At 42.6% G+C, this 252,318-nt stretch overlaps 1 protein-coding gene across 6 annotated transcripts; it reads right to left on the bottom strand.

The window, feature by feature from the left end:
- Positions 1-15,191: 15,191 nt before the first annotated feature.
- On the bottom strand, positions 15,192-248,248 carry ST7 (suppression of tumorigenicity 7). Of its 6 annotated transcripts, none has more exons than XM_073328160.1 (16): positions 248,062-248,152; positions 220,400-220,495; positions 121,955-122,037; positions 110,678-110,837; positions 102,549-102,603; positions 101,844-101,959; positions 100,441-100,516; positions 97,794-97,948; positions 92,445-92,542; positions 74,472-74,586; positions 62,471-62,543; positions 60,782-60,884; positions 44,690-44,840; positions 29,054-29,146; positions 25,924-26,063; positions 15,192-15,520 (listed from the first exon to the last, which is right to left on the bottom strand). In XM_073328160.1, the coding sequence occupies exons 3-16, from the start codon at positions 122,030-122,032 to the stop codon at positions 15,425-15,427; spliced, it is 1,509 nt and encodes a 502-aa protein (XP_073184261.1). In that variant the 5' UTR covers positions 122,033-122,037; positions 220,400-220,495; positions 248,062-248,152; the 3' UTR covers positions 15,192-15,424. The 6 variants fall into 6 exon arrangements, with proteins under 6 accessions (XP_073184261.1, XP_073184259.1, XP_073184262.1 ...); XM_073328158.2 differs by lacking the exon at positions 220,400-220,495 and adding an exon at positions 211,076-211,185 and having other exon boundaries at positions 248,062-248,077; XM_073328161.2 differs by lacking the exon at positions 220,400-220,495 and having other exon boundaries at positions 248,062-248,248.
- Positions 248,249-252,318: the final 4,070 nt, after the last annotated feature.

Genomic DNA, 252,318 nt, shown 5'->3' with positions numbered 1-252,318 from the left:
AAGGGATGTGAACAGGGATTGCCACCTCTCAGGTGGGTGTTCTAACCGCTGGGATATTGTGATGGGGGAGCAGAGTGGATCTTCCTTAATCTCACCTATTGACATTGTTACAATTTAATTAGGCCAGAGAAAGAAGGAGACTCACTCTATAGTCCAGTGGCTAGGGTATTCATCCGAGAGCTGGTAGATCCTTCTACAAATCCCTTCTCCTCATCATGCAGGGTGTGAACTTGAACTGTAGTCTCCTACATCCTGGGTGAATACCCTAACTCTGGGCTAAGGGAGGGTCTCCTTTCCCCTCTCAGTGTTTTGTGTGGAGTGAGGCAGCTTCTGAGCACGCCTGCCAAGTCAGGCCCTGAATGTGAGGTAGATGGAGGAGTACCTCTCCTCCCCTGGTTTGTGCATCACCCTAATGCAGAGGTGGGCAAACTATGGCCTGTGGGCCACATCCAGCCCGCAGGACCCTCCTGCCCGGCCCCTGAGCTCGTGGCCACGGAGGCTAGCCCCTGGCCCCTCCCCCGCAGCCTCAGCACACCACGCTGCCGGCGCAACACTCTGGGCGGCGGGCAGCACAGTTGCGGAGCCGCGGCCTGACCCGGTGCTCTGGGCAGCACGGCTGTAGTGCCGCCAGCCACCAGTGCTCCAGGAAGTGCAGTGAGGGGTCAAGGGCGGGTTGGATAGAGGGCAGGGGAGTTCGGGGGTGTGGATAGGGGTTGGGGTGGTCAGAGGGCAGGGAACAGGGGGGTTGGATGGGGCAGGGGTCCCGGCAGGCAGTCAGGAATGGGGGGGGGTTGGATGGGGCGGCAGGGGGCAGTCAGGGATGGGAGATCTGGGGGTGGTCAGGGGACAGGGAGCAGGGGGTGGTGGATGGGGCAGGAGTTCTGGGGGAGCCATCAGGGGGTGAGAAGCGTGGGTGGGGGTCAGATAGAAGGCGGGGGCCGGGCCACGCCTGTCTGTTTGGAGAGACACGGCCTCCCCAAACTGGCCCTCCGTACAATTTTGGAAACCTGATGTGAACCTCAGGCCAAAAAGTTTGCCCGCCCCTGCTCTAGGGCTTAGGTGGGATATGGGAGGTGTCTGGACACGTAGAGGGAGGTAGCAGAGCGCATGCCCAGAGGCAAAAACCTAAGTGCCTGAGGAATTTTTACGCTGAAAACATAGGTGCTGAGTGAGTTTAGGCACCTAGAGGGTTCGGCAGAAGACACGCAGAAGTTTTGTGGATTGCAATGGTGCCTTAAAAAATGGAATTTAAGTGCTTAAACCTGGGGGTTAGCTGCACAAGTATCTTTGTGGCTCCAGGCCATAGTGGTTTAAAACATTAATTTAATGAAGACTTTCAGCTTTTCTATGAGGTAGGTGAGTATTACAGTATCTTTTCAAAGATGGAGAAGCTGAAGCCCAGAGGGATTAAGTGACTAGGCCAAAGCCAAACAAGTCAGTGGCAGGGCCAAAACTAGAACTGAGGAGGCCTAATTTCCCGCTTCCCTTGTGGTGTGGCAGCACAAAGGGGGCATAAACAGCCCTATTGGAATGTGCCCATTGCAGGAGGGGTTCAGTCATAGAATCATAGAATATCAGAGTTGGAAGGGACCTCAGGAGGTCATCTAGTCCAACCCCCTGCTCAAAGCAGGACCAAGCCCCAACTAAATCATCCCAGCCAGGGCTTTGTCAAGCCTGACCTTAAAAACCTCAAAGGAAGGCGATTCTACCACCTCCCCAGGTAACACATTCCAGTGCTTCACCACTCTCCTAGTGAAAAAGTTTTTCCTAATATCCAACCTAAACCTCCCCCACTGAAACTTGAGACCATTACTCCTTGTTCTGTCATGTGATACCACTGAGAACAGTCTAGATCCATCCTCTTTGGAACCCCCTTTCAGTAGTTGAAAGCAGCTATCAAATCCCTCCTCATTCTTCTCTTCTGCAAACTAAACAATCCCAGTTCTCTCAGCCTCTCCTCATAAGTCATGTGTTCCAGTCCCCTAATCATTTTTGTTGCCCTCCGCTGGACGCTTTCCAATTTTTCCACATCCTTGTAGTGTGGGGCCCAAAACTGGACACAGTACTCCAGATGAGGCTTCACCAATGTCGAATAGAGGGGAATGATCATGTCCCTCGATCTGCTGGTAATCCCCCTACCTATACAGCCCAAAATGCCGTTAGCCTTCTTGGCAACAAGGGCACACTGTTGACTCATATCCAGCTTCTCGTCCACTGTAACCCGTAGATCCTTTTCTGCAGAACTGCTGCCGAGCCATTCGGTCCCTAGTCTGTAGCGGTGCATTGGATTCTTCTCTCCTAAGTGCAGGACTGTGCACTTGTCTTTGTTGAACCTCATCAGATTTCTTTTGGCCCAATCCTCTAATTTGTCTAGGTCCCTCTGTATCCTATCCCTACCCTCCAGCGTATCTACCACTCCTCCCAGTTTAGTGTCATCTGCAAACTTGCTGAGAGTGCAGTCCACGCCGTGCTCCAGATCATTAATGAAGATATTGAACAAACCGGCCCCAGGACCGACCCTTGGGGCACTCCACTTGATACCGGCTGCCAACTAGACATGGAGCCATTGATCACTACCTGATGATCTAGCCAGCTTTCTACCCTCCTTATAGTCCATTCTTCAGCCCATACTTCTTTAACTTGCTGGCAAGAATACTATGGGAGACCACATCAAAAACTTTGCTGAAGTCAAGGAACAACACGTCCACTGCTTTCCCCTCATCCGCAGAGCCAGTTATCTCGTCATAGAAGGCAATTAGATTAGTCAGGCATGACTTGCCCTTGGTGCATTTTCAGGGTATTTACATGAAAAACAGCTCACATTGAACTTCTTCTGGGAGTGGCATGTTTCTGTGTCTTCCTCCAGGAAAGAGCTCTTCACAGCATTTGCCCTTTTCGGTGGGGGAGGGGTACTGGTGACACAAACGTTGCTGAGCGAGGCACTTCATTGACAGCTGGTTGATTAGAAAAGCAATCGCGAGTTCAGACAGATGAGATATTTGGGTGACATCAGTTGTCTCCATTATGCCCTTCAAGATCAGTCAGCCTGAAGCAGTGCCCCAGGTGTGCAGACGCTGCACAGCAGCCACATTGTGCCACAAATATTAAATAAATAAATAAAAAAGCAGCATACGCATGTCATCTGCAGTTTTGGCTCTTTGGTTTGTTGCCTTGATGCATGGGGTTAAAGCAGAGGACAGGGATGAGCTGGACTCTGGATTTCAGCCATCTGAGGTAGGCCATCGTGAACAGAATTCAAGAGAGGGAAATGAAATCATCCCCGAGGGTATGGAACAGATTTAGCTTCATGTTTATTCATGAAGAAGAACCAGCTGTCCCAAGACAGACATTTTAATTTCTGAAAAATCTGCTAGAAAATATGTCAGCTTGTGCAAAAGGTTGTGCGGGTTTTATTTAGTTATTTAAAATATGCAGCCTATGCTCTGGGAAAAGTACCTATTCTTCTGAAGCATGGAATATCAGGTGCTGCTAGCCAACAGCTGTCTGAGACCCTTCTGGACATGCAAATATTTTGGAATTATTTTCTAAAAAACAAACACAACCTCGCCCCCCCCTCCCACCCACTAGAATAATTAGGGCATGGCTTTGTTTCATGAGAAGCCTCAATAAAGGGCATCAGTGTCTCTTAACTGGAGGGGAGGGGAAAAGAGCAGCCTTTAAAAAGGGACAGAGTTATTTTACATGGCAGTTAAATGATTGTACACTGCGCTATGTCCACGGTATTCCTGCTCCTTCCCTGAAAATGGCAGCAGCCATTTCAATAGCTCATTTCTGTCACTCAGAACATGCACTTCTTCTTCAATGCTTAGCCAGTCGGCCAGAGCAACTGTTCGCTATTTGGTCCATTCCTGTGCGGCCACAGGGGCTTGATGGTGCCAAGAGTCCAACATCAGAACAGATTTGATGCACCCGTGTAATAGAGGGGTCTGTCTCAGGGCCATCTCCAGCTCTCGGTTGACGGAATTTTATCCCGGCTGTTACAAGTCATCCGGAGAATGGCGTTCGCTGGCACATTTTGCGGCATTCTGGTGACATGTCCAAAAAGCATAATATGCCATCTGTGGACTATGTGTCCCGCAGTCTGTAAACCAGAGTGACCGTAAACCTCTCAGTTATGAATGAAGTGTTCCACTTTATGCCCAATATACAATGTTGGCAGTTTGTGTGGAAAGCCTCCAGCTTTGCCCAGTCCAAGTGGCATAATGTCTGTGTTTTGTATGGCAGTAAGGTGAGTATACAGCTCAAATAGATCTGAACTTGGCTGTCTTGCCGAGATTATGTTGATTCCATGTTCGTTGTAAATGACCCATGTCAGATGCAGCTATTCACTGGTTCATCTTTTTAGCCCTGCTGGCTGTCAAATGAAAAAAAAAAACCAGTCAACATGACAGTAGCGTCACCTGTAGTATCCCACCCCCCCACGCTCTCTCTCTCTCTCTCTCGCTCTCTCTCTCACAGATATATCTAAGCAGGTTTTCAGGGCCATTTAAAATAGCTCCCATTAAAAGTAACACCTCCTAAGGATGATGTCAGACGTTCCTGGTCACCCAGGCTCTGAGTGCTGCAACTCTCAGAAAGCCCTGATATGCTGCCCTTTAAGGAGAGGAAGTGTTTGTAAGGCGGTTCGGGCACAAGCATATTCGGTGGAACTTTCAGCATTTACAGAGAAACAGTTCTGGGCTTAGGTCAGGCGATCAGTCCCCACATCTCATACAGACTTCCTGGGTGATTTTCAGCAAATCCAGTTAACCCCCAGCTGTCTTGATTTTATACTCTGTATAAAGGGTTAACTACACTCTGCCTGTCTAAAGTCCTCCTGCAGTGTCAACTGGATAAAGTCTTTGTTCCGGTTTAAAACTGTTCTGCTGTGTTCTGTTAATCAGTAGCTACAGAAGGATAGAAATGTAGCGCTGGAAGGGCCCTCAGTGGTCATCCCCTCTGGCCCCCTTGCTGAGGCAGGATTACATCCCAGAGGGGGTTGCAATTGATGTTGATAAAGTGGTTCTCTTGTAGGGCGTGAAGCACTTTGGGATCCTACTAGATGAAAGCTGTTGTAAAGCATTATCACTGTTCATGAAAGTATATGGTTGTAATGGACTGAGTTGTTCTCTAGAAGTCACTGATGTAGAGGGACATCACAGGAAACACTATTCCTGGATTTCACTCGATAATTATTTATGGTCACGCAAACTAAGATTTTGCTAAAAAGAACAAAACCTCATTGAGGCCCATGGCTGAATTTTTTCCCCATGAACAACAGGTTAAGTTCCTTATAGGGGATATTACCCTCAGGCAGTAGGTGACGGTCACAGATGGAGACAGAAAAGCAGGCTTCATGGATGAGTCCAGTCCTATGTGTTTGTATATTTGTCTAGTTCAACTGATGGACTTGCATTCTGCTATAGTTCAGATCTGAAAAACGACAGTGTCGCATGGGCAGTGACCACAATCATTTGTTTTGGAAGCTGGTTTACGCCACCAGATTACATGCCTATTCCTTAACAATGGGTTCCTATGTGAGATCTTCCCACCTTTCACTGCTGCTTTATTAAAGAAATGAAACGAACTGTGTTTCAGGTTTTCTCCTCCACTGTTTTGGTTGTGTCCTTCTGTATTATGTTTGGTCCCCTTGGCAGGTGGCAAGCTGGAAGGAAATTGAGAGTTAAGTCTGCCACAGCATCAACTGCAGCACATATGCTCATCCATAGGGAAGCCTCACACTGCAATTCTGCCTTCACTGCAAATTTCCTTTCCTTGTCAGTTTTTATCAAAATGTTAAACTTTAAACACAGTGGTTGAGTTGTGTGGCTAACTCCTCCCATTGCCTTTGTAGCCCTCCCTGCAGTGTGTTCATTTTCTTAGGCTTCTGTAATGCTAGTGTAACGCCTACTACCATTGGTCCATTGCAACACCATAATGGCATCCCTGGTGGACCTTTGCACTGAAATCATTTCCCCCATCAGAACACACAGTGGAATAGGACAGAAATGAAATCCCTGGATATCTTAATTTCATAGTGGGCTTGACCCTACTCTCATTGAAGTTGATGGGAGCTTTGTCATTAACTTCAATGTGAGCAGAATCAGGCCCCATGTTATTACTAAGGGACAATATTCCAAACTGAAGGCAACGTTAGCAAAGGAAAAATATGTCTGCTTTTTGTTTATGCTATAGATGGCTAAAGAAGGCCTCAGTGTTTTTTCATTTTTATGCATCCGATGAAGTGAGCTGTAGCTCATGAAAGCTTATGCTCAAATAAATTGGTTAGTCTCTAAGGTGCCACTAGTACTCCTTTTCTTAAGGCCAAAAAAAGTGATTCCCCCCTCCCCGCCCCATCCTTAATAATCAGTTGTATTGAATAATAGAGCTGGGAAGTGATTTTTATGCACACTATTTAAAAAGCTGTGTGGATTGTTGTTTTTATTAATACCTCTTAACTCAAATGACCAACACCCCATTACAAGAAAAGAAGCCCTTATTAAAGGTATAAACACTCAATCCTTCAAGCAGAATTGTCAAAGCGCAATCTATATCTCTGGGTTCCTCAACACATTTGCAAGACCCAGATACTGTCAGATTGGACCATTCTGATCTTGTTAGGCAGTTTCTCCCACTTTATTTGTCATTTCAAAATGATGTTACATTTAATTTATAGTGAGTTAAAACAATAAAAAGCTGCTTTTGTTTAAGAGTAGAATACAATCCCATTAATGTTGTGTCTGAGAAAAAAGCACCCCTAAATATCTTGAGGAGACAAAAATATTAAGCCATAGGCATCTTATTCAATAAAAAACAATTCAGAGATGTTAACATCAGAAGCAGTTTCCTAATTTCCAGAATGAGCATCTCTGTGTTAAGCCAGGATGTCAGAAAAGCCTTCTATCGTCATAATCAAAGAACCTGGACTGCTTTTAATCTGAGTAAGCGTAACTTCACAAGAAAAACATCAGTGGCAGAAAAGACTAAAATGATAGTCTCAGCCCTAGACAAAAGAAACTCCTTTTATCACCTTGAGTAGCATTAGCAATGTTTAGCGGTATAATGAAATTAAATATTTTTTGGATAATGTCCATCACTCATTACTGGTTGTATGGGATGTGAATGTTAAAATATACTAGCAACAGAACCCTATAAAGACATTTTTTGGGTAACCTAAAATTTCTCAGCTGAAAGGGAAGCCTCAAATTCTTTTGAAGCATTTAAGGGTATGTTTACACTATGAAATTAGGTTGAATTTATAGAAGTCGGTTTTTTTAGAAATCATTTTTATATAGTCGATTGTGTGTGTCCCCACACAAAGTGCTCTAAATGCATTAACTCAGCGGAGTGCTTCCACAGGACCGAGGCTAGCGTCGACTTCTGGAGCGTTGCACTGTGGGTAGCTATCCCACAGTTCCCGCAGTCTCCGTCGCCCACTGGAATTCTGGGTTGAGATCCCAATGCCTAATGGGGCAAAAATATTGTCGTGGGTGGTTCTGGGTACATATTGTCAGGCCTTCCCTCTTTCCGTGAAAGCAACGGCAGACAATCGTTTTGCACCGTTTTTCCTGGGTTACCTGTGCAGACGCCATACCACGGCAAGCATGGAGCCCACTCAGCTCACTGTCACTGTACGTCTCCTGAGTGCTGGCAGATGTGGTACTGAATTGCTACACAGCAGCACCTCATTGCCTTGTGGCGGCAGACAGTGCAATAGTCATGATAACCATCGTCATCATGTCCTAGGTGCTCTTGGCCGCCTCAGTAAGGTCAGTCAGGAGCGCCTAGGCAGACATGGGCGCAGGGACTGAAATAGGAGTGACTCGACCAGGTCATTCTCTTTAGTCCTGCCGGCAGTTCTATTGCACCATCTTCTGGCGAGCAGGCAGGAGATGAGGATGGCTAGCAGTCCTACTGCACCGTCTGCTGCCAGCCAAAGATGTAAAAGATAGATGGAGTGGATCAAAACAAGAAATAGACCAGATTTGTTTTGTATTCATTTGCTCCCCCTCCCTTCCTCTGTGAAATCAACAGCCAACAATCGTTGCGGTGAGGTCTGTCAGGGGCACCTTGAAAAGTTTAATGGAGATTCAGTCCTGCCTGAAACACGAGACGGAGGGATAGCTCAGTGGGCTGAGCATTGGCCTGCTCAACCCAGCATTTTGAGTTCAATCCTTGAGGGGGGGCATTCTGTGTGACAGTTGTTTTTGTTTCTCCTTGATGTAAAGCCACTCCCTTTGTTGATTTTAATTCCCTGTAAGCCAACCCTGTAAACCATATCGTCAGTCGCCTCTCCCTCTGTCAGAGCAACAGCAGACAATCGTTCCGCACCTTTTTTCCATGCAGACACCATACCATGGCAAGCATGGAGCCCACTCAGATCACTTTGGCAATTTGGAGCACATTAAACACCATGTGCATTATCCAGCAGTATATGCAGCACCAGAACCTGCCAAAGTGAAACCAGGCGAGTAGGCGACGTCAGCGCGGTGACAAGAGTGATGAGGACACAGACTTCTCTCAAAGCACAGGCCCTGGCAATGTGGGCATCATGGTGCTAATGGGGCAGGTTCATGCTGTGGAATGCCGATTCTGGGCCCAGGAAACAAGCACAGAGTGGTGGGACCGCATAGTGTTGCAGGTCTGGGATGATTCCCAGTGGCTGCGAAAATTTCGCATGCATAAGGGCACTTTCATGGAACTTTGTGACTTGCTTTCGCCTGCCCTGAAGCACCAGAATACCAAGATGAGAACAGCCCTCACAGTTGAGAAGCAAGTGGCAATAGCCCTGTGGAAGCTTGCAACGCCAGACAGCTACCGGTCAGTCGGGAATCAATTTGGAGTGGGCAAATCTACTGTGGGGGCTGCTATGATGCAAGTAGCCAACGCAATCAAAGATATGCTGATATCAAGGGTAGTGAGTCTGGGAAATGTGCAGGTCATAGTGGATGGCTTTGCTGCAATGGGATTCCCTAACTGTGATGGGGCCATAGACAGAACCCATATCCTTATCTTGGCACCGGAGCACCAAGCCGGCTAGTACATAAACCGCAAGGGGTACTTTTCAATAGCGCTGCAAGCACTGGTGGATCACAAGGGATGTTTCACCAACATCAACGTGGGATGGCCGGGAAAGGTACATGAAACTCGCATCTTCAGGAGCTCTGGTCTGTTTCAAAAGCTGCAGGAAGGGACTTTCTTCACAGACCAGAAAATAACCGGTGGGGATGTTGAAATGCCTATAGTTATCTTTGGGGACCCAGCCTACCCCTTAATGCCATGGGTCATGAAGCCATACACAGGCACCCTGGACAGTAGTCAGGAGCTGTTCAGCTACAGGCTGAGCAAGTGCAGAATGGTGGTAGAATGTGCATTTGGATGTTTAAAAGTGTGCTGGTGCAGTTTACTGACTCGCTTAGACCTCAGCGAAAGCAATATTCTCATTGTTATTACTGTGTGCTGTGTGCTCCACAATATCCGTGAGAGTAAGGGGGAGACTTTTATGGCAGGGTGGGAGGTTGAGGCAAATTGCCTGGCCCCTGGTTATGTACAACCAGACACCAGGGCAGTTAGAAGAGCATAGGAGGGCGCAGTGCGCATCAGAGAAGCTTTGAAAACCAGTTTCATGACTGGACGGGCTACGGTGTGAAAGTTCTGTTTGTTTCTCCTTGATGAAACCTGCCCCCCGCTTGGTTCACTCTACTTCCCTGTAAGCTAACCACCCTCCCCTCCCCCTTTCAATCACCGCTTACAGAGCCAATAAAGTCATTGTTGCTTCACATTCATGCATTCTTTATTTATTCATTGCACAAATAGGGGGATAACTGCCAAGGTAGCCCGGGAGGGGTGGTGGAGGAGGGAAGAACTGGGTGGGGTGGAGGAGGGAAGGACAAGGCCACACAGCACTTTAAAACTTTAAAACTTATTGAATGCCAGCCTTCTGTTGCTTGGGCAAACCTCTGGGGTGGAGTGGCTGAGTGACCAGAGGCCCCCCCACTGTGTTCTTGGGCATCTGGGTGAGGAGGCTATGGAACTTGGGGTGGAGGGTGGTTGGTTACATCGGGGCTGTAGCAGCAGTCTGTGCTCCAGCTGCCTTTCCTGCAGCTCAACCATATGCTAGAGCATATTAGTTTGATCCTCCAGCAGTCTCAGCATTGAATCCAGCCTCCTCTCATCATAAAAAGGTACACTCACCAGAGGTTCCTTCTCCACCTGGCGGGTCCAGGAGGCAGGCTTGGGTGGGTTCGGGAGGTACTGGTTCCAGGTCCAGGGTGAGAAACAGTTCCTGGCTGTCGGGAAAACCGGTTTCTCCGCTTGCTTGCTGTGAGCTATCTACAACCTCATCATCCTCGTCCCCAAAACCTGCTTCCGTGTTGCCTCCCTCTCCATTGATGGAGTCAAAGCACATGGTTGGGGTAGTGGTGGCTGCACCCCCTAAAATGGCATGCAGCTCATCATAGAAGTGGCACGTTCGGGGCATTGACCCAGGGCGCTGTTTGCCTCTCTGGTTTTCTGGTAGGCTTGCCTCAGTTCCTTAAGTTTCACGCGGCACTTCTTCGGGTCCCTGTTATGGCCTCTGTCCTTCATGCCCTGGGAGATTTTGACAAATGTTTTGGCATTTTGAAAACTGGAACATAGTTCTGATAGCACAGATTCCTCTCCCCATACAGCGATCAGATCCCATACCTCCTGTTCAGTCCATGCTGGAGCTCTTTTGCAATTATGGAACTCCATCATGGTCATCTCTGCTGATGAGCTCTGCAGCTTGCCATGCTGGCCAAACAGGAAATGAAATTCAAAAGTTCGCGGGCCTTTTCCTGTCTACCTGGCCAGTGCATCTGAGCTGAGAGTGCTGTCCAGAGCGGTCACAATGGAGCACTCTGGGATAGCTCTCGGAGGCTAATACTGTCGAATTGCAGCCACACTACCCCAAATTCGACCCGGCAAGGCCGATTTCAGCGCTAATCCCCTTTTTGGGGGTGGAGTAAAGCAATTGATTTTAAGAGCCTGGTAAGCTGAAAAAAAGGGCTTCGTCATGTGGATGGGTGCAGGGTTAAATTCGACCTCAACTCCTAGTGTAGACCAGGGCTAAGACAAATATTTGTCTGAAAAGGCTAATAATTTACACTATAATTTGCTGTTTTATGGTGCATTTCATTGTAGTATCTTTGCACACTGCAAACATTTTGTGTCCATGTGTGTATTTATATATGCCTTTATGCTAATTATAATTTGGTGACCCGAAATATTGTCATTGTAACAGCTTTTCATTTCTTTGAAAGTTTGGCTATATTTAAATTTAGTCTGAGAGACTGTTGAGCTGGCTAGAGTAAATAATGCAAAGCCTACCCTGACCTTTACATTAAAGGGGCATTAAGATTGTGACATAATGCTGCTCCCCCAAACCAGAAAAACCAGAAAGGTAGCCTTCAGGTAGTCACACTTCGCCATCTTAGTTACAAATTACTTCCATTGAGAGGTATATCAAGCTGTGCTGTCTTAAAAAAAATTCCTTCCTTCAGCTGTCTCTGTGTGCGTTTGTGCATATAAACATATTTGTATGTATATATTGGTTACTGTAATTCTTCTAGTTTTCTTCATTTTTATTGGCTGGGTAGATTTGTTCATTCTTTTGTTAAGTGTGTGGGAGTATTTAGTGCACGGATGCCCTGGTGGCATTCACACAGATACCATGGCAGTCATCCATATTACACGTATGCTGCACAGTTTTGTGTCTTTAATTGTCTAAAGGATTGTCACAAAATTACAATGAAATATGCATTGGTAACAAGCAGATTGTAAATTAATAGGGAGGAAATGCCCAATTCATTCTGGACCTATTAATTGGATATTTATATTATGTAATACAATTTATTTTGCTAGAGCACATACTTAGCTGGCCCAGTGACAGAAGACAAACAGCCCTTAGCAAGTGTCCTAGAAGCTGCTTTTTAAAGTAAGTCAGTGATAAATTAAAACAAGAGAGCCCAATGGTGTGACCTCATAACAGCCATACTGGGGCAGACCAAAGGTCCATCTAGCCCAGTATCCTGTCTTCCGACAGTGGCCAATGCCAGGTGCCCCAGAGGGAATGAACAGAACATGTAATCATCATGTGATCAATCCCATATCCCATTCCCAGCTTCTGGCAAACAGAGGCTAGGGACACCATCCTGGCTAACAGCCATTGATGGACCTATCCTCCATGAACTTACCTAGTTCTTTTTTGAACCCTGTTATAGTCTTGGCCTTTACAACATCCTCTGGCAAAGAGTTCCACAGACTGACTACGTGTTGTATGAAAAAATACTTCCTTTTGTTTGTTTTAAACCTGCTGCCTACTACTTTCATTTGGTGAGCCCCCTAGATCTCGTGTTATGAGAAGGAGTAAATAACACTTCCTTATTTACTTTCTCCACAGGTCATGATTGTATAGCTCTCTATCATATCCCCCCTAGTTGTCTCTTTTTACAAGCTGAAAAGTCCCAGTTTTATTAATCTCTTCTCATATGGCAGCCAGTCCACACCCCTTAATCATTTTTGTTGCCCTTTTTTGAACCTTTTCCAATTCCAATATATCTTTTTTGAGACAGGCCAACCACATCTGCACAGTTTGCTTTAAGTGTAATGCTGGTGCTTCTTTTGAGTACCATGTTTGCGGTAAAGTGGGGGGGGGGGGAAGAAATAAGATTTAACTATGTTCATGTCTCCTGCTATTGGCTTCATCAGTTTGTCACCTTTTCTTTATCCCAACTACTACAGCGAGCGTTCTGTCTTCACGCATTGATTTCCTCCCTGGTAAATAGAACCTTTCTATAGTTAATCAGGGTCATTCAGCTGGGTGATATTTTTTGAAAAATTGTAACCTTTCGGTGCATGTTTGAATGTAGATAAATTTAATCAACATATAGCAGCAGCAATGTGCCACTTTAATCTTGGGGAAGATTTTGAGAAGCTAACAGCTACCCACCCACTGTACAATGACTCTCAAAGTATGTTCTGTGCTTCCCTGCCTCATGGAATTCAAGTGAAGGGTAGAAGATGATGGCAGCTGCGCTGCTTGGAAAAAAAAATCACTTTTATTATTCTAGGGCCCAAGGACAACTTATAGACCCTAATATAAAAAAAAGCAGTGTGAATCCTCTGCAATTCCCACTACATATAGGTTCAATAACCACACACACAAAGGGGTGATGTAAGCCCAGTAATTAAAAAAAAATGTCCAGAGACCATGCAGAGCTCTTGAACACTAGGACAGGTTCCTGCTCAAGATCGACTCATGATGGTATGTATTTAAAGTGAAAGTGTAACTGCAACATCATCAATTTCCTTGGACTTGCCCTGGTGTGTAACAAGCAGAAATAGATGGACTACCTTTGGGGTGGCTTATTAGAGGGGGAGATGTCTGCTTAATATTGTACTGCAATTGGAGTGGATTCATTTGAAAAAAGAAAAGAAATAAAACTCAGGAGCTTAACCATGACACTATCCAAAGACTGATGGGGGGAGGAAGGGGTGTTCAGTGTAATTGAGAGTTCATACCGAGTTTAGCATTATATACATAATCTGAAGGGGAAATGCTGTTGGGTCTTGACTTAGTGTGCTGCAGGCGTGGCTGGGGAGTGAATACGAAGGGTCTCTAACCCGCCCAGCGCATGCCTATGCAGGGACAATTTAGGATAAGTACCTAGCACTTCACTGAGCACAAGGCTAAGCTAAAACCCCAAGCAATCCTCCATAACCTAAGCTGTCTTGGAAGCATGGCCAGTTCCATGGGTCCCTGCATGTTGGCTGCTTTGGGTGGGGGGAGTACACTGCTCCTCTTTGGAGCAGTCGGAAGGCATGCTGCAGTGTGGAGCACTCCCCAAACAGGGTGGTTCAAAGATCCTCTGAGTGCTACCACATCATTCTTCCCTTCTGCTTCCCCCCACTCCCCATCCCCCATTTATATGGCCCAGTGCAGTAAGGACAGGATTTTACCATTACTGAGGCGGCCCAGGTAGGATGAGAGTGTTTTTCCTAAAATTTTAACTTGAGAATATTAAAACAGTAAAGCACAGAAGTGTAGATTCTTTAATAATCCTGTCATCAGGCCAAATCACAGTTACCTTCAGTTAACAGCTAATATGAGCAGTGGGAATTTGAGGAATCTAAATGTTGGTAACTATTAATGGCTGCATTTTGCTATATTGTTACCTTTCAATATCACACAGAGGTGTAGACAAGAAAAGTTGAGGTCTCAGGAACATGAAAGGTAGCGATGCATGTGTAGGGTTGCATATTTCATTTGCATTAGTTCATCTTAGCGTCAGGCTCTTGGTGAGGAAGCCCTAGAGTTTATACTGACCTGCTGTATTAGCAGGAGTGCTCTGTTGAAGATGGCTCATTACATTGTTACCAGAGTGAATGGGTTAAAATTTGAATTTGTCTAAATTTGTCAAAGCTCTTGGATAAGATATTAAAGATCTATGAACTGATGTAAAACTCCACCCCTTGACATTTACTAGATTAGTACATATGTTCATTTTTCCCAGCATAAAATGGTAGTTATTTTATAACATCTGTGTTTAACACTGTATAGAGATAAGACACAGGACTTTCTTTTCATGCTCGCATGGTGTTTTCAAGTACCAATAATGCAGTGAAAACACAGTACAAAACTCCCCAAAAGCATGTTGCTCCACAACAGAATGACTAACCATTACATGTATGTTTCTCACTGTCTTCCACCACTAATTGTGGAGTGCTCTCCTGCAGCCAGCTAATACATCAAAAAGATTTTGAAGGTGCTTGACTGTATGGACAGAAAACTAAAGCTGGAAAAGCCGCAGTAATGAAATCTGGAAATTGGGATTGAGTTTTCAGAGATGTGGACTAAGGGTGAAATCCAGTCCTGTGCACAGGGCCAGAAGAAGTCCAATGCACCATTTAAGCTCAATATTGAGAGCTTAAGAAGTAAGTGGTCCATAAGCATTGTGTGGGGTTTCTGCACATGAGTGAGTTTTGCCTTAATTAAACTCTATAGGAGAAGATAGTGATAGCATAGCTTTTAAAAAGTAACTAGTACTGTTTCATTATTTGAACAGAAAGTCAAGCTGTATTTGAGCTGAAATGGATGCGTCATGGATTTTCAGGGACATAAAGTACCTTCTGGTGTTCGAAGAAATCGAAAAATAACTCCTCTGCAATGCTGCAATACACAAAAGTTTATTTTTAAGATCTTTTTCTTTTCTGAAAGCAAAATATGATAAAACCTAACAGCAATGTATTTTGTACAACAGAAACAGTTTTTATATGAGAACAGACAATCCATGAAGAGTTTTTAAGTCTTAGAACTGTTTCCCTTTTTTATCATGCTTTCTTGTGGTCAACAAAAAGTTGTCACAGAAGACGTCATGGCAGTTAATCAGTGTGGCGTTTTCCCTCAGATCCTTGTCAGCTGGTGCCACAGACTGGAGGGCAGGATACTTTCTACTTTTTCCATCACAAAATTTAAAGGGGCGAAGAGAGTGCTGAGAAACTGCAAAGAAATCAGATAAACAGGTAGATCAAAATCGTGGAGACAACAGACTGTGACACAATGCTGTGCAGTTGAGGTGTTGTAGACCCTCCTCAAGAAATTCCTCTGGGTGACACTAATTGAATAATTTGTTTTTAAAGTCTTTAGGCCCAGTTTTGCCCTTAGATGCACATTGTCCATTTCTCAGTTTTGTAGTAAATAAAGCAAGTATTCCATTTTTCATAGATATTACTAACGAGTTAATGCACAATAAAGGCATAAATCTAGAATCTTAGATCCATGCCCGGATACAAGTCACTGTAGGCTTGATCCAAAACCCACTGAAGTAAAAAGGAATCTCTTGTATAAGGGCACAAACAGGCACTAACCACGGGAACACAATTTTGCCTTCAGAATTAGACCCATAATGGTTAAATATTATCAAAGCATATTCAGGCCCCCTTGACTCTCTGTTCTAGAATTTATCCTGACTTGATCTTTCCTTTAGAAACAAGAATGCAATAGTTTGAGAGACATATCTGCGAGCTTGTCTTCACGTACAGTGCTGTAGAAACACAGCAGCACTGGTGCAGCTGCACCCTGGGGGGCTGGAACAGGTTTTTTGGTGGAGGTGCTGATGATGGAAACCATGTATTTGATGTTATTACTACTCCAAACAAATGAGTGTAGCAGCACCCCTAGTTCCAACACCAAAGGCTGAGCCACTGTAGCTCTGTTGATGGGAGAAGATCTCCTGTCGACATAGCACTGTCTGCGGCGGAAAGGGGGGGGGGGGACGCTAGGTCGGTATAACCATGTCACTTAGGGTGTGGATTTCTCACACCCTTGAGCAACATAGTTATACCAATACAGGTCTGTAGTGTAGCCCTGGCCTGTATATTACTGCTATGAGAGGCTTACAAGGCCAGATCAGATGAATAGTTACCATTTTAACAGGGGTGGGTGGGCGGGGGGGAGGGTTGAGCATTTGAAAATAGAAGGAGATACCTTAAAACGGTCTGACTTTCAGAGGGTGCCATGTGAAACATTTTCTGAGAATTCAGCCCCACTGACGTGTCTCAAGTGGAGTACCTCAGAACTGAGGAATTCCATATCACGGGTCAATCTTGAAAATGTTACCCCATATACATTAATTGTGCTATGTATTTACTTCAGTCTGTATTATGTACAGATGCGATGGGCCCCCTGTAGGTGCCTGGAATAAAATAGACTATTATGGCATACTGTATTTGTGTGGCTATTACACATATGCAAAGTCAGCCATCACCAGATTAAGAACAATGCTGCTTCCAGACATATGCTGGTTGACATAATTCTGCCAAAGAATATAGTTCTTTTATGGTATCAATTAGCAAATACCTGCATGATGTGTTGTTGTAGCATGCTGGTCCCATGATATTAGAGAGACATGGTGGGTGACGTATTACCTCACCCAAATATCGGTAAGCAGTTTCATGTTTCAGAATGTGCCATGTGATGAGCACAGAATACACGAACTCTGACATGAGAAAGAACTGCAATCCAGGGGCTTTGCTTGGCTGTATTCTGCCATAGTCCCATCTCCCCTGATGAGAGCAGAACATATATGTTTGTATATGACATTCAAATGCCACTCTGTGGGTTTTGCTTTTCAAGAAATCAGATCAGTCTGAATGCTGCTGAATTGGAGGATGCTGCTGAAACCCAGGTTACATACAGTAAACTCAACTCAATTAAAGGCTACAGTACAGAATAAAAAATGTACAGGTCCAGTCTTTTGGTTGAGACATCTCTCTGTTTTGTTGTTTCCACTACTGTGTGATTTTTGCCTTGAAAATATTGTTGCTTCCAGAAATATGCTTGATATGTTTGATATCACTTGGCCAAAGATTAGAATCCCTTTAAGGTATCAGTCAGTAAAATAGAAGCAAGCAGTTTCATGTTTATCAGACAGTGTTTTGTGAAGAGTTTATTTTAACTGAAAACATATATGCTGTATATATTTTAACTGTATTAATAAATGTCATAAGTACTTGGTCTGCATCATATTTGAGGGGGTATCTTCTCAAAGATTCTCCTAGAAAAGACATTACCCAAGGAATAACTTGTGCATTATGAATGATATCAGTGACTAGTGACAAGACAGAGTCACAAACATGGCCCTTATCTCATTCCAAGGAAGCTAGGAGACTGTACCAGGCAGGTGTGCTTGTGAAGATCAAGCCAAGTTATATAGACCAGTACTGACCAAATGTGGTATCAAAGCTTTTGTCAGAGAGGTCACTGGAAATAGCCAAAATGCATTAGCACTTTATGGAGTGATTCTGTCCAGACTGTATTTCCTTTTTTGTGAACAACTATTTGAAGTAAATGAATATGCCCTCTCCCCGACCCCTCCTGGAAAATGCAAAATATCACTACAGTAAACTTCAAACTTTGCTTTTAATTTGCACCTGAAGCATCCTACGTAACTAGAGGAAAGTAAATGCTATAACTGCCGTAAATTAAATTTGATTACTTTTTTAAATCAATGAAATTAGTGGCATTAAATTTTTTGGGTTTTGGTATTTACAGTACTTTTGTTTCTGAAATAACTTTAGATGTATCCTGTAGCTGAAACTTAGCAATTTACCTGTATCTAGAAGTACACAGAGGTACTACTGTAGTGGAGAAAGTGTGTCAAGTGACAGAGATCTAGAAAATATAATATTTAAACATATGGGGTGAAATCCAGATCATACTGAATTCACTGGCAAAACTCCCATTGACTTCAATGGGGTCAGGATTTCACTCCTGGATTTGTGTTGTCCCACAAGGGACACTTGCCAAGAGACTTCTACCAGCTCACAGCAATCAGATTCATCAGTAAGAGCGAGGGTCCTAGAGCCTTCCTTCTGTAATACCCAATTCTTAATCCCAACTCCTGCTCCACTACAATGATCTCAACCCACGAGCCACAAAGAGTGAGTTTCCAAACTCAGGCCTCCCTACAGTATCCTGGAGGTCTAACCACTAACCTTCAGGGAAGTCTGCTAAGTGTGTTCAGTGTTTCTGATTGGTTCCTCTCCCTAGATGGAATAAAGAACCCAAATTCCAGCCACAAACACTGTAAAACATGCCAGCTCCTCTCACCTTACTGCATTCCATACATTTGGTGGAAGACCCAGTAGCCAATATTTAATCTGTTGAACTAGAGCTCAGTGTGCAGCCCTTGGAAAGCTTTTAGTGCTCATGTTCTCAACCATCACTAGCAGCTGTGCAATCTAATTTCATACCACACTGAGGTACCCTGGGGGTCTCCCGTCTGCATCCTTTACGTTGTTTATGCTTTTGACCTTTCCTGTTGACACTGACAGTTTCTCCCATATAGACAGCAAAAGAAACAGCACCAGCAATAAAAGAGCATAATTATTGATGTGAGATTGGCAGAAGCTGTTTTTATTTTTATGTTTTTGGAAAGAAACTCTGTCAACTTGAATATTTGACAGTGACTGACTTAGAAAGAATTCTGCCTTCTGACAGCACCCTTGAAACAGTATGGTCTGATTAAAAAAAATCCTAGGGAAAATGTTTATAAGGGCTTCTAGTCTGCTTCCCAGCTGACATTTATAAGAGCCTTTTCATCAACAAGAAACTGACTAATGACAGCTCTGGTCCTGTGATTAGACAGGCATGGATAGATCCTTGCAATCAGTGGAGCTCCAGGTAGATAAGAGGTCTTCTTGCTTGATGCGCCTCACTGATTATGTGGAAAAGAGAGAAACTGACCACGTGCAAAGTGATTTCAAACACACAAAGGATCTGAATAAAGAGAGAAAAATATTTTTTCTCCATCTTCCTTCTCTTTAATAACCTTCGGGGTAACTATTGTAGCCACAACATTTTCAGGCAGAGATGGGATTGTTCAGTTGATGGAGTCACTTTAACAAAGGCTGATTTCTCCAATTAACTGTCACTCTCATTTTCATCAAAGAAATATTTGTATGCCATCGAGTCATGCAAGCACCTGGCTTTTTTAATGACTGACTTACGGATTCTTTGTACCGTATGAAAAAGAAAACAAAAGAATAAAAAAGCATCTACATTACATGCTGACAAATTTATCCCAAGTGGTGCAATCAAAAAACATGTACTGCTTGCCTTCATCTCTTGAGTGCCCTCCCAAATTTTTTCATTAGAAGGGCTAGTGAAAATAATCAGAAAATTACTGCATTATTTCTTCCACTAGCAAGGCAGCCATTTGAACCAGTGCTCCTTTATATGGCATTTTAACTTTACTACCTGGCCCACTACCAGCTCTTTAAGGAAACTTCCTGCCTGTGTCTCAGAAGACTGCCAAAAATGCAGGCTAGAAATATGTTCTTCCATAACCAAGTGGAAATGCTAAAACATGTTGCTATTTGAAAGTTAACTATTCCTGATCTATGAAATCCATCATATTTAACAACTGGATTCTTCCCATGTGAGAAAAAGCCACCTCCCCCCAGCCAGGCAGAGAATCACAGAATTGGCTACTTGCATGTTGTGGGGATTTTCACCTTCTTCTGAATCATCAGGAAATGTTCATTGCCAAAAGCAGGTTAAGGGATTCGATGGATCAATGGTCTGGTGTGGCACGGCAAATCCTATGGTTGAGATTCTGTGCTGCACCTCTTAGAGGCACAGCTCAGGAGGAGAAGGGAGCTATAGTGACTTTAAGCCACCTTTGCACCCTTCCACTTCTGGGCAGCTCTGCAGCCCCTGGGGGAATACAGACAGCGCTGGGGGCCCATTTAACTTCTGGAAGCCTGCCCTGGCTGCTCTTAGGTTGCAGTATTGCACAGTCTTCTCAACTTTCTGTGCTGCAGCCCCATCTCCAACACACCCTTCCTCTTCCCAGCCCCACCCTGCTCCATGGGGCTCCTGAGAGGGTCCCTGGAAAGCAGTTTTCTGCACTGAGGGTGTTCTCCCTTGGCAGGATCCAGGGCTTTTAAGGCCCCTTTATGCCACTCTAGCTTGGTTCTCTCCCCTTATGTTCTTATGAAGACACCTTATATTGCAATTCCAGGAGCAGATTGATAGGAGAAGCAGCACTGCACTCCGTTTGTATTTCTAAACAGCTGGTTTGTGTTAATTATTTATGTCTGAGATTTTATAGATAGTTCTAGTGCCAATTTTAAAAAATCAAGATATCAGTGTCTCCCTGAAGTAGGGTGGAGTTAAACCCAAGCTCCGCGTTCTTCTCTTATCAATAGCTCACCCTGTTTAACAACAGCTTCCTCCTATTATAAGCAGTACACTTGTGTCTCTGCCCTGATCTGGACTCTAGAACTCCTGCTTCCACCAGGGAGTTCTTGTGGGCTGGCTTCCCAGTAATCTTAGCACATGCAGCTGGGAGTGACAGCTAGAGGGAGGGGCCATTCTAGCATAGCTGGCAGGTTATTTATTATGTGTGTTGTTATTAATAAAAATAATTTAGATAGCACCACAAATTTATATGATGCTCGCAAAAACAAATTAGGACATCAACCCTGCCCCTATAGAGCTTATACACCACAGCCTGATACCGAATCTTAGCACAGACCCTTACAGAGACCCAATGTGGTAAATAGAACTCCTCAAGAATTCTGTACGAGAGGATCCAGTCACAGGAGTGGGGCTTGAGACAGAAGAGACAAAAGGGAGAAACACACATACACCCCCCTCCCAAAATCACAATCACTCAGGAAAGGGAAAGTGAGGAGAGATTCTCTGCAAGCAGGGTGGAAAGATTCCTGGAAAAAGTGTGTGTTCGGGAAGTGGTAGAAGGAGGAGAGAGAAGGGGAATTGGCAGGCTGGGAGTGAGAAACTACCAAACACAGGGGAAAGCAGGAGAGAAGGTGTGAACTGAGAAGTGGGATACATAGTGAAGATAGCAGTAAAATTGAAGGGCTTTGTAGGAGTGTACGAAATGAGCAGAAGAGTCTAAGGGGGTGAGATGTGTGATGTAAAATGGTAAGATTGTTAGGGTGTTGATTGTGAAGACAAGGACTGTGTGTTTGATGCAGTAAGAGATGGGAGGCCAATGAAGGGGATTGGGAAGGGGAGGAGGGGGAGGAAAGTGACTTTCATTATAGGCTGGAAGCGGAGGAGTGAGAAAAGAGAAAACCTAAATAGAGAAGCTACAGAAATGTACCTCTGCCTGTCATACCATTATTATTACAAGCACTTATAAGCATCACTACAATGAGATCTGGACACTTTGACTATATTACAAAGCTTACTTAACCATGCAAGCTGCATAAAATCCAGCCCTCCAGAGGCACTAAGTGGATGTAGACATTTCATAGGGAGCTTCATACTCATTCCTTCTTAGGGATCCTCTAAAATCCTTACATTGCCTTGACACTGGGATCAAAGGTTCTGATAGGATCAGTTAAGAAACTGTAAAAACCCAGAGTCTGATTCAGCTTTTAATTTGTATCTTTTGGAGGGTTACTGTTTATGGACCACTTAGTTTGCCCTGTATTGGACTGATCAAGGATTCCTCTTGTATAAACTGTGATGTTTCATTGTTAAATAAGTTATTTTAGCCTTACAGTGGATTCATAGAGAGTTTAGGACCAATTAGATTTCAGCTTTGGCTGAAACCAGCAGTGTCTAGAATAATAAAACGTATTGCTTCAGGTAGTCCTCTGCCCCTTCTGTCCCACCTCAATTTCCTCTAGCTTTTCCCCCCTCAAGAACGCCTGATTCCTTTTCTCTACCCAGACAGGGGGGTTTGGGTTTTTTTAACCACCAAGACCTGCTGCAAGTTGATTCATGAGATGAAGCAGGTGTCTACACAAGGGACTCTCTCTCCCAAGCACTGTGAGGACGAATGAATAGTATTCACAGACTTGTATGAGCTTCAAAGTGTCAGTGGCTGTACTTGCAAGTTTCATAGATTCAGAGAATATAAGGCCAGAAGGGACTGTTAGATCACCTAGGATCTGGGAGAGAGCTCTCCCAGCGCTGTAATAAAACCACCTCCATGAAGGGAATTGCTCCCAGTGCTGTAACACTGTCTACACTGCCACTTTATAGCGCTGAAACTTGCAGCGCTCAGGGAGGCGTTTTTTCACACCCCTGAGCGAAGAAAGTTTCAGCACTATAAGTGGCAGCGTAGACAAGGCCTTAGGTTTCACATAGTTTGGCTACCCCACCTTTTTAGTTGACAACAAAAATGAGACATCTGAGTCTAAGCCCCTGGATCAGTCAATGGACAAAGGTCACACAGAGGCTGTCACCAGACTGGCCTGATTTTCACTCTGTCCATTCACAATTAAAAGCCAGCTGCTGCCTGTGTTTGTTTATTAAGACAGACACATAGCTAAATCCCTATGAATGTTGGTTAACATAGCAAACATGCCATGTAGCTTCAGAGATGTACACCGAGGTCAGTGACATGGCCTATTTCATACAGGGTTAATAACTTGGCATTGAGTTAGTTTTGTTTGTGTTCATTTATTGTGCTCCATTCTATTCTCAGATACAGGACGCAGTCACATATTGAGCCCTGAGGCTTCTATTCCATTAACATCAATGGAAGCTACATGCACCTATCACAGGAATAGATCCCCTTGGTTGCATTGTATTCCCAAAGTGACTTTGGTGTCCAAAACAAGAGCTATTTGAGGAAACAACTGCTAGTGTATCACAAATGTAAATATTAACACCCCACCCACCCAATTTGATTGCACCCATCACACAAAAAATGGCAAGTGAAGCCCATGAAAGTCCACAATCAGGTTTGTCTGATTCCAGCACCCCATTACCTGTAGCAGGCTCGTTGCCTGAGGTGCTCAGACAATTTCAACTCTCTGCTCTTAAATAAGTCATGAGGCTGACAACCAATGGGGTTGCACAGGGTACACGGAAGGGCAGAATTTGGCCCACTGACTGCTAATACCGGCATACTGCATATTGAATGAACAAAACAGACTGGAAGCAAAATCTGTGCTTCAGAGACATTGCTTTTTCTTTTTATTCTCTGAAGGAAGTTTCCTGGGAACACATCCCTTACTCATACACCTGACCAGCCTTAAAACTTCTTTGCTGTGATGCCTACAAAAATCTGGTTCTAGGCACTTTGGTGATACAAATAATAAACAACAATGATAACTGGTGTGTTTATACCACAGCCTATCATGCTGACCAATTCTGTCTCATTGTTTTCTTGTATTGTCTGTCTGTATCCATCTGTTGTCTCTTGTCTTATACTTAGAATAAACTCTTTGAGTCAGGGACCATCTTTTTGTTCTGTGTTTGTACAGCACTTAGCAGGATGAGGTCCTGTTCCATGTGCATAATAATAAATAAAATAATAATAATAACAACAATAATACATGCCATCCACTATATACCTATAGATATACTCAAGGCTAAATGCATAAAGGACTATTTCAAGCAAGTTATTGTATTTTTTCTGTTGACAGACATATTAGCTTTTATCCCAGCTGATCAAGTCATCTATCCTCTTTGCCTGCAGACACAGGAATTCTTAATGAAAGAGCCATTGCCATAACAGACACAAACTACTACTAGTGCTTTGGATTAAAGCACTGTCAAGGTTCCTTCCCCACTCTGAACTCTAGGGTACAGATGTGGGGACCTGCATGAAAACCTCCTAAGCTTACTTTTACCAGCTTAGGTTAAAACTTCCCCAAGGTACAAATTAATTTTACCCTTTGCCCTTGGATTTCCATTGCCACCACCAAACTTTATCTGGGTTTACTGGGAAACATAGTTTGGACACGTCTTTCCCCCCAAAATCCTCCCAACCCTTGCACCCCACTTTCTGGGGAAGGTTTGGTAAAAATCCTCACCAATTTGCATAGGTGACCACAGACCCAAACCCTTGGATCTTAGAACAATGAAAAAGCATTCAGTTTTCTTACAAGAAGACTTTTAATAGAAGTAAAGGAATCACCTCTGTAAAATCAGGATGGTAGATACCTTACAGGGTAATTAGATTCAAAACATAGAGAATCCCTCTAGGCAAAACCTTAAGTTACAAAAAAGACACACAGAAAGGAATAGTCATTCTATTCAGCACAGTTCTTTTCTCAGCCATTTAAAGAAATCATAATCTAACACATATCTAGCTAGATTACTTACTAAAAGTTCTAAGACTCCATTCCTGTCCTGTCCCTGGAAAAAGCAGCATACAGACAGACCCAGACCCCTTGTTTTTCTCCCTCCTCCCAGCTTTTGAAAGTATCTTGTCTCCTCATTGGTCATTTTGGTCAGGTGTCAGCGAGGTTACCTTTAGCTTCTTAACCCTTTACAGGTGAGAGGATTTTTCCTCTGGCCAGGAGGGATTTTAAAGGGGTTTACCCTTCCCTTTATATTTATGACAAGCACTGATATATTTGACCAGCCTGGCTGATGGAGTAGCTGGTTGACTCCAAAAGGGGTCCCTGGACAATCCTTCCTGGTCAGAAGGATATGAGGTCTTGAGAAAGGCACTAAAGAATGAGCCTTGGGGTACCTTGAAAGCTCCATCAAAGCCTCCTCCATCCCCGGAAAAAAACTAAATGAGTGCAGAGGAACTTTAGCATAATTTGGAAAATTACAAGAAGGCCAAAAGAGTATTTTGGACCCACTGAGCTCCACAATAAGAAGTACATTAAATAATAAATTATTGGTCTGGGTTCTCAGCATTTCTTGGAGGAGGAAGTAATGGTCTTGCTGGAACTTTGCTGGGAAGTGAATTTTCCCACATGCCCCCTGTGGCTGCGAAAATCAGAGTAGTGATGCTCTTAGACTTGGCAAGGAAAAAAGCAAGTTGGAGTACAACTTGTTTTCCCCATATTAACGCTCCGTGGCCAGAAAAGCAGAATTAGCAGGGTCCTCAGCAGATGCAGCTAACAGAGCTGGAATATGAGGTCTGGACACAAGCACTGAGGCTGTATCATTTGTTGCAGTTTCAGAAAAGGGACACTGCAATTTGCTTTGGTTAACATTGAACCACATTTTTCCTGGTACTACTTGGAGTTTGTGCCGTTCCTGTCTTGCACTGGGAAGTACCGTGTACGTATCACAATCTTGCACAGCCTTGCAGTTTATTTTTCTGAACAGGCTGGGGCTCTGCAATCTGTTATTAGTTTACTTTATTGGATTATCCATTAAAACGCAGATATCCCCCTCCTTTTTGGCAGAGTCGCAAGAAACCAAGACCAACAACAGAGTCATATAATCCAGAGAGGAAAGACTGGAGTGTATTTTACTGATTAGCTCCTTAAATGATTTCTAAATGTTCTCCTGTTCAGTGATAGACCTCTTGATGGTCCTTTTGTACTAACAAATATTCAGACACTTCATATCCAGCAATGTCTAGCTCAGCACCATTTTATTTGTGCATTTCCCTTTTTGTTTTGTGTTTGTATTTACCCAAAAACCAAGGCGTGTCAGTGAATACTCACAGCTTTTGCAAAGACCCCCATAAGCTCCGGGAACTGATGTGTCAGGAGGGCTAGCATGGCTGTGAAGGAACACAATCCAGCAGTGAAGAGTATAAAGAAAGGAAGCTCTTTCTTGGGATAAACTGAAACTTCATGAAATGCTGCAGAGGAAAGCAGAAAGGAAAAACATGGTGTAGGTAAAATACCTTCTCATCTGGGTTAAGCAGTTACATAGAAGCCACAAAGGTTCCAAGGTTTGGTTTAGTGGGAAGACGCATCTAAAGGTTCTGAATGCCAGAATCATTTGAGACGCCTCTTCCCATTTCCCTACCCTTTAACAGACTCTTCCTTCCACTATAATCCTCTGTGCCTTCCTTGACTCCTCCCAGCATAGCCTCCCTTCCATTCCATCTCACCACTAGCTGATTCCTTCAGCATCTTCATCACCATCATCAGCATCTTCATATATTAATAATACATTTATTTTTTTCGATGCTGATGTGCATTAACTAATGTAATTTATCCAAGCTAGGGAAACTTGCTGAAATAAAGGCAGGGAATGAAACCACTCTACAAACCACCATATGATGCGAGGAATAAAAAAATCCAACAATAATCAATACCAACTAATAGGGAAACAGAAAAGTCTCTGGCTTGGGCCTGAAGAGACTCACAATATGCTCTTGCGGGAAGAAGTATCCCAGAGCTGAGAGTGGGAACTTGCCTGGAGGAAAGTTTCGCTTAATCAAACCTTTTAAGATGGCTCAGCTTCAGGTTGGGAAATCTGGCCAGTTTGGCAAATGTTCTGGCCAGTTCTTGTTTTGTCGAACTGTGTCTCCCATTCCATCCCTACTTTTAAGTTCTAGTCAGGATCAGTGCTTGACTTTCAAATGACAATAGTTTTTCTCTTAAAAGGATACACTTCCAGCTGGTAGATCTAAAGTTCGACTTACCATACCAGCTTGTTTTTTAATTTTAAATGTCATGGTGGTATACATACATATCATACCATTCTTCTACTCTGCCTGCCTTCTCCATTTTTATGGGCAGGTATGGCTGAAGGTATGCAAGAATCCTGCTCAAAGCCTGCTTATTTTGCCCCTGCCGGGTCACAGGAACAGGGCAGTCAAGCAGCATGGTATAGAACTGCACAACATCCAGTTTGGACTGTTGCAGCTCTCATTTGATGGGCCCATAAGGCTTCTTTGAATAGTTAAAATAAAAATAACAATTTCAAGTGTGTTAGAGTTTGGGGCCTGCAAATCTTGTTCTCTTAAAAAAATCAGCATACGGTTTTCAGGCGAAACATGGTTAGATAATTTCATTTAAATCACATATGTAAGTATCAAATTGCAGATTAGAGTTGGGAAAATACAATTGCACAAGCATTCTAATGCAGGCTCCCACTTCTCTTGCCTTTGACTGAAATATCCAATCTGTTGTTTTAGTTCATTTAAAGCAAAAATTAGGTTTGGTTGATGTTTGTACTTAGCTGGGGTTAATCTTTTCAATCTCTCTTTCATTTGAAGCAAACTGAGCAAACTGTTCCTCATGCAAACCCCAGAGCTATGATAGCATTTCAGCAGAAACTCTCCCTTCAAATTACCTACCGAAAGTTACCTTTAAAATATAAGCAATTAAAGGTTTAGACAGGCATGTGGTGTAAAGGATCTCTACACAACCTGTGTCTCTCACAGTATGTGAAAACCTTCTCTTCTCAAACCCAAGAGATTTGACAGTACAAGGCATTTCTCACAATTATCAGAGCAAAACATTACGATCAATGTTCGGTATTAAAGGGTCCCTTGCTTCTAACATCTGACAACACCAATTAATTTTGCACCTAGAAGGGAGAACGCTTACTATTCTGTATCAATTTGTCATTCCCAAATTTCCCTGGCACTCCACCCTCCATTTAACAGTATCCCTTGGAGTAAAGCATTCTGAGAGTCCTAAGACGTATTGTTATAATTAGGGTGATTATAACGGGGTGGGGAGATAGAGCTGGTTGCCAAGAATTACGGTGTAATATCAGAGAGAATGTGTTATGAAAGAAGGGCCTGACAATGAGGGGACTCTTGCTATATTACTTCTACCTACAGTTTACCCAAACAGATTTATTAAGAATAGTTAAACATAACTTAGCCTGAACTGGAGTTGTTATAAAAGAAAGACCTATTCCAGGAGAGACACAAACACAAACGGAACACAAGCACATTTTCATTTATTTTTCAAAAAATAATTTAAATTTACTCCCTTTTTTGAGTCCTCCAGTGCATCTTATGTCTGCCTTTTGGAACCTGATCCTGCAAACATCTCCGCATGAGCACCTGTGCTTTCCAACCAAGTCCCATTGACTTCAATGGGAAAGAGTGTGGGAACGCAGTTCTGAGTGTGTGACATTTCCAGGACTGGCCAGTTAGGCCTGATACTGCAAAGAGTGACTCGTGTTTAACTTTGTGCTTGGCAAGCAGTCCCATTGACTTCGACTGTAAAACTCTCCAAGGGCAGGGGACTATCTTTATATCTGTATCTTGCACAGCATTTAGAACACGCTTGGTGCTTTACAAATTCATAATAATAAATGACTGGTGAAATTTCACATTAATATCTTGATAAGAATCACACACATCATTACATGAAGAAAACCCTCTTTGTGACTAGGCACCTCTTACAATAGCTCTCTTACAAGAGGTCACAATAACATAGTCCTTATGCAGGCTCAATCCTGCAGCGTTGGGAAGGCAAAACTACCTTGAATTTAGACAGTGGTTTCCTGCATTAGGACTATAGGGCAGGACAACTGTATTTTTAGTTTGATGGTATGATATCCTAGATAAAGGAACAAACATACCTTATCTGTCTTGGCAAGAAAGAAACAACAGATTTTTAAAAGTAGTACATCCCCAAGGTAATTGGACTTTTTTTTCTTTTTTGACATCAATACAGATACCTAAAACTTTATGAGCTGTAGCTATGAATTGCCATTTTAACAATCAAGTGAACTCTCAAGATTCACTGTCAGCCAATCATTCTAAGTCAGTGAACCCAACTTCATAGGTATCAGTGGAGGCCAGTATTGCAGAACGGTGATAAACAACCCTTTGGTGCCAAGAACCAGGGATAAAAAAGAGAAAAAGTTCAGACTTACATGGAAGTAGTTCTCTGTCTGCTGTTTCTGTACAGATGGGGTATGGGTAAAAAAGGTGTCCTTTTTCCAAAGGATAGGGGATCATTCTGAAAGCTGAAAAGGACAAAAATAACACATAGGACACTTTATTGTGAGTGCAGTATTTACACGACATATTCAGCAGGGTACCTTACATGTATTAACGATTTTGAAAAGCAAAAACGAACTAGGCACTAAATCCCAAATTTTCATACTTGGGTACCTACTATTGGACGCAAAATACTTATTTAACAGTCTAAATATGCATTTAGCCCTCAATCCAGCAAACACTTATCCACATACTTAATTTTTACTCACATCTATAGTCTTATTGGAGTCAGTGGGACCACTTTACAAGAGTCAAGTCAACTACGTAACTATCTGTTTGCAGGATCAGGGTGTCAGGTACCTAAATTTAGATATTTAAATTTGAAAACTTTGAATTAGCATTTTTAGAGTTTCCAAGACTTTTGAGATTCAGGGGGAAAAAAGAGTAGCTATGTACAGCAGCCCTACTTTCATTACAGAGAGAACCTCAAAACAGTGTTACCAGTTTGGGCCCAATACTTGCATTCTTCTGATCTCCCAAAACTTCCACTGACTTTAGTGGGAGTTTTGCGTGCAGGAAGAAAGCAGAATGGTACCCCAATTAATTACCCAGGGTGTACCTGCAACAAAACATGGAACAAACATTCTGCCAGTCAGGAGACATCTCCATGCTGTGCACATGATAATGTGGGTTGTGTTTGTTCATTTGGCAATCTCAGCTTAATAAAGAATTATTAAAACCAGGTTCCAGTAATGCATTATTTTTAAATGTAGCAGATCAAGCAAGGTTTCCAGCATGAGCACTGAAGTCACAGATTAAATAATACTTTATCTTTTGTATTTTTAAAAAATATATGTAACATTTAAATCTAAATTAATAACAGAGAGGGAGGCAAATTGATTGCTAAATCTGTATTCTGTTGATGTCATAGACCACCTGAGTTATACTCCTGTGGTTTATGGAACCATCAGGACCCTTGACTGAATTACAGTTTTGCAATCAATCCATCCTTTTCTATTATCCTATATGTTAGTTCCACTGTTAAGATGTCATCAACATGTTATTCTCACTATTCCTATGAACATCATTCACTGAAGCAATTTTTCCTCAACAGATGTCCTATAAGTACTATATGCTGTAGGTGCAGAACACACACACACACACACCCCCCAGTGCTCCATGATAGATCTCACACAGAGCAGTGAAGAACTGTATTAAGAATGAATGATTGCTATGTACCACAATATTTTCAGTTGTAAATACTACATTTAAAGTCATTGTAGTTACATCCTACACTGTATTTTCAGTGTATTTGTTTAAAATAGTAATAAACAAGAAAGAATGTTCTCAATGAAGAATGACAGTATTCCCCTGTAACCAGCTTTAGCGAACATATGGGTTTTATTCTAGTGTCTGAATATTACTGAAAAATAAAAACATTATGTATGTGATTCCAGCCTTTGGAATGCAGTCAATCTACACCACAGTTATATCGCTCAAAGGTAATAATGTCTTGCCAAAGAGCATATAAACCTCTCTAAACTCGAGGAGAGATCCTGTCCATTTACGGTTTGCTGAGGTAAAAAATGTTATCAATTTTCCTGAAGTAACAGAAATTTCTTAGAGATTAAAATATTAAAAACTCTTTGGTCCTTAGCTCTTTAGAAATGAAAGATTCATGCTGTTTCAATCAGTGATTTTAATATGAGGAAAGACTAGCGAGGCACTGCTGGAAAATATAAAAGATAGATCTCCCTGCAACCTACGTCAGACCCACTCTGAAAGAAACTAGAAACCTGTCTAAGCAGGACCAGCTTCTAGGAAAATGTTTAATGTGATTTACTTTAACAATTTATATTACAAGATCTCCTTCAGGAAGTAATGAACCGAAATTGAAACTACAATAACACTGTTTAAACAAAATTTACTTTGATTGATGGGTGGTTTTATCTCAAGACCTTTTTAAATATAAACCCATGTGAATGCTTTAATACATAGCAAGATATATAGTGCTTTTTCATCTTCCAGATGCTTTCAAGGGCTCTATATAGCACTGGTGAGGCCTCACACTTCAGGAAAGATGTGGACAAACTGGAGAGAGTCTGGAGAAGAACAATAAATGTGATAAAAGGTTTAGAAAATCTGAGCTATGAGGAAAGGTTAAAAAAACTGGGCCTGTTTAGTTTTGAGAAAAGAGACTGAGGGGAGACCTTATAACAGTCTTAAAATATATTAAGGGCTGTTATAAAAAGGACGGTGACCAATTGTCAAGGTGGGGAAAGACAATTCACCTCACAACAGATGTGACCAGAGGTCAGACCACGTCCACTGAAGGTAGGACAGAATAATAGGCTTAATCTGCAGCAAGGGAGATTTAGGTTAGATATTAAGAAAAACTTTCTAACTATAAGGGTAGTTAAGTTCTGGAAAAGGATTCCAAGGGAAATTGTGGAATCCCCATCATTGGAGGTTTCTAAGAACAGGTTAGAAAAGACGTGCCAGGGATGGTCTAGTTTACTTGGTCTTGCGTCAGTGCAGGGGGCTGGCCTAGGTGACCTCTCAAGGTCCCTTCGAGCCCTATATTTTTGTGATTCTATGAATTAATTAACTATACTTTCTATTTTAAGCCCAGAGTCCATGTGGTTTTTCCTGGGAGCAAGTAAAGGGTGTGTTAGTGTGTACATGAAATAACGCCTCATTGGACCAAATCCTGACCCTATGACTCTTTATTCCCATATGTGGGATCTCTGCACTAGCACAGCCAGTACTGAGGACAATCAGGCAATTTGGGCCATGGAATTGCTCTGCTGTTGGGACCTGAGCAGCAACTGAAGGGCGCAGGAATCTCAAACAAATACTTTAACACAGTCTCCTAACTAGCCTCTCACAAATTTTGCCCCTCTTTCCTCCCTGTGGAGATTAGAGTAGGCCTGCAGCTGTAGTAAATCTCACACTGCTGGCTTGGGGCACAGGAGATAGCGTTTGGGCCGGGTCTCAGGGGCTGTGCCAACCTCCCTTTCTTTCCACTGATTTGCTCAGTATGTCTTCCTGCTGGATATGACTGGAGCAGTAGCCTAGTTTTCTCCCCTCAGAGTTGACCCAACAGATGCACTTAGATACATAGTGTCAATGGTCTGACCACTGGTCACATGTCTGTTGTATGGTGAATTGACTTTCCCCACCGCGTCAAATGAGAAGCCTAATAAAACTGAACACCAGCTGCATATTAAACAAGAGGGAGTGTGGTGTAAGTAAGTATATGGTTCGATTCCTGCATGGGTGGGGGAGAGAGGGGCTTTCTCCCTGGAGGCATGACAAGCCATGGCCATGCCTTCTCTGTTCACTTTCTGGTCTGCACTGGCTAACTCTGGTCAGGGAGAAGAGATGGTTGCAGATGGCTCATCCTGCTGTAATTGTCCTCATGCTCATCCTTACACTACCAGCAGCCCCTCAGCCCGACTTTTTTCCTACAACATCCAGGTCTGAATAGACCTCGCATAGTTTAAGGGACAGGCCTTTAAGTCATAATGTGAATTGACACAGAAATTTAGAAACATCAGTGTATTACTGAGGCCAATGAGTGGCAGAAATAGAACAGCACTAAAGAGTTCAGGGCTCCCTGCTCTGCACTCATTCTATTAGGTGGCCATGCCACTACCAGCCGCCCCACATGGAACATTACAACACTCATAACTCGGTAAAGTGCTATAAACTTAATTGCGCTTTAAAAGTCCCTGCAGAATTAAATAAAAGCCCTTCACAGTGCCCCAACAACCTGAGTGCAAACCCAATATTCTAAGGCTTATACCAACCAAAGAAATCTAACTTAATATTCTATTACATAAATGTGAACAAACACCCAATGACCATTACTTCAGAGCTACTGAATGAATTTCCTTCCAACCTGGCTTGTTCATTAGATCTCAATTAGATCTACAAAATAACCAAGGCTGAACAAAATTCATACAGCTCATATTGAAGTATGTTTGCATACAATTTCTGATCACCCCATAAGGGGAATTGTTGATATTTATTTTACTACACACAGAACTCAGAAACGGCTGAACAGAGTTTGCTGAATCTTTTAAACAAGCTTATCTTTGAACTGAGACCAAATTTGGAGAATTGTTGGCCAAAAGGAATTAATTGGCCAACATTACCAGCATTGAAGGAAGGGGTTTATATAAGATAAACTGCATTTCAAAATGAACTATTGCAGTCTTTTTCACCCTCTCTAAAATGTAATATTTATATTCAGATTAGACTGGTAATACCATGTGTGCGTGGCAACTCCCCATCCCACTACTGTATTATCTAACCCTATCGGCCACAAAACAATTCAGGTAACACAGAGGTTAGCTAACAAACACAAAGTTGCAAGGCAAAGGATACCATTACATTTGGGAGAAGAAAATAAGTTGTTTTCACCTTCATAGTTACACTGGAGAATATGTGGTCAAATTTTAGGGACAGAGTCAGTAATGGGTCATACATCTTGGAAACCTTTGAAACTCAGACATATTTGTAATTAAGGGCTTTTCTGCATATAACATCTGGATCAAGCCAAACAAATCAACATCCCATATTGCATCATTTGGGCTTTTGAGTTTTATTGCAAATGGAAGTGCATTTTGATTGGAGGAAAACTGAAACAATGCCAGGAAATGACCAATATTCCAATGTGATTGTTGTTATTATTTTTAAAACTAACTCTTTTTCTGAATTGTGGAGTGCAGTTTGGTGTGTGGGGGGAAGCCCTACAATTATTTTGTGGTTAAAAATACCACAAATCCTCCTGACTGCTAGGCCAATGAGGTTTTCTAGACATGTTTCAGTTAGAGCTTGCCTTAGAAGGAACAATCTGCATTCCTCCCAGAAGCAAAATGCACCACAAAATAATTTACTTTAAGAAATGATAGTACCTAACTTTGTCCAAGTCCCACCCAGATAAAATTTAGTAATATGCATTTTTAGGCATCAACTTCCTACATTCAATCTGGTAAAGTGATAGCTGCTGGTAGTTTAAGTAACTTAATGGCATGGTAGGTTTCAGAGTAACAGCCGTGTTAGTCTGTATTAGCAACAAGAAAAGGAATACTTGTGGCACCTTAGAGACTAACCAATTTATTTGAGTATAAGCTTTCGTGAGCTACAGCTCTCAAATAAATTGGTTAGTCTCTAAGGTGCCACAAGTACTCGTTTTCTTTTTAATGGCATGCTATAATTTTAAGACATTATTGCTATGTCGATAGATATCAGTACAGAGAGCATCAGCAAGTGATCAAGTGCTGCACTCAATGTACTGTACCCTGCCAGGAAGAATTAGGACCCAGTTAAGTTTGTGTTCCTCTGCCATGGTTCATATGAGTTTAAATTTTGGTAGGACAGAGATGCCAAGGAAGCTGTTTGCATATCATAGAATACCAGGGTTGGAAGGGACCTCAGGAGGTCATCTAGTCCAATCCCCTGCTCAAAGTAGGACCAAACCCCAATTTTCACCCAAGATCCCTAAATGGCCCCCTCAAGGATTGAACTCCCAACCCTGAGTTTAGCAGGCCAATGCTCAAACCACTGAGCTATCCTTCCCCCCCATAAGGGACATGAAACAGACAGAATGACATAATACAATATAATCAAATGTATTGTTTCTTGACTTTAGCAAAGCTTTTGACACGGTCTCCCACAGTATTCTTGTCAGCAAGTTAAGGAAGTATGGGCTGGATGAATGCACTACAATGTGGGTAGAAAGCTGGCTAGATTGTCAGGCTCAACGGGCAGTGATCAATGGCTCCATATCTAGTTGGCAGCCGGTATCAAGTGGAGTACCCCAAGGGTCGGTCCTGGGGCCAGTTTTGTTCAATATCTTCATAAATGATCTGGAGGATGGTGTGGATTGCACTCTCAGCAAATTTGCGGATGATACTAAACTGGGAGGAGTGGTAGATACGCTGGAGGGGAGGGATAGGATACAGAAGGACCTAGACAAATTGGAGGATTGGGCCAAAAGAAATCTGATGAGGTTCAATAAGGATAAGTGCAGGGTCCTGCACTTAGGACGGAAGAACCCAATGCACAGCTACAGACTAGGGACCAAATGGCTAGGCAGCAGTTCTGCGGAAAAGGATCTAGGGGTGACAGTGGACGAGAAGCTGGATATGAGTCAGCAGTGTGCCCTTGTTGCCAAGAAGGCCAATGGCATTTTGGGCTGTATAAGTAGGGGCATAGCGAGCAGATCGAGGGACGTGATCGTTCCCCTCTATTCGACATTGGTGAGGCCTCATCTGGAGTACTGTGTCCAGTTTTGGGCCCCACACTTCAAGAAGGATGTGGATAAATTGGAGAGAGTCCAGCGAAGGGCAACAAAAATGATTAGGGGACTGGAACACATGAGTTATGAGGAGAGGCTGAGGGAGCTGGGATTGTTTAGCCTGCAAAAGAGAAGAATGAGGGGGGATTTGATAGCTGCTTTCAACTACCTGAAAGGGGGTTCCAAAGAGGATGGCTCTAGACTGTTCTCAATGGTAGCAGATGACAGAACGAGGAGTAATGGTCTCAAGTTGCAGTGGGGGAGGTTTAGATTGGATATTAGGAAAAACTTTTTCACTAAGAGGGTGGTGAAACACTGGAATGCGTTACCTAGGGAGGTGGTAGAATCTCCTTCCTTAGAGGTTTTTAAGGTCAGGCTTGACAAAGCCCTGGCTGGGATGATTTAACTGGGAATTGGTCCTGCTTTGAGCAGGGGGTTGGACTAGATGACCTTCTGGGGTCCCTTCCAACCCTGATATTCTATGATTCTATGATTCTATAATTTACAACACCTATAAAGAATATTAATTAGAGAAGAGATATGCAACTGAAAGATACTAATACTAAGCTCTTGACTCAGTTTTTACTTAGGCAAAATTCTATTAAAATAAATGGGAATCTGCCTGAGTGAGGAAGGAGTAAAAATTTGAATAAGGCCCTCAGGATTTGGCCCATTGTTTACATTTCTCTGAAATAGCTATGCAAAACGGATTACAGCTGTTTCTTTTAGAAGATGTTGGAAATGAGTGGCCATTATTTTTATTGACCCATGTGTAGGATAAAATACATTTTCAAGTAGCTGTGGAGGGAAGAAAAAGAGAAAACAGTCAAACTGTAGTAAAGAGATCCCATTGATACAAAGCAAAGAATGCTCCAATAGGAAGCTGAGCAAGAAATTACTATGAGCAATTATATGATCTTGTGGTAATGCCTTTCTGAACACAATTGCTATGAAATGGTGAGTGGAGGAGAAGAAACAAGACAGAATAGAAGAGGAAGAGACACCAGCAAAGGTGAGCCATTGGGAAGGAATAGGAGATGACAAAGGAAACAATGGAGGGGACTGAGCTGGGGATAAACAGTAAGTAGTGAGAGAACAAGTAGAATAGAGAAGAATGTTTGTGTGTGTGTGTATGTGACATGCGGGACAAACACAATGGAGCAAACCACATACAGCAAGGAAACTGACTTATTTATTGAGCAGCACCAGTTTGCAGGGAGCGTTACAATACATAGACAAAGATGCATCCCTTTCCCAAAGAGTTTACAATCTAGATTAGACAAAATTCAGGCCAATGGTTGATGAGAGGATGATTCACTTTAATTAAGGTTGTGTAAAACGTATTTCTTTGGTGGATTATCAGTGTGACAGGCATGGTGGGAAAGGTGTACTTTAAAGGTGAGGTTTGAATGAAGACATAATGGAGAGAGAAAAATAGGACAGAAAGAATGGAACATAGGGAGGCTGCGAAGATGAGAGAAAACAGAAAAGAGCAGAGCAGAAAAGAGGAAGCGAAAGGTGATTACAGAAAAAAAAGTCACGATAGACAATCTCACCAAAGGTCATCTAAATACCACTTTTTTTTTATTTCCTGGGGGTTCTTTTTCAAATGTACATGGTTATAAAGGTGAAAACACTTTACAAAATTAAAATTCAACACAGTTATTGAAACACACAAAATATTCCAAATGTATTATCACCAGGCTGGAAAGACTAGAGCTTACTGAATACAAAACATTATGTTGATTTATTTGGTTTAATCATGATAATACACTTTGTACTTTATAATGTCTTCAGTATCAGGCTCTCAAATATTAATGAACTAAGCTCCACAAGACACTCTGTGAAGAAAGAAAAAAACGGTTACTTACTTTCTCGTAACTGTTGTTCTTCGAGATGTGTTATTCACGTCCATTCCACATTAGGTGTGCGCGCGCCGCATGCATGAGTGTCGGAAACTTTTTCCCTTAGCGGCTCCCATCGGGCCCGAGTGGAGCCCACTGCGCCGTGCATATATACCCCCACTGGCCCGACCCCCTCCAGTTCCTTCTTGCCGACAGAGGGGTAAGAGAGTGGGTAGTGGAATGGACGTGAACAACACATCTCGAAGAACAACAGTTACGAGAAATTTCAGGTTTCAGAGGAACAGCCGTGTTAGTCTGTATTCGAAAAAAGAAAAGGAGTACTTGTGGCACCTTAGAGACTAACCAATTTATTTGAGCATGAGCTTTCGTGAGCTACAGCTCACTTCATCGGATGCATACCGTGGAAACTGCAGCAGACTTTATATATACACAGAGAATATGAAACAATACCTCCTCCCACCCCACTGTCCTGCTGGTAATAGCTTATCTAAAGTGATCATCAGGTGGAAATGATGGCCCACCTGATGATCACTTTAGATAAGCTATTACCAGCAGGACAGTGGGGTGGGAGGAGGTATTGTTTCATATTCTCTGTGTATATATAAAGTCTGCTGCAGTTTCCACGGTATGCATCCGATGAAGTGAGCTGTAGCTCACGAAAGCTCATGCTCAAATAAATTGGTTAGTCTCTAAGGTGCCACAAGTACTCCTTTTCTAGTTACGAGAAAGTAAGTAACCGGTTTTTCTTCTTTGAGTGCTTGTTCACATCCATTCCACATTAGGTGAATCACAAGCTCACCTCTGGATGAGGTTAGGAGTCACGGAACAACTGCTTGGAGGACCGTTCTGCCAACCGCCACGTCCTCTCTGGCCTGCTGGTTCACCGCATAGTGAGTCGTGAAGGTGTGCACCGAGGACCAGGTGACTGCTCTGCAGATCTCCTGGATTGGGACCTGTGCCAGGAACGCCGTGGAAGTTGCTTGCACCCTGGTCGAGTGGTCCATGACCGCCGGGGCTGGAACACCTGCGAGTTCATAGCAGGCCCGGATGCAGCTTGTAATCCCAGGCGAAATCTGCTGCACTGACACTGGGAGGCCTTTCATCCTCTCGGCTATGGCCACGAACAGCTGCGCAGATTTGCGGAAGGCCTTGGTGCGCTCCAAATAGAACGCCAGTGCTCGACGCACATCCCAGGGTGTGCAAGCTGCGGTGACTCGGTGGGGTTTTGGAAAGAACACTGGCAGACAAATGTCCTGGCCCAAATGGAATTGGGAGACCACCTTAGGGAGGAACTTGGGGTGCGGCCAGAGCTTCACCTTGTCCTTGTGAAATACTGTATATGGTGGCCCAGAGGTGAGGGCCCTCAGTTTGGACACCCTTCTGGCCGACGTAATGGCAACCAAAAATGCCAGCTTCCAGGAAAGGTGGAGGAGGGAACAGGAAGCAAGGGGCTCAAAGGGGGTCCCATGAGTTTAGAGAGGACCAGGTTAAGGTTCCATGGAGAGATTGGTGGGCGGGAGTATGGGAACACCCTCTCCAACCCTTTAAGGAACCATCCCACCATTGGTTGGGAAAACACCGAGCCTGCCGAGAACCCCGGATGGAAGGTGGAGATGGCCTCCAGGTGCACTCTGAGTAAGGATGGGGCTAGCCCTTGCTGCTTGAGGTGCAGGAGATACTCCAGGATGACCTGCACCGGGGCCTGGCACGGCCGCACCTGTCGGGGTTCACACCAACATAAGAACCTTTTCCACTTGGCCACATAAGCAACCCTGGTAGAGGGCTTCCTACTGCCAAGCAGAATCTGCTGCACTGGAAGGGAGAACTGGCTCTCCAGGGTGTTTAGCCACACAGCCTCCACGCCGTCAGGTGCAGTGACTGTAGGTCGGGGTGGAGAAGCCGCCTGCTGTCCGGTGTAATGAGGTCCTGGTGTAGGGGCAGGACTACTGGGGCCGCCACCGACAGCTCTAGGAGCGATGTGTACCAGTGCTGGTGGGCCCAGGCTGGGGCGATGAGGACATCGCCGCCCTGTCCCTGTGCACCTTGAGTAGGACCTTGTGCACCAAAGGGAGCGGGAGAAAGGCATACATCAAGCCCCCTCTCCACAGGGTCGCAAACATGTCTGCAAGTGAGCCTGGGCTGCGGCCCTGGAATGAGGAGAAACGTGGGCACTGGGCATTGGCACCTAGGGAAACCCCCATCTGCGGGGAGTGAAAGCACGACGTCCGCCCTGAGCGTCCACTCGTGCATATGGTATGACCTGCTGAGGGAGTCCGCCAGCTCGTTTCGTACCCCCGGGAGATAGGACGTCTCAAGGTGAATTGCATGGGCTATACAAAGGTCCCAGAGGACGAGAGCCTCGCGACAGAGTGGTGAGGAACGAGCCCCGCCCTGTTTGCTTATATAAAACATGGCAGTAGTGTTGTCTGTCAGAACTGTCACGCTGTGACCACTCAGAGGGGCGTGAAAGGTCTGGCAGGTGAGACGAACCGCCCTGAACTCCTTCACATTGATAAAGAGCAACCACTCTGCTCCGGACCACAACCCCTGCATCATGAGGTCCCCCAGGTGAGCCCCCCATCCGTGGTCTGACGCGTCTGTCACCAGCGTCAGGTCCGGTTGTGAGGCGGCAAAGGGGATGCCTTCGCAAACCACAGGCTGGGACTGACACCACAGCAGGGAGTCCAGCATGTCCCTTGGGGCTGTCACTACCAAGCCCAGGGGGTCCCTGCCTGGGCGGTACACCCGAGCGAGCCACGCCTGCAGAGTCCTGAGCCTCAGTCTGGCATGCCTGACCACGTGCATGCGTGCTGCCATGTGGCCCAGCAGCTGCAGGCAGCACCTAGCCGTTGTCATTGGAAACTGGTGCAGGGAGGCCACCGCTTGCTGGATAGCCCAGAATTGGGATACTGGAAGGCTTGTACCGCATCCAGGACCGCCCCTATGAATTCCACTCTCTGTGTGGGTACAAGTGTGGACTTGTGGACGTTGACCAGGAGCCCCAGCTCGCAGAACAATCTCAGGGCCACCTTCATATGGCCCTGCACTTCCGTCTTGGCCCACCAGGAGCCAGTCGTCGAGGTACGGGTACACTCGGATTCTCTGCCTCCGTAAGAAAGCCACCACCACCGCCATGCACTTCGTGAACACCCTTGGGGCCGCGGCTAGACCCAACGGAAGAACCGCAAACTGGTAATGTTCTCGGCCCACGGTGAAGCGCAGGAACCGCAGATGTGCTGGGTGGATGGCGATATGAAAGTACGCGTCCTTCATTTCAAGGGCGGCGTACCAGTCCCCCGGATCCAGGGAAGGGATGATAGTGCCCAGAGAGACCATGAGGAACTGGGCCTTGACCAGGAATTTGTTGAGCAAGCGCCGGTCTAGGATGGAGCGAAGGCCCCCTTTGAACTTGGGGATGAGGAAGTACCGGGAGTAGAACCTCTTTCCCCTTAGGCTGTGCGGCACCGCCTCTACCGCTCCCCGCCGTTAGCAGTGAGCGAACTTCCTTCTCTAAGAGATGCTCGTGAGAGGGGTCCCTGAAGAGGGATAGGGAGGGGGGTAGTACCCGTTCCACACCGTGCGTAAGACCCAACAGTCTGACGTAATGGTGGACCACACACGGGAGAAACGGGGCAGGTGGTTCAGGAAACAAAGGGATGGATACGGTGACTGGTCTAGTACTCTGTCCTCGAGCGCACCTTCAAAAGCCTGGCTTAGTGCCCGGCTGGGGTTTGTGTTGGCCTTGATTGTGGCCCGGCACATTATTGTTATTATTGTTGTTGCGCCGTCACCTGTTATCCCTGCCGTGCCTACGGTAAGGCTCATGCCTATGACGAGGCTGGTACTGGCATTGAGGGGGAGGCTGAGGCTTAAAGGGCTTCCTCTGGGTCGCCGGGGTGTGCATAGCTTGCAAATCCTTGAGGCTAGGCAGCCTCATGTCTGTCTGGTCCAAGAAGAGCCCGGACCGTTCGAACGGGAGGTCCTGGAGTGTATTCTGGACCTCGGATGGCAGGCCTGACTCCTGGAGCCATGCCGAGTGCTTCATGACCACTCCTGACATGACTGTTCTAGCCACCATGTCTGCTGAATCCAGGGAGGCCTGGAGAGAGGTCTTGGCTACTGCCTTGCCCTCGTTCACCAGGGCCGTGAACTCCTGTTGGGAACCTTGCGGGAGGTTGTCCTTAAACTTCCGCACCGCCTCCCAGGAGTTGAAATTGTGCCTGTTGAGGATGGCCTGCTGGTTCGCAATCCTCAACTGAAGGCCCCCAGATGAGTACACCTTTCTGCCAAAAAGGTCCAGACGTTTCGCCTCCTTAGCCTTAGGGGCCAGGGCCTGCTGTCCATGGCGCTCCCTTTCGTTTACTGCTGAGACCACTAGGGAGCCTGGACTCGGGTAGCAGAACAGGAACTCACAGCCCTTAGATGGGGCAAAGTATTTACGCTCCACTCCTTCAGCTGTTGGAGTGCTGGAGGCCGGGGTCTGCCATATAGTCTTATATAGTTGGACTGAATGGTTTTAACGAGCGGGAGCGCTATTCTGGATGGACCTTCGGGGCTCAAAATGTCCACCATGGGGTCCTCCTGCTCAACTGTTTGCTCGGCCTGCAACCCCAAGTTTTGAGTGACCCTGCACAGCAATTTCTGGTGGGCTCTATGGTCTATCAGCAGAGGGCCGGACACCTCTGTACCCGCCACCACCTCATCGGGGGAAGATGAGGAGGTTAGCTGCTGCTCGACCCCCTCTGGTTGGTCCTCCTACTCCCCATCTCCCGTGGGAGGGGCCTCCGGCTCAAGCCAGAGCGGGAGTCCATGGGATGGCACCGGGCTTGCTGCTGGTCTCTCTGGTCTATGCTGGGGGGATTCTGGAGGTGTGGATACTGTTGCCTCTGGCACCATCGGGCGTCGGTACGGGGACTGGGATCGCTGCACTGAGTAACTTGCCCTGGACAGGGCCCCTTGGCGCTCCTGATAGGCCCAGGGGGTCCAGAAGGGCCAATGGCCTGACGGCCCCCATTGGGGCCAGTGCAGGTAGCTATAGCGGCCGGAGTCGGAGCTGGACTGCGGCGACGCCAATCACAAAGGCCATGGTGGTGCCAACGATCTATGCCAGTGGGAGAACAAGCAGCTCCTGGCTGAGCAGGAGCAGTACCGGTATCCCAGGGACCGGGACTGAGATCTGGACCGGGACCAGGGTTCCCTGGACTGGGACCATCTGTGGGAGTCCTCTGGCGAGGGCCGTCTCAGCTCCTCTCAATGCCGGTCTCTGGGTGGTGCTGGAGAGCGGCATGCTCTTTCCGGTGCTTCTTCGCCTTGACCCACTGCTGGTGCTGCAACCTCCTTCTGGGCCGCTGGCAAGTGTGAGTCCGCAGAGTCGGAGCTCTACCGGGACCAACTCCGGGAGCGGTGCCGGGACGGTGTCCTCGAGCAGCACACTGTTGCCAGCTTACCCCTCGATGGCCCCCGAGGCATGGGTGCCGGAGGGTTCTCCCCATACGGGAGGGGGCTCACCACCGACAGCTCGATGAGGTCCTTTGCAGCCTCACAGGTGCCAGGCGTAGAGGGCTGATCAGTTATGCCCTCGAGCCCATCGTCCGCACTGAGCTCACTTAGGTCTGGGCCCGGTGGAGCTTGTGCTGCCGGGACCGCCCGTGTCAGCGCCGGTACCGGGACCTTCCCGCTTTTATCGGCGCTCGGGGCCTTGGGAGGGGCCGGCCTCCTGTGCGGGGAACGACCGCGCCTTCCTTTAGGCTGCGCCGGGGGCTGCACCGGGGAGGACGAGTGGTGCCGGGGCCTAGCCGGGCGCTCCGGGGCCAACAGTTTACGGTGCTTAGCCGATGCTGGTCTCTCGATGGCTCCGGGGCACTATGCACTGAGGAAGCCTGAGCCAGCGTCGGGCTCCGGGCCTGGAGGCTGCAATGCGGCCTCCATCAACAGCTGCTTTAGGTGAAAGTCTCTTTCTTTCCTTGTCCTTGGCTTGAACGCCTTGCAAATCCTACACCATTCAGTTTGATGTCTGTCCCCCAGGTAACATAGATACAAGTCGTGGAGGTCACTAACTGGCATAGGTTTGCGGCACATGGCGCAAGCCTTGAAGCTGTGGGCCTGAGGCATGCCCCGCGGCCCAGGGCAGGTGCTGGAGGCCTCCAAGCACCTAATGACTTAAGTGTCCACAATCTGTATGTAAACGAACTGATAACAGCTACTCTAAAGGCTAAGGGACTGCTCCTCCACGAGAGAGAGAGAGAGAGAGAGAGAGAGAGAGAGAGAGAGAGAGAGAGAGAGAGAGAGGGGTTGTTCCAATGCCTCCACGGACGGTAAGAAGGCACGGAGGGGGTCGGGCCGGTGGGGGTATATATGCACAGCACAGTGGCACCATTCGGGGGCCCCGCTGGCCGCCGCTAAGGGAAAAAGTTTCCGACGCTCGTGCGTGCGGCACGCGAGCGCCTAATGTGGGATGGACATGAACAAGCACTCGAAGAAGAATTATCATCCCCATTTGACAGATGAGAAAAATTAGCTACAGAAGAGAAGTGATTTTTCTCAGTGTCACACAGCAAGTAGAACCCAGATCTCCTGAGTCTTCGGTGCTGTGCTTTAAGCACAAGGCTTTGCTTTCTCCCCTTAGTTAAATGAAGGAAGTTTGTATTTGCAAACTGACAGTGGTAAAGATAGAACTAAACTCCAGATTAGTCACCATAATGCAGTCCCTGGGGGGATACTACAGTGGCTTAATCCTGGCCCAGAATTTGGAGACATAGTTCCATGGGGCATGATCCCACATTCCTTATGCTCCCAAAACTCACCGAGTTCAGCAGACTTCAGGGTTCCTCTGACATTATGCCAGCTGGGGATCACCAGATCACACGGGCACTACACCCGACTGCTCCTGGGAACATGGCCCTACGCAGTTCGGTTCAACAACACTATTCTATTATTGCTCATACAAACTTATCATAAAAGTCTCCTCATTGTTACTGGTATCTTTTCTAGACAATATTTGGCTTTGTAACTAGCACACAATTCGGGGGTCCAAAATTCATTAGAGGCCATTGGCAGGGTTTGTTAACATTTAATTTTCCACAAAGGGCGTGGTTTACTGGTGTGAGCAGGAGGCTGGGAATCAGGACTCCTGTGTTCTCCTGCCAACTTTGCCAATAATTTCTCTGCATGACCTGAAGAAAGGCAACTTGACCTATCTACAGAATGAAACAAGAATACATAGCTACCACACAGAGGTACTGTGAAGCTTAATTCGTTAATGGTTTGAAGTACTATGAGCTCCTTAGATGGAAGGTGCTGTACCATATAAATAATTATTTACTCATAATACTCCATGGAAATATGTGGTTATATCTTTCAATTCCTGTAAAATGTTTCTGAGAAAGAGAATTACTTACTGCCTTCCCACGTACAATGTAAGAGATTCAGTGCCCCCTCTACCCTTTTCCAGTGCTGAAGGTGAAAGAACGCATATGCTATTGCTTCACTGTCCCCTCTCTTCAGAATATGTTCAGGGGGCAGTATTAAGCTTTTCATTTCTAGTAGATACTGCAATAGAAAGGCAGAACACAATTATTTCAGCTGTAAAAATAAACACAGTAGCTGCTTGCAATTCCTCAATGCACACTGAAAGCTCTATTTCTCTAAAATACTCTTATTCCTAAGTGTTTCATCAAATATGTAACATCACCAACTGCACTTGAAGATAATTATTGAATTATCCCAAACACTAAAATATGCCACCAGATGGTTAATGTTGTGCTCTTCAGCTGTACTGGGGACCACAGAGAATTTCAAAATGAGATGTTTCTCTTATCAAAGGGAAAGAGAAATTTAAAAAACCCTCACACAACAGACAGGATGGTCTAATTACAACAGCTTTTGAATTAAAGTATTTATAATACAAGAAATGATGTGATAAAGTAATGAGGTGCTTAAAAAATCTAGCTTTCAGAGTAGCAGCCGTGTTAGTCTGTATCGGCAAAAAGAACAGGAGTACTTGTGGCACCTTAGAGACAAACAAATTTATTTGAACATAAGCTTTTGTGGGCTACAGCCCACTTCATCAGATGCATAGAATGGAACATATAGTAAGAAGATATTTATACATACAGAGAACATAAAAACATAAAAATATAAAAAGATGGAAGTACCCCAGGCTAATTAATTAAGAGGAGCTATTATCAGCAGGGGAAAAAAAAACTTTTTAAGTGATAATCAAGATGGCCCATTTCAGACAGTTGACACAAAGGTGTGAGCTTATTTAACATGGGGAAGTAGATTCAATTAGTGTAATGAGCGAGCCATTCCCTGTCTTTGTTCAAACCTAAGTTCAAACCTAAGTTAATGGTATCTAGTTTGCATATTAAAGAATCTAGCCTCTCTCCAAAGAAATGGGCAATAATTTTAATCTCATACACAAGGTCTTTATAAAACTATTTCCTTACAATCAGTGTATTATTACGGATATGAATGTTGTAAAGTTTGCATCAGTGTCAGGATGTTCTACTTCCATGGTGAGATAAAGGAGGACAGAGATGGACAGTGATTTTGGGTGCCTCAATTTTTGGGTGCCCAACATGAAACACCTGAAAGCAACCTGATTTCCAGAGGACGGGTGTTCATCATTCAAGCTGGGCACCCAAAATCACTTCAGAAATGTAGGCCAAATTGTTTATTGCAACATGGGACATACCAATGTCTAACACACAGACAAGTTCCCCAAAATAAAAAGTGACAGAAATCCCAAGAATGTCTATGATACAGCAGTAGTTAAAGCCTCAAATCTGTCCAAATGGATGAGCTTCTCTGAGCCTCTATCTACGTTCCCCATGGGTTTCACCTGCTGGGTGACTCTCAGACCAGCACATGACTCCTTCTCCCTTGGTGCTACCTGCCAGCAACTGGGAGAAAGAGAGGGAAATATATAATCTGTATTTTAAAGGACCCAGACTCCTCTCCTTTCCCAGCCTGCTTTACCATGAAAGGAACGACAGATAGTCTTTTCCTTTCTTTACATAGCCAACCTCAAGTAACTTACTCTTTCTTCTTTGCTGTAGAGCAAAATGGCTCTATGCCAGGACCTGGGTTCACCTTCAAGGAAGAAGGCAAAAAACTTTCCACAACCTGCTTCTTGGTCTTCTGAAACTGCATTAACCCAGTGTTTTTAGCACTGGGGAAAAGGGGAACTCTGACCTACCTTTCTCTCCAAGCTTCAGTTATAATGCCTTAATGAAACTTAGATCAGGATTACAAAGTTGAGCTTGTTCTTAAACAATGACTTGTTCTTCTTTGAGACCTGCTTTTGATTCCCCAATGACTTGTCTGCTCAAGATGAAAGCAAAGGAATAAACAACCAATGTGCTACTTCTAGGATGCTGAGCAGCACATAACACTGCACTGCCTGAAAGGGTGAGTTACGAGTATGCATAAATGTTTCTTCTTCTGCAAGTGCCAACAGTCTGCTCAGCCCTGTACGATTCAGTTATCAAGAAAGTGCTCTCCACAGAAAGTTTACAGTCTTGAACACAGACAGACAAGATCCACTTGGAGATCTAGAGGAGGGAGATATCTTGGAGAAACCTCTTAACCCCCCGACCCTCTTAGAAAAAATTGGAAAATATTAGATTATTTGTGGGTGTTGTAGAAGAAGGGAATCTTTAGAAATACTTTAATAAAAATGTACTTGTATGTGTGCGCGTGGCGGGGGGAGCTAGCACATGGATACAGGGAGTGTATTCCATACCTAAGGAGCGGCGTAGAAAAAGGTATGAAGATGGGAGTGGCAGAAGGAAATGAAGGTGTCATCACGGCCCAGCGATGTGTGTGAGGGAGAACACTGAACACCAATGGGAGACAAGATTCCAGTTCTAGACTGCAGTGGAAATAGGCAGGCTCCTGAAGGCTAGGATGAGAACTTTAAACTTGATAAAACAGGCAATGCCAGGGCTGATTTAAAGAGTGGGATGACATGGTCAGATTCAAAGGCAAAGATAATGTTGGCTTCAGTGTTGGATGGATTAGAAGTGAATTATTTGGGTATCATGAAGGAAGAAGGAAATAACAATGGCTTCAGAAGCGCATTAGCCATCAGGATAGAAAGAAAGGGAGACCTTTTAAGATTATATTAAAAGAAACCACCAGATTTAGGACAGACTGGATGTGTGGCGAGAAGGGAATTAGAGGCGACACCAAGATTGCAAGCCTGAGAGATAGAAAGCAAGGAAAAAGGCAGAAAAGTGAAGGGTGTAGGAGATAAATTATTGAGCTCTGTTTTCGTCATGTTGAGCTGGCAGTAGGCCCTCCAAGGCAATATATCGGAGAGGCAGATGTGTGGGACTGGATGGAATGGCACAGAGCAAGCATTGAGATATAGACTTCTGAATCATCCATATGTAGAGGATTGTAGAAACCAGGTGAGCAGAGAAGGTAGGCAAGAGATAAGGTGCAGGGAGAAGAGGAACATACTAAAAGAGAAACCTGCAGAAAAAGGAGGATGAGGAGCTTCCAGAGAAGTCACTGAAAGAGCAGCAAGGGAGGCAAGAGGAGAACCATGAGAGAACATGGCTATGAAACAAAGGAAGGATAAGGTATCAAGAGGAAAGGAATGATCAACAGTAAAGAAGGCAGCAGAAAGGATGCAGTGAAGGCCCTGAGGCTTGGGGAGGAAGAGGTAGTCTGAGCATCTGGTAAATGTATTCACAGAAGAATGTAGAGGGTGGAAGCCAGATTGGAGGGGATGCAGAAGTACATTAGAGGAGATGAAGTTAATGCAGCAGTTGCAAATGGACCATTTAATCTTGCCTTTCTGTTTGCAGAGCACCTAGCATGTTGTGGGTATTACCAGAAACAAGGAATAATTAGAGCTATCAGCGAAGGGAAGAGAAAAATTGCAAACATTTCTGCACAATTTCCTCCATGTTCTTTGACACAATTTCAAAAACTTTGAAATTTTCAGACGAGTTATACTACTGCTATTGCTAATATATAGGGCCCTACCAAATTCATGGCCATGAAAAACGCATCACAGACCATGAAATCTAGTCTCCCTTGTGAAATCTGATCTTTTGTGTACTTTTACCCTATACTATAGGCAGTGTTTCTCAAACTGGTGGTCCCAACCCAAAACAGCGTCGGCAAGGCTATTTTAGAGGGTTGTGGTATTACCACCCTTACTTCTGTGCTGCCTTCAGAGTTGGGCACCATAATATGCCATTCTCACTTCTGTGCTGCTGCTGATGGCAGCGCTGCCTTCAGAGCTGGGCGCCTAGCCAGCAGCCACCGCTCTCCGGCCGTCCAGTTCTGAAGGAAGCATGGAAGTAAGGTGGCAATACCATGACACCTTTACAATAGCCTTCTGACCTCCTTTAGCGTCGGAACCCCAGTTTGAGAAACATTGACTCAAAGGCTTTACATGTTTATATTTTACCATTTTAAAATACATATTCATGCTTTGTTACAACCCCGTGTAATTTAAGATTTAAATATCTGAAACCGTGAAATTCAAGGTTTTTTAAATGCTATGACTGTGAAATTTATAAAAATGGATTGTGAATTTGGTAAGGCCATGCTACTATGGGATGGTAGAGAGAGATGGAGAAGTTACTGTGACTCTCAGATGATAGATGTTCCTGTTTTAATGGACTATTATGATCTGATACCAAAATATAATTTCTATATCCCACACCTGAATATGTATGTTGCATGGTGGTTGTCTGCACTCTGAGAACATCCTCACAGATAGAGAAAGCAATAAAGTCTTGGTTTAAGAACGGCTATAATACATGGAGCTATTTGATGGTCTATATCGAAACCTTGGAGTGGTGAGCAGACTGGTTTTGGTGGGATTAGGGAAATGCATTCACCAGGAGGACAAGTTGATGACAAAAGGTTGATAAACATAAGCCAGAGGTGCATGACAAGGGAGCCCAGCATGATGGACTAGAAACATACTCTTTCTGAGGTAACTGAAGGTGGACAGCCTGCCTGGTAAGCTTATAGCAAAGATCAGTCCTAGACAAGAGAGATATGTGATTAACTTTGTTTTGTCTGTAAATCTCCTGTTTACTCTGTGCTTTTACTCTACTATTTAAGTATCTTGTTTTTGAAGAAACAGCTGTTGTGTGTCACACTGGTCATCTGCCTTCGAAAAGACAATCAAGCCAGTGCCCTGCCCCACACCCAGAGGTGCTTGTCTCATTAAAAAGGGGCTGGGAATGCAGACACCTACCCTGGCTTTGGTCTGGAAGGACAAGGATTGCAGAATCCACCGCAGGCCAGAGGGAGTGGAAAGAGCTGAACAGGCACTCACTAAGGGGCAAGTCAGAGACCAAGGTGAAATGGGTGTAGGGGGCATAATCCTTGCACAGTCACTTTCATGGGCTGATTTTGAGAATGGAGGATAATAGGCCATGCTTGTATGCAGAGCAAATAGGAGGCAGAAGAGAGGAAAAGATTGAGGGCGAGAGTAAGTGAGAGTTCGGGTGGTGGGTCAATAACCCCAAAGGGATGCGGTTGAGGGGACAGGTGCAGAGGAAACAAAAGTGATGTCAGAGTCAGCAAGGGGAAAGAAGGAAAGGAAGAGGAGGGATCAGAGGGGAAGGAAAAGAAGCGGGGGTGGGGAAGCTATTGCAGGGAAGCCATCATAGATCTTATAAACCTTCTGCTTGAAAAAATCGGGTAGGATCTGGGCAGATGAAGAAAGGGGAGTAAAAAACGGGAAAAAGTGAATAAGTGGGTAATTCCAGGAGGAGAAGTAGTGCTGTTTTTGATGTAGACAACAGTACTGAAGGAGGGGAGGATGAATTTGCAGTGGAGGAAGTCTGTGTTATACCTGGATTTTACCTAGAGACTTTCAACTGCACATATGAGAGCAGCAGGTGGACTGCTTTGGAAGCAAACATTTAATGGGATGGATATTTTGGTGTGGGAGAGGAGTCAAAGGAATCAATGGCTGCACAGAGAGTGGAATGAAAAGTTGAATCCAAACTCATCAGTCATGAGAGATGGGATGGCTCAGGGCTGCAGAGAAATCAGAAATGTTTCTTACCTGTTCCCTTAAAATGATGTTACTGCATATTTCAAAGCAAAGATTCCACCTTTTAGCAGGAAGGAGCATGTCTGCATTAACTACAAAGCATTATCTTGATTCAATGGCTATTAGCCATGATGGGCAGAGATGGTGGCCCTAACTTCTGTTTGCCAGAGGCTAGGAATGGGTGACAGGGGATGGATCACTTGATGATTACATGTTCTATTCATTCCCTCTGGGGTACCTGGCATTGGCCACAGTCGGAAGACAGGATACGGGGCTAGATGGACCTTTGGTCTGACCCAGTATGGCCGTTCTTATGTTATGTTATACATGTTATGTTAGTGGCCTCTTGTGAAAAGTTTTGTTTTAGTGACATGCTGCAGTCTCTTTACTCCACAAGTCCCAGTTCTCCCTCCACACCCCAGCTCGTCATCAGATCTGTCTGATGTCTCTCACTCTCCCCATCCCAACCCACTTGTTGCTAGTCCTAATATTCTTGTCCAGTCTTCTTCCTCCCCCTAGCGTTTCATCTCATCTTGGTGTTCCAACTGGCTCTCAATCTCACCTCCCCTTTCCCTCACCATGTCCCAGTCTCTCTCCCTGACTCACAGTCCCATTCTCCTTGCCCAGTTTATTCCAGCTTCCCCTCCCCTCTTGTGGCTCCCAGTTCCAGTCCATTTGCCCTACCAGTCCCATCTTTCTTTTCATCCCCTCTGGGTCTCAGCCCCAATCTCCTTATCCAACTAGTCCCACTCCCAACTTCCAGTCACAGCTCTCTTCCCACACCCATTTCAGTACTAGCCTCACCAGGCTCCTTGTCCCAATTTACTCCTTTCCCTTCTCCCAGTCAGGGTGTTACTCTTCCATGGTGCCTGGTTGCCAGCAAGGGGACCATCGACAGCACAGGAGAGACAGGCTCCCTGCTCTCAGTACTGGTGCCCAGCCCGAGCCTGAAGCAGCCAAATTCAGGGAAAATCTGAGTGCATCCATCTAGCCCAGGGATATAGAACATCTCTCAGTTACTATGTAGGGATGGTACATGCACAGTCTGCTCAGCACTATGAACTGTGAGAGGCTCTAGCATGCCCATTGAAGACAGAATCTCTGGAGATTTTAGCCTCTAAATTCTAATAAGTCTCCACTGAGCATGTGTGAACTGATTTTTTCAGAGGCTTATAATTTGGCCAAATTTTGGAAGACTTTCACAGGCAAAGCAAAAGGCACATCCATGACACAAAGGCCATATCCCATGCCAAATTTCAAGACCTTGCTCCACAGCATGGACACTAGATATTCTCAAAGAAAAGGTAGCTAGAACTTTTTTTCAACACATTGAAAAACCATGTATTATTCTTTAGCCTTGTTCTCAAAAATGGCTGTAACATTTTGGCTGAAACTTTCCAACAAAATTTGGCCTAAGGCAGACAACTGGCATGGAAAATTTCAGACAAAACAGTCACAGTTTGGCCAAATTATGAGCCACTAAAAAAGTGTGTCATAATGGGAGCTGTCAGGCAATCTTAACAACAGATGGTGCTACCAGCCCCACCTATAACAACTCAACAGCCATCCTACTGTTTTTCTTACTCTTGACTCCCCACCTGCACCCTGACCAAGCTGTTATCTCATGTTATGTTTTGTCTTTTAGATTGTAAGCGGTTTGGGGCAGGGACTGTCATTTTCTCTACAGCGATTAGGACAATGGGACCCTGAACTGGTTGGCCTTTAATGCTACCACAACATAAATGTAAACAATAATACTACTAAAATCAGCAAGTGAAAGTGGCAATCCAGCGTTGAAACAGTGTGCCTTTCCCAGCTTGGTCTGGGTTTGCATTGTTATTTAATGAAGCCACATTTTGTCTAGCAATGTGTAATTCACCATGTATACATATGGAAGTATGTCTCTTAATCAGCATTTGTGAGGCTAAAATGCAAATTATTATTTGTACTGTTGTAATGCCTGTGGACTTCATCAGAATCAGGGCCCCTTTCTGTTAAGTGCTGTACGAACTCAAAGGTAAAGAGGGCACCTTTCCCAAAGGGCTGTCAGTTCATGATTAACTTCATTTCTATGTACAGAGATAGTGTAATCACGAAGTCAAGTACAGACTCTTGCTACTTCATTACCATGAATGAATATATATAATTTATTTGATTGCATCAGTTGTCCTCTGACCACTAATCCTCCTCTATTGAGACTACTTCTAAAATTCCAAATGGCTGAGCAGCTTCAAACAGCTATCTTCTTATAACTCCCCCCCACCCCAAAATAACAAACCCCCAAACAAACATCCTGAGAAATGTTTCTTCCTTTCTCCCAAATGTGCAATTTCCCTGTAAAATTACACCCGAGTCCCATAACAGGCAATATTCAGTCCTGCACCAGTGACAGTAAAGTCTTACAAACATGTAAGCTACAATATAAGAGCTTTATACCACTGGAATAAGGGAGATTTCAGCTTCCCAGCAAGATGTACAGCACTAGCCTTAGTAAGTTCCAAGATACTGGACTTTGAAGTTGTGATCTTTACAGGCACAGAAAAGTTATTTTAGGTAATCTTGCAACTTATCACGACTCCCTCTGATGCCTGTAGAATTGGACGGATGCTAATTAAGAAGTCCAGCTTTATGGGTGAAGACATTTTTTTAAAAAGTTGCACTAAATTGTTTAAAATCTCTCCAGAATGTTTCTGGAATAACTTTTCTGTAATATACATGATACATGCAGAATACATGAATTTCTTGTGTGTCATATTAATTTATTTGTATTGTTTATTTCTACAACATATTAGGTGGTGCACAAACATACAGGGAGGCATTGTCTCTACTCTGAAGACAAATTAAAAAGACAATCAGAAAAGAGAAGGTGGAAGGGGTATTCAGGTGATGACTGGCCATATCTTGCTAAGGACTTGTCAACACACAAAACTGGAAATACTTAAAGTAAAATCATTTTGTAAATTGGTTTAGTTATATTGGTGTGGACAATCTTAAATTGATTTAAACCTGGCTTGTAAAAATTGGGGCAACGCTGTGTAGACCAGACTTCTATTTTCTAGTTAGTTACATAGATGATCCTCTGTTGGCTCGCTTCCTGCCATTATTGGATGGCTAATTTCTTACAGGTGTCACAGGAGAAGTGGGTCTTCAAGAGGAGGACTCTCTCTGAGCTAGTCCTAAATGACACTACCCTTTCCCACTCAAATCCCTCCTGCAGCCCCACTTATTCAATGATGCCTGCAAGAAACTGGAGATACAACTATTTTTAGAAAAGGAAAAACCTTATGTTTTATATGTAGTTCAGCAGCGTCAAAAGGCCCTGTCAGTGACAGAACTCTATGGTGCTAGGTAGCAGAAACAGTCCTTGCAACCTAATTTAAGAGAGAGATGGTTGAAAAATGCAGAAGAATTTCAACCACCCTACCAGCTTGTTGAAAAATAACATTTTTCTGCAAAACATTAAAAAATATCGCAAATACTTTGTTGAAATTTTAAATTTTTGACCATCTCTGATTCAAGAGATGAGCAGTACAAAGCATAGAAGGGCAGTGGGGAAGGAAGATGAGGATAACAGTGATATGATCCAATAGAACAGATCTTTAGAACAAGATTCCCAGCTCAGGACTTGCCAATTCAGTTTTGATGTCATTAGTTATTATCATCATTATTTATATGGCTTTCTTTGTTCCCTGTCCTGATTTCATCTCCTGGTGTTGACACTGACTCCTCACCTGCTCTTTCTCTCTCTCTCCTACTAATAAGAACATTGAAAAATCTCTGCTTGCCCAGCCTGTTCCTTCTCACAGACCCCATGTCAGCCCAAGTATACGAAGACTGTCAAACTTCCCTCACTGTGTGTGTTTGTGTCTGAACCAGTTTGCCAGACTCAGCAAAAAAAATTTTCACCCGTGCCTCAGGCACCATTGGGCTGGTGGCGGGTGTAAGAGGAAAGTGGAATTGTCACTGAAACACAACAAAAATGGAGAAGGTGCCCAGTGCCAAGAATAACTATTAACCGAGAAAAAGCCTTCCAGCAATGCACACTGTTTTAAGAGACACCTTAAGCCAGGGGTGGGCAAACTTTTTGGCCCGAGGGTCGCATCTGGGTATGGAAATTGTATGGCAGGCCATGAATTCTCACGAAATTGGGGTTGGGGGGGGTGGGGGTGAGGGCTCTGGCTGGGGGTGTGGGCTCTTGGGTGGGGCCAGAAATGAGTTCTGGGTGGAGGAGGGGGCTCCAGGCTGGGGCAGGGGCTTGGGGTGGGGGGTGGGGGTGAGGGCTCTAGCTGAAGGTGCAGGCTCTGGGGTGGGGGTGGGAATGAGGAGTTTGGAGTGAAGGAGGGTGCTCCGGGCTGGGATCAAGGGGTTTGGAGGGTGGGAGGGGGATCAGGGGGTTGGGGCATGGGAGGGGCTCAGGGGTACAGGCTCCAGGCGGTGCTTACCTCAAGCAGCTCCTAGAAGCAGTGGCATGTCCCCCCTCCAGCTCCTATGCGGAGGTGCCTCCCTGTCTGCAGGCACCGCCCCTGCAGCTCAAATTGGCCGCAGTTCCCGGCCAATGGTAGCTGCTGGATCGGTGCTTGGGGTGGGGGCAGCGCACAGAGCTCCTGGCTGCCCCTAAATGTTGGAGCCGGAGGGGAGACATGCTGCTGCTTCCGGGAGCCGCACAGAGTGGCTCCCAACCCTGCTCCCCGGCTGGAGCTTGGGAGCGGGACAAGCCCCAGAACCCGCTTCCCAGCAGGAGCTTGAGGGCTGGGTTAAATTGGCTGGTGGGCCAGATGTGACCCACAGGCCACAGTTTGCCCACCCCTGTCTTAAGCCATATAAATCCTTTGAAAAAGGAACCTCCAGTGATGTTACTCCAGGGTAATGTGAAGTCACTTAACATCAGTGAAATTAGGTGAACCTCACTGACAACAAGAGAAGTGAAAAATGTATGTGCATTTTTCATCACTGATGTTTAAAGAATGTACCTCCTTTCCAAATAGAAAGATTCAGATTTAAGCTGCCAACAGATACTGGAGATCAGAGAGGTTAATGACTGCTAAGCTGATATGAAACACAAAATTCTGTGGCCATCCTAAGCTTGCTAGCCATTTCCATTTTCCTCAGTCCCCAAGGACCCAAGAAAAATCAGTTTCTTTGTGTTCAAATCCACTTGTAAGGGACAGCAGATGGGTTTACCTAGTGGAAACGATTCTCAGGGAAAGAGTCACTGCATTTGCCTTTTCTCTTATGAATCTCTTTATATTACAGAAATGTTAAAAAGAACTTTGGAATGGTGCAATACAAACTGGTTTATATATTTAGAGTAGGTATTTCTAAGGTGTGTATCATACTGGTACATAAGCACTGGGATCTGGGACTATTTAAAATGTTCCATTTTAAGGACTTAAGGGAAATTACAAGGCCAGCCTTGAATATATTTGTATCCCATGCAAAGACTTTACCTCTCGCAGGGAAAAATAAATAGAACATGGAGGAGTGCATGACTGCATGTGGGAACTCAATGTCTGCCATAAATAAAGCTGTATCAGGTTACAGGTGGATCCTGGACACCCTATATCTTCTATGCCTAAGTAGGCAATCCCCCCCACCATGTTCCAGCACCGTTCCCATCTTTTTCTGTTTCCTCAAGAGTTCTCTTTTGAATCTCATTTTTCTAGTTCAGACTTTAATTCTAAGATGAAGAAAACATTCTGGGATATGCACTGGCTCTGAGGATGCTAGGTTGCAAGTATCTGAGCTGGAAATTTTGAAAACAAAGAAATGCAGAGGATCATTTACACCTTCCATCCTCAGTAAAGTTGTTCCCTGCCTATTCTTAATGGTGCAGCTGGGAACTTGCCTAGATTTATAGAATCCAAGGCCAGAAGGGACCACTGTGATCATCTAGTCTGACTTCCTGTATAACATAGGCCACAGAATTTCCCCCAAATATTTCCTGTTTGAACTAGAAAAGATCTCTTAGAAAAACATCCAATCTTGATTTACCACAACCCTTGGTAAATTGGAGACTTCACCACAACCCTTGGTAAATTGTTCCAAAAGTTAATTCCTCTCTGTTAAAAATGTTCACCTTATTTCCTGTCTGGATTTGTCTAGCATCAACTTCCAGCCACTGGAGCATCTTATACCTTTGTCTGCTGAAGAACCCATTATCAATATTTGTTTCCTATATTGGTACTTAAATGCCGTAATCAAGTCACCCCTTAGCATTCTCGTTGTTAAACTAAGTACATTGAGCTCTTTCACTCGATCACAATTTTTCCAATCCTTTAATCTTTCTTGTGGCTCTTCTCTGAACCCTTCTCCAATGTATCAACACACTTTTAAATTGTGGACACCAGAGCTGGACACAGTATTCCAATATAGGTTTCACCAGTTCCAAATGCAGAGGTAAAATATCATCTCTACTCCTACTCGAAATTCCCTTGTTTATGCCTCCAAGGATTGCATTAGTCATTTTTGCCACAGTATTGCACTTGGAAGCTCATATTCAGCAGATTACTTTCCAAAGAATTCAGACAATTACTCAGTTTTTAGTGTCATCAGTACAACTTATTTTTTTCTTATTCTAAAGAGGGAGACACTCATTACTGAAATCCTGCAGAAGCTCTGAGCCAATTGCAACACATATTAGCAATGTGGCATTGTTAGCTTTCCTGTGTTGCAAACTGCTAAATGTTGTTATCTAAATTTCATTAAGAAGATATTTGATGCTATTTCAGTCAGAATTAAGGCTGAATATGATGGTGTATATTCATATTATTTGCGTAACATTATTACCGCTAACATATTATTGCTGCATGATTCATGGAATCATAGAAATACAGGCGGTGAAAGAGGACTCGAGAGATCATTGAGTCCAGCCCCCTGCACTGAGGTAGAACTAAGTAACCTAGACCATCCCAGACAGATGTTTGGCCAATGTGTTCTTAAAAACCTCCAGTGATGGGGGTTCCACAACCATCGTTGGAAGCCTATTCCAGAGCTCAACTATCCTTACAGTTACAAAGTTTTTCCTAATATCAAACCTAAATCTCCCTTAGTCTTTTAGCTAATGCAGGACAGTGTGTGTGCATGAAATTCCAGTGATATTGTATGTTAAGCCATATTACAGTTTTAATATTATAATGGGTGTTTTGATGCACCTGTTAATCCCTTTTATTACATCGCAAACCTGACAATTGATACATGTTCCGTTTTCTATTCCTTTTCCTAATTTGATCACTAAATTAAATCGCCACTCTTTAAGTGTGGCCATGGAGTATTCAACATAGCTTGGATATTCATGTGCACAAAGGTGACCTGAAGCCACCTTTGTGATCCCCCGATTCTAAATTAGAATAGCAACATGAATTAGGGCCACCAGGGACTGTCAGGCAATAAGGGAGCTTCAGCCTTTTCGCGTTTTCCTTGGCCAAGGCCCTTGCACCAGCAGTCAGGAATGGGATGCGAAAGGTGCTGCTACCCAGGTTCTAAAGCCATCCAAGGATTTGTCTACATGGTGGGGAATTCTCCCATACCCAGATCCATAAGTCTCAGCAGTGCAAAACTGTCCCACCATTTTGGAGTTTAAGTTTCCATTCCAAGTATATTCTGAAAAATATAGCAATACATTATCCTGCTTGGACCTTTACAGTATGCTATAAAATGACTGGCTTCTTTCAGCTGAGGCAAGAAAAGAAGAAATTTAAGATTATGCTCTCTGGGGCAGGGACTGTCTTTTTGTTCTGTGTTTGTGAGGCACCTCGCACAGTAGGTCCATGACTAGGGCTTCTGGGCACTATGACAAATACAAATAAATAATAATAACCACAACCATTTGGGAATATTAAAGATCCTACAGCATTTTTCATAAGATTGAGGGTGTTAATTATGGTGTCTCGATCAGATTCCAACTTGATTTATGTTCTGTTTACTTAAAGTAACCATCCTGCTCTTTCAAATGAACATAATATTGTTCATTTTTCTCTCCTAATCTGCCGTGAAGTGTTATTGTGAGCTGTCAAAACAACTGCTGCATTGTACCCCAGAGATGGCTGCATCTCAGTGGCAGGTTAAGTGATTCCTGTCTAGAGTTTCTATACGGGTTTGCATTTGTAAAATGCCTTGGTATTGCAAATGTAAGCTATTATCATCTTCTCCTTTTACTGCCACTAGAGATGGAATGACTGACCAGTAAGACATGCTTCCTGTTTGCTACAATGGAGGCAGGAATTGCTAGAAAGAATCATACTGGTTAGTGGCTAGTCAGTGGGAGAAGGCAAGAAGTACATCGATCTTACGGGAAAGTGTTTAATCTCTGCACAGTACTGGGAAAAGACCTTCCTGCCGTGAGAAGGGCAGTGTGTGCACATGGGGGTTATCTCCTACTCCTCATGGATAAGGGCATAGAAGAAGGGCTGAGGATTTGGTGCTCAACTGTATCCATCAGCCAATGTTCACACAGCCTCCTGGTTCACACAGAATCTGCCACTGCTAACAGTGGTCCTGCATAGTGCTGAGGACCAGGTGAAAAAATAAGAAGCAGCATTAGCTATTAGTGCTCAGAAGCCAGGAGTCTTACTGCTGTGATGTATAGTTAGAGAGGGAATGAGGGAATTATAAAAAAAAAAAAAATCCTTTTCACCTTTAACATACCCACCTGCTGAAGTGAAGAAACAGATTGACAGAGCCAGAAGAGTACCCAGATGTCACCTACTACAGGACAGGCCCAATAAAGAAAGTAACAGAACGCCACTAGCCATCACCTTCAGCCCCCAACTAAAACCTCTCCAGCGCATCATCAAGGATCTACAATCTATCCTGAAGGACGACCCATCACTCTCACAGATCTTGGGAGACAGGCCAGTCCTACTTACAGCCAGCCCCCCAACCTGAAGCAAATACTCACGAGCAACCACACACCACACAACAAAAACACTAACCCAGGAACCTATCCTTGCCCATTGCCAACTCTGTCCACATACAGATGCTGGCCAAGTTACTCAAGACCTGACTTATGCAAATTTGTACTTACAGAAAAAGTTCCATAAGCCAGAAATAGGATTTTCGAGTTGCGGAATTTTTTGCGTAATGTACAGGTATATGTTTCCGACTTATGCAAAATTCAAGTTACGCAAGGCTTTCCGGAACAGAATGATTGCGTAAGTCAGGGGGCGTCTGTATCTATTCAAGGGACACCATCAAAGGGCCTAACCACATCAGCCAACCATCAGGGGCTTGTTCACCTCCACATCTACCAATGTGATATATGCCATCATGTGCCCGCAATGCCCCTCTGCCATGTACATTGGCCAAACCAGACAGTCTCTACGTAAAAGAATAAATGGACACAAATCTGACATCAGGAATCATAACATTCAAAAACCAATCAAAGAACACTTCAACCTCCCTGGACACTCAATTACAGACCTAAAGGTTGCAATTCTTCAATAAAAAAAACTTCAAAAACAGACTCCAACGAGAAACTGCAGAACTGGAATTAATTTGCAAACTGGACACCATTAAATTAGACTTGAATAAAGACTGAGAGTGGATGAGTCATTACACCAACTAAAAACTATTTCCTCATGCTAATTTTTCCCTACTGTTATTCACACCTTCTTGTCAACTGTTTGAAATGTGCCATCCTGATTATCACTATAAACGTTTTTTTTCTCCTGCTGATAATAGCCCACCTTAATTAGTTAGTCTAGAAAAAACCCCATTTTTTCATGTTCTCTGTATATATACACACACACATATATCTTCCTACTGTATTTTCCACTGCATGCATCCGATGAAGTAGGTTTTAGCCCATGAAAGCTTATGCCCAAATAAATTTGTTAGTCTCTAAGGTGCCACAAGTACTCCCCAACATTGTCCTTTCTGTGATTTTTCATTTATGAATGAGCAAGCCCTGAATGGTTTGGAGTTTTAATGGTGGAGCATTGCATGAAGAGTTACAAATACAATTTATATGAAGCATAACAGAAAATGTGAACGTAAGTCCCTTTGCAGCATGCTGAAAATATATGCTATGTGTGATCCATGAAATATAGATAACCATTTTTTTAACGTGAAGATCTTTTCTATTATTGTCATTGTATACGATTCTTTAAGGAATAATCTATCTACATGGATACTTCTAATGTGTTTATCAACGTGGCATCAGGGTGCCTATTGTCAATGTCCAGTATTTTGTTGATATTCAGACTGACAGACTTTTATCAGTTAATACTTAAAGTTTCAAGACCTAATATTGGGTGACATGTCTGTTCCTATGGTATCTAATGAGAAATTTCAAATGCTCCCCACATGCGTATAGCAGGGTGTAAACATTAGCCCCTTCACCCTCCCCCGTCTGCTCCCCTTCCAACAACCACCACTTGCTACTCTACCTCTTTAAAACCAAAGGATATGTCTCCTGTTTTGTTAAAATTTATGACAGTGATTTCTCCATACTCACTTTTGGCACATGTGGATTAAATTCTACTGCTCTGTGAATAGCTTCTACTGCATTCATCTCTGCTGTACTCAGCCCTCGCCTTGAGGCAGCCTCTGGAGAAAATCTGCAAAAGTAAAGAAACAAATACATTAGGTCAGAAATGCTAGCAAGTAAAAGCCAGAAAGAAATTTAGACCAAGGGCCCGTATAACCAGGCTGAGACAATTTCCTATGCTCTCCAAACTTCCATAGTAAATGGAAACTTTGAATGACCTATTACATCAAGGCCAATGAAAATCCCTGCAGAAGTGGAAAGCATGTTTGCATCTAATCATGGCAGGAAGTAAGTTCAAACAGTCAATTCTTTCTACGCTGCTAAACTAAATTTTCTATAATACCTTACTGGGGGGGCGTTTATCAAGGCAGAAGTTTCCGAAAAATAGAAAATAATGTTAAATAATTGTTAGCGTGTTTCTATTAAAAACATATTTGGGGAGATTTTAGGGAGGTTCCCAACCCAATGCCCCTGGGTCAGGTTGGGATTAAAGCATGGTACAGCAGCAGTAGCAGGTAGTCTACTTTCAGTTGTACCAGCAAGGGTTGGATGCCCAAACTGTGGGCGAATCATCTGCCCCAGTGAATGAAAAACCAGACCATGCAATCTCTTTCTCACCTCACACCCCACGGCTAACTCCAGAGCTGTACTTGGCAGGCAGACACCACAGGGAAAGCTGTGACAACCTTAGCCCTGCCCTCCCAAGCTGGAGTCGCTGTGTAGGGAGGAAAGATGTTGCAGTAGGTACTGGCGATCTACAGGATAAAAAGAATGAAAGAAAATTACTTAGATCTTGAAGTGCACATTCACTTAAAAGCAAACTGTCTGACGTCAGGAAAGAAAGCGGCTTTCCACTCTGCTTGCTTTCCAACTTTAGGGCCACATTCCCCCCAAGATACGTATACACAACTCTTCCAGCCTGGGATTTGTGTGCACGCATCCAAGAGCAGAATCTGGCTCTTAGGACTTGATCCTGCAAGGTGCTGAGCATTCCTGTGAAGGGCTGAACTGCTCAACTCCAGCTGACTTCAGGAGGAGTCGATGACACTCAGCACCACATAGGAGTGCTCAGAACCTTGGAGGGCTGTGTCCTAAGAGAAAAACGTATCAGGAATAAGCAAACATTTGTGTCTTTAAAAACACGTATACCATCTATTTCCATTGACCTGTCAGGAACCCTTACATAGTAAGTGCTAAATCTACCTGCCTAAAATCAAGTAGATGAACACTGCTACGACAGTACTTGTCGAAGAAAATTGCTCTTTATACAGTCATGTTATTTTACCTTTCTTGGTTCTGTTAGATACAAGGTGAAGATGGCCAACCACACAGCACCTCCAAGCTGCATTTTCATTATACTATCCAGGAAGCCATTGCTCAGCCAGATAGTATAAATAAAAATTAAAATAAAGTAATTTAATTGAAGCCATTTTTTTTCTTTTTTAACCATTGGTGAGGTACAACATTGATAATTAGTGAAAATTCCTTTTTATAAAAACCATATTCTAAATTTTCCACAGGCCAAAATTTTTCCTGCTAGGTCATCAGATTTTCAGGGTGTGGGACCTCACCAGGTCACTGAAGAGAAATCTGCAGTTAAACGTTAGTGAGTTTACAGTAAGGAATTTTGCTGGTCAGAAGTTCTCATGGACTTACTTGTCAGAGACAGCTCTGGCTTTGAGCAGTGCAGCTGTGTAGCATATCGTTGCTGATTTTGGTAAGCTTATATCTGTTGAAAAGAAAGTACAAAATAAATAAATATTGGAACCCTTGAATGTTTGCAGAAAGAGAAAATAAATGTTGGAATAATTCTTCAGGACAGCATAATATCTAAATTAATGAATAATGGGATATCAAAAACACCCGAGTGATTTAGGAGCACTAAGTTGTGCTCCTATGTCACTCAGGTGCTTTTGAAAATGCCACCCAAATAAGAATTATCATATTTTTAAACCCTGAATTAATGATAATCTGATTGTGCCATGTAGTCATTAAATGATCTAATTAGCAAACAAATTCAGAGTGATCTTTTTCTGATACTACATGGATTGAATTAAAGAATTCATTACGTTCGTATACAAACACATATGCAACCTAGAAAAGGTAAATTCTTTCAGTACGTTAGGAAACACATCAATATCCAGAAACAGCTGGTGGGTGTCTATCTACTGTGTCTTATTCCCTTCCTTTCTTTTAGTAATCATGACTATGAGAGTCAAGCCAACGTTTACTAATTTACTGCATTTAAATATTAACAGCAATGTAATATGTTTTGCCACTTGTGGAAACACAGGGCCATAATAACTGGTATGTTCTGCTCCAGTGACACAAGTCACCTATAAACCCAGCTTACGCACTTAGTTCAGTCAGGTTTCTGGCTACTTTTCATCACCAGAGTGGCACAAAGCATATGGAGGGTATATATGAATATGGCCCTATAGTTTCCGCTGTAATAAAAGCAGAAAATAATTCTACACTACGTTACCTAGCTCTCATAGACAGATATTATAAACCATCTTTTAAACTGTTTAGCATTTAGGCTAAATTTAAGAAAACAGCTGAGTGAGAAAGAAATTAAGGGCCTACTCCTGTAAACAGTTGTTGTATCACTGAATATAATACCTACTATCATGAATAGAGCTCATTAAAGCAATGAGACTATTCACTGTATGAAGCACTATTCCCTGTAATAGCATTACAATTATAGCTTATTTAAAATTTGTATACCACATATACTCTACTATAATAAATATACTTTATATAATTACAGTGGGATTATGGTTCTAAGCAAGAGTCGGGGAAGCTCTGGAGCACAGTTCTAAAAAACCTGTAACTCTTACTCATTCTATTCTTGATATACTGAATAATGAAGACATTGGGAAGTAGCACTAAGGACCAAGTTATGTGAGGTGCTGAGAGATGCTTGAGGTTTGCTGAATGCCCTCAACTTCTACTGAGGTCAACTGGAGTTAAGGGCACTTAGAGCCTCACAGGAAACGCTTAGCACGTTGCAAGATAGGGCTCCTAAGAGAAGAAGGTGAGTGAGGATCGATAAATCATGCCTTACTGGAAATGACTCTTTACTTTACTTATTCATGATCAGTTTGCAACCCAAGGGAACATTATGCTGTTAGAGCAGGATTTCGTGACTTAGGTACTTTTGAAAGTCCCAACTATTAATTCTTTACATTTGTCACTAAACTATGTAATTATAGTGACTAGTAATTAAAATCCACAATATGCAAGGCAGTGTTGGAATGAGAGATATGGACATTACTATGCCATAACGGAAGCTAGCTGCAGATCCATCCGTCCATCATTGCAGTAGATGAATATGTGTTGTCCCAATGATTGTATTTATGCCAGGTTGTTCTTGACATTAGGAGTTAAGAACTTTGCATGTTTTCAAGTAAACAGAATGGATCTTTTTTGGATCACACCAGTTTCAGACTTTCAGCAACATAGAGTTACTCATCAAATCACAAAAGGAACGAAAAGCAGAGTGTCCTTCTGGGAGCAGAGTTAAAAATGGAAAATTATTGTTTCAGAGTTCTGATCTATTTACAGCTGTTTATGAGTTTTGAAGTAGCAGATATAATTTTTTTTTCTTCTATGCACATGGTTTCTCTGAGCTCTTATGGCCATCAATCCGGCACCACAACACTGGGAATATCTGCTGATGCTAAACTCAGATGCATCCATCAGTTACAGCCTAATCCTGTACCACTGAAGACAGTGGGAGCTTGGCTGTTGACTTCAATGGGTGCAGAATCAGGGCCTAACAAGTATCTGATACCAGTAAACCAGGACACGAGGACTCTACTAGCTTGAAATCCCTAGAAATATATTTTCGTAGGCAGCATGCTCCTTCCCCTAAAGCAGGGGGGCTAAACTCTTCCACTTCTTCCTGGTTTGGTGAAGCAGCAAACCCCAGAACTCCTTGGTTGGTGCAGTGAGATCTCCCCTGTCTTTTTCCATCAACTTTAACCATTTTAATGAGACTGAAAAACAGGAAAAAGGGAGAGGCTCTCGGGGGGGGGAATGTGAAACTTCAGCAAAAAGCATTTTGAATGCAAGAAAAAGTTGCCTTCTAATCTACCGAAGACTTAAAGCACTCAGATGCGCTAAGCAGCAGAAGAGGCCAGAACCTCAGTGTGCAAAGGGAGATTTTCATACATTCCGTCCAACTAATGCGTAACCTGTTGTGCTAGAAACCGTTAAATCACACAATCCAAAAAACCTCCAAAAGACAGGGTGCCAAGACCATTTCCTCAGGTTAGATCATCCATTACTGCCCAGTGGTCAGCAGAAGCCATGGGATCCGAATTATGATGTGTGGTGACACTGTAGGTTAATGACCAAGCAGCAAAGATCTGAATGGCTATGGTATCTTTGATGGGTGGCCCATTCTCTGACAGAAATGCTTTTCAGGAATGGAAAATGAAGCAATACAGAGAAATGTACACGTGTGTTGTTCTGCAGATTTCTTTGTGTAGGGTCGTGCCTTTTTGTTGTTGTTTTATTTTGCCTGCTCTGAAGCAGGCCACATTATACAAGTTTGAATATTGCCCAATGGAGGCTTTAGTTCCTACTTGGGATCCTCACACTGAGATAGAAGCAGAGTAGAATTATGGCTGGTTACAAATTAAATTTAGCTTGTACTTTGGGAACCAAGTCTAAACTAGTCCTAAGAGATAACTCATCTGTCAGGAACCAAAGTTAGAGGTCTTCATAAATTAGTGTCTCCAGCTTATAAAGCCATCTGGCAAAGCATCTCTACATACATTGTTTCCCATCCTCTTGTGACAGCAAATGGAGCTCCCTCAGTGTGCTGAAATATGTATCTGCTATCCAAGTGTCAAAACCTTGAGGATATTTTTCCCTAATAAGCTCTGACATTTGTATCCAAAGAAGGATTTCATTCCTTACTGCTCTTGTCTCTAGAAGGTACACTTTATGATTATTTTCCTTGGACTAACCTTCTGGGGCATATAGTACCTCAGGTAAAGAGAGAAAGTGAATTCTTAATGGTGGCTTGCTTCATAAGATGTTTCTTTTGATATTTAACAAGTTGGAAAGGAGCTGTGAACATAGCATTGTGTCCAGATGATGATGATTAATCGTATTATGGTAGCATGCACAATGTGCCAGGCGCTGTCATGTGATCTGTTGTTCCCACCAAAATAGCAGTTACACTTGGAAATGGTAAATATGGAGAGGAAAACATGGAATCATCTCTGTCCAGTTCATCAAGAGCCCCTAAATGTTGACACTGGGCAATTGAAAAATCAGTGTCTTGCATGAGCAGTCACTTTAGGTGAATTTTGTGTTTATTAACAATTAAGAAGTTATTCTACTTATGACCAAAAAAAACCCCCATGTTAGGTAAGTGCTTTACTGAACAGGGGCTATGTGCTTAACTCATGTGAGCAGTCCTATTGAAGTTAAAGGGACCTAAGTATGTGCTTAAGTGCACTGCTGCTAGAGGGCCATAATTCTGGGTTGCACAAACAAAGAGATTATGTCAGTCAAGGGAGATGCTAGTCCCTTTCTATATGGCACTGGAAAGATTACATCTAGAGTACTGGATTCATTTATGTACACCCCAATATGAAACCGAAGATATGCCTGAACCCCCAGTTAGTGTTTCTCTCTTAAGCAACAGGCTGTCTTTTTTATTTCAAAGGTCCTTTGAAAGGTACTGCCTGAAGATCTTCTAAGGTTCTGAACAGGACTTCTGAACTTCACCAAACTATTTTTTGCATTTCACCTACACAGGATTGGAAGTAGAGTCCCTACAGTGGATTCCTAGTATTGTCCATGTGAGCACCAATCAACTAAATTCTGTCTACAACCATTGTTTTGAGTAAGGATTTACCCCTTAGTCACTTTTTAGACATCATACAATAGTCACCAACTCCAGAGATTATATATATAAATATTAATGGAAATCAATGCAGATAATTCCCATGTTCTTCACAGGTGATAAAAGGGCTAGAGGGATTGATTTATGAGGAAAGACTAAATGAACAACAATAAATATGTGTAGCCTGACTCAGTGATCATAGAATATCAGGGTTGAAGGGACCTCAGGATGTCATCAACCCCCTGGCTCAAAGCAGGACCAATCCCCAATTTTTGCCCTGATCCCTAAATTGCCCCCTCAAGGATTGAACTCCCAACCCTGGGTTTAGCAGGCCAATGCTCAAACCACTGAGCTATCCCTCCCCCCACAATGACAAAGGGGAGAAGTAATCATCATGGAAGGAGAAGAATTGTTGAAGCTGTTCCAAGGGGTTAAAAGCTAGAATAATGGGATGAAATTAACCATAGGGAAATGTAGGTTGAATATCAGGAGGAAAACATCTTGACAGAGAAGCAATTAGACTGCAATACAATCTCCCACGAGAAGTGGTAAGTGGTCATCACTTGAGTCATTTTAAGCTATACTGGACAAAGTACTAGAAAATATACTGTAGGGAACAATCCTGCACTGGCAGGGGGATGAACAAGATGATCTAACAGGGTATTTTCACTGTACATGCAGCATGCTGTAGTCCTGTTTTTCTGTTTAATACTCAGGCAGTGCAGGCTCTCCTGCCACACTCGTGCGAGTAGCGTACAGTTGAATAAAACTCTAAGGGACAGCTCCTGGCCCTATGATAAGGTACAGTATGAATTTCAGCACAAAAGGAGAATTTTTTTAGTATAACAATGAGAGAATGAAAACAGAGAACAGTTACAGTTGAGCTACAGCATTTGCATTGTTTGGATTTGCTCAGTTTGAACAAACTTTTCTGAGTTTCACTGGCTGATTATAAACATTTCCTATAAAGCTCATGTTTCAGTTTCAGAAACTGATAAATACTTTGATCAAGCAATTCAACTCCTTTGATTTGCAGAGTATGATTTAACAGTTTCTTGAGGAAATGAACCACTCCTCCCTAGATGAGGATAATGAAGAAGCTCTGCACAGCTAGTTTGTCCATTTCCCTGTGATTTTGTCCTGCATCTTCTTTGCAGAAAGAGGACACACAGAAATAGGCCACAGGAATCAAAGGAAAAACTGGACCAGACAGTATGAATGGACAGGCCCGGCTGTTGCAGAGACCTAGTTGAGTGAGAAGCAATATTGAAATGAAGGGAGGAAATCAGTCCGTAAATAAGATTGATAGAGTCCAAGAAGAGAATTTAATGGAGAAAAGATTTGTTCATTCTCCTGATGTTGCTGTTTCCCACTGTGGAGATCTTCTCTGACATGCATTACTGGCAGAAGGGTGCAGCAGGCTTGGGTTCGACCTTGACAATAAGAATGTTAATAAATAACCACTTTCTCTCATTCAAATAAAACAAAAGGATGCAACATTAGACTGAAGTTTCTTTCTCTGTTGTTCATGTTATGTTTTCAGCCCAGCAGAGAATTAGGGATAATAAAAACTCTTTTGCATTGGGGCAGCCATACTGAGAAAGCAGAGGTATCTAGCCAGGTCAGGTTATCTTCTAACAAGCAGAAAAACTTGATATGATGATTGCTGTTAATGTTGAGAACTGAGAGGAGCTAATAAAATGAAGCTGTGGAAAAGAAATATGGAATAAGAGTGAAACTGTGTCCTTGAGAACAGAGCCAGTGTCATTGGAGGTTTTGTGCTGGGGGCTTTCTGGTAACCTGTTTTACTGATACCAAAAATTATTTCTGTTGGAATGCCTTCAAGTTCAACGTTGGTGGAATTTACTCAGTTCACAGAGCTACAGGAACGGTTCACAGAGCTATACAGGAACAGAAAAAAGCATCCCTAAACAGTTATTATTATTTTAAAGAGTGTTTGGATTCACTAACATGAAAAGCCAAAACCTGCAGACCTTGCGTTCAGTGACTTCAATGGGAGTTTCACTCAATTAACACAGAGTCAAGACTACAGGGTTAGGCCCAAACAGGAACATGATCAACCATCATGCTCCATGCACATTCATCTATAAAGAAGACTCAAATTCTATATACAATTTATTTTAAAGCCTCGATTTTGATTTCACACCAGTGTAAATTTGGAGCAACTCCATTGAATTAAATAGTTATGCCTGAGGAAAACCGGTACAGGTTAGATCAGAATGAGATCATAAATATTTAGAAGTACAGTATGTTTTTCTATCAGTACGATGGGCTGAATTCTCCTGTCACTAATTCTGATCTTACACCAACATATCTCCATCAACTGCAGTGGCATTACTCTTATATAACCACAGTGTAAGTGAAAGGAGAATGAGACAGTATTTATGAATATGTTCCTCTGGAAACCAGAAGGCTCACATTTTCAGTAATCCTAAACTGGAAAAAAAAATTGTCCCTAGACTCCCCCACAAAAAAGAGAAAAGAGAACATTTGCATAATGAAATAAAAGAGTATCTACCCTTTTGAAGTCTAACTTTCAACTGTCTGAAAGATCTCTGTGTTCACACACTGCCCAGGTTACCAGCCAACGGCAACCTAGAAAGAACTGGCAGTCCACTGAGGTTAATAAATCATTTGTTCTCAGCACCATAAAAACAGGACTGTTCCCTTGGAAAACAACCAGTTTAAAAGTAAGGCAAGAGGGGCATAGAGGTTTTATTTACTATGAATCCTAGCTGCTTATTCTTTCAGAAGACTAGTCCCTTCAGCAGCCATAAGTATTTCTGCTGTAAATAACATAGATGTGTGTCAAGCCAGAGCCAAAAATCCTTTTAGGATTCAATAGTGTTTAGGTCATCTGCACTCTATTGACAGACACTGAACTCTGAAACCATAATTATGTAGCTCAGCAACAGTGCATATCTTGCCACTAATGAGGCACATTTTCCATGAATAATGAGTATGGACATCATCTCTGTTGCCAGGTACATAATATAAACAAATTCAACACATGGTCATTGGTAAAGTAGTATGTCTCCTCACAAAGACTGACATTTTAAAGAATGTGATCCAAGTTTTTAGCCAGGGGTGGGTGGGAGAATGCTCTAGGAAATAATTTGTTCATATGTTATCAAAATACAATAAATCAGGTTTGGTCTTAGCTGAATAAAGACAGTGGAATGGGACCAATAGAAACTGCAGATAGGGAAGTATAAATGAGTTCATTGTTTTATGTTCCAATAAATCTTACAACACATAAAGCTGATGAGTTCTAAAATGAGCTGAGACTCCTCTAAAAAGGGTCTTTGGAGACTCATGAATTCTAAGAGTTATGCTGGTTAAACTGTTGTTTGCTGAGTCCTTGTGCGCGTGTGTTAAATATACACATATGCCTTTATATACAGCAAAATGTATAATGTGTGGGTCCACACAGACAGGAGAAAGGGTCTGCATCAAATTTCCCTACAGGCTTTTACCATCCACATATACTTTTCTTTTAAACTTACAACCTAATTTTGGAATGTGCCAAGTGTTTTCTGGAAGATGATGGCACCCTCAAGTCCTACTGGCTTCAGGGAGAGTTGAAGGTAAACACCGCCACTTAAGAAGTGCTCAGCACTGCCCAGGATTGGGCCCTTAGTATGAACGAACAGAGAGGAAGGATGTCTCAGTGGTTAGAGTGCTAGCCTGAGATTTGGAAGATTCTGGTTTAATTCCCTATTCTGCCACAGAGCTGAATATGGTAATGGAAGTAATATGATTTCCCTACCTCAGAGGGGTGTTGTGAGGATAAATTATAGCAGACTGCCAGGTTTAGAACAGCTTTCAGTTTCAAGCTCAACTCTTCTAAGTACTTTAAAATCCACAAGGTTACTCATATACATTAAAGAGTATAAGGTGCTGAGATACCATGGTAATGGGGCAATACGGTATTGTATTTCAGAGTACATTTATGTCTGTGTTTTCCTCTGAACTTATCAAAACAGAACACAGGAGGGTCTATATTTAAGTGATAGGAATTACTGAAAGGGGAAAGCAAAAGAAAGACCTTTGAGTAAACAGGTTATAATTTTGGTAGATGTTTCTTTTCCACTGCGCTGCTCCCAACCAAATTCTACCCAATAAAAACCTCTCCCAGGGTAATTAGTACTACTAGATGTGCAGTGGTGTGACATTCAAAGAGTGGTGGGACATTCTGAGCACTGCTGCTTACAGTGATTCTACTGCAAGATGGTGATTAAGTATTGAAAACACACATATTCTAGTCAGGGCTGGTAGTGCCGCCTATTTATTATGGTTGCCGGACACCTCCCATGATAAGAGCCTATTTTGAGTGGCTTATAACTTTGCCAAAAGTTAAGTGTTTGGGCTGAAATTTTACAAGTTGGGTGTCTGCCTCAGACAACCTTTGCTTTGAAGAGCTTTAGTGCCTCCATGCTATAGAGCAGGGACATTTGGCAGGAGGGGGGCCTTTGTTTAGGCGTGGCAGAATTCCATTTTTATTTTTTTATAATTTGGACAGAGAATATCAATGTTTATTTTTAAGCATTATTTTTTCAATTTGAGTTGATTTCAATTTTCACAGTTGTGCAACATTTTGGGTTTTGAGCATTTTTCATTATTTTTATCAATTTACATTTCCACAGTTGTGGGACATTGGGAGGGAGAGGGTCAGACAATAATTATTTAATGACAGCAGACATTGAGATTCAAAGAGCTAAAGCTTCATGACTGTTAACCTGCAAATTGTCAACATCACATGTCAAAATATACAGTGTAAATATCCTTAAATCAAACTCTATTCAGTTCTCAAGCAGCATTTTTCTTACTTTGTCCATCTGTCCATTTGGATTGTTATTTTTTTGTCACTCTGTGTGTGTACAGTGAAATTGACAATTACTGATAAAAATATAATCCTTCTAAGCCTACCTTTGTGTCACAGATGTGACTTTTGTGGCTTCTGTGAAAATTCACCAAGGTTATAAACCTTTGAAAACTCATTGTTTGCACATGCTCAGTAGAGTCTTCTTCAATTACAGCAGCTAAACTCTTCAAATGTTCCATCCCCAGTGAGCATATTTGAGCCTCTCACAGCTCCTAGTGCTAACCAGACAGCACAAGCCACATCTCCACAGAGCAACTGAGTATGCTCCATCCCCTCATAGCTCCGACATATGACCAGACTGCAGAATGCCTGAGCATGCTGCATCTCCTCACAGTGGCTACATGAAAACTGGGTGAGTCTGAGCACTGGAACTGGGGAGCAGGGAGCTTGTTCCTCCTATGCTCCCAATGACCCCCCTGCCCAAATAGAATGGCAGAGGAAGCCATCTGATTTGAATGCAGAGGGGACAAAAGCCAGACCAGGGAAGAGGGAAAGGAACAGATTGTGATAAGAAGTCTGGTGAGCCTGAAAATTGTGGAGGCGAGAAAATGGGATTGGCTGGGCAAGGAGAAGGGGATTGGGAGTTTGGAAAGGGTGGAACTTGGAGCCAGAGAGCGGGGGTAAGAAGGGAGGCTGGGACTGGTTGGGAAAGAAGTCTGGGACTGGGAGCTGCGGGTCGGGACTGGGAGCTGGTGAGAGAAATGGTGGGGAACTGGGAGCCAGCTGGCTGGAGGGGGAAACTTTGAGATTGGACAAGGAGATTGAGGGACTATTAAACTAGGGAGACTGAGACTAGGGAAAAGTGTATGTGGTGAAGCAGATCTGACAATGGTATAGGGTAGAGGGAAAACTGAGAATGGCTGGGCAAAGAGACAGCGACAAAAGGTCTGGGAGGGGAGAGAATGAGATAAGAAGCCAGGGAGGGAGTGATGGGATACTGAGAGCCTGTGCAGGGAGACGAGGACTGGGGGTTAATGGGGATTGGGAAGGGAGAAACATATCAGATAAGGAGCTCGGAGGAGAGGTTGATACTGACTAGCAAGGAGACTGGGACTGGAATAAGAAATCTGAGGAGTGAAGACAGGCTGGGTAGGCAAGAAGAATGGGAGTGGGATGAGGAGTCAGGGCTGAGGAAGAGACATGACTGGAACAGAGATATGTTGAAGGGGATGGAGCAGAAGGAGGCACATTTGGGGAGAACAAGTAAAAGGCTCTGTACCCAATACAGAACACTCCCCTGCCAAGACAGGAATCGAACCCAAGACTCTTGAGTCTCAGCATTCTTATGCTGTTAGCAAATATCTGTGAAACCCACTGGCAAAGTGCGTCTCATCACCCTCTAGTGCTGGTCCACACAGAAGACTGTGTAGTAGATCTGTGTGGTAGTCTAAGGTTCCAACCAGGTTGAGTCATGTGAGAGTCAATATGAGGTCACAGGATGGAATTTTTGTTTTTTCAGTTTTATTTTTTAAAAACTTAAGAAATTACATACAAAATGTCTCTAAGGTTGCAAAGTCAAGCACTCAGAAGCACTCATGAGATGCTAGAATTTGGGCCCCTTGGGCACATCCACTATGACACAGTCTTTAATTATATGATCACATGCTACTTTTTCCATTCAGTGCACAGATTGGACCTGCTCTGGAGATGACTCAGGGTTGTGTAGTAAAGGAGACTGTTGTCTGTGGGATCCCTGCTTCATTTGGTGCAGATGCTGGAAGGTGTGTAGTATGATTAATTATTATTATTATCATTATTATATGGCCCCCACCACTGTAGTATCTGAGCACCTGAAAATCTTTTATGCATTTACCCTCAAAATGTCCCAGTGAGGTAGAGAAGTGCATTTATCTCCATTTTATAGATGGGAACTGAGACACAGAGAGATTAAATGACTTCCCAAGGTCACACAGGAAGCCTGTGGTGGAGCAGAGAATTGAACCTGACTGCCCCAAGTCCTAGGCTAATGCCCCAACCATTGGAGCATCCTTCCTTTAACTGGAAGGCATGTAGTGAATGAGGCAGGGGACTGCATGAAGAGGATGAACTGTCTCATTGTTAAGGCAGTTGAATGCTGCCCTGGAAAACTGGATTCTTTCCCTGCCTCTGCCCCAGAATGCCTGTGAGGTGCTGTGCAAGTCACTTAAACGAAACTTTTTACACGTACTCACTAACTGTGTTCTTCATTTTCTGGGTGCCTGACTTGACATGCTGGGGTCTGATTTGCAGAAGTGCTGAGCACTCACAGCTGCAACTGAAGACAATGGGAGGTGTGCTTTGAACATAGAAAGTGTTATGTAACATGATGTACGCTGAAAAATCAGGTTCTAGATGTTTCAGATTGGGTACCCAAAAGTAGTGGATATTTAATTACCTTAATCCCTCTGTGCTTCAGCGTGCTGTCTCTAAAATGGGGATTATGCCACTCCCTCATCTCACAGAAGTGATGGAAAGATAAATTAATTCATGCTTGTGAAGCACTCAGATACTGTAGTAATGAACACCAAGGAACATATATGGGGAAATTATTAATTCTGTTTTCAAAGCGAGCTTTGAATAGTCTGCAGTAAATAAGGCCTGGGGTCACACATTGAACAAACAGGAGAAAACAACATATTGAAGAACTGCTTATTTAAGAGAGCACTGTTCTATCTGTGCTCTGAATGACACAGGGGTCCTGTGGAAAATATGGTATGTGATCATGTAATTGAAAACTGTATCATAAAGCATATACACAAGGGATCCCAATTAAAGGTGCACAAGCAACTTAAATTCTGGCATTTCCTAACTTTTGAACATTTTACTTTGCAAACATATCAGTGTTCATGTCACATAGGTGGGTGTGTGTGTACACAATATGTATACATACACGTAGTTGGACTTACCATCATATTTTGCTAAAACTGCCTGAACATCTGCATATGCTTGTAACTCCAACAGAGCTTCTAGCAGGTTTTCGTGGATGTTGAACATGCTTAGCAGAGGAAACTCCTTCATTAACTAAAAACAGTAATAAAAAAAGGGTTAGACTATTAACATGGAATGCGGATTTTCATTCAAAATTTACTGAAATGTCTAATTAAAATCGTTCAGCCCTACTGCTCTTGGGCCTCATACAATGTCCTCTAATGCCATTGGAAAGATTCCCATTTGGATCAAGAACCTTGGAAACAACATGCCTTGCATATGGTTTAATTAGTTCAAGAAGAGGGTTGTCTGAATATACAACTCCCTTTCAATTTACTTGTTGCCTTTTTAAAAAGTGAGGGAGTATTATTCTATTGTAGAAGAAGATTAAATTAAACAAGCCCCTTCAGCTCAGTAAATTGTATATTTTAGTATTAACTCCCCCTGATGGATATGGGGGAAAACAAAGAAAATACATCGAAAAAAATCAAAGTATAATAAAATAAGAAAGACCTACACCTCTGCTATGCTTCATAGTTGTTTATTATTACTATTATTTAGCAGCATATATATCTTATATATATCTCAACAGAATTGTGCATAGTACTAACAATGGCAGTTCAACATCTTTTTGGCCAATCCAGGTTCAAAAATGCTTGACCCAAAGTAGAAATTAGATAAGGCCTTCATACTAATCTAACACTACCATGGCTTAAGAATCCATATCTTATAACAAATGGAATGACACCTTGTATAGGAAAGAGGCTCAGGCTTTATTTTAGTGGGTGCTAAATTGTGACTGAAGTGGACTGGTCTGATGAATCAGTCCTTTAGGAAGATCAGAGATTGTCAGAATGCTGGCCAAATTCTGCTGTGTGTAGTACCAACTGTCTACCAGCCAACTGAATTTGATAAATAAATAACATCCTTTATTCTGCTTGCCATCTGACTCCACATCTCTTAGGAACTTCAGTGCAAATTAATTTCTCTATTTTATTGCTCAGTTAGAAAATGAACCAATTAAAGTGGTGTCATTTTTTTAATGTCAAAGTGATATTCTAAAACTTGTCGTATTAAGGGATTTGTGCCCTCACTGTGGTTGTCTTGTGCTGGTGCAAAGCCTCAGCATGGTAGGCTCTTTAACTGGCCTAAAGCCAGCCCTTTTTAGTCCCATTGCTCCCCAAAGTACAGAGTATGATAGGTGTATCCTTGAGTTCCATTGATCCCCATCTCCTGAAAGGGTTTCTTGCGGGGCGATGGAAGCCAAGTGTAAGGTAGAGCAGCTCTGAAGATGCTTGAATGTGTACCAGAACTGAACTGGCCCACTTCCAGCTCCAGGGTTGGGGGATGTAAAGATGATGTCCATCCACCTTTGCATCCCTCTGCCCCCTAGTTCTGCACTGAGTGACGTTTATCTGGAGCCAAGGCTCAAACTCCAGTTGATGGAGAGGCTCTCAGGAGTTCTACAGGAAGGTTCTGTACCAGTAATTTGTAATATATTAAATGTATGATACAAGGTACTAAGACACTGATGCCCATTATACACTTGTTGGGAAACCAAACTAAGTTAATTATAAATAAACATCAGAAATTTGCAGATGAATGTTAACATTTTTCTCCATAGGGGCCTAAGAATAGAAATACTACTGAGGTGATGTGAAGTAAGCCCAAACTACAAATGGGAAAACACAGTAAAAACTATAAACCATGTCTGAAAAATCTGAGGAAATGAATCAATCCTCCTTTGAAAATATAATTAAAGGAACTGGAAAGAGACAACTAATTATAAACTCCCAAATCGGCAATACAAGCAAAAATATACCAGTCCATAAGCAAAATGGTGAAAGAGTATGAAAAAGTCTGGAACATGTGGAACAGGGAATTAACTCTGTTCAGCAAAAGGCTGCTAATAGACAAACAGAAGTGCCAAGCTCACAGGATGAAATTCACCCCTGTGTAGAGGGCCACGTATAAACTACCTAAAAATTTGAGGATTAAGTGGGAGTGAAGTGGTAAACCGGCACTGTCCTGGCCCTCTGTACTGCACTGTCCTTGCTACGGTTTGAGGATTATACAGAAGGTGAAGAGGGCAGTGTTTTGTTTGTTGATATTTGTACAACTGTGATCACATGAACTTTTGGTTAGAGAGTCACAATCACAGATACAGGTATTTAATGAGCTCATTGGATTTATGAGGGGTAATCCATAGAGGGTAATAAACTCTGAGCTATGGTAGTAAAACTCCTACAGTTTCAACATCAGGAGTTGATCCTGAGGAAAACAAGAACAAAACTGGGCAGATTGCATAAATCTCCTTGTTTGATTACTGATTACATTTTTCCAAATTGAGCAAGAGGCCTTGGTTTATCTGGATAAGTGGGGGTCTTGATGTGCAAAAGAGTTCTCAATACAACTGTTGCTCATCAGAAAAAAAAAATTCAGGTCCAATTTCAGATAATCAGTGTTTTCAGTCAAGGATTCAGATTAGATTCTACCGGACTTGTTTCTCATCCCCTTTGTGATTTTTAACTGCTTCTACCAGTTACAGACAGGGTAAAATATATATATAATGAAATTCAGTGTTGGGATTTTTCAAAAGTAATATTTACAGTGGGTACTTTTAAAATCTTTTTTAAAATTGATGGAAAGGTTAGAACTGCACACGATTTTTCATTATTACACCTGATAGCTACTGCACATCAGAAAGAAAGACACTTCTAAAATTGTATGAATTAATAATAGATTCCAATAAAGGGGGATAGACATTTTAATACAAAAGGGGATTCCATTTTTCAGTGTTTAAAATATATACTAGAGACTGACACTGTATTCTGATTGTGGGTAAACCTCAGAAGGATGTAGTTGCAGTTGTTAAATTCAGAGTGGATGTCACTCATTTTGATACTAATAACTTTTTAAAGTTCAAGTTTGAAAAGTGCACAGTAATTTGCAAATATCATTAATTTGGGCGAGACTTTAATTTGTGCAGAACAAGAACAATAACTTTATCTAACCTTGTCCTAGCAATGATGGACCTGGATATAGATAGAATGAAGCAGCACTGTGATGAAAAACAGATCAATCCTTCCATTATACAAAAGAGTGAGGGCATTGAGAGTCCACATCTAGAGCCTTTACGCATGTGGTCCTAAGGCGGCTTTCTGCAGTGTTTAGTCTAGTTGTGTTCAAGTTCAAGTTCCACATCAAGTTTATTTTATTTGTGATTTTCTTGTTATTTTTAATAGCTTTTGCATTACTTAAAACAGCCTGGATTGGTTTAAGTGGCTGTTAGTGGGGAATTAATACACAGCTCCTCCAGAGATAAGGAAACTCAATTCAGAAAAGGTAGAGTGAGGACTGAAGTAACAGTCAGTATGTAGTCAAGAGTGAAAGGAGTTATAATTTATCATTCCTGCCCTGTAAGGTGCTAGAAGGAAGTGGCTACTGTCAAAAAGGCTATGGTCTAAAAACCTGAGTGATGTAAGGTGCAGTTACAATTCTCCTCAGTCACCTGCCACAGAAATCTTTTACGTTTTTCCTGTCTGCCACAAAGAAATATAACTAGTAAAATGCGAGGGCCGGAAACCGTCTCCCTAACTCACAACTGGGTATTTCACTGCATAAGGTACTACTCAACTGGAGTAAGGATGGCAGAATCTAGCCCTAAGTAAATAATGACGTAAAGCTCACACAGAGCATGTTACTAAAAACATACCCTTCTGAAGAATTAAGAGTGATCACCCCAGTTCCCTGAGACTGAATAATGGTTATTAGACTAGCTGTCTCTTTGTTAGTGAACAAAATGAAGAGTTGCAGCCAATTATAGATGTACTATGTCCAGTAACATTCTCCTTGTTGTGGTTCACTTTACTTCTTGTTGACATCAATCATTGATTTTTTTTTTTTAAATTAGGTTCTGTTGCAGTGAGAAAACCTTGCATCATACAGCAACATAGTAAAGGGCACTGTCTGGACTGCTAGACCTACAAATTGACTGTGTTAACACACATTCCCTCAAGGAAAGGCCTTAGGTGAAGAAGTGCAAAACAGTTATCATGAAATCAATTTATGCAGCAGCTACAAAAATAAAAACCTGTACAATTAGCCACTCAACTTACTCCAAGGTTCACTGCAAACAAACCAGAGAACATGCTTTGCTAGATAACGTGTTCACTTATTATGTGAGTTTCACAGTAAGTTGCAGGTTATTGCTCTTTTATTTTAAATTCTTTTCAGTCACAGTATGAATGCCAGAAAGTAAAACCACCCTGATGGAAACATTATAAAGATAGGTCAGCAATTAAAGTGTGCCTTTAATGAACAGCATGGAATAGAAACCTTGCTACAGGTTGAAATACAATACTGCTAGATGCTCACTAGCAGGGCCAGCTCTAGGTGTTTTGCCAGCCAGGGTTGAAAACATTTTCAGCGCCCCTCCCCCCTCTCAGCGGCCGAGCAATACAAACAGACAACCAATCACCAGAGAAGACAGGAAAAACAAGGCCACGCGGCACAGCAGTGTGGCACCTCCCCAGAAGTTGATGTCCAGAACTATCTCCCTGTTCACCCACCTCTAAAACCAGTCCTGCTCACCAAAGGCCAAATTCTGTATTGGTCTGAGGGGCAGTAAGGAGGTCCTGTCCCCTCCTCCCTCATGCCAACTACAGGGTGGGAGCAGTTTCCAAGGGGCAGTGGGCTGAAGACCATAAAGGGATGAAATATTGGCCAAGTTCCCTCTGTACAGCATGGTCACAGAGGCAGAATACTCCCCTGCCCCTGGCCAGCGTGGCTCCCTGTTGCTTACATGCTTACTCTGGGCTGTGACTAACAGACACAGGTCTAGCCCTAAATCAGAAGATTTATTTTTAAGTGATATCACATATCTCCATTTATCAAATTATCCAGTTTACTATTTTTCAACTCTCTTCCCTAATCTCCCTTTTAAAAGATTCATGCTATGACAAGATAAATGCTTCTTCTTTACTGGCAACCACTGCACCACCTCACCTCCAGGGAAAAAACAGAAGTACTGTTACCTCTTCTACCAAGGTATTGACTAGACTCCCGTAAAACATGCATCAAGCTTTAACAAGGAGTCTTCCCCTTATGTATCTCTAGCAACCAAAAAGCTCTTATTAAAGTCAATGCAGCTTCTTGAACACTGATCAGGGCAAGCTAACAATTTCTATGTAACACCCTCAGTTCCTTAGTACAACAGAATGGGTTGGATCCTCAGATGGTGCAAATGGGCCCAGCTCCACCGAGGTATGAGGCCCAATATGTCTAAACTAAAATGTTAAGATGGGCCATTTTATGGTATAAACATATACATAATGTAGTAACAGTAGCTAATTTGGGATTTTCTTTTGAATTTAAACTAGTCAAAAGCATCTTCTAGTGATAAAATTAGGATTGGATAATGTAATTAATCCATGTTATATTTGATTTGTATGCGTGTGTAGAAAGTGAAATAGGTTTTTATTAGGATGTTCATTACCTATACTGTAACTATATGTAAATATTACCACTACCAGATAATTAATACTTATTTTAAAATATCTTAAATATGTAATTAGTACTTTAGGACTACAAACTGAGAAGAATTCTGGAAACAAATCTTAAATTACTGCATGTCTTCTCATTATGCTTTAGAGTCAGATTTCCGGACTTACCCCAAGTCATATTGCAGGGTGTAGGTTCAGTGATTTCTGTGATGGATGTGCTAGGGTGTTGATTCATAAAAAAATGCTTTTCTGTGCATGGAAATCCCCTCTTGATTTATTGGATAAAGAACGAGTTTTATCTCTACAAGGGTGGTTTATGGAAGGCGGACAGCCTTCCCTCAGAATATTTCACTCATCAATTTTTCTACATTTAGATATAATTTTTAAATGTTCTCAAGGAATGCAGCCGTAGATTTTGTGTCCAATTTTCTCCCTGTGATGATATTATCCCCATACATCAATTAGCAATGATACATTATTCATGCAGAAATCAGTTTTAAGTTACAGTATGTGCCCTACATCTAGTCCTTGGGACTCAGGGGAACATGGAAGTGGATAAATGATCTTGTATATAACTTGGTGTTGACAGATTTATTCTCATAAGCCTCTATCTGCACCATCGATGTACATGTATATATATATATTTTATAATGAACTATATTCCATTATTATTTGTTGTTTATATGTATATGCTCCCAATGAAACAAACAAACAAAAACACATTTAGAGCACTGTGTTCAATTAAGCATATTCATGAATGCTAAAATAATTTTAAGGTTTTGGCTTAAACTGAAAAAAAATGCAGTTACCTTAAAAGAAAACTTGAAATTCCATCCATCCCAGCTCCTAGTAATGCTGTTACTAGCAATGGTATCTGAAATAACAGTCTCCTGTCACCTGCCCTGCCTTATTGGTTCTGAGAAAGTCAACCACCACTTTAAAGACCCCAGTATTTAGGAGGGAGATTAAGGGATGGATTAAATGTGGAATTTCAGCTTCATTTCTCCATTTCCTGGCTATTGCCAAGTCCGATCATGTAACATTATACACCTCTACCCTGATATAACTCTGTCCTCAGGAGCCAAAAAATCTTACCGCGTTATAGGTGAAACCGCATTATATTGAACTTGCTTTGATTCACCGGAGCACGCAGCCCCGCCCCCTGGAGCACTGCTTTACCGCGTTATATCCAAATTCATGTTATATCAGGTCGCGTTATATCAGTTATATCAGGGTAGAGGTGTATTTATGTATAGGGTATTGTATTGTATTGTGTGTGTGGCTCAAGGTTAACAATTACAATCTCAAACTATACAACAGAGGAATAAAGTCATTGTATTTGAGACCTCTGTAGAACTGTCTTTGAACTTTCAGCCATTATGTTCTTTCTTAGCTAACCTGGAGGCTTAAAAAGGCTGTTCAAACCTTTCAGAGTTTAATCTGTGCCCTTTTAAAAATATAATTACAAAAATGCCATAGTCTAGACACTGTCTTGTGGATCAGTGCGAAAAATTCACACTTTTAAAGAATAAAAATAAGTTTTAAAGGGATATATTGCATAAAACCAGTGGAAGCCAAATTGTACCAGATGTATGTTTAATATTTTTGAATCGCACCTTCATACAAGAGCGACAAATAGAATAACAGAAAATAACTTATAACAATGAAGTGTTTTTTCCACCAATGATTAGTAACATTACAAAGCATGAAAGCAGAGTCATTTATCACTACCCTCAACATCCCTTCCTCCCAAATACATTAGACTATGCTTTATCCACAGCATACCAAGTACTTTTCAGAGAAAGTCAGTTAAATGATAGAAAAGAGAGGAAGATTTTACACTGAAATTTAAAAGAGAGGAAATAACGTACTGGCTCACAAAAGGCTAGGAAGTTCTAGAGACATGGAACAGCACAAATAAATGATCTCCACAATCCCCATCTGCAGAAGTTTAAGAAAACGGACAGAGGAGTGTAAGAATGAAGATGCACACAAGCTCTAGGAGACTGGGGATCCTCTTAACAGAAGACTATGGTGGAAGCCATAGGGCTTATCCGTTATGCATCTTTTTGTGATCATAGAATCATAGAATGTCAGGGTTGGAAGGGACCTCAGGAGGTCATCTAGTCCAACCCCCTGCTCAAAGCAGGACCAATCCCCAACTAAATCATCCCAGCCAGGGCTTTGTCAAGCCTGACCTTAAAAACCTCAAAGGAAGGAGATTCCACCACTTCTCTAGGTAATGCATTCCAGTGCTTCACCAGCCTCCTAGTGAAAAAGTTTTCCCTAAAATCCAGCCTAAACCTCCCCCACTGCAACTTGAGACCATTACTCCTTGTTCCGTCATCTGCTACCACTGAGAACAGTCTAGATCCATCCTCTTTAGAACCCCTTTCAGGTAGTTGAAAGCAGCTATCAAATCCCCCCTCATTCTTCTCTTCCACAGACTAAACAATCCAAGTTCCCTCAGCCTCTCCTCATAAGTCATGTGTTCCAGTCCCCTAATCATTTTTGTTGCCTTCCGCTGGACTCTTTCCAATTTTTTCACATCCTTCTTGTAGTGTGGGGCCCAAAACTGGACACAGTACTCCAGATGAGGCCTCATCAATGTCGAAAAGAGGGGAATGATCACGTCCCTCGATCTGCTTGCAATGGCCCTACTTATACACCCCAAAATGCCATTGGCCTTCTTGGCAGCAACAGCACACTGTTGACTCATATCCAGCTTCTTGTCCACTGTAACCCCTAGGTCCTTTTCTGCAGAACTGCTGCCTAGCCATTTGGTCCCTAGTCTGTAGCGGTACATGGGATTCTTTTTTCCTAAGTACAGGACTCTGCACTTGTCCTTGCTGAACCTCATCAGATTTCTTTTGGCCCAAACCTCTAATTTGTCTAGGTCCCTCTGTATCCTATCTCTACCCTTCAGTGTATTTACCTCCCCTCCCAGTTTAATGTCATCTGCAAACTTGCTGAGGGTGCAATCCACACCATCCTCCAGATCATTAATGAAGACTCCTTATATGACTCCTTATATGCTAGGCAGATTTTATTTATACACACACACACACACACTCACACACACACCTTGGTAGTAGATGCTACAAGAAAACTCTTTAGAAATACAATCTTCTGCTGGACAAACACACATTTTCAACAAGTGCAAAAAGGGCAATCACTTGTTGTAGCGACCTGGATAAAACAACTTTCAGCATGCCTAACATTAAAGACACTAATGGTGAACTTAGATAGCATTCAGTGAACTTTTTTACTTTTCTGAGTGTTGGAGAGTAGAATTTGAACTATTTTAGACAGCTTCAGTTAAGTGATAAATAGTATCTTATAATTTTTTATATTACTAGAAATCTATTATCTTAACCTTAAAATCAGCATTTACCATTTGTTATATCATAGTACTTTCCTCTACTTAAAATAGGAATTAGGTATCACAGATACCACTTTGCAGTAGATCCTGGTAAATGCTATGGTTTTTATGGCAATCATGTACCTGGAATTCATAGATTCATAGGGTGAAATTCTGACCTCAATGAAATCAGTGTAGTTTTGACCATCTAGTCTGACCTAATTATGATGATCTAGTTATGCCATTTAATCTGACATCCTGAATAACATGGGCCAAAGAATTTCACTCACAAGTTCCTTCCCATAACTGTGTGGGAGAGGCAGGCAGTGGCTACACTTGCAAGCAGCAATTAAGGTTATGTTCTTAAGCTGATAGGGATCATGCTGCCTTTATCAATAACTATAACTCTATTTGCTCCCCTTGATACTACAAGATACCGAACACTCCAATGGCAGCTGAGAGTGCTCAACACTTCAGTGTATTGAGCCTTTAATTGTAAGAAAAGGGCAGTTCAAAGGCTAACAAATGCAGCTCATGTCTATCAGCAAAAGTGTGTCACACCAGTGCTGAGGGTACACCAGCAGAAACACTCACAAAAACATGGCTAATGTCAGAGATCAAAGAAAATACCCCTCCCAACCTATCCATAGCATTAAATACTTTGGGATATGGCATGGTGCCACTTCAAAGCCTTCAGATGACATAACCTTTAGAACCACCTTAACTATGTAGGGCAGTCTAAGCATTTAAAACGGCTAATCACACACATTTGACACGCACCTTTCTAGGAACTTAAGCCACTTTAAATCCTTAAGGCTGATTGATACCTACAGACATGCATTGAAAAGTGCATACTTAATACTCTAAGTGCACACTTAAACACACACATATATATATATATACACACACACACACATGCTGCATCTTTCCAGAAGTGTGAAAACTCAAATGAAATTACCGTGACCAAGATTTTCAAAACTGCTGAACTCCCAGCTGCTAGGTCTGGTCCCCAAGTGAAAAAAAGCTCATACAAATATTTTAGAACCTTAAAGATAATGTTGGTTTGTGTGCATTTCCAGATTTGGGTGAAGGTACAGAGGGAATCTTATTTTTAACCAAAACCATCCCTACTGGTGGCCACTCTACACACTTTCTCATACAACAACATTCACATTACCATATTCAGTCTATTTTGAAGCAGCAGGTCCAAAGTCGAGATTAAATTAGAAAATTTCACTGTAATGGGATGTACCAGCCTCTTAAGGCTAATAAAGATAATCTCCAGGGCCAGCACCTTCCCATTTCAATGTTTCTGTCACAGTCACTGAGGTGGCAGAAGAGGTCTCGGGGGGTCTTTTGGGGTTTGTGAGGAAGTCTCAGACTGCTGTCCCCACTCGGGTTGTGAGATCAGAGCTCCAAATGCAGAGGGCTCTGGATCTCCCCTCTTCCCTCAGCACTCATGGGTTTGTATTTCCCAGTGCTGCAGGAAATTCAGAGCTTGGGAAGGGATTTAAGAAGCTCCTTTCCCTCAGAAAAGGGAGAAATTTTCAGGGAGCTACAAGAGCTGTGAAACCATGGCCTTTGTTTCCTCTGATGTACTCTTTTAATCTGGGAGTTGGGTGGAGGGGAGGGTAAGAACTGTGTTGCAAAAATCCCTGTGGAGGAGCCATGCTAACTCCAGACCCCTGAAACAGGCCAAACCCCATTACTTGCATTAAGGCCATAAAGCAAAACCTCTGGGGAGGGTCAGTGCTGACATCAGAAGGAATGGAACAGACATGTCCTGTTGGGGAGGTTTTGTTTTGTTTTGTCTCTTAAAGAGGACTCATTGTACGGCCCTTGGTTCGTTTGGGCCAGTCACTTTGTTTGCTTCAGCCTGCTAGTCCCTGGCATGACTTCTATATGATTCCCCCTCCTTAAAGCTGTTGTTTTACTTTAAATGATCATAAATTTTCCTCCAGTGAAAGTTTTTACCAAGGTCCAAATATTCTCCAGCTCCATCCTAGAATGCTTGAATTAATTTAGCAAAATTAAATTAGCCCATTCAGTTTCCTACATGGTATGTCCTAAAATTTAATCAATTTTTAATTAATGTCAGTGACCCACTCAAAGGAGATGATCCACCTCACTATATTGATCCACTTTTCTAAGTCAATAATGCTGGTGATCACTACTCCTGTATCCATCACCCAGTATATAACTGCTTTGCTCACCCCTAAGTGTTCTGATTACAGACAAGACTGCAGTCCAAAACCAGCATATTCATTTCAGGGTAAGAGACTGAGCAAAGAAAAGAAACTGCTTCAGTGCAAAATAGTTGACATGAAAGGATTTCTTGAATTGTCCAACATGTGTGTTTCTGCACTGGCTTTTCGACGAGATTTTAAAAGTCTTTCTAGGCATGGCCACAGCCTGGGACACTGAAGAGGATCAGACATAATCATCTCTGTGCTTGCCAAACCAAACTAAATCTCTCAAAACACTCATGCTTAAATCTTCTTTACTCAAGCAGCACAACAAATAAAACCAAGGTTTCAGACTGTGGCCTTCATTATGGCTGGTAAGATCTCTCATCCACTCTATACATATTTGGCCATATTTTACACAGATTGCAATAAATTTGGAGTAGCTCAATTGACTGCGGTGGAGTTATTCCATATGTACACTGGCCTACATGAGATGAGAATTGAGCACAGTGTGTCTAGAAAAATGACAGGCTTCTGGTTTCTGGTTCAGAATCATAATAAATCATTAATTATCAGCAGATGTCTAAATAAAAGCAACACCTACATATACTTCTTCCATACAAATTATGTGTTACTTGGTAATTCTGATAAAGTCAACTCAGCTATGTGTACCAGATTAAAGCAGCATATCATCATCGAAAACATAATTCAAGCTCTTCAGTTTAGTCTATGACACAATAATATTACCATATTAATCGGATCATAAACGGAGATGATGATATAGTCCATAACAACAATCAAATAACTTCTTCATATGTATAAAACTGAAACATCTATGTTTAAAAAAAATTGAAAAATTGAAAAAAAAACAATGTTGATAAATACAAAGTAATGCACGTTGGAAAACATAATCCAAACTATACATATAAAATGCGGTCTAACTTATCTGTTACCACTCAAGAAAGAGATCTTGGACTCACTATGGATAATTCTCTGAAAACATCCACTCGATGTGCAGCAGCCCTCAAAAAAGCTTAACAGGATGTTGGGAATCATTAGGAACGGGATAGATAATAAGACAGAAAATATCATATTGCCTCTATATAAATCCATGGTACGCCCACACCTTGAATACAGCGTGCAGATGTGGTTGCCCCATCTCAAAAAAGATATATTGGAATTAGAAAAGGTTCAGAAAAGGGCAACAAAAATGATTAGGGGTATGGAACGGCTTCCATATGAGGAGAGATTAATAAAACTGGGACTTTTCAGCTTGGAAAAGAGACGACTAAGGGGGGATATGATAGAGGTCTATAAAATCATGACTGGTGTGGAGAAAGTAAATAAGGAAGTGTTATTTACTCCTTCACATAACACAAGAGCTAGGGGTCACCAAATGAAATTAATAGGCAGCAGGTTTAAAACAAACGAAAGGAAGTATTTCTTCACACAATGCATAGTCAGCCTGTGGGATTCCTTCCCAGAGGGTGTTGTGAAGGCCAAGACGATAACAGGGTTCAAAAAAGAACTAGATAAGTTCATGGAGGATAGGTCCATCACTGGTTATTAGCCAGGATGGGCAGGGATGCAAAACTATGCTCTGAAGTGTCTCTAACCTCTGTTTGCCAGAAGCTGAGAATGGGTGACAGGGGATGGATCACTTGATGATTATCTGTTCTGTTTATTCCCTCTGAAGCACCTGGCATTGACCACGGTCAGAAGACAGGATACTGGGCTAGATGGACCATTGATCTGACCCAGTATGGCTGTTCTTATGTAAGATATGTTGACAAATATCAATATATTTTCTATACTTCTTCCTAATCCATGTGAGAACAAGGGTGGATATGCAAATACTTTGCCAGTCTTATCTATCAACAAAAAGTTTATATACACCAGTGCCTAAAGTATTGCATTTCTGATATGCTCATGAAATAAACTGTGGAAATGGAAGGGAGAAAATTCCTTTGTCTCTAAATTTGTTAGAAACAAGGTATTTTGGTTCATATTTTGCATTATTTCTTCAGCAGCCAATATTACATCATATCTCCTCAAATTCTGAAAGTCATTTCATTCATCTCAATATCTTTCACTAGTCTCCTCATTCTGACTGACTATATGGTAAATCTTGGACGGTGGGCGTAGTGGGTGTTAATAGTTGCATTGTACAGTTATTACATAAATGTTACAAATCATCAACATTACAGGTGGCTGCGACCCCTAGAGCATTCCAATGCTAGAAGGCAAGGGGCTCAATGGATCAGGTAATAAGTTTCAGCTGGCCTACCATTTCACTGTACCCCAGCTCACTATGGTTATAATCTATATCTAAAAGGTGTCATGTAATATGTCACTAGAAAACTAATACACTTGATTGATCATTAATACTCTTGCATGAAGGATGTATGCAATGTGTATTAAGAGTTATGAATATATGCTGTAATGATGACTAAAATGTGTTTAAGCCAGGCATGTCAGGGGGAATTGGTAAACAGGTCTGCCCTAGACAAAGGAATGTATATTTGCTTCTCTGACCAGCTTAGTCATCAGGCAGAGACAATGACAGTCTATTAACATATTAGGTAAACAAATTTATCAATCTAACAAGAGGGGGAGGAGACAACTTCCGGGGGGGTGAGGCGGGGAGAACCTTTGCTTTGGCTATAAAGACAGGAGGTCTGAATCTCAAGTGATAAGTAAGGCTACATTTTAGTCATGGGTATTTTTAGTAAAAGTCATGGACAGGTCACAGGAAATAAACAAAAATTCACAGCCCATGACCTGTCCATGACTTTTACTACATACCCCTAACTAAAACTTGGGCGGGGAGCAGTGGGTACTCTGAGGGGGGGCGGTCCGGGGCACCGTGAGTGCTGAGGGAGGTGGCCCGGGACCCCCGCTGGTGCGGGGGTGGAGGAGGGTGTTAGGCAGGTTTTGGAGGCTCCCTACCTGGCTCCATGTGTCCCTGCAGCTCCTAAGTGGCGGAGGGGCCAGGGGGCTCCATGCACTGCTCCTGCCACAAGTGCTGGCTGCACAGCTCCCGTTGACTGGGAACCACAGCCAATGGGAGCTGCAGGGGCAGGGCCTGCAGGCACAGGCAGCGCCCAGAGCCCCCGGCCCCTCTGCCAAGGAGCTGCAGGGCCATGTCAGCAGGAGCTGGGGAGCCCCCCACCCCAAGGTAAGCACTGCCCCACACCCCCCATCACCCTGCCCTTAGCCCCAAGCCCCCTCCCACACCCCCAAACTGCTGCTGCTGCAGATGTCACAGAGGTAATGGAAAATCACAGAATCCGTGACTTCTGTGACCTCTCTGACAGACTCGCAGCCTTAGTGATAAGCAATTGAATCAACTGATTGTCTACAATATTACTCTACTATAAAAAGTTTATCAAGTGAGGTGTTCATGAAAGCCCATGACAAATTGGTGATTAATATTGTCATAAAACGTATGCCTTAACATGCAGCCTCTTATACTTTTGTGGAAGGTCCTGACTGAGGGAAAGACAGCCATCCCTGGGAAGAAGGAAGATTGATGAGAGAAACCACATTGAACAAAGCTTGTATCTTGCTACAGTAAGTTTCAGACTTTCAGATGCGTGTTTTCACTTTTATTTACTTGTAACCATCTCTACTTTTATTTCTTTTACTTGGCATCACTTAACCTATGACCTATTGTTAATAAATTTGTTTTATTTTTACTATAAACCAATTCACTGTTGTGTTTGAAGGGAAGGGTGTATCTGCCTTAGTTAAATTAATAAGCTATGATGTGCTTTTGTCTTTTAAAGGAGCGAACAATTCTTATTTCAAGTGTTCTAGGAGAGGGCTGGACACTTCAGAGCACACGGTTTGGGAAAAATTTGGGGAAAAAGCAGAGACTTGTTAGATCTGAGCAGCTAAATTGTCCAAAGATTCCTTCCTCACTGAGCATTCTCCATTCCCCCAGAGCTCCTGTGGGTTTACTGGACGGTGCATGTGCTATCCCCAAAGACCAGTTGAGTACCCTTCATCCTTGGACTGCATAGGCTGAGATGTATTTCCCTGCAATTGCTCTTCCTGGAAGCCTGAGGCGACTGTGTCACCAGGCACAGGAAGTGACAGCACAGAAAAACTCTCTCCCCCCTGCTCTCAATGCTCCTCCTGCTGGCACCCAGGGAGCAGGGAGGGGAAGGAGGAAACAGCCTGATTTGAATGCAGAGGATTTGAATGCAGAGGGGTGAAGAACGGCGGGTGGTGAGGAGCAAGGGATGGGGACACTAATTAAACTGGCCTGAAAAAAGTGGGGGGGAGGGGCTATCATCACCCCAATATATACCTGTCCTCCTATTCAGCAATTAATCTGTCCCTCAACCGCCAAGTCAATATTGCCCTAGCCCCAACAATTCTGTCCCCACATCTGTTCTCCCCACTCCAACCTAGACATCAGTTCTGCTCCCACATCAGTTCTGCCGCTCCACAGCACTCCATCAAGGCTGCTCCCACATCAATTTTGCCGCCCACCTTCCCTAACCCAGCCTCACCTCTGCGCCTCCTGAAACCACTGGGGTTCTTCACCCTGCTCTCCCCAGCCAGGTGCTGACAATAAGGAGAGACGAAGGGGAAAGGAACAGAGGTGCCAACACACTGCACCCGCACAGAAGGAGAGGGGGGAGCAGAGCAGCCCTGAGCTACTGTGCTCTTTCTGCTGCCTCCTCTGCCATCCTGTAACAATGGTGCCCTCTCCTGAGAGGGGAGGGAGAGAACTCTGCCTGCTTCCTGCAGCAACCCTGACTTGCTGCTTTTCCTGTGGGCAAGTGGGGAAAGTAGCCAATCAAAGGGGGTTTTCTCCCAAGTGGTATTTAAAATGTGCACCCCTCAGTGACCCACTTCCCTTTTTATGTGTTATTTCCTGGGTCTGCAACCCATTGTAACCTTTAAGCACTGAGCAGGGAGTAACCCTGGAGGATAGCAAAAGGGGAGAGATAAGGCAGGAGCTAGGGAAAGGGGTGGGGAATAGGAGAAGAAGGGGATATGGAAAGCTGGGAGATGCAAGAGCAGAAGGGTCTGTAACCACTGAGTACACTTCCCTATAGAACCTGCATTCCCGAGTTTCAATATTCTTTTGCCATATAGCAATTATCTGTGAAACTTTTTGGCAAAGTGTCTCATCCACCACTGGAACTGGTTCATATAAAGAATGCCAACCTACTACTGTTACTGGTCACTCCTTTAGCTCGAGAGATAGAGCATTGTGCTGTATATCTGATGATAATCCATCCACAGGATGGAATGTTTGGGTTTTTTTCAATTTTTCCAGTTTTTTTAAACATAGGAAATTTTCATTGTGTCTCTAAACTATGTGAAAAGAACATTAAAGTTTCAAAACCAACCACCAAAAAGTATAAATGCCAAAGTTAAGATTGACCATGCAATCTTAATTCAGTTCCCTTGTTCATAATGCCTTATAATACAAAATTTAATTACATTTTCCACAGGACCCCTGTGTCATTCAGTGCACAGCATGGACCTACCTTGGGGATGAATCAGGTTGTGTAGGGAAGGGGATTGTTGTTTGTAGGACACCCGCTTCCATGTTTTGCAGAAATTGGAAGATGTGTAGTGAATGAGGCCAGGTATTGCAAGAAGAGATAGAACGATCTCATGGCAGTTGAATTCTGTCCTGGAGAACTAGATTCTATCCCTGCCTCTGCCACAGAATTCCTATGTGATGCTGGGCAAGTCACTTAAACCAACCTTTTCACAGGTTGTCAGTAACTGTGTGTTCCTCATTTTCTGGGTGCCTGACTTGAGATCCTAGGGTCTGATTTGAAGAAGTGCTGAGCACTCACACCTGCACATGAAGTCAATGGGAGCTGTGCTAAGGACATAAAAGGGGCTATATAATACTAAGTACTCTGGAAAATCAGGAGCTAGGTCTCTCAAATTAGGCACCCAACATTAAGGATACTTTTGACCATAATATCTCTGTACCTCAGTTCCCCATCTGTAAAATGGGAGTAATAATACCCACTTACTTTACAGAGGTATTGTGAAACTGAATTAATTGTTTGTGGAGCACTCAAATCCTATAGTGATGAATGCTATAGAAAAGACCATGAGGATATTAAAAATTCTGTTTTCAAAGCAGGATTTGAATGGTGTGTAGTAAATAAGGCATGGGCCACACATTGACCAATATGGATAAAGCTCATGTACTGAACTCATTAAATCAACATCATCCATTCTATGAATTGAATGAGGCAGGGATCCTGTGGAAAAATAGTATGTGATAATGTAATTAAAGACTGCATCATAACACATGTGAACAAGGGGGTTGAATTAAGATTGCACAAGCAACCTGAATCCTGGCATTTCCCAGCATTTTCCTTACTTTACCTTGCAACCTTAATAATCTTCTTTTAACATAATTTATATACAAATTAGACTCAAAAACCTATCAGCAGCATTATTATCGCCAGCTATATGTGTGATCTGCAAGCAAACTGAACATCATTTCTATGCTATTGCTTTCAAAGGACAGAGTTACATGCAACTATAAATAAGGCTAAGATTTTGCCACAGTTATTTTTAGTAAAAGTCAGACAGGCAATAAACAAAAATTCATGGAAACCACAGGTCTTGAGCGCAGCAGGGGGTGCAGCCAGGGGGGGTGCACAGTCCCCGCTCCTGAGCTGGCCACAGCTGCAGGAAAGGGGCGCAAAGACTGGCTGCAGCCACCTCCTCCCAGTCCCCAAGCCACAGGGCAGGGGCTGCAGGGTCCTGGTTCCAGCCATCCAGCCCCAGCTGCTGACAGCTGAAGCAGAAGAAGTCATGGAGGTCCGGAAAAGTCATGGAATCCGTGATTGCCGTGACCTCCATGACTAAATCGTAGCCTTAGTATAAATACAAATCCAGACTCACATCTCTCATCATTTTTACAGCTTCCCTGGTCCTTCCCAGCTTTCTTGCGCACATTGCCAGCCTCCGCTTAATGTATACTAACACATTAGTATCCCGTCCTGGAGAAGGGAAAAAGAAACAAAGATTAAAAAAGAAGAGCTAAAGCAAAGGTCCATTTATCATCCCCACATAGTATAAACTGTAGCTGGCCCTCTGCATTTTTATCATTTTTGATCAACAAGGACACTACAGCGAATGCAATGAAGAGCATGGGCCAAATTCTGTCATTGGTTACACTGGCCTAGGTCTGGTATAACTCCTTTGAAGTCAACAGAGTTACTCCAGATATACATTAGTATTAATAAGAGCATCATTTGGTCCCATGTCTATGGAGTACAGTTAGCCCTCAAGTTATAGAAGTTTTCTGAACATGAGAACACTACAACATATAACATAATCAAAGAAGGGGAAGGCTAGTCAATTAATACATAAAACAAATGCACAGTGTTACAGTTAGCAACAAATTGCTCTACTTGCCTATTTATCAACTAATATAGCAAGCAACACTTGATAAAGATAATAGGCTGCTACAGGGTGGCTAGAAAAGTGAATGTCACCTTCTGCATGAGGCTTTGTATGGGTTAAACACCGTACATTCATTATAAGGAAAGGCAGTTCATTTTGAACTTCTGCTTTACATTACTGTTGCCCTATTGCTTGTGACATCATAATCATCTTCAGATCCCAAGAGCACTCAATTATGGATGGCAAATTAACAGATTCCATATATGACAATATTATGGAAGAGAAAATGCCCTGATAACAAAGAAGGCACCACAAAGTAACTAGCTGCAGCAATGGCTCTCGAGGAAGATAAGCCATTAGATTCTTGTCTTATTCCTTCTGGGAGAACCAAGAATCATTCTCTGACTATAATTATAATATGTCCTTCTAACATGCTTTTGGACCAACAGGAAATGTGCATATAGTTAATCGTCTATAAAATTACCATATAAAGAAAATATAACACACCTGCTAGAGATTATCTTCATGTAGAACATGCAACCTTTAAAGATTTTGAGACAATAGTCCTAACATTTTCAAGTCTTTAATAACAAGAACAAGATGTGTGCTGAAAACATTCCAAGTACCTACAAATTATTTTAAAGCTGTGATTATACTTTTCAAATAGATTAAACAACAGGTTGAAAGGTCTGACTTTAGAAGAGAAAATAAATAATGCAGAATAAGGAATTTCTTCAGCTGTATTTTATATTATGTAATTCCTTATCTCTATACTGAGTCCTATATATTTAATAAAAGACTCATTAGTTACAGCTGTTTTCAACATCTATATATGGTGTAACTAATAGGGTATATCTGTCAAACTGGGACTCCTTAGGAGTTATACTGATTGAAGAAATGGGCAAGTGTATTTTCTCATTATGACATCAAGATAACCCTTTAAGCCAATACTTTCAAAAGTGACTAGAGATTTGGGGTATATCTAAAAGGCCCTTTAAAGGAAGGATGGACAGCACTTTCTAAAGTTCAGACCCCTTCAAGGTGTGTCAGCTTGGGCACTCAGAATCACTAGTCACTTTTGAAAAATCAGAGCTTCACTGTTTAGAACAGTGGTTCTCAAACTTTTGTACTGGTGACCCCTTTCGCATAGCAAGTCTCTGAGTGTAACCCCTTATAAATTAAAAACACTTTAATATATATTTAACACCATTATACATTCTGGTGGCAAAGCAGGGTTTGGGATGGAGGCGGGCAGCTTGGGACCCCCCATGTACTAACCTTGCAACCCCTGAGGGGTCCCAACCCCCAGCTTGAGAACCCCTGGTTTAGAACATTAAATATTGTGTGGGCACGAATGTATGTACACATACACATAAATGTAGACATTTGCTAGTGTTTAAGAAAGAACATCATGGATCCCACTTGTGAAAGACTAACATGTCCATTCCTTTCCATCCCAACAGCATCATGAAGGTTTGGCAACAGAATAATAAAGAAATACTTAGCATTGAAACTCACCCTTGCGCAAAGGGTCAGCACACTGTTTAGGCATCAGTCATTAGAGTAGATTTTAAGTAGGAATTAAGTGATGCACAGGCCTTCATCTGTATCTCACTCAATAATGAACTGAGCCTCACAACACTCCTGTGAGGTAGAGAAGTATCCCTGACACATTTAAAGATGGGGGAAAGTGAGTAATTTTGGCTTTGTCTGCACTAGCAATTTTCCTAAAACTTCCCACAGTTGCACTATTGCTGGTTCGACTCCACAGGTGGTATCAACAATGAGAATGCTAGTATAGACAGGCAGCCCTGGTGACTGCCAGCATTTGAACCACTGCACCATGTAGACTTGCTCCGAGTACAGTTAGATGACACGGTGACTAAAATGCGGCAGCCTGTCTACGCTTCACTTTCACACCATTGCTACCACATGTGGTAGTGCAAAGATGGGAAATCTTAAGAAAATTGTTAGTGTAGACACAGCCAGGTCAAACAGGAAGCTAGTGGTATCCTGACCCTCAGACTTGTCTCTTCACCACAAGGCCACACTGTCTATGAAGACCCAAACTCATCTGTTGACAGAGGAATGGGGGGAATACATGTAGGGAAATTAGTGAGCTACTTAACTAGGTGAACTCCCTGATTCCCCATAGGGAGCTGATTGCTTACCTCTTTGTACTGCTATTTTTAGAAGCTGAGAGTTGGTCCAGTCATATTTATATCTATTTTAGGGGGAATGGTTAAGGACCCGTACATTTAGTATGCTTAGCACTTTCTCTGATAAAGGGCCTTGTGACCTTCTCTTTGAGAAGCCATTATTTGCAGTAGACCTTTGATCTTCCAGAGCGGGAATGCCCTCAGGCTACAGAATTGTCTTTTTTTTTTGTTCCATGAAATTCCATTCAGCTTTTGCTGAGATATAAACTATTAATTGCCATAGCCTCTCTCTCGCTTTTGTTCCTCAGGAACCGTTACAGTTGTATTTAATAGAATTCATTTTTATTTTTTCTTTAAAATAACATAGAAACTTACATAGAAACTGCCACTCCATTTTATTTAGGTTGCAAAGGCCAGCACTTGAAAGTTAGGAAATGCCAGATTTACAATGTCTTAATTGGGGTCCCTTGTTCACATGCATTATGACAGTCTTTAAATACATGATCAAATATTATATTTTCCACATAACTTCTGCCTTATTCAGAGCACAGAATAGATGCATACAGGAGCAGAATCAAGATTCCATGGGGAACCATAAATCTGCTGGTGCCTGAAAGATGCTTGGAGAGGTCAAGTATTTTTTTTCTCGAAAAATGAGAAATAATTGTGAATGTATCATTCTAAATACTATTATAGATCCAATAAGGATATAAAATAATATCATAAACTTTAAAAAATTTCATGTTTGTGCTTTTGGGACCAAAGATCATAGAGGTCTGTTAAAAATTCCACTGTGTGTGAGTTCTATAGGTAATCTTCCAAATATATGAAATTGCCTAACAAATGTGAATTCGCATTCCTGAGGAATGAATTGTACTTGTATTTATGCTGTTCACTGGCTTTCTCCTTTACCTCTTTAGTAGGACAAGAATAATTTAGATCTGGTGGCTTCACAATCTTTTGTTCATTAGCTGGCATTGACATTTTATATATATACATTTAATTATATGAAGCACCTAATAAACATCATGTACCTGTCATATCCACGACATCTGCTTTATCAAACCTAGTCAATAAATTAGTTACCAAAAAAAAAAAATCTAAAAGTTTTGATCAATGCTACCTATGACTCCAGTGTTTGATTTATATTTCTGTTTGGTTTTATGTTTCTGTTCAGCCCACATAGGGATCTCTCTTAATCTATCCATTCTCACTTTGCATTCGTCACTTTAGTGAACGGGTCTCAATAGCCTTACCATATAAAATTAAGTTGTTATGCACTGGCTCTTACAGCTAGTGAAAGACAGATGAATGGATACAACTTGCAAGGCACTCATTCCATCTAGACAAGATCTCCCAGCCCCACCGCCAAGAATATTCATTTGTCCCTTAGCAGCCGCCAACAATATAGCCCTAAATTTTCAGAATTGGGTGCCTCATTTGAGTCACCTTAAACAGACCTGCTTTTCAAAAGTTGGGTATTCAGCACACTCTCAGCATCAGATCTCTTTAAATTGTTTTACATTTGGGCACCCAAAATCCCTAGTCATTTTTGAAAATGCAGGCTATAGTGACTGTCTGTTTTTTCTGATATGCGCTGCCCATTGCCAGCTCTGACTGGGACACATTCAAACAACAAATGATGACTAAGACTAAGATTTAGTTATGAGTATTTTTAGTAAAAGTCATGGACAGGTCATGGGCAATAAACAAAAATTCACGGCCCGTCACCTGTCCATGACTTTTACTACAAATACCCATTACTGAATTTCTGCTCCTGGGCCATGCTGCTCTGGGTGGCCCCTGCTTCAGTGGTGGGTGCTGTCTGGCCCTAGTGGTCCACTGCTCCGATGCCCCCAGGGACCTCTCTCGTGATGGCCTCCAGGGCTGCCCCCAGGGCCACTGCTGCTTAGGTGCTCCCCGGGGCCACTGCTCCATCCATCCCCAGGACTGCTGCTGCGTGGACACTCCCTGGGGCTGCTCCTGGGACCAATGCTTGGGGGCTCCCCAGGGCTGCTGCTCTGGCTGCCCCCAGGACTGCTGCTGCTTGGGTGGTCCCCGGGGCCAGCTGCACCAGCCACTGCTTGGGCAGCCCCAGGCAGCTGGCCCCAGGGACCACCCACAACTGGGGCCGCCCCCAGGACCGCTGTTAGGCCGCTCCCCAGGGCCAGCTACACCTGCTGCTGTTGGAGCAGCCCCAGGGCCAGTTGCGCTATCTGCTACGGCTCGCCCTGGGGCCAGCTCCTTGGGCGCCCTGCAGCCAGCTGCACTGGCCGCTGCAGCTGCGGAAGTCATGGAGGTCGTGGAAAGTCACAGAATACGTAACTTCCACAACCTCCGTGACAGAATCGCAGCCTGAATGATGACTTATATTTTTACTTGTATCATTGTTGAGATTATGAGAAAACCAGGCAAAAAGAACTGAAAGAGAATATAAAGACTCTGACCAAATTCCGATCACTGTTAAAGATGTTCCCAATTCTCCATTGCTTTGTACCTTGAGTACTCACAAACACTTCTGTGAAGTGAACGATGTCATTTTACTCTCACTTCACATATGTACAAATGACTAAACTATGTGCAAGGGAAAGGAGAAAGTCAAGCCTGAATAAAAAGATTCCTAGCAGACTGAAGAAATTCTCCTCTTACTCTCTAGAATTATTAAAGAAACTGCAAAGAGGCTTACTGTGTTGGGCTTCATACTGGGCTCCATGGTGCTGTAACTGCTGGCTACGCCTGTAGCAGCCCTCTCCTGCTTTCAGAGCCTGCTTAAACAGCTTCTCTGCCTCCACAATAGTTGTTGCTTCCTCTTCAGCCAAGAGGATATAAGCAGTGGCACACCTGTCGATGAGATCAATGACAAAAAGCAATAATTCATGAGAAAGCGAAGTCAATCCGTAGCTATCAAACAAAAACACATGCGGACGGGCAAGGATATATCAAATATACAAGAAATTCTGTTTTGTTCAGGTTCCTTTTTGACAAATCTTTGTAAAGTAATGACATTAGTGGCCAGATTCAAGATTCTTACTTGTGCAGAAGAATATTTTACTACTGGAGTAGTCCCAATGAAACTAATGAAATTGCTTGTGAAGTAAACGTACTGCTTTATGTAAATAAAGGTGGTCAGATCTGGTCCTAACATCATCAACTCAACTCACATGAGATCTTTAGTTCTAAGTATTATTATTGACAGAATATTATATGGGACATCTTTGATCTTTTTTAAAATTAAATGTTTTTGCTGTATGAAAAGAAACAAAGAACTAAACCAATTACAATAAAATAAGAAAAAATACAAAGGTAAATACAATATAAAGCCATGTTCACTCAATCATATGATAATATCTTACATTTGTTCATTGTTTTATGTAGTTAGAAAAATCAGAGAAAAAGAACCAAAGAGAAGACAAGGGATCAAACGCTAGGAGTATAGTGAAAGATTAACTGCAGAGCATAGTGTGTCAGTCAGACACAAGACATGCCCCACACAGGCAGAAAAGAGCCATCATGAAAAATAAAATCAATTTCCAGCTCTGGTTCACAGGATCATCAATAGATGGGTGGAAAATAATAGGTTCTCTTGTACATGAGGTTCCTTTGAATAGACCAGGTTTAGGCCTATATTTTACTACTCATGCAAACTTTTCTAAGCTTTGTCCGGTCCACAAGAAAATTCCTGTCCAGGAATTAACTATTCCTTTTCTCCTTTCTGATAAAGAAAGTTGGGCAACTATTATTAAGGCAGTTGGTTTACCTTAGCCTGGAATGTAAAACTATTTCTGGCAGATATCTGAGTGGACTCATTCTCTTTTTATACACTTTTGTAGCACTTGTATAGCATGTCATGCCAAGAAAGTCTCATTGAAATGAACTTATTGTGGGATCATAGAAATCCATGATTTTTCATTTAAAAAAATTAATAGTGGATTCATGGACAATAAAAATCCCATAGACTTGCATGTTTTTTACATGATATCAAATAAATAAATAAATAAATATTAGCTCTTTTGCTCTTGCCTCCATCCCCAACTAGGGTTGCCAACTTTCTAGTTGCACAAAACTGAACACCCTAGCCCCTCCCCTTTCCTGAGGCCCTGCTCCTGCCCTTCCTCTTCCTGAGGCCGTGCCTCCCACTCACTACATTCCCCCTCCCTCAGTGGCTCGCTCTCCACCACCCTCACTCACTTTCACTGGGCTGGGGTGTGGGAGGGGGTGAGGGCTCTAACTGGGGGTGTGGGCTCCAGGGTGGGGCCAGAAATGAGGGATTTGGAGTGCGGGAGGGGGCTGTGGGTTGAGGCAGGGGGTTGGAGTGCAGGAGGGGGCGAGGCTGGGGATGAGGGGTTCAGGGTGTGGGAGGGAGCTCTGGGCTGGGGCTGGTGATGTGGGGTTTGGGTTGCAGGAGGGTGCTCCAAGTTTGGGAGGTTGGGGCTCAGGGCTGGGGCAGGGGTGTGGTTTTACCTCAGGTGGCTCCCTGCCTGTCCTAGCACTGTATTCCGCGTGCCCCAGAAGCAGCCAGCAGCAGGTCCAGCTCCGAAGTGGGGAGAGGGGGCCAGGAGGCAAAACACACTGCTCTCGCCCACAGGCACTGCCCCCCCACCCCCAGGTCACCAGTGCGGAGTCGGTGCTCCGGGGGTGGGGGGAGGAAGGGGGAAAGCGTGTGGAGCCAAGTGGACACCCTGCCTAGGAGCAAGACCTCCTGGCCACTTCCGGGGCACAGCACAGTGCCAGCCAGGACAGGTAGGGACTAGCCTGCCTTAGCACCGCAGACTGGACTTTTAATAGCCTGGTTGGCAGTGCTGACTGGAGCCGCCAGTGTCCCTTTTCGACCGGGTGTTCCAGTCGAAAACCAGACACCTGGTCACCCTATCCCCAACTCCAATAGGGAACTATCTGCTGCCACCTCTCCTCTGCCAAATATATTCATCATTCATCATGAGGCAACTTGTTTAATACTTCAACATACTCATTGACATCTCATTGGCCTTTGGATTGGGCCTATGGCTGCTGTATCAGCAAGTGCCAAAGGGGCCATGCTATGCCACACAAACAGATAAGGAGGAAATGACCAGATGTCAGGAAATCCATTATGGGTGCCTGGAACTTATCCCCTGCAGCTTTTCCCCAGCACCTATACCCTCCCATAAGGTCCACTTCTACAAATGCAGAACTATTACAATATACAGCTTTGGCTTTCCTCCCAGTGTTAAGGTCTTTCTGCGACAGGCCTGTAACTAAGAATAAAAATCTTTGTGGCAAAAATCAGTGTCCTAAGCTATTATCCCGTGTATTTTTAAATGACAGGAAATAATCCTAATGTTATTGTCACGTACTCGTTCAACTCCAAGGCTTCGTGTGCTGCAGAAATTCTGGCTTGCGGGTTTCTCTCTCTCCAGGCTTTTTGCATTACTATTCATTAAAACAAAGCAAAACGGTGGCATGTCAGTCACTGCAGCATTAACAGGGAGAATTGACTGCACAACAACAACTCGATGAATTGCTTTCAGTCTGACTCACTGCTGAGCGTTTCACAAACCAGGAGGTTCAGCCAGTCACTCAAAAGACACATAATCAATTTCAGTTGCTCTCCTCAATCCCTATGGTTAATCTTTCATTTAATTAAACCTTTGTTTACAGCTAAATCGGGACTAGGGCTAGATCATGCATAGAGCTGCACTGTTGCACTAAAGGGGAGGGAGAAAGCATAGGGACCCTCTTCCTCCCAGCAGGGGTGCAACAAGAGGAGTTTCAGGGGGGCCCAGCCTCCCCGCCTTGGCCCTTGACCAGAACTGTAAATTAGACCCAGCAAGGAACCCCTCATGATGGAGGGGTGGCCGGGTCAAATTTGAATGTGACCCCATGCACCTGCTTGGCCATTTCTCTCTCACACACATCCCTTTGCAGTCCTTCCAGTGCTGAAGGGCACTGGGAACCCCCAGTCCGCAGGATGGTGGGAGGATTGGATCTGGAATTTTGGTGCTTCCTGGGAAGTGGAGATGCAGAAGGAGGATGGATTCTGGGAGTCCCAGAACTGGTTGGCCCCTGATGGGGATGGTGCTCTTCAGCCTGACTCCTGTCAGGGTAAGAGCTTGGGACTGAGCATGAGGCGGAGAGACCATGGGGCAGGGGCTCAGGATCTGTAAGTCATTGTTTTGCATTGCAAAGTACATTATCTAATGCTTTATTCAATAAATATTTAACACAATTAGAATCTCTTGAATCAAAGCAGGTTATCATTTCCAGTTTCCATTGCTCCCTACAGTTTCCAGTTTCAGTGGGCCACTAAAACATAGGGCTGAGTTCTACTTCACTTACATGGGTATAGTTCCTGTGTAAATGAGGGCTAAATTTGACCCCGAGTGTATAAATCGGCATTGCACCAGATGGTCTAACAACTTGTTTTACCTCTGTATATGTCAGAAACCACTGCTGGAAGTGGAGGGAAACTTGAGTCTTTGTAAACGTGAATGGCTTTAGTGACAGGCAGTACAAAATATAGTGAAGCATCTCTCAAGCAATAAATGGCACATAAGTAAATAATTATTTGTTTGAAATCTACACATTAATAATCGGACTCCACAAATTCCCAATTTTTTACCCAGAGGAGCATCACTGAAATATGATCAAGCCCTTGCCTTTGCTCGTCTGTTTGAAGAAAGTTGATCCCTGAGACAAATTTCTGCTAACCCCAGTCTAAAACTACCATTAAACACTCAGAAAAAGCTTATTTTCTTACTGGCATCTGCAGGCCGTAAATGATCTGTGTCACATGTAAAGAACGTTTGATGATCCTGAGCTGAAAGATTCATATCATAGTAGGTCAAAGGTTCTCTTCCTGTCACCCACGTATATCTGTAAAGGCACCAACAAAGTCAGACATTTTGGTATAAGAAGACACACATACAGCAAATCTATACTAAAGGGGAATCCTAGAAATGAGAGATGGACATGCCCTATTAGTTTATCCAGTCCACCTCCCTACCAATGTATAATTGTTCTCTACAATGTATTTTCTTGTACTTTGAAGGAGCTACAGTAGTTACATATAGGCTAATCAGTATCTTGAAAAGTACGCATTGGAAATGAATACAGACGTATTCAAAAGTTAAAACCCATAGAAGCTAACTGCAACCCACTCAATTACTCTGTTACAATCAATTTGAACGGAACTGCCACTGTATTGTTAACAAATACCAGACACATTTAAAACATCTAGATTTGTAGGTGTTCTAACAGTATAAGAAACTGCAGAATTACTGGGCTCTTGAAAATGGAGCTAAATTCCTTCCCATTCAAAAACATTTATCAAGTAGAGAACACGGGTTGAAAACTTGAGGCATAGCTGAATGCTGCCCAAAAAGTATTTTGCTTGGTATTTAGAATGTTCTCCATGTGCTTCTCAGGGCTATGCTACTGCACAGCAGACTCCTGTGACACTTACCGGTTATACTCAGCTCCTCTGAATAGGTTTAATGGATTTCGCCACACTTTGCATTCTGTCACAAGGAGAAATAGAAATATATATTAATGAAACTCCCCAAAATTACAACCTTAATACTGACATTCATCAGGAACACCAATTATCCTCTAACAAGTTGTCGGGGGAGAGGGATAGCTCAGTGGTTTGAGCATTGGCCTGCTAAACCCAGGGTTGGGAGCTCAATCCTTGAGGGGGCCATTTAGGGATCTGGGGCAAAAATTGGGGATTGGTCCTGCTTTGAGCAGGGGGTTGGACTAGATGACCTCCTGAGGTCCCTTCCAACCCTGATATTCTAAGTTGTGGTGGTCTGCTTTTATTTCCCATGCAACCAAATAGCAAAATAAAGGCATGAAGATACAGGTAAATGTATTTTCTCACTCTATCCCTTTCAGACAATGATTTCCTTATAATTTAGGGTTAACAAATTATATCATTCAAGAAAACTACCCCTAACAAAGTTCCAAATGGAAGATTAAAACGATTATTTTGATTACTGCCAGGTTTCACATTTACCATAATGAGTGTGGGGCAGTGGGGGAGGATCATATCTAGGATTATTGTATTGAAAAATCCTGTAATTAATCGTGTCCCTATGGACTTGTTATTTCCAAACTTCATTGTCTAGTTACTGTTATAAATCAGTGAGACTCTCAGCTACAATTGGCTGCTTTAACTCCTCCTCAGCATTTGAAATTAAAAAAAAAAAAAACAAAACCTGTGGCACCAGCTGCTGACCTTGCTTGAGTTATAACCATCCCACGATTGACAAGGGATGCTAAGATTGATTGGCAGAGGAAAATTCACGGCAAAGGCTTGGGAACACTAAAAGAGTTTCATATGTTTTGCTCCTCTTATACAAAAATAAAATAAGATGACAAGTTCCCCATGTTCATTCCAAATCCATCTCACAGGCAGGGAGACACAAGAAAATCCCCAACATCATTTAAAACAGAGCTTACAAGATTAATAGCATTAATTCCTACAGCTTTCCAAATACAAAAGCCTGATTCTGGTTTCACTTGCACAAGTTCTATACCAGTGGAACTCCGCAGATTTCAACAGAATCACTTCTGATTTACACCAACGAAAGTGAGACCAGAATCAAACCCAATATTTGCATCCAAAAGATTCAGAGATGCACTGTGTGGTAGCAAATAATTTTGCTGCAGACCATTTATTGTGATATACATCACGCAAGTCACTGCAAGAACTTGTCGTGCCTTGTTTTGCCAGCCATATTGTGTCACAGACATTTTATCAGGCTACTTTTCATCAGAACCAAATGTCAACCTGAAAATTTCCTATGAAATGTCAATGGCATCATGTCAACTCACCAGGACCTCACTGCAACAAAAGTCTACAGTATGATGGTAAGTTGACAAGGTATCTAATCTATGCATCTTATAATATGGAGGCCTGAAACTGAGACACAATGAATACCCTAGTCTGTCACAATGAGAAATAGAGAGACAAGCTGGGTGAGGGGATATCTTTCTACTGGACCAACTTCTGTTGGTGAGAGAGACAAAACTAAAGTTGGTCCAATAAAAGATATTACCTCCCCCAGCTTGTCTCTCTAATATCCTGGGAGCGACATGGCTATAACAACACTGCATACAACATTGAGAAATAGAAATACAGAACGGGAGTCAAGCAGTGCTCTTTTTCATGTTCGCCATTGCTATGTCCAGGGCTGATTGAGAAGTGGTGTTGGAATGGCAGGGAGAGAAAGCATCTTGCATAAATTTGCAGTGATTCCTTCGGGAGTCTGAAAAATAGAGTTGCAGATGTCAACAGCTCTCAGGGTCAGCCCCTAAATTAGATAACTTATGTGTAAGACATAGTGATGTGGCAAAAAGCAGGAGTCTGGAGGGAGTAAAAACACCGGTGGTGAAAAACATGGTTGCGGGAGAGCACTTTTTACTTTCTTCCTGTTTCATTATCAATGAGCTGTTAGCCACAAGTAGTCTTGTTTCAGATTGAAGTGGAGATCAGTGATAGAAAGCCAATCAGGGGAAGTGCATTGTTACTTCTGTAGGAATGTTGGATAACTCTGGACCACTGGCCTGGGATTAATTTATTATTGTTCCTCTATATTTGTAATGGGTATTCTAATAGTTATAAAATAGAGTTCACATTTAATGAAATATTTCTGTTTACAAACAGACAGGTGTAATTTAGAGCAGCCTTGAACAGATCCTGGCTTAACCCCTTTGCTCCTCCATACTGGCCTTTGGTGTGCCCTGGCATTGGAGGGTAGAATAAAGGTGTTACATGACTACAGGGCAGAATAAAGGTGTTAATATGACTACATTTGCTATTACACTCCCATCCCTCTGGGTTCTGTGCTGAGCAGAGCTCAGCCAGATCAGAGGACTGGGCCCTCCTAGGCAGCGAGAGGGAATGGCTGGCATGGAGTCCTTATTTGGTCTCCTTGATGAAGTCCCTCCAAATGTAACACCTCCCTTCCTCCGTATAGGGGTAGGTTCTCCACAGCCCACAGCCCTGCTGAGCTGTATTATCTCCAGCTGTGGTTCCACACTGTAGAAGCATCTGAACTCGAATTTGGCCCTTGGTGATGGAGTGGAGGATTTCTACTATATTTTAGGTACTTAATGTCCAAAGCAGTCTCTTCATTAGATTATATCACTTCTAAGGAAAGTAAGATTTGGGGCCTAAGCAGGCTCACAACGTCTCTTTAGAAAAAAAGAAAAGGAAGGGAAAAGGAGTGGCAGTCGTTAAAAAAGAAAGATTTTGTTGCAATAAAATTCTCACGTTAATATTACATTCTGATAGCAAAACATTGCAACTTACTACAATAAAGACAACACTAGAAGAAGATAAATGCTTCCCTGTTCATGTCTAAATCACTACAGCAGTCAGCTAAGGTTAGAAGACTATAAGCCTGCAACAGCAGAGGTGTTTGAACAGTTTCCAACCATCCTCTAGTATAGCTGGAGAGGGTGGTTGTTAGCCAAGCTTGTCTCTGGTGATTAATACAAAATATGATTTTTCAAACCATAGTACATATTAAGGTAAAATCAGACATCTCAGTCCCTGAAGAATAATTAAATGGTCCGGTTACTCTGATTGCAATAAATAGCAAAGAAGGCAGTTAACACTGGCTTGATGACTGTGATGTCATTCTTTTTGCTTGATTGCTTAACTTTAAAGTTATTGGACTAAATCCTTGGGTGCATGAGAAGTCAGAACACCTGGCTGGGGTGGTGCAAATGGGGAAAAAATGGTGTTTCACTGCCTTTCCAGTCTCTCCTATCCTGGGAGTAACTGGGCACTAGTTTAGCTGGTTATACAAGATGCTCCCTTTGTTGTTTCTATCTTTGCATCAGCTCATAACAGAGTCTGAATAGAGCAGCTGTAGTCCTGGTATTCTGAAGACAAGGATATTTGCTACACTCCAATAAACAAATGCCAGCATAAGAAAATGGAGGGGAATCAAACATAAAACAGACGTCTTCAGTCATTTAGATTTAGAAATTAGAGGGAATATCCCTATTTTAATTTATAATAGTCTGGAAAGCACATCTCTTACATTATAGCACACTGACAGATCACAGTAGTGTCCCAATTACTGAATAACTAGATAGGTCTTATGGAAGAGTATTGTGTCTTTTCAGGCACACATTCTACAGTGACGTTCAGAGTACTGATTTTTTTGGAAGATATGAACACCATGCAGGTGTTCCAGAGGGATTATATGATGGCATTATTAAGGAATTCACAGGCTTTAATATACAGTCCTAGAATCATGGAAATATAGGGTGGAACAGATCTTGAGGGGTCATCAAGTCCAGACTCCTAAAATGAGGCACACCCAAATAAACTAGAGCATCACTGACAGGTATTTGTCCAACCTGTTCTTAAAAACCTCCAGTGATGGAGATTTCACAACATCTCTTGAAAGCCCATTCCAGGGTTTACCTGCCCTTATAGTTAGAAAGTTTTTCCTAATATCTGATCAAAATCTCCCTTGATGCAGATTAAGCGAAAATCTCCCTTGCTGCAGATTATGCCTACTTTCGGTGGACATGGAGGACAATTGATCACCATCCCCTTGACATATTTGAAGCTTGTTATTAGGTGCACCCTTAGTCTTCTTTTCTCAAGACTAGATATCCCCAGTTTTTTTTAAACATTTCCTCATAGGTCAGGTTTTCTAAACTGTTTTTTATCATTTTTGTTTCTCTCCTCTGGACTCTCTCCAATTTACCCATGTCCTTCTTAAGGTGCAGCACCCAGGTTCATAGATGTTATCGAATTCCTGAAAGTGGACTTAAAGGTGGAAGTGGTTCTGATGGAATACTCTATCTATCTTAGATAATTATCCGACCCCATCACCACACTATCTGAGCACCTCACAGTCTTGCATGTATTTATCTTCACAATATCCCCTGTGAGGCAGGGTAGGGCAATCGTCCCCATTCAACAGGTAGGGAACTGAGGCACAGAGAGACCAAGCGATTATCACACGGCACTTCTATGACAGAGCATATAAATTGAAACGCAAGAGCTCTTTCAGCTATTTCCTTACAGCAGAAAATCTTGGCAAGAGGTTTGAGAGTGTCTGTTATAAAATTTTGGGTAAATTTTGGACTTGCTGAAGTGTGGTTAAAAGCACTGACACATACAGGCTGCCCTTTCCCATGCTCTCTATCAATGCAGTCCAACCCTGGTCCACAGTACAACACTGCTGCTGCGTAAGACTTTTAACTCTCCCGAGATGGGAATGTCAACTGCTGAGCTTTGCTAAGCTGTATAGAGGTTTCATAATGTAGAAAATGTCCAGTGGAGACCAAGATTGTTGAGGCTACCAGACGTATTTCACTTGTGAACTCCGTTGAATTTCTGATAAACCTTGATGAGCAGGAGTGAAATATACTCTACCGGGATTTAACAAGAAACATGATGGAGGTTACTGACATAAATGTAGCAGATCTAAACAAAGACCCTTTCTCGTTTATTGATTTTTTTCATTTTCACAGACTTTTCCTCGGTTCTTTAATTCTGACATATTTTAACATCCTGAAGAGGAGATAAATTTAATGAAGTCTGAAATGATTCTAGAGACACAACCCTAAGGAAAGCTAAATGGGTTTTTAATATTAAGTGTATGTCTACACTGCACACTCCTTACAGCAGCGTGTAGAGTACCTACATTGCATGCCCCCTAGCATGGGTATAAAGAGCAGTGGAGATGGTGAGACGTGGCTTAGGCGAGTGGAGTACAGAGATGCCAGAAGCTTAGCATATGTACCCTACATGGTTCTCTACATGCCCAAGCGGTGCCTCCCACATCTACACTGCTGTTTTTAGCAGCATAATGTCCTGCTGCTTCCCTGCTGCCTGAGCCTTCCCGCACCACAGGGAAAAACTCCACCAGCAGGGAAGGACTCCGACAGCGGGGGGAGACAGTGGGGAAATGCTCCGAGCTGCCAGAGCCTTTCCTCACTGCTAGAGCCTTTCACTGATGCGTAGCTACAAACCACAGTGTAGACGCAGCCTGCTTGTCACTGTGGCATGCTGCTACATATGTAGTGCCTGCACCCTACATGCCAGTGTAGACAAGGCCTAACACATATGTGTTGAACAGCAAGATGGGGCCAAAACAATTACGTGTGTGTGAAGGGATCTGCAGTTTTCTTAACAAAAAGCAGTTATACGTCTTGAAAAGTCACACATATTTTTATGTAGAAAAATGAACTGGGAAACAGAGACATGGATTTTGATGAATCTAAGGAAGCACAGACCATAGTGTCATTTCTGTAAGATCTGATTCCTCAACAGTCTCTTAGAAAGAGAATATATTGGCCTCCCTGGTATTGTGTCTATATACCTACACAGCCCCTCTCAGTGGAGTACCCAAGCACCCTGGAAGCAATAATGCATTTATCCCCAGAACACTCCCATGAAACAGGCAAGTTCTATTGTCCCCATTTTACAGACGAGGAAATGAAGCACAGAGAGATTAAGACCCTGATTTTCAGAAGTGCTGAGTACCCACAGCTCCGACCGGAGACAATGGCAGCTGCAGGTACTGAGCACCTCTGAAAATCAGCCGTTAAGTGATCTGCACACACCGGAAGTCTCTGAGAGAAGCAGGAATTGGAGCCCAATCTTCTAAATTCAAGTCCAATACCGTACCCACATCACAACCCCCCTTTTCATCACTACATTACAGGGCTTGTTTCTTCTGTGCTATTGCTGTCTTCACATGAGTACAGAGCAAACAAATGCACGTGTGTCCAAAATGATATAAATAAATAACAATGTTAACCTCTAGACCTTCCATGTAAGGATCTCAAAGCACTTCAGAAATGGCAGGGGTATAGAGAGATAATACAGCTGTTATTAGAGAGACACAACACAGTTAAGGCCAACGTTTTCAAAAGCAATCACTGAATTTGAGGACCTCAATTTTTGGGTACTGAGACACCAGGGATTTGATTTGCAGCACCCAGCACTCTCATTAAAGTTAATGGGAGCTGCAGGTGCTTAGCACCTCAGAAAACCAGGCCCAAGGTGTCTCACATTAGGCATCAAAAAACAGAGGCTTCTTTCAAAAATCTAGCTGCCTATGACTTGCCCAAGGTCACACAGCAAATCTATGCCACAGCCAGGAACAGAACCAGCCTCTAAGCTATTGCAAACCACAGTGCTGCCACTTCTTACTAAAATGAAAAGCAAACAGTACTTATGAACTATTCACATTAAGTTAAAAATAATATAATGCAAAAGCAGATAAGTATTCTTGAGATCTTTCTGTGATTCTCTTGATAATGGACTCATTAAACAAGCATTTCTGTAAAAGAAATGGGAATTGCTTTGCCTTTTGCAACAATAATGTAAAAAGAATGTGTGTCATTTCTAAGAAACTTCTGAAATATAGGGGAAATGTCTGTCTTTGGTTTATGCTAATACAATCTGAGCAATCAGTATTTAGGAAGACATAATTACCTCTGAGCAATTAGTCAATTTCTCTTATTGGAAAACAAGACAATTTTACAGTTAGCCTTACATGGTCATGGTTGAGGGTAAGATTGTGTTTTACAACCTGCCCTATTTAAGGGTGGCACATAGCTGCACCACTTCTGCAGTACCTCAGGGAGGTACAATTCTGCTCTGGTCTGCCGCTGGTCCACACTAGCAGCAGATGGTTACTCGCTGTTCCATTCACCTGTTCTCCAGCTATCTGCACCCACTGCAAGTGAAATCCTGGCTCTATTGATTTCAATGGGAGTATTGACTTCAATGAGGTCAACATTTCACGCTAGGTATAAAGACCAGGCTTCCCCCTCCATGCCTTCAGTGGAAATGTAGGAAAGGGGTGTGTGTGTGTATTTCTGGAGTACAAAGGATGTCTTACTTCCTCTAATTAACCTGTGGTGCTATTTAGACGTGGACACAATTTGACTTTCAGGCATCATCTTCTTAGGCCCTGATCCTGCAAAGACTTAAGTACATGCCTAACTCTACACATGTGAGTAATTCTTTGCAGTATTAGGACCTTAATCACTAATATTTCATTCACTAATAATCACAGATGTTTCACTCTCCTTGGATAAATTCCTTAGATAAACAATCAATTCTGCTTTTCTCCCTACAAACTGACTTCAAGACATTTGAATTTTAAAAACTAAGGTGTCAGCTTTTCACCATACAAAGTGAACTGCAGTTGTTTTCACATTATTTCACCCAAATTTTAATCCAATTTAAATACCAAACCACACCAAACAAATAAAACAGATGTGTGTATATACAGCTGGTTTTCACTCTGCTTTTCCTGGGAGCAGGCTTACAGCATTAATAAACAGTAAAAGTCATCATTTTAACATATGAGTGATCTATGACTTAATTTCTGAACACAATGAGGGCAGACCAATTAAAATTTAAAGTGAAGATTTTGAATGAATGTCAGGCAAGTAATTTGTTCAGTGTGAGCAAAGAGGATATTTTATCATTTTTCTGCAGTGAAAGCATAGTAAAAAGCCACCAATTTCTTCCAGTTAAACAGGAGAGAAAAAGAGTCAAGTTCACAGTTAATTGTTTGCAGCAGACAGGATTTCTCTTACCTGAAACACTCTGTCGGTTTGAATCAGAGTCCCCATTGCTTGTGTTAGAGTTGTTGGGGGAGTTATTGTCCACCCCACCCAGCAGAGGGCGCAAGTGACTCACGGAGACCTGCTCAATGAATGATGTCCCATACTTGCGAAAATACCACCACTCAAATATCTAGAACAGAAGCAGGGGATATCACATTACCAGTGCATATTTTGTCTCCCCATGTTCTCCATGGACTCTAATGCATATGATTTTCATTAATGCTCTCACATCTATTTAGATTTTACTTTACATTTCTTAGCATTTATTTATCCATTCTTAACATTTCTCATTTACCACTCAGAATTTCTCAGAAGCCATAAAAGGAAAGAGATGAAAATAAATAGACTCTGGCTTTCCTACTATCTAATCAATACCTCCGTCCCCACACATATTTACAGAACCACTAATGAATCCCCTGCCAATGCAGGATTGGTCCTGGTATTATAATCTCCAGTGGTTTCCCTTGGGAAATTATCTCACCGACTAATAGATTTCATTGTCAGGACAATTTTATATATATCCTAATATTTTAATAATGAAAATAAAAAAATATATTCTGATGGCAGTGGCATGTGTGTTGCAGGAAACAATATATATCAGATCTGAAAATGAAGACTCTTTCAGATAAATGTAAAAATCCATTCTGATTGAAAAAATTATAAACACACACATTAGTAATGAGAGAATCTCAGAGGGTTTTGAAGTAATATTTGAATTAAGCAGCCAAACTTCTGTATAGTAACAGCGCTGAAAATTATTCAAGTAAAGGGTTCTTGAAAAATCTGAGGTACTTCTTGATATTGATTAAGTTGGAAACTGTGCATGAATGGCCTTTTTTCTTTCTTTTTTTAGTGTTTCCATATTTCTGAGTATAGTCCTTCCCAATACTTGAAACTGCTTACAAAACTCTGTACAAAACATCAGCCCATTATTAATCCTTATTTTTCCCCTATGAGTTAATCAGTAGATTTATTGAAAAACTGTAGGGCTAAGTTCACATATGTAACTCAGACAACCTGCAGGTTCTGTTCACGAGGGCTGGCACTAAACCAATTTCTGCAGGGCCACTTGGTGGTTCAGATTCACTCAACACCTTCTCTCCCAAGCCTTTCTCTACTACCAACTACAGTCCCCTCTACTCAGACCCCACATTATTTCCTACAGATAACCCTTCAGATCATCATGGTACTGAGTTGCTCCCTCTCCATCCCATCTGTCAGATAAGGAATGCTTCTTCCCCCAATCCTCATGTGTCCTCATGGGGAAATGAACGACCACCCCTCTGGTTCTCCCACTCCAGATGACACTCTACTGAACTCTCTCTCGTGCGTGTGTGCGCATGGCATCTGCAGAACAATGTTCTACTGATGGAGTTGTAGGTCCTTAAGCCATTTCAAGGCCTCCTCTGTGACATTGTGGATATCATCCAATTCACCTTTGAATCCATATTCGGGATACTGCGTTATCATATGTTTGATGGTTTGGATGTTCTCAACACAGTCACAAAAGGGGAGTCTGATTTTCCACTTGTGCATCAAGTAGTCGCATCTTCATGGTTTGTTCAGATGCAGTTCAATGTGAACCAAAGTCTACGTGGCAAGTCGAAACAGGAAGGGTGCCTTGTTGTAATAAGGTGCTTGTCTGGAATGAGAGATGAGGTCCAGACACTTTGCCATTTACTGGCCAGATCCAGAGACATGAAGTGGTCACGTGTGGTCCACAACGATTTTTGCAATTTCTGGCATTGTTGGAGTATATTATCCATAACCTGCCGGATGGGAAGTTCTGAATAGTCTTCAATGCATTTAAGTTGTCGTGCTGTGGCTATATTTCAATGGAACTCTGATGTTTGCTAATACAGAAAGCCATGGTAGAGATGTTGATTTTAAAGTTGCCACAATGATTCATATGGTTTGATACAAGTGTATATGGTGCACAGTACTCTGCAACTGATTATACTAGGGGAAAGGCTGGTGTTTGTAGCACCAAGACATCTTGTTCCTGCTGACTCTTGAGTAATGTTGATGCAAGTCTTTACTTTACAGGCTACTTTCTTGAGGTGGCCACGAACGGTCAGTGTGCAGTCAAGAACGACACCGAGATATGTTGGCTTTGGGTCATAAGTCAAACTTTCACCAGAAAACTCAACAGTTGGAGTGTTTTGTGCGATTCTACTGTCATGGTGGAAAATAGAGACAACCAATTTGCTCAGATTTGGTCTTAGCCACCACTTTTGGAAGCTCTCCACGATCTTAAGGTCAGATGTAATGGTTCTTTAAAGCTTCCGGCCTAAGCTGTGAGTGCCAAATCATCAGCATACGCAAACTTCTGCGCTATTTTTTCAAGCATATCACTCGAGTATACCTTGTGGAATGTTGAAGCAAGTACAGAGCCTTTTGGTAGCCCATTATACAGAGTGAGCAGCTTGTTGATTTAACCTGCAAGGTATACATGCATCCTTCAGCCACTAAGCATGGTGTAAGCAACCTGAGATTCTGCACATGGGGAATCACTTTGGTCAGTTTCAGTAGCAGACCATCCCTTCCAGGCTCTGTCACATGCCTCTGACAGATCTATGAAAGCAGTACTGGGTCTTGAGTTTTCCTTGGAATCCAGTCTCGATGTTTGTAGTGTGGGCCAGGACTGGTTGCAGCAAGTGTGATCGAAAATCAGCTTGCTTCTTGAGTAAGCAGGCATCCTCAGTGGGCCTGAATCGGTTCAGAACCATACACTCCGTCACCTTGCAGGTGGTGCTCAAAAGGGAAATTGGCCTATAACTAGAGGAGTGATCTTCAGGTTCTCCAGGCTTTATGAGTGCAATGACCTTGACCTCTCTCCATATGGGGGGGATTTCACCCGTCTCCAGAATGTTGGTGAAAAGCTGCATCCTCCATTTCCATGCGAGTGGGCCGAGGTTATATAGGAACTCAGCAGAGATACCATCTTTTCCTGCTGCTTTTCCCAATTTCGTGGCTGCAATGACTGTGTCAACGTCCATTGGGACAATGGAGCACATTTGGACATCACCTGCCAAGGCTGATGTTGGACTTATCTGAGATACAGTTTGTCCACTGGTTGTTTTGATGTCCACAAAAGTTTAGCAGCAATGGCGTTGGTTTCACCTGCAGCTTAGTGGCCTGTGTGGGATTTGCAGCCCCCCAGTGTCTCAAGCAGATTTCAGGCGTGTCTGCTCGAGTGTGTGAAGTTTAGACCTTCTACACACTGAAGTCACCATTTCTGCCTTGGTGCATCCAGTGATTCCAGTTTCTGGGTCTCCACACTGATCATATATGTGGAGGAGCTCTTGGCTCTCTGCAGTCCAGCAAGGAGCGTTCAATGACCTGTGTCCACAGGGGATTTTCTTCTTTACATCAGAAATAAGGAGCACAATAAAATAGTCAAAGTCTTTGACATTGGGAAAATGCAAGAGATTGTACTGTCTGTAGTCATACTGAAAGTGGCCCAGTCTGCTGTTGTCAAGTTCCAGCATGGTGCCAATTTTGAGTAGAGAACTGGGATTTGGGGTCAGTACTGGTCTGTTCTGGCTGTTCGGGAAGTCATTGAGGATGATCCACAATGGAGTATCGGGGTGAATGTATCATCTTTACAGATGAACGTCAGGTCAGGGCAGTATCCTCTGCACCATCTTACAGAATGGAAAATGACGCATGGTTTTGTATCAAAAAGGAGAAGCATATAATTTGCCAGCACCCAGTGTATCACTTCTTCACCTGCAATATTGTTTGATGCATAGGCCCATTATGTTTGGTGACTATTACAGTTGTTCACAAATACAGCAGGGTCCTATGCATTTTGCAGAGCTGGTTGAGGCCACTGTGCACCAGATGGTTTATATACATGAACGATGATTAGCTTGCTGATGTGCAAGGATATCGTAGTTATTTCTTTGTGGAGGTAGAGCCACATATTCATTGATCTCCTGCTTTATGTAAACTGCCACCCCATATTTTTCATGATAATTGCTGGCTATGAGTTGATAGCCATTGATTTTGTAGCAACAGGTTTTTTCTTTGTTTGTAACATGGGTCTCCAGGAGGGTGAGGACATTGATGTTAGTTGTCTTCAGCATTTTCTTCAGGTAGTCAGACTTGGACAGTAAGAGACCTTCACTGTTCAACTGGCAGATCTTTACCCCAGGTCCAATTTGCCTTTTATATTGGACCTGAAAAGGTAGGCTTATTTTGTTGCTCTTTGGACCAGGAGGTCAACTGTCCATGTTTGGTCACCAGTTTTATTATGTTAGCCATGGTTTCCCACTTAACAGGGTGGACTGCAGGTAGGTCATCATCTTCCACCATCTTCTACTGAATTGAGTGATAGAGATGTCCCATAATTCCGAGCCTAGTAGCTAAAGAACTTTGAGGACCCCACTACAATATGGGAAAGTTGACACCAGAGCGATGGGAGAATTTTTTCAGACTAATAGCTTATTCCCGAAAAAATGCAGATTTGGGTCGACCGAAACTATTTGGGGATTTGTGTCAAGTTCATCATGTAGTTTCCACTGAATCAAAAAAAACTCAAAAGTTTTCGGCAATGTTGAAATGAAACATTTTGTTTGGAACTGGAAAGGAGGACTAAGGTCACAAAATGGACAGAGGAAAAAGAGGTGGTGGTGCCCCACCCACTTCACTTACCAGCATTAGCCCAGTGGGTGGGGCACTCACCTAAGATGTAGGAAATCCAGATTCAGTTCCTCCTTCTGCCTGAAGTGGAAAAGGGATTTGAAGTTGGATCTTCTATACTGCAGGAAAATGTCCAAGCCACTGGGCTATGGGATATTCAGTCGCCTCACTGGGGCTGTTCCACTTTGTACAAATAATTAAAGTCCCTGGAAGAGTGATTTGAACTTCAGTCTCCTACATCCTAGGCGAGTGTCCTTACTCACAACATCAATGGCCATAAACTCATAGCCAACAATTGCCACCCAAAATTCGGGCTGGCAATTTACATAAAACAGGAGATCAACGAATATGTGTTTCTACATCCCACAGCGCACAAAGCCAGAGAACCGAAAAAACCATTATTCATCCAGCTCGAGGTCGCACTTCCTAGGTGGGAGGACATTATTACATGGAGACTGCTGAAAGGAGTTACTTCACAGTGCTTTCTGACAACTCCAAGTCCCAGAAACTGCTCCCCTTGAAGAAATCAAAAGGGAAGAACAGGGGAGAAAAGGAACCTGTGGAGGAGAGGAGAGGAGAGGAGACTGTGCAAACAGATAGAACCAGGTTCACAAGCATTTGTCAAGCTGGGCAGTTGGTTGCAGATAGCTAAGAACATAAATGCATCCTGATTTTTGTGAATTCTGGATTCTAGGCAATTTTTTTACTTTCATAGCTGACATGGCAAGCCCAGAGACACCAGGGCTATGAACTATCAAGTGTAGAGATGCTGGGGCTTAGCCCTGGCACAAATTAAGTACTGTATACATTGCATAAATACCATCCTGGCCCCAATGACTTTCAATGAGACTTAGGTTCCTAAATGCCTAAGTCACTTGAAAATGGGACTGAGGTTCCTAAGGCATTTATGTGTTTTTCAAAATGTTACTCCCCCATTTGTAGCAGCTAGTGGGTTTATTTTCAAAGGTGCCTAGTAACCCCAGTTCCCACTGAAATCAGTGAGAATGTTCGGTGCACAGCACCTTTGAAAATACATAAGTCTGCTTCATTGAACCAGCAGATCCTGGTGTTCCAGTGCTTTGCTCAGGATGTATGGGAGTCCAGTCTGCAGCCCGAGACTGAATCAGAAAAACAAAATATCTTTTCAGAAATTTTCTCTTTCTTAAGTGACGTCTGCTACAATACAAATTAGAACCAAGTTGAAACCAAGAACTGGGTTGAAACCAAGTTCCCTGACGTGCCTGTATGTGTGATGCAGTTAGGGGCTTTATTTAGGCCTTGATTTTATCCCGTGAATGACTTGTAAGGGAGAGAAGCAGGGATGGAACACCCGAGTTGTTCATTTTAAATTATGTAAGGTAGACTCCTTTACTTCTGTTACAAGCAACCTTGCCATTAGTTGGCGAGGTTGGTTGTAACAGAAATAAAGCAGTCTTCTGTACTTTCCTGAGCTATGCAGATTGGAAAGAAGTGGTGAAATCCCGGCTCCACTGAAGTCACTGCCAAAACACACTTTGACTTCAGGGGGGCCAGAATTCCACCCGAGGAGTAAGAGGAAAAGAGAGGCAAACTGACAGGGGAAAGTACCACGTTAAAGATGAGCAACCTGAGATTAGCATATAACACTCTATTCTCCAAAGCTGATCACCACCAGGAGTCATTGCTATACATTGGAAATGACACAAACACAAGATGAGTGAAGTGTCTTCTATACCATCACTTGCCACTCTTCTTCTAAAATTCTGCAATAGCTGTGATTTCTCCTTCTGTTTAGTAATTACAGCCAATTCACAGTGGGACGAAATTTGCCAAAGCAGACCATATGGTGGAAAATTCCAAAGAATATAAGCACAGCTAGTGAGACAAAAATCCCAGTAATTTAGATAAAAGAGAATATTTGTTTTAGAAAAGATTTTCATTTAATCGGCATTTGAAGATTTTCATTTTTAATATTAAGTGTTCTGGAATTGCACCTACTGCACAATATTCTATATTATGCTTGGTGATAGGTTAGATAGTTTACCATATTGCTGGGCCTATTGTCAGAAATGGTAGATTAGTGAGCAAAGGTGAAGTTACCAGGCTAAATGGACCAGTGATCTCCTAGTACTCACAACAACTTCCCAGAGCTGTCGTGATTGACCACAGATCACTTTTACCATAGCTTTCCTCTGCTGAATTCCCTTCCCACCACCCAGTTCATTGGCCACATGTCCCGCTCATCCCAGTCAGAACTTGTCTATAATGTTGACACCCTGGCTTTTACCTGTTTAATTAATATACTTATCTCGGGTGTCTCTCATGCATGCACAGCTGTGGTACCTAATCACCAGACAATTAAAGGCAGTATTAAGGGTAGACCTCTGCTCTCCATCTTTCTTACACCTCTCCTCCTCCCTCTTCTCTATTTCCTCCAACTTGCTCATTGTGGGCTGGACATATAGAGAGATCTCGTTATTGGAGTGAGTCTTTCTCAAAGTAGATATAACATTTAGCTCACCCAGTCTGATCTCCTCTTGCACAGTTTCCATGGGTGGGAATGCCAATGGGAATGCTCTGCCCCCATGCCAGAAACTCTGATTCTGCTGTAACTAGTTACAATATCTCTTGGTGAGTCATGGATAAATAGGCTTCCCACCCACCACCTTTCATTGCTGCCTATGCTCCAGCACTACCTGACTTAGAGACCTCCATCCCTCTGGTTCTTTCTAATGCTACATTTTTAAATCCCCAAATCATGGACCTGAATGCTTCTTGTTGCCTCCCATTCATCACTCCCCAACATTTCACACAAGTCAGACAGATATCCCCCAGGTAGAGACCCACTTCCTTCTTGCAAGTCTCCTTTGAGTCACCCATTTTAGAAAAGTCACAGAAAATGTAACAAAAAAATGAGAACCCTTCTATAGTTTTTCAATCATCCTATAGAATTGAATACAGTCTTGCTCTAGAATTCTACAGGATGGCTAGGCAAACCTACATATAAGATCCCACTCTACTAAATTGCATTGATTGAGAAGCAATTTCTATAGAACTCTGTTGGTTTCCTTCCTATTAAGTTCCATCAGAGTTTTCCAAAGGGACAGCCTCTCCCTCCTGCTACTTCTTCTGACTGCCTTCACTCCCCTCTCCCCATCACCAAGCATAGAGCTATGCCAGTGGAGCCACTATATTTCTCCCGTCCTTCCTAGCCCTGCTGGTTAGTGGCGGTTAATAATATACCCTCCAAGTGTATTGAATTTAATGCACTGCACCTTCCCTTGAATGTATTCTCTTCAAAGGAGCTGCACTAGCTAACACCTGATCTGAATGTGACCCCTGAACCTCTCCATTCAAATTCCGAAGTGATTTCTCTGAGGAGCTGTGCTCTGCTTTGGGACTCAGCTCAAGCAGTTTTGAAGAATGCCCAAGGTGCAGTCATTAAGTAATTGTCTTCAGTGGCTTGTAAACACTGAAGCAAGGCAGCTTTCTGAACAGCTGCAGCACACCTGATGTTTTACGTGAGATCTGCTGGTTCCCCATGTACCAGGCTGTGACAGTCTGGGGAAGAATAAGGATGAGATGATGGAAGTGCTGGGTACACATCTAGAATCACATTTCTTCTATAGATGGACTCAAACTGTAAAATTCAGCTTTGAATCCAAACTGACTTATGATTATATGGCATTATATCAGCTCAGATAACAGTATTTTTGCACTGTTATTTTACTGCATCACCAAGCAACATGGGGTGAGGAGGGGCATGGGGTCATAATGTCTGTTTCAGGTTATTGCTGTAATGCAGAGCATTCCTGTAAGCACTCTACAAATGGAGAGATCATAACTGTGGTAATCAGCAAGTTAATAAATGTGTGATATATTTTTAAACAAAGGACTGGACAATGACTGAGCAGCAATAAAAGTATAAGACAAACCTTGCTTGTTTAAGTAGCAAACTAGCTCCCAGTATCAAGGTTGAAAACCAGCATAATAATAACTATGATACTGTACACCCTGAGGATTCAACACTTCTTCGCATTTTCTTTCCATGAATGTGACCAATAAGATTGAGTTCTTGTGAACAGATGCACTGGTTTGGAAACGTAGTCTTATGCTGGTGTTAAGGTTGACCCCAGCATATATGTTTGCAGGACCAGGGTCTGAGAGGTTTAAAAGAGCCTGTATATTTTAAAAGGACATTATCAAGATATCCAATATATATTAGGGCTGTCAATTAATTGCCGTTAATTCACATATTTTTGATTAACTCAAAAAAATTAATCGCAATTAATAGCAGTTTTAATCGCACTGTTAAACAATAGAATACCAATTGAAATGTATTAAAAATTATGGATGTTTTTCTATATTTTCATATTGTATTCTGTGTTGTAACTGAAATCAAAGTGCATAGTATTTTTATTATAAATATTTGCACTGTAAAAATTATAAACAAAGAAATAGTATTTTTCAATTCACCTCATACAAGTACTGTAGTGCAATCTCGGTCGTGAAAGTGCAACTTACAAATGTAGAAATTTTTTTGTTACATAACTGCACTCAAAAACAAAACAATGTAAAACTTCAGAGCCTACAAGTCCACTCAGTCCTACTTCTTGTTCAGCCAATCGCTAAGACAAACAAGTTTGTTTACATTTACAGGAGATAATGCTGCCCTCTTCTTGTTCTCCAGTGTCACCAGAAAGTGAGAAGAGGCATTTGCCGGTATTGCAAGGTATTTACATGCCAGATATGCTAAACATTTGTATGCCCTTTCATGCTTCAGCCACTATTCCAGAGGACATGCTTCCATGTTGGTGACACTCATTAAAAAAAATGCATTAATTAAAGTTGTGACTGAACTCCTTGGGGGAGAACTGTACATCCCCTGCTCTGTTTTACCCGCATTCTGCCATATATTTCATGTTATAGCAGTCTCGGATGATGACTCAGCACATGTTCATTTTAAGAACACTTTCACTGCGGATTTGACAAAACACAAAGAAGGTACCAATGTGAGATTTCTAAAGATAGCTACAGCACTCGACCCAACGTTTAAGAATCTGAAGTGCCTTCCAAAATCTGAGAGGCATGAGATGTGGGCCATGCTCTCAGAAGTCTGAAAAGAGCAACACTCTGTTGCAGAAATACAGAACCCAAACCACCAAAAAAGAAAGCTGCTTTGGATTGTTATTGAGCAGAACATATCATCAGCACAAATGCGTGTCCCTTGGAATTTTGGTTGAAGAATGAAGGGACATATGAATCTTTAGCGCATCTGGCATATAAATATCTTGCGATGCCAGCTACAACAGTGCCATGAGAATGCCTGTTCTCACTTTGGGGTGACATTGTGAACCAGAAGCATGCAGCATTATCTCCTGTAAATGTAAAAAAATACTTGTTTGTCTAAGCGATTGGCTGAACAAGAAGTAGGACTGAGTGGACTTGCAGGCGCTAATATTTTACATTGTTTTATTTTTGAATGCAGTTATTTTTTGAACATAATTCTACATTTGTCAGTTCAATTTTCATGATAGAGATTGCACTACAGTACTTGTATTAGGTGGATTGAAAAATACTGATTTCAGAGTAGCAGCCGTGTTAGTCTGTATTCGCAAAAAGAAAAAGGAGTACTTGTGGCACCTTAGAGACTAACCAATTTATTTGAGCATGAGCTTTCATGAGCTACAGCTCACTTCATCGGATGCATAACCACCTTTATGCATCCGACGAAGTGAGCTGTAGCTCACGAAAGCTTATGCTCAAATAAATTGGATAGTCTCTAAGGTTCCACAAGTACTCCTTTTCTTCCACTTTTATGCATCCGATGAAGTGAGCTGTAGCTCATGAAAGCTTATGCTCAAATAAATTGGTTAGTCTCTAAGATGCTACAAGTACTCCTTTTCTTTTTGAAAAATACTATTTCTTTTGTTTTTAACCATGCAAATATTTGTAATAAAAATAAATATAAAGTGAGCAGTGTACATTTTGTATTCTGTGTTGTAACTGAAATCAATATATTTGAAAATGTAGAAAATATCCAAAAATATTTAAATAACTGGTATGATATTATTGTTTAACAGTGCGATTAATTGTGATTAATTTTTTTAATCGCTTGACAACCCTAATATAGATATACTTAGAAATATGTTTCTCTGTGTTTTAATAATTATCACTTGGAAACATGACAATGAAATTGGGTTCATTACCAGTATAAATTCCCCCACTTTTTCTACTGAGATACTTCTACCACAGGCATCACCAGGTTTAACAGTCTAAAAAGAACACACCAAGAACCTCTGAATCTCTCTCACCCCTCTAAGGGAGGCTTTTATTTTTATTATATTTGTTTATGGCAACCCTTGACATTAAAACTCATTTTTGAATTATTATAGGGTTGCTCATAAGTGCTGGGCCGTTGGCAGTTATTCTTTCCTTAAAAAGAAATGACACTGAAGCATTTGTTTTGGAAAAAAAATACTAAGAATTTCTTGGACTGCACAAACATAAAAGAGGAACAAAAGACCGATCCAAATGTTGCCCCTATGAATCATGACAGCATCCATCACACTGTGGATAACAAGAACTTTGTTAAATAAAAATAATGTATCTAGTACTTACCAAAATAAGACCTGAAATTAATGAAGAAGTGCCTGTCAAGGCAACATAGAACTTGGGGGTTAATGTGTTCAAAAACATACTCACTGAAAGAGAAAGAGAGAAAATCATCAGTACAACAGCAGCACAGGTTCTCCCTTTTGGCTTCCCCACTAACTCCACCCCCACTTTGAATAAATGACTTGCTCACCTTAAAAATAAAATCATATAAAGCACGTCTCTGTTAGTTTGCCCACACATGATGAGATGCAGCCCAATGTTCTACATACAGGAGTTCATTTTCACAACAGAATCCATCACAAGGAGTTACAAATCACTTACACACTCACTTGGCCTTTTCCACTCCCCACTGCACAATGCCACCACTGCATTTTAAAGCTCTGGAAAAGCTAAATGCCAACAGAGTTGTTAAGGCAGACAGTACAGTATCTTTCATTGGCCCAACCTATCCTGGGGAATCATGAATCAGTCTGAACCTGGGTTCAACTCCCTGCTCCGCTTCAGACTTGTGACCTTGGATAAGCCACATGGGACAGACTTTTCAAGGTAGTTAGGCACCTAAAGATGCAGGTAGGTGCCAAATGGGACTTTCAAAAGCATGTAGGTGGCTAACTCCCATTTTCTGAAAATTCTATTAAGCACCTATCTGCATATTTAGGCATTTAAACATCTTTAAAAATCTGGCCCTTAGTCTCTCCGTCCCTCAGCACCTCATCTGTAAAATGGGGGTGACAACACTTCCCTCCCTCACAGGCGTTCTGGGAGGGACAAATATATTAAAGATTGTGAGGTGCTCAGATATGACAGTGATGGCAGCCGGACTGATTAGGGGAAAAAATCCAGTAGCTTTACCAGTCTAGTTCATTATGGAATCCCCAGGGGCCCAGCCCCCAAAACCAGGCATGCTGGTTGGGGAGGAATCATGGCCAGTGTAGCCATGGAAGAATTAATTCAGCTCTGACAGGCTAACTGGCCTTCTATGAAGCCCTTCAACAGTAGAATCACCAGCTGCTCCCACTCAGTCTCTTACGGAGAATTCCTATAGAATTTGAGATAATATAATCAATTTTCTATAGTGGGTTATTTTTTTTTTGACCATCCTACGGAATTTAATATAGAATTATAGCTCTGCTTTAGAATTGGATAGGATGGTTACCAACAAACCAACCCAAAGCTCTAGCAATGAAATTATTCCCTATTCAATTATTATACAGGGCTCTGGAATAGCTTGTATGGAATCCTGTTGGTTTGATCCCTATTAATTTCTTTCAGATTTTACATACAAATCCTTCCAATCCCAGGGTGTTGTGCTCCTCACTGGAGGACACTGCACCTCTCTGCTCCACCCGAAGTGATCCAGCCCATGACGTACACAGGGTCAAACTTGATGGGGGGTCAGAGGTATTGCCCAGGCCATGCCCACCACTGTACACTTTATTGTTTTGTTTTCTGAACAGACCTAACAGACTTGTACCTAACTATAAAACAGCCATTTAAAACCCTGATTGAAGGCATGGGGAATGGCGGTGGGTTCACTCAGTTCTTTTCTGTATCTTTAAGAATGTCCCTTACTGAAGCTAAACAAACAAAGTGAAATATGGAGGAGAGATAATGAAGGTATGATATTAATCCTCACTGGCTCATGGTTAATTTTCAATATTCAGTAAGAAATAGAATTGTCTACCAGAAAAGAATCACATAGAACTTGAAACTCTGCCAGGCAGAAGCTTTGTGTTGTTTCTGCATGCATCTTTTCTCATATTTTTCCTGAAGAAACTAGAAATTGTTAAAGAGCGTGTATGTGTGATTTTTCATTCTACTGAATTTACACTAGCATCAAACTGGGAGAGTGAAGTCAAGAACCAGATCCCATCCTTTTTAGTTCTGTGTTAGTTTTACCCTTCAAACAAACTGGAAACAATAATGAGCCAAAACTTAGCTGGAGTAAATTCACCTACTTTCACTGATTTCACTGTCTTAAATGGAGCTATCCTTATTTACACCAGTTGAGGAACAGATGCAATAGTCAGGATTTCCATCACACCTGATTTCTTTTCAAATACAAACTAACTATGAAACATTAGTGCCTGCTAAATCCAGCCCAAGGCTATGCTGAGAAGGAAGAGAAATGGAAAGACTGTAATAAGCTTTGCTCTGTTCAAACCACCCACCCTTCCTTTTGAAGAAAATATTCCTCATTCTGGCATGCAAATGTAAGCTTGAGACATAATCGAAATGGAACCCTGATGGTGTCACTGATAAAATTATAGTCTGCCAACTAAATCTACTGCCCTTCTTAGGCGAATATATTCCTGCAAAAAAACATCTGCTGGGATATTGCTGTACATGTGTGCCGGTCATTACTTTGCTACAATGCCAATGATGACTTCAGTGGTTGAACTGCAGCAGACTTTATTGAGGTGCTTCCCCTTCAGTTCCCGGGCACAGGAGTAACCTAACGGGGCATGGACCATTAGAGTTTGTCATTAAATCAGGAACATTACCCAAGTGGGTTTTGATTTCCCAATGTTTTAATGACAGAGATTGAGTGATTTACCAAAATACTAAAGCCATGGTGCCTTCGAGCTTTAGAAACTGGGACATTGACATAGGGCCCATTTGGAGTCTGGGCGGAATATTGATTCTGTCCGTATCACTTAAAGCAGCATTTTCTGTTGAGTTGTGAGAGGGCACTGTTGCAAACAGAGAATTTTCTGTCTTGAGAGCAGATGAGTTAAGCACAGTCACTCAGGTCTTATCATTATCAACCACACTGAGTGAACGCTATATCAAGGAAAATTTGTCCACGTAGAGGACTGTGCAAACTCCTCTGTCCACTTAAGCTCTGGATTGCCTCTCCATGGAGTAGGGCAGAGGAGCAACTCCTGCTCAGGGGAAGCACCATACCTGTGGTGCTTTGGGAAGTGGGCTCTGTATGGATGTTTGTAGAAAATTATGATTTAGAGATGCTCCCTCATAAGGGACAGTATTATGAACATAGGAATTTGGAGATGTGCTCTGGAGGAGAGGGCTGGGAACACCCCAAAGCTGTGTGCAGCAATTCACCAAAGATGCTGTCCAGTTTGTTTTATTAAAGTTTCATTCCTTTCTCATTCATTGGTGTGTTTTTTAATGAACCCCAAGACAGTTATAGGCTCCTTGACACAGACTCCAAACAGGCCCTCTGTCAAGGGGACTGTTGTTGGCATGGTGCTTGTCAGAAGCTGGGAGAAGGGATATTGGATCCATATTTATACAGAGCAAATAGCCCCAAGTCCCTGCACAGGGGGACAGAGAGACGGGACATCTATCCTAAGTCCTGCAGAGTTGCTCAAACTTCGTGCAAGTGAGTATAGAATTTCACCTTCTGAATATTCCCAATTCCTCCAAAGGGCATTTGGAAAGTTCGCCATTGTCTTCGTCACAAACAGTCTATACTGATTCATATTTTAATAATCAGAAGTGAGCAGAAATCGTTCTACGGTGGAGGGGATTTTTAGTGATACAATCTTTGTGCCAATGCTCCTGGTTTCTCCTTCTTTGCGTGTTCTCTCTCTCATACTGCTGGATTCCACTGTGTTAACTTTAACTGCTTCTTGCTAAAACAGCTCCCTCCTCTTAGGCCTTGTCTACACCGGCAAGTTTGTGAGCAGTAAAGCCGCTTTGAGTGCTGTAACTCCCGAGGGGTACACGCTGCCAAGCTACTTAGTGCACAGAAACTGCACAGTTGCAGCGCTGTAAAAAACCCACCCCGACAAGAGGCGTAGAGGTTTCTGTGCCGGGGTACAGCGCTGCGGTGCCCGTGTAGACACCGTGGCGATTACAGCGCTGCGATTGGCCTCCGGGAGGTGTCCCACAATGCCAGTTCTCGCCTCTCTGGTCATCGGTATGAACTCTACTGCCCTGCCCTCAGGTGAGCAACTGTCAGCCCCACCCCTTAAATTCCTTGGGAATTTTGAAAGTCCCCTTCCTGTTTGCTCGGTGACGCGTGCAGTGGTCTCAGCGCGTCTCAGAGAAGGGATATTGGATCCACATTTATACAGAGCAAGTAGCCCCAAGTCCCTGCACAGGGGGACAGAGAGAAGCGACACAATGCCGAGCTGCTGGACCTCATCAGCATTTGGGGAGAGGAGGCTGTGCAGTCTCAGCTGCGCTCCAGCCATAGGAATTATGATACCTATGGACAGAAGGCCACTGTGGATACTTGGGTGCCAGTTGAGAGTGAACCGATCCAGTAGGAGGAAATCTTGGAAGAGGATGTGGAGGGAGAGGGAGACCCGGGGCAGAGCATGACTCGGAGGTCAGAGATGCAGGCAGCCAGGAGTTCTTCTATACCCCGGAGGAGGTTAGCCAGTCACAGCTGTCGGAGCTTGGCGAAGTGCAAACAGGAGAGGAGGCCCCTGGTAAGTAGCTTTGATTTTGGGAATCTCCGAAGTGAGTTGTTGGGAGCAGGAGGGTTGCAGAAAGTAGGCTTCTGTCTGTATGATGCGCTTACCACCACGTGCCTAGTCTGAGTGATGGAACAGGGTGTTGATTGACTCCCTCTCTTCACAGGAAACTCACATGGAGATACTGGGCAATCCGCTGCCGCAGGATCTTTGGCAGAGCTGTTTTGTTTCTTTCCCCATTAAGGGTAACTTTTCTGTGCCACTCTGCCATCACTGGGGGGGGAGGGTGGGAAGGACCATTGCTGCACACAGGCAAGCAGCATAAGGACCAGGGAAAGAGCTGCAGTCTTCGAGAAGACCATCCCTTGATTCCCTGCTCACCCTCAGCAGCGAGGTATCTTCCATAATGAACAGCCTGTGGAAAATGTGGGGACAGTAATGATTATAAGGCCCCTCTCGCACCGTTCTGGCTCTCCCCAAGAGCCATGTGCCCAGTGTACAGTACGGTCCTAGAACACTGATTTCCCCTTCCCCTGCGGTTACTCACCATTTTGGGAGTCTTGTGGCTTGCCTGGGTTCAGCCAGTTAGTGACAGGTATGTGAATAGTGGCTGTGTTTTAAATCACTGAATCAGTGGTCTGTGTGTTGCAAACAATACTGCTTCTGTAAAACATTGCATTTTGGCTGCACAGATATGACCTTGGGAGCCCAGCCTTTGTTATCACTGGCTGAATGACTGCGCAGAATTAGAAAGCAGCCACGAAGAACTAAAGAGGACTTTCTGCATGATGTCATGATGTACTCCATGGCCAAAAAACAAGAATTGAAGGAGTGGGAGGACAGTAAGAAGACGGACTGAAAGGAAAACACAGTGCACCAGAATGAAACCATGGAGCGGCTCTTAAAAGTTATGGAGCGCCAAGCAGACACGTTCCAGGTGCTATGAGCACTGCAAACCAAGCAGCTCTGCGCCTGCCCTCCCCTGCAACTGCTGTCACAAAACTCTTTCCCATGTGCCCCCTAGACACCGCCAACACACTCTTATCAACCTCCTGGCTCCAATCTGTACCCGCTGCATTTCACTCCTCCCTCGTCACAGTCCAGCCCTGCAGACTCCCAGTACCCAGTGCTCTCAACACCCGTCCCTCTGCAGTTTAGCCCTTCTGAAGTACAGTACCAGCTGCACTGTACTCCAATGGAGCAGGTTACATATGATACCTGGACATACACAAATCTTTAACCGTCCTGGGACCCCACCTCCTCCTGGAACCCTCCCTTCCCACATCCCCCACAGTTTTGATGTGTTTTTTTGTTTGTCTCTCCCCTCCAGTTGTTGTTTTTTAATAAAATAATTGTTTTGGTTTGAAAGCAATCTTTAGTCTATTAACTGAAAGCAAAGAGAGCCCTGCAAAGTAACAGGCAATTTTTTTTCAACCTTCATAGTGCATCGTCTGCACCAATCACAATCACCTCCTAGCATTACAAGCACTGCACTCCCGAGCAACAAATATTAGTGGCTTTCAGCTTCAAATTGCTGCCTCAAGGCATCCCTGATCATTATGGCCCCGTGCTGTGCCCCTCTAATAGCCCTGGTCTCTGGCTGTTCAAATTCAGTCCCCAGGTGCTGAGCCTCAGTGGTCCAGCCCTGAGTGAAGCTTTCATCCTTCCCTTCACAAATATTATGGAGCGTACAGCACACAGCTATAAGCATAGGAATATTGTCATTGGCCAGGTCCAGCCTCCCATAGAGGCAGAGCCAGCGGGCCTTTAAACAGCTAAAAGCACTCTCAACAGTCATTCTGCACTTGCTCAGCCTGTTGTTGAACTGCTCCTTGCTGCTATTAAGATGCTCCATGTATGGCTTCATAAGCCACGGTATTAACGGGTAGGCAGGGTCTTCCAGGATCACAATGGTATTTCAACTTCCCCGACGGTGATCTTCTGGTCCGGGAAGAAAGTCCCTGCTTGCAGCTTCCTGAACAGGCCAGTGTTCCAAAAGATGCATGCGGCATGCACCTTTCCGGACCAGCCTGCGTTAATGTCCATGAAGCGCCCACGGTGATCCACAAGCGCCTGGAGAACCATTGAGAAATACCCCTTCCAATAAATATACTTGGTGGCTTAGCGGTCTGGTGCCAGAATTGAAATATCCGTGCCATCTATTGCCCCTCCTTAGTTAGGGAAGCCCATTTGTGCAAAGCCATCTACAATGTCACGCATGTTGCCCAGAGTCGTGGTCTTTCGGAGCAGAATGCGATTAATGGCCCTGCACACTTCCGTCAACACGAATCCAATGGTCAACTCTCCCACTCCAAACTGGTTAGCGACCGATCAGCAGCAGTCTGGAGTAGCCAGCTTCCACAGTGCAATCACCACGTGCTTCTCCAATGACAGGGCAGCTCTCATTTTCGTGTCCTTGCGCCGCAAGACTGAGCCGAGCTCATCACACAGTCCTATGAATGTGACTTTCCTCATCCGAAAGTTCTGCAGCCACTGCTCGTCATCCCAGATGGGCATCACAATGTGATCCCACCACTCAGTGCTTGTTTCCCGAGCCCAAAAGCGGCGTTCCACTGTGGTCAGCACCTCTGTGAATGACACAAGCAATCTCGTGTCGTAGCTACTATGCATGGCAAGATCAATGTCGAACTCCTCTTGCCTTTGTAGTTTAAGAAATAACTCCACTGCCACTTGTAACGTGTTAGTGAGAGCAAGCAGCATATTGGTCAACAGTGCGGGATCCATTCCTGCAGACCAGAGGCATAGCACGCAGTACACAAACCACTGAAAGATGGCGCCAAATGCTGACGGAAGCACAGGGGTTGCTGGGATGCAAAGCAATGCATCACTGGGCATTGGGACAGGGCCCAGGATGTCCCACCATCCCCTCCGCCTTCCCACAACTCTTAGCGGCAGAAGAGGAAGAGATGCTCTGTGGGATAGCTGCCCCGAGTTCACCGCTCCGAATACCACTGCAAGTGTGAACACGCTATTGCGAAGGCAGCTGAAGGTGTGAACACGCAACAGCGGTTTCCCTTCAGCGTTCTCTGAGCGGCGCTGTAACTGCCGGAGCTGTAACTCTGACAGTGCAGACATACCCTAATACTATTGCTGCTACAAAAAGGGCTACAAGCCTGCAGGTTCTTCAGAATATGTGGGCCACATTCTCAGCTGATGCAAACTGGCATAGTTCCACCGATTTATTGGAGCTACGCTGATTTACATCAGCTGATTATCTGGCCTACGTATGTTCAGTCACTTTGCTTTTTTCTTCAATTGAAAGAGTAATACAACTACTAACCCATGACAATTATTCTGCCACAAGGTATTAATCCCCCTGTATGTTTCATTATTAAAGCAAATTGTTTTCCACTGTGAAACCTATGTTTCCATATCCATCAGACTAAATACAGGAGAAAACATGTGGTCAGACTGTGCTCCCCTTGAAGTCAACAGGAGTTTTGCCTGAACATTAATGGAAGCTGGGATTTAGCTTTTCTATATTCAGCGCCAACTGCCTGATTTTCCTCAAGAGCCTATTCCCTTTAATTATTGTTAAATCCCAATTGCTTCCAAAGGCTTTTGTAGATGGCTGAAATATTTTTAGTGTGTTTGTGGAGATAATATATTGCAGGCTGTAGTTATTCTATTATTCAAAATCATTTGGGGGAAAAGGGTCTAACACAGACTGCTAGATACCTTAAATGACCCATTTTAAAATTAATTTTAACTCAGGCTAATTAACAGCTTTACTCATAAATTCACTGAAAATTTATTTTGTCCTGAAAGAGCAAACTGCAATGTTTGTTCAGGATACATTGTATTTTGCATACATATCAGAGTTTGAATCTCTGATGTATGTCTAAACCTCATCTCAATCTTAACGCAGCTTGTTGGTCCCTCCATAACTGCAATCTCAAAAGTAAGTTATAACCCATAGGGCTCACAGACAGGGTGGGAGTGGAACAATGGTGAATGAAGGCATGAGTAGGTGAAAGTTCAAGGACCCCACTCAGACAAACCAATGTTCAGAGTTCCTGCCTCAGAGTGAGGAAAGCCACGAGTTCTTGAGTTTAAAGTGAGCCATTTACTGTCTACCCCTTCAAATTGTCCTCCCCCTAACAATCTTTAGAAGGGCCATAACTCATTTGGGACAAGTGTACTCAGGTCAGATTGGCGGGTACATATGAGTATCATGGCCCCTCTTCCCCTCAAATATAAATAAAGGAGGAAGATTTGAGGTTAACCAGCCATTAGGGGGTGCACCAAGAAAAACCCTAGTCCCATAATAGGGCTTTTTCCTGGGAAGCTATTAAGAGTTTTTACTTCTGCAAATATTCTAAAGAAATTACCAAAGAAGAAGAAAAAAACACCTAAAAGTTGAACAGAGATAGTGTGCATTTCAAATGTAACTGAGTTCTTGCAAATTCTAAGTAGCTTCCTTCTCTAAGGTCTCTTGGTGTAAATTAATAATCAAAACTTGAAAACATCAGTGCCTTGAGAATGAGGGAATGATTACATGTTTGCTCTACCAGAAATAATTAGCACCTCTGTGCAGTGCACAGGAAAATCCAGATGCCCACTTACTTAGTTCAGCCACCTACCATCATGCTAGAGCAAAAGGCCTGAATCAGAGTCAGATTCAGATATCTGAGGCCTGTTTCAAGGGCCACGGGAGTTACTGGAAAAGACTCCTGTGGACTTCAGTGGTTGTGGATCAGGGCCCTGCTGAGAAAACGATGAGGCAAAATGTGGCATAAAAGCTGTCTCTAGCTTCACATGAATAATATCTGGCAACCTACACAGAGTTTTACATCATCAAAGCACTCTGGACCTGTACTAATACTGACTAATTGAATAAGAAAACATCCTGGTTTGAAGCAGACACCTTTCACTGCTCCACTGATATTTCTTCCATTTCAATATTTTGGTGGAGGTGAAGAAGCGAGCAAATTATTCTCTGGTGTCAAATATGCATAAGGCCAACCCAGGATATCAAAACTCAAGTAGAGTATGTGGCTCTTGGCAATAACAAACATGTTACGGTTTCTATACTTCCATGTATTTTTAAAACATTTTAAAAATAGTTTAATATTTTTCAATCCTTTATTTACGGTAATGGGTATTTAAAGGAATCTTGAGTTCCATGGTTTATGGATTTTGAGTATACAGATATGGAAAGAGAGATCAGTTCATACTGCATGAAAGCAGCTATTGTGATGCAGATCTGGAGTAGCATGGGCACCATGCTGCAAAAAAGCAGGGACATTACCACTGGTCTTCACAATACAATGGTGACTTGAGTTCATTGCACAGCTACTGCTAATTGTAAACTGAATGGAAGGCTGGGCCAGTCTGAGCATTCAGACTGGCTAATGCACTGGCAGCAATGAACCCTGTACAAACCAACTGAAACTGCACCCCCATTAAAAAATCCAGACGTCTCATATTTTGAGGTTTTCTCATCTTCAAGAACAAACTCAAGAGAAGTCATTTTCTGGGGATTAATGAGCAGATGGGGATAGACTGACCAGCTAGTAAGGGTGAAAAATCAAGGCAGAGAGTGGGGGGTAATAGGCACCTATATAAGACGAAGCCCTGAATATCGGGACTGTCCCTATAAAATCTGGACATCTGATCACCCTAGATGGAGATAACAGCTGCTGGGCGGCACTTTGAACCTGGGTTTCATTCCCAGCTCTGCCACCGACCTACTGTGTGACCTTGGGCAAGTCACTTCATCTTTCTGTGCCTTTGTATCTTCCCCCTCCCTTTATCTGTTTTGTCTCTTTCAATAGTAAGCTCCTTAGGGCATGGGCTATCTCTTACTCTTTCTTGTATGTGTCTAGCACAGTGCTCTGATATCAGGTGGGACTGCTAGTAACACAAACAACAATAACAGTAATGAGCAGATGGTGTAAGCTGGATGGACTGAGAATGAGCAATGAAGGGTGATATGGCCATGCCAAAATGATTCCATTAGCTGTTCCTCTCCAGACAGTCTAATGGTTGGGATGGTTTTAAAGTGGAGAATTTGTGTAAAGTATAATATTGTTTCTGCTTGTTAGCTGGACTCTACTGCAACACACTTTCAACCTTAACTCCTTTATAATTAATTTTTTTGTTTGCAAACTCATATAAGACCCTATCAACACTTATTCAGATCTATACCATTTTAAGATATCCAGGACTTCTCTGTCGTCTTAGTTGTACTTTAATGCAATACTGCATGGAGAAGTGTTCCAGTGTGGTTGTGACTGGGGATTTCCTTTCTTCACTCTGCAGCACTACAAGACTCCTCAGACTGAAACTGCTTGCATGCATGACCAGAACATGTATTGCAGAAAGACATCTTAACTGTTGGGTCAAGTTGTGGTCCCCTTCTATAATCATGTACACATCTGTCCGAGAAAGGTAGGGTAAGTTCTGATATCACAGTGCTCGAAAATGAGAAGCCTTGATGCACTGTGCTGGTAGTGTGGTTTCTGAATATTATAATTTATCTGTATTCTCTATTTCCTTTTAGACATGCATCATGCTCCTTTCTCTTGTAAGAGAAAGCGCATGTACAGCAAGAGAAAACCCAACTCTCTGGAGGGAAAGCTACAGCACACATCATGAGCCAGATACATTTGCAACTTGCTAAATACTCCCTGCTCCCTCACAAAGCAATCCCACTTATGCTATAGCTGGAATACTATCTCAGTTTATTTCATTGCACAGTGGGCTAATTAGATGAAATGGCACTAAGTACTGCAACAAGTTTTGGAATAATGTAGATAGGCTACGTGGTGTTTGTTAAATCTCATGTGCCTATTACCTATACAATACCTTAGACTGAGGCCTTAGATAGGTTTATGAAGTTTAGCCTTTTAAAGCTGTACTAAAATGAAAGCCAATTACTAAACTTCATTATATGGAGTCACTTAAGACAATTAATGGCTTTTGTTCTAAGTACCAGATCAGCACAGTTCAACCTGCAGATAGAATAGGTTTTGCCCTTTTCTGACATGCTAAGTGTGGGGTATTGATTCCATTTGATTTTGCACTTGCAGCTAGAAGGATCATTATGTTCATTATTAATTAAAAAAGCACCTTTCGTTAAAGGTTTGCTACGAGGATTAGCTTCAATGCCTTAGATAATTAAGATTAGAGTAGGCAACCCTCATTGCTGGGTGATAACTCAGACATTGATCAACTGCTGGTGTTTGTGAAACAACAAAAGACAAAAAAGGTCTCACAGACTCCTGCATTGTAGAAAGACCTCTGAACTCTGGGTCAAGTGGTAGACCCTTTCTATAATCATGTGCATATACCTAGTCCTCTCACTGCCCCTTAGAGAGATATGAAGAGACAGAGGACCTTTCTCCTATCAGACTTGCTTCTTGGCCTTTTATCCAAGGACCAGGTGACCAAGAAGCTATCACCCGATCCCTCACCTCAAACCAATCACCTGGGAAGCAACTAACTAGGCACTGGTCGGTGAAGTCTAACTCCCAGAAAAGGCCATCCCTACCTTGAGACAGGGAGGATGAGGGGGCAGGCACAGAGTATTCCTGTTTCAAAATCTTAGTGAAATGGTTTAGAGAAAGGGGGAAGGAGCCTGAGATTTCTCCCCTCATGTACTCCTCCCACCCCAAACTGTGTGGTGACCTACTATTTGGCTGAGAACTAGAGCTGGTCAGGGCATTCTCCGCCCCTCCAAAAAAAAACGTTGAGGAAAATAAAAGATTTTTCATTGTTGTTTAATTTTTTCTACAAAATTTTCAGGTATTCATCATAAAAACACACACTGAAAATTGTTTAGTTTTCAGCAACCAAAAAACTGAAAACTTTCAGCTAGTCAGACACAAATTTTTGGTTTAACTGAAAAGTGTCACCTGTCTGGTCCAGTTGCCAAAAAACTAGAATATTTTGTTATTGTTGTTGGTTTGTTTTTTTTAGCTAAAAATTTTCTCAAAAACAGATATTCCAAAATAGAAAATGTCTGTTTTGACTGAAAAGCCATTTTTTGTTTAAAAACAAAAAATCTTAAATGAAAAATCTTGATCCACTCAACTGTCAACATCAACATGGCACCTAAGGTAGGCTGTGCCCGAGCAATATTAGGTGTCTCCTTACACTGGCTGAGCAGAATGTGTTTGAACAAGAGCAGGGAATGCTACAAGGAATCTATACGCTCAAGAATCTTCCTGTATCGAACCTCTATATTTTAGGAATTGCAAAGATGCTGTTCACCTTGGTATCTAAGCAATTGTGAGATGCTTGTGAGAAACATTAGAATGATAAGACGCAGCAAGTTCATGGAGACTTGCCCAGGATGCATAGTCGCTAATGTCATTATCCTATTACTGAAAATATATCTGTGCTTCCTGCTTACATAACGTCTGCTGTTTGTTATGGGAAAGATGGGTGAAAGAAAATTGATTTTCGGGGGGGGGGGGAGGAGAGGTGGGGAGTGTTTATTTAAGTTCATCTTTGTAGTAAAGCTGTAGAGAATCCTATTTTTCTATCACTGACAAATGTTGGACAATTCTTGATGCCACTCTAGAGGTGCAATGATACAGCATTAGATGGAGAAAGAACACTGAATTCCAATAAGATGAGTTTTGTGGAAGAAATTAAGAGAAACAGTCACACCACTTTTCTGTATTAAGCTACCTGTAAAACTCACTAGAACAGGAAAGTATTGTAATATTTTTTTTCAATAATTTCAATAATTGGTGCTCTGGGTAATGTGGCATTGAAAGTAGGAAAATTATTTTTTCATCAAGTGTGGTTCATTATTGCTCTAATTAACGCCCCCCCTTTACGATACTAGTCACTCAGATAGTAATTTATACCAAATGGAAAGGTGCTACAGTATGAGGAAATCTATCACCACATTCCCTACATTCCTGGGAATTTTCAGGGAAGGTTTAGCACTAAGTTTGACTGTGACAATACAACATAGGTTATCTGGAGGTTTCAAGGGTAACAAACGCTTTTGATGATTGGGAGGTTTCTATGGTAGCTCTGTAGATACCACTGAAGTTTGCACTCAGGTCCTGAGGACAATCCTGTTTTGTGTAACAGAGATATGGATAAGTGTGGTACACATACAGGATATCTAAGTGAAAGCATTGCAAATTGCTTTAAACAATACGTGTTTTAATATGGCTAAATGTAGAGGTGTACATCTGGGAAAAAAATGTGTAGGCCACACTTACAGGATGGTAGACCCTACCCTGGGAAGCAGTGACTCTGAAAAAGATTTGGGTTTAGGGGTGGATAATCAGCTGAATAGGCACTCCCAGTGTGATGCAGTGGCCAAAAAGAACTAATGAGATCCGGGATGCATAAATAGGGAACTGTTTAATAGGAGTAAAGAGATTATTTTACCTCTATATTTGGCACTGGTGTGATTGCTGGAATACTGTTTCCAATTCTGATACTCAAAGGATGTTGATAAATTGGAGAGAAGAGCCATGAGACTGATTACAGGTTTAGAAAACCTGCCTTATAAAGATAGACTCAAGGAGATCAATCTATTTAGCTTAACAAAGAGAGGGATAGGGGATGATCTGATTACAGTCCATAGGAGACCTACGTGGGGAACAAATATTTAATATTTCAATAATAATTGAATCTAGCAGAGAAATGTGTAACACAAACCAATGGTTGGAAGCCGAAGCTAGACAAATTCACAGTGAAAATAAGGCATACATTTTTAACACTAAGCGTAATTAATTATTGGAACAATTTACCAGTGTTCATGGTGGATTCTCCAGCACTGACAATTTTAAAATCAAGATTGGACGCTTTTCTCAGAGATCTGCTCTAGGAATTATTTTTGGGAAATTCTATGGCCTGCACTACAGTTTATACAGGAAGAAATACTCGATGATCACAATGGTCCCTTCTGGCCTTAGAATCTATGACTCTATAAAAGGATATAGTGGAAGCCTCAACAGGACACAAACTGCAAATACCTCCCCGCAAAAGTTGGCATGAATAAATTACACAACACTGCCATCTATTTGAAGTGAGTATTCAAGTCCTGACCATCCGGTACTGTTTTATAAATAATTCTAACACAGTAATAATCTATATAACTAAGTCCCTAAACATCTTTGGAGGTTTAACAAGCATCCAGCAAAAGGGCCTTTACACAGTCTTAAAGAATCAGAGAGGAATGTGTTTTTATTGTTAAAATAAACTGAATAAAATCAACTCATATATAGATATAGAATAGATAGGGAGATATAGTTACACACACAGACTGGATGGGCTGGGAAGAGAAAAAAGAACAGGAGTTTCTCTTGTGAAGAGTGTAACATTTTTCCACCCTACAAGTTTAGCTTGCAGCAATTCTACTCATTCTATGATCCCGCTGGATCAAACCATCTAAGCAGAACTGGGTGAGGTAGTTGTTGGGTGGGGACCTCCAACAAACACCTGCACTATGGTGCTGCATTAAGTGAAGTTGGTGATTCAATAAGTGACATTCTTCCCTTTCGGTCAGTAATGGAGTTAGGGGGCACCGATTCTTCAGTCCTGATCACCCATGGTTACCAAAACCCCACCAACTTAAAATCCAGTTCATTTTAAAAATGAGTGAAAAGTGGTATCCCTGCCCGTAAGTCCTCCAGCCAATTTTTGTGGTTTTTGTATTAATCACACATTCCCATTTTTAAAAAATTTTTAATTCTCACCTGTTGTGTGAAAGACTCACAGGAACAACGGGGGATACTAACGGATTGTGCAAGGGGATCAATGAAACTGACCACACACAAAGTGCTGTCAAATGTATAAAGAAAAAGAAGCCGAACAACCAGTATTTTTCATGAGACCTTCATCTGTTCCAAAAGGGGATGTTTCAGCCTTGTTTCTCATGATCAGTAAGTCCTTGTGGAGAAGGATAAATAGACCAAGCATCTGCTTGGAATGTGCGATTCCCTCAGACAGAAGAGACAGTTACTATGCTCATCCTTCCGAGGGCTTAGTCCATGACAGGATGGAAAGGGCTTGAAGCCCGCAGGTTTTGAGTCCACCATTATAGAAGCTCTGTACAGAGAGTCTGGCCAGTGATGTTTAGTCCAGACACCTGGTGATCAGTTCCTGGCAACTGAAGCAAGAAATCAGAAGTGGTTCTGATGATTTGCAGAAGATTTTGAAGATTAGCCTGAGCTAAGAACTAGTGGTTGGAGATTCCCACGGTTTTGTCTTGCTGCCATGGGTAATAAGAGGGAATTGAGGGAGGGCTGCAGCTGCCCTGCCTTTTATGCTCTCATAGGGCAGCATGAAGTGTAAGGTCGGAGCCTTTTTCTGCAGTAAAAACAGCAGCCATGAGATAAGTTGCAGAGAGAGACATCCTCACGTTTCATCTAAATTGCACCAAAACAATGTAATATTGGTCTGTTAAGAAGGCACTTCTGTCCTAATCACCCACCATCACCAGAAAAAGAAACAGATCTTAAAATGTTTAAAGAAAACTTTCTTTGATAACACTCTGTCTGGAAAGAAACCACTTATCAACAGTTGTGATTGTGAAATTTATACTTCTCTATTGTTTTGCTTTTATGGTCCCTATCTCTCTACTGTTTATCTCTGTGGTCTCTGTCTGAGTCTTTAATTGTTTCTGTCTGTTGCATAACTAATTTTGCAAGATTTGAATCAACTAAAGTGGTGTGGGGTCTGACTGGTTAAAGAACTGTTTTGCAATGTGTTAGGACTTGTTAAAGAATTGTTTCATAATACTTAAATAAACAGGACTGGTTAACATACAAATAGACAGGACTCAAGTTTCATTATAAAAATTGGGGTTGAAGAAGAAATGAAAGAGAACCCACTTCCAGGACCCCGCACAGCTCAAGATCAAAGCTGCCAGAATACTCTGCATGACCATGCTGTACAGCAACTGAAGCTTGCCTGGCCAGTAGGAGGAAGGTCGGCTGCGCACTTGGGAGTCCTGAGCATTGTATGCTTAGTGTGTGTATTCTGTTTTGATAACTCTTAATAAATAGAGGTTAAGGATATTCCTGTGTAAGGCTCTTTTCACTGGGCAAAGACCCACAGAGCCCTGCGTCCACCAGGAAGGGGTGTTAGCTCTGAGCCCACGAAGGGGTAAAGTTGTGTCCCTTACTTCCTGACTACCAAAAGAGAAGGTAGGGGGTGAGAGCCTTAAATTGTGCAGGTAACAGAAGAGCCTCAGGGCACATATGTTGCCCTGCTAGGCATTGCTAGTAAAAAAATACCTGGCCTTGCACTTGAGGCATATGTGCATCTCCAGGGGGCTCCACACTGACCACACGCTCAAAGAACCTACATTTCCCACTGTAAGAAGGTTATTAACCCTGGGCAAGAGCCAACTTGGGTCATTACATTCTGCCTGCCTACATTCCTCCAGCAAGTTCAACTGGATAAGGCATATTTTGCTTCTGTCCTAAAACTGTAGAGTAATGTTATTGCATTTCACTGCAACCAGAGATGGCTGCATTTCAGGGATGGATGAAATGATCTTTTGATGTAGGCCCCAATCTTGCAATGAGCTCTATGTGAGTGGAGTCCTGTGCCTACATGGGAGCTTATTGCAGGACCAGGGCCATCATCCTTAAAATGCATTGGGATAAAAAAGCCCTGCCTAAATATTGGAACAATATTATCACATGAGGGAGGGGAAAATGTATATAAAGCACACTTCCTCATTGCATCATTTAAATTATATGGAGGGGGGCTGCTAATAAACATTAACAATAAAGATTTGGATTTAGCTTTCAGATTTAGACTTTAGTAATCTTCCAGAGGAAAAGACAGCTGAATACATACGGTATTTTGCTTACTGAATATTTGATGCTTTTGTTCTAAAAATAAATCGTGGTTAAATTCAGGAGAGGGTTGAGTGCAATACCGACTGTCCTGTTCAATTTTCCTTTACTTTTTTAAAAATTATTGAATGTCTTCAGAGGCGGCTGACATTTTGAATGCAAGGAGGAACAGAAAGCAGCTAAATACCCACAGAACAAGAGGACACCTAGATAGGACTGCCTCAGCACCACTCAGAATTCTCACTCGGCCTGCATCAAATGTCAGTGTTCTGAGAAACGCTGCACAAATGTGCTAACCCAAGCACTTAGTATTATCCTCCAATTATTCTTTCAGCTTTTCTCTCTCTCTCCTTCTCCAACTGAATAGCTTGGATACAGAAAAGAAACATGCAGTTCCATATTAGTTAAGCAAACAGGGCACTGGCAGTAGGTAAGGTGAGCATCATGTGCCATGAATATAAATGTTACAGGACTAATTATAACCAGTATTTCTGTACATACCACCTGTTACAAATCAAGCAGTGGGGAAATGTTCTGCATGGCATTCAATACCAGGCTGCAGATAATGGATTATAGCTGAAGCGCAGGTCTTGCAGTGCGAAAAACTGATTTTTTTGAGAATGTTTCTGTGAGATTAGCAACTTGATGCCTGTCGTTCTTGCACTAGTTGCTGGAAATATTCAGTAAATACCATATGGCGCAGAGAGGACAGCATTCCACCGTAATGTCTGATTAGAAATAAGCATTTGCACTTCTATAGTATCTTCTATTTAGCGTCGCAAAGAGCTTACCGGCACTAAGGGCTGTATGGGCGAGCAGGAAACATAAGCGGGAGTAAAATTTGCCCACATGCTCCTGTGCAGCCTCCCTGGGCCCTGACTTGAGCAGCTGTGGGAGCTCAGAGCATCTTAAAAATCAGGCCCAGGATACCTCAAATTGGGTGCCTAAAATGAGTGCACACTTTTGATAATTTGCCCAGTCATACAGTGAGTCAGTGGCAGAGATCGCAATAAAACCCAGGAGAACTGACTTCCAGTCCCTAGGGGCCTAATTTTCGTAAGTACTGAGCACCCACAACACCGAGCAAAGCTAATGGGAGCTGCAGGTGCCCATCAGTTCGGAAAATGGGCCATAGAAGGTAGTACCACAAAAACAGCAGGTCAGAGAACCTCTTCTTTGGTTGCACTGCAGACAGACTCCATCAGTCTGTTTGAGTCTACCCCTGCTAGTGACCACTTATAGTAACAACTGACCTGGGATTTCCACTATAATCCCCCTTTTTCTCCTGCCCTTGGCATTTACATACTCAGAACATTCTGAAAAATTCTCTTTGAAGCTAAAACTTTCCACATTTGGTCTCCGCGCAGAGGTGTTTCTGGGAAGTCCGGGGGGAAAAACCCTTCAGCCATTTTTAAAAGCGGAGAACCCCCACCTCTCTCTCACACACACACACTTTCCCCAAAATAACTGTTCAGAGGCTTGCATCCTAATGGGCCCTTCTGAAAGGCCAATATGAAAGCAAACCCTAAGAGTACGGCTGAATGCTTTTCAGACTGCCAGTCTGCTCAGAAACTTTTAAACTTGCTAAGTGTGTCTAAGTGCTCTATATTCTGGCATTTAAATGACCAACAAAATGTTACTGCTCATTACTCAAAGCACAGAAATAGCAACAAAAGGAGAATTTACTTTCCACCTAAGAGATGCTATTAAAAAGAGCCACACTTCAATATGCTCCCAATGAGGTGACATGGCTTCTGGAAGGGGAGGTGGGAGACCTGGGCTCCATTCCCAGATTCAGCATTGACCTACTGTGTGATCTCAAGCAAGTCCATTTGCCCATTCTGTGACTCAGTTTCCTTGTCTGCAAAATGAGAATGATACTTACCTTCCTTGTAAGGGGCTTGTGGAAAGGTGCTAACTATTATTATATAGTCAGCAAAAAAAAAAAAAAAAAAAAAAGGAAGCTTTGGGCTTGTTTGTGCACCTTCATTGCATTTTCATAAAACCTGGAGAGGGAAAATCTTCCAAGTATTACCTCTTCCAATCCCAAGGAGATGAATCTCACATAGTGTAAAACAGAAAACAGCTGATTGTATTCAAAGACTAATATTTCAATCAGCACTTCTAAATAGACAATTACTATCAATGTGCCTAAGGAGCAGGATAGCCTATCCTATGGTGCTCTGTGTACAAAGCTTGCTGGTCTGGGTTAAGTTAGGAGGAGGAAAGAGGAACTAGAGGACATGTGAAGGTGGTTCAGGTGGAAACCTGCTTTGAAATCTGCTAACACCATTTTTCACACCTAAATTGCCCTGAAGAGAAAGAACAGTAAAATCTACCTGTAACAAACTATACAGGGTCTGGGTCTCCTTCCAAGGGCCAATACACCCTATCACACTAACTTATTACTCATTGTTGTTTAATTTTTTTTAAAAGCTGAAACTAGATTTGGGAAGGAGGCACTCATTAGTCTGAGCTCCAAAAAGGATATGCCCTATCAAGGAGAAATGGAGATGGCTAAAGAGCTACTCAGGTTGCATGTGACTCCCCCCCCCAACCTGGCAGAGAATTGCAATTGAGCAGGAGGATCCCAGTGTGAGCATTCAACAGGAGCGATATCATCAGCAGAGAGAAGATACTGCTAAAGATCTTCTCAGCTTGCTAAAGTTATGCACCTGGAAGGAACTTAACCTGAAAGAGCCCAGGGGAAGAGTGTGAGTTCTGTATATGGGCTAAGGCTCACAAGAGAGTTACAGCAGAGAGAATGCCAGTGTCGACAGCAGGAGCCAAAGGCAGTCTGATGAGATGCTTTGCAGGCTTGAAACAGAATCAAGAGACAATTACTGTTTTATAGCTGTATTCAAAATACTGTATATTTAGCTGACATGTAATGCGGAAAGATTTGCTTACTCCTGCAAACACACACTGATAAGAGAAAAAATATTGCATTAATTCCTTCCAAAGATTACCCATGATTCATTTTTCTCCCCGGTAATTTTTCCTTGCATAAATCTTTGCATGATCAGGGCCTTACTTTCTAAACTAATTAAATACATTCTTCCCTTTTCTACTTTAACAGCTTTAGCAAAGTGTCTATGCCAGGAAAATGAATCTCTTCAATCAGAGACTACTGCAAGGGTTTTGTAGACTTCCTTCTCCAAAATGTTGTTTTTAGTCTGCTGAGAAATCATCATCTGTACAAACTATTTCAGTCTTGTTGCTACTGGAAGTGCACTAAGGATTATTATCTAAACAACAGGGAGTCATTAGCTCTTCCCTCAAGCAGGTTTTTTCACCTGGGAGTTTTCCCAGGTTAATTCAATAGTCTTGAATAGTCTGCACTGCAAACCCCAGCCAGAAGTCTAACAGCAGTTTTGCAATTATCTTGTTCTCCAAGATTCTAAATTATTTATTGATTTTTAAAAATTATATATGTTTTTTCATTTTACGTTTTAGAGAGGAAATTATGCTACAGAGGAAAAACAGAAACACAAACAAAAATCACTTCTAGGATGCTTATTTACGGTGACAGAATATGAATTAGGAAAGAAAAATGGTCTACCTACTATATTCGGTGCTAACGTTACCAAAGCTGAAACTCTGATACCACTGAGCAGAGAGGTAAAGCCAAACACATCTGCATATGTTGGGGTGGCAGGGTCTCTCACAATGAAAATATAGCAATTTTTTTTGGAACACTGAAAATAGCAAATAGTGTCCCCACAATGTGTGTTGCAGGGGAAGGTAGAGAGTAAATGAATGACACTGAGGCTAAACTGCAGATACATGTACAGCACAGAAATACCGTGAATAATTTAAAGACAGCATCCTTCCAAGCAACAGCAGTCTGACTGCATGGATTTGGGGCTGTGGAGGGAAAGTCACACTTGCTTCAAAAAGAAAAGGAGTACTTGTGGCACCTTAGAGACTAACAAATTTATTTGAGCATAAGTTTTCATGAGCTACAGCTCACTTCATCGGATGCATGCAGTGGAAAATACAGTAGGGGGATTTTATATACCCAAAGAACATGAAGCAATGGGTGTTACCATACACACTAACGAGAAGTGGTATCTCGAAGATAACTGGGAGTGCTGGTAGCGTAGGGCCTGAGGAGGGAGTCTACATAGCCAGACAATCCTGCTGTCAGGGCGCCAATGCCTGAGATGATGGGGCGTCCAGGATTTCCAGGTTTATGGATCTTGGGTAGCAGATAGAATACCCCTGGTCGGGGTTCTAGGGGTGTGTCTGTGTGAATTTGCTCTTGTGCTTTTTCAGGGAGTTTCTTGAGGAAATGCTGTAGTTTCTTTTGGTAACCCTCAGTGAGATCAGAGGGTAATGGCTTGTAGAAAGTGGTGTTGGAGAGCTGCCTAGCAGCCTCTTGATCATATTCCGACCTATTCATGATGACGACAGCATCTCCTTTGTCAGCCTTTTTGATTATGATGTCAGAGTTGTTTCTGAGGCTGTGGATGGCATTGTGTTCTGCACGGCTGAGGTTATGGGGCAAGTGATGCTGCTTTTCCACAATTTCAGCCCGTACACGTCGGCGGAAGCACTCTATGTAGAAGATCGACTTTGTGGTGCAGCAAGGACCAGCAGCAGAGACGGTAAGGAGAGGCCTCCTCACTAAAGTGGCTAGATAAATCCTCAATGTTATGTGTGTTTGGGACTCACCAACAAGCAAATGCACAGGTTCATTTGGTTGGAAATTAAAGTGACATGATTCTTTTATTGTGCAATTTTCTTGTTATGGCATCAAGTGATTTCCTCCAGATCCCTACAAAGGAACTTGAATCAATAAAACCAGCCCCCTGGGACTCTTGTCTCACAGTCATTACTTTCTAGTTTTCGTTTAGCATCAACCCCTGATTCTCTTTCTCTTCCTCTCTGAATAGATAAATCTATTTTCCTTGCTACTGTATCCAATTCTTAATACCAAACAGCTGAGTGAGCATGGCAAAGAAGGCGCTCCAGGCTTTTCCCCCAAATGGATTGATTTAGATGTTCTGCAATAGCCTGTTTGTTGAAAACTGGATCATCTTGTACATACTAGGCCATTTGTCTACTAAAACCCACAAATTCGTACCTACTTCTCCTTATGACAAATCTGTAATGTGTAAATTATATGAATCAGTTTTATTTTCCAAGCACAAAATCCTTGTACATACCGTAACCGTTTTCTCTTTCTCCAATACTTTACGGTTTTTATGGCTTTTCTCGCCTGCATCTCTGTGACGTAAACCCACTTGCTTTCCTCCATTAAAGTTCCTTCCACAACTCTGCCCTGCATTCTAAATTATTCATTCTGGTTGTCATCTGCTTCAATTTAGATTCACTTATCAATGTAATTTAAAAAACAGAACAGAGTGAAGATATTCTCCTATTCTACCTAAATGCAATGAGCACTGCCACAGAAAAAATATAGGACTATAATGCAAAATTTCTATATGTATTTTAGAACCAAAAACATAGAAGAAAAGATCCTCTGTTTCATAACAATTCATCATCTGCCCTGATGCCTTACATGGCATAACAGTCCTTTCTCTATATGTGACATAATCATATAGAAAACTATGGGCTAAATGGACAGCTAGCACAGGTAGGGACAACTCCATGTACCCTCCTATGACTTGATACCATGACTTCAAATAGAGGCTCTGCAAAATTAGGTGAACTCTTAATGAACACTGATCTTGATTTCATGTAAATAGCCTTATCTACAGAGAAAAAAGACAAACCATGATACAGATGCAGAATAATTCATTGTTTCTCAATGGAATATTTTTCAAAGCTGCTCCTAACATGAAGTTTCCTTTGATTCCTCACAAAAGGCAAGGTGAGATGAATGGTTAGATTTTATTTTCGGGGTGGGGGAGGGAGCTGTTTTCTTTGTTTTAAGGAGAAAGAAAAACTGCCACCATTTAATCATGCAGGGAAATAATTGCTCTAGTGCAAAAGGAAAATGTGTAATTGATTTCTGAAAGCCTTGGCTGGCTTCACACTCAGGGCTGCTTAACTGGTTACTGAACAGCAACGTGGAAGGCAAGAGCAGCTGTTCCAGCCCATCATTCAGAGTCACTGCACATTGCAAACCCTGTCTTTAAAAATAAATAATAGGGATCACTGAGAAGTAGAATTAAGAAACAATAATTAAAAATGACACAGCTGGCATTGACTTTCTGCTAGAAAGCATAGTCACTCCCTGCAGCAGTTACCAGTAACAGCCAATTAACCCAAGAATGACACAGCCTAGGCAGTGCTGCAAGCAAGGTAGTATTTTTTAAAAATGGCAGAATTTTATGGTCTCATGTCAATGAGCTCTGGAGACATGTTAAAGGTTAGTAGGAACTGAAAAATCATGTGATTGAAAAAACTTTAGTAGCATTGAAGACCATCTTTTTATTTGCCTTCACTTAATTTCCAGATACATTGTGTTTAGAGACGTATTCCTTCTTTGTTTAGTCCTGTTGTAGAGTTTCCAAATGTGCATTGCCTTTCCAAGGGTAACTGGTTTCATCAAATTGTAACAACAACATTTCTACAGCCCAGCCACACGCGATTCGGCTTCTCAGCTGCGCTAGATAGAATCTGGGAGTAACCATAACTTGTTTTTTCATTAGAAAGCAGGACGGAGAGGCAGGGGAAAAAAGGGACTGGAGGTTCAATTCTGCTACCCTGACGTACGTTGTATAGGACCTTAGTCCCCATGTAGTCTCGTTCACTTCAGAGAGATTACCTGTGGAGTAAGGTATAAGACTCCAGGCATCAGAATCCAGCCCTCAGAACATACAACTGAACTGAAACAGTTCATTTTGTAAACAACATGGTGATAAGAGAACTACTACGCATTATGTAAGTTAATTTTTGTCGCATATGACTCAATGAATGAAACACAACAGTTTACACTAATCCATTTTCTAACCCCCAAAGATTGATAATTAAAGCATTTTTTTTTTTAAATTACATTCATCCCTTATCACTGTCAGTCCCTCCCACTCCCCTGCCTTCTTTAACACAATACTCTTGGGGATGCAGTGGAGGGCAGTCATGGTGACACAGTTTCCTGGATGATGAGTATTAAAACAGACCCTGGGGAGCAGATTTTCAGCACAGGGATTTAGCTATACACTTCCAATTAATGGTAACAACAGCTGAGCAGCTAAATCCCTGTGCCCAGCACTGAACAATGTTAGTTTAAGCTCGGGGTTCCCGTTTTATATTGTTTGCTTGTTGTAATTCAAACCAACAACAGAGCGTTGAGAGCTACTACAAGAAAAATATATCGGCCCGTCTTACAAGCACTTACAAATACTGGTTACTTTATACATGTGAGAAACTGTTTTCGTGATCAAGACTATATTTTGGTGTTTATTTAAATAAGTTAAACTTCGCTGAAGAGCAGCATCAGTGAATGCACAATAACTTACTGTACTTTTCCAGGTTTCAGAGTGGTAGCCGTGTTAGTCTGTATCAGAAAAAACAACGAGGAGTCCTTGTGGCACCAGTCGCTAAGGTGCCACAAGGACTCCTCGTTGTTTTTGTACTTTTCAGAGTTAATGGGCATTGTCATCTTAAAAATTACACCTCTGTTTGAAGAGCTTTTATTTGCTGTACTATTTTGTGCAAGTAACCCCTATGATAACTATAAATGAAGAAGACCGAAGACTTTATTTTTCATTAGCTTTTTCAGTCTGTTTCCTTTGCGCATCTTCAATTTACAGTCTATAGCCAGTTTCAATGTTTCCTCCTGAATAGTCTGCAGATCAGTTTCCCCTGTTTGTTTGCGTCTTTCACACAGCAACAGGGAAGATAAAGCCTAATTGTAAGACATCAAAAGCTAGAAGGTGCACTCATGGGCAGGGGTAGTAGTACTTTTCACTATTTCCTAAGTTGACTAGATTTCAAATGAACAGTATCCCTTTAAGGGTCCAATTTTGTTCCCTTTGAAATCGGTGTCAAACCATGGGCTCAGAATGGGATCAGAATTGAGCTCTAAGACTCTGCTCTTCTGAGGTGCTGAACACCCTCAGCTCTCCTTGACATAAGTGGCAGGGGGTGCTCAGTACCTTGCAGGATCAGACCTTAGATGCCTAAAAAAAAAAAAAAAAAAAATGATAGCCCAGTAGTTCTCCAAAGTTTCCATTCTCCAGGCCTCTTCTAGAAGTGAGGAATTTTCATGCACCTCGCTCCCTACCCAACCCCTATTCATTCATCTTGGCTTGGGACTCACACGGTTTAATATTGTGGACAATTAGAAACTAGGAAGGGCTTTGCAGCTGTTTGGGGTAACAGGGGCCACAATGTGAAAATCACTACTGCATTGCTAATCATTTAGCAGAATCCATTTGTATATTGAAACTGGGTTGTAAAACACATATCACAGGAGCACATTTTGACTAATGTTATCAGTACCATGCCATACTTTGCACTTCTAAAACACCTTCCATCTTAAGCTCTCAAAGCACTTTACAAATATTAATTAAACCTCTTACCAACTTGAGATCCCATACTATTATGTCCATTTTGAAATAAAGACACAGAGAGCTTAAGGAGTAGAAGCCTGAACTCCTGACTTCCAGGTCTGAGGTTTAGATTATTTTATTTTCTAACTTTACATATCAAAACAAAAGTTTTGAGTTTGGCTGGAAACTTGAAATGTTGGATTCACAGCAGCAGCCAGTACACTGCCTAATGACAGTGGTGTCAGTGTTACAAGTTCAATAACTATTGGTAATTTATAAAAGGCACTTTACCAGGAAAGGCAGGGAAAGCAATATATGCCTTGCAAGTGAGTCTGGCAAACTCGTGGGAATCACTAGATATGCCTGATGTGTGCAGGTTTTTTTCTTTCACTTCATCATACTGCATGAAATATTGATGCAAAACAGAATGCATTGTTTGTTCACTGGGACTGAAGCACATGGATAGCTTGTATTTTTATCACAAGACAGAAATAGAAACAACACATGGGAATGGATGGAACTCATTAATGCTTGCCAACCAAAACCTCTCATTAATTCCTTGATTACACCTTTCTTTTCTCATTTGAAGTCCATTTTAAATCCGTTTTTAACTCTTACCTCTCTACCCCCAATACTTCTACTGGTTCATGTGATTGGTGGCACCTTACCTAATACAAAGGAATGAGATTCAAAAAGCAAAGCAGATGACAGTGCCTGCATAGACTGGGCATAGTCTGGGTAGCATGAGTAGACCAGGTAGTAATAGTTCTGATCACGACTTCTCCCAGGGGCATTTTTTCCAATTAAACTTTGCTCTCTCAATGTCCTGCTGACTTTCCTATATGAATAATAATACTGCTTGGCATGTAGAATGCTTCTCCTAGCACTTTACAAAGGTGTGTATGCACCAACATCCCCACTTTAGAGGAGGAAACTGAGACAAGGAAAAGGACTTGCAAACACTGAATCGGTGGCTGATCTAGGAGTAGAGACCCGGGGTGAAATCTTAGCCCCACTGACGTCAAGGGGAGTTTTGCCATTGATTTCAAAGGGGCCAGGATTTTACCCCATGTCTGCTGATTCCAAGTCTGCTGTTAGCCCAATTTCCTTGACTATGATTGTATAATATTTACAAGATAATCCTCATACTAGGTAAAGCCATTTCACCAATCTCATTTCTGGTATTTTAATAATTTAATAGTAAGGTATGCATCAGGGTAATTAAACAGTTCCAGCCGAATACACAGTTGTTGAATTCTATCTTTTTCTCCCTCACAGCAATTACAATTAGTGCTTTAGTATACACATAAACACAAAAGACAACATCATCCAAGAACTGCTGCATGACAATAATAATCCTCTAGCACTAATACACAGAGAACTGACAGTCAAACCTGTTTCAGAACTGATTCCATTGTTTACATCACATTCTAGATCATCTTGTTTAATTCTGTTTGATTTTAAAGCACTGCTCCAGCAGTATTATTTTACTGATTAAATTGTCATTAAATTTAATGGGCAGCAGGTTAAAAACAAATAAAAGGAAGTTCTTCTTCACTCAGCGCACAGTCAACCTTCACAGTCCTTCACAACCTTCACAGTCACAGTCCTTGCCTGAGGAGGTTGTGAAAGCTAGGACTATAACAGGGTTTAAAAGAGAACTGGATATATTCATGGAAGTTAAGTCCATTAATGGCTATTAGCCAGGATGGGTAAGGAATGGTGTCCCTAGCCTCTGTTTGTCAGAGGGTGGAGATGGATGGCAGGAGAGAGATCATTGATCATTACCTGTTAGGTTCACTCCCTCTGGGGCACCTGGCATTGGCCACTGTCGATAGACAGGATACTGGGCTAGATGGACCTTTGGTCTGACCCAGTATGGCCATTCTTATGTTCTTATGTCATCTTAAAAAAAATCATTTGCTGAACTAATTAATTATCTGTGTATTTTGCTGCCTTTTCCAAACCATTATTTATCACATTGCAACTATAGGCAATCGGCCACTCACTGCATAGTTTTTTCCAAGGCACCTTATTAAAAGTGAGAGCTCCGTGCTTAGAGAATCATAGGACTGGAAGGGACCTCGAGAGGTCATTTAGTCCAGCCCCCTGCACTCATGGCAGGACTAAGCATTCTCTAGACCTTCCCTGACAGGTGTTTGTCTAACTTGCTCTTAAAAATCTCCAATGATGGAGATTCCACAACCTCCCTAGGCAATTTATTCCAGTGTTTAGCCACCCTGACAGTTAGAAAGCTTTTCCTAATGTCCAACCTAAACCTCCATTACTGCAATTTAGGCCCATTGCTTCTTGTCCTATCCTCAGAGGTTAACAATTTTTCTCCCTCCTCCTTGTAACAACCTTTTACGTTCTTGAAAATTGTTATCATGTCCCCCCTCAGTCATCTCTTCTCCAAACTAAACAAACCCAACTTTTTTCAATCTTCCCTCATAGGTCATGTTTTCTAGACCTTTAATCATTTTTGTTGCTCTTCTTTGGACTTTCTCCAATTTGTCCACATCTTTCCTGAAATGTGGTGCCCAGAAATGGACACAATATTCCAGTTGAGGCCTAATCAGCACAGAGTACAGCAGAAGAATTTACTTCTCGTGTCTTGCTTACAACGCTCCTGCTAACACATCCCAGAAGGATGTTCGGTTTTTTTGCAACCGTGTTACACTGTTGACTCATATTCAGATTGTGATCCCCTATGACCCCCAGATCCTTTTCCGCAGTACTCCTTCCTAGGCAGTCATTTCCCATTTTGTATGTGTGCAACTGATTGTTCCTTCCTAAATGGAGTACTTTGCATTTATCCTTATTGAATTTCATCCTATTTACTTCAGACCATTTCTCCAGTTTGTCCAGATCATTTTGAATTATAATCCTATCCTCCAAAGCACTTGCAACCCCTCCCAGCTTGGTATCATCCACAAACTTGGCTCCTTTTTTGTATCTTGACTCCTTTGTTGTAGTGAGCTGCATGTCTACCTTCATGGTCTCTTAAATGCTTCTGCATACAGTCCATTGTTCCTCCACTGGGCTGCAGCAGACTACTCCTCATGGGAAGCAGAGTCCTAGTTCTCTAGCCCATCAGTCCCTGTATTGAGCTATCCAGTCCCTGGGAAAGTGAATTACAATGGTCCAAAAATGCCAGGTAGTGATCCCTTGCTGTCTGTTTTGTCTTTGCCATCAGTCACTTGCCTGTTTTTACTGCTGATTCTGTCTTCCCAATGCTTTGTGGGCTCCCAAGGAACACGTCTTGTGCTGAAATTCTCATTTGGCACTGAAATGTTTGAATTGTGCTGCCACGTACTGTGGCCCGTTGTCTGAGCTCAGCACGTCAGGTACGCCTTACCTTACAAAAAGCACCATCACTTTGGCTACGTCTACACTTGCAGAATTTTTGTGCTGTCAGTTTCAACGGTGATAGTGAACTGGTGAAAGAAAAGCGCTGGTTTGTATACACACTTACTTCCACAGGCATCAGAGAGTGTTTACATTTGCAGCACTTCCATCGCGGATGAGAGCAGCGCACTGTGGGCAGCTATCCCACAGTGCAGGTCTCTGCATTTTGACAATAGGTCTTGTGGGAAGATGGGCGGGAGGTGGTTGCGGGGTATCTTGGGTCCCTGCACAGCCTCCTATCCCCAAACACTAATCAGCTCCAGTAGCTGAGCATGGCTCCAGGCAGGGGATCGTTTGCTCCCTGGACAGATAAGTGAGCACTTGCCAAGAAAACAGGAAGGGGAGTTTCAAAGTTCCCGGGGCTTTACAGGGGAATGGGTGGATGTCTGTTTACCTGGTGTCAGAGCAGCAGAGCTGCTGGCCAGAGTGGTCACCTAGGCACTGTGGGATATCCTGCGGAGGCTAAAAGCTCTGTAAACAGGAAGAACGTGTCTTCACTTGCACATCACCGCAAAAACATCACCAGTAAGAGCTGTACACCTCTCATGGAGGTGGTTTTCTTTTTGTGGTGAAACTTCTGAGTTTCACCGCAAAAAGTCATTGGCAAGTGTAGACGCTCCCAAGTTTTTTGGGCAAAAAAGGGACTTTTTCTGCTTTAAATGCAAGTGTAGCCATGCCCTTAGTAGATCACACTTCTTGCCTTAGAGTCCTCCAGATAGTCTACCTCCCAGAAACTGAAGTAGTAATCTACTGTGACCATCTAGCTCCTGTCATTAAAAGAGTACAGATCTATTGCAACTTTTTCCAAGGTTGGGACTTCAGGAGGCTAAGTCTCATGCTGTTGTTGATCACTATACCTTTTACACACCTCCTACAGTTCCATATGTGCTCTCGGTTGGGCGTTGCCCAATACATACACTACCTGGTTCATCTCAGGCATGCACAGATGAAACATGTGTATCTGTATCATCATATCAGCTCTTAAATCTGCTGGGATTATGCTCGATGCCCTTTAATCAAAATCCTGTTTTGCACACACAGTACATCCCTCACCTGGCTGTAGGGGGTAACTTCCTGTTCCACTTGTTCCTTGCGATCTGGCCAACCCTAGAGAACAAATCATTTTACTGCCTGTAGCACCCATCCTGTTCTGTGCTTTGTTGGATTGCCTGGAGCTGCCTATCAGAAACATGAAGGTATTGTAGTATGTTGACAGACAATCTCCTGCTCAGAGAACAGGAGTACTTGTGGCACCTTAGAGACTAACAAATGTATTAGAGCATAAGCTTTTGTGGGCTACAGCCCACTTGATTGGATGCATAGAATGTAACATATAGTAAGAAGATATATATATATACACATTCAGAGAAGGTGGAAGTTGCCATACAAACTGTAAGAGGCTAATTAATTAAGATGAGCTATTATCAGCAGGAGAAAAAAACTTTTGTAGCGATAATCAAGATGGCCCATTTAGACAGTTGACAAGAAGGTGTGAGGATACTTAACTTAGGGAAATAGATTCAATATGTGTAATGACCCAGCCACTCCCAGTCTCTATTCAAACCCAAGTTAATGGTATCTAGTTCGCATATTAATTCAAGCTCAGCAGTTCCATTTTATGCATCTGATGAAGTGGGCTGTACCCCATGAAAGCTTATGCTCTAATAAATTCCTTAATCTCTAAGGTGCCACAAGTACTCCTGCTCTTTTTGCAGATACAGACTAACACGGCTGTTAGGATAAAGATATTCAGGCCTGTCTGCAAAGGCCTGTACTTTAAGAATTTAGGTGTATTCTTATCACTTGGCTAGTTCTAGAGGTATAAAAGAAAGAATCAAAATCACTGTCTGCTGGTGTAAGGGCCTTCTCTTACTGTGACAGTCTGAGGCCCTGTTCTTAGGCTAAGGCCTTTGGCCAAGCAGCAGAGGCAGCCATAAGCTAGGAAGCGAACAGTCACCTCCTCACATTCCAAACTAGTCACATTGAAATAAGGTGCTATTGGGCTGTTAGGCACTATCAGGCAGAATTGTATTCCTATCACCTCCAGAGAAAGGGAAGTGTCTAGAAAATGTAAAAGGAAACTTAGTTTGATAGCATTCTGTCTGGCAAGAACTCACTTATCAATAGCTGGGATGTGAAATCCTCACTTCTGTATTGTCTTGTCATTATAGTTCCCACTTTGCTATTGTTTGTCTGTATAATCTCTGTCTGGTTCTGTGATTGTTCCTGTCTGCTGTATAATTAATTTTGCTGGGTGTAAACTAATTAAGGTGGTGGGATATAATTGGTTACATAATCATGTTACAATATGTTAGGATTGGTTAGTTAAATTTCAGGAAAATGATTGGTTAAGGTATAGCTAAGCAGAACTCAAGTTTTACTATATAATCTGTAGTCAATGAGGAAGTGGGTGTGGGTGGGAGGGGGTGGGTGTGTGGGGGAGATGGGAACAGGAAATGGGGGTAAGAAAATTAGAATCATGTTTTGCTAAAGGGGGAAATGGGAACAGGGAATGGGAGTAAGGAAGTTGGAATCATGTTTAGCTAAGGGTAGGAATGGGAACAGGGACACAGGTGTAAGGCTCTGTGGTGTCAGAGCTGGGAAGGAGGATACTAAGGAAGAAAACTGGAATCATGCTTGCTGGAAGTTCACCCCAATAAACATCGAATTGTTTGCACCTTTGGACTTCGGGTATTGTTGCTCTCTGTTCATGCGAGAAGGACCAGGGAAGTAAGTGGGTGAAGGAATAAGCCCCCTAACAACGGCTGCTACTCTGAAATCTCCTGCTCAGTGTATCTGTCACCAGTGGTGACTCTCCTGGGCAGTACCATATCCTCACTTCATAGTGCTGGACCCTCTATAACATATGTCGTAGTCACTCAGGTGCACTCAGCAGTGGCTTCTTCATGATGTTTTCTAACAGTTTGTGATCAGACTGCACATCCACTTGGTGCCCAAAGGTGAATGGATGCAATTATTGCATCCCAAAGAGCACAAACAGGAGCTCCTTTTGTATCTGAGCATACCCCTTTTTGGGTCTGCCAGGGCTCTATTAGCAAATGCAATGGGGCTGTTGGATTTGCATCAGTACTGCTCCTAGGCCTCCTTCTGCAGCATCACACTGTAGCACTCGCTTCTCTGCACGAATGGTGCCTTGCTTATGATTTTCTTTACTCTTCTAACTACCTGCTCTTGGTCTCTGACTTTTCCCACACTGCATCATGGTATATGAACTGTCTCAAGGTTCCACAGGCTTTTGATAGGTGTGGGCAGAATCTGGAAAGATAGCTGGCAATCCTTACAAATTGCAGCACTCCCTTCACATGCTTTGGTCTGGGCATTTCCTCAATGGCTCCCAATTTCTTGGGGTCTGGCCAGAGTCCTTCAGTTTTCCTCACTTCGGCTTGTCTGTGTTCAGCCTCGTATGCCATTCCTCCTGGTACCTGTTTGGAGTGGTCACAGCTTGATGTCAGGGTCCTGCGTTGCCTCTTTCTTGTCATCTCTTTCTCGTACGACAAGAACCGCATCAGATACAATCTTCCTATCTGGGAATCCCTCTAATGCCTGGTTCAGTTTACACTGGAACACATCTGGGGCTGGGCTTATGCCCCTAGTCATTCATATGCAGCCAGTGGTGCAAGTAGGGCAGTATGGTCTGGTACACTGTATCACTAGGATATTTATTACCAGTACACAATACTGGAAAGACACAGGAGCAGAACATGGGGCCACCCTCCAGTGCGGCTGTACCGTCCCAAGCCCCATCCCCAGCCCTTCCACGTAGCTAAGTCTCCTGTCTGGGTTCTGTACTGCCCCGCCAGAGGATGGAGCTGGGGGCGGGGCTGGGGACAGTACAGCTGGGGATGGCGGAGCTGCCAGCATGGGGCCGCTCGGCAGCCCCACGTTCTGCTCCTTTTGTCACTGCGGTTCCGGAGAGCCCTGCGATTCAGAAATCTGTATCTGGCGCAGTGGGAGGACAGAGCCCCCACTCCCCAAGTAATGTGGGATGGGGACGGGACAGGGAGAGTGCGGGGGGCCCAGGCAGGGGGCATGGCAGAGTCACATGGGGGTCACATGCCCCCCTTTAGCTAGTGTCCTCCTCCCTTTTGTGTCCCTCCCATGAATCACCTATGTGCAGCATACCGGTAAGAAATAAATTCTACTTGCAGCACTGAATGCAGCACTACCTGCCTAAAGGTGTGGCAATGGTTGGCAGGTGGCTGGATGGTTCATGTAGCTTAGTATGCCAGAAACCATTCTTGACACCACGAACAGTGAACACATCTACCCTGCATACATCAGGCAGCATGTCCTCAATCACTGCTCATGGGTAGCAACTTCTTTTCAATACTCTATTAAGTGGTTTTGGATCAATGCAGCTCCTCAGTTTACCTGGTTTTCTCACCACTACTGGGCTGCTGATCTATTCTGTGATAGCTGGAATAGCGTAATGATGCTTTTTCTTCACAGACCTGCCAGTTCCTTCCTCACTGGCTCCACCAGGCCTAATGGAACTCTGTGTTTCATTCGTGTCACCGGCTGTACACAGGGCTCTATTTCTAATTCAGTTTGCCTTCCAGGTGTCCATCTCCTTGCAGTGTGTCCTTATCTTCTGTTAGAATGCTGGGTTGACCCCATGGTGACTGTCCTCCCTCCTCTCTCCTGTTCAAGATACAGTGGTGTTGTACTGCAATCAAACCTATGCCTTGGGTTTATGCTCTTTTTGCTTATTTATGATGCTTAACAAAGGCCTGAAAAAGTTTTCTTTTTTGTTTGTTTGTTTTTAAACAGGATTTTTTCCATTGCCCTTTTCTGGCTTTCATGCTGTACTTTTGGGACGTCTATGGGATGGTTAATTGAAAGGGACAAAAAACAAGGCACAAACTCAATGTTCTTTTCTAACTGGTCACTTTTAAGTTAAAAATAATGATACTGCCTACAAATAATTCCAACTCTGTCCATTATTACTAAGTCCAGGTAAAAAGTACCAGCAACTACAGCAGTCAAGATTACGAAATATTATACAAGAGCAATTGCAAGTATTTGAGATGTATTAATTTTAGCACTTACTGTACTACTTCTGTCCTTTGTTTCCAAAGGGAATAGGGAAATGTGAAGTCAGTATTTACTAAAGCTGCCTGCGTTTATAACTTTGCTGCAATCCGGAACAGTATAAATTGGATATAAAAATATAGTTTGCTAAATAAAATTATTAACCGGGCAAGTTCAATAGCAAATTTTGATGAGAAAATATTTCTTCTAAGTTCAGTAAGTGAAAAATGTAGGCCAAGATTTTCAAAAGTGACTAGTGATTTTGGGAACTCAAACTAAGATACCTTAAAAGGGCCTGATTTTCAGAAAGTGATGAGGAGTGGACACACGATCGGACTAGCCAGCTCCTTTAAGGTTTCAGGTTGAGCACCCAACAAATGAAGTATCAAAAAACAAAATCCAATAATTGTATGCTGCATGAAACAAAAAAGTTACTAAATCGTTATACAGCCATCATCTCACAAAACCCCCTTAATAGATAATTAAGTATAGACATCTTAACAAACATAACACGCTAGGAGACCTAGGGTGAAATCTTGGCTCCATTAAGTCAAAGGCAAAACTCTCATGGACTTCAATGGGGCAAGGATTTCACCCTCAACCTTTTTATTAAATCTCATAGCTTATCCTAAACTTTCCAGAATTAAATGTACAGTACTGTATGATGACTATCAGAAGTAACAGTTGAATGTTAAATCTACTGAGGCCTATATCCAAATCATATCAGGCCTGGTACGCATAATGTCACATCCAATTTTATTTCCAAGCTGGAACCTGCGCTCACCAAAGTGAGTTGGAAGCTTCCTTGGATGAATGTCTTCAATGTCTACTTTCACTAAAAAAGCACTTTAAAATGTCTATTCCTGATGGTTGTTAAGATGACTTTCCAACTGTTTGCAAAGCACCATCTCCATCTGTAGCCATAGCCATGGCTTTTAATATAATGCTGACACATTTTCTAGTTTTTATTCTCCAGGCTGCAAAAATTAAACAAAGCACAGTTCAAAAGAAGTGCATTTAAAAATGTGATCATAAGGGGATAGCTTAGCTAACAATGGTGAATTAGTTCGGTAACTCTCCAGCAGCATAAAATACTCTGGAAGTCTCAGGTTCTTGACTAACTGCAGGATTTTTGCTCCATGGAATAGTAGAGATCACGTGTCACAGAGATGATAAATCTGGACTCTGACAAGATGTGTCTGTCAACTGTTCCACTCATTAACACCTTTTGCTAATCAGCACTGACTCCGTGCTCGTAGGACACAATGTACCCTAAGCAAACTGACTTAGACATTCCTATGAGTGCTGTATACAAGTGGGGATAGGGAAAAGGTAAACACTTCTTCTGCCTAGGTACAAAAATTTGTTAAGTGTTAGCTTGACTGGCTGCTTGGCTGTAAAACAACAGAATATTAAACAACCCTACTGATTTCTTTCCTCTATGGTTGGTTTTGTGACTTTTGTTGGGTTAGTTTTTTTCTGTGATTTTTGTGTTGCTATAGCATGGCATTTAGCTATAAATATAGCTATCGCATTTCTAGTTGTTTATAATTATACTGGAAAATCGGCATAACCAGTACAATTCTTTGTCTTTTGTAAGAGGAAAGACTGCATTCTCAGGTGTTCTTCATATGACCTTTACTATATGACACTGTTTTTCCAAGCTCATCCCCTTCCCTTTCTCCTTTTAAGCTTCTTGGCAATAATGTCCATGACTACATCTGTTGCTGCTATAGCCATGGCAACATTCAGACACTCTTTTACTGGTGAGCGCTCAGCACAGAAGCCTTCTACTCCCATATAAGTATTCAAAATCTCCCATTGGTAGTAACACATTCAGATTCCTTTGTTATATAGTTTCCTTGATCTAGCAGAAACTTTTCTCTCCCACCCCTACAATGCACTACATAGGGCCCCCAAACCTATAAATAGTACCTTCTGACCCAGGATGGAAAAACAGAATTGTCACTTGAGAAGAATGGACTTTTATTTAAAAGCCATCAGATTACATAAATGGAACCATCTTATGATGGCAAGTGGGCTCAAAGCCGTGAAAAATTCCACTCCCCCTGCATCTTTCAGTGAGTATATGTAACATTCGCTATTAGATCCTTTTAATCTCCATAATATCTGTAGTAACGATTAAAAAAAAAATACAAGAGACCAGATTCCATTCTTGGTTACACTGGAAATAAGGCACACATTTTTAACAGTGAGGATAATTAAGCTTTGGAATAGCTTCCTAAGGGTGGTGGTAGATTCTCCATAACTTGGCATTTGTTAAATCAAGATTGGATGTTTTTCTTAAATAGATGCTTTAGGTCAAATACAAATTAATTCAGGGACTTCTTCTGGTCTGTGTTATACAGGAAGTCAGACTAGTTGATCACAGTGGCCCTTTCTAATTTTATAATCTAGTAATCTAAACCAAATATCCATCTAGGTTAGTTCCTCTGAAGCTTTGGATTTCCATCTGCGAAACTGAGCTCAAAATTTGGCTCACTGCATTCCAATATGTCCTACTGTTCAACATATTAATCATATTCTGCAAATCTATAAGAGACAGTAAAACAGTAAAAAGGATAGTTATGTTGGGTGAGTAAAGTGTAAGTAGTGACAGTACAAGGAAAGATGTAGCCACATTTCCTCCTATGCAGAAAGGTGAAGCTCTTTGAGCAACTGGGATCTGGTCCATTATCTTCTTCTTTATAGTAAAGTGCCAATTCTAGTATTGTAAAAAGTTCTGCAGTGAAACTAGCAGAAATTACAATGAGCAACGCCAATCAATTCCATATCAAATATACAGAAGAACATCTACATTAAACAGAATTATAGGCACCCACCTTCAGAGGAACTTGACTATAATGGCAACTGTATGAATATGCTTTGATTGCTATGAAGATAAAAGTATTGTTTTTTTCTTCAGGGGGGAAAAACAAATACAGAAGACAAATTTAAATCGTGCCAAGGTCAAAATGGTCCATGCCTGAACAAAGATGTAGGTGGGGGTCAAGGTTACATATCACCTTGAAGGATAAAGCTTCGTTACTTCAAATTGTAAGGGCCATACTCCAAGATAACTTGCTGTATAGATTCCAACAGCAATGTTCAGCTGAAAGGAGTATGACAGCATAACAATAAATTGGGTTTGAGGAAAAACACAAATGGGGACAAATTCATCCCTGAAATAACTCCACTGAAATCAGTGAAATTATGCCAGGGATAAACTTAGCCCATTAGTCTCGGCATTAATAATCCAATGGAAAAGTGAATAATTATCAGACAGCACAAGAGACATTTTTTGCCTCATTAACAGCTTTCCAGGAAGTAACTCTGACTAATTTCATTCAGGAGATATTTCTTTTCCTTAGCTCAGCTGCCTGACAAGGAAGAGGTGAGTTACAATATATTATATTTCAGGCCTATGCCTAATGCTAATATATAAAATATATGATGTCATTTAGAACTATAATTTGGACCAAGACACTGCACACAGGCTGTTTAATGAGTTAGATTGTTTTCAAATCATTTAATACCCAGAAAAAATGTTGTCAAAGAATGTAAAATATACATGTTTGTTAAATTTAGGTTTAATACGTTTAAAAAATGAAAAGTATAAATTTAAAGACTGAAATTCATGCAATTAAAAGCAAAACAAAAACACATACTCGTGTTTTTCTCTTGAAATAATAGAACCAAATCAATAACAAAGAAGGGACTTTGTCTTTGAATATGAAAGGATAACTGTAATCAAAGTATGACACACAAATAAAAATGTGTACTGATTGCTCAGGTACCAAAATTTGGTGGACTTAAATCTAACACATATTTGTTTGAAAAACTATTTAAGGCAGGACCCCCTCTTTCCATTTAAATTTACCCATATCTGTACACTTCACTCAATTCTTCTCTTTACATCACACCATAAAAACTTTCTTTTCTTTTTAGTTTACAGTTGACCCTCTCTGAAATGTTTTGTGATAGGATAATGTATAAAGGATTTCAGATAAAAGGTAAGATATTTTATCATTTTATTTTGAAATCAAAATGTACATGGGATCTTATTTCTGAATGATACAGTCACTATCATCACAAACACGGGATACAAATAGTTATATAAATAACTGCAGCATAAAATCTTACCATGGCTTTGGCTCCCCATAGCAACTGCCCGCAGAGCAGCTATATTCTGCCAGTGCTGCTATAGCTCAAGATAGGTAGTTGCTCCTAAACAGCTTTTAAATCTTGTTCTAAGCAGGGGTGGGCAAACTTTTTGGCCCGAGGGCCACATCTGGGTGGGGAAATTGCATTCACGGCCATGAACGTAGGGCTGGGGCAGGGGGTTAAGGTGTGGGAGGGAGTGCATGGTGAGGCAGAGGACTCAGGGCAGGGGATTGGGGGCTCAGGGCAGAGGGTGGAGGTGCAGGGGGGTGTGGGGTGCGGCAGGGGACTCAAGGCAGGGGGTTGGGGTGCAGGAGAGGTTCGGGGTGCAGGCTCCGGGCCAGTGCCACTTACCTTGAGTGGCTCCGGGGTGGCAGCAGCACGCCGTGGGGCTAAGGCAGGCTCCCTGCCTGCCATGGCCCTGCGCCACTCCCAGAAGCAGCTGGCACCACATCCCTGCGGCCCCTGGGGGAAGGGGGCAGAGGGCTCCGCGCGCTGCCCTCACCTGAGGGTACCTCCCCCGAAGCTCCCATTGGCCGTGGTTCCCCGTTCCTGGCCAATGAAAGCTGCAGGGGGCGGTGTGCCTGCAAGCGAGGGCAGCGCACGGAGCCCTCTGCCCCCTTCCCTCCCCCAGGGATTACAGGGATGTGGTGCTGGCCGCTTCTGGGAGTGGCACAGGGCCAGGGCAGACAGGGAGCCTGCCTTAGCCCCACAGCACCACGGGGGTGGCAATCCTGCAGGCCAGATCCAGCCTGCGGGCCATAGATTGCCCACCCCAGTTCTAAGCAGAAAGAACTTGTTACTGGAATTGGAAGAAACACTGCATTGGACAGAAATGTATTTAGGCTAAAGAGCTTCTAGTAATGAAATGATCATAAAGATGGCAATTCTATTTCTTACCTATTGAAGAGATCTTCTGCTAGTGCACACACCAGTAATCTGGAAGCCCTACTGAGAAATCCTAACCACCTACTGAAAATAGAGGCAAGCCTTGCTGAAAACTGGTAATGGAGCCAAAAACTCTTAGGGCAGATGCCTGGCAAAATAATCCAAAAAATTATTCCAAAGCAAATGTACTTACATACCTACCTACCTATCAAAACCAGAGAGCTATGTTAATGAGGGATGGAATCCTCCAGACCGGGGAGATGCTATAAGAAGACTAATTTTCAAGTAAGAAACTATAATGTCCAATATATGCAGCCTCACTAACCAGTGTAGGGGCACTATTGGGAATTAGCAAATGGTACTAGATTAGAAATGACTAAGTTAAAGATATAAATATGAGTGACCAATGGAGCCTGCAAGACCAGATCACCAAAGGCCACATCAGTTGACAAGTACATCTCTATCTGGTCATGTACAGAAGATAGCACTATCCAAATGATTGCTCTGCAGATCGCATCATAAGATGAAACTTCCCTCTCCCCAGAGTTCTGCCATGCAACCCATACAGTGGGCTTTAGTCACAGCAGAAAGAGTTTTATTCACTTTTCTCTAAGCTTCTGATATAGTCACCATATCCAATGAGATACACTTATTTTCATGGCTCTAGTTCCTTGCCAGTGGCTCTAGACAAGGACAAATAAGGCATCTAATTTCTGAATGGGTTCAGTTTGACTCAGGAAATACTTGCAAGCCCACCTGCCATCTAGAAAATGAAGTTGCATTCCATGGGGTGCCCACACTTCAATCACAAGGATAAAGATGTTTTTCAAGTCAAATAGGTAACCAAATTGGTCTTTGCCATAGGTTTGGTTGCTATCCCTAAAACAACTTTGTCCACCATAAACTGGAAAATTGGCTCCTTCACAGTTATTTCACTTAATTAGCCTCACTCTTCATACCAAGGTGACTTATCTGGCATGCAACCTTTGTTGTAACAGAAAATAGAGCACCAAAATTCTTACAGATAGAAAAGTATGATGCAAAAAAGTCCAGAATAAAAATATAATGTTACAATTAGAATTTGGAACACGATCTGAGCCTGGAAACTGATCTTAAGAATCTGGAAATAATTAGATGCTTGGTGACCTTCTCCCCAGATATCTTGAGAACATCAAATTCTGCCACTTGGAGTTAAGATGTCAGACCTTGCATAAGCTACTGAACAGGAAAGTCTAAGTAGTTCATAACTGAAAGTTTCTTTAGCTCTGTATCTGGCAAGTTACATTCTTGGGACAAGGTTCTTCACACTCTAGGTGTAGAACCTCTTCCAGTATGAAGTAAGTGGAAGGTGTCCCAGCTTCTGTGAGCAGCTAACTATGTTTTATAGAATGTTCTTTTGTACAGTCTCCAGGATGAAAATGTTGATTTTCTGTCTTTGGTCCCTAATCAGTTACTGAATGAGGAGATCCTCCACACACACGGTGCATCCATGGTCTGCAGGCTGAAATCTCTCAAAGATGGGGAAACCAAACTGCTGTGATGCTGCCAAGATCACTGGGCTGATCTGTCTTGATTTTTCTTGCAGACTTGGCTAGCAGAGTAAGAGGAAGGAAGGTATATATCAGGGTATCAGACCACTGAGGGCGGGGGAAGTATCTGCTTTCTATGCCAGCCTCTCTCAATAGGGGAGAGCAATATTTTGGGAGTTCTCTGTTGTCCTGTAATGTTAAGAAATCAAACTTGGCAGGAAGTTCTCAAGCACATGATTGAAGCTACTAGGAACTGCTTCAGAAGGTATGTGAGGCGGAAGGAGAAAGGACGACACCATCAGATTCAGCTGTGAGGAGCATAGCAGTCACAGAAGGGCTGATTCTCCTTCTGTTCATCCTAGCTCATTTGGCATTTATCTAATGTTTTGGTAGACCCATCTCAAACCACAGATTTCTGTTTCATCTCATTCCGAGTGCTTCATGTGGGACTGGCCAAGTTATTGGCTATCTGGATGCATTCCCTGCTGAAGGATGTGAAGATGGGTAGAGGGAGGCCGCATGTATTCAAAAGTAGGGGCTGATATTCTCAATGGAGGCAGTCAGGCCACCAGGTCTTTGGTGGCACCAAAGGGAGAAGAGGGACAAGAATAAAAGATTAGGCAGGAAACGTTCAGTAGGTGACCATATCATAGTAAGGAATGGGTATCAAATGTTTCAGAGGGCAAAAATGCACGAGTCCCTTAAATGTAAAGTGGTGCGCAAACAACAAAGGCAAACCAAAATACTGGGATCTTTTGATAAACTCCTAATACAAGGATTTTTTGTGCCAAGGACACTTTCCAGTAGAGCTCTCTTAGTGTTCAGTATATCCACTACCCTGGATTGATGAATGGGGTTGTGACCGAGAATCTGCATTCAGAACACAAATGCCAAAAGCACAGCTGAAAACTGCGGGAGAGCTAATCAATAACCAGGCATATTCCATTGATGACAGGATGTCTAGTCATTTTCTTTTAAGAACTCGATGTTAGAAAATGTAAAGAAAGTAATGGATTGAAAGGGGTCATACCGTATATGTAGCTGAATGGAGGGGAGGCATCACTAATGGGGACATAAATGCATTTTCTGTGCTCATTTGTTTGTTCGATAAAAAGAGAAAAATGCAAATTAAATGGAAATGCCTCATTTTCACAGGAGTTGGAAATAGCACAGCAGCACATGGCAAGGCACAGCTGGTACTCAGGCTTACTGCTACCATCCAGGCTGAATGGCTACCAGGATTAAGAGCAAGCCAGGCTAAAACAAAACATCACAGGCCTTTTCTTTTCTTCCTTATTCTGCAATTCCTTTCGGGTATGCTCATTCTAATGCAAAGTACGCCCGAATATGAATTTAGTTTGAAGTAATACAGAAGGAGGATCATCTTGTGAGTGAGTCTACAGTCTTGGGCTTGTGCCCATTCATTTTTAGCACAGATTGTTCCCAGTTGCGCAGAGGATACCATCTGGGTGAAAAGGAAAAGGCGAGGCTCTTAAATTGGTGCTTTTAGTTGAATAAAGAGGACAGTCAGGATAGGGACAGCAGTTGTGTAAAACAGGGAAATCAGTGACCATAAAATGAGGGACGGAGGAGACCAGCCCCACCAAAGCCTTGAGAAGATAATATGGATAGGTAGTGTTGGTGTCATGGTCACAACCCCTCTCCCACCACCGTTGGCTATGTGGCTACCTCACTCTTTTGTTTCCTTCGCTCCACCCTAGTAGCACCCCTTGTTCTGACCCGGAAGTGCAAAGAGAATCCCTGCCTGCTTTGCAGACAAGCAAGCCTGCTCTGCAGACACTGTGCACTGGATTGCCAGGCAGCTTTACAGAGCCACTCGCTTTCAAGGGGCTCGCCCCCACTTGCTCATGCAAATCATCTAAGGCTATTCGGCAACATTTACTGTGGCAAATACTCGTCCATATAGATCTATACATTTGTGAAAAGAGCAGTGCCAACTTGAATTTTCTTTCAAAAACTGACTAATGTTAGCACCCTTTCAATAGTATCTCCGGCACTGTTTTTTCTTTAAATTTATAAAATGTTTATAGCGGTCTTTGCACCAAGAGAGGGTCAAGAACACCACCATCAACCATGCTCGTGCCTGCCCCTCTTACACTCCTCCTCTCACCCCCCTCTTGCATATGCCTGCAGCTTTACAGCCTGTTCAGTAGCACTGAGGCCAGGTCTTCCAAATTCTAACTGCCCCTGCTAAGGCCTGCAGAGGAGTCCCAAAGAATGCAGCTCCCTCACTCTGCTGCTCCTTCTCCAGTGGGAGCTTGCTCTCCTAAATTCCTGCTTAAGTCTCCACAGCTCAGTTGCCTGCCGGTCACTGGTATTTTTTGGTTTGGTTTGGATTTAGAGCTTGTCAGAAAGTTGTTGGGTTTTTTTGTGATTTTTCCCCATTTTCATCAAAAGTGTAAAAGTTTCCAAACCAGCTCTAGTTTGATAATTATACACAACACAGTACATAGATTGCAAGGTCTTTGGGGCAGGGATCTGTTCTGTGTTTGTACAGTGCCTAGCACAATGGGGTCCTGGTCCATGACTGGAGCTCCTAGGTGCCACGTCAGTACAAAGAAGTAATAATAACAACAATCATCTGGGGGCATAATGTAAACACAGCCAGCTGTACCTGTTATGTGGACTGATAGAAAAGTTACTGGCGTCATTCCATGAGAGAAGAAAGCCCACATTCATTGCTGGAGCAATTCAAATTAACTCAGGTCAATCTTGGAAATCTTTTCTACCATGTGCTCTAAATAAATAAGCTTAACTCTGCGCAAGTAACATCAAAGGCCTGACTTCAAGCCACAAGACCAAAAAAATTAAAGTTAATGATTTAAATTAGTTTGTTGTGCTTAGAAAATGTAGCTCATCTTTGGTAGAACTTCAAACCACATGTTTTTATCAAAGGTAGCAGACAGAGATGTAAACATGGCCTTGCATGTGAAGGAATAAAAAAAGAGAGTAGCAACACAAGCTGTTTTGTTCTGAATGTAGGACGCGACAACAGGAGTTAGGGAACTGGTGTTGTATCAGTGAAAGAGGCACTCACATCTCAAAGATTTTTCAGAAATAAGCAAATAGTAAATCTGTGCTGTTATTTTTATATGGACCAGAGAATAGAAAACTCAACATAAAGCTCACTCAGAACACCTCCCAAACTCTTCCATTACTTGTGCAATAGCCACTGAAGATATCCACAAGCAATTTACAAAAAACATCTATAATCCAGTTGGTCTCACTCTCAGTGTTTTTTAGTACATGTTCCTATTTGCTCCAAGAAACAGTAAGGCAATCTCCATTTTCCTTGTAAGTACCATGGTGCTAGAAGGTGTTCTTCCTTTCGTCAGTTACTCTGTGAGTAAAACATATGAACAAAAAAAGAAGTTGCTCTATTTTCCTCCACATTTTTCAGCCTTGTACAGAGGCTTCTGCTTGCTGCTCCCTCTAGAAAAACGCTGTTTGGAATTCACTTAGTGGAATTCAGGGGCTAGAGAAATAGGAGCCCTGTTCAACTGATTTAATTTAGGTTTAAAGAAAGAAAGTGTTTCTACAAGAACTCTTTACTTAGGGTTTGGTCTTGCCCAAGGTGGATTTGGCTAATGGAAGGCAGGTTCATCTCCAGGCCCATTGTCAATGTAAGTGAATTAGGGCCTGATCCAAAGCCCATTGAAGTCAGTTGGAGTCTATTTTGGGCCAGTGCTGTAGTTAAACTAGGGCAACCCCCTTTGTGGCCACTCTTATTTCAGTTTGAGTGGCTTATTAGGGTTTAGTTTAAACCTTTTCATAGTCAATTTAAGCTAAATCTGGTTTAAAGTGTCCATACAGTTTCTGGCGCTGGTTTAACTATACTGGTTTAAAGTCACACCTTCTGTTAACCAGTGCAGCTCTGCACGCAGACAAGCCCATAGTGAACTCAGACAGTGTTTAAGGCAATGGGAAGGACGCTGAAACCTATAGAAGAGACCAACCTTCTTGGTCAACCTCCTGTCTTCAGAGACCAGCCCAAAAATCACCACATGCACGGAGTACAATTCTACTCCACTCTTATGAGAAGACTGTCTGTTAACCAACCAATTTTTGTTGAACCTTGTTGTGCTCTTAGGACAGATTTCACTGTACTACATCAGTCACATCTAAATCTGTCTGCACTGATCTGTACCATAGGTAAAGCATTTTGCAGTAATATGTGTGAAATAATTTGCATAAAAGTTGAAAACATTACCAGACTTCAGCCCAACACCATTTAACTTGGCTGATATGCAAAGGCTTAGAAAAAACAGGCTTTTAAAGAAAAGAGAAAGCTTATTCTACTTGTGCTAGTGGCTATGCTCCACTCCCTTTTTTAAAAAAACTGCTAACACAAAAGAATTAAACAAACAAGTTGGGTTATTCAGATCCCAAACAGTTACCAGTCTGGACTGATATAAATAAAAAGGGTTGGGATGATTGTCAATCACAATTTTGTACAGATTAGTTTTCACTTTGAAATATACTCATTGATAAAATCTGCTGTTACCTTTTCATTCTCCTCTTTCAACAGATCAAATCACTTCTAAGGGCTCTCATATGATGCAGCACAAGAAGCATGGCCCAACACTTTGGTCTGAGTCTAAGGACTTGTCTACACTTATCGGGTGATCAACGTGTGGCGACCGATGCATCGGCAGTTGATTTAGCGGGTCTAGTGAAGACCCGCTAAATCGACTGAAGTGGCATTCCTGTCAACTCCTGTACTCCACCTGAACGAGATGCATAAGGGGAGTCAACGGGAGAGCGTCTCCCATCGACATAGTGTAGTGTGGACTCCACGGTAAGTAGATCTAAGTACGTCGACTTCAGCTGCATTATTCACATAGCTGAAGTTGCGTAACTTAGATCGATCTCCTCCACCATACTGTAGACAAGGCCTAAAGGCATGAGATTTTTTTCTCTTCCCATTAGGAAGTTACTTCTTTGACTTCTGAAGCAGAAATGGGATTAGTTGCAAATTTCAGTCAGTGAGCAAAGTGTCCAATCATTGACACTGTCAGGATTATTGATCAACTGGTCACCAATAAAAACTGACTTTTAAAAATTATGTTCCAGCTCATGAAAGATTGACAGCATTGACTGAACTTTAACTACAGAACAGGTACTGCAGGGGTAGCAATATCTGCCTCCTCATGTTGCCGATAACATGCCTCAACCCATTCTGAAAAGACCACTACTAGAGATGAATGGGTAGTTCATTCTCACATGCATTCAAATCCTTGGTCTGTCTACATAGGCTGATAACAAGGATTGCCAGAGATGATGGTTTTGTCAAATGGATATTTGTAGGAAAGCATCTAAGACCTAAATTTCACATCAGTCATACAATAGTGTATCACAAAGCAGTGATTTTCAGGCTTCACCTTCACTTGGGAAAATGGTTTTTAACCCATGTTAAGTAAACTCTGTTACAATCCTAGTGAAGATAAATCTGTTGCAGTTTTAACGCAGGTTAGCTGGTGGATGTAAATCCTAGGGAGTTTCTTCCTAGTGAAGACACAGTCACAACTTTAACCTGGAATGATTTGAACCAGCGACCTAGAAGTGTATAAAAGAATATGTTGTTTTCACCCAGGTAGAGTAAGAATGTAGAAATTTGCATTTGAATCTCTGTGGCTAGCAGCACTGACTTTCTCAAACATTTAGGTGACTGATTTGACATTCTGGATTATAAAAAAGTCAGATTTATTTGGAAGATTGTGTTTACCCATAAAGATGGTAGAACCTAAATTTAACCTAGTTTTCTTCCCATCTTTGTGCATTGAATTTTACAAAGGAAATAATTAATTGGAGCTAACAAATAACTAAACACCAGCAGCTCAATTCATTGTAAACCCTTGTAAATAGGGATGACCAAAGGTAACCTGCAGCCACTTGCATTTCTACTAGAATTGGGACCCACAGAGACTGCAGTTATCATCAAGCATGCAATGTACCATCTTGATCAACGTGAAATCTTCTTGGATCCAGATAAAGTACTGCATGCTGTGACTAGTAGTCTCCATATAAAAGACAAATGCACTGGCAATCAGGTTCAATTAGTATAACCCAGGAGCCCAGGCAGGCAATCCACAACCAGGAACAGAACTCCCAATCAGGTACTAGGTAAAGACCTCTGAATGCCCATTTATTCTGGCACTGCTCTCTCCAATGCATAACCACTGATAGCTGCTCCTGTATATGTAATTCAGTCTCCTGAGCACTGAAGCTATATATCCCCATGGACTGGAGCAGCCCCTGGCAGTTCTGCTAGGGAGTGGTAGCTGTAATTGATTTTCAGGATAGTGTACTAAAGGCTGCATCTGTTATCCAACTTATTTTATTCATCTGACATCCCACTGAATTCCTTGCTTCCAAAAATCTTCCCTTTTTTGCCTTTGTGCTTGAGTTTTATCCATCTCACTGACTTTCCAGCTTTCCTTCTTGCGGATTTTCATAGGCTCTATTCAGTTGTTCCCTCCATCAATCTGCATAGCTCATATAATTATTAGCCATGTACTCTGTACTTAGTTAAAAAATGTTATCTATGGGTCACACTGAAGAGGACCCCTACAGCAGGGAAAATGGAGAATAACCAGTGCTGTCAAACTTGGTGCAGGTATAAGAATGCACTCTTTGATGTAGATAGCCCTTCCAGTTTGACTTTTGTTCTCCAGTCAATGTTCATGAGATTGCTAACAGTGTTCTGCTAAACTGTTCAATTGAGTTTCCTTGTGGAAGGATAGGTGCTGTACGGGAGCTTTGTAAACCACTATTTTCACTGATACCCTGCAGCATTTACATTTGCAGTAGTCATAACATACAATGGGTTATTGTAATTGCTTGTGCTCCACACTTGGCCAGCTACACGTAGTCCCTGAATTGGTCAGTAACAACATATTTCAAAGCGAAGAATTCTTACTCCCATGAAAGCAAGTGGTAGTTCTTTTCTGCCTAACATCATGACCCAGAGGCATTAGGTCCTTTGCAAAGGTGGTATAAGGGCTGCACAATATGAGAAGAGTCCCCAACGTTATCTCAGGAAACTCACAGGCTTTGTATCTCTTGCATTGCTTCTGGTTTCTTCTGCTTCAAACTGAACTGCAGACATACCTTGAGAATCACCTCAGTACCCTTCATGTGATAGTAATCTTCCCAGCTACTAGACTTCTCTCTCAAAGGGGTCACACTTACCAGGTTTTAATTTTATTCCACATTCTTGCAATCTGAGAAGCACTTTCCTTTAATTTCTCATATATTGCTCAATATCCTTGCTGTACACCAGAATGACCTCTAAAAATGGGATTCATAGATCATCTTGGAAATCACCAAATACTTGTCCATGCAATACTGGAAGGCAGATAGAGAGCATTTATCAACTCAAAGGGAATGCAAAAATCCACTCATCTTTCCTGTGGTGTTACAAATGCTTATGAGCATCTTCACTCAAACTCCTAGGGATAAGCTTTACCTTAATCAAGTACAGTAAAGCCATTCATTTTCCACTGACCTAAATTGGATTCTGGGTACAAAATGTCTATCTCTATAGTTTTGTAAATTAACTCTCTATAAATCAATATAGAGTCTCAATATCCTATGCTTTTCCGGTCCACAAATCACTGGGAGCACAATGGTTTTATCCTTTCTATCAGGAAAGGATTTCTATTATAGCTTTTGACCTTCCCAGATTGGGGTCTAGGAAATGATGTTATAACAGTAGTTCCAGTAAACTGGATGGATTTCTGCTCATTTTATGTCCATCCTCATATATTCCCTTTGTTTGATTCACAAGTGCTGTATGCTCTTCTCACAGCATTTTGTGAAAATGTCCCTTGCTGCTCCAGGGTCAAGTGAGAGAGGTCAAGCAGGGTATCCCAGCTCAGAAAAAGCAGAGGGTTTGGAAGGTTCTGTGGCTATATTATTAGCTGGATACAGAGCTACTATTAATTGTTCTGAAATTACACAAATCCCCTGTGCTTCCACTCCTGGCTCAGACAGGGTGACGCAGGCCTTGTATGTACTGCACATTCTATCTGGGTCATGCAGCTCAGAGGGACTATAATATCCTCCTGCCTGTTCTCAGGCTAAAAGATCTATCGCCCTTTTCTGCTTCTGCAGATTAAACAGACCAGAGTTTACGACTGTTTGATTCTGCGCCTAAGTACTACTCCTGCACTTTGAACATATGAAGATGGACGGGAAATGGTCCTCTTTCATTCTCTAAGTTCATAACTTCTTTTATGACATTTAAACAAATCACAGGCCGCTCCAGTAGCTATTTCCTTACAAGGAATGCTATCTGCTGACACAAATCATGTACTATGATTGGGCAAACTGAGTTGCACTTCAGGCCTTCGCTTTAAAAAAAGGAATCTTGATCCCATTCACTTCCTGCAAGTCAAGATTTTTTTCCATTCCCAGAAGTTCAACAAGTGGTCACAGTTGACGGAGGGTAATATGCTTTATCCCTTCAACCGCCTCACAGCAACCCCTGCGACTGGGCTATCTCTACCTATGAGATAGGAAGGATGGTCTAGTTAGCGAACAGGGTACTACTATCCTGGGAGCCAGGAGAGCGGGATTCAGTTCCCAGCTCAGTCACAGACTTCCCTGTGACCTTGGGCAAGTTACTCTATGCCTCAGTTCCCTGCCCATAAAACAGGGCTAATACTCACTGCCCCAGGGGGGTACTGCAAGAATCAGCAGTCATTAATCGAAGGCACTCAGATATCATTGTGAAGTGGGCCAGATAAGTACGTACATAGATCTGAGGTCACTGGAGTGGCTGGCTCCGGAATGGCACTTCTCCTGTCTTCTAGTCTCCAAAGCAGTGTTTTCTCTTCCTTGCCTGCTTCCCCTTTCTGTGGTGTGGCTGGCTCAGGATTGCTCGGGCTGCCTGCCTGCCTGACTCTGCTGGACAGCACTCATTTTCCTGAATGGGCTCTGCCTGAGCATCCCATCTTTTGCTGATGTTCCATCTCATTAAAATAAACAAGGTTCATGCACTCAAGCAAGATGCCTGACTACCTTTAGGATCTTCTATACATCTACCTATCTCAAGTCAGGCACAGTAATATGTCCAAAGAGGTTTCGCTGGGCCTCTGAACCACTCTGCTAACATGCTGATATAAACAAAAATCAGGGACATTCTTTTCTGCTTAATGGGTCCTCAAAATCTGCTACAGGGGAATAAAGCTAAGAATGTATTTTCCAGCTAAATAACTATGCGATTTTAGTGTTGGGTTTACGGACCTTACTATAACTTCCACAATCTCAGTCTCCGCATAGTACATACCATAATGAGTAATCTCTTTGTAATGTTCTGTAGTGCACTTTAATGTAGGACTGTTTCACACAGCACTATGTTGAAGTGCACGAGGGAAGCTTTAGTGCACACCAGCAGGGTCTATTTGGATCAATGAATAGAGAACATGTTAGCAGGTTTTAGAAATCACAACCCAGTAGTCCACATTACTGCTCCATGTAGACAAGCCCTTAGGATCCTGTCATAAACCATTCTTAATGATGTCTGAAGCTGCTGTAGTTGAGATAATCCCTTTCACCTGGTTCTCCAATTTTGTCTAACAACTCCGAACTCCAGAGGTAACACTGGGTATCTTAATAGCTGAATTTACCCAAGAAAGGGAGAAATCCCCAAGTCATGCTGGAAGGACCAGTCATACTCTCACACACCTAGTCTATGTGTCTCATGCCTTCATTTCCCAGGTCAGCTTTCCTGTCTCTACCCCTCTCTCTTACTTTTCCAGAGTGGAGCTGCTAGATGGGGAGCCACGATGAACTTTGCCCTCAATGGTTCAATTTGGTTCAATCTGGAACGATAACTTGCCATTATAACTTTCCCCGTCTACAAAACACTCAATGTAGCATGACCAATACGTTATAATATCACTACCACCATCAAGCAGCACCAGTACTGAAAATATGGTCTCATTCTTCCACAGCCACGCGTGGAGTCTTTTGACTCATAAAATGAAACACTGAATGAATGAATGAATACTTGAGTGAGGAATATTGAAAGTGCTCAGTTAAAAGTCACCATGTACCAACAGTTTTGTGACCACAGACACATTTCTCAGATTTATATACATTCTGGAAGATTCAGAATTTAAAGCAAGACACTAGTTTAGCCACCTGTATGGCAAATTTAATGGACTGTATTTAACTGTGTGTGAAAGGAAAGTGTGACTGCTTTGTCTCCATTTCCCTTCAGTTTCACAATACAGCTTGTTTTATTGTACAGTAAACTTGATGCCCAAATATTGTCTTTGTAAATTTTAATGAGCTCCCTTGCATTACAGCTCCAGATAGTGTACATTATATTAGCCAAAGACCAGGGAAGTAAAATACATTTTGTGAAGAGTTCCAAAGTTCATATTTGGTTATGGTCTACGGGCTGGGGTTACAAAGTTAGTGACCTATATTACCCTCTATCCACAGTGAATCTTCCACTGATGAGAATGGGAAGACTGGGTCTAGAATGTGGCCCCTGTGAAATATAACTAAGGGTCTCCCACATGAGAAGAGGGCTGAAACGGGAGGTAGTTTAAGATTCTCTTTATGAATTTTACTCCTGAACTGTTCTGCCTAGAGTGTCTGGCTTACACATGGTGCAGATCCTAGGTATTCCAGTGCCTCTATGCTGGTCCTAGGGCCTCATCATTCCATATTATCCCTCTTTTTTCCCTTACAGCACAGATTCAACTTAGGCATGTTGTCAGGGCCTCCCCTGGCTGCAGCTGCACTCAAGATGAGCCCCCCCCTCACGCCTCCAAAGGGGATGAGGGGGAGGTATTACACTGCAAGCCATGGGGGCTGCCTGCTCGCTCTCACCAAACAAACAGCTCCTCTCAGGGGAAATGTGGGGACTGCTGCTGCAAAGCCAGCTGGCCCCACTCCTTCTGCTTAGGCATGGTAATGAACCATGTGCAGAGGAGACCATCCATGTGCAGATCACAGGGGTAAGAGTGGGAGCTAATGTTTTACTCCGTAAAGTTACTGTTACATTCAGTATCCTGCAGTGGGGAAAAATTATATAGGGCAAGTTAGGGTCACTGCTATTTTTGTCCTTTCCTTATTTGTCTATTTTCAACGGTGTAACTATTTTATTTGCATGCACAAGTGTAGCTTCTGCATCTGCAAATCAGACACACTGTTGCATAGCTCTGTTATTGGAAAAGCTGTCTCTTAATAAGTCACTTAGGTTTCAGGGTTGATTGATATGCATGAGAGCTGTTCACAAATTTTCAGAGATAGTTCTGTCTATAACAGCACCACTTCATTTCATGTATAAAAAGATTCTGTTCATAGCAATAGGACTAACACCAGTATCAAAGAACATTTTGCATTCTGCAGAATCTGAAACAGTCACAGCAATACTAATAAACAAACAACCACCACCAGATAAATCCATACAGTGGGCTGGATAGGGTCACAGGATGGGAGTTTGCACCCCTGCTGTATATAATAACATGGTGCCATATGGCTGAAAACAGATAAACACAAAGCATTTGAGGCAACTAATGCGAAATAGCGAGAACAACTGCACGGAGAATACGATGCTCACATTAAAATATTTTTTAACTGTTTGCGTGGGCCGGTCGTGTGATTTTTGCTTAACACTGTACTCTTATATAACTAATAATAATAATTACATGGTTGTTTCCCATCTTTACAAGCAACATAATGAGCATAGCCTTATGTTTGTCTTTTTTTTCCTTCCTCCATGAGCAGATAAGAACATGCCTGCGTTTCTCCAATTATGCTCATATCGTCTTTTATTGAGCTGCTGACTGCTGTCAGAAATCACCGAATAGCTCACTACATTTGACTTTTAAAGCTAAAGGACAATCATATTGAATGTGGGCAGAATGAGGGTTCTAAAGCACAGAGTTTGCTTCTTATATACATATTTGTTAAAATAAAATCCTCAGTATTAAAAAAAAGAGAGAGAGAATCATGTTATCAAGATGAAATATGAAAGCTATAATTCTTAACTCTATTACCATCTATACAACTGTGATAAAAATCTTACTGTCAATGTAATGCTTTTTGGATAGCTGGCAGGGCTTGCTTCTGTATTGTTCTCAAGGTTGTGGTGCTGCTGGATTTTTTTTTTTTTTAACATGATGCAAGTATAATGAACCAAACAATATTGTTCTATCAAGATAGAAAATTCTATAGTCTGATAGCTAGACTGCTGTCACTCACTGACTTTACAATTCGGGAAGAAAAATTAAAATAAAAGGCAAAAGAGGCTTAATAGGATATTTGGTTAAATTAGACTTTTAAAAAATTGGTCTTCAGTACTTTTTTTTTTTTTTAAATTGTTCTAGGATTATACTATTCTTTGTAACAACACGACCAAGCCCATTATACAAGGCTACACTGCACGATCAACCACTGGGGATGCTTTAGGAATAATCTGAACTATCCTCCCACCATGATGCAGGGGCTCAGACTAGGTGACAGTAGCTCCTTTCCCATTCCAACCATAACAATGATGTCTCAGAGCTTCCCCTTTGTTAAAGGTCCTTGTGCCCTGATGTAGAGAAAGCCAAAGACAGAAACACAGGGGAAAAGAAAGAGATTTAAACAAAGGAAGATGATGCCTCAGAAAGAAGAGATGGATGAAAGACCCCCGCAATGCCTGACTCGATTGGCTTTAATTCTGTAAATCACCAGCTGGTGAGTGCGCTTTGGGGCACCTATGCGAGCGGGGTGGGGCAATGCACAACCCATGTTCAGCTCTGCAGCCTTCACGGAAACAACCAATTTTTAATTTTAGACAAGTAATATACGTCAGCCCTGACCGGCCGTTCTGCCAAGTAAGTGGTGGTGGTTATCCTAGCTCAAGTCACCCTTTTTCACATTGAATAATCTGGGCACCATAGAAACAAAAGCAACCACAGCTGCTGTCAGAGCAAACCAGATAGCACATGGGTGACTTTATCAAAAAGTCCTGTGGAACAGGTAATAAGCTAGTCATTTCTTATCTACTTTATAAAACAAGAGAGGCCCCTCAGAATGAATAATAGGAGTTACTACTGAATTTGCAACTATGTGGCACACATTCTCTCAAAGAAAATACCAAAACACCATGGATTTTTTTCTGTAATGTATGTTAATGTGTATATTTGCACACACAAAAATTGTGCCTCTGAATTCCTGATGTGTTGTGATTATACTCAACTAAAATATTAGGCATTTTGTTTCTATACCTGTGATTGGGATCTCCAAATAGGCATACAGCAACACTAGATAGCAAGTGTCAAAAACTGGGACCGGGTTGAGGTGTAATAGGTGCCTATATAAGACAAAGCACCAAATAGCAGGATTGTCCCTATAAAATGGGGACATCTGGTCATCCTAACAGCAACAGAAATTAAAGTCAATAATACAAGAAAAATTACTTGAAAAATGTAAGAATTCAAAGAGCAAATTCTGTTGTTTTTTTTCTTTCCTGACCTTGATCAGGGATTGTCAGAGGAGGTGGGAAGCTGCCACAGTGAATCAACAGGACCGATTAACCCTCGGAAAGAATGAAGTTCTTTAGAGCTAAGACTGCATGATCACCAGGTAGCCCAGCATGTTACCGTTCCTGATGAATGGCCAGCTGCAAACAGGGTTCTATGCTAACTACACTGGGGAAATGCACCGCACTGTATATTAAGAATAAATGAAACTCAAAATGAACTCGGGTTATTATCTACTAAATTAGATGTGCTTTTGATACACAGTATGTAGATTAATATTAAATATGTAGTATACCATGAAGCATTTTTTATTAGCCAGAAGACAATCGCTGGATACCCAGAGGTCTTTATGTAACTGCACTGTCTGTCACCAATAATAGTAGCAATCTTCCATCCGTTTTGCTAGGTTACCGATTGTCCTTTACATTGAAACACATCTAGCTTGTTTTCAGTGACATGTGTCTCCATTGCTTTTACTTTTACGCACAAGACACAGTTCCAAGTTTCCAGTTAGAAACAAACAAACAAACAAACAAATCACCCATTATTCAGAATTCTTGCCCTCCTCCCAAACTGCCCATTCAATTTTGGTTTCTCGTATTTCAAAAAAAATTTAAGAAAAAGACTCCTTTTTCAAAACACCCGCCCCCCACCCTCCCCCAAAAAAGAAAAGAAAATACAGAGAACAATTCCACCACCAGCTTTTTCCCAGGTTAAATCGTTACTCTCAGCTCTTTCTGATCTAATCCTGTAGCATCCTCTCACTCCCTCAAACATGCCGATTATCATCTGAGTAACACATTCATTACTGGTTATGCTACAATAGATCACTGAAGAATGGGATCTTATCAATTAACACGTTCAAGTGAACATGCATTTTTCTTTGCATCTTCCAACGGCCTGGATTCAGTAACACTGACAGCCCTAAACTGACTCGCTGCTGGCCTCAAGGATGCACACACAGATAGAAGTGGCAGATGCTTTCCCCCAGCATCTTTAGCCCCTTTGTAAACAGGCTAGAACCTCAGCTTTTTGCTAACAACCTACAGCAAAGGGAATGCAACTACTGTGGATGCAATGTTGATACAACAAGCTCTGTTCTAAATAGAAAAGGATGTAAGTGGGATGCATTTACTTACATGAAGATTCAGTGCCAAACATGGCTGGCCCCAGATGCTGCTATTTAAAGAAGGGAAAAGGGAAAAGAGTGAGAGATAGAGGGAGCGTGTGAGAGAAGGATGAGACTGCTACACAGCAGGGGTCATGAAGCCAGACAATGCAGTCCAAGTCAAGCTGCCAGATTCTCTTCTCCTAAGCTTCACACTGCAGACAGCTTTTCCTTGCAACCAAAGCGAAGGTCTTCTTCAGGAAGCAAAAATCAGGAGTTGCTGTTCTAAATCCAAGAGGTAAGGGAAGGTCAGTTTCTCTTCTGTCATGCAGTGAGGCAGAAATAGGTAGCAGACACCAGATACTGCAATCCACAGCCCCTGGTCTCAGTAAGACAATAGCATAGCTTATGCATACACTGGATGACGTCAGGACACTGCAAAGACTGACTGCTGTTAACCAGAGGCTCAGAGGGGGCTTGAATAGAGCAGAGCAATTCAAATGGGAATGCTGCCTTTGTCACAAAATGCAGAAGACAAAGAACCAGACATATATTTCCCTCCCTCATGAAAAAAAAACAAAAAAAAAACTACTCCATGATTTAACACAAGAATTAAAATATCTCTGTATTGAATTTACAATGATTGCCTTAACTTTGCAAATCCAAAGTGTTTTCTTGCAAGCACATCATACAGAACGAAGATTCCTGGGACAAACATCCTACCAGATATATTGCATGGTACTTACGAAAGAATGAAAAAATGTATTTCCATCAGAAATGAACTCTCAAAATTGTCTTTTCCATAGCAGAAGGATTAAACTCGGTAATTAACCTAAACTTCACATATCATTTTGATTTAAGATTGGTAATCAAGTGTTCAGTAATTTTATTAGATGCTACTGTCAGGGTATGCTGCAGCACTGATCTAACCACAACAAAGAAGTCACACACATAAAAATGAAAACCAAAAATTATGCTGCTCTTTTGCTGCAAAACTCAAGACAGCAACAAAAGGAGCAATTTTTTTTCTTCCCCTTCAACTTCACTTTATTTATTTAAAAAGTGTCCAGATTTAGGACTTCAAACCCTTCCCAATATTTAGAATTACTCCTTTCTGGAACAACTCAGCAATTTAGGAAAAAATGATAGTGTAAAAACAAACATAAACAAAGACGGAAACTGACTGTTGTTAATCTCAGTGCAGACAAGAGGCTTGCTATAGAATTCTCCGAAGCCAAGCTAAAGTGTCTGTGCTAGGGAGAGCAGTGAAGCAGTAAGTTGATGGGTTTGAGTCTAGGAGGCATGAGGGTGAAGAATGGCCATCCGGAGAGGGCAAAGGGGAGAACATTTTTAATGGCTCTCATTGAGCAAGCCCATGCAGCTGCAAACCCAGCAAAGATTGCAAAGCGTTGCCAGTGAGGAAGAGTAAAAGAAATACAAAGGCACCCGTTACATAAAGCACTTTAAAAAGATGAAAAAAAATCATTTCTGAGTGTCTGCAAATTAAATGTTACTAATCATTCCCACAGCCTAAGTATTCTCATTCTATTTGTAACATATAAAATATCACTGTGAACAGTAGGGTGTAGACAATGGGAAACAGAGGAACAATAATAATATTGGGCGCACACAGAGCCTTCCGTCAGAGAAACTCAACATGCTTAAAAATATGATGGTGCCAATTTTTGCTTTGCCACAAGCCCAGTGTATTGGGCTGTGCTGCTCCAGGAACAGGCTGGGAAGCAATTTATGATTTAGAGAGTCACAAGTTGCCTCCCAATTTCACCCTGCTCCAGGGGGAAACGTACCCTGCTCAGTCCTATCTCACGCAGCATATGGTCCCAGCCATGCCAGCGCAGCTAAACTGGCCGGCACATTGAGGGAGGTGGAGCCAAGGCTCCATCTGTTCCTTGCCCACTTGCACAGTGGCACCATTTTAACCAAGCCAGTATAGTTAAAGCAGTACAACATCCCTCATGTGGATGCAGTCATGTCATGTATAAAAGTGCTTATATTCCCTTCCCATATGGGAATAATACCAAGTGGTATAAGACACTTTTGTAGCATATAACTACATTCACACTAGAGTGGAGTCATGCCAGCATAGCTAATTTAATAAAATGATCACAGCCCTAACTGAAACCTAGGAACATAGGATGGGAAGGGACCTCCTGAGTCCAGTCTCCTACTGTTGCAGACAACCACCTTATATAATCCCCATTCATAAATTTACCAAGCTCCATCTTAAAGCCAATCAGGTTGTTCACCCCCATAACTCCTACTGGAAGGCTGTTCCAGGACCTCAATCCTCTGGTAGTTAGAAGCCTTCTCCGAATTTCCAGCCTAAATTAATTCACAGCCAGTTTATACAAAACGGGGTGTAGACTGGCCTAAATATGGATTTAGGTCCCTCACTTTAGGCACCCAAGTGTGAAAATTTTGGCTAAGTGACTGGGCCAAGTTCACAGAGGAAGTATGTGTCACACCAGAATGAGGCACAGAATTCAGATCTCCTGATTCTAAATTCAGATCTATTCCTTTCTCTTAACGTGAGCAAAATATTTTGTAATGTTGACATGTAATGGCTTTTAACAAATATTTTTGCACCCATGACCAAGGTTAATTGTTCCACACTATTACATCGGACGAAGACGCAAAACCTTAATAAGGTATCAGAGCCTTCCAATTACCTCATTTGAGCACTTGCAACACCCCTTTGAGGCCATATTCCATTGATGTACATATTATGGTTGAAATACCAACAGCCCCATATGGTATCAATGATAGTATCTCATACAATACTATTAGGTCAGATTTAGACTGATTTGGTGACTAGTAACTCTGAGTGAACTGTCTGATTAGTATGTGACAGACTGCTAAAGACCACTTCTGAAACCCTTTAACAGGTACTTATATATAAAACACTTAATGGGTTGACTCTTTCAAAAAACATTATGAGTTGTCAACTATCAGAGGGGTAGCCCTGTTTGTCTGGATCTGTAAAAGCGGCAAAGAATGGCAGAGTCCTGTGGCACCTTATAGACTAACAGACATATTGGAGCATAAGCTTTCGTGGGTGAATACCCACTATGCATCTGACGAAGTGGGTATTCACCCATGAAAGCGTATGCTCCAATATGTCTTACTCTATAAGGTACCACAGGACTCTTTGCCATTATGAGTTGTGTTCAACATTTATCGCTTTTATAGGAATGTAATCTAGTAGCCAGATTAAGCAGGTTACTGGGATTAAGAACTCCTGGTTTCTATTTCCAGTTTTGCCATTTACTCATTCTGGGTACATTATTTAAAGTTCCTGTTATAATATTTACCTGTATTCATCCGATGAAGTGAGCTGTAGCTCACGAAAGCTTATGCTCTAATAAATTTGTTAGTCTCTAAGGTGCCACAAGTACTCCTTTTCTTTTTGCGGATACAGACTAACACGGCTGCTACTCAGAAACAACTCTGACATCATAATCAAAAAGGCTGACAAAGGAGGTGCTGTTGTCATCATGAATAGGTCGGAATATGAACAACAGGCTGCTAGGCAGCTCTCCAACACCACTTTCTACAAGCCATTACCCTCTGATCCCACTGAGGGTTACCCAAAGAAACTACACCATCTGCTCAAGAAACTCCCTGAAAAAGCACAAGAACAAATCCGCACAGACACACCCCTGGAACCCTGACCAGGGGTATCCTATCTGCTACTCAAGATCCATAAACCTGGAAATCCTGGGCGCCCCATCATCTCAGGCATTGGCGCCCTGACAGCAGGATTGTCTGGCTATGTAGACTCCCTCCTCAGGCCCTACGCTACCAGCACTCCCAGCTATCTTCGAGACACCACTGACTTCCTGAGGAAACTTCAATCCATCGGTGATCTTCCTGATAACACCATCCTGGCCACTATGGATGTAGAAGCCCTCTACACCAACATTCCACACAAAGATGGACAACAAGCTGTCAGGAACACTATCCCCCATAATGTTACGGCAAACCTGGTGGCTGAACTTTGTGACTTTGTCCTTACCCATAACTATTTCACATTTGGGGACAATGTATACCTTCAAATCAGCGGCACTGCTATGGGTACCCACATGGCCCCACAGTATGCCAACATTTTTATGGCTGACTTAGAACAGTGCTTCCTCAGCTCTCGTCCCCTAATGCCCCTACTCTACTTGCACTACATTGATGACATCTTCATCATCTGGACCCATGGAAAAGAAGCCCTTGAGGAATTCCACGATGATTTCAACAATTTCCATCCCACCATCAACCTCAGCCTGGACCAGTCCACACAAGAGATCCACTTCCTGGACACTACGGTGATAATAAGCGATGGTCACATAAACACCACCCTATACCGGAAACCTACTGACCGCTATACTTACCTACATGCCTCCAGCTTTCATCCAGACCACACCACATGATCCATTGTCTACAGCCAAGCTCTACGATACAACCGCATTTGCTCCACCCCTCAGACAGAGGCAAACACCTACAAGATTTCTATCAAGCATTCTTACAAGTACAATACCCACCTGCTGAAGTGAAGAAACAGATTGACAGAGCCAGAAGAGTACCCAGAAGTTATCTACTACAGGACAGGCCCAACAAAGAAAATAACAGAACGCCACTAGCCATCACCTTCAGCCCCCAACTAAAACCTCTCCAACGCATCATCAAGGATCTACAACCTATCCTGAAGGACAACCCATCACTCTCACAGATCTTGGGAGACAGGCCAGTTCTTGCTTACAGACAGCCCCCCAACCTGAAGCAAATACTCACCAGCAACCATACACACCACACCAAAAACACTAACCCAGGAACCTATCCTTGCAACAAAGCCTGTTGCCAACTGTGTCCACATATCTATTCAGGGGACACCATCATAGGGCCTAATCACATCAGCCACACTATCAGAGGCTCGTTCACCTGCACATCTACCAATGTGATATATGCCATCATGTGCCAGCAATGCCCCTCTGCCATGTACATTGGTCAAACTGGACAGTCTCTACATAAAAGAATAAATAGACACAAATCAGACATCAAGAATTATAACATTCAAAAATCAGGTGGAGAACACTTCAGTCTCTTTGGTCACTAGATTACAGACCTAAAAGTTGCAATTCTTCAACAAAAAACTTCAAAAACAGACTCCAACGAGAGACTGCTGAATTGGAATTAATTTGCGAACTAGATACAATTAATTTAGGCTTGAATAAAGACTGGGAGTGGATGGGTCATTACACAAAGTAAAACTATTTCCCCTTGTTTATTTCCCCTCCTACTGTTCTTGTAAAGTGCTGGTAATGGCCCACCTTGATTATCACTACAAAAGGTGCCCCCCCCCCGGGCGCCCCGCTCTCCTGCTGGTAATACCTCACCTTTCCTGATCTCTCTTGTTACAGTGTGTATGGTAACACCCATTGTTTCATGTTCTCTGTGTATATAAAATCTCTCCACTGTATTTTCCACTGTATGCATCCGATGAAGTGAGGTGTACCTCACAAAAACTTATGCTCTAATAAATTTCGTAGTCTCTAAGGTGCCACAAGTACTCCTTTCCTGCCTTACAAAGGTGTTGTAAGGCTAAATTAATATTTGCAATGAGGTCTTGGAGTCTCAAATGAAAGCTTTTGCAATTCTTAGCACTAATCATTTGCTTCTGGTAGTGCCCACAAAGTGCTAGGTGCTGTTCAAACACTTGGTTTATTACAATATTCATTAATTTCAATAAATTTCTCCAAGAACCTATGTTAAATATGGGAGGGGGTACAGATACTTAGGATCTAAAGAGCTCTCTTTGTCACACACACATTATGTAGAGAAAGGGAAATGCTCTGCTTTCACAGCCCATCCTTAAAGAAGGATCAGCAGATATTATCTATTTCTCCAGTTATCACTACAGAAGGATAATACACCGGTACTCTTTTTTATTTTACTTTGTTTAAATCTGCATGTAACACAATTTCCCTACTCACGCTTTTAATAAACAAGTTGGATAGCAAAATATTAGTGTTTTGCAAAGTTTTTCCTTTGTTTAATTATTTTTCTCTCAAAACAGTGCAAGCAGGAAATTGTGATCTAGCTCTTTTCACCAGGGAATCAGTTCCTTTTGAGCCTAATGCTCCTTTTCCAAAGGAGAAACTGGGGGAAAGGAAAACTATTCCATAAATTCTGCAAGATTCCCCTGACATGCTCATCTCAAAAGGGGAGGGCTTTGCAGCTTTGTAGAGTGGTTCAGAAACTGACCCCATAGATTCAAGGATTCCAAGGAAAGCAGAGAACAACCCTTGGGATAACCTTTCACTCTGCCTTGCGCTGCTCATTAATTATTACTATTATTTATTTGTGTAACTGTAGTTACTCAGTCATAGGGTGCCCAGACAGCAAGTGTAAAAAATTGGGATGGGGTGGGGGGTAATAGGAGCCAATATAAGAAAAAGACCCAAAAATCAGGACTGTCCCTATAAAATCGGGACATCTGGTCACCCTACTCAGTCACGGCCAGGATCCTAAGGTACTAAGTGCTCTATGAACACAAAACAAGGAGGGATTGGAAGGAGGATAGCAAGGTAGCTTTGTGGATGTTTACAGAGTGCTCCTTCCAAGTTTGAGGTGCAGCACAGGAAAAAGCATGAAGGTGCTTGTTTAAAAATTTAACAGTGGAGGCTGGCAGTATTGGCCAACTGAAGGCTAGATTTGATGTTACGATCACAAATGAGAGAGATAGGTCGGGTGGTGACAGGCCATGAAAAACCTTGAAAGTGAATTCAAGGAGCTTATGGTTGATACAGTAAAGAAGGGGCAGCCAATGGATGATTTAAAAAAAAACAGGGGGGTGTGAAATGGTCAAACTGATCTCTACAGCAGAATTCTGAATGGATATTGGGGACAACATTTTGTTTCCGACAGTGGAGGAAGTAACTCAGGGGCCAGCCATTTTGAGACTTGATTCTAACTAACAAGGAGGGATTGGTTACAAATCTGAATGTGGAAGGTAATTTGGGTGAAAGTGATCATGACCTTCCTTCAGCTGTTCATAACTCATTTTTCTTGTCTCTCTTTTCACTATTCCTTCCTCAAAAGGGCTGACACCTTTTCCTGTGCTTTTCCCGTCTGACAGTACTTACTTACTTTCATAGCTGTTAGCACTTACGGCAATTCAGATTGATATAGATCCCACTACTACCACCATATATGTCACAATTGCAGGGTAACAGCACCTATATTCACACCTCCTGTAATCTCTTGAGGGCATCCACAGGTGTCACCATTCTTGGGCCAAGACCCACATCCCACTCCCTCCTGACCAGGAATATTAGGCTGCACAACTCCCTGGATTTACACTGTGATATCACCAGCAAGTCAGATTGCATAAAAAGACCAGTGCATGCACTTTGCTTTCTCTCCAAAGGCTATGACCAGTGTATTGCCTGCAGTTATAAGTTACAAGACAACTGCTTCTAAGCAAGCACAGTTATTCTTAAGGTACAAGCATTACAAAAGAAAAAATATAAAAACCCATAAAAGCTAACAGCTTACCAGAGGTCACCCATCAGCCTTATGGAGCCCTAGTAGGTCAAGTCTTTCTTATCCTTCCACAAGGATTGCCCCCACTCCCCAAACAGAAGGTCCTGTCCATTTGCTGAATAAGAAAGAAGGCCCTGAGACCATTTAAACTCAGGCTATTTATCCAAGAGTCTTTTCTTTGTTTGTTGGATTCTCCAGAGACCAACAAACAAGAATATGTGAGCCTCCCCAAGAGGTGGTACTTCTCGGGGGGTGGGGAGTTGAGGGGGGCGGGGTTAACAGCCTGGCTGATGTCCTTAATCACCATCCACTGTTTTTAGTTCCTGGAGGAGATGTGGTAACCCTCCCCCATGGAGTAGAACATAATCATACATAAATTATTCGTTTAAAACAGTGGACCCCAAAGATAATGCAAAGGGTTGCAATACCTGTCACAGTGGTCATTTAATTAAGCATGCAGCTGTGGATGTACCTGCACATACTGTTATCCGTGATCCATTTAAAATATGCTCTGATTCTAAAGCTTTGTTCTCAGTTTCCTATACTGAGGGAAATATCTGAATTTAATAGTTCATTTTTTAAACATTTCTTTGTATTACAAAACTATGGATACTCCCACAAGATCATTATGAGCTGAGGAATTGAATTTACAAGGTTTGTGTACAGAAGTCTCAGATCTGTGCCTGAACATGGGGTGCCCGATACCTTTGCCGTATCAGACACATAAAGACAGCCACTAAAACACACAACTAACTGTGATATTACATTTAAAAGAACAAATTATTATTACATCTTGTGATAGCACATAAGGACCCCAAACAGAGATTAGGACCTGTCATAAATATAAAGGGAAGGGTAATCACCTTTAAAATCCCTCCTGGCCAGAGGAAAAATCCTTTCACCTGTAAAGGGTTAAGAAGCTAAAGATAACCTCGCTGGCACCTGACCAAAATGACCAATGAGGAGGCAAGATACTTTTAAAAACTGGGAGGAGGGAGAAAAACAAAGGGTCTGTATCTGTCTGTGTGATGCTTTTGCCGGGGACAGAACAGGAATGGAGTCTTAGAACTTAGTAAGTAATCTAGCTAGGTATGTGTTAGATTATGATTTCTTTAAATGGCTGAGAAAATAGCTGTACTGAATAGAATGAATATTCCTGTCTGTGTGTCTTTTTTGTAACTTAAGGTATTGCCTAGAGGGATTCTCTATGTTTTGAATCTAATTACCCTGTAAGGTATTTGCCATCCTGATTTTACAGAGGTGATTCTTTTTTTACTTCTATTAAAAGTCTTCTTGTAAGAAAACTGAATGCTTTTTCATTGTTCTTAAGATCCAAGGGTTTGGGTCTGTGGTCACCTATGCAAATTGGTGAGGATTTTTACCAAACCTTCCCCAGAAAGTGGGGTGCAAGGGTTGGGAGGATTTTTGGGGGGAAAGACGTTTCCAAACAACGCTTTCCTAATAAAAATAAACCCAGATAAATGTTTGGTGGTGGCAGTGGAAGTCCAAGGGCAAAGGGTAAAATAGTTTGTACCTTGGGGAAGTTTTAACCTAAGCTGGTAAAAGTAAGCTTAGGAGGTTTTCATGCAGGTCCCCACATCTGTACCCTAGAGTTCAGGGTGGGGAAGGAACCTTGACAGGACCCAACCCTACTAAGCACTCTACAGATTGACAACACAAAGACAGCCCCTACCCCACAAAGCTCTAAAAAGTATAAATTTAAAAATATAAAAACATAAGTTAGCAAAGTGACTTAGAACAGCTTTTTTCAACCTGCTGGATACCAGGGACCAACTTGCTGCCTTCCTAAACTCTGTCAGGGAGATCTCGGGGAGCGGTGCCAGTCCACGGACCAGTAATGGAGAAACACTGACTTAGAATAGTCTATCCGATACATAAAAAGAATTAAAATAAATAATAATAATAATAAACCCACATTAATCACATTGTCTGATCCATGAACAAACTGTGTATGGTAAGAAAACTTTTTTTGTTGAGAGAGATTAAATTCAAATTAATTCTCAGTCTAAGTAAATATAAAAGGAGTATCATACCTATTAGTACAAATAGCAATGATTTCATCATATATATGGGGGGAAATGGAAACAGTTTTCTTAATCTAAGAGGGCATGCTGCTAAAATATGTATAGTGAGGTGCTTAGGGCTTTTTAAATATATTTTAAAGTCTTTCAGAGAACAAACATTTCTGTACTGCGAGAGCCTTTGTTTTCAGATGCCTCAATGCATTCCGTGTCAGACTACAGGAGACAGCCTGAAATCTTAACTGGACACCACGAGTGTGCAATCTTCCTAGCTTTTCTCATGAAAGAAGGGGTTCGCCTGGGGCTTTGGTACTGTGACCCAAACCCTGGCACTTTCCTGGGCCCCAATTCTGCAACCTGATCAGTACAGGAGACCCTTTTGTCCATATGGTCTGCTAACACCAGTGTGGGGATCCATCAGCATTGCAGAATCAAAGCCTTGTTTCTTCCCAGCGACTGTGAGTAATACAGTGCCATTTGTAATGGATTCTCTATGGTAACCTATCTCCAAGAGACTCAACAAGTCTGATGTGCCTTAATATTTGTTTCAGTTAAAGAAGATTAGTGTCATGACATTTATTTTCATTATTTACAAGACCAATATGAATAAATATGAAATAAGGGGGAGATTTCCCAAAAGCACCTAAGCAATCTAAGAGCATAAGTCTCATTGACTTTCAATAGGATCTGTGATCCTCAATCCCTTAGGTGCTTTTGAAAATCTGCCCCTTAGGGGATAGTACGGAAACCTCGGAGGATTAGTCATGCTAGGAGAAAGCATACTGACAAGGGAAAAGATAAAGATATACTTAATAAGACTCGACCCAATTTTATTTCGGAAGTACTCTAGACAACTCTCAGGAGTCCCTGGCATCTAAAAGCGGTGAAAGAAACAGAGAAAGTGCATGTTTTGGCTTTGTTTTCAGTAGCCTTCTCTCCTCAGGCCCACTAAACACCTCTTCATTTGAGTTCTGAGGACTTCCAGTTAATTGGTGGTATTTTACTAGATAAAAAATTGGATCATATAGTCACTGGCTTTTAGTGTACTCTAAACACAGTTTATTTTGATGTTGAACTTTAATTCTTTTCCCAATGAGAGAGACTGAAAACATGTAGTCACTTCACAATTTAATTAGAGAAACTCTCTTTCATTTAGATTGTTTACCACTTCAGTAGAACCTCAAAGATACAAACACCAGAGTTACAGACTGACCGGTCAACCGAAGTAAGCAATCAGGCAGCAGCGGAAACAAAAAAGAAGAAGCAAATACTGTCCAGTGCCTGTATTGCATCTTAAAGATAGGCACATCTGGGCTGCCTGTCTGTCTACCCCACCCCCCATCGCCCCCCCAGGGGAGGCAGCCACTTACAGGTAGGAGGTGAAGACGCTGAGTTTCACAGGCACAACTGGGAGCCCCTGAGCAGGCAGAGCAGGAGCAGTGCTGGGGTCTGCAGCTTGTAAGCCAGGTGCGCAGTTCCCACTCCCTGCGCCCCCAGGAAAGAAACTTCCTGAGCTCCTGCTGGAACCTGGCCTGGACCATGAGCTGCTGGAGCCCAAGCTCCTACCTGCATGCTGCACTCTGCAGGAGCAGGTCAGTTTTAAAGGACCACAGCCTGCACCCTGTGCCCACTGACACTGCAGGATCCTCACTCATCACCCTTGCAGCCAGGGGGCTAGAATCAGCTGCCTGTGCACACTCCCACTCGTCGGGCAGCCACTTACAGGTAGGAGGTAAAGACGCTGAAGTTTGCCAGTGCAGCTGTGAGCCCTCCACTCCGAGCAGTCCACCCCGAGGAGCATCCCATAACGCTTTGTTCAGAGTTATGAACAACCTCCATTCTCGAGGTTCCTTAACTCCGAGGTCCTACTGTATTACAATTAATTCTGGGACAAAGGAACAGATAAACATATGAAGAAAGAAGAGAAAAGAAAAGAATAAAAGGAGGAACACTTAGATAAATTCCATCTTTGGTTGTGGATCTTTTTTTCCCCCTCTCCTCTTTTTCATGGCCATCAAGCTAGTCAGCAGCTTTCACATGTGCTAGGAGCCACAAGTCTAGTTAGCAGTTTGGGTCTTCTCATGCTCATCCTTCCTTCAGGAACAATGCCAGGCCTTTGCAATCCTTTGTAATGTTCTTTAGTTCATAAAAAAGTTCCTGGTATGTTATTCTCAAAAAGTATAGTCTTTCTGTTTACGTGCACTGCAGACACCTTGCTTGGTGTTTTAAAGTCAAGCCTACAAGACAGCATGTAGTTAAGAATAGAAAAGGAGAAAAAATAAATGAGACCAGGAAACTAAGCAAGAGAAAGGGAAAAAAGGCAAAGACACCATTCTCCCAAAACACAGAGCAATCTTAGTATTGATTGCTTACACTGTTTAAGGGATAGCCCAGGCTGTTTACGATCTATTTGTATAGATGCCAAAAGAGTTCATGCTCTGATCAGAGACAGCGATACACAAACCATGACAACTCAGCAAAACCCTTTCACAACAGAGAAGCCCTCCCCCACTCTTTGAAGTCTCCCCTTTCTTGCTTAACATGAATTTAAACAGGGCAGACATATATCCCTTTAATCACAGCAGGCCATAGGGATTTACAGCCCCTCTGATACAAATTATTTGTTTGCTTAAAGCTATCTCATCAACTAGCAGAACAGGTATCCATTTATAGCAGGTCATGTGCATCTGGAGAGTCATCACAATCAGATTATGGGGCTATTATACTTTTGCCCTATAAACAGCATCCCTTTCTGTGTCTTTCTGATGGCACTCTGTAATAAGTTTCAGTCCCCAGTTAGTTAAAGACACTGTTTAATATCACCTTGAAGCCAAATGACCCTATTTACTTACTTTAGCCGTCTGGCTATAATTGAGCAGCATTTGATACTATTTGACCATGGCTGAATATGATTTGGCGACGGGCTTGGTCCAAAACAAAGCCCAAGCATCAGTGGTCATTCACTATTTCTACATCTGATTTGGACCTGCACCCACTATGTATCACCACCATTGAAAGGCAGGTAGGAAAGCCATGCTGGATATCTGCGTCGCTTGATTTCTGTATAGCCAACCTCCGAAGAAAAGATTAACACGCCCGTTCTTCTGGTTCAACAGATTTTCAATCCCATATTAAACTAATGGAAATGACAGTAAAACAACATGGAAAGTAAATATATTGTCACAAAATGGTTTAACTCTGAGAGAACCTTCAAAATATTTTTTTTCCAAATCTTCTTGAAGTAATCACAGGGATTATTATTGCACCTTCCTCTGACACATCTGGTACTGATCCGTAGTGGAGACAGAGCGTTAGGCGAGTCACATCTGATCCAGCATGGTAATGCACACGCTCCTGACTAATTTTGTCTCTACATAGTACAAATGGACTCCTGCCTTCTTGTAATCTTCTTTATGATACTTTATGTACTTTGGCTGAACTCAGAGGGGAAAGACCTGTTCAAAACTGATTATTTATAACTAGGTCTGTCAAGCAACTAAAAAAATTAATCGCTATTAATCGCACTGTTAAACAATAATAGAATACCATTTATTTAAATATTTTTGGATGTCTTCTACATTTTCAAATATATTGATTTCAATTACAACACAGAATGCAAAGTGTACAGTGCTCACTTTATTTTTGATTACAAGTATATGCACTGTAAAAAAACAAATAGTATTTTTCAATTCACCTAATTCAAGTACTGTAGTGCAATCTCTTTATCATGAAAGTTGAACTTACAAATGTAGAATTATGTACAAAAAATAACTGCATTCAAAAATTAAACAATGTAAAGCTTTAGAGCCTGTAAGTCTACCCACTCCTACTTCTTGTTCAGCCAATTGCTCAGACAAACAAGTTTGTCTACATTTGCAGGAGATAATGCTGCCTGCTTCTTGTTCACAGTGTCACCTGACAGTGGGAACAGGCATTCTCATGGCACTGTTGTAGTCAGTGTTGCAAAATTTTTATGTTTCAGATGCACTAAAGATTCAGATGTGCCTTCATGCTTCAACCACCATTCCAGGGGACATGTGTCCATGCTGATGATGGGTTCTGCTCGATGATAATCCAAAGCAGTGTAGACTGACATGTTCATTTTCATCATCTGAGTCAGATGCCACCAGCAGAAGGTTGATTTTCTTTTTTGGTGGTTCGGGTTCTGTAGTTTCTGCATCAGAGTGTTGCTCTTTTAAAACTTCTGAAAGCATGCTCCTCACCTCATCCCTCTCAGATTTTGGAAGGCGCGTCAGATTCTTAAACCTTGGGTCAAGTGCTGTAGCTATCTTTAGAAATCTCACATTGGTGCCTTCTTTGCATTTTGTCAAATCTGCTGTGAAAGTGTTCTTAAAATGAACAACATGTGCTGGGTCATCATCCGAGACTGCTATAACATGAAATATATGACAGAACGCAGGTAAACCAGAGCAGGGGACATACAATTCTCCCCCAAGCAGTTCAGTCACAAATTTAATTAACGCATTATTTTTTTTAACAAGTGTCACCAACATGGAAGCATGTCTTCTGGAATGGTGGCTGAAGCATGAAGGGCATACAAATGTTTAGCATATCTGGTATGTAAATTACTTGTAATGCCGGCTAGAAAAGTGCCATGCAAATGCCTCTTCTCATTTTCTGGTGACACTGTAAATAAGAAGAGGCCAGCATTGTCTCCTGTAAATGTAAATATAAATGTGTTTGTCTTAGCAATTGGCTGAACAAGAAGTAGGACTGAGTGGACTTGTAGGCTCTGAAGTTTTACATTGTTTTGTTTTTGAGTACAGTTATGTAACAAAAAAAATCTACATTTGTAAATTGCTCTTTCACAACAAAGAGATACAAATACTTGTATGAGGGGAATTGAAAAATACTATTTCTTTTGTTAGCATCTTTACAGCACAAATTTGTAATAAAAAATAATATATACTGATTTCAATTACAACACAGAATACAATATATATGAAAATGTAGAAGAAACATCCAAAATATTTAATAAATTTCAATTGGTATTCTATTGTTTAACAGTGCAATTAATCATGATTAATTTTTTAAACTGGATTACTTTTTTGAGTTAATTGCATGAGTTAACTGCAATTAATCGACAGCTCTACTTATAATAGGAAAGGCCCCAAATAGGAGAGCTGAGTACGTCAATAAGCAAAGTGACCATAGGTGTCCAGTTGTGAACACAAGAACTTTCCCTGATTTTTAATGTATAATTCACTGTTCAGATTCCCAGTCTAACTCCAACTAATTTCCATATGAGTCCAGTTATGACCTAACTACACAACCAAACCTTGACTCTGTATCAGAGAAGTGATTTGAGAGGCATACATGGATTTGTATTTGACTAACAAACTAACTATATTCCTCATCATGTTGCATTTCCATTTGTAGGCTTGGGTTAATGTTCATTTAAATTAGTTAACAAGGTGATGCCTTAAAAATACCAAAAATAAAGAGATATTTGTAATTTGTTTTAAACTAACATAAAAATAAGAGTAAGAGTATGGATAGTAACATCTGTTGAAAGGCAACATTAATGTTCACTGATAATGCCACTTGCTGACACACAAAATGCCACTCTGAGTGGGCACGTGCTGCATACTTGCTGGCATTTTTGCATGCAGTTGTCACAATAACTGTTGGTTTACTTGTAATATCATATTCACCCAGTAGATATCTCTGTGCTGTAGAGCTAGGTGTGGTCCCTGTAAACCTGGGAAATAATGCTGGAACTCAAGCTGTGTGGAAGACTTTTTGTCTGTATTTATAGTTGTATGTGTTGTCTAATAAAATTTTCTTGATTATGACAAATTGATTCCACAATTTGTGACAGGAGAGCATTGCCAGTTGCATCACCTCAGTACCAATATTGTTTCAGGATCCATGCTGATAGCGAAAGACCCAAATATTGGTGGACTGTTGTGTGGCTGTGGCCCAAATGATATATCATGGTTCTGCTATAGGTGGGCCATTGCCTCTAAGCAGGTGTTAGGGCTTTTCTCGCATTTGCAATACAAGTGCCTTCTAAGTCTTCATTTGACTGTGAAAGCATATCTGGAACTGCAATTTGAGAAGCAGGAGCCTCAGCAATCAAGGACACTAGTAATCAAAACACAGGCTACCATAAAGTCACAGACTACATTGCAGTAAATGGACTAGAGAAAAGTGTGTGCACATGGAAGGTGGCTAATGGAATAAGATAGTGCTATGCTGTTATTATTATTTGTATTACTATATCCTGAATAGAATGAGAACATCACAAAAACTTCCTTTTATGAGAAGCTGTCATTGCCTGGGTGTCAGAGGAATTTTCCCACAGTAAAGGAGAAACACTCCGCAAGGATCACTGTTGCATTGTAATATCAAAAATATACAAAAATACTCTAACTCAGACCCATAAAAATGGCTGATATAATAAGTGTGCTGCAATTCTATAGGCAGCTATCTTGTACGCAGAAACAAACATCTTTTTGCTCATTATTTGTTAGCTATGCTGCAGCTCAAGTTCCAAAACTCATTATGTTATTAGGAAAACAACAAGCCATCTTTTCAGTTGGAGTCTAATAGAATAATATTTACATGTTTAACATGTAACAAATATATGAAATCAAAGATAAAAGTAGAGATGGGCTAAACCAAAAATGTAGAGCTGAATAAGATCTTAAGTCTGTGAAGATCAGCTCCCAAACGGTACCTGGCATCAAAACTAGAGCTCGTCTCTAGTCAAAGAGAGATAAAGGGGCCAGAAAGCAAAATTATGTTCTCTTGCCATGGCTGTTGACATACTGCATTATTAATTAGGCTGAAAGCTGTGAGTTTAAAACAAAGCTTCACCACTACCAGTAAGCGATCATGTTAAAAACAGAACAATCGGCCTACCAACAGCAATTAAAGATCCAACTTGTTTAATTCAATGTTACACTGCTACAAAAACTGCAGTGTATTTGGTTCTTTGTTTTATACTGCTCCTGGGCAATTTTACAACCACAAGTGATGCAAAACTGACAATCCAAAGGCAAAGACATCAGAAGTGGCATAAACAGATTTCAACAACGCTAGCTGGAAACGTTTGATGCAAGACATTTATAAAAGAGGGACAAGGAGAAGAAACCTGCAGGTGTCAGGTTTTACTTAGGCCAGATAAAAGAGAGGCTACTACTACTCATTCTTAATACCCAGTGAACTGAGTGGTACCGTGAAGCAGCACACTAGCCTAACACCTCTGAAGATCTGGGATCTAACCCTCTAAGATCATCTAACATGTAAAAGTGAGTTTGACAGTCTCACCCATTTGTTCATATCATCTTAATGTAATATAGTGGTACAGTTATTCAAGAGTGCCTCCAAAAGCTACAGACCATTGCAGGTCTGGACTGAGCTGTATGGGGAAGCTAGTTGTCCCTTGCTAAATCCAGCATGTCCACCTTTCATGAGCCCAGAGGTAACTTAAATATTAAACAAGAATAAATGTTTGTACCTCAACAATGTATTTGACAAAATAAAAGAACATCAAATACATTACTGAGTGTTTGTGACGGGACGAGAATGTGCTGATGTTTGTTCTGAGTCCTGCCAGCCCCACCAAGGTTTAAATGAAGCAGTTCCACAATGTACATGTATTTTAGAGCAAGTTTCTCAACATGTGACAACGCGCATGCTGTATTACGGCTTATCTCTGAGCTCAACTGGTATGGGTTATTTTTTCTCTACACGGTTTTGAAGTGAGTATTTGTCTCTTAGCACAACATCCTTATGCAGATACTGATTCTTTTCCTTACAGTAAACTCAGTGCATAATTTTGTCATTCGAGCAGCAAACCAGTAATCTGCACAGCACAGAGAGAATGTAACTATTTCTCCAATCTGCTATATCAAGTTTTTAAAATAATAATTCTGGTAGCTGTATCCCATTATATCTCCTGCATACAACATCACCACTAGAGCTGGTGAGATATTTTCCAGCGGAACATTTTTCCATAAAAAAAAAAAGCCATTTCATCTAAATCAAAACATTTCACAGAAAGATGCTGATTTTGATGACACTTAATTGGAAAAATTTCTAAGGTCCAGGGTAGAAATTCTGTTCGAGAGAGAGACTATAATGTGGTGGATAGACCACTCACCCAGGAGATCCCGACTTAAGTCCCTGCTCTGCCCGATCTGGAGTGATCTGGGATAAAAAACCCTGCTTTGAACTAGGCAGAGCAAGGATGTGAAGCTGGGCCTCCCACACCCCAGGCCAGTGCCCTAACCTATTCACCACCTTAGGCAGAGCATATTACAGAGTCAGCATTGCTGAAAATCCTGTCTCATTTCCCCATGCATCATTTCACAGTATTTTACTCTTGGCTGGGGTAGGCTTAAAACACTGTTCAAAGCATGCTTATTTCAGCTAGCTTTCCATCACTATTTACTAGTGCTGGAGCATTGGACTATTTTTTTTTTTAAAAAAAAGGTAAAACAGCAAGAACATCGTAACAAACAAGTAGAATATGAATAAAGTCACATCATCTTATATGTCACAATCTGTTTTACTTGGCAAACAATGTCACTGTCCCAACAGCTGTATTCTCTTCCTATTGTTTACAGTGGTCTTCCCCTGAGAGGAGACACTGGTCAGCAACTCATAGAACTGGGCCCACAGATCTTTGGAACGAGGAGCCCCATCTTCTGCTATGTCTGTAAAACGCTATACATACCAGTGGTACTATATAATTTAAAAGAATCAACCACTTCATGCACAGAAAGGGGTTAACGTCCCACTGGGCAAAGCCTGATAACAACCATAACCAGCACAACTCCATAATATACTCTGGACGCAGTAGATCTACTTTCTCCCTAATCATCCTGATGTGGATGTATGATCCACTTATTGTTCTATTCTTACTGTTTTAAGAGTATAGGTTGTAACTTCATTTCAAGTTTATGTCTTTAAATATTGACTAATTTAATGAACTAGGGTAACATTTTCAAGATCGTCTAGGTGACTCAGGAGCCTAAATCCCATTTTTCATAATGACATAGGCACTTAGGATCCTAATTCTCATAGGAGGCTTAGTGCCTAAATCACTTTTGAAAATGAAACTTAATCCTAAGAGCTTTTGAAAGTGTCACCCTTTGTCTTCCATTGGATGCCGCAGAGCTCAGAAACAGCCTATATGGTACATCAAAGAGCTCATTCATATTTGATTCATATAAACTACAAGGGATTAGGGTTGGGATTGGAATAATAAGGGCCTGGGTGACAGTGACCAAAAGAGAGAGAGATGCTCATACTGAAATTTCCTACTATGCCGTTCACTTGACACACTTACAAGGTAAACTTCAAACTCTGATTCTCTTCCTCCCCATCCTCAGTGAAACATCATTAGCTCAGTCTCACAAAGTAGAAAAAACACAAAATAACTATGTTAATGCCACATTGAGTCTGCCCTGTTAAAATAAGAACACAAACCATCAGGAAATGAAAAGTTCCTCAAACATTAATTCAGCCATACTGCTCATACATAGCATTTTCTAACCTCCCTTTTCTTATAATAAATATAGTTACATAGACGTCAAAAAGATATACTTTGGGGAGAGTTAGGAATAAAGAAAGCAGGTCAAATTATATCCCTGCAACAAAGTCTGTGTCCTTTTAGTTTTCTATGAACTACCCTCTTCTATCATCCCTCTCTGCTAATCCTTTTCAGTTTAAGCCCAGAATTCCGCCACCCCCACCTTTGTTTTGAAATTGAAACATACTCTACATTTTTCTCAGCACACAATTTATTTTTGAACTGGTGCCTGGGAGTATAATAGATCTTAAAACCGGTGCTCTGTCTTAGTCATCGTTTCCATCATTTATCAAGCTTTCTGCAGGAAATGTGATAGAAAGGAGAATAGGAACTGAATTCAATGGAGTGGTTTTCAATCAGTAAATGTCCTTTACTCTTGACTTCAAAACTTATGGTAAAGTTCTAATTAATCTCTTTATATTGTAATTATTTTCTAGTATTTACAAGTAGCACTTTTGCCAGGTACACTGGCCCTTTAAGACTAAGGGTGGGGGCTGAGGACCCCATTCCAGAGGCTATGAACACATGCTAGGGGGTAGGTGGCCCCATGTGTTAGCTATGGGATGGGAAGATCCCAGAACACTGTCACTTTAAATGACCCAGCATCAGGAGCCTGTAGCGTAGGGTAGAGACTACTCTCTCTCGGCAAATCGGAAGGAGCTCTCGCAAAGAGAGAGTAGTATTTATGCCACCTTTCCTCTCAAAATGGGGAGAGTGCTGAAGGGGGAAGGAAGCCAAAGCTAGAATACTAGGCTTCAGCTGGATGGAATAAAGGCTCCATGAACAGCAGAAGCATAGGAGATGGATATGCAATGTGGGGGATGCTATGACAGACCTGGTGTTTGGGACACGGAGGACTATTTTGAATTACTTTCGGCTACTGACCCAGTTTCAGGCAATGACTAGTGATAACCCTGAAAAAGACTATACAACAGTCCTAAAAGGTCTTGAAGAGAGGGAGCAGAGAGAGCAGGTGCTATGGAAACACAGAGTGGCATCTGGCAAGAGGCGACCCCGTTACATGCACCGTTAAAAAATTGGGAGTCTTTCTAAAAGATATGCTGTACTTCACTCACAGGTTGCTGCCTAGACCTTTTAACTGGGTTAAATTTTGTGGCCTGTGTGTTAACAGCCTTTTCAGAACTTAAAAATCTATGAAGTCTAAAAGGAGAGGGTCAGGGGCCAAATCCTGCTCACCTTACTCTCAACAGCATTCTCATTGATTCCAATGGGCCTATTTGTCACACAAATAAGGCTTACTTACTCAATTGTCCCAAATGAGGGCTGTTCCCAGAAGAGTCTGACTGGACGGAGAGGAGAGAAAAATCTATGACTTTATAAATGCCGCAATTTAATTCCTAAATGCCCATCACATTTATTGTAGTTAAAATGCTTAACAACACAGCAAATGTGATAATGTAAGTGGCCTTGCTCATTTTTTGTTTTCATAGCATTATTAGCAGAGGTATGGGTGTCCTGTTCTATGCTGGGGAAGGGAAGAAGTAACCGTCTATTCTTGAAGGGTCAGCAAAAATTTGTTTGCAGTATTGTAGCGTTATGGGTCACAGGATGTGAGAGAGACCAGGTAAGTAAGGGAATATCTTTAGAAGTTGGTCCAATAAGCTTTTATAAAGTCCAAGATCTTTTGAAATAGTCCATGAACGTGCACAAGGAGTTTCAGCTGAAGTTATTCTTTACTTCCTCTCTTCCACTATTGTGTTCTATTACAAAAAGGCTGCTGCAATACATCCCAGAAGGGGCTACCATAGTGTGGTGGTGGGTGAGTGAACCCATGTCTGTATAGTACTTACGAATCTTGAAGGAAATAAGGTGCTACATATTCTAAATGTAATTTATTATTAAATGTAGCTATAGAAAAATCCTAATTTTTATTACAAATGACATATGGACTTTATCATGTTGTTTTCTCTTTTTATTAGATTGTTGCCTTGCTTTTATTAATTGTGTGTCATGATTTTTTATTTGTATTGTTTTTATGCTGTGTATTTTGTAATTATATGATAAAAACAAATGGGAGTAGACACTATGCCAAAATTATAATTAGGTTATGCTACTGTTTGTGAATGCAATATAATTAAAAAAATCAAAAAGATTTTTAAAAGGGACCCTACATTCATAAGCTCTCCTACCTCAGGGGAAAAAAATTATACTCACATGCTCACATTGGCCCTGATCCTCTATTGTGTTAAGCCAATGGGAATTTTGCCATTTACTACAATGAGAGCAGGTTAGAGACCATTCAGAACAGATGTAACAGAATAACATCACAAAGAACAGTTCAGTGAATTTCCAGATGTAGCATCACAGTTAAATACAGGCAATACGTGATAGTGGTATTCAAAACAAAAAACAGACTGTGGTCCAACCTGTGTTAACCTTTAAACACAGTCTCTAAATGATGTTAAAATAGAGTTTCAGCTATACCAGTTTCTAAAATGGGCTTGGCAAGGCAGGACAGAGTCAGACCATGTCCGATAGCTTTAAAAGCTATGAGACTGGTCCTGCAAACACTTGCTACCCAGCCTAGTGCTTCCCATTGTGAGCAGTCCCGCTGAAGGGAATGAATGGGATTACCCAGAGAGTGAATATTGGGCCTGGAATGTGTCTCCTGTTCTCGCCTAGATTAGAGCCTACGTTTTCACAAACTGCACCCTGCTTAAAGTAAATACTGTTCCTTCCCGGTCAAAACACATTCATATAGTATGTGCTGAACCTGCAGAGGTTACCTGGTTGTCGAGGCTTACATGTTTGATCAATTCTATGAAAGAGACAAAGGCTGATAATTCTTAGACATTTGTGAGATACACCTCTACCCCGCTATAACACGACCCGATAGAACACGAATTCGGATAGAACGCGGTAAAGGAGCGTTCTGGGGGGCGGGGCTACGCGCTCTGGCGGATCAGTGAGTCAGCGTGTCTGGCTCCAACACGCTGCTCTGAGCGGCATGTTAAGGGTGCCGGGCTGGGGCCGAGGGGTTGGATAAGGGGCCGAGGGTCTCAGGGGGCAGGGGCGTTGGGTAGGGGGGTGGGGTCCTGGGGGTGATTAGGGACGGGGGGTCTCTGGAGGGGGCGGTCAGGGGACAAGGAGTGGGGGGCTTAGATAGGGGTGGGGGGGAATCTCTGGAGGGGGTAGTCGGGGACAAGGAACGGGAGGGTTGGATGGGTCGGGGGGTTCTGAGGGGTCAGGCAGGGGGCGGGAAGTCACTATTAATAACGGAAATGCTCGAGGCCAAAGCAAGTTCGATATAACGTGGTTTCACCTATAACGCGGTAAGATTTTTTGGCTCCCAAGGACCACGTTATATTGGGGTAGAGGTGTAGTAGGATATTAAATAATATAAAATTGTATGGTGATAGCTCCATAGTTAAGATTGCAAAGAGATTGCATTATAAATCCTATTTTAACTCCTAATAATTAGACTCTTCTATAACCAGAAGAGCCAGGGTCTTATCATTTGGAACACCATGGTCCCAAGAAAACACAAGGTTCCTATGGATGGTTGAAACTGTCACAGCCTGGCTCTATGTATAGACACCAATCTGTTGTGATTGCATCTGACCAACTGAATTTCATGTGCTTCTAAGGACCCCCTGGGTCTAGATAGTGAATAGTCACAGTTCCTAGCTCTGAGTTTCTCAAGCTCACTCCCAGGTGCAGATCCTGTGTCTGACACACTTTTGGAGCTGTGAGACTATGAAGTCCAACCACCTGGACCCCAGAATTAGTATTATAGCCCTCCGAGCCATCAGTTGCTTCAATACAGTCCCTCCACAGTCCACCTGGTTGTGGGAGCTCTGGTTTCATAGTGTGACAAAAGTTCCTCCTCTACCTTGGTGGGTCTTGCGCTTATTGGCGGATTGCTCACCTTGGAGCTTCACGGCAGCCCTCAGCTTGGCCGTTTTCATGAACCCACAGTCCAGGTCAACTCCTCCTATGTCTGACCAGGAGTTGGAAGGTTTGGGGGGAACCCAGGCCCATCCTCTACTCCGGGTTCCAGCCCAGGGCCCTGTGGAATGCAGCTGTCTAGAGTGCCTCCTGGAACAGCTGTGCGACAGCTACAACTCCCTGGGCTACTTCGCCATGGCCTCCTCCCAACACCTTCTTTATTCTCACCATAGGACCTTCCTCCTGGTGTCTGATAATGTTTGTACTCCTCAGCCCTCCAACAGTCCACGTTCTCACTCTCAGCTCCTAGTGCCTCTTTCTCCCCACTCCTCACACGCGTGCCACAAACTGAAGTGAGCTCCTTTTTAAACCCAGGTGCCCTGATCAGCCTACCTTAATTGATTCTAACAGCTTCTTGATTGGCTGCAGGTGTTCTAATCAGCCTGTCTGTCTTAATTGTCTCCAGAAGGTTCCTGATTGTTCTGGAATCTTCCCTGTTACCTTATCCAGGGAAAAGGGACCTACTTAACCTGGGGCTAATATATCTGCCTTCTATTACTCTCCTGTAGCCACCTGGCCCGACCCTGTCACAATAGTTACACCCTTCAGAAACAACATGGCAATAAAGCAACGAAGACAGGCTTAGCAAAGGAATTTCTTAACTACAAATACCTTTACTCTTAAATGTCACTAGAGTTACAGATCCATGGAAAACAAGAAACATTCCTGAATGCCGTTCCCCCCAGTCGGATCTCATCCCTTCTGCAAGTCCTGGGTTTGGTCACATTCCTTCGGATTGGCAGTCCTTCCAGCCTTCTGGCCTGGCTTTCTTGCTTCTGGCAGTGGAATGGCCTCCATTGCTTAGAAAAGAACTGCTTTTTGGAGCGCTTTCTGTTCACCTTGCTCATGTGCTTCCACTGGGGAAATTCCAGGCTTCAGTCTGGCTTTTGCATAGATAAATATTCAAAGTCAATGATGCTGCTGGTAGAAATCCTATTATTCCAATAGGGAATGTTTATGACCTATAATCACTCTGTCACAGCTTCTCAGATGTTGTCTCTTACATGTCAAGCATTTAAGTCTTTGCTACCAATGGATGCTCTAATCCACATGAAATTTACAATCATAAATGGGGTTCACAAAACAAACTGGAATTCATAATTTGATAAACCGATTATTATTAATTTGTACTGTATTTCTGTAGTGCCCCCAGAAATAGGTCATACATGAGCTGGAAGATTCCAAATAAAATAATAGCTGCTATGTGCCCATCAAATTCGACAAAAAATTATTGCCAAAGTTTTGAGAGCTGAGATCTTTGCAGTGCTTGTTGATGAAACGACCACCAGATCCCAAAAGGAACAGCTGAGTATCTCTGTGTGCTGTTTGCTACGGTATCCTAGTTCAGGTTTTTCTAACCTACATCTATGTTGATGATACAACCAGCTGCGGTTTAGCTTCTGTAATTCTTCAGGAGCTGGCAAAACCTGGACTCAGTTTGGAATTTCTCTGTGGACAGGTTATGAGAGAACTGGACTTGATATAACCCAGAGCATAACCCATCTTGTGCACTTAGTCACCATAAACTAGGAGCAACGACACCATATAGCGAGAAAGAATTTGGCCTTGCTTAGGCAGACAAAAACAACAGCACAGCTGCAGTGTTACAGATTCATAAGAATAAAAAGGGAGGGTGGGTAGCTGACCTTGGTTTGGGTGCCTGTGTCTGTAAGTTTCTTACTAGAGTTGCTTTACTGATAAGTAGATATGAGTTCTTTACGGTTGCTAGGGAAATGGTCAATCTATTAGAAGCTACTTTGAGTTATACTTTGTTTTGAGTTACTTATAAAAAAGATTAGCTAGAGAGGGTACTTTGGAGAAGCCTGGGAGAAGTTCTTTTGAGAGGATTTCTGCAAGCTTAGAGTCTGAGCGCTACCACCCCAGCGGCTAGGAGGAAGGCTAGCCACCAGAACCCTTCTGCTGGCACTTGGTACCACTTCTGACTTTGGGTACCTATTTTCTGGGGTGTTCTAGACCAGGGGTCAGAAACCTATGGCACACATGCCAAGGACAGCACGTGAGCTGATTTTTAATGGCACGCTGCTGCCTGCCGGGTCCCAGCTGCCAGCCCCGCTCAGACCACTACCAAACCCAGGCCGGGACCCCATCAGGTAGCAGCGTGCCATTAAAAATCCTGCCCGCCCCAGCCCACTCTTCCTCGCCCCACCCCCCCATGGGAGCAGGGTGAAGAAGCTTGGTCCTGCTGGCTGCTCCTGCAGGGCAGGCAAGCTCCTCCCTCCCCTGCCTCTTCCTGCAGCATGCTGGGTTCCTGCCCCATCTTCTCTCCCTCCCTGCCCCCCATCAGCTGATGGCCCTTGTGAGGGAGGTGGAGAAGCGGAGCCGCAGTGCGCTCGCTGCTCCGAGGAGGAGGCAGAGACGGAGCCTTGGGGACGGGGGGACGGGGTGGTGGAATCAAGGCATATCTCCTCCAGGCCCCTGCTGTGAGCTGCTCTGGGCCAGGGGTGGGTGGGCTAGGTCGTGGGGGTGCTCCCAGCCTCTGTCCTGACCCCTGCACCCCCCCACACACACACAGCCCTCTGCCCAGACCCCTGCACCCCCTCACACACTCCTAGCCCTCTGCCCTGACTCCTGCACCCCCCTCACAAGGCCAGCCCCTGCCGCACCCCATGCCCTGACTCCTGCACCCTCCTCACATGCCCCCTGTTCTGACTCCTGCACCCTCCTCACATGTCCCCACGACCCCAGCCCTGACTCCTGCACTCCCCCACAACCTAGCCCTGACTCCAGCACCCCACACACATACCCAGCCCCCCACACCCTATGCCCTGACTCTTGCACCCCCCACATTCCCACCCTGAGCACCAAATGGGAGCTCCTGCACCCCCACACATTCCCACCACATCCCTCGAACCAAATGGGAGCTGCCCAGGTAAGCACTCCACACCCAAACCTCCTGTCCCAACCCTGAGCACCCTCCCTCATTCTAGCTCCTCCCTACACCCCAACCCCGAGCCTGCTCCTTCACCCCCAGCCCTGTGCTCAGTGCACTCCCACCCTCAGCTCAGTGCAGAGAGAAAGGAAAAGAATGGGCTAGAACCAGGGAGAAGGTAGGTACTCACTCTGTGTGGGCAGGGCCGGGATCCCAGATCGGCAGCAGGCTGAGCGGGGCCAGCAGCCGGGACCCTGGCTGGCAAGAGCCGGCGGACGGAACCCCGGACCAGCAGCGGGTTGAGCCGCTCAGCCCACTGCCAGTCTGGCGTCCCAGCCGCTGGCCCCACTCAGCTCGCTGCTGGTCTGGGGTTCTGGCTGCCGGCCCCTTGCAAGCCGGGGTCCTGGCCGCAGGCCCCGCTCAGCCTGCTGCCGGCGTAGGTGAACAGAACCCCAGGCTGGCAGCGGGCTGAGAGGGCCGGCGACGTAAGATCAGCATTTTAATTTAATTTTAAATGAAGCTTCTTAAACATTTTGAAAACTTTGTTTACTTTACATACAACATAGTTATATAATATATAGACATTTTGAGAGAGACCTTCTAAAAAACGTTAAAATGTATTACTGGCACGCCAAACCTTACATTACAGTGAATAAATGAAGACTCGGCCCACCACTTCTGAAAGGTTGCCGACCCCTGTTCCAGACTATTGCTATATTTTGATACGTAGTTTGTATTCAGTAAAAACAAGGATTTTTGAGTGGAAATACTCTTGCACGTACCAATCAGTTGTGTCCCCCACTGATTTATTTCCTGACACTGCCTGGAAAACAGAGATTAGTTACCATAGCTCTGGATTCAGATAAACCTAGGTAACAGCAAGTATGACACGTGGCATTTACTGTGGTGTTCAAGCAAGGTGAGAGAAATACGCACTAGCTATGTACACACATTGCTGTGATCATGTATTAAATTTGCTGATCAGAAGTGCTGCAACACTTCTGATAATCTGCAACACTATTGGCACAATGCAGTAAACTTACTCCCCACCCCCAATCTGCTCAGCAATAGATATTTTGGACAAGACAATCAAAAAGGTAACTCCCGCTGTGGTCCACTTGAGACTCAAGCTCATATGTGAAACCCAGTGGGTGAAGCCCCAGGATGGTGCAGTTGTATGTGTGGAACTACTTCCAGGTGTTACTGATGCCCAACAGGTAATACAAATCATGGCACATAAGAAGGCTGCACTCAGGTGCAAACATTGTTCTATGCCATGAGCAGCATTCAATTTATTATGGTCATGGAAATCATTTCAATGTTGTCCTGTCCATGTCCAAAATACTATAGCAATCAAATCTGGACAGGTTTGCTGCTAATCAGTTAGTGAACAAAGTTCTCCGTGTATTAAAAAGAACAACAAGATGACCATGAAACCGTGTTTAGATTCATCTTTGGCAAATCAGATAACATCTGTGAACAGCTGAACATTCCTAGAATGACTCCAAGGTGAGCAGGTGGACAGAGACATCACAGCAACTACTCTACAGGAAACCAAGAAGATTTCTACTGACAATTAATCTTTGTGCCATATCTCAACGTTGTGATAGCTGAAAACTTTGTGACTGCTGTATTCACCAACCATATTGCAGATTTATGTGAGAGAAGCAGAAAACATTGGTGTCTGTTGCCTAAATACCTGGATGACTCTTCTGACAAATCAATAATGGAATTAGTTCAAATACGCAATTACATAGTGTGTTTTATGGGTTAGTGTTCTTAACTTGCAAATGGGCTTTGTTAAAGAATATATTCACAGGAATACCACAAAGTATTCCCTCATTTTACAGAGGTGAGGAAGATGGTGACAATCATTTTGTGTTATTGTGCATGTGTCTGTCAGATGTGGCATAGCCTTCTGTGGTTGCTGCTGAAGTAGACAGATGGCACCTACAATGGGCAAATATTCTAGTAGAAGAACTGCCACCAAATGCAATCAGAACACTGGGGCACTGCAATGCCAGAATTTATCCTATTATCCCCCGTCCACTGAGAATTGTGGCTACACTGCCTGTATGAACGACTACACCGGACAGATCTTTCAGCACTCTCCAGAGAATTAAGAGCTATACATGCTGAAGTACCAGAGAAAATCAGCTCACTTGATTAGCACGGCTGGCAGTGCATCACAGTTGGCCCACCGTGGTAGAGAATGTGATCAACACCTTGCACTCACACCCCGACACCTTAATTGTGTAATATTTTATTAACATGTGTACAAAGATAGACTTTTAGCCCCCTTTCACATTTTGTAGTGACCTCTGCTACCCGGCACATAAATTCTTTGTTCCCCACAGTTCATGCTGTCTCTAATAAATGTACATAGCTTTGGTATAGTTTTATCTCAAGAAAAAAGGACTTTTCAAAAAAAAATAAATTATATTTTCAGTGGCTCACGTCTCACTATCATGAGGCCCTTATACAACTAGCAAACAAAGCTGAAAAAAATCTTAAACAACTGGTTTCACAGCAAACTATATATTTTGACAGGTTTCAGAGTAGCAGCCGTGTTAGTCTGTATTCGCAAAAAGGAAAGGAGTACTTAGTGTCACCTTAGAGACGAACAAATTTATTAGAGCATAAGCTTTCGTGAGCTACATCTCACTTCATCAGATGCATGCAGTGGAAAATACAGTGGGGAGATTTTATATACAAAGAGAACATGAAACAATGGGTGTTACCATACACATTGTAAAGAGAGTGATCACTTAAGGTGAGCTATTACCAGCAGGACAGCGGGGGGAGGGGGGGAACCTTTTGTAGTGATAATCAAGGTGGGCCATTTCCAGCAGTTGACAAGAACGTCTGAGGACAACAGGATTTCAACAAATTTCCATCCCACCATCAACCTCAGCCTGGACCAGTCCACACAAGAGATCCACTTCCTGGACACTACGGTGCTAATAAGCAATGGTCACATAAACACCATCCTATACCGGAAACCTACTGACCACTATTCCTACCTACATGCCTCCAGCTTTCATCCAGACCACACCACACGATCCATTGTCTACAGCCAAGTTCTACGATACAACTGCATTTGCTTCAACCCCTCAAACAGAGACAAACACCTACAAGATCTCTGTCAAGCATTCTTACAACTACAATACCCACCTGCTGAAGTGAAGAAACAGATGGACAGAGCCAGAAAAGTACCCAGAAGTCACCTACTACAGGACAGGCCCAACAAAGAAAACAACAGGTTTCAGAGTAGCAGCCGTGTTAGTCTGTACTCGCAAAAAGAAAAAGGAGTACTGGTGGCACCTTAGAGACTAACCAATTTATTTGAGCATAAGCTTTCGTGAGTTACAGCTCACTTCATCGGATGCATTCAGTGGAAAATACTGAATGCATCCGATGAAGTGAGCTGTAGCTCACGAAAGCTTATGCTCAAATAAATTGGTTAGTCTCTAAGGTGCCACTAGTACTCTTTTTTTTTTTTTTTAAGAAAATAACAGAACGCCACTAGCCATCACCTTCAGCCCCCAACTAAAACCTCTCCAACGCATCATCAAGGATCTACAACCTATCCTGAAGGATGACCCATCATTCTCACAGATATTGGGAGACAGGCCAGTCCTTGCTTACAGACAGCCCCAAAAACTAAAGCAAATACTCACCAGCAACCACACACCACACAACAGAACCACTAACCCAGGAACCTATCCTTGCAACAAAGCCCGTTGCCAACTGTGTCCACATATCTATTCAGGGGACACCATCACAGGGCCTAATCACATCAGCAACACTATCAGAGGCTCGTCTACCTGCACATCTACCAATGCGATATATGCCATCATGTGCCAGCAATGCCCCTCTGCCATGTACATTGGTCAAACTGGACAGTCTCTACATAAAAGAATAAATGGACACAAATCAGACGTCAAGAATTATAACATTCAAAAACCAGGTGGAGAACACTTCAGTCTCTTTGGTCACTCGATTACAGACCTAAAAGTTACAATTCTTGAACAAAAAAACTTCAAAAACAGACTCCAAGGAGAGACTGCTGAATTGGAATTAATTTGCAAACTGGATACAATTAACTTAGGCTTGAATAAAGACTGGGAGTGGATGGGTCATTACACAAAGTAAAACTATTTCCCCTTGTTTATTCCTCCACCCCCCACTGTTCCTCAGACGTTCTTGTCAACTGCTGGAAATGGCCCACCTTGATTATCGCTACAAAAGGTCCCCCCGCGAGCCCCGCTCTCCTGCTGGTAATAGCTCACCTTACCTGATGATTACTCTCGTTACAGTATGTATGGTAACACCCATTGTTTCATATTCTCTGTGTATATAAATCTCCCCACTGTATTTTCCACTGAATGCAACCGATGAAGTGAGCTGTAGCTCACGAAAGCTTATGCTCAAATAAATTTGTTCGTCTCTAAGGTGCCACAAGTACTCCTTTTTATATATTTTGAGTTTCACAGTAAACCTACATATGTCAGACCTATTATTTACATGGTCAAAATTGTAAAGCTCAGTCAAGATCTTATTGTTATGGGTGAAACACTCCCAGTATTAGTGGAAACATTTAAGGTTAGCCCCAATGCCATAAGATTTTGAAATCTAGAAGCACATCAAATTTGTGGCACTGTCAAAATATAGTTCAGCATCCCACTGAGATTATGTGGGAGAGACTGGTTTTAGAATGAGGTCATAGAACTCAAATCCTTACATACTTTATATGCCTGTTAAAATTCAAAGTTAAGGAGACCCTTTTCCATTTCCCAAGCAATGTCTAAAGGCCTCGTCTACACTAAAAAGTTAGGTTGAAGAAAGCCACCTTAAGTCGACCTGTTAATGTATGTGTCTACAATACTGGGTCCTTTACGCCAACCTAAGTCGCCTCTAATGTCGACTTCTGTAATCCACCTCTGTGAGAGGTGTAGCACTTAATTTTATTTTCATGGGCCGACTGCGAGGTCGTGCAGATGCAGCTCTGTGTAATTCGACTTAATTGGCTTCCAGGTGGTGTCCCACAATGGTCATCTGTGACCGCTCAAAAGATCATTTTCAACTCTGCTGCACTGCAACCAGGTACACAGGAAACAGCCCCTCCCCTGCTAAAGCCCCAGGAAATTTTGATTTCCCATTTCCTGTTTGATCAGCATTGGGAGCATGCGAGCTTGAGCACAGCTAATCATGGACACTACACGCCTCAAATGCACTCCAGCCTGATCTGCACAGGAGATGGTGGATCTCATCGCTGTGTGGGGAGAAGAGTCTGGGCAGGCAGAGCTCCGATCCAGCAGAAGAAACGCTGACATCTATGCAAAGATCGCTTGTGGAATAGGGGAGAAGGGCTACACAGGGGACACACAGCAGTGCTGTTTGAAAATAAAAGAACTTCGCCAAGCGTACCAGAAGGCAAGGGAGGCGAACAGTCGTTCTGGTGATGAACCCCACACATGCTGGGTCTACAACAAGCTGCATGCGATTCTTGGAGATGACCCTACCAGCACCCCCACAGTCAATGTGGGCACCTCACAGGTGTGAGAGTCTAGAGACAAAAGGGAGGAGGATCTGGTGATGAGGAGGAGGAGAATGGGAAACAGGTGAGCAGTGGATCCATTCTCCCCGAGAGCCAGGAAACATTTTTAACCCTGGGGCCCTGTGGGTCACAGGACATCACGGTGGCCGACCGTGATGCCGGGGAAGGCACCTCTGGTGAGTATACAGTTACAATCAAAGTCCAGTTAAACTTTAGCAGGCACACACATTCGGTGGTATTGCATGTTTACTGTGAAGAAAAAGCGAGGTGCTGTGGTTCTCTGCTTACAAGAGGCCGCTTCAGCTATGCAGAGGGTGGCCCCTGGAAAAGACTGTTTATGGGATAGCCCAGGAATCCTCCGTGGATCTCTCTAGGAAACTTTCATAGGGATACTCTGCAATCCTTTGCAGAAGGTTTCTGGGCAGGGCAGTCTTATTTCTTCCACCATGGTAGGACACTTTCCCACGCAACTCCTAAATTAATTCTGTTGGCATCATTGCAGTAAACAGCATAGCAATATAAGGACCGCATCTATACCCAGACGCTTGCAGCATCTCCTTCCTTTCTGTCCCTGTTACCCTCAGGAGACCGATATCACATAGGGTCACCTAGGCAAAATGGGGGAAGTTCTCATTAAAAGTGCTCTTACAAGGGGAAAAAAAGGGCATTTAGACCCACCCCACATTCCAGATCGCCAAACCATGCGGCTACTAATTTACTGTGCTTGGCAAGTAGTTTAAAGTGGCTGACAAGACCGGAGCCCCACAAGAGAGATTCTGCAATTTGGGAGTGAAAACGTTCCCCCACAACCCCGTTCGTAAACAGCTTCCCATGGTGTTATGGGGAAGGGCCACTGTTCAACTAGCTACCTCTGCTCCCGATATGAGCCTACCATAAACGTCATTAAACGTGTGGTCACCCACGACCCAGGGAGGCATACTCACCATGGCTGGAGCAGCAAAACGGCACAGTGAACGGTTATGGATTCTGATTATGTGACGGCTTGGACCTAGTGTAATAAGGTTTTTTTGTTTGTTTGTTTGTTTTTTTTATGAAAATGGCCTTGCTGTGGAAACATTTTATTCATGTACAATGGCTCCTTTATTTTTTCCAGTGACTGACAGCTGGAAATGTGTCCTTTGGCATGTCATCAACACCTGAAAGCAGACTTTCACTGATTAGAAGGAGGAGAAAGAGAACGCGGGAGGACATGTTCACTGAGATAATGAAGGCCTCTGGGACAGCTGACACAGAGCTGAAAGCGTGGAGGATTTCACTGTCCAAGAACTTAGACATGGAGAGCAGGAAAGCTTCCAATGAGCAAGTGTGCACGGCTCAGGATGAGATGCTTTGGATTATGAAGGACCAAGCACACATGCTGAGGTGTCTGGTTGAACTGCAGGAACAGAACCAGGAAGGTAGAGTCCCTGATGGTTAGCCAGCCAGCATCGCCTGGCACAGAATCGCCCTCCCCCAAGCGTTCCCTGAGGCATGGGCGAAAAGTCCATTATCCCTTTCATTTAACTCAGCGGGAGGGTACAAGGAACAGAAGGAGCCCATTCACAGACCTTTGATGGTCTGGAATGCGGTGTTATGTTACACAGCTGAAAATGTTTCTCCTGTTCCAACTTTACAACCCCTTTTCCCCAAGGCTACCTCCCCCCCCCATTCTCCCTCTTTCCTTATGTTTGTTAAATAAAGTAAATGGATTTGAGAAATAAATGTTCTTTATTGAGTAGAAGCAGTGAGCTTGGGGGGGGGGGGTTGGCTTTACAGGGACACAGTGATACAAGGCAGGTGAAGGTTTGGGAAAGCACAGTGGAGACAAGCAGCTCACATTACTGTGACTCATTACTGAAATGGCTTTCAAAGCCTTGCAGAATCGCAGCGCCCCTTGCTGTGCTCTTATTGCCCTGGTGTCTGGCTCCTCAAAAATGGCTGCCATGCGATCTGTCTCAACTGCCCACCCCTGTGGAAAATGTTTCTCCCTTTTTTCTACAGATATTATGGAGCACACAGCAGGCAGCTATAACCAGGGAGATGTTCTCTTCACTAAAAGAAAAGGAGTACTTGTGGCACCTTAGAGACTAACTCTTTGAGCATGAGCTTTCGTGAGCTACAGCTCACTTCATCGGTCCAACCTTGTCAGTAAACTTCTCCAGAGCCCGTTCAAACGGCCAAAGGCAAATTCAACCACCATTCGCTGAGCCTATAGTTGAACCATTACTTACTGTTGTCCAGATGGTCGATGTATGGCTTCATGAGCCATGGGAGCAAGGGGTAGGCTGGGTCCCCCAGGATAACATAGGCATCTCAACGTCGTCAATGTTCATTCTGTGGTCTGGAAAGAAAGTCCCGGATTGCAGATTTTTTAACAGACCCGAGTTCCTAAAGATGCGTGTGTCATGAATCTTTCCCGACCAGCCTATGTTGATGTTGGTGAAATGCCCCATGATCCACCAGCACTTGCAACACCATTGAAAAGTATCCCTTTCGGTTTATGTACTCTTTGGCAAGGTGGTCTGGTGCCAAGATGGGATATGCGTGCCATCTACCACCCCATCACAATCAGGAAACCCCATCACGGCAAAACCATCCACTATGTCCTGCACATTTCCAGACTCCCTACCCTGTGTAGCAGAAGTCGATTAATTGCCCTGCACACTTGGAGCACAGTAGCTCCCAGGGTTGATTTATCTACTCCAAATTGATTCCCCACTGACCGGTAACTGTCTAGCATTACAAGCTTCTAAATAGCTATCACCACTCACTTCTCCACTGTCAGAGCATCTCTCATTTTTGTGTTGCTAAACTGCAGGGCAGGGGAAAGCTCTGCACAAAGTTCCTGGCAGGTGGCCTTCCCCATTCGAAAGTTCTGCAGCCACTGCTAGTCATCCCATACCTGCAAAATGATGCGGTCCCACCAGTCAGTGTTTGTTCCACGGGACCAGAAACGGTGCTCAGAGTGCAGCTGCTCAGTGACTGCCAGCAGCAACTGTGAATTGTTTTTTTCAGTGGCTTGCAGCAGGGCTGCTTGCAGGGCATCGCACGGCGGACCCCACTTTGGCTCTGAAAATACTGCAGAAGAAGGCATGAGGTGTTTGAGATGCTCACAGCAAGAGTGCACAACTGAGTAGGCTCCATGCTTCTGGGGTTATGGCATACGTGCAGAGGTTTTAAGGCGCAAAAACCACTGGGTTGTTTGCCATTGAGCACAGTGCATCATGGGATGCCAACACAATGTTCCTGTTCTCCCCACGACAATGTTTTAGTCCCATGAGGCATTGCACAAACTTCCTAAAACACAGAGTGGCAAGTTGCACTTTGGGATAACTACCCACGATGCACTGCTTTGTGCATTGATGCAAGCTAGAGAGGACCCACTCCATCGAGACAATGAGCATGGTGTGGCCACACACACAATTGACTTTATCTAATTCAATCTCGAGCCTCTGAATTAATGTAAGTCGACTTAATTTTATAGTGTAGACAAGTCCTAATACAGGCAGTTGCCATATTGTACATGAAGGAAAGGAGTGGGGGAGACAAACTCCCACTTCCTATCAGAACGAGGTAACTGAATCAGGTGGCAGTGCATAAACCAGAATGTTCTATTACATAGATCTTCACATCACAACAATCCTAAACCAAATGGAGTCACTCACTCCTCATTTCTCCTACAGGCTATCACTTGCCACAATGAGCAAATCTTAAAATGGCCAGGTAGCAGTGGGTCAGATCATCAGCTGGTGTAAACTGGTGTAGGTCCAGTTAAGTCAATGAAGCGAGGCTTATTTACACTAGCTGAGGCTCTACGTCTGAAGAAACGGGTTGTATGTTTCTTCCCCAGAAAGGTAGGAGAAAGCTCTGCTACAGTTCAAGTAACCAGCTGTCCATCGTATCATATTTTGCTGCTCTCTCAACAGCCTGACTGCTAAGGAAAAATGTGAAGACCTATAAGTCACCAGACTTTGCTTTAACTATCCTGCAGTTGGCTTCAAAACAACCAGCAATTTGGGTAAACAGAATTCTGCCAAATGGAAAAGATTTTCAATTTGCAGTCAGCAAAAAACAACAGGATAGTCTTATTTTCTCACCACCAGTAATACTGGATTGTCTCAATCTTTCATACCAGAGTACAAATAGCAACTACTCATATTAATCTTTCTGCAATATCTACCTTCCATAGCAACATCAGATACCTGGGACTGTCTGGAACTTCAGACACCTATGGAGCACTAAAAGAATCTCCACTTTAATGTATGAAAAAATAACTAAATCTGACAATTTTTAGGAAATAATCTTTTATCTTGGCTAGAAGAGTTGTAGAATTAAAATCTCTGGCCTCTGTTTTTCCTTTTATGGTTAAGAATGCAAAAGCTGGACCCTATTTTCTTTCCCAAAGGCTCTTCATCCTGTTCTAATTTGGGAACAGAATTACACTCTCTAGTCAAACATTTCTAAACAATATGATTTCTTTGTAATCAGAATAGCGTCATAGTAAGCATGTAAAATTACTATGCCTTAACACATTTTAAAATGACATCAACATTTTCATCTTGGTCTTACGTATATAACAAAGAATCAAGCATTTCAACACACGTTTTCAAAACATCAAACTATTCATATACCTTACAGGGGTCTCAATTAACCATGTCAACTCGGGAAAGGGACCTGAGCATCATTGTACATGGCTTAATGAAGACCTTTAGTCAATGTGTAGCTGTGGTCAAAAAAACAAACAAGATTTTAGGAGGCATAAGGAAAGAGATGGAAAATATCATGATGCCATTATATAAACCGATGATGTGGCCTGACTAAGAGTTCTGTGTGCTGTTCTGGAAGCCCTCTCTTTAAAACAATATCACAGAATAAGAGGGGGCAATGTGAACAACTATGGGCCAGGGAAAGCTCTCACATGAGGACATATGGAAAAGATCGGGTTTGTTCACCATACTAAGTTGATGAATAAGAGAGGACATGATAAAAGTATATAAAATAATGGATAGTCTGGAGAAGGTAGACCGGGAGAACAGAAGCCCCCATTCTCCTAATGCAAGAACAAGGGGACATTCAAGGAAATATGTTTTCAATCAAAATGTGATAAAACTGTAGAATTCAATCACCCCAGGATATCACTGAGATCAACAATTTAGCAACATTCAAAGAGGGATTGGATGATTAGATGGATAATAAGAACATCCAGAGTATAACAGTCAATGCTAAAAGAAGACTGTTGGAAGGGATTAAAACCTCATGCTTCAGGACTTATCTGTTAGGCCGCAGGGTGAGACCTCTAGGGTGTGGGGCAGATTACCCCACATTTGTCTATTGCAGACTTCTTTCACCTTCCTCTAAAGCATTTGGTGCTGGCCATTGTTAGAGACAGGATACTAGACAAGACAGACCGTGGGTCGACTGCAGCACGGTTATTCCTAGGTTCCTATGGATAGTTTCCTAAACACAAAAGTCTCCTAATATATACAAAAAGCATCCACTAGCCAAAAATACCAGGAATGACAACTTCCTGGGCCGAAGCACACAAACTCTGCTTCAGATATAGAAAAGAGCCCAAACAGCTTCCAGATTACCCTGCAGGATTTAAAGATATATTATATAATGTCTCTACAGGAGATAACGTCTTCCTCCAATATCAAACTTGTTCTAAAATCAGCACAATAATTCATTTTTATTATTCCATCTATGCAACCCTAACCAATAGTTCTTTGCCATGATGGGAGGCTAATGAAGAGGATTTATTCACTGCAGTAACAGCATCTCTGCCCTCGTTGAGATATTCACAAATGTTTGCCTCCTTGATGTAAACTTATCAAGACTGAAATATGCTGAGAATCCTGGAATGTACAGAAAAGGCCACTAGCTGTAGAGTTAGGACCATGTTCTAATCACACTTTTAAGTTTCATCTATTCTTAGATGTCTACCATCTGTGCAGAGAAAACATTCTGAACCGGGAAGGAAGGCTTCACGATGGTAATTCTATCTTTTTGTAGTTGCAAACTAGGACAGTATCAGGAGAATCATTCCAACCCAGAAATCTAGTGCTTTAGTTCAAAATTTTGGTCGGAAAAGTAATTAAATTCTACCACAGATACATTTGAAAGTCTAATTGCTATTAGAACTTAACCTTCCACGGGAAAAGTTAAATGATCTTTTTCTTCCTGGTCCCTGCAGTTATGTTATTTTTGTGGTTAGAAAGTGAACAAATATCTAAACAATTTTTCACCTTCCTTAAAGACAAGGGAGGGGACACAATCCTCAGCTAGTGTAGACTGTCATAGCTTCATTGCAGTATATAGTGCTATGACAGTTAACACTATCAGAGGACCTGCCCCATGAGATCTAATCCTCAGTTTGAATAAATTGGATTCCGACATTACTGAAGCTATGGTGATGTACACCAGCTGTGGATCTGGCTCAGCTTTCTTTAGATTAAGATTTGTCCAAGAACCGCAGAATCTAATTGTTGAAAAGAGGCCAATCTGGTGGCCACCATTTTTCCAGGCATTTCACCAAATTCCACTAAGAGCCACTGAACTTAATGTAAAAGGTGCTATGCAAAAAGTCAAGAAATAAAACTCCATCCAGGACATAACATGGAGTAATAATAAATAATAAATAATAATAATAATAGTATGCATCTGCCAGGATGCCAAGACAACAAATGCTGGTGAAAGAAACATTGTTACTTATTTTAAAACACTCTACTTGAATTTTGATTGAACATTACAATGTTCTTTTCGCCTCCCACTTCTCTTCCCATCATACTTTGAACTGCAAGAGAGACAAAAGTGGTTGGAGATGGTCTTCAAGATAGCAATAATGACACTGTTACACTGAAAGAAAGATTCTGCATTTTCCCTTATAGAATCTGAAATAATTGAGCTACATCTAGATAATGTACTGTATTCCCACAATTGAAAAAAGGCCAATTTTGTTCCAGGTTTTAAAATAAAAATAAACAAGAGATACAGATGGTGCAGTTAAGCCCTTTTTCCAGTTATCACAGCAGGAGGTCAACCAGCTTACCTTCAAATCTTGTCCTACGGCATTCTGTGTAACTACTTATAGCCCATATTAGGGAGAAGCAGATATGTCTTCACTGCAAAAAGGTGGGGTTCTTTTTAAAGCAGGCTAACAAATGTGCGTTTAGCAATCCCACTGTACTATCCTAGTGGAGACACAGTGCGGGTTGTTTCCATTACAAATTAAGTTCTGCACTATACACCTGTCTGTGGTTGATTTTGCCTAGTTGCCTCCTGATAAAATCTGCTTGTACCTTGTCTCCACTAGGATTTTACAGCAGGATAGCTAATGCGAGTTAGTTATCCCAGGGTAAAAACACCTTTTTTGGCAATGAAGACAGTAGGCATTGCTGACTACTTCTCATTGACTTCAAAAGCATCATTACCCCAGGCTATGCAACACCAACTGACATTATAGTTAATTACCAGATATTAACTTGGATGGAGATTAAAACCCAATCTTGCTGCCTATGTATCTTGAATAAAAGCACCCTTTCCACAAAAGCAGACACCCAAATTCCAGGTTCCATAAAAATAGGTTATATAGCAAATGCCCTCAAAGATGCAGTGCATTTTACATTTGTGATAGCTTTTTCATGATCACAAGCAACCATGTGTCCTCACACTTTCTGCAAACCCAGGGGGTATGGCTTTATATTTAGATTATTCTTTTAAAATGGCAATTTACGAGTAATACAAAATCCTTTTATTATTGTTTTTGCGCGCATTATTAAAAAAGTAAATTTAATGGACCCTTTTTAAATTTCTGGGGGGAAATTCAGCATAGGGGATCATTTGAAAACTGGAGATCAAGTCAAAGTTTGAGACATACCATACTGGAACTTGAGTAGCAGAACAAGTGTTTGGGAAAAACAGACAGCCTGAATAGTCTCAGAAGAGGCTGAAGTCTTAATCCGACACCCTTGCTCCCCAATACCACCTGAGAAAAGGGTGAGTGTTGGCAGTTTCCTAGGTCTTTTCAAAAACATGTGGAAGTGTGTTAGTGAAGGAGGCTTTGATAAGACCTGGGATGTGTATCAGTACAATAAGAGTTATTTGACATTGTTTTTCTTGTATATAATGTTTCTCTTGCAAAATGTGTACTTAGTGCCATTCGTATTTTCCCACTAGTCATCCATAGTTTTAGGTATTCCGATTAGAGAGAGAGCTTTTAGGCATATGAAATAACATCAGAATAGAAGACCTAATAAAAATAAACTTGATCTTAATTTTCTTCATTTTCTCACAATGATTTATAGCTAGAATGAATAGTAAATTGGGAAAGTCAGGAAGCTAATGTAACTAACACACTACCAATTGCATCTTTTTAGATCATCTAAGCATCAGGGAGAGAACACTTAGCCCTAAACATTTTGTACACAGTATAAGTTTTTGTTGGTCATTTAAACAAATTCAAAACTATTCTCTAAAAGAAAACACAGAAGTCTTGTTATAGTCAACTTGAATTCCGAGGACTCTTCCTTGGCTTGACAACCACTGACTGCTAGCACTGGCCCCATTTCAGTCATGAAAATGCATCATGGTTTGAGACCACTGCAACTACAATACTGAATAGACATGTTTTTCTATGTTAAATAGCACTGGGATATTTAAGTTCAGTTGATTCAATGATGTGTTGAGTTTGATTTTAAAAAAACAACAGTGTTGTAGCTGTTTACTGTGCGTAAGCTTAAATCTCCCCAAGTGAGTACTTCTCAGGAGGTGATCCTCTTACAAAAAGTCAAACACCTTCATCTGTGTACACACACACACAAACCACCACCAAGGTGTGGGTGTGTGTTATCCATGTTATAACAGCTAGGCTGGTGGTGAATTGTGATTACTGATAGATTAATTGTTTCCACAGTTGGTAACCTGTGCTAAAACTTTCTCTTTTTACAGTTACTCCAACTCTTTCCCCATCCCGCCAACTCATTAATTTCACCCACCTATTGCTTCTTGTTTATTTAGACTATATATATTCAGAAGTTTAGGGCAAGAACAATGATTTATTACATATTTGTACAGAGTCTATCTGCAGGAGCTGTGCCTACCTCAGTTTCCCTCCTTCAGAATCCCCAGTAAGTTTTAGCAAGATATGCTTCATCAATAGCATCAATATCATGTCAGGACAACTAGTTTCTTTCTCAGCCCACGACAAAAATGTTATCAGAAGTAAGCAGTTAATGGATACAATTTTCTTTGTAAAGATGGTAATAAAGAAAAAGCGTACACACCAGGCATGATGGGGTGCTGGTCTACAACTAGTGCTCCTAAAAATCCTATTGTAAAACAAATAAATAAAATACTAAACAAACAACATTCTGTTGACTGCTCCCTAATGAGTGGAATATGTCAGATTCTCTGACATAGCAGATTCTCTTTATTGGCTTTGCATATTGTAGAGAGGCTCCTTTAGTTTAAAAGCCAAATCCATTAATCTTGGGCCTGCCTTTTATGGGCCAGATCCTCAGCTAAAGTAAACCATCATAGCTACATTGGAATCAATGGAGCTACACAAATTTACAGCAGCTGAGGATCAATGGATTTTCTCTCTCAGAACACATGTACCGTGTGCTGTTAGCTGATCATCATGGTATTTGTAAATACACTGCTGTGGAGCATTAAAAATGTTCTTCTCTCAGAAGTTCTTGCAGTTCCTCCAGGTCTTTTCCGACTTTGCCTTCTTCCACAGTCAGAGTTACAACACTAACTAGATTCTGGTCACTGTTTAACTAGATGCCCACCCCTGCATCTTCGATTTGTTGCTGATACTCAAAATGAAAATCAAGAATTTCTCTCCTTTTAGGTATTAAAGGAAAAGCCCAGCACCTTCACAAATGTATTGCTTAATATACTCATTTCAGAAATCAGCACATCCACCATTGTCTGCTCACCAACAGTATTCTGACTCAGTAGGAAATGACAACTGAAGATGCAATGGCAAATCCCCTCTATATCCATTGCCTGTTTTCATTATCTGAGCGTCTAAATTTATTATGTCTGAACACAATCTTGTTTTTTGAACTATGCCTCCCACAATCCTACCTCAGCTACCTCTTAAAGACTGCAGGAGTCAATGATGTTGACTACTATATATGAATCTTTTAAAGGTTGCCCTCTAGTGTTCACAAGATATATAAACATTACCATTTTTGTTCACACAATTGTACACTAACTGTAAAATCTCTCATTAAGATGAGATACACCAGACAATTTGCATGTAACCTGCAGTGTGAGCCAAAGATTTTGAAGGGAATTGGGGAAAGACGAGAAAACCCCCTAAAACCAACAAAGCTTTATTTTAAAGTTCATGTCTGTACAACAATCATTTGGAACTGAAAGTAACTAAAAATCTGTTTGATCTGGGTTTTAATCAACATTGTACATGGTCAAAACATCTGCAGAATTGGAACTCTAATTTTATCTGGTTCATGTTCAGAAAAGGGTGAATCATTTGTAATGAATAATTTATTTGAACAATTTCATGTCATCAACAAATAATTTCTCTGAATAAGCTTTGGGTTGTAGCTTCTTCACAAGCAATTTGTAGTAAGGATCAAAAAGCAAGCTGCTTTGATTTGAGAGAGGTCACACATTGTTTCAGTTCCTTAACTGATGAGTGTAATTCTTAAGAGTCAGGCTCAGATGTGAATACTCCTTATTCATTAGTCTTAATTCATTTTCAGTCATTCATATTCTGTAATACAAGTTTAGCATGTTACCCAAATCAGCAAGTAATCTTTCCAATGAACCAGAATGTTCACAGAAAGGGAACAGAGTACAAGAAAAATGGTTTAAAAATTCTCTAAGGTGCCACAAGTCCTCCTTTTCTTTTTGCGAATACAGACTAACACGGCTGTTACTCTGAAACCTAAATATTGTAGTGCATTATTTTCTCTTTGCAGTATTCAGTTACCTCTAAGAATGCATCATCAGTGCTGACTATAATTCTGATCTGAGATCATATACTTCCTCAAAGTCCTGACATGTGTCATTCATACATTAAACAAACAAACACTGTTTGTTTTACATAAATCACTCACACACTAGACATATACACATAGTAATTATGGATAAAATTTTCAAGTGACAGTTCCATTTTCAAAGGTGACTAAATCACTTATGCACTTTTGAAGATATTACCCTTATAGTTTTACCTAGTGTATATATTAGTCTATAAATAAGTAGTTAGATTTAATATACCAATTACAGGAATGCTATAGTCCTATAAATGAATTAGCACGCCAAAAGAAAGTTTACACAAGTACCATTAATCCCACTTAAATTAATACCAAAAAAGACATCTAAAAAAAATTAATAGATGTCCAATGATCCTAGGGGTAAAATGCAGATTTAAAAAAAATCCAAAGCAACCAGATAAGAGTTGTAGTATATTGTTTCTGTGTCCCAAACCAAAATACATTTCATAGAACAGCAGAACAAATTTAGCAAACAACCTGCTAAAGAAATAAAGTACAGAGCACATAAATGTTATGAAGGTTTTTTACCAGATAAGCCAAGGTTTTCAGTTGCTGCGTTGTGAAATTTCTCTTGGGGGAGGCCCAGGAGCAGGCGTCATAGTTTCCTACCACCAACAGAATTTGCTGTGGTATTAATACAAAGAGGTTTGTGAGAAGAGCCTCATAAAAATTGCATTGCTTCTGGCAACATTTTTCCTAAATGCTGCTCTGTCACATTGGAAAAAAACAGCAAAAATGAAACCAGGTATATTTTGGGTTGACATTTATTATTCATTTCTGTCTTTTTCAGTGTTATTGATTCTAGTGCCTATATACACAGATCGCACATTAAAAGAGAACTGTTCTAATCTACAAAAAGAACAGGAGTACTTATGGTACCTTAGAGACTAACAAATTTATTTGAGCATAAGCTTTCGTGGGCTACAGCTCACTTCATCGGATGCATGCAATGGAAAATACAGTAGGACGATTTTATATACACAGAGAACATGAAGCAATGGGTGTTACCATGCACACTATAATGAGAGCGATCAGTTAAGGTGAGCTATTACCAGCAAGAGAGGAAAAAAAAAACCTTTTGTAGTGATAATCAAGATGAGCCATTTCCAGCAGTTGACAAGTGTGAGGAACAGTAGGGGGGAAAATAAACAAGGGGAAATAGTTTTACTTTGTGTAATGACCCATCCACTCCCGGTCTTTATTCAAGCCTAATTTAATAGTGTCCAGTTTGCAAATTAATTCCAATTCAGCAGTCTCTTGTTGGAGTCTGTTTTTGAAGGTTTTTTGTTGTAATATTGTGGCTTTTAGGTCTGTAATCGAGTGACCAGAAAGACTGAAGTGTTCTCCGACTAGTTTTTGAATGTTATAATTCTTGACGTCCGATTTGTGTCCATTTATTCTTTTACGTAGAGACTGCCCAGTTTGGCCAATGTACATGGCAGAGAAAGATTGCTGGCACATGATGGCATATATCACATCGGTAGACGTGCAGGTGAATGAGCCCCTGATGGCGTGGCTGATGTGATTAAGTCCTATGATGGGGTCCCCTCGATTACAGACCTAAAAGTCGCAATATTACCTTAACTGATCACTCTCGTTATAGTGTGCATGGTAACGCCCACTGTTTCATGTTCTCTGTGTATATAAAATTGTCCTACTGTATTTTCCAAGGCATGCATCCGATGAAGTGGGCTGTAGCCAACGAAAGCTATTGCTCAAATAAATTGGTTAGTCTCTAAGGTGCCACAGGTACTCCTGTTCTTTTTGCGGATACAGACTAACACGGCTGCTACTCTGAAACTTGTTCTAATCTATTTTCTCAAGCTAAGCATTGTGTATTCAAGGGGGAAAACCAGCTACTTCAGTTCTTCATGAATCGTTATAAAGTCCTGTGCTGCACACATTGGGATAACTAAGATCCCACTGTAACTCTATTATACTGCTGCACTGGTACAAAGGGGCCGTGGTGCTGGCCTAAACAGCTACCTAGGAATTTACCCCCAGCTTGGAGGATTCCCCAGGGTAGTGCAGAGCCACCTCTCACAGCATACCAGAATATGGCTAAGAAAGGCAGCATGGCTAGGGTGCTACTGCACTGCTGATCCCAGACTGATGTATAGGCACCTAGTGACAATGCAGCAACAATAACTTACAGCAGCTCTGTGGCTGCTCTGATTTCAACTGGGTTCCTAATTGCCTTCAACTGGTCCCAATATCAGTGAAGTACAAAGACGACATCTAAAGCCATGATTAATTACCTCATATTGGGTCTTGTGCTGAGCGCAACTTCCCCAGACTCAAAGGTGAACAAATTGATTCATAACTAAGAGTATTTAAGGTATTACTAAATCAGTTAAAAAATTAATATGCAAGTATTTTAGCCCACTATGCACATTATTTACACAGTCTGTACCACAGACTGACAGAGGGTTTGTGAAGTAGCCATAAAGTGCTACCAATATATTTATACATCTAGGCACTCAGGGCTAGATCCACAAAGGCATTTAGGTGCCTAACTGCAACTTTAGGTGCTTAAACCCTCAAAACCCCCATCAAACCCGGGAGTCACCTAAAGCCCCTAAGCATCTACATTTCTGCTGGTAGAATCTCCTAAATTTCTGCCTTTGGGCATGCACAAGCTGCCCAGCTACTGACACTGCTGAGCTGCTTGATACCTAACTCACAACAGATTCCTCAAACTATCCATTTCCCTGCCTACCTTGCCTGAGAGGCCTGATTCAGTGGGCTGCTCAGAGACTTCTCATGGGCCAGAGAGCATAAGTAGGACTATGGGTCAGTGGCTAGGGCACTCACCTGGGGAGATGCAGGTTCCAGTCCCTACTCCAATGAAGTATTTCATACAAAGTGGAACAGCTTTTACAGGAGTGGTTGAAAGACACCCACTCCAGCATATCCTATACCCCAGTGGTTAGGGCACTCTTAGGAAGTAGGAGACCTGAGTTCAAGTCCTTTCTCCACATTAGGTAGAGTGGGGATTTGAACTTGTCTCTCCCACATTCTGGGTGAGTGCTCTGACCACTGGATTATTAGGCATAAGAGGACCGTCATTGCCTCCATAGCTGACCCACCTTAGGTGCCTAACTCCACGAGAGGGTTGATGACTGGGAAGGCACCTCTCTCTGGCCCAGAGCTAGGCGTCTAACTCCCTTTGAGGGGGAGGCTTAGGCCCCACCCCTCTTGGCATTTCCTACTGTCCTGCTAAGGCAGCTCCCTGCTCAACTGGCTGGCTTCTGTGAATCCCTTTCTTAGGCACCTGACTCTCCCTATGCATTGTATAGGGAGCCTGGGCACCTACCAGAGTTGTGGATTCCACTGGACAGCAGGGCACCTAAACATTAGGCATTGCAACAGTGAATCTAAGTCTCCATTGTGGATCTGGCACCCAGATACCATAGTGATGGAAATATCTTGGAGAGAACACCATAGGTAAGGATAGCCTAGTGGTCAGAGTGCTAGCCTGGACTTTAGGATACCAAAATTCAATTCCTCTTCCACCACAAACATGCTGTGTGTCTCTGGGCACGTCATTTTGTCTGTCTGGTTGTGTCTATACAAAGAGTTTAATGTAAAGCTTTTTGATGCATCAGGTAATTCATAGTATGCAAATCACACCAACAGCATGCACAAAATACCTGTTCCATTTTCAATTTGCATCTTGTGAACACAAAGTGGCAATTTCCTGTGAGCTGAGCACATAGCATTCTCCAGAGGTATCCAACAGTCCTTTGTTTTTTTGCTGAGCAGCATGAATCCTGGGATTGTTTTTGCTGTGAATTGTGGGAAGCCAGGGGGGTTCAATTTTTCTTTTTTAAAATATCCCATGATTCCTTTGTATCCACCCCACACTTCTTTACTGGACTGGCTCACGCTATTTTTGAATTGCTGTCAGCTAGCATGAATACGTCACTGTAGCGGCATGGAGCATTGTTAAGGGTGAATAATGCACAGGTTGCTTGGACTGTATTACAGCATTCAGAGCCAGACAACTTCTGCACCTGACTTTGCCTATCGCACCACCAAGCAGATGATGCGGGAGCAAGAGAATATTCTATGGCAGGAGCAGCAGTTCCTCCAGCAGCAAGAGAATACTCAGCAGGACAAGGAAGAAGATGAGGAGGGTGCCGAGCTGTTGGAACAAGAGAACCGGTTCCTGGATCACCTATGCAGTGTTCAGTGCCATTTCTGGGCCTGGGAAACCAGTGTGATTGGTGGGAGAGGATCATTCTGAAGAGCTGGGATAACCAACAGTGGTGAGAAAACTTCAGGAGGGGGAGGATTACCTTTTTAAAGATCTGTGCAGAACTGACTCTGGAGGTTTAGCAACAGCATACAAGTGGAGAAATGGGTCACCATTGCCATCTGGAAGTTGGTCACCCCAGAACATTACCACCAGTATGTAGCCAACCAATTGCATGGGGAGATCAACTGTTGGGGCCATTCTCTGCTATGCTATTGATAAGGTGCTATCTAACCAGGTCACAAAGCTGGGTAATGCTCAGGAAATTACTGAACTTTGCATGCATGGGGTTCCCAGACTGTATTGGGGCAACTGATGGAACCCATGTGCCTATTATTTGCTGCTCTACCCCTGTCAGGGCACAGAATTTATAAACAAAAAGGGGTATTTCTTCATGGTGCTGCAAGAGCCAGATAACTTCTGCACCTGACTTTGCCTATCGCACCACCAAGCAGCAGGTTTACAGACATAAATGCAAGGGTCTGGAAGGGTCCATGATGCTAAGATCTTTTGGAACTCAGTAGTGTTTAAATTAATGAAGAAAGTACTGTTTGCCCGTAGGAGCACTGCAGATATTAATAGTGTGGAGGTTGGTCCAGCTATTCTGGGAGACCCGGCTTATCCCCTGATACCCTGGCTAATGAAGCCATACACAGGCCACTTGGACAGAAGGAAGGAACATGTTGTCTGAGTAGTTTCAGAATGGTAGTCAAGAGTGTATCTGGCCATTTGAAAGGCAGATGGCACTGCTTACAGAATAGGTTGGAAGCAAGAGAAAAAAAATGTTCCAACCATTATCACTGCACGTTGGGTTTCGCAAAATAGTTGAGCAAGCAAGGGGGAAAGCTTTGCCGATGGATGGGAGGTTGCAGTGTGGAGACTTGCTCAAAGGTTCGAGCAGCCTGCAAGTGTTCCATAGAGAACACAAACACCTATGGGAATGCTGTCAAGGATGCCTAATGTTCGCATTTTGAGTCACATCCCTGAACACGTTATCCCATGGGGATGCAGAAGTTGCACACACTGGGGTATTGTGTGCAAAATGGAGATAACCCTATCTCACAGGGGTATTGGGAGGATAAATATATTAAAGATTATGAAGCACTCAAATACTAGGATGGTGGGGGCCACATAAGTACCTAAGATGTATAAGAATCCAGAAGTTTAAATAAAACTAATTATCTAATGAGTGAGTTATTGCATTCAGAATCAACTAGTGCCAGCTTGACTTACGGTTCATCATAGCTGGAAACCATAGATTGATTGGTGCTTTTAGCAGATAGCTCAAGAGCAGAACTAGAGACACTATTTGAAGCACTCACAAAAATGTGGTTTAGCTGAGGGTCTGTTGCTTTCTAACAATATTAGAAACTTTATGCAATATACACCAACAATAATTAATAGTATCAATATAAGCTTACTATATCTACTGAATCCGATATGGTAATTTATCTTAATAGAGCGTGAGAATTTCAAGGGCCATATGGGAAGTCACTGATTATGAAATCCTTTAGAAAGGATAAGAAAGAGACTTTGTGGTTTACATGTCAACGAGTCAGCTCTTTCATCATACGGTACTTAAACAGAGACCATATATTCAGCATTGCCTCCAGTTTTCAGTTTCTGCACAACCTTATGCTCCAGATGCATTCAGAAAGATTAGATACAGAATAAATAGGCATATACTTAAAGTGTTGGGGTTTAAGCTAACTATCCTCCAGTCTGAGCAACTGTGCCCCACTGAAAAAAGATGGGTTTTCTTTATTTAAATGAACTGTTTTGGAACTCAATTTCTAACACCAAATTCAGCCACCTTTCTATACAACTTACCAGTCATTTTCCAGTAGTTTCTTTTAAAAACCACAAATCAAAATGAAGTTGCACTGTTATCTTATCTCTGCACATATTGGGCTCTCCAATAATGAAAGATTCTAAGGATGAATTTCTGACCCTATTGTAGTCAATAGGAGTTCAGACATTGCCTTCAATGGGGCCAAAATTTCATCCTGAAGCGTTCTAGAAGAAGTGGAAAATTAGTCTATGTCCCATACGTTGCAATTTGTCATCTTAGACTTTTAAATAATTAGGGTCATATTAGTTCTGTGCTGGTAAAACCCCACAGGGCACTAAGTATCAGAGGGATAGCCATGTTAGTCTGGATCTGTAAAAGCAGCAGAGTCCTGTGGCATCTTATAGACTAACAGACGTATTGGAGCATAAGCTTTAGTGGGTGAATACCCACTTCGTCAGATGCATGTAGTGGAAATTTACAGAGACAGGTATAAATATGCAAGCAAGAATCAGGCTAGGGATAATGAGGTTAGTTCTATCAGGGAGGATGAGGCCCCCTTCTAGCAGTTGAGGTGTGAACACCAAGGGAGGAGAAACTGCTTTTGTAGTTGGCTAGCCATTCACAGTCTTGGTTTAATCCTGAGCTTATGGTGTCAAATTTGCAAATGAATTGAAGCTCAGCAGTTTCTCTTTGAAATCCAGGTCTAAAGTTTTTTTGCTGCAGAATGGCTACCTTTAAATCTGCTATTGTGTGTCCAGGGAGATTGAAGTGTTTTCCTACAGGTTTTTGTATATTGCCATTCCTAATATCTGATTTGTGTCCATTTATCCTTTTATGTAGCGACTGTCCAGTTTGGCCGATATACATAGCAGAGGGGCATTGCTGGCACATGATGGCGTATATTACATCGGTGGACGTGCAGGTGAATGAACTGGTGATGGTGTGGCTGATCTGGTTAGCTCCTGTGATGGTGTTGCTGGTGTAGATATGTGGGCAGAGTTGGCATCAAGGTTTGTTGCATAGATTGGTTCCTGAGTTAGAGTTACTATGGTGCGTTGTGTCGTTGTTGGTGAGAATATGCTTCAGGTTGGCGGGTTGTCTGTGGGTGAGGACTGGCCTGCCTCCCAAGGCCTGTTAAAGTGAGGGATCATTGTCCAGGATGGGTTGTAGATCACTGATGATGCGTTGGAGAGGTTTTAGCTGAGGACTGTATGTGATGGCCAGTGGAATTCTGTTGGTTTCTTTCTTGGGCTTGTCTCGTAGCAGGAGGCTTCTGGGTACATGTCTGGCTCTGTTGATCCGTTTCCTTATTTCCTCATGTGGGTATCATAGTTTTGAGAATGGTTGGTGAAGATCTTGTAGGTTTTGGTCTCTGAGGGGTTGCAGCAAATGCGGTTGTACCTCAGTGCTTGGCTGTAGACAATGGATCGTGTGGTGTGTCCGGGATGGAAGCTGGAGGCATGAAGGTAGGCATAGCGGTCGGTGGGTTTTCAGGATAGGGTGGTGTTAACGTGACCGTCACTTATTTGCACCGTGGTGTCTAGGAAGTGGACGTCCCGTGTAGATTGGTCCAGGCTGAGGTTGATGGTGGGGTGGAAGCTGTGGAAATTGTGGTGGAATTCTTCCAGGGTTTCCTTCCCATGGGTCCAGATGAAGATGATGTCATCAATGCAGCATAGGTAGAGAAGGGGCGTGAGTGGACGAGGGCTGAGGAAGCGTTGTTCCAGGTCAGCCATAAAAATGTTGGCATATTGTGGGGCCATAGCGGTGCCACTGGTCTGGAGGTATATATTGTCACCAAATTTGAAATAATTATGCGCGAGGATAAAGTCACAGAGCTCAGCAACCAGTTGTGCTGTGGCATCATCAGGGATACTGTTCCTGACAGCTTGTTTTCCATCTGTGTGTGGGATGTTTGTGTAGAGAGCCTCTACATCCATGGTGGCTAGGATGGTGTTTTCTGGAAGATCACCAATGCATTGTAGTTTTCTCAGGAAATCAGTGGTGTCACGGAGATAGCTGGGAGTGCTGGTGGCATAGGGTCTGAGTAGAGAGTCTACATACCCGGATAGTCCTTCAGTGAGAGTGCCAATGTCCGAGATGATGGGGTTTCCAGGATTTCCAGGTTTATGGATCTTGGGTAGTAGATAAAATAGCCCCAGTCAGGGCTCTAAGGGTATGTTGATTTGTTCCTGTGTTAGTGTAGGGAGTGTCCTGAGTAGATGGTGCAGTTTCTTAGTGTATTCCTCAGTGGGATCTGAGGAAAGTAGCCTGTAGAATTTGGTATTGGAGAGTTATCTGGCAGCCTCCTTTTGGTAGTCAGACCTGTTCATGACGACATCAGCCTCTTTGATTATAATGTCAGGGTTATTTCTGAGGCTGTGGATGGCATTGCATTAGGTACGACTTAGGTTATGAGGCAAGCGATATTGTTTTTCACAATTTCTGCCTGTGTACGTCGGTGGAAGCATTCTATGCATCAGTTCAGACTGTCATTTCGACCCTAAGTAGGGGTCTATGTGGAGTTGTTCTTCTTGTGCTGTTGGTGGAAGGGTGTCTGTGTATCAGTGCGCTGTTCACTGTTATCTTGAAAGTATTCTTTGAGTCGGAGACGGTGAAAGTAGGCTTCCAGATCACCGCAGAACTGTATCATGTTTGTGGGGGTGGTGGGGCAAAAAAAAAAAAAAAAAAAGTATCCCCGAGATAGGACAGACTCTTCTGCCGGACTGAGTGTGTAGCTGGATAGATTGACGATCATAGAATCATAGAATATCAGGGTTGGAAGGGACCCCAGAAGGTCATCTAGTCCAACCCCCTGCTCAAAGCAGGACCAATTCCCAGTTAAATCATCCCAGCCAGGGCTTTGTCAAGCCTGACCTTAAAAACCTCTAAGGAAGGAGATTCTACCACCTCCCTAGGTAACGCATTCCAGTGTTTCACCACCCTCTTAGTGAAAAAGTTTTTCCTAATATCCAATCTAAACCTCCCCCACTGCAACTTGAGACCATTACTCCTCGTTCTGTCATCTGCTACCATTGAGAACAGTCTAGAGCCATCCTCTTTGGAACCCCCTTTCAGGTAGTTGAAAGCAGCTATCAAATCCCCCCTCATTCTTCTCTTCTGCAGGCTAAACAATCCCAGCTCCCTCAGCCTCTCCTCATAACTCATGTGTTCCAGTCCCCTAATCATTTTTGTTGCCCTTCGCTGGACTCTCTCCAATTTATCCACATCCTTCTTGAAGTGTGGGGCCCAAAACTGGACACAGTACTCCAGATGAGGCCTCACCAATGTCGAATAGAGGGGAACGATCACGTCCCTCGATCTGCTCGCTATGCCCCTACTTATACAGCCCAAAATGCCATTGGCCTTCTTGGCAACAAGGGCACACTGCTGACTCATATCCAGCTTCTCGTCCACTGTCACCCCTAGGTCCTTTTCCGCAGAACTGCTGCCTAGCCATTCGGTCCCTAGTCTGTAGCTGTGCATTGGGTTCTTCCGTCCTAAGTGCAGGACCCTGCACTTATCCTTATTGAACCTCATCAGATTCCTTTTGGCCCAATCTTCCAATTGGTCTAGGTCCTTCTGTATCCTATCCCTCCCCTCCAGCGTATCTACCACTCCTCCCAGTTTAGTATCAGTTTAGACGATATTGCTGGGTGAGCAGGGCTGGCTCCAGGCACCAGCGTTCCAAGCAGGTGCTTGGGGCGGCAGCTCGTGTGCCATTAGGGTGTTTCCACAGCGGCGGCAATTTTGCGGCAGCCTCTATCTTCAGCCGCCTGCGGCGGCAAATCGGCAGCAGCCCCCATCTCTTCAGCTGCTCGCGGCAGTGGCAATTTGGCTACAGCTTCTCTCTCTTCAGCCGCTCGCGGTGGCGGCAATTCGGCATGCTGCTTGGGGCAGCAAAAACGGTAGAGCCGGCTCTGTGGGTGAGTTAGGGGTACCACTTTTGTGGCCCCATGTGCCAGGTAGGATTTTAGACAGTTTACAGTCCTTTTTCCTTTGTAGAGAGGTGAAATGTGTAATGTAGATCTCCTGTCTTATTTTGGTAAAGTCTGTTTGTATGGAAGGTTGGTTATTTACGAGTCTCTCCAGGTTGGAGAGCTCTTTTTTGATGTTTTCCTGTTTGCTGTATAGGATGCTGATCAGTGGTTCCTCAGTTTCTTTGATAGCGTATGGCATAATCTTTCACTGTGGCCCCTGCAGTATGTAGAGAGCAATGGATTTTTCACCTTCAGTCCATTTGGTATGATGTCCATCTGTTTGCATTTGGAAAGGAAGAGGATATCTGTCTGTACTTTTGCAAGTTTCTTCAGGGCACTGGATACTTACTGATTTCTCTCTCATTGAGTTTTCATAGCATCATTACCTTGGGGAAGGAAGGTTAATCCATGGATGTGAGGGATGAAATCCTGGCTCCACTAAAGTAGAAGGCAAAACTTCAGTGGGGGCCAATATTTTACACAGTGGGTCCTAGCATCTCTTACTGCTTCCTGCCCTGTAGAACAGTATGGCTTCTTCAAAAGCCATGCTTCCAATGATGCCTCTCCCTGGTTGATGCTCTCTCAGACACACTCCAAAGATGTCTGGCTGTCATCGCTGTTTACCTGATGTCACCAACACTTCAACCACAGGATTCTTTACAGAGCTTTTTGGACAGTGGTGTATGGGGAAGATAGGGAGGATAAGGCTTACTGCTACAGAGAACAGATGTCTTTCCTGTACCCCACCCAGCTCTGCCTTATCTTAATCCACAGAACACTCACATACAGGTTTTTATGTGCGGGGAAAGAGAAACTAGTATACTGAAGTCCTGGTACTCTTCCGCTTCTATGCTACCCAACCAAGATCTTCTTTATACTTCATTTGTGGAAGAAGAGGGGCAGATCAAGCCGTATGTATTAAACTGCAATTTGTGTTGGAGCTCTCTGGTTGGATCAACACTATCCTGTTAAATTTATTATTTAACTATAGCAATGGTCGATATCACATGGAAGGTGGCATGGGTTAGTAGATCAGATAACCATGTGCCAGGCCAGCCTGTAGTATAAAAAATGGTCAATCCTCAGCATGAAACATATCCATAGTGACACCAAGCCATTTGTTTATGTGAAGACAAATGTGCAGCACTCTCACGTTACTAGCACATTTTTAAGTGAAACAGACAACTTACAAGATTTAGAAAAGAAAATATACATATAATTCAAGTGCTATTCCACTTTTTAATCTGCTCTCTTAGCATTTCACTGCTGAGAATACAAACTAACAGAACAACCCAGTAGGCTTTACATTTCACTCCAAAGCCAAGTTTACTTCTAGAAAGTGAGCTGGAAATTACAACATTGCATGGTAGCAGTTGGCAAAGCTTTGCAGAAAAGGAATCTTGCTTATGACAACTATAAACAATTTCATTTTTCCCCTGTTACTCTTAATCTTTTAATTGCTATATTTAAATGCACTTAATCACTTAAGCATTGAATAGACCATAGTGATAAATCTTCACTTTAGACGAAGCAATAATAAATCTTTGTCTTCTCTTAGCAGCTGGCCCATTTTGATTCGGACTTTGAATTTTTATCCTTTCCTCAGGCTTAACAGTAACAACTTGTTAGTTCTGTCTTTTGAAAGTGTGACACTGTTCCCATTAAATGCATTACCCTTGTTTAAGCTTAAACATTTTTTCCATGTTAAAAATGGATGTCCTTCTGCAATACTGTACCAAGAAACAAACAAAACAAAACATCCAATTAGTCTCTGCTGGTAATTTACAATGCAACAGTAGTTCATTAGTATTTATTCAGCACCATTGGTGCACATGGCACTTTACAGACATGAGAAGACAAGCTAGAGCTTATAATACAATCTTTCAATGGAGGCCTCCAATGCCACAGAGAGCTAATTTAAAAACAGGTGGAAGAGGGCTTCAAAAGCACACTAACAAATAACAGAGTAATACTATTCCACAAGCAGCTCATAGCTTGGCTAGAGAAATCAAGCTACATTTTCATCAAAATTCTTCGTCAAATACTCAAACCCCTTTGAGAAGACAACAGGTGTTAGAGGTGGCAAGCAGAAAAATGTAGGAAAAGATTGTCTCGGGACTCAGGAGATCTGGGTTCTATGCTACAGGTTTCCCCAATCCTGCAAATTATTTAAACTCCACTCCTGCAAATACTCATGCACATTCTTAATTTTAACTTAATCCCATTGATTTGTGTGTAAAGTCAAACAGATGTACAAACATTTGCAGGACCACAGCCTTCATTTCTCTATGCTTCCATTTCTGCAATGTTTCCAAATGGGTGATAGCCAAGTGATATTTCTGACCATTGCCTTCAGTATTCTGGTTTGGCTAGAAATCTACTGCACATAGTAAATACCTCCCATATAGCTCTCAGTTGCATGAAAGGTATTGGCAGATGCTTGGAGTTGGGATTTAAATAGTTACATCTGAAAATCTCTTTCGAATAAAGTTAACTTTTTTCTTGTCACCCACAGTAGCAACCTCAAGGCTGTGATTGGTGCGCAGGCTACCGTAACTTTGTCGTTGTTTTACTTTGAATTACTTCGTGTTCATATAGTTTAAGGCCAAAAGGAATCATTAGCTCATCACTCTTGCATGCCACAGGCCATTAAATTTCCCCCCAGTTACCCTGTACTGAGCCCAGTAACTTAAGTTTCACGAAAGCATGACTTGTGTTTGGCTAACACGTATCTTTCAGAAAGGCATCCAGTCTTGATTTGAAGACTTTAAGAGATGGAGAATCCACCACTACCCCTGGTGGTGTGTTCCAATGGTGAATCACCCTCATCATTAAAAATATGTGCCTTATTTCTTATTTGAATTTTTCTGGCTTCAGCTTCCAGCCATTGGTTCCTGTTATGCCTTAATCTGCTAGATTAAAGAGCCCTCTAGTAACCAGTATTTTTTTCCATTTGAAAGTATTTATGCCCTGAAATCAAGTCACTTCTCCATCTTGTGATAAATGAAACAGATTGAGCTCATTAAGTATGGCATTTTCTCCATCCCTCAAATCATTTTGTAACCTGAGGCCCCAATCCTGTAAACTCTTATAGAAGCGCTCAGTTTTAAGCATGTGGTATTAGAGTCAGTGACATAACTTGCACTCGAGTTAAGCATGTTCATAAGTGCCTGCCTGGTCAGGGCCTTAATGTTGCATAAACTCAGAGATATTAAGGCCAAAAATAATGATAGTCTAGTCTCACCATCTGCATAACACAGGCCGTATTTCAACTCGATGATTCCTAACTCCAGCCCAACAACTTGTGGTTGAACTGCAGCATATGTTTCAGAGAGAGAGCCAATCATGATTTAAAGACTCCAAGGGCTGGAGAGTTTCCCACATCCTTCGGTGATTGGTTCCAACAGCTGATTATGTTCACGGTTAAAAAGTGTGAGCCTTATTTCCAGCTTGAACTTTGCTGTCTTCAACTTCCAGCTATTGGTTCTGGTTATGCCTTTGCCTGCTAGATTAAAGAACCCTCTGCTATTGGATATTGTCTCCCTGTGTAGGTAATTATAAACTGTGGTCAAGTTGCCTCTTAACCATTTATTTGATTAGCTAAATAGATTGAGCTCCATTAGTCTTTGTACGGTCTGTTTTCCAAACCTTGAATCATTTTCATGGCTCTTCTATGTACCCTCTCCAACTTTTCAACATCCCTTTTAAAGTGTGGACACCAGAACACAGTATTCCAGGAATGACCTCACCAGTGCTGTATGCAGAAGTGATATTAGCTACCTACTCCTGTTCCTACTAATATTCGTATTAATGCATTCAAGTATCATGTTAGCCCTTTTTGCTAGTTTGTTTAATATATAGTGCTTTTGTTTGGAATTATGTATACTTATTTGTTCAAGGACTTTCCTGAATATTCACTGTAAATGGGCAGTGTTAGCTACTTTTTCTTCTGTATATGCAAACTTACTGGATTGATTTATGCAAAGCTATTACTTTTCTTTTATCTATGCAAATAAGGCCATATTCAGTTTTTAAACATCTACCAGAAGATAAGGAGTAAACTTTTCAGAAGCACCTACATGACTTAGGAGTCTCTTTCATTTTCAAAACTGACTTAAACACTTAGGAGCCTAGGTCCCACTGAGAATCAAAAATATGTAGGCACCTCAAGAAACTGATAGGCACCTTGTGGAATTTTCAGAGACATGGGAGTTAGGGGCATAGAAGCTTTTGAAAATCTTACTGGGCACCTATCTGCATCTTTAAGTGCCTAAATACCTTTTACATATGGTCCAATGTGCCTAAGTCAGTTCTGAAAATGGGGTTTAGGCAATTCTGCAAATTTTAACCAAGGTCCCTGCCCAGATGATCTTGCAGTTTAGTTAAGAGCTTACAGTATAATTCAGCATTTGTACATCAGTCAGGACGAGTCCATAGTACTTTTGTTCAAGATTTTATCATGCAGAGCTTCAAATAGCCTGGTTTGCATGTTTCCTCTGAAATATTGGCAGTTCAGTGTATTACAACCCCTCTGGAAAAAAGCCAGTTTTTAAAACACCTTAAAATATTTTTGCTATCTCTGCATTAGATTGGAACTTCATTAACAGCTGCTTTCATTTGAGAGTTTTTTGCCAAATAACTGAAAACCATATCCCTGAGTTAAAACAAAAACAAACTAACTCACTCTGAAAGGAAATATTTAAATTTCTAGGTCAGAAGTCTTCTACTATACCACTACATGCTCCACTTATCAGGCGACAAATTTTAATTTTCATTCTTTTTTTTCTTTTAAGGTAGCCCTAATCTGAAGTCTTTGAAACAGAAATCCATGTTGCAAATAGTATGCTACATTTCTGCAAGTAATCGTCTCTCTTTTAAAGCTTAAAAGGGCACTTTCCAAACAGATCACGCCCAAAATTTTACATACCTTAAAACTGTTAAAATCTGGTGTGCAGTATCCACTTGAATCTTAATCTAAATTTAATATTAACAATCCAAATCGCCACCATTTTTGCAGGACAAAGACAAGCAAACAAAAACACCTAATATGCAAACATTGCTTACAGGCTCTACGTCACAGCTAACACTTTCCAGAGCTGTAACTGACATAATTGAAGATGGTGGTGAACAATAAACAAAAAGAGGTTTGTTTCAGATTCATTAGAAATGAAGAAAAAAATAAAATCAGCGTTTATTTAAAAAGAAAAAAATTTCCATTTTAATAAAAATATTACAAACAACAAAATTAAAGAAAAGTAATTAATAGTGTTGTTCAAAACTAGCCGCATGTACTATCAGATGCAATCTGCAAAAAAATTGAGCCAAGATCACAAATAAAATCTAAATAAAAAATTATTAGATTTCTTGTTTTAAAATAAAATCTCTATGCAGGATTAAAACTGATATAGTTAAAGTGGTGCTATCATTAAGGCTACATTTTAGTTACAGGCAATTTTAGTAAAAGTCATGGACAGGTCATGGGCAGTAAACAAAAATTCATGACCTGTGACCTGTCCATGACTTTTACTGTATACCCCTGACTAAAACTTGCGGGAGAGGGGCGATTCAGGAGGGTGACCCAGGGGAGCACCGTGCGTGCTGGGAGGGTGCGGGGGCAGGCTCCCTACCCAGCTCCAGGCAAGCGGGGAACCCAGCTCCAGGCCCCACGTGCTGCCTCTGCTCCACCCTAAGTCCCAGTTCTGTAGCTCCCATTGGCTGGGAATCGAGGCCAATGGGAGCTGTGGGGGCGGTGCCTGCGGGCGGAGGCAGCATTGGAGCTAGGAGCTGAGAGAGGGGAAGTTGCTGTCTCCCTTCCGGGGAGCACTGCCCCCCGCAGGTAAGCGCTGCCCCGCACCCCAGCCATGGAGCACTGCCCCCCGCAGGAAAGCGCTGCCCCGCACTCCAACCCCCAGCCATGAGCCCCCGCACACCCAAACGCCTATGGCAGGGTGGCCCGAGTCTGCCCCAGCAGCGGCTGGTACGCCTGACCCAGAGGCTGCCCAAGCAGGCCCAGGCCAGGTACACTAGCCTCTGCAGAAGTCACGGAATCCATGACTTCCATGACAAACATGGAGCCTTAGCTATCGTTAACTCTTTACATTAAGCAATTCAAATTAAAAAAAAAAAATTAAAAACGATTGCATTGTTGGAGTGAAATCTGGCCCCACTGAAATCAATGGGAGTTCTGCCATTGACTTTAATGGTATCAGGATTTCACCCGAGATTTGTTGTTGTAATATGTACATTTACATAATTCACACAAACAATATTATGAAATCAGGACCATAAAAGAAAGTAGGCTTTGAAACTGGGCTAAGTTATTACCGACTATCTGGTCAATATAGAAACAAAAGCCCCCAATCCTCCCCCAAAGAAATACAGGCTGCTCACTTTCCATTTTTTTTTTAAAGTTATACAAAACTGAAAGTCCTTTCCCTTGTACTTTTTCAAACTAATAGTTTCAGATTCTAATTATTAATTGTCTTGAACTGGAATGAGCAGGAACAATCACTCTGTCCACACATTCAAGACACCTTTTTGATGCAGTCGGAGATAACATATTTTGAAATTAATTCGAATCAAGAGCTGATGGCCTTCTACACCACTAAAACCTTGCCTTACCCCTCATGAAGGTACTAGGGGCAGAGTAGTTTTTGCTGTCCTTCACCTCTTCCCCCCCCCCTCCCCACACACTTGGCAATGGGCTCCATGACCGTTCAGAAAAAACACTGCCTGGAGGGAATCATTCTTGGACTAGTTGAAGAGCTCCCTAAGAGCGAAATCCTGGTCCCATTTACATTAATAGCAAAATCTCCACTGACTTCAATAGAATCAGGATGTCACCCTAGATCTTCACTTATGTAGATCCCAGGGCCCCAAACACCCCACAGTTAGGGTTGCCAAGCCTCCAGGATTGGCCTGGAGTCTCCAGGAATTAAAGATTAATCTTGAATTCAAGATTAATCTTTAATTAAAGATTATGTCATGTAATGAAATCTGCAGGAATACATTCAACCAAAAGTGGCAACCCTACCCACAGTAGATGACATGAAGTGGCCACTAGTTTAAGGTAGTTTTAGGAGTAGATATAAATTACATTTTCTACTATACCTTGTAGTCTTGTATAATATGACTGATTACTGGGTGACAAGTGGGTGAAGGATTATCTTTTATTGGACCAATTTCTACTGGTGAAAAAAAAACAAACAGATTTTGAGCTACACACAGTTCTTCTTCGGGTCAACCCATTTGGGTACCCACTATGTGTTGTCCTATGCTAACCCTTCTTTTGTTGTCTATAAATCTGGGAGGCAGAGATTAGAAACTACCATTTTTCACTCACAAACAATGCCCCCAAAATCAGTATATTCTTGCTTTCAGAAATTGTGGGGAGGGCTCCATTTTGCCCACATGCATCTCCCACAATGTTACCGCTTATAAAATCAGACTCTTTGTTTTCTTAAATGGATTTATTGCTTAACATGAAGACTTAAAGGATTAGATTCACTGGTATGCTCCAGCTGCTCAACCATATAGCTGAACATACCAATGAATCTATCTTAGGGGGACCCCATCACTGTAGTGTCTGTGTGCCTCACTCTGTGTATTTTTCCTTACGACACCCCTGTGATATAGGGAAGTACCCTTATCCCCATTTCACAGATGGAGAACTGAGGCACTGAACATTTTAGATTATGTGTTCACTGCAAACTTAACCTGGGTGATTGGAACCTGGCTCCAAACATGCAGGTTAGCCGAGCCCGGGGGTAGGGAGTGGGGAGGGGGGACACTCTGGAAAGCCCTACTCAAATTACTGAGTCTTCACTGGTGCTGCACTCCCCTGCATGTGTTACTAGCACTACTGGGGGCATATCCCATCGTTCTTTGCACTCCTGCAAGAGGAATCACTCTTTGATTCTCACTCAGTGAATTGTGGGAGAGCCTGCCTATTCTTCTTGAAAAGCATTGGAAGACTGTCAGCACTCAAGTGAGTTAGCCTGAATCCTCACTGCAAAGTGGGTGGGTTACCTGCCTGACTTAAAGCGGAACCCAGGTTCTAACCTGCTGGGACAGATAGCCCAGGCTGAAAGCACCACCAAACTCAGGTGAGAGGGTAGTGTGTGTGGATGGGAGCGGGGTTAGGGACACCTGAATAAGAGTCTGAGTCAACTCTGCAGTGAAGACACATATAGAAGCTGAAATCCTAGCCCCACACTGAAGTCAGTGGGAATACTCCCATTGACTTCAATGGGGCAGAACTCTACCCTAAGTGATTTCCCTAAGCGCACACAGGAAGTCTCTATCAAAGCTGTGGTTTCCAAGTCCCAGGCTAGTGCTCTGATTGCTGAATCTGGCCCAAATATGGGATAATTCTCATGACAGGATTTTTATTATTGTTGTTTTTTAACCCTGCTGTAGCCAACTCATATACTGCAGGGTGTTGCAGTAAGTGTTGAGATAGACCTGTTCCCTCCAGATGTCTGGTGCTCCAAGCATTAGGTTGTTGCCTTCGATGGAATCCTATGAATATTCAGATTCCGTGTATGCTGCCAGAATCAAAGGATGCAAAAACCCAATGCAAATTACTTAGCAATTCCTAACCCAGTTGTCTAGGCAGCCTGACCTTTCCTCCCAGGCTGCAGCGTCTGGCCTGCTGCATACAGGCATCTTCTGTCTCCCTCCCATGAGCCTGGTTCCCTCTGACCTCACAAGGATACAATTTCCTTTTCCCTGTATGCCAGGGATTATGGCACATTCTCGTGGCTGAATGCTGAACTGGGTAACAGTGGTCTCCACTGGTTAGAGTTTTTTTCTCCACTCAGCTAGGATGGAGATAGGTACCCAGTAATAAGATGCAGACAAAACATTAGATTAATAGGGAGGTGGAACAATTGATATTGAAAAATCTCTATAGTTATGTCCATTTTTAGGAAGTCAGATCTCTAAACTTCTCTACTTTCAGTGACTCACAAAAGCCTCTGATGAATCTGCTTATCTGTCCTGTCACAAGCCAAATGCAACAAATGATGTTTAATGCCCTAGTAATTAAATCTATCTTTCTTTTACCCTCAAAAGGAAATACACAGTAGTCAGCAATTGAGTCTCAAAAGTTAAACACTATTTATTTCAGAAAAGGAATAAAGGGCAGAACTGTTATCGCAGGGGGGAAAAAAACAAGTTGTATATTTGTATAAAAGGTGTGTCCTAATCCAATTCACATTGATGTTGACTCTAGCTGCTGACTTGAAGGGAAACTATTTATAAAAATAATCAAGTGTATTCTATTTATTTTGGACTAAGACATCACATTCCTTATTTAAATTCTTGTTTTATTTTAGTATTCCAGCCTGAATATGCTGTACTGTTTCCTGGTTAAAAGGATGTCATGGTTACAGTAGTTCAAAGGTTATTGTTGATTAATTTAAAAATTAACTTTGGCATTTTGTTTTTTAAATTTTACTGAGATCAAATGGAATGGGTGTAGTGTTATATCATGGACCTGACTCCCACTGTAAGAAGTAACTCCACTAAAGATACTAGAGTTGCACTGATGTAAAAATGGTGTAACTGAGAGGACTATCAGGCCTTACATGGATTCATAGATTGCGCTCCCTACTAATATAAAACAAGACTAACCAGCATTGCCAGCCCCAACAGAGCCACAGAATGGTAGGAGTACTAATATATACACATCAAAAGGAAAATAATATCACACTCCATATTCATAAATTCATAGTTTAAAGCCAGAAGGGACCATTAGATCACCTAGTCTGACCTCCTGTATATCACAGATCATTACATTTCATCAAGTTACCCCGGGACTGAGCCCAATAACTTGTCTTTCATTAAAGCATATCTTTCAGAAAGGCATCCGGTCCTGATTTGAAAACATCAAAAGACGGAGAATCCGTCACTTTCCTTCATGGTCTGTTTCAGTGCTTAATCCCCCCAAACTGTGGGGCACATCCCTCTAGGAGGGCATGGAGGAACATTCAGGGAGGCGCAGCAGAGCCCAGGCCAGCCCCCATGAGGGGTGGAAAGGAGCGCCACCCAGGCCTGCTCCGCCCCCAGCTCTGCTCTGGCCCTTCCCCCAGCCCCAGCCAGGACTCTGCTCCTGACTCCAGACCCACCCCCAGCCTTGTCCCCTTTATCTCTATCTGCATCCCCCCCCATACCCCGGGAAATGGACAGGGGTATGGAGGGGTGCGACCCTGAAAAATTTGGGAACCACTGGCTTAATCACCTTCACTCTTAAACACGTACACCTTATTTCCAGTTTGAGTGTGTCTGACTTCAGCTTTCTGCCACGAGTTCTTGCTATGCCTTTGTCCCGGAGATTAAAGAGCTCTTTAGTATTCAGTATATTCTCCACTTAGAAGAATTTATACACTGTAATCAAGTCACTTCTCAGTTTTCTGTTTGATCAACTAAACAAACTGAGCTCTCTAAGTCTCTCACTGACAGGTATATTCTCCAGCCCTTGAATCATTTTATGGCTGTTTTCTGTGCCTTCTCCAATTTTTCAACATTCTTTTTAAACTGTGGACACTGGAACAGCGGACACAGTAGTCTATTATCAGACTCACCAATGCTGTATATAGAGGTAAAATGATAAAATCACCTCCCTACTCCCATTTACCCATCAAAGCATCACATTAGCCCATTTTGCCACAGCTTTGCATTGGAAACTCATATTGAGTTGCTTGTCCACTATGACCCATAAATTCTTTTTTAGAGTCACTGCTTCCCAGAGTACAGTCCTCCACACTGGAGGCATGTCTTGAATTTTTTTCCTATATGGGCCCAGTGTGCTAAGTGTTTTCATATTTACTTTCAGATCACTGATGAAAATGAGGAATAATAGTATCAGGTCTAGTACCAATCTAGTACTCCCATTTGATGATGGTTCCCCATTGACAACTGACTACATTTTGAGATCCGCAAATTAGCCAGTTTTTAATCTATTTAACATACACTTTACTGAGACTGTATTGTGCTAATATTCTAATCAGAATGCTGTGTGGTACTATATGGGGACAGATAAAGTATAAAAGCCACATTTTGTATACTGTTCTCCTACTGAATGCATCCGATGAAGTGAGCTGTAGCTCACGAAAGCTTATGCTCAAATAAATTTGTTAGTCTCTAAGTGCCACAAGTCCTCCTTTTCTTTTTGTTCTCCTACTGTAACTAATTTTCATTGCAAAGTTTAGGAGTTGCTTGTTTGCCTTAAAAGCCACAGCTGTGAAAGGCTTTTCCCATTTTTAGCCTTCATACTGGCACATCAGTTGTGTCTGGGTCATTTCAGTGAAAAACATGATGACTCATCTGAACGCTGCTATAATAATGTATTTCAACTGAAATAGCAGAACAGTGAATGAGATACTTCAATCCCAGAAAAAAAAAGTAGAAGCAACACGCATTTGATTAGTTCTCATATGGACTCCACAGTTTTCTGAAATGGAGAAGATGCTACAAAAAGTGTTTAAACATATCTGCTGGGTACTGCTAGACAGTACAGTCAGTCTTATACATATTATCACTGTAGGTTTGGTAGGATTAGATTTTTATTAGTAAATGTTGATTTCACCTTACACAAACTGATGAAAAAAATATTTCTATGAATAATTAAAATTTTAGATTGGCAAAGAAGAAAAATGTGGTTTGAGAGCAGATTAGAATTCAATGTAAGGATATTTACTTTGTATATTTAGACATGTGATGTTAAAAATTTAAGTTTTCATGGTTATAAAGCTTTAACAATTATTGTCTGACACCCCGTTGCCTGATCCCCATACAACTTCCCACAACTATGGAAACTTACAGCTGTAAAAATTTCTAAAAATAAATGCTTAAACCCCATAATTTTGTGCAACTGTGAACTTTCAAAAACAAAAAAAATGCTTAATCAGTATTATCAGTTGAAATTATAAAATAAATAAAAATCAAATTCTGCCAACATTGTAAATACATAAACAAGAATAAAAGAATGAAATAATTAGAATAATACCTTGCAAGTGTCCAAAAAACAATCTGCCTGAGGTCTTAATGTTTTTTAAATCCTGTTTACTGTCCACCATGATGTGATTGCAGAGCCATTGGCCATTATCTTTGAAAACTCGTGGTGAACTGGGGAAGTCCCGGATGACTGGAAAAAGGCTAATGTAGTGCCAATCTTTAAAAAAGGAAAGAAGGAGGATCCTGGGAACTACAGGCCAGTCAGCCTCACCTCAGTCCCTGGAAAAATCATGGAGCAGGTCCTCAAAGAATCAATCCTGAAGCACTTGCATGAGAGGAAAGTGATCAGGAACAGCCAGCATGGATTCACCAAGGGAAGGTCATGCCTGACTAATCTAATCGCCTTTTATGATGAGATTACTGGTTCTGTGGATGAAGGGAATGCAGTGGATGTATTGTTTCTTGACTTTAGCAAAGCTTTTGACACGGTCTCCCACAGTGTTCTTGTCAGCAAGTTAAGGAAGTATGGGCTGGATGAATGCACTATAAGGTGGGTAGAAAGCTGGCTAGATTGTCAGGCTCAACGGGTAGTGATCAATGGCTCCATGTCTAGTTGGCAGCCGGTATCAAGTGGAGTGCCCCAAGGGTCGGTCCTGGGGCCGGTTTTGTTCAATATCTTCATAAATGATCTGGAGGATGGTGTGGATTGCACTCTCAGCAAATTTGCGGATGATACTAAACTGGGAGGAGTGGTAGATACGCTGGAGGGGAGGGATAGGATACAGAAGGACCTAGACAAATTGGAGGATTGGGCCAAAAGAAATCTGATGAGGTTCAATAAGGATAAGTGCAGGGTCCTGCACTTAGGATGGAAGAATCCAATGCACCGCTACAGACTAGGGACCGAATGGCTAGGCAGCAGTTCTGCGGAAAAGGACCTAGGGGTGACAGTGGACGAGAAGCTGGATATGAGTCAGCAGTGTGCCCTTGTTGCCAAGAAGGCCAATGGCATTTTGGGATGTATAAGTAGGGGCATAGCGAGCAGATCGAGGGACGTGATCATTCCCCTCTATTCGACATTGGTGAGGCCTCATCTGGAGTACTGTGTCCAGTTTTGGGCCCCACACTACAAGAAGGATGTGGATAAATTGGAGAGAGTCCAGCGAAGGGCAACAAAAATGATTAGGGGTTTAGAACACATGACTTATGAGGAGAGGCTGAGGGAGCTGGGATTGTTTAGCCTGCAGAAGAGAAGAATGAGGGGGGATTTGATAGCTGCTTTCAACTACCTGAAAGGGGGTTCTAAAGAGGATGGCTCTAGACTGTTCTCAATGGTAGCAGATGACAGAACGAGGAGTAATGGTCTCAAGTTGCAGTGGGGGAGGTTTAGATTGGATATTAGGAAAAACTTTTTCACTAAGAGGGTGGTGAAACACTGGAATGTGTTACCTAGGGAGGTGGTAGAATCTCCTTCCTTAGAGGTTTTTAAGGTCAGGCTTGACAAAGCCCTGGCTGGGATGATTTAACTGGGAATTGGTCCTGCTTCAAGCAGGGGGTTAGACTAGATGACCTTCAGGGGTCCCTTCCAACCCTGATATTCTATGAAGTCTGTAGTGCTTTGAATCTACTGTGTGCAGGTAGGAGTCCTAGGATCAAGTCAGATCTCAATGTATTTCCTTCTCAAACCAAATGGGGCTGGCAAACACTGTGGAGATAATATTCTCAGCTTCCCAGAGGGAATGGTTTTGCATATCTCACACTTTCTACTCCCCAAAAAGCTGTTGCCTGGTATTACAGCTTTTGAGGAGACAACTACCTTCCTCAAATGCAGAAAAAATAAATGAGTTACAGCTGGAGTTGAAGGGGGAAAAGATACAGCTTTATCTTTAACATGGGTAAGACTCCCCAGTTCAGACTGGCTAACACTATGTAAATTACTGCTGGTTCAGTAAACTAATGGGATTTTGGGTATATACCAGGCTTAATAGTATGGGCAGGGAGCCCTCTGCTACAATGATGATCTTCTAGAAACCTTTCTGCTATCTTTTACTTCTCAGTTTCATTCAAAAGAATGACCTGGTTTCTAATCTTTGCCCGAGGCCTGCTTTATAAAAAAGTGCTAAGAGGCCATATATATATATATATATATATATATATATATATATATATATATATATATATATATATATACACACACACACACACACACTTTATTTCTGTTTGTACAATTTACATCAAGTCAAGGATTTCACCCTTGCCACAGTGCCCAGTCTGCTTCTCTCAAATAAACTATGAATTTTTCATAAATATATTTTCCTTTTGACCACCCCCATGCCCCAATCCCTGAATATGCCACCAATTATTCATATGATCCACGGGTTAAGGATTGACAGCCCTGGAACGGAAGTTTCCTGTTTATCCACAGAATATGTACAGCATGGGAAGTAGAGGAAAGCTTCCCAATGTTGCCCAACCACTCGGACTCAATTCCAACTAGGAGCCATCTCTCTGGAACAGAGGACTGGTCAGTCTCTAGAACCATTCAATTCTTGACAATATCAGCCGCAAGGCTGCCTGAGACGAGCCATCCATTAGAAGTTAACGGCTTTTGGCCACTATTGATTTAAGCCAGTGAATTAGAAAGAGGTGCAAGGCTCTGCATCTATGCCTGGGTACCCAATAGCCCAAGTTCTTCTAAAGAGTAATACAGAAAAAATAGCACTTTTTTACATCAAATGTATATGTTATTTTTTGTACAGTGGTAGCAGCTATGTGCCCGCATATAACCAAAAGACAGTCCCCATCCCAAAGAGCTTTCAATCTAATCAAATATGTCTTTTCTTAAAATAAAAAGAAAAACAAAACACTTTAAGAGGGTTTTGCTATTTTCTAAAATAATGTAATATTTTTCACTTAGAGCAAGATCACAATGCACCATAAGATGCCCCCTATAGTCCCCTGAATAGGCTGTGGGTCAGTGTGGAGAGGGGGATAAAGTGGTCTCCAGGGAGCCACTATACCCCCTGCCATAGAGGCAGGTAGGAAGCAGGTCGATAGGTGCAAGAAACTAGCAGAGCCTTGACTCTGCCTCTCCAGTATGCCACTGGCCAGCATATCTTAGCAAAGCAGGGAAGTAAATTGGCATAGGACAGTAACAGATTGCTCTGGGAGGGAGTTAAGAGGGAGCCAGGGGTAGAATTGTGACTCAGTCTGCTCTTGGAGCAGCACAGCTACTCAGTGCTCCTTGCCTATGAACTGAGAGTAAACTCTCAATTTAGCCCTTAAAAGATTTTCTCTGGCTATACCCTTAAGTCCATCCTAGAGAGGTGGTGGGAAGTTAGAACTCTCTTGTAATGCAGACGTCGGAGCCTGATGCCCAGGTTCCATAACCAGAGGATGTGGTCTGCACCAAGGGAGGCCAGACATTGTGACCTGCCCTCTAGATGTCAGGTTGAGCTCACTTCCACCTCATGAGTTATTGTCTGTGACTTCTCCACAGTCACAGAGTGGGGAGGAAAGTTAAATAAAAGGTTAGAACCTTCCTACCACTCCCCCACCCCCGCAACAAGTCCAATCAAAAGAATAAAACTAACCTGCTATATGTAAAATATCATTCAATCAGACTGCTTCTCATTACATCTTAGACCTGATTCTTCAAGGACTGTAAGCTCTTCAAAGCAGAGACCATATCCGTGAATTCCTAGCACACTGTTGACACTATACATTTTAATGTATTTTGATTTATAACAAATATACATTAAAAAGAGACTATCCAGGGCCTCAGGCACCTTTGCCAAAAAATTAAAAATACAATCAAAGTAAAATCAACAGTTGTTTCTCACTTCAAAACCAAAAGAATAAAATAACCAACTACAGCAAATCAAGCCCAACCAACAGCCTCATCCCTCCAACATATCAGCCATCATTATACCCTCCTCAGCAACCTGGGTAAACAAACAGGCCTTGCAGCATGCCCATTAGTTCAACCAATTCAATGATGATGAGATGAAGAAGAAATAGGAAAGATAGTAGGCTGCAAAGTGGAGGGCCTCTCATGATGAATGCTCTGCCAGAACTCCCACTCTAAGACCACGTCTACACTACCCGCCGGATCGGTGTAGCTTTAGAATAATCTAATTTTAAAGTGGGAAAGGGATGGATCACAGTAACCAAGGTTCACATGTGAAAGAAATGAATGCAATTTCCTCGCCAGCCAAAAAAGGAAAACACGCTGTCCACAAAATTGTTATTAGATGACAATTGAACAGCAACTGGAGACCCAAGATCCAAGACCCCAGACTGTGAAAAGTGGACACATACTATCAAGACAAAGGGTGGATCAAATCCTCACTATAGCTTCTAGTTGCTTCCCTCAAACTACCAGCAACTCTACACTGAGTTTCAGCCAACTAGCTCTCATCCATGCCCCAGTCTCACCCAGGCACTGGGTCAGGCACTAGTGTATGTAATAACACTATTATTTTATTAGGTCAATTTTTCAAATACATTTATACTATTGTAAGCCATGGAGGTTATCGTTTTAACACATTTAATAGGGCCTTATTGTTACAGTTTTGGACTTCCTTAGTAATGAAGGTTATAGGATATGCTTTACAAGATTTTCTAAAATTATGGCTAAACTTATTGCAGTGCTACAGTAGCCACTTAAGTCTTATGTCACTTACACAGCCCCATTTGTCTCGAATGCTCACTTTTGATTTTTCCTCATATTTCACAATGCCCCATATTCTGGGAGCAATCTCCCAATTCACACAGGATCTGGGGGACGAACTGCTGGTTGGCGGGCAGGAAGCAGATGCCACTAAGGATTCATATATACCCCACCACACACGCTAACGTTGAACCTTGCGCTGTATCAGCCACCAGGCCAAACTCCTGCCTCTGCTAAACCAAATCGCCTCACCACAGCCAAGAATTTCTTTAACAAAACATTAGGAAAACCACGATGATTAGAACTGTGTTCTGGTTTATCAAACCATTTGAGTCTTGTAACAGGATGTTTCATAACAGGATCTGCAATGTTTAGCAGCTTGAGCACCTGATTTCGAGTTTATTTTTAAAAGTGCCTTTAGGAGGGCATTAGCCCTGAGCTGTGCGGCTCCCAAGTGCACGACACTGCAATGTTTAGGGAAGGGGACTCTCGCTGAGCCTCACTTACGGCAGCCAGTTGCTAAAAGCAGCACCCTCCTGGCAAGAGGCAACCCTCCGCGCTGTTGCACTTCTCCAGGGCAAAACCTCAGGTTTGAATAAATATCTCCTCATGGGAGAGGCAGCCCCATAAGCACCTAGCCATGCCCCTGACACACACACACAGAGCAACCTGTGCCCAGAGAGGGACCCCGGCTGGCCCTGTTTAGAGAGGACAGTCCTTATCCTCAAGGCAAGCTTGGCTCTGCCCTCCGGCCCGGGGCTATTCCCCAGCTGTGCACCGCTGGCGGACACTCCCACGCCCCCGCGGGCAGCCCCAGGCGCACACGGCGTGGCACCGTACCGCGCACCCCCACCCGCTGCGGGCAGCGAGCGCTTGCCGGCCCCTGGCGGAGAGAAGGAGCCGCAGGGACGGGAGACGCGGGCTGCAGCTGCCCGCCGACGCGGGGCAGGGGGCTTGCCCGGGGCGTGCAGGCAGCCCTGTGGCTTCCGGAGGCAGCGCTGCCTGGGGGGCTATTCTGAACCCCGGGGGCGGGGGGAAGCACCTTCTTCTCCTCGGTTCTCAGCCAGCTGCAGTAACCCGGTCGTGGCGGGCGGGCGGGCGGAGCAGGGCAATAAACTGCCCCTGCTCCGTGCACAGACGCAGAGCGAGGGCTGCCCCGCGTCTCTCCCGCCTGGCCTAGGCAGGGGAGCAGCCAGCTGCAGGCAGCCCATTTCCCCCCCCCCTCTCCCTCCAGTTCCAGCCGCCAGCGGGCACCTGAGGAGCCTGCAACAGGCGAGGGGGGGAGGAGGGGGAATCCAGGGCTTATGTGCCAGGCTGCAAAGGGAGATCAGGAGTCTGAACTGGGGCGAGTTCAACTTTCCAGTGTAATCCCCCTGCCCAGCGCTGCAGAGAGCCCCCTGCGCGGCTCGCGGACGAGCTCTGCCTGCAGACGTGTCCCTCTCTCCCGCACAAGTTGCACTAACTTGGGGAAGGGGGGTGGGGGGACTGCGGGAAAGCGCCCGCGAGGTTTCCGAGGAGAATGTGGTTTACCTGTGGTTAGATTGTCATTGATCTTCAAAGGCACCCTCAGGATGTAGACTAGGAAAAGCATGATGAAGAACCACAGGGTCCAGAGGTAAGTCCACGACCAGACGATGCAGGACTTGAGCTGCTCCAGAAAGCCTGTCCCAGCTTCAGCCATGTTTTTGAAGAAGAAGAAGAAGAAAAAAAAAAAAAAAGCCAACCCTGCTCTCTGCTGCCACAACCTCTCAGTGTGTATTTATGGGATGATTCATGCCTCCCAAAGTAGACTTCTCCCCTCCCTTAAGGTTTCCATACAGGCATCTCTTCCAGCCGCAAAATAATGAAGAAAATATTTTTAAAAACCCTACGTACACAAAATAGCCCCACCTCAGCTCGGTCTGCGTCTCTCTCTGTGCCTAGAGTGCTCCCGTTTACAGCTGCAGCTGGGTGACCCCAATTAAACTGATTTCACCAAAAAGCACATGAACTGAACAGCCTCTGGGGTCTATTTGCAGGTGCTGGTGGCAACCTAGCAGGCTTAGTGGTTGGATTCTGCACAAAGCTGAGTTCTCAAGAATTAACCTTTTTAGGGATTTTCTCTCCTCCACCACTTTCCACACTAGATTGGGGTAGGGAGAGCAAAGGCCCTCCCAAGGCTCAAATTTTGAGGGGTGAAGGGGAAGAGAAGAAAGAAGATACCTTCACCCACCCAGACAGTTCAACCCTTTTCAAAAGGGAAGAGAGTTTTGGAAGCTTCTCTGAGAGTATAAGCTATAGCACAGTTACAGTGGGATCCCATTGGCTCCTTAATTCTATGTGCTAAAGTTGATGGGTTGTCTGTAAATCCCTAGCCCAGTCACTGAGGCATGGGGCAAGGGTAGCAGCCTTTTTGCTGCCATCTGAAGGTGGAGAAGAGGTACCTTTAAGAAAGGATGTGGGGTTGTAAAAAAAAAACAAAAAAAAAAACCACCACATCCTGGGTTTGCACATTGTTCCAGAGCCTGGGCTGATGTTCTCAAATCCAACTGAGCTCCAAACCCACCAGGATTTCACATGGTATTAGGTTCTTTGCAAACTGTTTGCACAGCCCTATTGCTAAATCTTTAAGCCCCATTAATAACATTAAAATAAAAAGAAAAGGCGTACTTTTGGCACCTTAGAGACTAACCAATTTACTTGAACATAAGCTGTAGCTCACAAAATTGGTTAGTCTCTGAGATGCCACAAGAACTCCTTTTCTTTTTGCGAATACAGCCTAACACGGCTGCTACTCTGAAACCTTTTATAAAGGTGTAGATCAAGCATAACCCTACAGTAATAATAAAATTGTTTACATTAATAAAGTGCATTTCTCATCCATTTGGTTTCTCCTTAAGACACATTTGTGCTTGACAAAAGAAATTACTACTAGTAGTGCTGGCAGAATGCAGGGACTGTTGGGCATAAATGAGTCTTATTTTTTAAAAAAAGATGTATGTAATACATATAAGATGGGTTCTCAAACCGGGGGTCGGGACCCCTCAGGGTCATGAGGTAATTACATGGGGGAGGTCACAAGCTGTCAGCCCCCACCCCAGACCCCGCTTTGCATCCAGCATTTATAATGGTGTTAAATATATTAAAAAGTGTTTTTAATTTATAAAGGGGGGGTCGTACTCAGAGGCTTGCTATGTAAAAGGGATCACCGGTACAAAAGTTTGAGAATCACTGAATTATAAGAGCTAGGAAATATTAGTGTGCATGTGTTTATGATTTTCCCCCTCTTTCCTCTGTATATTTCTTGCCTTATTAGACTAACGCCTTTGGATTAGGATGATGTCTTCCTTGGAGTTGGGACGGTGCCTAGTACAATATGGGCAATATCAAAATAGAAATAGTCATATAGAATTTTACAATCAAACTGATACACCAACTGTACTCAGGGTTTACTTTATGTACATACCACTGAAATATGGCCATCATAGGTGAAAAGTGACAACTCCAACAGCACATAGAAAGGTTACAGAAAAGTTTAAGACAGTAGGTTATGAATACTTCAGTGGCCAAATAAAACTGCTGTGACAAAGGTCCTGCTCTACCTTGGTGGGTCTTGCGCTTATTGGCGTATTTGTTCACCTTGGAGCTTCATAGCAGCCCTCAGCTTGGCCATTTTTCTGAACCCACAGTCCAGGTCAACTCCTCCTGTGTCTGACCAGGAGTTGGGAGGTTTGAGGGGGAATCCGGGCCCGCCCTCTACTCCAGGTTCTAGCCCAGGGCCCTGTAGAATGCAGCTGTCTAGAGTGACTCCTGGAACAGCTGTGCAACAGCTACAACTCCCTAGGCTACTTCACCATAGCCTCCTCCCAACACCTTCTTTATCCTCACTATAGGACCTTCCTCCTGGTGTCTGATAATGCTTGTACACTTCAGTCCTCCAACAGTCCATGTTCTCACTCTCAGCTCCTAGTGCCTCTTGCTCCCAGCTCCTCACAAGCACACCACAAACTGAAGTGTGCTCCTTTTTAAAACCCAGGTGCCCTGATTAGCCTGCCTTAATTGATTCTAGCAGCTTCTTGATTGGCTGCAGGTGTTCTAATCAGTCTGTCTTAATTGTCTCCAGAAGGTTTCTCATTGTTCTGGAACCTTCTCTGTTACCTTACCCAGGGAAAAAGGACTTACTTAACCTGGGGCTAATATATCTGCCTTCTTTCACTCTCCTGTAGCCATCTGGCCTGACCCTGTCACACCAAATAAATTTGTTAGTCTCTTAAAAAAAAAAACAAAAAACCTTCCCTGTTACCTTACCCAGGGAAAAGGGACCTACTTAGCCTGCTCTCTTACTGCTGCCTTCTAGCCTGGGCTTTCCTTGCTTTTTGCCCCTGCTTTTGGCTCTCCCCCCCGCCCCAACTGGGCCAGATGCTCTCCCCCCTTTCTTTTCTTTTTGTTGTTTTTTTTTCTTTCTCTGCTGTTGCTAGAGTGCTGGCCAACAGTTAGCCCCCCGGCGCCTGCCCGCCCTCGGATGCTGCTGCCGCTCCAGCTGAAACCCCCGCCCCGAGAGAGGGGGGGCCTGCCGGCCCGCTTCCCCGGCGGTGGGAAGTGGAAGGACCCAGACCCAGCTGCTTGCTGTTTGTCTGAGGACCCGTCTCCAGTCGAGAGAACTCTTATCACTTGCTCCGGCATTTCTGGAATACAAAAAAGAAAGCCCGGAACAGACAGAGAAAAAGCCGTCCACCGAAGGAACACCACCCAGGGAATCTACAAATCGCCATGGAAGGGGCCTAAGACTGAGTAACTTTCAAACTGTGCTCTCGTGTGGGGGGAGGCCTTGACTGTGTCTTAACTGTGTTTGTAGGGACACAGGGGGTGTGGCACAGGGCTGCCCCCCGATCCATCTGTGTCCTCCCAACCCCCACACTACGATCTTCACACCCCCCGCCACTCCACCATCTTTGCTGGCTGTCTAACATCTGCCTCTGGACTCAGCTGCTCGCTCTGATTCCACCGCGTGGGCCAGAAGCACCAGCCAACCAAACAGGACCCTCTGGACAAGCGTACAGTGGTTCATGTGCCCCCCCCCTCCGCATTGTCCACCCCACAGCTTGTCCCTTTCTACCTGACCCCAACTCCTGTTAATCACCTGCCATTGCCCCCGCTGGGCCATCGGCAATGGAGGGCACTGGGGTGACCTCCGCTGCTGCCATGCCCATCGCCTCCCCAGACTCTAGGGAAGCCCCCGCAGCCAGCGGGAAAGGCCAGGGCAAGAAGAAGGGGAAGGGCCCTGCTAAAACCACCGGGCCCTCCATGGCAGGGGCCACCCCCACTGCTGCAGCCCCACCACTGACCACGGCGTCCTCCCCCACTGCCCCCTCCACCAGCTCTGCGGATGTCCCTCCCTCAACCCCAAGGACGTATGCCCAGGCACCAGCAGCCCCCCCGCCTGCCGCCTCGTCATCTCTCCTGCCCACCGCCTCCGCCACCATCAATAGTGGCTGGGGCCCCTTTCCCACCATGATAAGGAAGCACGGTGTCCGATGCCTCCTGGTGCCCGCCTCGCCCCACGTGGAGACCTACGTGCGGGCGTTGGCGGGGGTGGTGGGGCACTCGGCCATTGTGGCGGCCTCCAAAATGTACGGGAAGGTCGTTTTCTTCTTAGCATCGGAGGCTGCCGCCCAGGAAGCAATGGAGAGGGGCCTGGCGGTGTGTGGGGGGTGTTTGTCCCCTTAGAGCCACTAGAGGACCTGGGCATCCGCCTGGTCCTGACCTCCGTCCCTCCTTTTCTCCCCAATGCTGCCCTGCTACCCGCCC

This window comes from Lepidochelys kempii, chromosome 1 (assembly GCF_965140285.1).
Source record: "Lepidochelys kempii isolate rLepKem1 chromosome 1, rLepKem1.hap1, whole genome shotgun sequence".
Classification (NCBI taxonomy): Eukaryota; Metazoa; Chordata; order Testudines; family Cheloniidae; genus Lepidochelys; species Lepidochelys kempii.
The sequence above is the reverse complement of the archived record's forward strand: the minus strand, read 5'-3'. Positions and strand labels throughout refer to the sequence as shown.

Coding starts and splice junctions, on each gene's coding strand:
- ST7 (XM_073328161.2), bottom strand. CDS start 248,212: ATGGCTGAAGCTGGGACAGGCTTTCTGGAGCAGCTCAAGTCCTGCATC. Junction 110,838..121,954: donor TAATTTCAGGTCTTATTTTG/GTAAGTACTAGA, acceptor CTTCTGTTCTAG/ATATTTGAGTGGTGGTATTT. Junction 15,521..25,923: donor TGGGGGTCTTTGCAAAAGCT/GTGAGTATTCAC, acceptor ATTTCTTTGCAG/TTTCTCAGCACTCTCTTCGC.